At 42.8% G+C, this 255086-nt stretch overlaps 4 protein-coding genes and 2 long non-coding RNA genes across 14 annotated transcripts; 4 read left to right on the plus strand and 2 right to left on the minus strand.

Annotated features, from left to right (window-relative positions):
* Positions 1-14412: 14412 nt before the first annotated feature.
* Positions 14413-34858, plus strand: SYNM (synemin). Its single transcript, XM_063169912.1, has 4 exons — positions 14413-15240; positions 20286-20410; positions 26040-26110; positions 27597-34858. The coding sequence occupies exons 1-4, from the start codon at positions 14455-14457 to the stop codon at positions 31229-31231; spliced, it is 4617 nt and encodes a 1538-aa protein (XP_063025982.1). The 5' UTR covers positions 14413-14454; the 3' UTR covers positions 31232-34858.
* An 18680-nt stretch (positions 34859-53538) lies between these two features.
* On the plus strand, positions 53539-105268 carry LRRC28 (leucine rich repeat containing 28). 5 transcript variants are annotated; one of them, XM_063169913.1, is made up of 11 exons: positions 53539-53586; positions 54005-54119; positions 55848-56065; positions 59726-59766; positions 62340-62377; positions 63527-63664; positions 85520-85726; positions 91924-92026; positions 95439-95614; positions 97814-97973; positions 100801-105268. In XM_063169913.1, the coding sequence occupies exons 3-11, from the start codon at positions 55883-55885 to the stop codon at positions 100871-100873; spliced, it is 1119 nt and encodes a 372-aa protein (XP_063025983.1). In that variant the 5' UTR covers positions 53539-53586; positions 54005-54119; positions 55848-55882; the 3' UTR covers positions 100874-105268. The 5 variants fall into 5 exon arrangements, with proteins under 5 accessions (XP_063025983.1, XP_063025985.1, XP_063025986.1 ...); XM_063169915.1 differs by lacking the exon at positions 54005-54119 and having other exon boundaries at positions 53540-53586; XM_063169916.1 differs by lacking the exons at positions 53539-53586; positions 54005-54119; positions 55848-56065 and having other exon boundaries at positions 59726-59776.
* A 5244-nt stretch (positions 105269-110512) lies between these two features.
* Positions 110513-132544, plus strand: LOC134425033 (uncharacterized). The gene is made up of 3 exons (XR_010029574.1): positions 110513-110696; positions 113127-113200; positions 129941-132544. It is a non-coding gene; the product is annotated as an uncharacterized LOC134425033 (long non-coding RNA).
* An 18893-nt stretch (positions 132545-151437) lies between these two features.
* MEF2A (myocyte enhancer factor 2A) lies at positions 151438-232797 on the plus strand. Of its 5 annotated transcripts, none has more exons than XM_063169922.1 (11): positions 151442-151670; positions 185144-185341; positions 189763-189966; positions 206884-207015; positions 210092-210311; positions 210509-210568; positions 220232-220422; positions 221984-222007; positions 225545-225674; positions 228583-228709; positions 229118-232797. In XM_063169922.1, exons 2-11 carry the CDS (start codon positions 185288-185290, stop codon positions 229461-229463), a joined length of 1488 nt encoding a protein of 495 aa, XP_063025992.1. In that variant the 5' UTR covers positions 151442-151670; positions 185144-185287; the 3' UTR covers positions 229464-232797. The 5 variants fall into 5 exon arrangements, with proteins under 5 accessions (XP_063025994.1, XP_063025993.1, XP_063025992.1 ...); XM_063169919.1 differs by lacking the exon at positions 206884-207015 and adding an exon at positions 207081-207218 and having other exon boundaries at positions 151444-151670; XM_063169921.1 differs by lacking the exons at positions 151442-151670; positions 206884-207015 and adding exons at positions 181395-181659; positions 207081-207218.
* Positions 232798-233176: 379 nt separating this feature from the next.
* Positions 233177-239940, minus strand: LYSMD4 (LysM domain containing 4). Its single transcript, XM_063169926.1, has 2 exons — positions 238794-239940; positions 233177-235429 (listed from the first exon to the last, which is right to left on the minus strand). The coding sequence occupies exons 1-2, from the start codon at positions 239064-239066 to the stop codon at positions 234923-234925; spliced, it is 780 nt and encodes a 259-aa protein (XP_063025996.1). The 5' UTR covers positions 239067-239940; the 3' UTR covers positions 233177-234922.
* A 7034-nt stretch (positions 239941-246974) lies between these two features.
* Positions 246975-253431, minus strand: LOC134425354 (uncharacterized). The gene is made up of 3 exons (XR_010029659.1): positions 253199-253431; positions 249111-249375; positions 246975-248161 (listed from the first exon to the last, which is right to left on the minus strand). It is a non-coding gene; the product is annotated as an uncharacterized LOC134425354 (long non-coding RNA).
* Between the last annotated feature and the right edge of the window lie 1655 nt (positions 253432-255086).

Here is a 255086-nt window from a genome sequence, read left to right on the forward strand (position 1 = left end):
CCAATGGGGCTGAAAGAGCCACAGGCTCATCCCAGCTGTGGGGTTCTCTCTTGCAGCAGGGCCAAGGGGTGCAGGGGAAGGCAAACACAAATACAGGAACAGGCATTGCAGCAAGGCTGCACTAAATGCAGCTCCTGCCATGAAGGAGGACCCAATATTAATTTTCCAACTCATTATGGAGAGAAATACCCTCCTGTACCACTATGAGATGAGATAAGCACCAGCACAGGATAAAAAAAAATGAAGCACATAAGGATAGAGAAGGAGCTGAGGAGCTTTTCCAGCAGGAATGCACTTACCCCACGCAATGGGGGTGTCCCTGTCCCCACACAACCCAGGGCTCCACCACCACCAGAGCTGCTGCTGCATTTTGGCTGGTGGCTGTGGATATCCTTGGCAGCTCCAGCCTCTACATTTACCCACTTGGCAGGAGAATTTGTGGGGTAAGGCTGCAGCCACGTTCCTGAGGTGGCCCTGGGAAGTTCTCCTCCTTCTCCTCCTTCTCCTTCTCCTTGCCTTGCTGCTCAGCTGCAGGGGCAGGGAGGGGAGGATGCTGTGGAAGACTCTCCAGAAAGTGCCCTGGAGGCAGAGAGAAGCGCCTCTGTGCAGAGCCTGCCTGTGCCAGTCTGGGCACAGCCCTCATGACATCAGCTCCCAAGCAGCTCCAAACGCTCCGAGGAGACCCTGCTGTGTGCCATGGAGGAACCTGCCCTGCCTGGGGTGGATCCAGACAGCCTGGAACCTCTGGGGACTCTGCTCTGTCCCCAGAGCCCCTGGGACCCTGCCAGGGCACTGGAGATGCATGAAGGCGATCCTCACCTCATGCAGTACTGGCCAAACTAAGGCTAAGATCACCCCAGGATGGCATTTTTGGATTTTATACCAATTTAACCATTCCCTCACCCCCTGCCCCTTCTATGTGCACCCGATTTGCACCACAGCATCCATGATCAGAGCTGGTCCCCACCCTGGGAACCAGGGTAGCACCAGGTCTGATGTGCTGATGCTGATCTGGGGGAGCCCCAAGAGTCTCAGGAGCATTGCTGGGGTTCACACTTGTGATGTTCCCCAGGCTCCCTCAGAAAGGAGCAATCCCTTTTTGAAAGGAAAGTTCTTTTCATTCCCTTGCTCCTCTAAATCCTCCAAACCTTGTGTTCAAGGCTGTCATCAAGCTGACTGTGAAATGGCACCCAATTAACCTGGCTGTGAGCACCTGTTTGCAAACGTGACCGTGCTGACTCTGCCTTGGGCTGTTTGCTGAGCACAGCCAGGAGAGCCCAGACTCCCAGCCCATCATCCCAGCTCTGCTGGGAGCCTCCTGCCAGGCAGCAAGCCCTGCCTGCCTGCAGGCAAGGACCTACAAGCCCACAGGAGCCCGGGACAGGTGTTCCTGCTGCTCCCACTTGTGAAGGCATTGCAAAGTGTGGGAGGGTGCTGGAGACTCTGTAATTATAGCCTGTGAATTTAAATCCCACAGTTTGCAGGAGTTCTGGGATATTTCATGCAGCGTAAGCTCAGCAACACCTTCGTGACAACATGAAGACTCATGAGTTTGTGCCTTGCTGGAGCAAGGTGTTCATTAACCCTCACACCACCAATGATGCTTTCTGTAAATGATGGGGAAGGAGCCAGGAAAAAAAGAGGAAAAGGTGAAGGAAAACACTCAGAGGTGCCTTTGGTAGCTGCAGAGCTCAGGGGAGGCCTTTGAATCCTGGAATCCTGGAATTCTAGATTGGTTGGGATGGGAGGGACTGTAAAGATCACCTCGTTCCACACCCCTGCCATGGGCAGGTTCACATTCCACAAGACCAGGGTGCCCAAAGCCCCATCCAGCCTGGCCTTGGCTTGGCTACTTCTGATTCCCTGCTCAGGTTTGTTTCTGCCTCTGAGCATGAAGCAGTAAATAAAGGAAGAGCTTCACATTATCAGTTTGAAATTTCTTCACCCAAATTAATCTCTGCTGCAAATACAGAGATACAGCCCCTGCCATTCTGCAATAACCCCCTCGTTCTCATCTCCCCTTTTCAAAGAATTCCCTTGAGTTTAGAGGGGCTCACATTGGGCTCCCAAACTGAGGCACATCACCAGGGATTGGAATCCCTCACCCTCTGGATCTCAGTTTGCCTCCCACTGGGGAGAGCAGCCGTGCTCCGCGGGTTGCTCACTAATATGTGCAAAGCGCTTGGGGAGGTTGATGATTTTCAAGCCATGAGTATTAGTTATGCACATTGTTTAGCACTGCCAGTTACCTCAGCATGTTTATTTAATACATGGATCAGTCTGCACTGCTTCGGAGGCCACGCTGCCCTGTTTGCCACCGGCAGCCTCAGCCACGCTCTCCCTGCCCCTCCTGCCTGGGAGAGGCCTCAGCACCCCAGCAAACCAAAGCCCTTGGTGATGCTCATCACCAGCAGTGCTCCTGAGCACTTCAGAATGTACTGGGAGCCTTGATGGAGTGAATTCCCACTGATTTGTGGCAAGTACTGCTGAATTGTACCTTCAGCCACCTGGGATTTCCTTGCTGAACCTGAAACAGGCTGAAGCTCGGGCTGACCCAAGTTTGGAAGTCCTTCCTTCAGTCTCACCATAACTCATAGAGCCAACAGGCTGTTTCCTCTGAAATAATAAATATGCCTTGAAACAGAGGTGAAAACAGGGCCAGGGAGTGCTGGGAGCACTGGGGCAGGCAGTGACACGTTGGTGTTGCTCCTTTTCCCTTCTCTGCTCAGTATCAGAGGCAGCTCTTCCTGCTGAGTGCTGCCCCAGGCCTCGGATGGGATGTAGGACTGACATTTTTGGGCCCTGCTGGGTGAGGGAAGCACGAGGTAGGGCAGGAACACCCAAGGTGAGGTCTTTTCCAACCTCATAAAGAAACAAAGAGTGTAACTAAGTAATATCATTGCACCACACATTGTCTTAAGTGTTTTGCTCTCCCTGTCCTCAATGGATGGGGTGATCAGCAGATGGGAAGTCTCAATGAGAAGGGGCCCTTCTCCACTCCCAAAACTGCCTGTAATTGGGTTTAAATTCCTAAGTGACAGTGGAAAATGCTTGTGAATAAGATACCCCAGTGACAGTGATAATTTACATGTACCAGAGCATCAGCTTCTCACAAAGCTGTGGGTTTTCTAAAAATTGGAAAGATTTTGTGTCCTCACATCTCTGCTCCTCTGTCAAAAATGACTGTGAAGTTCAAGAATGACTGTGGGGTATGCACAGACAAACCTTCCATTCGTGACCACAGAAAGAAGTAACAGCCTGCAACAGGCAGGTGAAAATGGTGGGTGAGTGATGCCTCTGTGTGAGCACATCCTTCTGTGAGAATCCTTAATACACCCAGGACATGCCAAAAAAATACATTTGAGCTTGAACTTCTCCTCAGCCCAGACATGAGCACTTCAGACTGGTTAGTCTTTAGAAATAGCTGGAAAGTTGGGAGACATTGGGAAGTTTGCTAGTGTAGCTTGATTGTACTCAGCACTTCAGCAAGGTCATGTCACAGATAAATAGATATTTTCCCCCATCATGGCTGGCTTTGCCTTTCACTGCATTCATGAGAGCAGAACAGCAGGCCTGAGCCTCCTGCCTGGGTGAAACTCCATTGACACGAGTTGTGAGACTTGCACAAATGAGAGCAGAGTTCGACCTCTGGCTTTGAAGTATCCTTGTCCCAACAGATTTATCACCAGGGCCACACGAAGGCCTTGAAAGAGAGGAAGCAGTTCTGTTCCACAGCCCTTTCTTCTCCAAAGTTTGTTTGCAGTTGTCCTTTTATTATTATCTTAGCTCCAGCGATTACACATGTGGGGCCCCTCATGCTTTGAGGGCTTTTTGGTCTGACAGAATCCCAGGGCTGTTAATGAACAGATTATTTTAAAATAAAAATCATTTGTTTAGTGGGTTTAGCTGGTTGTGGCCCTGCTATCAGATTTTAGCTGAGGACTCATAATTAGTTGAGGACTCACAATTAGTCACTGCAGAAGGATGGCTGAGTGGGAGGCAAAGGGTTACGAGGGAAGGGCTGGAGAAAGGAAAGACACGTATCATTAAATAAAAATGTGACCACCCATGATTACAAGTGTTGTAGTCCTCCTTTTAACAAGCACACCCCGTACTTTCATTAACCCGGGCCTGCCTGAATAGCAGCCTGTCTGGCCGAGCGGGCAGGGATTTTGTAAAAGCTGGCCCTAATGACAAAGACAGGCCACCTACCCTGAACTTTTCTCTATGACTTTATTCTTCAGCAGTGCTCAAGTGTAAATAAACTTGTTTACTCCCATCAGGATGGTAATGAGAACGAAGCCTTATTTGTTTCTCCACAATGACAAAGTAATTTGTGCGTGGCCCGAGCGGGAAAAGGGGGGCAGCTCTGCCCTGTGCTCTCTCCATAGGCAAAGTTGCTGCAGTCAGTGTTTTCCTTTGCTCTTCATTGTGTGCCACGGGTCAGCGAGGGAGAACTTCCCATCCTCGAGCTCACACGTAGGGCTGGGGAGGGAAGAGCAAAGAAAACAAGAGCAATAAGTGAAGTGAGGAGTCAGAGCGGCCTATCCGGGAGGGAGAGAGTGACTAAGTGAGAGGGAAGGGGAGTTACCTGGTCAGGCTTGTGAGTCACTATAGAAAATGTACAGAGAGGCACAACCTGGTGCTTGCTTGGGTTTTTTCCACTCAGACTGGTGTCTCTGAGGCGTTAATGAATCACAGCTACAGCACAGGGAGGACGTATGGAAGGGGGAAGGGGAACTGAGGCAGGTCAGGCCGAGGGAGCAGCTGGCACTGCTGAGGAGAGGCTGGAAGGGGCCAGGGCCTTTGGGCCTTTCCAGGCAGGATGAGGATAAAGTGAGGGTGTACTTGTGGGTGGCTGGAGCTGACTAAAGCTTGCTGTGACAGAAAGGGCCTCTTCTGGCTGGAATGACTCTGTGTGTCCCATGGCCTCTCCCTTCTGAGGGTTTGGGCAGCCTGGCAGGTGAGGACCTGACAGATGGAAATCAGTCCCTTCATTTTTTGGTACTGTTTGTTTTCAGCTGGTCACACTGAACTGGAGAGAGAGCATATAGGGGAAAAGATTTGTTTCAAATGTTAAAACAAGTGGTTTATAACTGGATTTAAAAAATGTTGCTGGAACTAAGAGCAGAGATGGGGTAATGTGGTCCCAGCTCACTGTGCCCTTAGCAAGGCAGGCAGTGCAGATTCAGCTGGTGTTTGTTAACAATCTTCTTTTTCAGAAAGTTACAAGTAATAAGTTTATAAAAATAATTTAGAAAAATGCAAACAACCACCAATCCCCCTGCAAAAAATGACAAAATCAAATGAAAACAGAATTGAAGGAGAGTAGGAAAAAGGCAGTCCAGACAAAATACCTTTGGCAGGATCCTCAGAAACCCTTGTCATCAGCTCCAGGCTGCTCTTATAGAGTAAGCTTTCTTATAGAGAAAACCAGTGTACCTAGAAACTGGAAGGGATTTTGCAGGAGGCCCACCCTGTGGGAAGCAGGTGGAGGAATGAGGGATGGGGGAACCGGAGCCCAATTCCTCAGCGCCGCAGTGGCCAGAGCTGTGCAGTGATTCCCAAGTACAGATGGGTTAGCAGAGCTCAGGTGTGTCTGGAAGGTGCTGAGGCACTCGGTAGGGAATAGAAATGTAAAATCCCTTAGGCCCCAGCGTGTTACATTCCTGAGCTCCAGACAAGTGTGTGGTTTTGCCCTGCCACAGCATCGGGGCGCAGCCTGCTCAGAGCAGTCTGGGAGCGCTCTGCACTCACAGTCAGGAGCAGGAGCTGGCCCAACTGCAGAGCCTGAGTGGATAAACACCCCTGACACAGGTATTTTACAGCACAAACAGTGTCTCCTCACAGAGCTTTGGGGGGGCCTCACATCCAAGGCAGCACTGGATCCCCAGCTCCCCTCACCATGAGCTCTTGCCTGCCTTGTGCTCCTGCTGCACCTGACACATGTGTAGAGCCATTCCTTGTGGAGAATTCCCTCCATTTTGCCTGTGCAAATCAGGCCACTGAGCTTTCCCTTGCCTGACTGCAGCTGTGGGAGTCCTTCTCAGCCTTGCCTTGGTGTCGAGGTGACTCTGCAGAGGAGCTGTCCAGAGGGCCCCAATGGGGACACGGTGACCCCAGTGCCCCATCCTGCTGCCACCGGGCACAGCAACACTCACAGCTGTGACTCCGGGAAAAACAGAAACAGTTCATCTGGGTAACAACACTTCTCTCCTCTGTAGCACCTTCCTCAAGCACCTTAAAGCGCTTTTCAAACACGAATGAGTTAAAGCTTTGCCGCCCTCCCGATGGAAATGAAAAGGAAGGCAAAACACAGCTCAGCGATGCTACACAAGCTGGAAAACTCTCCAAATTGTTTCCATGGGGACTGGAGCGCAGCCCTCTGCGCGAACAGCGGCGGGGATCAGCCCACCCTCCCAAATGCCAAGGGAGCAGGAGCACAGCCTTGGCTGCTGGGAGGTGGAAACCATCTGAGAACAGCGTGAGCAGCTCTGGCTGTGGAAAGACCTCCCTTCTGAAATATAGAGTTGTGTAACTCTGTGGTGAAAGATGTCTAAAAACCCAATCACTGCATCCTCCTGAGCAAGCACCTGATCCTCTGGGAAATGATGGTTTGCATGGAGCTCCTTAAGCTGCAGGAACCAGAAATCCCAGGCGAGGCTGCTGCTGTAAAGCCTTCCCGGTGCTGCACAACATCCCCAGTGACCTCGTTTTCCCAACTCACCCCAGCCAGCATAACCCAACGCCCTTCCCAACACCGCCTCTGCTCTCACTCAAATAACACCTGAGAAACCTCTGGCACCACTCACACGCCTGTCCCAGGGCTTTCACCCTACGCCTGTCTCGTTTTGATGTTGTCTAGCGAGGAAAACCTGACTGAAGCCCAACACAGGGAAATACAGGAAGCACATTCCCTGCACAAGCCACCTCTGCTGCATGACTAAGGATGCAGATGCCCTCAGGCTGTAGAGGAGCTGCATCAATGCCCAAAAATCACAGTATCTTTGTGCCTCTTTCCTGTCTGCTTATCCTCACACAGGGCTGAATTTCTGGGTTTCCATTTCTGCACCCTCCAACCACAGAGCTGGAGCTCTCACCTGAGAGCTCGGGATGTGTCCAGGCCACAGGAGTGTTGAGAGCTTTGGTGTTATAAAACATCTCAGAGCAGGAACCAGATCATTGTTTTGGTTCTGAATGTACCAAAAAAGTGCTGCTTCAGAGGTGATGGCAAAGGTGAGGTAAGGACCAGGTGACTTTACTCTCTGAGACAGACTTAATGAGGGGCAAAATGGGGGCAAAAGTTAAAATTTGGACTGGATCACTGAACCCTGAAAAGACAAAATAAGTGCATGTATTTGTTCCTCTGAATGACAGGAATTCATCACTCTGACATGGCTAAATGTTACTTCCTAATTCAGACTTGTTTCATCCAGTGAATTGGAATAATTAAAATGGTAGATCCAGCCTGGCTCACAGGCTCTCCAATACCAAACCAGAGCTAAATCTGACAAGCACCAGCAGGCAAATGAAAAGGCCAGGGAGATTATTAAAAATCAATGTAACACCATAATAAGCACTGAGATAAATGAAAATAGCACAGTACAATTTAATGGTGGGGGTCTGTTATAAATTATTGAGTTATTTGTATTTTGGGATTGATTGCCACAATAACTGCCTTGCAGATGTTCCTGTTGTTAACCCTCCAGGCCTTCAGCAGGACAAATGGCTCAGACTATAATTTATAAAAATTACTCCTTTCAAGGCTTTTTGAGCTTGTGATTAAATATTGTCCTAAATGAGGATGGGTTAATGGTCAGTATGACTGGAATAACAAATCAAACTCATCCCCCTTAGCTGACCATCAAAATGGGCAAGGGCATGGGAGAAGAAGAGCTAAGATTTGTCCTGCCAATCCAATTGCTTGAAGTTTAGGCAACTCTGAGATAAAACTGGGATAAATTTGAAAAGGTCTGTCCCACCACTGCTTTACAAAACACTGAAAATCATTACATAGCTTGAGAAATGCATTTGTTTATGCATGTGAAGAACCTTAAAATGTATCTCCTATGTGGGAGCAGCCAGTGTGTTCCCAACCAGAATGACACAGAGAGTGAAACAGGGTGTGGAAACTTTGGGGAAGATGTTGTATCAACACACAGTCTGGAAACTCCCATTTTGGAGGTTTAACACAAGCTACCAAGGCTAAGAGGAGATGAGAGACCAGCCTGGCTCCTGCTGGTCTAACCAGGCTCTCCTGTCCCTGTGCCACTGCCCAGCTGAGGCAGGACCACCACCTCAGAGCCACCAGCCTCTCCAAGAGTACAGGGGCTTTTAACCTTAAATAACAATTGCAGCTGATGGTCAGACACAGCCAAAAGGCTGTGGACACAGAGGAAAACAGGATGATGCAGCTGAAGTCAGAGGTGGTGCATCTGTGTGAGCAGATCTGCCATCTCTCCCTGCACACACTGACAGACAGCAGAAGAACAGCGCTGTTGCTGAGGCTCCTCTGAATATTTTGGGACTGATTAAATTCTGAGTGCAAATGCTCTCAGCAGTTTCCTTGCAAACAACCTGCTGTTAAAAAATGTGATCAACAGCCTCTCAGGTGTGTTTTCCAGAATCTAAAATAGCCCAGATGCAGTGCTGCCCTTCAGCAGCCCCCAAACTGGGGCAGCCAAAACATGGGTGGGAGGACAGCAGGAGGAGGCTGGAGGCCAAAACAGTGTAGAGGGCTAAAAAGGGGTGAGAGGATGAAAAACAGATGAAATGGGGTGCCAGGCTGAAAACAGGGCTGCAGGCAGAGCAAAAAAAAAAAAAAAAAAAAAAAAAAAAAAAGACAGCAAAAGGAAAACAGGACTGCAGTCCCAGAAGGAAAGGGGAGGGAGGTTCAAAATGATGGGAGGTTCAAAAAGGGTTATAAGAGGAGTGTCCAGCTGTAAAAGGGGGTGTCCAGCCAAAAATGAGGGTGTCAGGCCAAAAAGAGGAGTGGGAGTTGAGGAAGGGTTGTGAAGCATAAAAGGGGTTGGAGGATGAATAGTGGGATGGGAGGCCAGAAAGGGACGGGGTGCAAAGATGGGTGGGAGGCCAAAATCCAGTGAGAGGCCTGGAGACAGTGGGAGCTTGCAAAAGAATTGGAGACCAGGAGGGGCTGGGGTTCCAAGGAGAGGGAATGGGACACCCAAAAGTGGGATGGGAGGCTGGGAGGAGTGAGACACTAGCAGAGGATGGGAGGCTGAAGAAGAACAGAAGACCAAGAAGAAATGGGATGGCAACAGAGCTGTCCTCCAAGAAGGCTCCAAGTTCCATCTTTTCCCAGTGGCTCCTGTGTTGAAGCAAGGAATAACTGTCATCCATGCTGAAACTGGGGGAGATAAACCAGCAAAAAAAAAAAAAAAAAAAGGGAAAAATCTAAAATGGTGTAAGAATGAATCTCAGCTCCCACCTCCAGCATCCAAAACCAGTGAAGGAGAGCATCACATTATCTCAGGACCCAGCAGCAGGCTGCCCAGCCCCGCTGACATCAAACAAAACCGGAGAGGCCTCCTGATGGCATTTATGGGCCTCGGGGCTATCGGGAGCAGCAATCTCCTCGTAAAAGCCCAGCGAGCCCTGCAGCAACACCCTGCGATAACCACGTGCGAGGCCGGGTCCTGCCGCTGCCCTGTGCCGGGAATGGGGCAGCAGCAGCCCCGGCTGTGTCCCCGCTCCTCCCCGCGCTGCTCCTGCACAAAACAGGGAATTTAGGCAGCCGGAACAAAGCTATTTATATCCTAAAGTGTTCTTTTACGCTTGGGAGCTGAGACTGTAGCCTCGGCATCAAAGATAACTTCATAATAGCCTTTCAGTGGAAATAACCCTTATTTACAGGGAAGTTCTGTCGCTAGGCTGAGATGTAAAACAGGAGCAGTAGAAATTACTCATAATGCACTGGAAGAGTTTATTCCATACGTGGCCTTTTCATAAGCTTCTAAAAGCAGCAATTTCAGGTGAGAAATCATGGAGAAAATCTTGGACCAATTGAAAAAGAACCATCAATTTCCTTACCTGTCTTATGAAGAACACCTTAGCTTATAAAAGCCCAGCAGATTTTTTGACCTAATTTATTTTTTTATCATTTATTCCATTTTGATTACTGTCTGTAGGGCTGGACAATGCTAGAAGTTTGGTGTCTTTTCTGCTCCTGGATAATTTAAGTGTACCATTCCTATGCCTAAGAATGCTGAAGACAACTGCATGTTCTTTCAGTTTCTTAAAAAATAAAATAAAATAACCCACAACAAAAAGTAGGAAAACCAAATGGCCTTTATCCCCAGCCCCAAATTAGTGATATTAATTTTCTATGTCCTCTTCATGGCTTTTCTAAAGCGACCAAAACTGGGCCAGTTAAATTACTTGTGTGGTTCCTTCAAGCAGGGAAATGCTGTCCAGAGAAAAGAAGTATGAATACCATAGAGGGAGTAAGCTATTGCAACACCACCATCATTTTATCTCTGTGGTATTACCCATCTTTGGTCCTTCCCTCTTTCTTTGCATTCAAGTACAAGAGCAGAGTTTTGTATTTTAAAAAAAAGTTAGATTAATTTTAATTTAATTAGCACAGGAATGAACCCAGAAGACAGGGAATGCCAACAGTTATGTAGCAGACACTCCACATGGCAGATACCGCAGAGGTCCAACCAAATGTGCCATATAATACACCTTTTTTAAGTATCTAAGCCCTATATTTGTATTATTTTTGCACAACTGCAGCCAGGTTCTCAAGTTAAGAAAACAAGGAAACACTAAAATCTGTGTGGTTTGGTTGGAGAGAGTTTGCAGCCTCAGACAAGGAGCAGAAGTTATGTAAAGGGCCGGGCACAAAGTTCTCCTGAGTAAAACGCACCATCTAGAGGTGCCCACCGCTTCTGCAAGCGCTCCTCAGCAAAACGCTGCCGGAATTGGCTAAACCCCTCACCGGGACTGAAAAATCACCTTGACAGAGGCAACAAAGTGCTTTAATCACCACCGCTGCATTCTTCGAAATGAATATTTCCTAGGGATTTCTAAATAATGGCCCTTCTGCACCAGGTCAAATAAAGCTCCTGGTTCCAAAGGCTTTCCAAAGGAGAGCCAGGTCACTGCAGGTGCCTGGAACACCTGAAGGTCACAGCAGGAGGGACGGGCTTTGCTCGGGGGGCTGTGGCAGCCAGGGATGCACAAGTGGCTTTGCCCACATGCTCCTGTATTTCCAGTTATAGCTCTGCAAAGGTTTATCCAAAAGGGGTGCAAATAGGAGAGGATGGCATAGAGGGAATTGATCTTCCTGAAAGAAAGAATGAATCCATAAACTGTGAAACTCCCAGTGAAGTCAGGATGGTGCAGGGATTGTGGGAGTGGCAAAGCATTATTCCCTTGGGCTGGAAGCAGAGGGGACCCTCAGTTTTGGCCCATGGAGAATCATTCCCTGCCCCAGCAACATTTTAGCCAGTTTTTGAGGGTCTCCAGGCTTTGTAGAGCCCCAGAAAGGTGATGCAGAGAAGTCCACCTTTTGCTGGTACTGGGGATATATCTGATATTCATTTAACAGGAAATGGCTGGTGCTTGCTTTATTTTCTCTGTTATAAAGCAGGGTGGCTGTGAAAGCCAAAAGGTGAGGATGGGAAATACTGCACTTCACACTCCCTCCCACCCACACAGGGGGAATATTCCTCCACTGATCTAATTGCAGGAACTGTTTCTGTAAACAAAAGCCTGTTTTGAGCCTCCCATATAAATAGCAATCACAACATCTTGCACCATTTTAATGAACCCTGTTTTCCTCGCGTCAAATCCATCTCAGGAACATCGGAATCAGAACATTTCCCCAGTGACAGCTCCATCCTTTAAACTCTGCAGATGAGAGAGCACATGGAACGAGCTGTGCTGAGGCAGGATTAAGAGTTACCAGGGTGACACTTTGTAGTTTGGAGGATGCTGACAAGGAGCCTCACAAAAGCACGAGGCCTTCGCTGGAGCTGAAGCGACACAGAGACCCAATTTGCCTCAGCTGTCACTGAAGTGGCAAAGAAAATTGTAAATTCCCCCTCCCCAGGTCTTTGATTCTATTACCTGTGCATTACAGCTGAATTCCTAGGGACAGCAGGGATTTACCTTGGAAGGAGGGATGCTCCACACCTCCACCTTGGAAGTGCTGTAGGTCTTCGTTTTCCCTTCTATCAAGGTCTCCAACGTGTTTCTTCCCACAGAGAAGGAGAAATAACTGTGGCAGCAAAAGCCTTTAGCAGTTTTTAATTTGCCCACCATTGGTTGGCTATGTCAGGTTTCTTTCCCTTTTTCTGCAGGTGCAAATCAATTAATGTGTCCACATATTTGCATCAATCAGGCGATTCTCGATGGTCCACTGAGTGCTGGAAGCCATCCACAAAACTTCAAGATCTGTCTCAGAAATGACTAGACCAAACTTTGCCCCTTTAAGCATTCCCTGCCCTAGCCACAAATTCCTTGCTGAATTGCAGATCCACCGTACATATACAGCCAATGGAGAGGGTGTGGATGAGGGACAGCTTTCCCCAGCCTGGAAAGCTGTCCCACATCTAGAGAGATTTACTTATGGTGCTTTCTCAAAAAAACAGAGATTTTTCATAAAAGCCGAGATTCAGCATCTACTCTTTTCAATGGCAAAATAATAAAAAATTTATTAATTCAGTTGCAGCAAGAAAGCAGTCAGATTGTCAGTAAGAGATGACAAGGTGCTGAGAGTTGGACGTTTGGCTGGACACCCACAGTGGGACCCCTGGGAGCTGGTTTGGTCCAGCTCCGTGTGGATGCCAGTGTCACCCGGGGTTTTTAGGACAGCAGTGACATCAGAGGGAGAAAAAGCCTCGTAAACCACAGGAAGGTAGCTCTTCCCAGAAGCACAGTGGTTTCCCTCATAAAAGAACAGCAGGTGTTAGAGTGTCACCGAGGGACTTCACTTCAACCACAAAGCCAAGAAAACTCAAGTGCCTTTAGTAAATCTCGACTTCTCAGTGACCTCTGAGGGAGCAAATCTGCCAAGGCTAAATTGGCTGACTTTTAGGCCAAAGCCAACGATTTATCTGTGTTGGTTAGGCTCAAATCCTGGAGGCTTTACTGAGATTAGAAGAAAACTTGCTCAGCAGAGAGCAAAGCAGCAGCCAGAATTTGGCCTTTCTCAGGGCAGGGAGGTGCAGTTCTGTGGGAAGGCTTTGGAAAGGTGACACAGAGCAGTGGAGCTGCAGTGCCCAGAGCACAGTGTGGTACATCTGTGCCCTGATCCCAGCCTTGTGGGGCTTGTGCCAAATTCCAGTCCTTTCCATGCGAGAGCTTTGCTTGGGAGTGGTCCTAAGGGGCAACCATGGAGGTGGGAGCTGTGCTGCCTTGTGTGAAGCAGAAAATCTCTGCAGAACTCCCAGTGCTGCAGCTCTGGGTGAAATAGAAATGTGTGTGTGTCAGAGAGGGAGAGAAGAAAGCCTGGGGAGATGAGAAAGGCTGAAATGACTCACTCCTTGTCTTTTTTGGTCTAATTTGGTAGATAATACAGGGTGTGATGCTTCACTGCCTCCTCGCTGAGTTCCAGGCAGTCAATGAAAGGATCCAGCTGGATCCAGCCCTTATATGGTGCAAAATGAGGCCGGGAGAAGCGGGCACAGGGACACGCAGGCTGCAGGCGCCTCGGCCCCGAGGTGAGATGTTCTTCTGCTGGGCAAAGGTTTATGGTTGTGACACGAAGCCAAAATTGGAGGTGTTCCACTTTAAAGTAGTGTTTAAAAGTGCCATTTGACACTTTATATAAACATAAGCCCAGGCACGGTGCAGTAACAGCAGCAGGTGATGGCAAAGAGGGTAAATCCAGAAATCCCTTGTGGGGAGCAGAGCACCCTGGGCTGGGAGCGCAGGATGAGCCCCAACAGGGAGGAGGAGGAGAATGCCAAGGAAAGGGGATCAGGACAGCAATGCTGGGAGCTCCCTAAGCAGGGCTGGGCTCCTGACTAAACAGGGCCTTGTTCTCCAAGCAGGATTTGGCTCCCTCAGCTTGACTTTACTTCCCAAGCCTGGCCTTGCTCCCTGAGCTCGACTTTGTTTCCTGAGCCCGACTTTGCTCCCTTAGAAGGGCTTTGCTCTCTGAACAAGGCTTCGCTCCCCGAACAGGACTTGCTCCTGAAGCCGGGCTCTGGTCCTTAAGCCGGGCTTTGCTCTTTAAACCGGGCTCAGATTCCCGCCCAGGAATTTGGCGGGAGCCACCAGCAGCCGGCAGGGGGCGCCACGGCGCAAGGGGGCGGGGCCAGGGCCAGGGGCGGGGCCGCGGGTCCGGGGGCGGGGCCAGGGCTGAGGGCCGGGGCTGAGGGGCGGGGCCGGTCCCGGCGCCGCGCACACCCCGCAGCTCCCGCCGCAGCCGCGCAGCGCCCGCAGCCCCGGGGCCACCGCGCCCCGACCCCGCGGCCCGGCAAGATGTGGCGGCGCTGGGAAGCGGGATGGGACGAGAAGAGGGAGCTGCAGGAGCTCAACTCCCGCCTGCGGGTCTTCGTGACCCGCGTGCGGGAGCTGGAGGAGGAGAACCGCTTTCTGGCGCAGGAGCTGGCGGAGCTGCGGGAGCAGGAGCTGATCGGGCTCCAGGTGCCCGAGCAGGAGCTGGCCTGGCTGCGGATGCAGCTGGAGGAGCTGACCCGGGCGAAGCTGGAAGCGGAGCTGGAGCGGGACGGGCTGCGGCGGGAGCTGGAGGAGCTGCGGGCGCTGGGCGCGGAGGTGCTGGGGATGCGGCGGCGCCTGGAGCCCGAGTTGGCCGGGCAGCGGGCGCTGCTGGAGCGGCTGCGGGGCGAGTGTGTGGCCCTGGAGGAGCTGCTGCTGGAGCTGCAGGCCGAGCACGGGCACATGGCGGAGCGGCAGCGGCGGGAGGCGGTGGAGATGCGGGAGCTGCGGCTGAACCTGGCCGCCCTGCCGCCCCCCTTGGCCGGACTGAGCCTGGAGGAGCTGGAGGAGACCTACGAGATGCTGCTCAACCAGAGCTGCCGGGAGACCCTGCTGCGCTACCAGGAGCAGATCCAGGTGCTGCAGGAGCAGGAGGCGCAGCGCAGCCGGGAGAACCTGGAGCTGCTGCGGGAGGAGAGCCGGCAGTGCCGGCAGCACCTGGAGGATCTGCACCGCCAGGGCGAGGAGCTGGTCGCGCTGCGGGAGCGGCTGGAGCAGGAGATGCTGGCCCTGCAGGACCGCCACGGCGCCGAGCTGGAGGAGTACCAGGTGGGTGGCACATGGGCCCCGCTGCCGGGACTCTCCCGCTTCCCCTGGCACTCCTGTCAGTCGCGTTTTCCCTTCAGTTCTGGTCCATGGCGCGATGTGAGCCCGCCTTTCCCGTCCCTCCTCCTCGCTCTGCTCCGGGAGCTGCTAAAGCCGCTCTCGCTCGGTGTGATCCGGGCTTTCCCACCCCGCTTTCCCTCCTGGCACTGGGATCTCCCCAGGCTGGAGGAGGAGGTGGCCCAGCAGGAGCTTGGGCCCTTCTCAGTGTGGGGCAGGGAGTCCCTCAGAGCCCCTGAGGGGTTTGGGAAGAGCTGGGTGTGACTCAGAAGGGAGACAGTGACCCTGAGGACATCATCCCGGTGACAGGTGCTCCCTTCCCACCCTGCCCTCGGCAGGTGGCCAAGAGCATGGAGCAGGCACACGGCCTGGCAGGCTCCTGGCGGGGCTGGCAGGAGCGCTTGGGACACGGAGCGGTCCCTGGGAGCAAATGAACCGCGGGACACGGCCCTGAGGCTTCAGGGTGGCCTGTGCCCATCACAGAAATAATCCGGAATTTCTTCCTGTTTTACACCCGTTCCAGTGTGCCTTGAGCCTCAGGAAAAGCTTGTGGTCCCCAGCATAGTTAAGAAAACTTTGTGTAAAGGAGAGAAGATGCTGGAGGTGGATGTTGGAGGTGTCAAACAGGGTTAGAGCGTGTGCAGCTGAGGGTTTGTTTGTGTCAGGATGGTGCTCGGTGTGATGTGTGATCCCCCGTGTGTGTGGGAGGGGATCAGCTCCTGCCGGAACTGCGGAGTATCCGCTCATCCAGCTCCGAGGGGAGAGCACATATTAGATCATGCAGCCCATCCATCCATTTCCTGAGGGCAACATTTCTTTTGTTCATTGTTAGACCCTTTATTAACACCCTGCTGGAGCTCGGTGTGTGCCCGAACCCCGTGTTTGCCCAGCTTTGTGCAGATTATGGAGATGTTGGCAGCTGGGAAGGGACTGGGACCTGTGGCTCTGTGTGTGTCTGGTTTCTGTACTGTGCTGGATTGTTTGGAAGCTGCATAGTTTGCAGATGCTGTGAACTGAGACAGATTAGGTATGTAAGAAGTAATTGGAAAGGCTCTTTACTTTTAAATAATTTTTTTCCCGTTTTTGACAGGACAATTCATTCTGACAGTCGCATATGTAAACATTCCCAAAGCTGTAGGATGACATATGTAAATCCCTCATTAATTAAATCTATCCAACAGACAAAACCTGCTGAAAATGTAAAGAAGAAATAAAGCTCTTCATTTTTTCTATTTTATATTTAAAGTTTCTTAGATTTCCAAAACATGACCTTCTTGCTGTCTGTAATTTTTATTAGGGGTTTACAATGAGAGTCATCATTGCTCAAACTGAAAATGTCTAAATATGGAGTAAACAGAGCATTTTGTATAGCTTGCTGTCCATGCCACAAGTTTTTCTACTACAGTCAGTGAGAATGGCTTTTATTTAACTTTTTCAGCTCAGGGAGGTGTTTTTAAACCAGTTATCTTTATATCTGGTTGTACTTTTAAAGACTTTTCTTTGAAAGAGCAACTGGAGAAACCCATTGTAATGACAGCAATCTATTGCAGAAGTCAAATAATGAAAATCAATGGATGCCTTTGAATGATCCTGATGCAATGCTCCAAAATGGATTGTTGTTTTGACACCAACATCACAGACTTCTCTGGTACTTTCATGAATGTTTGGCATCTTTAGATTTTACAGGAAAAATAATTTCAAATCTTAGTAATACAACAAGAAGAAAAAAGTGTGTTGAAAATATCTGACCATTTTCACCAGAAATTAAATATTATCTAGATGTATATTCAAATATGTCATAGGGTTTATTAATTCTGAAGGATGTTGTGTTTGGGTTTAATGAGAAATGCCTTTTTGCAGTTGCCAGTCTGCTGTACATGAGAAATAAAATCTTTTGCTCACATCCAGGAAGAAAAATTATGGAATGCGTAGGAGCAGCTGTTTCAGGTTCCGTTCTTGGGATCAAAGCTTTTTTTCTCACTCATTTCACTTACTGGTTGAAGTATGTTCAGCATGGGTTTTAAACTGCTCTTTAAAAAGCATCAATTCCATGCTTATTTATTGTAGAGTGTCATGTAGAAATGATATGTATGTACAGATTAAAGTCAAGTTATTATTGTTCATTGCAGCTGCAATGGCAATTAGATTTATTCATATTTTCCATATATCATCCAGTTGCCTTATATGTTCATCTTTGCCTCCTGAACTGCCCTTATCCTCACTGAAGCTTTCAGCAGTGTTAAATAGAAAAAAGTATTTGAGTTATAATGCAGCTGAACCAGGCAGGCAGTAAATCATACACTGGAAAATTTTCACTGGTTCTGAGTGCTAAAGGGATGAACTCAGTAGGTCTCTTCCTTCTATAATTTTAACTGTGTGCCATGAGAATACTGATGCAAAAACTCCTGGTGGTTTGAAAACTCTGAATTATTTGGATGTAAAACCATCCATGGCCCATCCTGCTGCTCTGAAACGAGGCAGATATTTTTAACTGATAAGAGTGGGTTTAAGATCAGTTCCTGTGTCAGTGCTGTGAGCTCAGGAGAAGGAGAAAACATCTTGTCAAATGCACATTTAATGTTGATATGTCATGTGCCTTTCTCTGTGTAGCAGTTTCAAGCCAGGCAAGTGCAGGGTGAGTTCCTTCCCTGCTGAGCCATGAATGAGCCATGGGATCAGTAAATAGTTCCAGATGGAAAGGGCTGGGGCCTGGAATCCTCTATTCCCTCAGTAGGTACAGCTTGGACAACCCAAGTAAATTCTTTCCCTCCTGCTGCCCTTCTAAAATTTCCCAGTGCTGCCTGGAAAGGAGCACATGAAGGGTGAGAAAACAGTTTCTATTCCTTTACTTAGTCCTAGCAGGACGTCACAGGCATTTGGGGGCTGTGATTGATGTGGCTGGGAAGCAGATCTTTCCAAGAGAGTCCTGTGTGAAGAAAACACCAGATCTGCCAAGCAGAGGTTACCTTTTGCAAAATGGGTTTGTTGGCTCCCAATCTGCTGGACTTTGATGGATTGGCTCCTGTGCTTTTTGGTGTGCTTGGAGACAGGACTTGAGGCCAGTTGTCTTCTGCTTTATGTTTGAGCATCAGGGATGGAGGGCTGGGTGTCTGGCTGTCTGCCACCCAGTCTATAGAGTGTCTGCTCCCACTGGAATTAATTCCTTTGGAACTGCTGCACAGCTGGCTGGGCTGTGTGGCCCCTTATGGTAATCATGAACTCCAGCTCTTGGATCCCCAGTGCTCTCCAGCCCCATGAGCAGAATCCAGGTGGATTTTCAAACCCAGACTGCAGAACTTGGGGGTGAGGGACTGAAGCTCCTGTGTTGTTGGATGGGTTTGAACAGCCCCTGTCTTTCAGAGCTCCCCACAGTCTGTAGTCCAGTGTAGAAATTTCCTGTATGGATTCTTCTGGGACTGCATTTTAAAGCTCTGCACATGTATAGGTTATTCTGTGTTTAATTGTGGAGGCAAGAAACATCTGAATCATTTAACTTTTGTACAAGAGCTCTTAGGGATTGGTTTTCTTCTGCACCTTCTGCTGACTCCTGGTTCTGTTGCACCCTGGCCATTCTTGTTTTAAAAAACAGCACTTCTACTTTTCTTCCCTTCTCACCTCGGGGTTTTCCTTTGTGTCTGTGCTGTTCTTGAGAGGATTGTTCCCTCAGAGGTGCTGAAGGTCTGCCTGGCCATGGGATGGTGCCTCCCCTGGGTCTGCAGGAGGATTTTGGGGGGTTTTGGTGCTCTTTCAGATGCACAGATGTGATTTGTCTTCTGCCATAAAAAGGGAGTTTTAAGTACACTGAAGACTGTAGGCAAGGATTGTCATGTCAGGGGAAACATCAGTGTAATCATTTAGCAAGAGCTGCAAAGGCAAATGAAGAAATTCATGTGTTATATAGAGAACTGTACCCACGTGTATAGGCAAATATAGGCAGCTTCCTTCATAGAGCTTTCTTTTTTAGTTTTACTTAAAAAACCCAAAACTATTAATGTTTGACATGTCAGCACTTTATATTCTTAGTTCTTACTTCTGCCTAGCACATCATGCTGGCATTAAAAGCAGAGTCCCCTGCTGTATCTTCCTTTTTATGCTGTTGCTCATACTGTGATACTGGAGCACTTGCTGCCTATAAGTGATATATTTTGAATTTTTTAAAACTAAACCATCAGTGCCTTGATTTTCCAGTTTGATTGCAAAGCAGTTTTCAGGGTGAAATCTAAAATACACTGTTGTGAATTCCTGTTTAGTGTTGTACATGAGGTTTTGCTCTGTAAATGACATTTCAGAGTTCCTGCATAGTGCTGAGTGATGTGAACAAAACAGAATTGGGCCTTTGTTGATATTTAATTTGTCTTCCCAGCCCCCAGAACAAATTGCAATCTATAGCATGTTAGTTAGCAAGGTTAGATATTTGATATTGATGGATGGGCCTCAAAGCAGCTGTCCAAATACTGCAGAAAACTTGAAGGAATCACTGGAGGTTCATCTTTTACCTTGTGGGCACTGTGAGTATCTTCAGATGCTCAAATTCCAAAACTGGTTTGAAACCAGACATCTGTGGAGCTGAAAATACTGATAAGGTTCTCATGGCAAAGAAATTGCTGAAATTTCTGATCTCAAGTGTGATTTAAGTGTGTCTTAAAATGACCAAATGAGTCACATATAAGTCTTATGAATAAGTGTATTTTCCTTGCTATGTGTGCTTAATAACTTTTGCACAGGGAATCTGAATGGGTTTAACTGAAATAACTTAACCAGCTTAGTAAGGAATAAAATGAACTTGGCATAAAAGTTGCTTCAGGAACAAAGTATTCCAGCTTGTATATTGGGAGGTCATGGAGCTGATTTCTTTTGGTTTTTGAAGTGATAGAGCACTGATGTACTTTTGTAAAAGTTTTTTTTTTTAATTAAGATTTTTATGTTTTAAGGCATTGAAGTTTACATATTTTATGTTCTTTCAAAACTAAAAATAATTTGTTTCTTTTCAGAGAATAATTGATGCCCTGGAAGAAGAGAAGCAGTTCCTGACCATGTCCATCACAGATTACCTGAGGGACTACCAAGAGCTCCTGCAGGTGAAAGCAGGCCTCATCCTTGAAATTGAAACCTACAGGTAAGATTTGTGGTCACACTCTATTCTCTAGACAGAGTATAATTTAAATCCCTTTTTATAGATATGGGAGCCCCATTCATCCCCTTTCCAGCATTTAAAATACAAACAGTGACTTTGGGAGTCTCAAGGCTCTACAGCCATTATAATTCTTAGGAATCCTATTAAATTGGTACAAATATCATGGTATGTAAGAAACCTTCTTAGTCCTGGTAGAATGGATATCAGATTGGTGGGGATTTTGGGGGCAATATTTGGTTTCAAGCTGAGAAGACAATATTCCTAAATTGCAATCACTAAAACTTGAGGTTATGTAGTTGCCATCAACTTACATGGCACATGTCATTGTTTAAATATGTTAATTAGTGACCACCTGCAGCACTGATGTAAGCAGTGAGTTCCCCATCCTTGTTGCAGTTGTAGGATAGTGGGAAGATAACAGAAAAGTCTGTTTGATTAAGTCCTGGCTTTCTCCATCCTTGATTTGTTATGAAAACATGTTTAGATCAAGTGGGAGATAAGAGCAAACAACATTCCTGCTAATGAATCTTCAGGACTGTGCCTCTCTCTAGCCACTAAATAGTTATGGGGTTGAAAATCCAAGAATCATGATGTACATGACACAAAACTGATTTGGAATGAAAAAAAGTCCTAAATAAACCAAAACTGATGAACTGGAGGAAGACCCTTCCTTCTTGTAAAGATGATGTGTTTTTTCTACAAATAGCACAATATTTTCCACAAATTTCATTGAGATACTGATCTTCAAATATAGAGGGATGTGCAGTTATTACTGAGGAAAGGGATAATTTGTGAAAATTTATTGTCAGGCTACTTCTGTATTTTTTTAAGGAGACTGCCTCTGTCATTACACTGGATGCATTATTAATATTCAACCTGTGTAAATAGATGGGGTATTTCCAGTCAAATATAATACATGCTTCTGTGTCCTAAAGCATTAATGCTGTGTCCTGAGTGTGAACCAGTAAGTCTGGATAAAGAGAGCACCAGCTGAGTTATGGGTGAGGTGTGTGGACTGTCAATCCACTGATGCATTTGAAATTTAATTTCAGTTGCACAACTGAAAATATGGGAAACTTGAAATAACTTCTGACTAGCTTGATAAGGAGTAGTGAGCGGAGAATGTCTTCGTGAAAGAGCACCAGCAGTCTGTTCAAGAAGCCTTGTCTGCAAGGAGGCACAGACCAGGGCTGGTTTCTGGAGGAGATAAAATCACAGACAGTGGGGGACAAGTAATCTGCAGTCACTTGATAAGCAGCAGTGTGTTGCTTGATGTTTGGGGACCCCTGTGATCCTTTGAAAGCCAGCAGTGTCTGGAGCATTACTGTGGAAGTGGTAGCCAGCTGTGATCCTTATCTGTGTGTGTTAATTCTGTTAACTTTGCTAAAAAACATGATTCTTCTGAATTTAATCCCAGCTCTGTTGTTGACTTTCACTGCTGTCGTTAAACTTTCTCCCTTGGTTTATTCATCTGCAAAACAGGATTAGCACTGTCACAATAACAGAATTATCAGAGTTGTTTGGATGATTAGTATTCATCCAGAAGTAGGAATGATAATGCCCAGATATTCAGTTGTTTGAAAACCTTGTAAGCCCATGAAATTCTGGAATTTCTCCAGAGTTGTATCACTGATTATCTGAGTATTATTGGCTTGTCTAAGCCTGCCCTGGTTATAGAAAGGACAACAATTCAGCATCACCTGCAGTGTGTTTGTTGTCCAGTTAAGAAGCTCCTTAATCAATAGGGTTTCTTCATCTGGTGGATGTGAGTGCAGCTTGGGTCACTGATGGCCTTGGCAAGGCAGATGCCAATGGAAAAATGAGCATCTGCCCACTGAACTTGGGATAAGAATAAGAGAATGGGCCTTGCTACAGATAAAAAACTTCCAAATGCCAGCAATCAAAATTCTTTTAAAATATCAGAAGCTGAAAAGCTATTGTTTTGTGGTTTTACATTTATGCAGTTTTACCTATTCCTCCTCTTCTTTTTCTCCCTTTATTCAAGAAAATAGTTCATTCCTTCTTGTGTGTCTCTGTCAACCCTGCTGTGGGAGGACACCCAGGCAGTAAGGTCAAGTAGGAGAATTCTGGACAGCTCACTCATGTGCTTTTTCAAATCCTGTTCCTCTCCCACGTCCTTTTACCCGTGGAAAGAAGGGCATGTGAGCACAGCTTCAGTTGGTTTTCACAGAGGATGCTGCCATGTACCCTGGCTTATGCAGACTGGAAACAAAAGCCACCAGTTCACACTCAGTCCAACATCCTGAACTTTCCATGGGCCCACCAAGGCCCTGGCATTTCCTTTCCTCCTGGCCCTATAGGTTGCGGGTGTGGTAGCTGGACTTGGAGCCTTTTTGCCTCCCACCCTGTGTTTTCTCTTTGTTTCACAACTCCTACAGTTCTGTTACAAGGTCAGTTCTTTCCATTAGTCACCATTGCTCCTGGAGTGGGAAGAAGGATCACTGCTGCAAGGAACACCCTTCCTTAAGGTCCAAGTGTATTTCCTCTCTGACTCTGCTCACCCTTCCTGCTCTGGGAGCCGAGATTCACTTAGGAAGAGAAGTATGTGGCTTTGTGGAGTTACACCTCATGGGAATATTCATTCTTAAGCACTTTTCTCACTGTTGAAGTAAATATTTATCAAGTGTCTCACAGTTTTGTTCTGTGTCCTTGGAACCCTTCAAAACCACAGCTACTTAACTATGCTTAGGTTTTATTTCCAGAGAGAAGTGGTGAATTAGTCACCCTGTAAAAATCTTGATTTTAAAAGGAGATAGAAAACCTGCCTAGAATCTGAATTTTTCTCAGACCTTTCTCCTTAGCTAGCAGAAACTTCTCTTCACATAGCAGAGGCTGCCTAGAGCCTGTACCAATAGGTTCAGGAGCTTTTCTGTCCTCTCTAGAATATGTTGCTGAAGGGTAAAATATTTCAGTTTGAAATTCCAGTGTCATACAAATGTTCTGTTCAGGTTACCACCCTGCATTCTGAAGCACCAAAGGCTACACAGCTTTATTCCCATGGTCATTGTTAGGATCTCTGAACACGCTTGCCAGTGAACTTTGGCTTGTGTTCCTCCATCAACACTTCTGACCCTTTCCATGCCTTCCTCTCACTGAATTATCACCAGCATTAAGCTCCTCTGAGCCACTCACCACAGCTTTTTCAGTCAGTCTCATTTCTTCCTCTTCATAACTTGTACCATCCAATAGGTTCCACTCCTGTATGGGTTTCATTTTGAGAACATACTGAGTTTGCAACACCTGGGGAATTTAACATGCAGTTACCTGCTGTTGTTCACACTCCTTGTCCTCCTATCCTGGGAGGATGGAAAGGGATGTGGAATGGCCTTGATCCCCTTCCTGGAGAGGTGGGGATGTTTTCTAACTCTTTAGCAGACACCCAGGATAGAGAGGGTGAGTTTTTATGCCTTGCTGGCCAACTGCCTCATCTGAGATTTTGGGTTTCTGTAGTTGAAATTAAGTCATTACTGTCCTGAATGTCCATAATAAAATTTGCACTGCATCCTTTTGTTCTCTCCCCACCCCAACCACTTTATCTCCTCCTCCTGCTCTCATGGACTGGTTGTTTCTGTTGTCATCCAGCACAGGCTGACGAGCATGGCCCTGCTAACTTTAGATAAATGCCATTAATAATGAGATGAGCTAACGGTGCAGTTGGATTATTTTCTGGTCACACTTAAATTAAGTGTTAACAAAATAGGAGTATATGTCATTGGGACCTGATTTCCAGGAAGTAGCTGACATGGTTAATTTTTTTTAGAAGAGTGCTGCTTGGGGCAATGTCTTTTTTTATTATTACTATGGCTACTTAAAAGTTCATACAGTTGACATTAATTCTTTGGGCAGTTTAAGTTTAAAAGCAGGCCTTACCACCAAGAGATTATTATTAGGAAAGGATGCAGAGGAATAGAGAAGCAAAATGACTTGCATAAACTCAAGCTATGGTCAAACTGAGCAGCACAAGCTGCGTTTGCTGGCTCAGTACAGTACACTGCTCTTTCTCATGCCAGTTTAGTAAGCCAAGCTCAGTTTAACATTTTCTTGGTTTCTGATAAGCATGAGGTCATACATATTATGAAGTGCCCAGTAAAATACTGATTCTCTGTCCCAGTTTTACAGAAGTTTGAGGAAGCTTTGCCTTTCACTTTCAGTAGTAACACTTCAGATCCAGCTTTTCTGTGGGCTGCTGCCCTTTGCCATATACAGTTACCTCCTGGAACTTATTTTTAGTGACCTCATAGGTTGCTGCAGCAACTGAACAACTGTTGTTTTAACAGCAGCCAGAAATCCTTAGTCAAACTCCCCACATTCCTGCTTTCCTTCGTCATGGTTAACACTTTCCCTGCCAGCCCCTGGATGTGTTTCTGCAGCGTCACCACCAGCTTCTCTGGCAGATCTGTCAGAGAAATTTGTTTGGCACTCGCTGGCTCCATCAGATCAGATGTTTGGTCTTGGGAGCATTACATGTGTTGAAGGGATCTAATTCCCATGAAGCTTTTCTCAGCTTGGAGAAAGATAAATTACTTTTACTGTGGGTGTTTTCAACTCAAAAAATAAAAGGAAAGATGCCCATCTGAGCCTGTTTTAGGTAGTTCTAACCTGGCTTTTCTTCTGGATCTCGACAAATGCATCAAGGCTAAGAAAACCTTGCTAATGATATTTTGCTGGTGCCAAAGTGATCGGTCATGGGAACTGTGAAATATACAAGTGATGTTAAAACACCTGCTTTGTTAGTTTTGACATAAATGTCCAGCAGAGGTGTTTGTACCCCAGTCCTGAGTGGCTTTCAGCTCCTGCCCTGGGGACGCAGAACCCTTGGCTATCACAGTCCTCCAGCCTTACTCCTGCCAGCTTTGATGTTGCAGCTGTGTCTTATCAGTGCAGAACATCTGGCATTCCCAAGCCCAGAAATGCTGGTAGGAGCAGCATAAACCCACCAAGTTCCTGTGCTGCCTGCAGCCTTGCCTTGCTCAGGGCATGACCTGATGTGGCATTTCCAGGCTGCTGCCCTGGCGCTTCCTGGAAGTGTGGGAGCTGTTGGAGTGTCACTGCCAAAAGGGACAGGGACACACAGAGAGGGCATTAAAGGAGACCAAGCAGTTTCTGACAGAGAGTATTTCCCCACTCCTTTTTTGTGAAATGTGTGATGTGCTGATTTCCAGTGGAATAGGAACTAAGAATAGTTAATTTAACACTGTAAATTGTTTCCTCCAGCAGTGTGTTTGATAGCAGCAGTTATACTTTCCTTCATTTTTCATTTCACAATGATACAACTTGCAAATCCTCCTGTAACAGTTCCCTCATATCACACTTCAACACCACCTTTACTACTCTTTTACAAACAGGAAGGTTGCTGTCATTTTTTTTTTTCATTTTGACATTTTTTTTTGTAAAACATCTTGCCCAGAGAAACTGTGGCTGCCTTATCCCTGGAAGTGTTCCAGGCCAGGTTGGATGGGACTTGTTGTCACATTCCACCATTCCAGGTTGCTCCTACAGGATAATTGTTTCAATTCCTAAGACTTATAAATGTAAAATATTATACTTATTGTTCCCAATATTTTAATGAAATGCCCTTTGTGTTTTGCAGAGCTTTGTTAGAAGGGGAGTGCAAGCCATGGATTATATGGAGAGAAGAGTATGCAGGGAAATTGCCTCAAGGTAAAATATGAATATTTTAAAACTAATTTTGAATTAAATTAAATACAACTGGAAATCATTATGTTATACTCTTCCTGATGTATATTTTTATGGGTGTATTGCAAAGTGAATATTGAATTTGTTTTGAGTGTTAATATTTTAAATCAACATATTGCTCTTCTATGTGAGATACCTTATAAAATCATGGCTTGAGTGGAGGACATAGGGAGTGATGTTTTGTAGCTCTAAAGAACTTTTGGATGTCCATAGGTCTTAAAAGAGTTCTGAAGTATAAAGCAAGAGGTGTTTAACAGAACATGTAGTTAAAAATAAGGAGTTCATCATCCTGAGGCATTGTGAGTGTTAAAAAGTTCATGTGGGTTTAAAGAGATATCTTAGCAGAGTAATGAAAGACAAATCAAAGACTTACTAAACATAAAGATACCATTTCTATCTTAGGAGCTGCAAATCTCTGGAGGCTGTGAGAGTATACAAGGGAAGTATCACTATTTACTTGCCCTGTTCTTATACTCTTCCCTGTGTATCTACTTTTGGTCCCTGCAAACAGGGTTTTAGATAAGATAGACCTTCACTGTGACTGCTGTGGACATTGCAATTAATAACAGAGTTAATCTGGATAATACTCAGGAGTTTAACAATGTGGGGTCATTACTGTAGTCCCAGAAGACATTTGAAGGCTGTGTGAGCAAGAGGCTCAGGCTGAAATGCTCACAGAGATCTGCCTGTGCTGTTAAATTATGAACATTGTGTCTTCATCTGGACAGCAGAGTTTGGATCTGGACTAGCCAGTACTTCTGCAGACAGTGCTCAGCATATTCACAGAACAGGGAAGGAATTACAGAAATAATACAGGAGACACTACCAAAAGTCAGAGAAGATGTGGTAGCTTTTTAGGAGTGAGAGATGTGTGTGGTGCAGTACTGGTTGGTCTTACCTGTCAGATATTCTGGAACATTGTATTAATTTCTACAGACAGATCCTAAAAGGTTCTTTGTTTCTCTCCCTTGTTGTTCTTTACTGTGAGGCTATGAAGGGTTGTATTTGTGTTTGCAGTTTCTAGTACGTGGTGGGAATGTGCCCTTAAATGTCAATAGGAACTAAGAAACTTCAGTAATGAAGTAAAAAACCCAGCCTGTGATACCAGCATACATTGTTTAATAAGAAGTTGTAAATGAACATCAGTATACATATAAAAAGTGTAATTCCTCAATAAATGCCACAATACCCAGTAGTGCACAACAGGTCAAATTAGCAAGATCTTGCAACTTGAGAAAAAGCTTTGCTTTCAGCTTTAATGTAATTTATGCAGAGACTTATTTAACAAGCAAAACCTACAGGAATGCCTGTACAAAGCTCCACTGAAAATGAAGACATTATTTCTTTCATAAAATATAGTGCATGTTTTCATAGTTCATGCCCTCTATTTGATGATATTTTAAATACAAACCATTATTTTAATGCTTGGTCACCTGTGCTCTCTTTGCAGATCTCATAAACACTTTGTATACAAACTACACTGATATTTATTCTACTTATCAAGAAAGTAATAGAAGTAAAACTTCGCCAGCTCCCAGGATCACTGACACGAGGCACAGAATGCCAGTGACAAATATGAGCAGCTCTGCACATTACTCAGCCCACTCCACACTGTCTGGATCACACACAACAACGGGGGGAAGAACTTTTGGAAGGGACCTGCTTGGTTCAACATATCGCCCTTCTACGACTGTCACAAAGGATGAAAGAATTGTAACAGACCACAAAGAGCTAAGAACATTTACTCCAGACTACAGTAGCTGGAGAAGCACTGAAATGCAGCAAAAGAGGATTCCAGAAAGGAAGAAAACAGAAGTTACAACTTCATCCACAGTATCTTTTTCAAAAGAATCAACACATGCTGAAAGATCAGACAAGGACCACAAGCCTGATGCTGAAAGAAGTAAACCAGGCTTCACTAGATTTCCAGCTTATGAGCTGATTACCAATGCAAAACCATCTAAATATGAAGAAACTATAATTGAAACTCGGACCACACTAAAAGACAAAAGAGGAGGCAGCAAACCAACCGATGAGAAGACATCTCTGCTGAAAGAAAAAGATAAGCTGGATAAACAAACAAAGGATGAGAAAAAGAAAACTGATGAGAAATCCTTTATAGAAGAAACTGTCGATTTTGGGAGGAAGACTGAGCAGAAAAAATATATCCATGAGGAAATTAGCCAGAAGGTAATAGACAGTGATATTTCTGCTGCAAGAACTTTGAAAAGGGAAGCAACCAAAAAAGATGCAACTGTGACCTCAGAATCAAGAAGCAAAGATGTCATTGAGATACCAATCACCATTGAAAGTCCTGTTCCTGACAAAGAGGCTCAGAGAAATAAAGAAATAAGGGTACAAGGTGTTAAAACTTCAATAGGAAGAGAAACAGATGAACATGCAACTCAGTCTGCTGAAACTCGCCAAGTGAGGATTTCAGAAGCAGAGTCCAGTGTGGAAGATCAAGAGCAAATTAGGGATGGGAGCCATAAAATGGGGGCTCTGCCAACTGAAAGCATAGCAGAGAATATTGTTGCTGACATTCTTAAAAGTTTCACACACTCTTCTAGTTCACAGATGTCAACAGACACCAAAGTGACTTATTTTGATAAGAAAGAACAAGAAGATGAAGGGAAAATAAAGACTGAGTTCACAGTGCAGTCTCAAGTTCAAGAAGACATAGCCATTTCTGATGAAGGTGACTTAGGACATCTATCAAACCAGGATGTTAGAAAAGTGATTCGAGAGGGTGTTGAGGGAACTCCATCCAAAGAGGAGATAGAAGATATTGTCCATCATGGCCTGAAAGGAAGCGAGAGCGGAAAGAACGTGTCTGTGAATGTGGAGATTGTAGAGGAGCCACTGGATTACACCACTGATGAAAGGAGTGATTTTTCAACGCCTTTCCAAGTAGAAGAAGTGGAGGATTCATTCCCTGAGAGGGAGAGGCGTTATGGTGAGGAGGAACAAAATGTCACCTTCACGTATGAAGATGTCAAAAAGAAGAAACCGCGCCATGAGAGCTTCACTCATGTGGAAGAAGTAACTGAGGAAGATGACTCACCTATTGAACAGAAATATTTTGTATCTGTTCCTGATGAGCATCCTATTATTAATGAAAAAGATGATGACTCAGTCTATGGGCAAATTCATATTGAAGAAGAATCAACTATTAAATATTCTTGGCAAGACGAATTTTTGCAAGGCACACAAAGTAAGAGAGAGGAAGGTGCGAGGTCTCCAGAAGATACCTACAAAGTGGTGGGGGAGGAAGCAAGTGCCCATATTTTAAAAGAGCATCCTCCTGAGGGTGAAAGATCCCATGTTGAATCCATTGTCATTGAAAAAGAAATTAAAATTCCCCATGAATTTCAGACTTCAATAAAAGGGCTTTTATCCAAGGAAACAAAAGACCCTAAACATCAGTTGAAGGAAGCTTTGGAGCAGTTGGAGGGCAGTCTCCCAGAAAGTGTGAAAGAGGAGCTCTCTGCATTAACAAAAGACAGCAAAGTGGATGCTAGTAACTTGGCATTTGATATCAAAAAAGTTGATCAGAAGGAGGAGGGGGGCTCAGTGACCATTGTTGCTGAAGTCAATCTGTCCCAGACCCTTAATGCTGATGAATTTGATGTAGATCGGCTTGGTGAAGTAATCACAAGCGAGAAGGAGAAGGCAACATTACACTCCCTGAAGAAAGAGAGCTCAGATAGGAGCAGTGTGGAAGTTTCTTCCCAGAGTGACAAATACAGTCCTTTTGCTGACCAGGAGATCTACAGCTCCTCCACGACGAGGCGCAGTGGTGGCACTGGCTATCACACCACTGAAAGGGTCGTTTATGACGGTTCAGTTTCGGAAACCGCAGATTATGGAGAGGCCTCTCACTCATCACAGTCAGCTGATGAGAGCAAGTCCCAGAGGCGTGTCAGGGTTGGCCCAGCAGAAGTCCAGGGGTTTGAGCAGGTCCTGTATGAAGGGCCGGGTTCTGAAACGCTGGAGCTCAGTGCCTCAGAAGATCTCGTTCAGAGAGAGGGGCTGTCAGAATTCAGCCAATCTGTGAAGCACTTCAAACTGGGCCCCAACGAAATCCAAACCACAGAACAAGTCATTTTTACAGGCCCTATTACTACAGTTGTAGAAGAGATGGATTCTGGAAATCTTTCTCAGAAGGTCTCCACAGACTTCAGCAGGACCACAAGACGTGTCACGGTAGGATCAAGGCAAATGACTGAAGGAGTGTCTTTTGAGGGGTCGGGTTTGGACTCTGTGGCACTCAATAGCTCAGATGGCTTTTCCCAGGCTGAAGGGGCTGTGGATGTCAGCAGATCAATGAGGCACTTCAGGCTGGGCCCAAAAGAGGTTCACACTGAGCACGTTATCTTTGAAGGGCCCATCTCTGGTAAAGTGGAGGTCAGCAGCACAAGGGACTTCTCACAGGCAGAAAGTTCAGTCAGACAAGTCCAGATGGGTCCCCAGGGCTTTATGACAGCTGAAGAGATCATCTACCAGGGGCCTGCCTCTGAGCACACAGAAATCACTGAACTGGAAGACCAGACCCTTTCAGGAGGCTCAAGAGCCTTCAGGCGCGTTAAAGTAAGTCCTGCAGGAACTCATGCTGAAGAAATCATCTTCTCAGGACCCATTGCTGGAGTGGTGGAAGATCTTTCACAAATAGCAGAGTCATCTGAGAGCAGCAGCTCTGTGAAGCATGTTAAAGTAGGCTCCAGGGAAACAGCTTACACTTTCCAAATGGATGTTTCCAATATGGGTGGAACATCTGCAGAGCAGCAAGGGGCAAGGCTGGTGTCCATCAAGCAAGAGCCTTCTGCTGGTCAGCCACAGGTCATTGTTGAAAGCAACCAGCTTGCAGGAAATGAAAGCACAAGAAGTGGCTACGTTCTCTCCAGTTTTTCCCAAGATCAGGGGGAAAAGGTGGTGGAACAGTCATATATTGATCAAACTGTGCAGTTGCAAAGAACGGTCGGACAAAGGTCGGATACTTCTGAAGAGAAGAAAGTCGCTTTTGTCTACCTGGACCATGAGGAGGAAGATGATGAGGAGAATGATAATGATGGACAGTGGTTCTGAAAGGACTCTCTGATGAAGCCTACATAGCAGTTTGTTTATACCTATTTTATATTATCCTTTTTTTTTTAAAGAGAAAAAAAGGGATGGGCAAGCACTCAAACTATTTAGATTATTAATGCTGGACTGAGAAGTGTTGAATTTAAGCCTCTATTCAGCACATTTTATTTTATTGGAAATTTTATTTTTGGGAGAGATCATGCTCTTAATATTTTTCCTCAGAGTTCTGTGTCTAGTATTTTCAGATTTTTCCACCCATAGAAACAGGAATTTGCTACTGGGGAATTCAAAGGATTCTATTTTTCTGTTTGTTTTATAGCACACCAACTATTAAATGTGTGCTTGCATATGACTTTTCAAATTAATTTTTTTCTTAATACTGTATTGTACTTGGTTACTACAATATTACTATGCAATTCGATTTGAATCTCAAGCTACTGACCACAAATTTAACAGAATATGAGACTGAGTGGTAGTAGCTGATTTTCAGTTCCATTTCTGTGTAGTTATATGCAATACCTAATGCATACATTATAAGAGACCGTTATTACAGCTATAAAATTAAATATGATCCTGTAGGATCAAACTAAGCATAGCAAGACTTGACAAAAGTGACATTATTTTTATAGCTTGAATGCAGTGCAAAAAGAAAGAGGTAACACTGAGGTAAGAATTTCTCACAGTATTCCAGGTGAGAAATAGTGAATTTTATGGTTAGACAATAGTATATTTAATATATATCTAAAATGAAAACAAATTTAAAAACTAGACTGGATGGTGTTCCCACTGAGGTAAGGAGAACTCCTTACAGAATCAGTGGCTGTGTACATTAGTAACCTCAACTTCCTTTGCAGTTCATGGGTTACCTGATACTAGGTATTGCTAAAGGCAAGTGTGAAGAGTCAAACATGACTACATAGTGCCTAATTTCCTAACACAGTGAAATTAGCTGATATGTGTCCTGTTAGAAGGAAACTTTTACAAATGACATTGATGACGCTTATGATCATTGTGTGTCAGCTCATTTCCAGATAATCCTTTGTTTACAAACAAGATGTCCTTTTCAATCACTCCCCCTGCAAACCCAACCTGAGATTTGAATTTGTTTTTCTTCCTTTTTTTTTCCTCTGAATGTAACGTGTGCCTTAGGCCAAAGTTGCCTTCTACTTAAATCGTTTGCAAATAAGCTAATTTCACTTGAATTGCACATTGGTTGAATGAAGGACATAATTTCACTTTATAATTCAGTGACTTTATAAGTTCAGCTTGGAAGCCAGCACAGCACCACTGGCTGGCCTGACCTGGGCAGTGCTGGCAGTAACAAAAATAGCAGCCAAAATATTGTCACTGAGGTAAGGAATACCATACCGGACACGTATGGAAGTAACAAACAGAGGTGAGAAGCTGCTGTTTCTGCACACACACACTCACAAACACAAGCACACACTCACTCACTGTGCCCACCTCTGCAGAGCAGACACACACCTGGCTGGGGAGGCTGAGCAGTGCCAGCCCGGCCAGCGCCGACTCCCAGATTTTCTTCCTGTGGTTATGTAAGCCCAGTTTTGTGTGTGCTGATCCATCCTAGAATCCAGTTAGACTATCTTAGTCTGGCATGACTAGTCACTTTTCAGATTCCTTACTATTAACAGAAGTAGATTTCTCAAAGCTGACTGCTGCTTTATACTATGAATGTAAATGCAAAGCTGAGAAGCTCCGTGCTGACTGACATATCCTGCTCTCTCAGATATAGGACCGTTTAATCCATGTGTGCCTTAGTTTTACTAAGTTTGAAACTGTACAAAGCTATTAATGTTCCAAAGATTAACTCATGAGGTTTGTCTGCACTGCAAAATTTTCTGAATGTTTTCCTCATTTTGTCTGGAATCATTTGTCAAAATTGAAAGTTCCACCAACAGCTGGAAAATGAATAGGAAACTGAGTTGTGTAGAAGCACTCAAGGCATGTAATCTAAGCTTATTTATACTGTTCACTGTGTAATAGATAATATTTTTTTCAAAACTATTCCTATAGGCTCAGAAAGAGCCTGTGCTTCTATTTATAAATAGGATGTTAATTATTATAATACTTCTAATCTCATCCTATATTTTTGTTTCCTTAGTTGACTGTATGACTTTAAAGGTGGCAACATCTCTGTGTTTAATAATCATGTACAAGCCAGAATTTTCCAGCTAGGTGCCATACTGCCAGTAATCAGATTCTGTACTTCAAGTATCAAATAACTGCATGAAGGAAGAAGTCAGGTCTGTAGTAAGCAACAGAGGTAAAAATAATGAGGTAAGTTTTCTTGCAATTTTATTCAAGACTTACCATTCTCTGTAAAGCAGATACAAGAATATCTGCAGAAAATATATTTAGCAACCAACAAGAAGCTACTTACAATGCCAAGCCCATTTATGAATACATTGTGGAATCTTTGACAGATTCAGGTGCTCCTTAGGAACAGTGATGCCAAAACTGTTCTGTTTATCTTCACCTGCTGGGAGGATTATAAGGTAAGGTGAGGGAATAAACCAGTGAGGAGCAAGTGACTCATAAAATATAGGTGCCCTTAGCATTGAAGGATTTAAAAAAATTAAAAATCAGTGTTGCTTCCACTGAGGCAGCAACAGCTCTTCAGAAATTCCTTTGCACATCACTGTCAGATGCAGTAGGTTATGCCAAGATACATTTCTGTTTTGATAGTCTGGAGGAAAAATTTGTTCAGTGAACTTCATTTAAGAGCAGGATTTTACTCAATTATTGGGAAGCTAGGTTATTGCAGAGTACTGGAAATGTGCATTAGCATGACTTTAAAAAGATTTTAACATTTCAGGCACAGTTCCTTCGCATTAAGAAAGCCTGTGAAAACAAAGTTGCCTCACATATAAAAATTCAAGTTTTAAAAAGGTTTTAATATAAGCAACCCATTTTCCACTTAATTCTTACTAACCTGAGACATTTAGACATAATGGTAACTTTTGGATAATTCTGCCTTCAGACAGCAGAGTGTATTTAGGTGGACAGACATATCCAGCACCCCTTGTGGCTGCATGTGCAGAACTGGTGCTGTAGGTCCATGAATTACTAATGAGAGCAAACATAACCTACTCCCTGGTGTACTAACTTACTCAAGAATTATATCCTGTGGCTGAGCAGGTTGGTGACACACCCTCAGTCAGCATGCACTTCTGAAGCTTACTCATATTATGCTTTTTATTAAATAGAAATAAAAACTTTACCGCTGAGTTTGGGTTAAACAAAATGCTTTTAAAATATAATTAGCATTTTAGGGAGGGTAAAAACTCTGTATTTCTATGCTGATATAGACCAGAAGTGGGGCACTGTTTTTTCAAATGTGTAAACCACTGGTCTAGGAAGCAAATAGAGCATAGAAGATCAAGAAGGATGTGTGAGATAGCGAGAGCTCGGTGCTGCTGGTGTTTGTGAACAGCACGTGTTTCAAAAGACGGTCAGAATGTTGAACCTGGGTTTGTTGATGTCAGCTGTGTGAAACTTTGCAGGCAGCTTGTGTTCTGGTCATTTGCAATGAAACTGCGTTTTTTGTGGTGGTATAAGCTTTGTGATTTTACACTTTTTCACTCTTGAGTATTAAACAATGAAAATCAATGCAGATGTTTCTCTTTCTTCCTGTCTGATGTTTTTAAGGCTGCACTGTCCAAGAAAAAGGACTTAATGTCTGTAAATACCTTGCTCTCAGGTTGGGCTAATTTTGGTTCAAAGAATGAACCTCATTTTTCATTCCAGCAAAGATTCACCTCTTTCAGGCTGATCATAGAAATGATGGCAGAACATGGCATATTCCTTATTCCAACTGCACACAGCACGTGGGGAGCAGCAGTGGTTGTGGGGTGCCACAGGTAGTGGGAGAGGCAGAGTATAAAGCAACACAGAAAGTGGAAATTTCAGCATCATAATTGTCCTTGGAGCCTGGCACTTGACCAAGGTATGTCTTAACTTTTACCCTTTTCTAGTAAAGAAACTGTTTTACACCCATTTAAATCATTAATGGAAAATATTTGTATATACACACACACACACACATATATTTAAATGCTACCCTCAGTGTACTGTAAAGTTCCTTTTTCTCTTTAACCATGCAATTGATTTGTAATGAAAACATCACTCATACCTTTAACCCAGTTTTCTCTTAATTAAAGAAATGGATCAGAATGAGATTTTATGTGAAAGAGTGAGACTTTCTGAAGTGATCCTCATTTTTAATACACTGAGAGAAAAGCACACATTCTCCGTGTATTGCAAAACAGGGAAGAAAGTATCTGGAAGTACTGTCTAAATCACAGCATAGTCTGAAGATGGTTAAGTGATCAGCAAAATAGTTTCCACTGGAAATGGCCTCTGTCAGAAAAAGTGTGTTTTCAGGCTCTATTAAGTGAAGCAGTTTTGCTGTTAAAACTCTCAATGGTGAAGATGTGATTTCTCTGAAACTTGATGTGTTTCTCTGAGCAGTGAGGAATGGCACTCAAAATGGGTTGGTTTTCAGTACATCACAATTTCAATTTCCTGGTTTTGACAACTTGTCAGTTGTGATAACTTTTTAAAGATGCACTGAAAATATGGGGGTGTTTCAATATTCTAAAAAGGAGAGTTTAAAATTAAATGGAAATAAAAGATATTTGTTCATACTCCAAATTTAAATAGTTTAAAAGGTAAAACTCTTTTTCCTGCTGTATCTCTGCAACCAACAAAATAACAAGCAACCTTTTCTTCAGCTAGGAAAAACTCTGGGTTTTGAAAGATGTTATCTCCAGCTATTGGGTTATCCCAAACCACCAGTATTGGTTTTGATTTCCATTTCCAAATCATAATGTGAGGTTGGTGTGGCAGGAATTTACTGCTGGAATCAAACCTCCTTCATAAAATTTTTCCAGGTGAGAAAGTTAAGAGATGCTGAACCCTAACACTAGGTAGAATTTGCTTCACATTTTATAAACCTGATAGGAAAAGCAATAGACTGTAACCAAAATGCTTCTGACATGCTGAAACTTCTATTTTCCTCTTCCTTCTATTTGTCATGATGTGATTTGGGTCAGGAGTCAGAGGGGGACTATGGTGGGTTGATGTTTCTGTGTTTTGGTCTGTGTTATTTGACCTTTGCTTTGTCAGCCTTTCTGTGGCCCTGCAGAACAGGCAGGGAAGTACAGGCTGTTGATTATTTTCAGCTCAAGGTTGTTTGCCACTTCAGTTTTGTAGAGTGTGCCTGTAAGAGACCCAGCTACTTGATACAAATGTTTAAAAAGACAAATTCTCTGCATAATTGGAAACTGCTGCTTCAGATTGGTTGAATTTTTCTCTTAATTTTGGCTTTACTTTCACTTAATGCCATTGTTCCGTCCTGTGAATGAGATGCTCTGTGACCAGCTCTGCCACAATTTGCTGCTATCACTTAAGCAGAGGAATTAACCAAGAAGATCAGTGATGGCAATGGTGGCACAAATCAAATCTCTTCAGGCAGTGGCTGCTAAATCAGTGACACATCTGACATTTAGTGGAGGAAAAAGCCCGAGGAGTGAGTGAGCAATCTGAGCTGCTGCCCGGGGAACTTTCCAACAGTTTGACTCATCTGTCTTTTCCATCAGGCATTTGTGTGACTCCCTGTGCCTAAATATCTCTGAGAAGTGCAAAGGAATAGAGATTCTAACAGGATGCAGGAAGATGCTCAGCCAAGAAGGGATCTAATTAAAACCTTGCTCTGAATATGTCAGTGGCTTCTCAAGTTGCTGTCAGTCCTTTTTTGTTGTGGGTGCCAAATGAGATTTGGCAGTGAAGGTAATACAATGTACAATTCTATGATACAGATTTCTTAGGCTCTCACTGGAGTAAACTGATAGAGAAAATGCAAATACATGTATTTCTCCCTAGTATATACTGATGAAAAATAGTGTTACTCTGAGTAACACTGTAATAGTACAGCAATACCTTGACATCAGTCTTTGCTAAACATCTGTTTCTGTGAAGAGGGGAAGGGTTAAAGTTTGGAATTCCTATAACCTAAGAACTGCCTATATTATAAAGATGCCTTAATGCTAGATAAGCCGGACCTTTGCAGAATTTATTTATTCTATAAGATCCTGTTTCACTGCATGGTAAATAATTTGGTGGGTTGGATAGCTGGCAGTCTACTCTGTCCTTGTGTGAGACAGTAATTACATATAATGTACAGTATTAGCAGGTACTTTTTCAGTATTATGAGTATTAAATATTTTTTCTTAAGCCTTAATAAAATCACCCTATGCAGATTATTAGACAATTCATATACTGGGAGGGAGACAAAGCAAGGAGGGGTAGGAGGACTGCCACATTTTGGTGCCACTCTCTGGACTGAGCCCTGGGCACCCATGGCTGTGTTTCAGGGCAGGATTTGGGAGCTGGGCCCTGCCTGAAGCTCTGCTCAGGCCCAGGGTGAGCTCCCACCCAATGTTTGCTTTTTCCACTGGAGAGCCAGAGCGCTTGGCATGCTCACACCTACATCTGGAAAAGCTTCCATTGAAATGCTTTCCAAAGAGCTCTGCTAGAAGCTACCCCAGCAGCTGCTGGTACAAAGCAGAATGGGCTGTTAGAGCAGCCACAAAAGCAGCCCATGCTGAGAGACCAGCCTCGCTGTTTGAGTCCTGAATTGGGCAACTTTTGGGGCGTGGACTCGGCTTTGCAAGTTGTGTCTCTTTGTTAGATGCTGCTGCTGCTCAGCATCAGATGAGTTATTGCACAATTCTCATTGAAAAATCTCTAAGAATTGGTCAGTTTAATAAGTCTTTTCCAGTTAGACTAGTAACAGCACATTATTGTGTAGGATAGTAGAATGTTCCTGCAGAAGGAAAAGATCAGCTGCTGAGCAATGCAATGGGGGAAAAAATTAAATTATTACACTGTTCTGTATTTTTAAATATGTAGTGAGCTGTAACATCTCGTAGACTGCTGTAGATGGTTTTATTTTGAAGATAAAGACTGCAAATCCATAAAATCCATCAAGCTATTTTAATATTTGTAACAAGTGAATGCTACTTTGCACACTGAATTTACCAAAGAGGGGAGGACTAGCAGGATAATTGCTTTGTTTTAAGGAGAGAACATTACCAAAATACAAAACATGAAGTTAATTGTTTAAAGGGAAACGTAACACCACCCAGTTTTTCTTTAACAACTGTCTATCTTGTGCTGTGGTTCAACTAGGATAAAATAGTATGACAACAAGTCACTTGTATTATAAAATCTACATTTGAGATCTGCTGTTCATTCTTTGTGACCCCAAATATGGCCTTGCTTACTTGTGGGTGAAAATAGATTCACCTGATCTGAAGCCTGGGAGTTCACTTTAAGTGTACATTAATGCTAGAGTGAAAAAAGGCAGTAAAACTGCTGGCATTCCTGAGTGCGTCTAGTTCTCTGTCAGAACAAAGCCATAAGGTTCTGTAGTGAATGTATTCATGTTCTCTTTTTCTGGAAATTTAGGAAGGACGTGCTTGTTATTACAATCAATCCACTGAGTTGTTAAATTTAAGGACAATGTTACATGTAAAGCAGTTGCTGGCAGCCCAATCAATATATTGATGAGTTATTGATCCCTCTTATCATGACACAAAACTTTTATGTTTGGGGAAAAAGGCAAATGTTCCTGAGCAGTTGTTTTAATAGGGTGTTACTCCTAGTAAAGAATGCCTCCTACTTGGGCCCTGGTCTCATGACATTAAAATAAATAAGTGGGACATTAACTTAATACAGGAGATGATCAAACACATCAGCAGGGAACCCAGCAACCCCCTTTAAGGACTTGAACAAGATTGCAAAGATTATTTTTGGAAAGCAAGCAGAGACATCTCCGCTCCTTTTGTCTTGAAACAGAGCAAATATTTTGTGATATCACAAATAAAGCCCTTGCTGCTGGCAAGAGAGCAGGGGAGGAATTTCTCATTATCTGAGCTGTGCTGTGAGCCACCAGGCAAATTCACAGAACCACAGAGCCATAGAACAGGCTGAGTTGGAAAGGAAATTCCCAGGAGTGGAGGAGGCTCTGGCAGATGGGCCCTGTCACCTGAGGGGAGCACCCTCAGTGCTCTGGCAACAGCCCTCCTGCATCAAGGACACCAGAAGGGGACAAACACAGCTCCTGGAGCTTCTGCAGGTACAGCACTGTGAGCTCAGGGTGACACAGGGAATGGGAAACTCCTGTGCAAGCCATGGCTGGATCCCAGAGGATGGACACCTTCCCTGCTGTCCCAGCCCTGGGCACTGAGGCTCTGCAGGGCCACCATGCCCTGGGTCACAGCAGAGTCCCCTGGGAGAGGAGCAGCTGCCTCCCACCAGGCAGAGCCTCCCCAAGTGCTGATGGAATAGGAAATAAGCTGCACACAGGTTAAGATCAGATGGCAGAGCTGAAAAGTGTAACTTTTTCCATGAGTTACAGCTTGCAGATGCCAGCATTGGATCCTCCAGCAGAGTCAGCAGCAGCTACAAATATGGGATTTATCCTCAGTGCCTGCTTTTGCACTTCCCTGCTTCTGTGGCTGCCTGGGATGAGCCAAGTTCCTGTTACTGAGATGAAGGACCCTGGCTCATTACAGAGGCAGCCAGAGTAAGATGTGCCAGGGTATAAAATGCCTATCTGAAAAGCATCTTCAGAGCACTGCCAGCTCTCAGCTAATGGTTGTACCTGCTTGGGTTTCATGTGTGCTCTATTTGTGTGTCCTTCAGCCACTCCCTGGCTCCTGGCGCCCCTCTGTCCTGGCTCCCTGCATGGAGCCAGCCTCATTCCCTGCTTTCAGCAGCACACTTGCTTTTTGTGAGAGAAACAGTGACCAAAACACTTAAGGGGTGGCCAGAAAGCAGAGGGGAAAATGCCAATTCTTACTTCAGCTCTTTAGCTTCAATTTTTGTTGTGAAAGAAATTGAAAATAAATCTGACTTATTACAGAATCCAGGTCTTTCCTGCATCTTAAATGAGTTAAAGCAGGTCATGAGTACCTCAACAAGATGTGCAGGACAACATCAGGTGTTGGCACCTCAATTTCTTCATTTAAACAGAGGAAGCAGTATTCAAAAGCCACAAAACCAAGAAAACAACCAACCAACCAAACAAACAAAAAAACCCTAACAGAAGCCCCTAAAAGTTTGCTTTCTGTGATTTAACCTGGACAGGTAATAATTTCCTGCATTTCTGCTAACTTGCTTTTCAAAACTGCCTCATCCAAAACTGTGTGAATAGAGTGAAGAGCTTGCTATTGTCTTCTGAGTTCCAGTTTGGGACTGTCATTACTATCCTTAAATCCAAATGTATTCACCAGAGTTTTCCTCTTTCAATTTTCTGTGCTAATATTTGCAAAATACAGAATGTGGAAAAATGCAACTAAAATCTCTTTTAGGAACAAGAGAAGCAAACTGGGACTGACAAAGCAAATGTCTAATTGTGGAACTTTTCTGTGGAAGGGCTCTCTCAAATTCTGAGTGAGGAAAAAGAACAAATTATTGCTCAAGTTTATACTTTCTTTGTATTTTCTTTCTTGCTGTTCATGATAAGCTAAGTAGAAACATAGTATTCTATGGAAAAACTATAGCAAAAAAATTAACCAATTTAATTCTTGAATTATGTAAAAAAACATCTATTAGGAATTAAGTAAATATCAGGTAGTAATCTTTAATGCCAAAATAAGGGGTTTTTTCTCAGATATATTTTTTAACAAACCTGTAGTTTTGTTTTACCTGTAGTAAAAAAAATCTAATTTCAATAATCTAATTTTCTAATTTTACTTTGGATTGTTTGAATTTTATTTTAATTTAATTGAATTGTACATTTGTACCTGAATTGTCAATTCAAGTGTTGTTTACAAGCAGCTTTGCTAGGAATCTGAGCGAAATATAATGTAGCTCTTCATAACAGTGAAAAATAAAGCAATTTGCTGTTCTTCAGTATAAATGGTATAAATTCCCTATTGCAAAGGAAAAGAAGTCCAGAGGCTTAGCTTTTAATAATAAATCTATAAAGAAACATGATGAGCAAGTTAAAAAATATTTGAGAACTTCTGAATATTTAATGATTTCATTAGATCAAGGTGATAATGCTGAATCTTTATTTCTACTAGAACATTTTTGTCATGTGCTTTAAAATGACCTCAGGATGACAAAACACAGAGTAACTGATTTCATTCTGTTAAGTGAAAGAATCAAAGACATTTCCCATATAAATTCTTTGGGATTTTGTTCATCAATTGCCATTAAAGAACATGTTTCAGGATTTTTCCCTTCTGCTGTGTGCCCTCAAAATTGTGGCTACATTGTGTTTTCTCTGGAATGTTAAATGCTTTATTTACCTTTCAGCACTTTCAGATCAGCTTTTCCCTTCCTTCCAGGAGAGTTTAAGGGAAGCAGATAATTAACAACTGACATTTGAAAGAGGTGTTTGTAAATTCTGTGCTTCACTTGCTGGAACACAAACAAAATTAAATTATTTGTGGATTTACCTCCGATACCCTATTCTTCTAACTGAAAATGAAGGTGAGAAACATTTCACTTCATCCTGTTCAAAAGCTGCCATGGGATGGTTACTGCTTTCTGTGTTATGTTACTGAGGAGCATTAAATTCTGTTCCTGGTGAGTCACCCCAGATCCTGGGTCCTGTTTGGAGCATTAGCTCACCTTGCAAAGCCTTGGCATTTGGGCCAGCCTGTAACTGGTACCTCAGGGGCAGCTGTTCCACCCTGTCCTGCAATCACTGCTCAAACCTGGTGAAGCCAAGGAGCTCTGGCCCTCATTCCTCATGGGAGGAACTCGTGCAGCTCCTGGGAGCTCTCTCGGTGCTGCAGGGAGGGCTCAGTCCCTGCTCAGCACTCTGTGACATTTGGATGTACAAATACATACATCAGAAGTGCCTTTCTCATTTGTTCTACTCGGGCACAAGCTATTTTAGGCTGACATTTTCCAACCAGGCCTGAGGGAGTTAGATGTCTGAATTAAATCCAGTTTGACTGATTTGGACATTGAACATCTCTGAACTGAAATCCTGCTGATAGGCAGAGAGGCTGTGCTAAAACAACATTATTAGCTCTGCAGTTTTATAGAAATGTACATCGTGATCTCTTTTTTTTCAACAAAATGGACAAATAATTTAATCATGAGTGCAAATACAGGAATTGAATAATATTTTTTTAAGTGAACATGCAAGATGTACATGCACTGAAAGTGAAGCTGCCATAGAGTTAAAACCCCTCAGCTGTTTTAATGTGGAGATGATACAAGCACTTCCTATGAAAACACCATACTCTTGTCAATTTAAATATGTGTATTTTATTGAGTGACAAGCAAGTAATTCATTGCAGCTGTTTCTCTCATGAAAAAGCATCTTTTTAGGTTGTCATATCAAAAACTGTAATACCCTAATTTATACAACAGTTTTTAAGCAAAGTACTAATGTGTTTAGCATAGCATAAGGGATGATACAAATTGGGCAAGTTTGCAGCAAATAGAACTGAACCCAAAATGAGTGTGCCATGGCCTAAATGTCCTGTGGAAATTCAGCCTTGACCTGGGACAGTGATAACATGGGGAAGGACAGCAGAGTTAGAGAACTCTCTCTCTTTGTGCAGACTCTGTGTGCAAATGCTCTTTAAAGAACACAGTCTGGAAGTGGCTCAAGCACTGAAAAGCAAAGAGGCAAACAATTCCTAACAAGGCTGCCTGTGTGCAGCTCTGCTGCTGGTATCACCCTCAGAAGGTTTACACTGAAGTGCTCTTTGCCTCACAAGCTCTACTTCAGATTAATATCATTTATGGGAAGAGCTGTAAACAAAAGGGAAATGCCTTGAATGCTTTTCAGTGCTGGGGAGAAGTGTTATTATAGAGCTCTGACACCAGCTGCCACCCTGGTAAGGCCAGTCTGCCTCAGGTTATCATTTTGCCACCCAGCAGAGTAGAAAATAACAACAAAACTGCAACCCATAGACTTCCCCTCTCCAAACTGATTGTGCAGAGTTGAAATGAAAAAAAAAACCCACCAAAATGTGTCTGTCCTAGCTGTTCCTGCATTCATCTAAACCAGTATGAGCAGTTACCCAGTACAGCCTGTAACACTTGGAACTGGGAGGAAATGTCCTTGTTCTAAAGGCTTTGGGGAGATGATTGTTTGTGGTCTGGGTGGCTTTGGAGTGTCAGGAAGTCAAATATAAATAGTCATAACATAAGAACCTTGATCTGTGGCCTCAGAATGGACATCTGTGCCCTTCTTTGAAATGAACTGAAACTGAGGATGGGTGAGGTTGCCAACATATTCTACTACCTTAATGTGCTCTGTCAATTTGCTTTCAGTGCAATTCAGTTTCAATTTCTAAAGCCCTGACTGTTCTGAAGGCAGGTTTACCTGTGTGATCCCCTCTCATCAGCAATGTTACAAAAGTCAGGACATTTCTTTAATGTCATCTACAACTGACTGTCTTTTGGAAGTGACAATAAAAATATTTGCAAAAGTTCTCACCTCTGGAAATGATATTCCAAAATATTCTTATTTTTTCATGCTCTTCCTTCAATCAGCCCAAAAACAGAAGGATGATCTGTTTGTAAGAACTCTTCTGGCTGCAGAAGAGCAGTGGCTTTTCTTACCCTTTTAAGGAAGTTCTCCCTGTGGTCTCCAAGACATGTAAATAGCTCCAGGAAATTAAAGCACTTGAGATTTTGAAGTGGACAATTTACTTGTGCAGTTGCAGTTTTCTGGAAAAAGAGCTGCTTAGTAATCTGTAGCTGGAATTGATGTGCTATTGCTCAGTGTTGTTCACCTTTTCAGCTGCTCTGGTGAGTTTGGCTGTGGATTGTTTGCCATTGTCCATGTTCATCACTGTCATCTCACTGGAGATTCAGTGCAGCTCTACACACCCAGCTTGAATCCAGAGCTGCAAACTTGCTGAAATGCAACAGAAATGGAAGGATTATGGTGCTACCTAATGAAGGGACAGCCACAATTAAAAAAAAAAAAAAAACAAACCAGCCTTGTAGGAAAGCTCTAGTCTGTGATGGAAGATGAGGTGTGGAAAAAGAGGACAAAGATGTTCAATTCACCATGAGCTTGGGACTGAATCAGGCCTGTAGTATCCTGACAAAATCAAAGCTCTTCTCTCTGCCACAATGCTCAGCAAAAACTGAGAAATTTTTTGTTTGGAAATTGTTGCTGTGTTTCTTCTGAATTTTTTAAAGCAAGAAAGCAAAGCTAATAATCTGACTGCTAAGTCAAAATAAGGAAGCAAACACAGAGAAGCACAAGGGAAATCAAATGGTTTTGGCTTAAATACTGATAGTATTCATGTAAACTTAGATATGAGAGTAGGTTTGCTTTTCTGATTAGTACATATTTCTATTTCTGTAATTCCACTAGACTTTGTATCTAAGCCTTTTGAAGATAACTTATCTCTTCATTAAGTGATGGGAAAGAGGGAAAGTCCAAGGGATCTGAAAACAGTGGGGAACATTTCTAAGTGTCAGGAGTGAAATGAGAAGTTTGCTTATGTCTATCACATGGGTTGGGAAAGTCATATACTGCTGGAAAGGGATTTTATTTCCCTTCCATTTGTTTTCCTTTTATAAACTTGCCATCTACAAGTCTTTCATGGCCTTCCTGTCTCTGATCAAGTGAAACAGCCTTTTAAAATATGCATAAAAGTACTTTGCTAGCAGTGCTTTTATACACCAATGAAATACTGAGCATAAATCATTGAGTGGAAATGTTATTTTCTCCCCACACATTGATTTTAACTGATCTGCTTGCCCTGGCTACCTGGTGCAGGTAGGGACGTTAAAGAATATGGGCCTACCTTCATTTTTGAGTGACCTTCTGTCTGCAGCAAATATATTAGAAATATTTTAAAATCATTTACTCAGTTCTGTTAGAGCCCTGTTCTATTCTGGTTCTTCCTTGATACCCATTTCTAAAAACAAGCTTGGTTTCTTCCTTGCTCTAACATTCACTGCAGTTTGCTCTCATTGAACTTCCCAAGATGAGAATCTGTACAATCCCTTGGATATTTCATATTATTGCACTTAGAGCTATAATGTGGAATCCAATATTATGAACAAATTGCAGAGTTCACATTGAGCTGAATTTCAGCTTTACTAAGTAATATTTTTGCAAGTTTATAAAAGGAAGACTAATGGAAGGGAAATAAAATCCCTTTCCAGCAGTATTTGATTCTCTCAACCCATGTGACAGACATAAGCAATATTTTGCAAAAAAGATCCTCCCCTATTCTAGTTTTATATACATAAAACCATAGAGAAATACTATGAGCTTTTGAGATGTGTTGCAATGTTCTTGAAGTATTTGCATATTGCTGAGTTCTGTGCCACAGGTAGAATTTGAGGAGGAAAGATAAAATTGAAAAATCCGAATAAATCAAATAGGACAACATGCTGTAGCTAGATTAACAGAGCACCCTACAACAAAAACTCACTGTGCCTGAATATAAAGGCATAACTTCTGTCCCTGCTGAACAAGGAAAGTCCCCTTTGCATGGTTCATCTTCTGTGGGTTTTGGACTCTTTTCCTACCAGGTATTGAACTCAGACTTTTTGACAGCAGAGGTCAGAACACTGGGAGTCTTTTAAGCCCTTATGTTGTGATGCTTTTATCTACTTAACTTTGCTGTTATCTTTCCATGCTGTTGTTGTGCACTGGTCCTTGACTTTGTCTTTGTCTTTCAGCCAGGAAAAGTATCTTTAGTGGTTGTTTCATGTGGTTTCAGGACAGAAATCAAAGGAAAAGGACAGTTTTTCAAACACAAATGATTTGCCATTCATCCCGAATTGCTCTGGAAGTCAGGCACGTGTGGTGAAGAGATCAGGGAGGAAACACCTGCAAATGGAAGTAGGAAAAAGTTATTTGCTTCACTGCCATGGTTTTCTCTGCTTCAGGGATGGCCAAAGTCACTGAGAGCTGAGCCCTCCCCTCAGCAGAATAGAACATACCCTGTCATCAACCTCTACACACTTGACATATGCTGTTAAAGGCTGGCATACTCTACCACATAAATCTTCCAGGGAAGTGGGCTTCTCTATTTCCTAATATCAGTTTTCTCTTTCTCCACTTATGTAGGGGTACAGTAACACTATTTAGACTGATTTTTTAAAACATAGAGGACAAATCATGGTGCACTTATCCACATGGTTTTCCAAATCCAGACTGATCCATTTGTCAGGAGTCACATTACAGATTAGCCACCTCTAAGGACTGGATATACACAGAGAATGGCCATTTTTCCAAGATATAAACCACACAAAAGAGTTCTGGTATAAATTTCCTCTTTTAGATGTTTTTCAAACATCTAAATAAAATTAAATTATTTCCTGATAGCAGTGTGTCTATCCATAGCCCTACCCAACATGAGACCAGAGTGCAGCACTGGGATGCTGACAGGGATTTTTTCCTCAGTAGGCAAATTTTGTGTTTTGTTTGTGGTTGGCTGGCTTCTATTTTATGAAAGGAACACACATTAATTTAAGGATTGTAATGAAGCTATAGCTGTATTGGTGGGGCTATTTTTAATTTGTAGCAATGTCTATTCCTGGCTTAGGGCTATGAAGGTGCCATAACTATAGAGGAGTGCTGTTCTAAGTATATAATGTGTATTTGAAAAGCTTGAACTCGTTGACCATGATGCTAAAAGCACAAAAAGGGTTTAACAGACCTAATTATTTCACTGGCCCAGAATTTTGTGGCATTAATCTCTAGAAGAGTCTATATGGCATGTGGTTCTTTTTCTTATGCCTTTGGTGCAAAATGAAAAATAGGTTCAGCGAAATAGTTTCAGCAAAAATTGCTCCGAGTCTTCATTTTACTTTTGAATGAAGGCTGAATTATCCCCTTTGGTCAGGCAGAAGATGTTACCCTGCTGCAGACAGATGGCCTGGAACAGCTCCCTGGGAGCAGAGCTCTGCCAGACACAAAGACATTTTGTCCCAAACTCTCCTTACACCGAGGCAAGGGGGAGCTGGTAACAAATATTGTGCCATGACTTTATAATGTGGAAAGATCTTTATCAGTGTTGTGGTGCAAATGGGACAAAGGCAGGAAGGAGGTGTGGACTTGGAAAAAAGTACCCAGAGTCAGCAGTCCAAGACCTTGACCACTGCCCAAGGGCTCCCCAGCCCAGTGTGCCTGCACTGTGGTTCCTCACTCAGAGCTCTCAGAACAAAGTGCTCAAGAATTCCCAGGGAAGATTTCTGAGAGGAAACACAGCATTAACAAGAAAAGAAAGATCTTTGGCTTTTCTCAAAAACTAAAAATTCTGTGTTTGACAGGAAACAGCCCATTGGGTGTCTCCCCAACACGTGGAGCATCCTGGTGTATATTTAAGCTATTCGTAGAGTGTTCAAGAAAAAGAAAGGTCAGATCCCAGCTGTAACCAGATGGATGGTTGACATGAAAAGGAGAAACACAGCAAGGTCTCTAAAAGCAAATCTCCCACTGGTCTCAGGAACAGAAGATTTCTATATCTGACTTCCCTCAAACAAGTTCCACAATGTGCTTGCATAAATCAAAGAGCTGCATATACACCATGCTGCCCCCCTTCACTATTTATACTCCCTTGGAATGAAAAATAGCTCACCACCTGCCTCATTTCTATCATAATGTAACAGGTCACAGAGTTAACACCCTTCTGAAATGAATGGCAGAATTAAATTACAAAACTGGTCACCTTATACAACCAAGACATTTGGCACCTCACTTGAAACCTCTCCATAGGAAATACAAACATCTCATAAATAGATAAAAATGTAACTTCAAGTGTGTGTATTGTCATTAAAATACTTTCATTTCAAGCCTATATGTGCTAAAATTATAGAACTGTGTGGGTGACAGTATAGGGATTTCATATTTTATCAAAGTTTTAAAGTAAATTTATAGGAATAATGGAGCTTTGCTGATGATATGGAGTCTCCCTACAAGACATGAATTTGTTTCCACACCAGATCATGGGACTTCTCAGAAGAATAAATGCTAAGAGAAAAAATAAAATAGCATTAGGCAGCAATAGACATTGATAAAAGAATTGGAATAGGTTTAGTATCTGGAAGAAGGAACAACTTCAGAATAATTAATGTTTAATGTTAAAACTACTGATTTCAGTTGAATTAATAACAACTTTTGGTCAAGTCAGATCCAATGAATCATTAGAAATACTTGGGAATCTTTTGACAATTATTATGAACTCAGCAGATCTGTCAGCTGGACTGAAGGGAAATGCAGTGAAGATGAAAAGAAAGGAATCCTGGGGCAGGCAGAAGGATGGAGAGAAATCACCACCACAGAGCTTCAATGGCAGCCGAGGGCGGTAGTAAAAAATAATATTATTGAGGACACATAAAAATAGACCAAAGAACATTTCATGCTATTTGTTGCCTGAAAATAATAAGTGTCCATGTGCTGTCTAAATTTGCTATTCAAGTTTTACTACTTTATTGGTTTGAACGAAGCAAAACTGGAGACAATATTTTAAATTACTTTAACCAAATCAGTCAAGTTTAAAGAGTTTCATAAAGTGAATTCCAGACAATAAACCAAATTTTATTCATTAATGCATTTGTGACATACAGCAATGTCAGCAAGTCGAAAAATAATATTTGGTTAATTAAAATGAATTTGAAAGCCATGATTATCTTGTCAACAAGAGGTAACATAAAATACCTCCACATCAGCCTCATGCTCCTTTCACAGTCTTTACAGGACTAACAGCTGAAAAGCCATGGGGAGCTGCTGGTTTGGTACCTTTGCAGTGATCCCTTATTGAGATCTCCCCATGGAGCAGAGGCAAAAATGTTGATTCTGCCTATTGTTGTATTTGCTTAACACATTAACAGAGGAATTTGGTTTCTGGGGCACTCAGTGAGGCATTGTTCTTTTTCCAATTGAGATTAATTAGATCAGTGAGAATTTAGAATGAGCAGAAACTGCATGATCAGGGACAAAATCCACTGCTTGATTATTCTGTATTAGGGCTGTCCCATTCCAAATGCAGCCTGTCCAAATAACCAGTGCTTTCCATTACTTCTTCGGGAGTCTATTACACAACAGAATCAATGTGATTACCAGGAAATTTCCCTCAAAAATTAGTTCAGCCCAAATTAGCAATAAACTGTTTTAAAAGCTTCCATTTTGAGCCATGCTGATTTGAAGCATACCAGGCAGTGCAAATAACTTCCCTTGAAATTAGGTTTTTCACTAGCATTAGTGTGCCATTGAAAAAGGAGTCAGTTCCAGTTTAACAAATACAATAAAGAATAAACTGAAAATAAAAAGGTTTGAGCCAAAGGTGGATGATGTCTAAAGGTTGAATGCTGGCATGCTGGCACTCGGTGTGCAGGAGCTCCATCTGCCTTCCCACTTTTGTACTGCTGCAGAAAGGCACAGTTAAAGCATTTATGGAATCACAGTCAGCAGTACTGTGATGAGTCACTGTAACTTTATTCCACTCCAATAAGAGAGCTTTGTCCCTAAACCAAAATTACTAACTGAAAGTTACAAAAGGCTTCCTAAGAAGAACAAGGACTTTCTGGAGAATGGATTTTTTCTCCATTAGTAAAGACCAAACATTTTACAGAGTTTGTTTCTTTCTGGTACAAGAGACAAATCAACAAATGATGCATGATGCAAAATAAACCTCCTGTGGAAAGAACAGATGCAAAATTCTTGACATTTATACCAACTGAATCTTGTATCATTATGTATATGAAATCTGGATTGACTGAAAACATATAAGATAGTGTAAAGTGAAAACAAGGGTAAGAAGAATGAAGATTTGAAATTCTACCAGAAAGGATGTAAACTGGAAATGTTTTGTTTCCTTCTTCAAGTCTTTGCAGAACCTGTTGATGACACAAGGCCCTTGGCTCTTGTTCAAAGAACAATAGAAGAAATTGAAGAAATGGAAATTTTTAGTCCTCAGATGAGGAAGAAAACCATCCTCAGTGTCTGTAAGAGCAGGAAAATGAAATTGCATATTCAACTGCATAAGAGCTTTCAAATTCCAGGCAATGTTTATTTTCTAGGGATAGGCAGAAGACAGTAGGACAGCACAAAGCTTTCAGCCCCTGTGCTGGAACCCTGCCATGTAAAGGAGAGCTCTGCCATTTTCCTTGACCACTCCAAATGTCCCAAGCATGTGTTAAGTAGATTCTTCTCCAGTCTGAGCATGGGAAAGATGTTCTCTGGCTGTGAGAGCTGGCAGGTGCAGCAGGCTGGGTCACTACTGCTTCACACGCTTGTGCTAACACACCAGAACCTACAGAAAGCTGAACCTCCATCTGCTGATCACGGGATTGATCTGTGCCTAGAAGGTTCCTCCAGCCCACAGGACCTCTCTGCACCAGGCATAGCTGCATGAGCTCAGTGTTTGCTGATGGATTTGTGCCTCACCATAATTCTCAGAACACAGTGATGTCCAAGAAAGCCTATTTTGTGCTGCTACTTGACACACTGAAGAGCAGAGAATAAAAATACTTGGTAATTACCTGACCTTAAAGGAGAAACTCTCTTGGTGTCATGCATCAATCACACTGAATTTTCCTGCTGCTAAAAACTGACCTTTAATTGCGAAGTGGATATTTTTATCATATTCCAAATTTACAAAGTCTAATTTAATGCTCATGATTCAATATCAGTGGTATCCACAGCACTGGGTGGAAAAGACTCATGCAGGATTATTAGGGAGGTGGAACCTCACAGTGTTCAGGACTCAGATTCAGAAATTCACTGAGGTCCTTTGAATCTTGTAGGTCTGTGACATTGGGAGCTAGGAAACTTGTCATAAAAACCTCAATAAAAATAATTTCTTCATGTTTTATTCAGCAAAACAAAAGAAAATGTTGGCATAAAATTTTACTATGCAAAGGTATTTCCAATTACATCTCCCCAAAGTTGTCAGTCTCAAATAGTTGCCTTGTGTAATAAATCTGGTATAGCATCATCCCTTTTTATTCACACTATCTTCATCTGCCTTGTGTGTGACACAGGGGATCACCAGAGAAGCTGTGCCAGTTTGATCCAGCCACTGGATTTTTTCCAGTAAACCACAGATGATGGTGGATCTTGAAGCCACTGACAACTGCAAATTACTTGAGTAGGTCTACTTTAAACTGGCATTTAAAAGCAAGTTAGCAAGATGGAAAAGCCAAGCCCCCTGTGCTCTCAGAAGCACAAAAATAAGGATTAAATTAGGGTAAAAAACCAGTAAAATTTACTTAGCAGAGAGATTGCACTAGTGTGACGAGTTAGAGGAGAATGACTTGGCAACCATGAGGTAAATGAAGATCAGATTCCAATATCCCTGCTCCACTCATCATTTTTAGCCTTGTGACTACACGAGCAAGACTGGACACCTGTGCTGGGCAGGATCAGAGCTTTGGGGATCAGCTTTCAGGTCTGAGAGCAGCACTTTTCACAGATCACCATGGCACTGGCTGAGGGGGAAAAACAGAGAATGAATGAGTGTGATGATTCAGGCTACACAAAACAACAAAGAGAGAATTCTGAGTGACCTTTCAGGGGGAAAGACACAAGAAAAAGTGATGTGAGTTGGTGTGAGCAGAAAAGAACCAACACAATTTGCTCTCAACAATATCAGAGTGCAGTAATCTTATCTCCTACTTGTTATTCTCTGAAAGAACCTCCAACCAAAAAACCCCAAACCATTACAACTTATGTGTAAATAAATACATTAAGCATCCTGGCTCTGTTAAGAGCAGGTCTCCTAGGAAAAAAGCTTCATCTCTCCTTTTCTATTTCAGTGGAAGAAGACAGAAACATAGTTTCTGTCCTGATCAATGACTCAATATTCTGGAGAAGTACATTTGATTTGACACATTGAATTTTCTCTGAGGAACATGTTGCTAAAAGTCCTCATATTCAGCTTCTACTTTGGTCTGAAATAAGCTTAACTTTTAATTTCTCAGATATTTATAGAGAGAGACCAAAGTGACATTAAGAAGTGTGATGTTTTTGCTGTTTTTAAAACCATGGTGGTCTACAAGCAGGCCATTTTGTAACATCAGCTGAAAAAAACAGACAAGTGCTATCAACCACAGTAAGAAATCATGTATACAGAATGATATGATAAATATGGAGGATGGTGAATTTTGAAGGGTAAAGTATTTCAACAAAACCCAATCTATTTTTTTCTGAAAGAAAAATAACTCCAAAAAGACTGTGATTGCAAAGTAAGATGGAGCAAGTGTAGTTGTCACAATCAATTATTGTCTTTCAAGTGCAGGAAAATGACAAATGAGCCATTAAGAGCTGCTATTCTTTATTTAGAACTGAAAAAGAGAGGAACGAGTCTGCAAGGGAAAAGATCTCAAGCTTTTCTGCATGTTGATTTATTTCAAGTGAAAATTATGTGAATACATGGAAGAAATATCTTCTGCAAGGTGTTCATCTTGGTAACCCCGCAGACCTGCTGCATGAATCTCGTTAGGACCAGTTTATAATAATTAGTCTGTGGAAAGTAGAAAGAGGATTTCTGCAGCTGAGATTCTTTTTTTTTTTGCCAGCTGTAGAGGTGATCTTCAGCAAAAAGCAACTTTTTAATACCCGGTGATGTTAAATACCCTGAGGATGAGGGAATTAGCTGTCAGCAGAGAACTGACAAGACACAAACAAGCCTTTATGTGCCATTCTAGAGTGAATACACACAAAATCAAAGCATTTCCACAGGGCAACTATCATGGGTAAAAATGCTCGTGGTGGGCAGGTGGTGGGTGCAGGCAGGACCCTCTGAGCGCCTCCACTCTGTTAACACAGAAAAGACAGGGGGAGGGTGGTCCCTGAGCTCAACTTCTATCAGCAAATGATGTTCTCCTTTATCAGCGATTAACCAGGGGTGACTTGTTAGCACCGGGAGCTGTGTGAACAAGCGGGGAGGCAAGTGGAGCGCCCATATTAGCTCATGGAACAGCGCAGGGAGGGACCGGGACACCGGGAACACCTGAAACACCTGAGCACCGGCAGAGACCGGGACCCCGGGATCACCGGGACACGGGCAGACGGCAGACACCAGGAATAACCGGATACCGGCAGAGACCGGGACCCCAGGACCACCGGGATCCCGGGACCGCCCGCGGCCCCTCAGCCCACAGCGAGGGGCGGGCGTGGCGCTGAGGGAGGGCGCGCTCCCATTGGCTGGCGGAGGGAAGCGGGAGAGACGGAGCCTTGTGATTGGTCGCACCCGCGGCGGGGCGGGGAGGTGTCTCGCGAGAGCCGCGCGGCAGCCGCGGTCTCGCGCGGCCCGGCCCGGCCCGTCCCGCCCCCGGGTCCCTGGGCCGGCGGCGGCGCCGCTCCCGCTGCGGCGGCCCCGGTGAGTGGCGGAGACCCGGCCGGGCCGAGGGGGGACGGGGACAGGGCCAAGCTGATCGGGTCCTGGCGGTGGGAGGTTGTCTCCGGTGCTTTGCCCCTGCTGTCTGCTCGCCGGACCGCGCGGGCACGGCACGGCACGGCACCGCTCCGTGAGGGGGTGCGCGCTATGGCCGGGCCCCATCGCCCCTGTCTGTCCCGTTCCCTCCTTGTCTCCCCGTTTCTCCTTCCCTTCTCCGTGTCCCCCTTGCCCGGTGCCCCTCTCTGCCCCTTCTTTTCCCCTTTCCCATCTCTGTTCCCCTCATTCACCCCCTTTCCCCCGTCCCCTTCCTCCTCGCCCTCCCTGAATGTCCCGGTCCCTCACGGGGCCGTGGTCCCTGCGTGCTGTCAGCTCTCATCCTTGTTTTTTACTCTCCTTAAAGAGCATGGTTGTGGCTGTTCCTCTTCGGTAAGGCTGCACCTCATCCTGGGAAAAAGATAATTGAGAGAGGAAAAGTTTGGCTGGTGGTGGAAGGGAGTGGAGGAGGTTCCTTTGAAGTAAGAGCCAAAGTAGATTGTGACTGGACTTTGCATCTGTGGCGTTGCGTGTCTGTGTGTCCGTGTGTGCCATGGCTAAATGTGCAGGTGTTTTATGGAGCCACAGCTCTGTGAAGAGAAGCCCACAAGTGCAGGACACCTGAAAACCATCTCTGCACAAATTGGAAGGCTGTTGGATATTTACGTGTGTGTTTTGTCATTTCTCGACTTCTGATTTAAAAAAACTCAGAGAAGGATGAGCTTTCCTTTACCTTGTCTTATATTGTAGAGGTTAATAATAAATACTCAGACTATGCCCATTAAAAATTTTAACACTTTTCCAGGAATTATTTTAATGCTGATCACAGAAGTAGAGTTGGGAATTATAATGGTTTCATTTCCTTGCTCTTCTGGTCTAAGAGAACTTTAATGTGAGAGTGCCAAGGGCCAGAGTGTGTGCCCTGTTCCCTAAAACAGCTAATGAAGAGACAATGGTTAAAAACCTCTTAAAAACCTCACAAATGTGTACTGCTCCAGAAGGACACAGATCACTGCTGAGAGCTGTTATCTGCAAATCAAGGGAGCTCCTCAAACTAATGAAGCAGTTTGATTTACATGTATGGTTGGGTTTGTCACTCTTCAGCTGGAGTTTTGTGTACCATGCTTGTAACCAGATGGGATTTTTGATTCAGGGCCTTCACTTCCAATATTTGTTATGATAGGAAACCTCTCCTTCAGTGAAGGATTGAACTAAAATAGAAAATGTTATTGGTGGGAAGCAGTTCTGAGTCCTTGCCTTTCATTAATGGGAATTAATTTATATATAGAAGTCTGTAGCAAAATGGTAACTTTAAATTAATGAACAGTCTGGGTTTATTATGTTTTTTATGAGATAGTTGAAAAGATGCAGCATTGCTGTTGTTGTCTAAAGTAGACAGCATAATAATGACTTGAATTTTGGTTATATCTGAAAAACAAGTTGAATCAAGTCAGGTTTCAGATACAAGTTAATTTTTAATTTGCCTTCCTGCTTTTGTTTTCTGGTTTTGAAATTGTCAGTTAGAACTTGACACTTTGTTCTTTCTGGTTTTATTTTTAGTAGAGCAAGCTGAAAATCTGCTGTTAAATAAAACCCTTTATAAACTTTCTCACTGCAAGTTTCAGATTTCTCATATCTTAGTGTATTATTTTTAAATGGCTTTACTGGCTATCTATCCCAATTACCTCTTCCAACTGGTAAATTATTCCACCAGTTTTAGCACTTCAAATTTTCCTTGCCTTTTGTCTTACTGCCTTAAAAGATAATCGTGGTTTTTAATAATTTGAGACTAAAATACTAAAATATTGTCTGTTTTTCTTATCTGTGGGTTCTTCTTTTAGCACATGGGACAGGATGTGGGACATCAGTAATGGTTAAAAGAAGTTGCTTTTATTTTCTTCTTGTAGTGGCACTTTTGACAAAATAATCCCAAAGGTCCATTGAACATGGATGAAGCTAAACCATTTATAAATATAATAAAGATTTGGTATTTCAGGTCTATAATGCACTAAAGCTTAATCCAGAAAGTAGTCAAAGACTTGCTTCTAACACAGCTTGTGGTGTGGGTGTTCTGGGGACTTTGTGTATGACCTGGAACAGGTGTGTTTAGATAAATTATCAGAGAATCTATAGTCAGGATGACAAATTTCCAAACAATGCATGGCCACACCTTGGTAATACTGGGCTTTTTCCCTCTTTTTGTCTCCTAGAAATGGCTCTGCTCTGTGAAGAGGCGATGCAGTAGATGTGGTGCTTAGTCATGGCATCAGAACTGTGTAAAACAATCTCTGAGGCAAAGCTGGAGAGGCACAAGAACTTGTTCTTGAATTACAGAAATCTCCATCACTTCCCTCTGGAGTTACTGAAAGATGAGGGGCTGCAGTACCTGGAGAGACTTTACATGAAAAGAAATTCCCTGACCACATTGGTACGACAGTCTCTTTATTGCAATGTTTGCTGTCTGTGTGCTTAGCAATGCTGGGTTTTGAAACAGAAAAAAAAAGATATTATATTATAGATAATCTGACCCTGAAAGATGCCATCAGCTGTAAGATGTGAGTATTTGAACTTGCATAGGTCATGTAGAGAATAATAAATGGATGTTCATGACATTTTATTGGTTACCCTTCTCAAGCTCTCAAGGCCTTCTGGAGCTTTTCTTGTCAGGCTTGTTGTTCTGTAGGGTTTTTTTAAAACCTATGTATTTCACTCACATAAGTGGTCAGTTTCTCCTGTTAGATGATGCTGTGCAGTCTATTCTACATTTCTTCATTAGGCTGAATGACTTTCTTCCTTGGTGTGTTCCTAATTTCCAAGGCAATCCCAGGGTCAAATTCCAAACCTGTTAAGGTGCCAGTAAAACTTGTATCTATGGCTGCTGTTGATAGGAGAACACAGTTATATGTCCCAATTAATGTGGGATTTTCTTCTGGGATTTCTTCTTGTTTTCAACTGTTCTTCCCTGAACTGGAGAAATTCTCACTCTGAGTCAACGTTGTGAGCTCAGAGTTCAGTGTGGGGCAGTTAGATAACTGTGAGATGTTCTGAGCTGGTAAAGCTGTAGGATGGAGTCAGAACTTGCCACTGTCAATAAGCTCAAGTCTCCAAGTTTTCATTTTTGGTTCCTTAATTGGCTTGGATTTGTTGGTTGTTTTTTTTTTGGTGGGCTCTTCCAGGGTATGAGATGTAAAATAATAGCAACAGTAGAGGAACTGTAGGGCATGACTACTTAAAATTCACCAAAATTGTACAGTTTTCAGGGTTTCCTAGATGGAGTCCAGTACTCCACTTTAAGGGCCAAAAGCTGAAAGGATTCTGAAGATTTTATGCCTTTTCTTCATCTTGAATGAGTCACTTAAGTTGACATGTACTGTAGAGAATTATTTTAGCACTCTGGTTTTGGGCAGTAATTTAATAATGTGCAATAATTTAACAGGAGGATAAGATTCATAGTTACAAATCAAAACTGCTGTAAAATTAGCCAAAGGCTGTAAACAGCTCTGCCTTGACACTTTGTGAAATTCAGTGATGATTTAGTGCAGTAAGTTCACAAACTTTGCGCTGCTCAAAAGATGAAACAATAAGGAGGGTTTTGTATGTAAGTGTTAAGACCTAGATAAAGAAACTGAAACAAAAGTTAAAATGTAGGTCATACTTAGGCAAAATTGCTTTCAAACAGCCTGAAGCAGAGCTTGATTAGATTCACAGCAATCAGGATAACTTGCTCATAATGTGCCTTGTTGGGCTCTCATTCAAGTGCTCAGCACTATTGTTGGAACAAGGCAAACAAATTTGGGTGTCATTCACTGAGCATCTGTTCCACAGAAGAGATGTTGGAAGTTGTAGTGGACCAAAATAGATCAAGTCAGCAGCATGTTACAAAAAAAGGCAGATGTCTTTTTGGAACGTGGAAAGTTTCACAATCTCCATTAAAAGCAGAAGGAAGTAATTATTGATGCTGTTAGAGCACAAGCTGGAGCAGAGGGTTTGATAGCCATGAACAGCCTGGGTGAACTGGAGAGAACCTGGAGAGCAGCAGCGAGGGACCTGTGGAGAGCATGTCCTGAGAGAAAAGGTTAAAGGTGGTGGAGAGGAAAAAACAGGAGGACAGGGGAAGCAGAAATCACAGATAATTTTACAGAGCAGAATTTCATAATGAGGTTTTTGATGTCCACTACTGGTAGGACAAGTAGTGCTCTCAATTGTAGTAAAGTCGTAGTAAGTCAGGTACACTGGGGCAGTAGGGGGAGTGGAAATCTCAGCTGAGAATACTTCAAAACAAATTATTGAAGGAAGATGTGTCTTCCTTATACTTCTCTAATGCAATAGCTCATCAATAAACACTTCAAATTGCATGAGCATTATTGAAAACCACCAAAACAGAACCTGAACCATATTTCTTTATAATTAGGTGGTACTTTTGTTCCCACTGGTTCATTCCTTCAGAATTCTGAAAATAAATGACTAAATCAGCTTTTGTTCTTTACTCTTCTCAAATGACTCTTGTCCTTGACAGATGACTCTTATGAAATGTCTGGGATAGTTACTCTGACAGAATTTACCTTGGCTAAGAATAATTTCATTTTTGTCTCCATTGGCAAGATGGAAGTGATGGAGTGCTGTGACATAATGAATGGATCAAAGAGCCACACAGCACACCTGTATCCCAGCCCCAAATCTTCCTTCTTCCCAGTTCATCTTTGATCACATGAACCTTCCAGTACCCAATTTCCCCATCAATTAAAAGGAAATAGGTGTTTGCCTTGTTAGTGCTGTGGCAAGCAAGATCAAGAGTGATTGATTTTAATTTCCTGCCTCAGAATATGTGATGCTGTCCTGCTCTGACAGAGCAGCAGGTGGAATGGTGGCAGTAGTTTGTGGTTCAGGTTAACATGCAAATCGTACTGAAGGCAGCAGGGTGGCAGTGAAATGGCTTTCCCCACGCTTTGTCATTAAGGCTGGGACGTTTCTGTGCCCGGCCCCGTTTCCCGGCCCGGCCCGGCGGTCCCGCTCTGTGGCGGAGCTGCCGCCAGGGGGCAGCGCCGGCTCGGGGACAGCGCCGCGGCCGTGACGTCACCGAGCGGGGCTGCCCCTCCCCGGCCGAGCCTCGGTCGCTGCTCCGGCCTTGGCCCGGGGACCAACACCGGGCGTGCTCGCTGCCTGAGAATGTTACCTGCTGCTACATCATCGAGTTATCAACACAGCGTTAGCTATTTTAGAGAATATAGCTATTGAAGGTGTCATACATCATGTTTATTCACATGAATATTTCTAGTTTTAACAGGAATTTAATTATGTGATCAAGCTGCTTTTGAAATGCAGGCATTTCTGCATATATCAGTATTGTAACCCTTTTTTTTTCAGTAAAACAAATCTATGTTAAAGCAGGTTTCTTAAGTAATAAAACTGTCTTAACTTTGAATAATTTTGAGTATAGTTTCCAACACGACATCTGAAGCTTGTGAAGCCAATTTTGTGATATGTGCTCATGGTTATAAATGCCACCAAGGAAGAGAATTACAGCTAGGGATCAGTTGGCAGTTAAGAAATGATATGCATATTAATATGTAAATATGAAAATCTAGTTTGATGGATTCAGCAGTTCTGGCTTGGTAATTGATCAAGCTACACAAAGATTGTAGGTCATTTCCCAGTTTAGCAGCATTATAAAATACATTCTGGTTAGACATCTTGTGTAGTTCTTGTTCTGCTTGAAGTCTGTAAAGGCTGCAACTTCTTAGCAATCTCTTCCCTTCAACTAACTCATTTACTTGAATATATTTTCAAAAGGAGATGAGGTAATCCATTTTTTCAGTCAGAAATCTGACTCCCATTTTGCTGAGGACATGATAATGTCACTTCTAGGCTGTAGTTTTGTTCAGTAGTGAATTGCTCACCCAGGATACATCTGAGATTGCCCTGATGGACACTTGGAGTATGGAACCAGGGTATTGTATAGACAGACATTCCTTGTTGCCATTTTTCCTGCTGACATCTTGTAGTATGGTGATTAAAATGACTTGGGTACACAATGTTTGCGTGTCTGGTTTTTGTTTAGAAACCTAAAAAATCTCTAACTCTCTTTCAGCCAGAAAACCTTGCACAGAAGCTTCCAAACCTCGTGGAACTGTGAGTTTATGTAGGAGTTCTAATATATTTTTATTATGCTTATCTGTCTCATCTTAAAATAATCTAGAATCTATTACTTGCATATAATTTCTCTCTTAAGTGTGGAGGGTTTTCTTGGAGGGCAAGAAAGGGTAATTTTTTTATTGTTGTGTTTTCTTAATTTGTTTGTTGTTGAGTTTTCTGACAGAGGTGTATTAAGTCCAATTTTAATTTTTTTTACATTTCTTGTTTATTGTATGAGAAGAACTTTATACCACTGTCTGTACTGCTAAGAGAAAAAAACCTTACCCATAAATTCCGTGCAGACTTGTCACACTGATAAAGCCCTGGAACCTCCCAGTGCAGTGGTCAGAGGTTGTGACAGAGCCAGAGGAGCAGGTTACAGCCTCCAGCCCATCCCTTGCTGCTCCTTCCCAGCCCAGCTCCCAGGGCTTTCATGATTTCAGTCGTGCTGATTGCAGTAATCAGTTTTTGGAACCAAGTCCAGATTGTCAAATGGGAGCAGGGATGAGCACGTAGGGACAGTAACTGTGGAATGATGATTGCTGTAGGCAGAGCAGTTTATCCAGTCTTGTCCAAAAAATGGATGTCCCATGAACTGGATTATTTTGACAATTAATTTAATTAAGCCCCTGAGACAATGTTTTCTTCCTTCCCCTTTCCTTATAAAGTTGTGATTCCCTTCTGTGGTAGGATTGGCAGTGGGGGGTTAAAAGGAATATCCTTTTCCCCCCTTTCAAGCCCTTGGTCTCAGTTTGACATGAGTACCTGGTAGGGCATTGATTGTTTATGTAGTGGCCAGCTCCCCACAGGAGGTGTTTGTCTGAGGAGTCCATGCCCTCAGTGGGTGATCTTGGCATCCTCATGTGGCCCTTTAACCCCACCTTGCTGGTGCCTTGTCCACAGTGTGACTGAACTGGTTTGGAGGTCACTGCAGTCTCTGACTCACTCAAGAGCAAATCCTATCTGATCATGCCTCTGTCTTGAGAGCAGTAAAATTAATATTTTCATATCTGATATCATAATTTGCCACTGGGCATCAGGAAACCTCTCTCTTATTTGATACTGCTTTTAGGAAAACTTGTTCAAATTACAGCTTAAAGTAATTTCTTACAAGCACTGATTTATAGGAGTCAAGCCTAGTTATTTGGTGTTCAGCAAGCTCAGTTGTCCCACCACTATCCCACACATTTGGGTGGTCTGGAGAGAGCTGCAATGAGCCTGTGGTTTGTGTAGCTCTAATAGGACAAGTCAGTTTTTGATGAGACAATAAAAGGTGTTTTGTTGTTGGGGAAGAGACCACAAAATAAGAATTTATTTAAAGAATAATTTGGTACAGTAGTTTTCAAATTTTAGAGACAAACTTCAATTATTTTTGTTTTCCTAAAAGTTACATCCTTAGTTATCTCACTTGTGTGGTTTTCTGTGTGTATCATGCCCCTGATGCTGGGCTATGAGCCCCTCATAATACAGGGGTTTTTTAGCTTAAGTGAGGTAGTTCACAAATATTTTCAGGAGCTGCAGCTGAAATGGATAAGAGAATGCTCATTCTATATTTCTACAAACATGTATGCTATTCTTACACTGTTGTTGTTAAGTTTTTAGCAAACTACAATGTTTAATGAGAAAGAGGAGGTTCAGGTGCCCCATGCAGTTGAAATATTTATACATTTTTTCCCTTGTTCTGTCTCCCTGAAAAGAGAGATTCCTACTTTAGGAAATGCTCTTGGAATACAGTAGGAAAAAACATGTCATGAAAATAATTCCATGTGTGCCTAAGCAATTGAACACTGAGTACTCAATATTCCTTTGCAGTTGGATATCAGTATTGGAAAATTTTGTTACTGTTATTTTCTACAAGATACAATTGTTCTTTTGCAGCAATGATGATTGAAATCTGAAATGTGTAAAATCTAAGATCAGTGTTTATGTTACCAGAAGTACTGGAAGTGCTCCATCAGAGGGTGCTGAATATTCTTAGTGAGAGATCTGGCCACCCTCTGTAGCTGCATAAATAACCATGTGCAGGATTGGGTTTTTCTTTTGAAAAATGTACTTTAAGCTTGAAAAACCCACTTTGAGTGAATAGATCATGTGCTTATTTCTTCACCAAAGGTGTGAGAGTTTATGTGTAGGGGAAAATGTTTGTAATTGCAGAACTTCTGTAGGTGTGGGCTTTTTTGCTTACCTTGGCCAGCATTTAGTGTCAAATAACTTGGTGATCAAATATGATTTATTCTGGTTATTCTCCCTGCTTATTCTTTTCCTTTTTTGTTTTCTTCCATATGACTTGCAAAATTAAAGCCTGTTATTATTGTAACTGTGAATGGTTTGTTTTACATAATTGTATGTAATTTTCTTTTATTTTTATGGTAATCATTTAATAATCCAAGTGAAACTTAAGTACCTGTCCATTGCCAGTTTATACAGTTTGCACAGCTTTTGTGGTCATAGGGAGGAATGGCTTTGAGGGTGCTCTTTCAGTCTGAAACTGGATATTTTGCAAACTGATTATGTAGCAGAAGTCCTTGAGGGTAACAGGTGGTGTCCTCTGCTTTTTCTCCTCCCCCCAGGTACCTTCATTCAAATAACATAGTTGTTGTACCTGAAGGTAAGTAATCTACCAGCTCACAATAAGTGGCAGGAATCATAAAATATTCATTTTTCTTCTTTTGAAGAGGCCTACTTTTCCTTTATTTTCCCATAAAACATTAAAGATTTTCATACAAAATATACCAGTGTAGCTTTTAGTTGATAATGTCCTTGTTTATGCTATGTTAAATTCTTTTAATGAATTCTCAAATGCACCTAAATGCTGTTTGCTCCATTTCTAATTGCAGAAAGGGAAAAGGCTAAATGGCACTCATCTGCAGGAACTAAAAATCCAGAGTGTCTGCTGCTTTCAGGCAGTTACCACACTGAATACTCTGCTGGTTTAGATCATGACAGATTTGAAACCCAAAGGAGCAAGAACTTGTACTAGTTTCTTTTCTTTGTCTTAATTGCAGTTATGCTCCCAACTTGAGGAATTTGTGTTCAATTTATGCTCTTTCTGAATAGAAATTGGATAGAGTCAGAGGAAGAGAATGGAGAAAGTGGTTTCAGAGCAGAATTGTGTGAGGAGGGTCTGGATGGGACAGTGTTGGCAGGGTCCTTAGGATGAGGGAAGAGATGAGAATGTTGACTCCGTGTTTCACAAGGCTTGATTTATTATTTTATGAGATATATTATATTAAAACTATACTAAAAGAATAGAAGAAAGGATTTCATCAGAAGGCTGGCTAAGACTAGAAAAGGAATGATAACAAAGGCTTGTGACTGACTGAGATAGTGTGGACAGCTGACTGTGATTGGCCATTAATTACAAACAACCACATGAGACCAATCCCAGATTCACCTGTTGCATCCCACAGCAGCAGATAATCAATGTTTACATTTTGTTCCTGAGGCCTCCCAGCTTCTCAGGAGGAAAAATCCTAAGGAAAGGATTTTTCAGAAAATACCATGGCTACATTTGGAGATGGGAATACTGTGTACATCAGTGTGTTTGTTGCCCCTGTCTCACTGCCAGCAGAGCTGTTTGTGAGCTAGAGCAGCATTCCCACAATTGATGGCACTGAGCCGTGAGACCCCTTTAACACCTCGAGATGTGCTCACACACAGCTGTTGGCTGCTGGGGCCTGTCCTCCTCTCACAGTCCTGAGAAGGTTTTAATGTCCCTCCCGGGTCACATTGATGCTTTAATCTGTTCTCTCACAAGCCATTGGCTCCCTGGTTAAGCTGCAGTTTCTGGACCTGAGTGACAATGCCCTGGAGATCGTGTGCCCGGAGATCGGCCGCCTGCGCTCCCTGCGGCACCTGCGCCTGGCAAACAACCAGCTGAAATATTTACCTGCAGGTGAGTGAGGGTCTGGGGGCTCACAGCCCTCACACAGCCCTGCAGCCTCACTTGCCAGGTGATCTGCCCTTGGTGCTCTGAGTGCTGCATCCTGCACTTGCAGGATTGCAGTTTGGAGTGCTCCCAGTGGGCACTAGTTAGGGAAGAGCTGCTCTGTGTGCTTGTAGAGTCCTAAGAAATGCTGCTGAAGTGGGAAAAACGGATTTATTTAACAGCCTTTGCCATCGTATCAAGAAAATATTGAACTTCTTTGAGGAGACACAAAATGCCAATGACAACTGTCATTATGATAAAATGATGTTTCTTCCAATTTTCCACAATAGAAAGGATTCTGGTCTTTCCTTCCTTTTTTTTTTTTTTTGCCCAACAGCCCCAATCTCATATTTTCTAAAAAGACACATGTCCAGTAGCTTTGCCTATGGCAGTTCTAGCTCATTGTGACAGTAGATAACAAATGTTTGTCTTGTTAGTGTATAATAAAAAAGCGAAACTTACTCAAAGTAAATGTGACACAAAGTCAGAAAAAGTTGGCCATAGGCAGATTTTGAATGATTGGTTTTTGTCTTCTAAATACTTTGATAAGCAGATATAACATTATTATTCTTCTATCACCCTTATATCTGTTCAGATAAGATGATGGTGATTTTCAAATACTTTTTTAATTTTGGTTTTTAATTTTCATTTGGTGTATTTGCATTTTCTGATCTGCAGAGATGATAAAAATTTAAGGCTATGATTTCAAAAAACTGGTCTAACTTAATCTAACAGGATTAGCTCTTGGCTCTATTTTAACTAATTTCTCAATGTGACCTTCATGTGTTTTAAGTTCACATTGTTTATTCTCAAGAAATGTTCTGCAAATGCTCCTTGAAGTTTTGGGTGCAGAAGTCTTGCTGTCCTTTCCTTGCACTTTTCTAGACTGCTTAAAAAAAGTCAAAGGATGGTTATGATTAGAAAGAAAAAAAATGTATATGACTATGTAAATGCTCTGGAATGAAATTAGATAAACCTGTTAAACATTATGACCCAGGGCCAATAAAATTTCCATCAATTTTCAGATGTCCTACATTCAAAAGAAAGGAGTGACTTGAGTGTGCTTTATGTTCCTCAAAGATAATTTACCTTATGGTGCTGTACCATGAAAGAAAGACTTGTTCAAAGAAAAAGTGACACATTTTCTGCAAAACTTCACACATTAACTTAAAAAGGTTCCAAAAAAGACTTTCAAAAGGATAATTTACATTACTGAAGAGTTGATTTGGAGTCTACCACATTTGATTAGGAACTGGTATCAGCTGAGACTTGCTGCAATAAATTTCTCCTGAAGTTTATAGAGAATTTGGTCCTGAGCATTGTCCCTGAATGTGTTTCTTGTGTGCATGACAAGTCTGCATGCTTAGGAATACTGCTGGCATTGCTGCTGGTGCACTGGGGCCTGCAGCAGTGTGGTCTTTGTGTTTGTGGTGGTGTCCCTTGTGCCACTGCTGGTACTCATCCTGTCCCTGTCAGTGGCACTGGATGGCACACAAGTGTTACAGCCCGGGCAGGATTAGCCTTTCACTCACACTGCATCATTTGCCCACTGGAGAGTTCATCTATTGCACTGTTTGCTAAACAGAAGTTTAGGAATTCCCAAAGAGGGCTTCCAAGCATGTTTTCTTAGATGTTCTCTGTAAAATTGTGAGCACTTCAAAGCCTTCATTAAAAAAAAATCTTAAGGGTTTCAAAATAACACTTATGTTCAACAATTGAAAAAGGAGAGCAAAATAATAAATTTTGATGAATTGTTTCATCCTTAATTATACTGGTAGCATGAATCTTCATTATAGTGTCAGCTAGCATTCTGTTGGGAAAGCTGGCAAAGTTCAGCTGAGCTAGGATGGGATGTGATTCCACTGCAGTGCATCATTTTACTGTGTTCACTGCTTTCTGTGCAGCAGACACTGCACTGCTGGCAAAGACAGCTCTAAATGGCTCTTAATTTATAATAAGGAGCCATTTAAGATATGACTTAGCTTCTACTTGTGCAGAATTTAAAGATCTGCATTTAAAAAGTGCTTTTGGGTTTAGATGACAGTCATTTATGGAAATGACTTCAGAGTGGTTGCACTGGCATTCCTCTTGGGTCTCCATTCCCCGTGTCTGGTGTTAAAAGTACTGTCTGTTTTTTCAAAATTCCATGGATATCTAGGAAGATACTCTCAGTAATATCCTAAATCAGTTGCTAAAAAATATCCTTCTTGCAGCTGCAGAACAGTTGGATGGTAAATGTTTGCTATTATGTGTCTGAACAACCCCACTGTTCTATTGCATTTTAATTCTTAAGAATGATTCTTTGCTGTGTCTTGTTTAATTGTGATTAAGAGCTGGAAGAAACAATGCAATTAATAGCATATGTTGATTCATTATGCATTTTTAATGGCTTTGTTCCACAATTGTGCTCTTACTGTTCATTTTTAGTATTTAAGATTTGTCTTGTAGAAATCAAATTTTAGACCAATTGAAGTGGTGTGCATTCAAGATTTAGATTTAAGCCTCTGGTCTGATTGCAGAGAATCTTCAGACTCTGATAGAGGTTGGGTCTGTGCTGTGGTTTATCTGCACTGGGATGGGCAAGGTTTTAATCTCTTAAGTGCTTGTTTTAATAAAACATGGGAGAATTTAATAATGACACCCACTCTGCTTTTCTCAGGTATGGTCAAGATTGTTCAGTGAGTTTTAAAAAAATAATTTTAAGGCAGGAGATGAGGGAGAATGATAAAAATACATGCAGCCAGTGTGGAGACATCAGCTTTAGCTTCCTGAGGAGATCAGGCAATAGAGGACTGATGATGGGAAATGGGCATGGGGTGAAGCATGGAAATGGTGTCCCTTGGAGATGGGAAGCACCTTCTGTGAGGGGCACTCTGGTAGTGTGAGAGAGTTCTTCCTTTGTGCTCAGCAAACGCTCCCAAAGCGCTGCCACCCTCGGGTCAGATCTGAGCTCTGGCCTCAAGGCTCTGTGTGTGATTTGCCACTGCTGAGGGGCTTCCTTCAGCCTCCTGCAGCTGCGAGAGCTGCTCAGGGGGACTCAGCTGAACTTGATGAGAAAGAAAGGATAAAATTTGTCCAGAATAAGTGTGTTCAGGCTGAAATATAATAGCAAATGGCTGGAAGAAAATGCTTTGTGGAATTCTCTTAATGTCATATTTTGGATATACTTTAGATAAGATTAATAAGGGGACCAGCTTCTGCCAAATGCAGAGTCTTCAGTATCTACATTCTGGGGTAATCAGAATCCCTGAGAGGTTCTGCCTTCCAGAGACGAGCTGATTAAAGAGTTGCAGATAAGTAAAAAGAGATTTAATGTTCTAAAGTTCTCTTGAGGACTTGTTTTCATTTAAATGCACAACATTTTTTTGTTCTGCAAATTGTAAATCTTGTAGCTGCTGTCTGTAACAGTTTCTTAGTTCATTTATTTGGCTCTGGAAAATGTAGTTCTTGAACATGAAGTAAGTTTTGTCAAGTTTTCTACTATTTAAATGTAGCACTTAAATAATCTAAATTCTTGAGGGCCATTTGGAAATGTGTGACACCAAAGATGTTACTGGAAGAAGTCAGCACAAACGAAAGATGGTTATTTTATTTTATTACATTAGTTCATGTAAGAGCTTGACTTAGATATGACACTGTGTTTTCACAGTAGCTGAACTTTATTTTTTCAGAGATTTCTCCTTTTGTTCAGTGAACTGATATTTCATTTTAATTTAGAATCATAGAGTTAGTTCTATATGCATGTGCTGTCAGAAGGACATTTTCTGAATATTGCTGAATTCTCTCACTCACAAATTACTAACTAGAAGGGTCCCCTTTGTTTCTGATGGTTATAATGCATATGATACTTCAGCTCCTTTCATTCTTAAGAAATAATATTTCTCTTTGTGTAATAGTTATTGTGTCATTTGGAAAAAAAATCCAGTGATATACATTATAAAAATTATTCTTGAAGAGTCCCAAAACCAAGGTTCTCTGTTTTGCTGTTACCATTTAGATTTGGTTTGATTTTAGCTTTGGACTCCTTTAATGTGTAGTGGTGGCTCTTCAGGTTTACATTTTGGTCTTGTAGCTGGAATGCATGTTTGGGGAACAGATGACTTAAAAGAGGGTGGATTATACTCAAATTTGGATTCAAGTTTCTTATTTGACAAGGATTAGGGTTTTTTTCCCCATTATTTGAAAGGTACTTCTCTTTAGAAACAGCGAGTTTTGTACCATCTTGTTCTAAGATTTAATTAAAAGTGAGGTTATGTTTACTCAGCACATGCTGGAGTTAATTATAGATTTACTGAAATGAAAAGCTTAATGTTTTGCCAAGTCAAGAGCAAAAGCTAAGTAATTAAAGAAGAGGGTATGGTTTATGATCCCAGCCCATCTTTTGGCAAAATTCCCTTTAAGAAGAGGGAGAAAAAAAATCAGCAGTTGTCTTTACATGGGCTAGACCATGGTTCCCTTTGTGTTTGTTGTTCAGGAACTTTAAAAACCAAGAGCTGAGTGCATTGACCAAGAAAAAGAAAAGTGACCAACTAATAGCAAAAGTCAGCAGTGGGATTGTTTGTTGGAGTGTCAGAGGAAGTGCAGGTGAGGGAGCAGCTGGAGGGGTGCAGGTCTGTGCCAGGTCCAGGGCAGGTTCCTCCCAGCACAAGGATGGGGTGGCTCCACTGCACATCCTCACCTCTGGGGTGGCTCTGCAGCTTGCATCCACTTGTTGCCATTTTGCTTCTTTTAGGCAGACTGAAGGAAAATGAATTTGTGTGCCTTTGGTGTATTTAAAGTGCAAACTGCAGCAATGTTAGGGGAGGTTAACAGCTCAGAGACCCTTCCTTTCAGTTCTCTTCAAATCCTTTTCCTTTTAAAGGCAAATTGTTTTAGAAATATAATCAGTTTAAGACTCATTAAAATACATTTGTAGGCTTATAAAACTTTATCTTCAAAGCATTTGAGAAAGATCCTGTGAAGCTGATAAGGGAGTGTTATCCTCATTTTACAGAGTGGAAAAAAAGTGTTTTTAACAGAAGCTATTTGCTCCAGGGCACAGCAGGAGTCAGTGTTAGCCAGGAATAGAACTTGGGTGTTCCCATTCCATTTGTTAAAGACCACACCTTTTTGAGGCTGATCATATTTAATGTTAGGGAGGATTGAGTCTTCCCACCCATTATTAGGAAATTAATAATTATCTCTCCATAATGAATAACCCTCGAAGTTAATAGGAAATTAATAGCGGTAAGATCAGTGAGTTTTGTAACTGAACCAGCTTGTGCTTCCAGAAGGCTGGAAAAGTTCAGGAAGATGAATTTTGAAATACATAACTTTTATAGATAAATCCTACATCATTTTCTCTTGCATAGGTAATTTCTGTGTAATGACAAGGAGGGTTCAGTCGTTACTAAAATTATAAATCAAACGATAATTGTTGATTGCTGCTTTGTCTGTTTATACAGTAACCCTTGGAATGTTGAGTGATTATTGCAAAGTCTGCTTTGCTTTGGAATTTGCTTCACTAATTGGGGGCAGGAGAAACTTCCAGATATGAAAACTGCATATTCATTTCTCTCACTTTTTTAATGTTGCTGTAAAGTACAATATCTGTATTATTCATACCAGTATTTAACTGGTAAAGACTTCTTGAATACCCAACTTAGAATTCTGAACAAAACTCAATATAAGGGATTTCAGTAAATCTCAAATAAAGGCACATAAACACGACTTCTTCCCTCCCTTCTTTTCACAGTAGATTTCCACTGATGGGTACAGCATGCCAGTAATTCAATTCTTACTCTAGACCCTGGCATGAAAATATGTGGTCCTAACTTGTTTTTTTGAACTTGTGCTCCACATTTTGATTTAGAGGCTTCGAAATCAGGGGAATAAATTTGGCTTCTTACCTTTTCTCCCCAGATTTCCCTTCTGCTTTTATTATTGTCTCTGCTTAGGGCAGATTGCTTTGATACTTAATAAAATTAAATTTTTTTTATAGTGGTTCTGAGTTTAAAAGCAAAGGCACAAACTGATGCAGACCCTGTTCTTTTTTCCAAGTTGGCATAACCTTAGTCCACTCTGCTTTCCTAATTTAGTAACATGGATAAAAATATGCACGACGGGCCAGGTTTGGTACGCCAGGCACCCATCCAGGAGCGTGGTGTTTTTAAGTAAATGGACTTGTGGGGATTTGAGGAAAACACAGATTAGGTTACATGAGCCTTGCACTCTGGAAGTATGTGACTATTTAAAGGAGCATGGCCTCCTAAATAAAAATGTTAATTATTATAATAATATGTTGTTTTCTGTGAAGGAGTTGATGCCTAATTATTAAAAACAAGGTTTTCTTTGCACAGCTCTGTAAAATATATGCTGTGTTTCATAACTCAGTTCTACCTTCAGTTTGCTGTAGAAAACCAAGGGTCAGCATACTGAGCTTTACATTACCTCTTAGGTTCAACAGCAACTAATTATAACTTTTTCCTAAATCAATGCAAAACTTACCCACACTTGCCTGTTTCTGTGTTGTGTTTCTCACATCAGGATTAGTAAGGCTTTGGTAATAATGCTGTGTTAATCCAGAAGCACAATAAAAATACCTGATAGTATCTCTAAGTCATTCCTTAGATTTCTAGGAGGAAAAGCTTTTAAATGTTTTAGCTTTGTATAAGCTCAATACAGCTCTATCCAGGCAGCCTTTAAGGGCTAAATTTTTTTTAAGGGAAAAAAAAATTACAGCAGGGAGGAGTCAGGAACAAAATGGCAATGTGGATGGGAAATGATAGGGGTTGGATTCTGAGGCTGCCAGAGGTGACCAAAGCACAGGGCAGTGTATTGTCCAGCTGGTATTCCTTATGGATTAACTTCCATGCACGTCCAAACACACTGGTACCTATTTAATTCAAGAGTGTTGGTTGCTTGAGATTTTATAACAGTCTGCCTTGCTCAAACATTTGGTTTGGGTTAAAATCTCAGGAGGACTACTAGTACTTCTGAGTGCTTGAAATTTATGGGGAGGGAAGTGAAGACAGAGAATAAAAGAATTCCATTAAATTCCTGGAAATTTTCCTTAACTGAAGTTTTTCCTGTATACCCTCACCTGTATAGAATGTCAGAATGAGTCATCTGTGCTTAGAGCTGCTCACTGTTCTCTCTTTGTCTGCTTGCCCCTTCTTAGTGTTATTTGCTTTTCCATTTCCCCCTGTGAGGGGCTTTTAAAAGCCTCCTTGTTACTATCATACAACATTTTTCAGTGTACCACGGAAGGTCCATAATGTCATGGATGCTGGTAACAAAAATAGCATAAACATAGCCAGAAAAATTCCAGACCTATATTTTATGGTTAAAAATGTTGTTCCAATGTAGGCTTTTGTTCCAGCACTTCATCCAGATGGGCTTCTGTTGGGTGCACTGGAACTGAAATATTTCCCGTAACTGCAGCAGAAATGACGTTAAGAAACAAAAAATCCAACAAAAGTATCTCCTTCAACAATGGCCTGCGGTATTCCTGGTATTCCTCATTCTGGTGGTGCACAGCAGGTCCTCAGAAATGCATGTGCTGAGTATGTATGTGTTGTAATTCAGTAATGTGAAAACTAATGGGAACCAGTTGGAGGAAGCCATCAGTGTCTCTCATTGTAACATTTAAATTAGAGATTCAAATATTGCTTTGTGTACCAGGCTTATTGGACTAGAAAATTCCATCTTAAAATTTGCTATTCTAATTTTGAGCAATCACTGGAAAATGTATTTAGAAATTAGGCTCCTTTAATGAGCATGGGCTTAGTTAAAAAAAGAAATTGTGATATGGTTCAGTGCATTATATTTTCAAGTACCTGCAATTTTATGAAACAGATTTTAACTTCTGTGGTCATTTCATATCAGAAAAAAAGATGAGGCACACACTGAAACTGAAGCCTGGCATGGAGGCTTCACGTCAATAACTGGAAGCCTAAAATCCTATTGTAGCACAAGGTAACGACCAAGTGTTTTCAGTTTTCTGATATTAGTTTTATCATATTTAAAGGTCACTCAAAATTGTAACATAACTTTATTGATTTTGATTTTTTTCTTTCTTGCACATTTTAGCAAGATTATAATGAATTTGGCTCAATCACACTTTTTTTTTTGCCTCTAGCTTTGGTGATGCTTTAACATGAAAAAAATCTGTGCCTGATTGAGTTTTGACTGTATTTAAGCATGAGCAGTATGCTGATGTAATTACTGAGTTCATTAATAGATCCAGGAATGTCTGGGAGCTGGGTGCTGTACATCAGTGTCTCAGACATCCTTGTTTTGTTAGAATTCCTTTGTATGATCTGGGCAGAGACTTACTAAAATGTTCCCTTTTTATGTGGCAATTCTTCCTGGCTGCCAGACTGTAGTGACAGTTATGGTGGCATCACCTGTCTGGACAGAGACATCTCAGAACGCCTCCACCTGAGTTCTGATCACTAATTACTTCATTAATAGATTGTTGAACAACCCTGATTGTAGAGGGTAACACTGTATCCATGTGAGGCTGCCTGTGACTTGCTGCTGCCCGATTTTTTTATTTTCAGTTCTGATTTTGTTCTCAATTCCAAATCCCAGATCCTCATGTTTTTCATTTTGAAACTGGATTCTGAGAATGGGCCAATGCTGCCATTTGTTCCCTTCTGTTCCATGTGAGATCCTAGTGAAAGTTTTCCATGCATCAAACTCACAGAATTACCCCCTCCTGCCCCTCCCCGTTCCTTCCCTCCTTTGAAGAGGAGCTCCTAAGAAACCTGATGAGGTGTAGGTGAAACCAGGATGGGGCAGGAAGAGCCAATCTAATTATTGCCCGTGGTGCTCCCAAGCCTGTTGAGCTTCTGGCTTAGCAGAGCTCCTGAAAATCAGAATCCTTGCAGGGACACGTCTGTGCTGAGCTCTGGGCCATGGGCTTTCCCCAGAGCTGTTCCCCTCCAGGGCTCTCTGATAGGAGATAAAGGAGTTGGAGCTGCTTCTAATGGGGATACTTGGATGATTCTCACATTCCTGAGAGCATGGGAGCAGATTTAACTGGATTCTCTATTGTTCAGAGATTTGGTGCTGCCTCTCAAATCCTGGCTCCCTCTTCTGCTCGGCAGTCCTTGATTTCTCAAGTGACTGTAAGCCTCGTTTCTCCAGGGCTTTTCTTCTTGTTTGTGGGGGTAGGCAGGAGTTTTGAAGATGTTGAGAGTGCTTTAAGTAATCCTGACAACCATTCATCTGAAGCTTAAAACTCTGTGAAGATGTTGGAGGTCTTAACGTGACTGTAGAAACATGGTAGTTATGTTGCATGTTCTTATGCCATTTTATTAAATGAGGAGTCTTAAGTACAACTCATTTCAACACAGTTCATTAAACATAAAATTGCATAACAATTTTCTAGTAAACTCAATTTGAGATTTCTCAGTGAATTGTTAAAATGCAGATTTTTTTTTAAAAAAGGAGACACTTTCATGTCCAAGTAACTTCCAGACTTTGCTTTTAAAAGCTAGTTACATGGTGTATGCAAAGCAATAAATTGAAAGGAATTTAAGATTAAATATTGATTTTAATACTAGAGTGAGAAGAGGTCTTGAGATGACAATAAAATGAGTAATAGGGTGATGTGGAGATGCTGCCACACAGACAGATAGTTGATACAGTAATGTACCAAGCTGTCATTGAAACATCTGACAGAAGAAATGACAACCTGAAATTTCTAGGGTGTATGGGAACAGAGCCCTGATGAAATTCCTCTCCCCACTCCTGCTGTGGATAGAGCTGCCACTTAGGAACTGAGGGTTTGGAGAGGAAATCTCCTGACCTTTGAATGTCCCCCCAATGTCATGCAGAGCCAGGGGCCATGAGACAAAAGTGGGAAGTTTATACAGCAATATGTAACTTTAGAGAACATTAAGTTGTCATTGCTGCTTTGATCAGTGATAGAATATCCTTTGATAAAACTCAGATAAAGGGCTTCAGGCTGTAGCATCAAAACAATGCGTTGTGTTCCTTTTAGTTTGAAATATGTATTTCTACAGTCTGTTTTTAAGAAGTGGAATGTGCTCATGAGAAGTGATTAGACCTGGCACACAGACCTAAATAATGAAGGTCAAATAGAATTATTTGTTTTTTACATTTTGATTGTTTGAAAACCTGGGTTTGAAATTTATGGGGAGGACTTGTTGTGACACTGTTACATACCACAGGAAAAAATCAGTCTGGAAGTGGCTACAGTTATGTTTGAATTCAGTCATTACTCCATTTGTGGTGTTTGTTCTATGTGAATTTATTGTCTGCACAGCAAATGAGAGAAAGAAGTAGAGGGTCTTTCGTTGCTTTTGGTCAGTCTTATTCCTGTGGAGTTGAATCTAAGAGGTAGAAAAACAGACTGCAAGAAATTTCATTTTGCAGTGATGTAATTCTGTGTATTCTTACTTGGAGTGTTTGAAGGTGTTAGTTACAAAAATGTATCTAGAAATCCATTAAGACTATAAAACCTAACATTTCTAGTTGTTTCATAATTTTATGGATTATCAGAGTAGACTGTAAAGCTAAATAGATCATTACTCTGTTCATAGCTCTGGCAAATCCCCTCCCACCTTCAAAATTCTTGGTGGCACCTCTGATAATCTTGGTAAATGAGAAAGTGTGATGGGTAAATGAGAAAGTGTGATGGCTCGTTGCTTGTCTGGCTGCTTTGCTGTGCAGGAAACTGTCATCAGTACTGTAATCACTGTTGTGTTTATCATAATAAAGTGTGTTAGAGATATTGTGGGGGGTTTAGTTTGCTTTTGTGCTTTAGGAAAAGCCCAATCTAACAAAAAAAGGAATGTTTAGGATCTTTTACCTTTATTCTTACATAAGAAAAACATCTACATCAAAAGAAAATACATGTAAGTTACTTCAGCTTCTTTTAAGGCGCCATTCCCCTGCTTTTGAAACTTCTTCCCTCAACATGCTGAACGCTTTACTGAGAGCACAGCAAAGCCTCCACTTTGGAATTTGATAGCAGGGTTTTTCCGTGCCGGGGCTGGCAGCACTCAGGCTCTGAGCACAGCCCGGGGCTGGCAGAGGCGGGGTCTGCATTGGGCAATGCTGCAGCAGCAGGGTGGCACTTGGAGTAAGTCAGTCTGAAACCACTCTGAGACATTAACCTCAGCTCAAGTAATTGTACAGTGCCTCATCTCAGACCTGCTTCCTAAGTAAAGGAATTGAAGAAAAAGTTGGTTTGTTACTCATCTGTCATCACTGAATTCTTCTGCTGATTATCTGATTGTAAAGATAAGCCTTTACTGATTGCCTGGCTCAAACACATGTGAGATATATGAACCTCTCGCTTCTGCAACTTCAAAACAGATGCTCTTTAAAATACTTGTAAAAGTCTTTGGGTTAGAGCTGTTACCCAAAAGTAAAACTGCACTTCAAGGGAGTTTGAAGGGCATCTCTCATCAATGTTTGCCAATAGCTGTTCACACGGCTGAAGACAGATGTGTATTGATAAGGCTGACACCAAACCTCCGAGGTGGGGATGTATTTTGAGAAAGATGTTTCCCATACAGATGGTGTTGAGCTTTCTGTAGTATGAGAACTTCTTTAATACCAACAGTCTGTTCAGTGCTGTTTAGTCAGGCTTTCAGAGAACCTCAGCTTTGAACAGATACTAAACTGCAGGTGTTTTTTCTCTGAAATTTTTCATCAGTTTGTAAATGTGTGAAAAAAAATGGTGGTAACTGCTTTGCAGTTTCCAGGTTTACCTCAGAAAGGCCTTAGTGATTTCAGTGCGCTGAACTGCCAAGGAGCTGTAACTTTGTTTTCCTGCAGTGACTTATTTTGGGAGGGTCTTAAGACAAGTTCAGGTACTCCATCCAAGCAAAACCTGCTTTTCAGGGGGATTGTGTCCATGCTTGCTGCCTTTACTGACATTGTTTTAAAATAAATTTATCTGTTAATTCTAATTAAACTAATTTGCTAGTAATTTTTCATGTAAAACCTCTTACTAATTTGAAATTTGTGAGATTTCTTTTTTTTTTTTTTTTTAGTTGCACTAAATTAACATTTGTGACAGGAAAAAATAGCTCTTGAAGCTTATTTTTTATAGTTTCTAGGGCTGGGTTTTAAAAGTTAACTGGCTTCCCCCTTAAACTCTAAAGTCTTTATTTGTAAAATTATCTATGAATGTAGTTTTTTGTTTCTTTGGTTTCCTTGGGTTTTTTTTTTTTTTTTTGCTTTCTTTCCCTAATATCTCCCTAATGTATGTACAGTGATTAGCAGTATTAACAGGTAGTTGATTTTACTTGTGCATTAAGCAAATGCAATTTACTAGTAGGGATTGAGTGCTCAGGGAAGCTTGGAGAACAAAGTCATTCAGTCTTTGAAAGGGAACAAACACTAACTGTTAATGCTGTGCAATAGAAGAATTTTATAATATATTGATTTCCATTTTGACCGTATTGACCAAGTATAATTTAGTTTTCTGCATACCACTGTGAGAGAGTTGAATTACTGCTTGCTGTTGACATCCTTGTTTTTACTCAGCTGCTCTATTAAATGAATTGAGGCAAAATAAAATGCATCATTTACTGACACTAAATCTAAATGGAAAAAGCCTGTGAAGAGAATGTGTAGAACTTGAGGTATGATGTGAGATTAACCTTCCTGTGGTTCATGTCACACACACAGAGTTTGATACCTGTATTTCAGTTAACTTAATTTTATTGCAGTGGTATTTAAAATAAAGACCTGTGTTTACCTTAGCATTGTCCAAATCTGCATTAAATTATCATTCTAGATGGAAAGCTTTGATGCCAAGCAAGTGGAAGTGTACTCTAGTTGATAATTATTTAACTTTTAAGAGCTTTATGAACTAAGACTATTTATTTGTGTAGGTAAAGGAATGCAGTTCAGAATTACTTGAATGGGGGGTTTGGAGTGTAATTGCAAGCCTTACTTGTCTGCTTTGTGCTGATTTGAAACACTAAACAGCAGAAACTCACTGATTAAGACAAGACTTGCAGTTGTTCTCAGCATTTATAAAATCAGGACAAGGCTAGTGTTGCTTGAAGTCAGATGTCTTCTTTTTTACTGATAATTTTAGTTTAAAGCTGTTAGTAGTTGGTCCATGGCATTTTTAATGTAGTTACCATGTCACTATAGCAGCTGCTGCCTCCCCTCCTGGGCTGGTGAATTCTCTGGGCTGCTGAGTTCAGCAGAGACAGCTAGGACAGTGAGGAGGAGGAGCAAGAGAATCTCCTGGTGCTGCTGCTAGAAAAGGATGTCTGGATCTATAGTTTTCATGGCTATTATAGTGGGAATGTTTCCTGTAAGGTTTAGCCAGTCCCTCCCCAGTAATTACTGGTGCAATTTGTAGTAACTGCCAGTGGCCTGGAAGAACTCTTCTTTTCTTAGGACTTTGGACAGTCCCATCCAGTAGCATTCTTTAAAAAAACAAATATAGTGACTCCACTGCTGTAAACGTGGCTCCAAGCTAAAGATCTCCCTTTGATTCTTTTCCTTATCCCACACAAATTTATAGTTGCATCTTTTTGCTGTGAAGGGCAAATTTGACCCTCAGGGAAGGGTGTTCTGTGGTGTCTCCCAGTAGTACAATGAGTGAGCCATAAATTGTCCTGCTACAACAGTACTTTCCACTGAAAGATGAAAATTGAACCTGGACTATTGCTTTTGTTATGCATTTAGTGGAGAGGAAGAGAAAAAACCCTAACTAACCTCAAGAAGAAGAAAGATGTGTCTGTTGTGAGTTGGCTGGAAACAGTTGATAGCAACAGTCACAACAGATTGGTCTTTGTGTGGATTATTTAGACACCAGTGCTGTAGTGAGTTAGAAGCCACTAATCTGTGTTTGTCAGAGAGACCACTCTGTTGTGTTGATCTCAAGTTGTTCCTTGGACAAAGAAAGGAAAAAGCTGTCCTAGAATTTACAGCCAGGACTAGCCTTGTCTCTCTGGCTTCCTGAGCTGTCCTTAATCTCTCCTTAGGATGCTCCTTTTGTTTGCCTTGGTTTCAGTACTGGTTTGTTGTATTTAAGGAACCATCTTCAGCTGTCTGGCATCATGAGTTCAAATCATCAGCTCTGTATTTTATGCACTACATTTTTCTGGAAGGCTTTTTCCCCCCCCTTTCCATGTATTGATATTAGTGCACATTGAATGGTGGACTATGTGCAGCAGTAAAGATAGTCAGACATAAACAAAACAAGAGAAACATAACAGGTCTCATGCTTTATTCATGTCACTTTTGTTTATGTTCTTACCACCCAGAAAAAGGAAAACAGCTGCTCCTCAACAGAAAGATAAGAGCAGAAAAACTCCATAAATAAGAGACTTTTTCTGTAAAGTGCTAGCAGAATTTTTCATGCAATATATTTGATAAAGTACTATTTTGATTCTTTATACTTAATTTTGGCTGCTCTAGTCAAAATTTGAGGTATCATTTAATGAAACCATAGAATAATATGAATACATTAATTTCACATCTCTTGTTTGTGTAACAACAGTACCTTGCTGTGGGGCAGTGAAATAGGCAGAGCACACTAGAGCAAAATGAAAGGATAGGTTGTCTTCTGAAAAAACAAACCAACCAAACAAACAAAAAACCCCAAACCAAGAAAACAGCAAACCTGATAGTTTCATGGCCTTGAGTTACCTTTGTGCATAAACAATTTTTTCCTCTCCCTGTTCCTCTTGCCCTTCCTCCCACCTTTTCCACTTTTCTTGTGTATGATAATTTCTGGTATTTTTATCATCTGGTTTATCCTAACTGTTCTCATTGAAACCATCAAATTGTGGACAAAAATGTAATTCCAGACCTGCAGTGAGAGGAAATACAGACTAATAACCACTGTGGATCTGTGCTCTGTGTGCTGAGAGAAGCCCAGAGTGCTGGGCCCATGGCATTCAGACAGCTGCCAGTTCTGTTAACTGAAGTTTAATTGTGGTGTAAGATGGGGAACCACTGACCTTTAGAAGAATTTGACTTAATGAGACCCTCATACCTGATGTCTATTTTCAGCCATTTTTAGCTGACCTAAAATTACTGTTTAGCAAGGTTGGACTTTATGGAGCCACTTTTCTCACCTTTGCTTGTGAATGATGGCACAAAATAAATAAAGATTGGTACTAAGTTTGCATGTGACATTTAGCAAGGTTAAGGGAAAAAAAGATTCTATTTTGGTATGTTCAGCAGAAGTATGTATTTTTCACTTGGTTTTGGGCTTTGTCTGCTTCTTAAGTGTTTTGGAGGAGAGTCAATGTAGTTTATGGCTGAAGTAGGTGAAACCAAGCATTGGGAACAGCTCTGAGGGGTGTTACGTGACTGTGTTCATTCACAAAGACTGTCCTGCCCCAGAAAAATCTTTTCCCCTGTTCTTTGCAGCCAGAATATTTGTGTGAAATGCAGCCATAAGCATTGCTTTGAAATTAATAGATTGAAGTTTGATCAGCTGGGATAGAGGCTTTCTTCTTCCATAGAATTTTTATGGGTTTGAACTCTTTGAGAACCTTATGTAAAAGTGAGTTATTCATAAAACAGTTGCTGCAGTATCACAAGATGTCTTCCAGTACCACTTTCTTCCTTTAAAAAACTAAGCAAATATTAGCCTATATGGGAGAAATATGAGGAAAATCACCTTCAGGTCTGTTAGATTTAGAGACCACTTTTCAAGCTCTCTCACCACAATACAGAGAAAGAGCTGCATGCAGCAGTGTCAAAATGTAAATGGGATTCAATTTGCTTGCCCCTTTCATTGTCCTTAAATCTAATGATACCAATTTCAGTTATGGTTAAACTTCCTTGTTTGAAGATGGCACAGGTCTACCTTAAGTGTCAATTTGTGCTAGAAAATTTAATTTTTATAGGCTATGGAATGTGAGCTGTGTGGAAGAACTGTAAATGTAATGTAATATATAATAGGCTATTTAATTTATTTTAACCATCTTAAAGTCTATTTAAGTCCTCCTGAGACATTCCAGAGCTGATCTCCTTTAGATCTTTTCCATCAAGCTCTCAGCAGTTTAGACTTACACTTCCTGTCTGTTACAGTTTTCAGCTGATAATAGTATCCACTTCAAATTCATGGCATGTATAGACTTGGAATTTTTGTTTCTAGTGGGACAGGTACAAAGTTCTCTTAAATATGGAAGACTTCAAACACTTTTCCTCACTGGTGCAGGACTAATTGGGGAAATGCATCTTGTGCTCAGGTTCATGGAAGTTGATTAAAACATTATTTCAAGAGTGGAGTTGGGTCAAATTGCACTATTGCCCTTTGGGAGGGAGCAAGTGTAGCCAGTCCCTCTCCTCCTTCACTGTTTCAAGCAGAGCCCTGACTTGCAGCCCCTTCTTATCATGATTTTCTGTTCTTTTTTGTTATGGTTTTCTGTTCTTTTCCTTTCCATTTCTATCCCTTAAGTCTAGAAGTTCTTGCTTTTCCTGCTGTATGACAATTTGGTTCTCTACCACATTACTACTACTTTAAATACTTGGGTTGACAGCAACCTGAAACCTAATATTTTTTACCCAGGTGCAAAATGAGAAGTCTAAACAAGGTAGACCCTTGAGGAACACCACCACTAATAATATTTTCTCCATCCCAGTAATTTACCATGAGGTGTGATCCTCCTCACGTGTTGTCATTAACTAAGAAATTTCATCAAAGAAAGATAAACCAGTGTGACATGATTTACATTTGAGAAGATCTGGGCTGCATTTCTATTTATGTTCCAGTCACTGGTTACTCTTGGGTGCTCTTTCCCCTTAGAACAGTTGTTATGAGATGCTGAGGAACACTGAGCTCACATTAACAGGTTCTACATTTCTTCTCCAGCCCTAGGCTGCTATCCCAGAAAATGTCCTATTCACTGAGAACCCTCATGCCCAAATCTGCAATTTTGATATATAACCCTTTTTTATTTTTTTTCCAGTATTCTGGGATGGAAATTTTTTTAAGCAGCCTCATTTCATTTTAGTAATGGATGTGGTAATTTGCAGTGCTTTGTCCTTGTTCCCATGAGGTATTCTGTCTCTGTCCTCACACACACCATTATTCTTACAGGAAAAAATGATGCAAAAACCTAATTTAATATTTGGTTTGTCCTCCTAATTTCTACTCCTTGTTGACATCAGTTCTTCATTTCTTGCTCTTAATCTCTTGTTGAGAAACCATTTGTTTGTCTGTGAGTTCCCATTTTCCTGGCCTCCTGGCAGTTTGCATTTAACCTCTGCAGCCTGACCTCTGAAGTGCCAGCTCTCTTTGCTGATCAGTCCCTTTTTCCATTCCTTGTAGGTTCTCTACTTCCCCTTAATATCCTGCTTTGAGGTGCATTCTCATGCAGGTAGGTCTGTAGCCCTTTCCTCTCCCCCTTTTTAACTTTACTGGGATATAAGGACTCAGATTTAAAGTAAACCCTTCCCTCCCATACACTCAAATCCAACTGTGTATGTGTTTCATATATCTTAGGATGAAATTTTGGTTTATGGCCCATCAGGGAAAGGTGGGATTACTCTTGAAATGTAAAGAAAAACTGTTGGTTATTTTTGGGTCATGCAGCTGGTGAGGCCTGTACCCCCAGAAAAGATTAAGGAAGTTGGAATTGCCTTTGGCAATTACTCTGTGTTGTATAGGCTGCTTATTTCCAGATGGGTGGTTTGTTTTTTTTTTTTTTGTTTCCTTCACGTAAAACCATGGGAATTAATTTGAAAAACTGGCATTTAAACCATCTGAATCAGAAATAGATTTTTTTTTTTTCTTGATGCTAGTTATGTTTATATAAACACAGTCCATTTTGTTAGAAGGTCAATAATTTTGGACATTCTCTGAAATCCTTTCCTGGTTTCACTTTTTTAAAGAAAAATATTAAAGGTATGCTGATGTTTCTTTTTTCATTATGTTGGGGGCCAGATCTATTTGGCACCTTTTTGTTGAAAACCCCAGCACACAAGAGGACAGTTCACTTTTCCATTTTGCCGAGTAGTTGGGAGAGCTCTTACAACAGATGCCAAGGCTGCTTTTTTGGAGCTGAGTGATCCCTTCTGACTCTGCATATTATCAAGGGAGAAAAGGATAAAATGAGTTCCCCAGTTTTGGAGCACAGCCTGGGGTTCTGTGTGGGTTCTGTGTGGGTCTGTGGGTGCGTGGCACCGCGGGGCCCCTGCGAGGGCGCTGGGTGCGGAGCCCGCGCTGTGTTTCCGTGGGCTGGGGGGTGCTGCAGTCCCAGGCTGTCAGCCCCTCCTGTGTGCACGTTGGGACCATATGGGATTGCCCAGCTCCATGTGCTGGCAGCACTCCCTGCAGATGGACACGGATGGAGTCACGTTTGGGCTCTCTCTGCCTGCACAAATCTGCGTCCTCCTGAGCTGGGGGGTGGCAGAGCTGCTGAGGAGTTGGGGTTTTTTCTGGCTTCTGGTATCAGAGTGGGGCTCAGTGCTCTGCTGTGTTGATTTTGATAGTGTTAACCCTAGAGCTAATATAAATTTTAAATTACACTTTTATGAATTTCATTTAAATGTAATTGGAACTCCTCAGTGTGGTCTAATGGTGATGTATAATTCTTGTCTCTTTCTTACCCTTGGGGGTGCTGGGGGAATCTCTGAAAGTCCCTTTGTCAGCTCTTTTTGTTTGGGAATAGCCATTTTCTTTTCTGGATCTGCTGTAAATTTCCAAAGTTCACCCCTGGTATATCCTAGTGTTTGATGAGCTGACAGCAAAAGAGAGATTTGCAAGTCTTTCACCGTGTTTGTTAGCCAAGGCTTCCTGCAGTATTTATGCTGCAAGACTTTAAAAGCAAGGATAATAGTATTTAGTAACTAAAAGCTTGAAAAACTTATTAATGGACTGTTTATATTTGTGTTATTCCTCTTAATTGTTTCCCTTAGCTTTAATGAGATGAAAACCAATTTAGTGTCATTAGTAAGTGTCTGAGCATGTTCTTCAAACTGAGCTTTGAGCACTATGGTGGGGAGTCTGGGGGTTATACCTTTAATATGAGGGTTATGTCCTTAATATGATGGCACTTTGTTGTTTGGCTTAGTCTTAAAACTTCACTGTGGGTCAGTGGGTGTTTGTGCAACATGTGGCATTAGATGTTGAAAGTGGATGTTTACATCTGGTATGCATTGGGAGATTAAGGTAGAGAGGATGAAGTTTTGGGTATGTGTTTTTTGGATGAAGGATAAAGTGAGAATACTTTTATTTCCTCTTAGATTTGAAACATATCATTCTAGCAATGCCTTTGAAACTCTGCCAGCTTTGCCAACCGTAACATTTATGGGATTTTGGACCTAAACTGAACTAGAGAACTGTTTTTAGTGGCAGAGAAAAAGGTTAGTGCATGAAAATAGCTGGGCCTATTATTGACTGCATGTGGTCAGTGGTTTGGCTGAATGTAGGTGGCTCTTTTCCTGTCACTGTTTTCAAGCATATGGCTTTGTGATGAATATAAAACTCTTTCGAAATGAGATCTGCTGCAGTTCTTTTTGCACAGTAGTCTTGTGCTGTTTAGTAGTGATTATTTTCCTTTTGTCATTTACTTTCAATCCTGTAGTAAAAAAAAAAAACCTTTTCAAGTAAAGCTTATTCCTGTTGACATCAAAGCTAAGAGGTTTGAAGAATGTGATCATCTGTGTATGGCAGCTGCTTCTGTCAGTAATATTTCTAAAAGGCTGCATAAACTGTGTTGCTGAGTCTTTATTGCAGTTGATGCTGGGATTGTTTGCAGCGGGCAGAAACTCCCTCTAAATGTGCACATGCATTTTGTTTAATGATTACTTGTGTGAAAATCTCTAATACTGAATTACAACTTCCCTTTCTTTGCTTTTCATGTTTCCAGTCTTGAAAGTAACATTTATAGCAGTTTCTCCCAAGGTGAACTTCTTTTTCCCATTGTGTAGAAGACATCTTGGGTTAACCCAGTGTTTTGTTTCCTTCTTTGTGTGTAGTATACAAGGTGCAACCTCAGAGCTCAGGGAACAGTGAGTTTTCTAGCTCCTGCTGCAGAGAGCTTAAGGGCACAACAGGTTCTGTTTAACTTTAACTTAAACAGTGTTACCCTATTTATATCTTTGTAAAAGATCTGGGTGATAGAGCTGTAAATTGTACAGATTGTGGATTGTGTAGATTGTCTGGTGTTTTCAGTGTAGAAGATTCTAGTGAATCTTGTTTTAGCAGCTCTCAGATGCAAGAGCTGGTTTCATTCAACTGAGAGCAAAGTACATTTGGGTCTGCAAGATGCTGAGAACTGCAGCAAGTTTTAGGGGCACAGAGCACTTCATGAGTTGGTTCCATTGCTGTGAAGTATTTTTAAAACAAAGCCAAACTGTTTTTTAGGTTTGGGGGAAATGTTATGGTTTCCTCCTGTTTGAGGGAAATAATATATAGAATTATCCAGTTTTTAGAGTAACTGTAAAAGAATAACTAAATAAACAATGAGGTCTAACTTGCAGAGCTGCTTAACATATTTTGAATGTATTTGTCAGTCAGTCCTGCATCCTGTTTCACAGGCCAGACACAAGGAATAACACTGTTGCACAAGTGAGGCTGCTCATGTGATCATGCCTTACACACTTTTACGAATTTAGTTTGTTACCTACCTAAAAAAATTATACAATACTATTTGAAACACAAAATCAACTTTTGAATTCTTGAAATAAAAGAAAAACCAAACTTCTAGACACTGTAATTATTGCAACAGTAGATTAGAATTTAGTGAAATATCTTCCTACAATATAACATAACAATATCACTCACAAGTTATTAAGAAATTTCTTTTCTACTTTAAACTAGCCCTTTTGAACTGTATCATGAAGACAGAGCTGTTTTTCCCAAGTGTGCTGGGTGAAAGACTGTCACTAAGCAAGAAGTGCTATGCATGTGTTTGTAACTCTTCTTGCAAGAGAATCTTAAGTAATCCCTCATTGCATCCTCAATATTTAAAAAAAAAAATTCCTTTGAATTTTCCCGAGTTTGGGGTTGTGCAAAACACTCTCAATATCAGCAAGCTTTGTAATGTGTTTTTGTTTGCATTTTGATTTGGGTTTCTTTTTCCTCTCATTCTAATTTTGGTCTAGGAAAATGCTTGGTATTTTGGCAGTAGTAATTGTCCCAATTCAGGAATGCTCTGTGCAAGATCTCAAACATACTGATAAAGGTTCCTAACTGATACTGATAATCTCCATCACGTTCGTATTCGAAATCTTTTTTGAGACATGAAGATGATGGAGATTAGCATGATGCCTCAGGTTTTAGCTTTTATATTTTTCATGTTCTGTGCTGATTTGGTCTGTATGTTTGAGCTTCCTGTTAGGGCGTGATGAGCTCTCTTCACAGAGTAGGGACACAAAACAATTCCTGCTCTAGCTGAGGACCAAGAACAAATGATCCAAATCTCAGCCCAGGAGCACAAACCCCGTGGGCTGGAGAGAGAAAAACAAGCAGGGTGGGACTGCAGGGGCTAAAGCTGGAATGGGACAATGAACTGCAAGGTGCAAATGGAGCAGAACTGATCCCAGGGACAGAGCCCGTGCCCGGCCGTGCATTTTGGGGCCATTTTGGTTCATCTTGGGTGCAGCCCTGGCTGGGCTCTGGTGCTGCCCAAGGTGGATCCATTGAGGAGATCCTTTTCATAAATCCCTACTTTATTCTGTAAATATGTCCAGCATCTAGGTCTGTTCTAGGTCAGCCTTCACAAGGCATCAATCAGTATCAGTTCTCAGCATGGATTGATAGAACATCTATCTATAGTATCTACAGAAAAGCAGCATTGCTGATGAGCTTTAATTTTAATTTTGTGAGGGGTTTTTATGTCAGCAGTTACAATTGCCTTGCCTGTTGTGCAGAGGTCGGAGACCTGCGGGAGCTGCAGACCCTGGACATCTCCACCAACCGCCTGATGACGTTACCCGAGAGGCTGCACATGTGCCTTTCCCTGCAGTACCTGACTGCAGACAGGAACCACCTGTGGTCTGTGCCCCGCCACCTGTGCCAGCTGCCCAGCCTCAACGAGCTCTCCATGGCTGGCAACCGCCTGGCCTTCCTGCCCCTCGGTGAGTGCCCACCTGGGGGGTGGCAGGCAGCAAAACAAACTGCCCCAGACGTGAAAAACAAAGCAACAAGTGAGTTTCTTTGGTGGTCCCCGCAGACTCTGTTTATGGAGCTGTCACAGGGATCATATTGTTGGAAAATATGTTAATAAAAAAAATGCAGGTTAAGGTTTCGTGGTTTTTTTTTAAAGCTATCAAATTTGCTTTATTTTTAGCTAACCGCGGGGAAAAAGTTTAAATGATGTGCTTAAATATAGTACTGTGTAATCTGAGTTCCACCACTTTGGGTAATGATCTGTTTCTGTTTGCTGGATCTGATGATTTAACTAAGATTCCTCAAGTATGGTTTAAAACTTGTTGTGGAGTCCCAGTAACTCCATATAAATTACTTTTCAGCATTAGGAGTGTCAGTACCACATAATCCAGTGCAGGTTTAGTTTGTGCTGTGTACAGGCATCCATCAAAATTTCCACAGTAGTAGCCCAGGGAGGAATTGATGAGCCTTTTGCTCAACCCTTTGAAAATTTGGAAGAGTGGAAGCAGGTCAGGAGTGGGAGGTGCAGTCAGTGTGTGGGGGTTTGTTGGGGGCAGTCACTGTGTGTTCCCTTCAGGGAAAACAAATCCTCCTCCCTGAACTTTGTCACTTTTCCACCCTGCCACGGGCTAATCTCAGCTGGGATACAGACACACATGCAGAGCTGCCCTGCCATCTGAATAGCCATTAATACTTTCTCTAGAATACAGAGTTTGGTGTTAATTAGGTGCAGATTAAGTTATGATAATCACATTGGAAAGAAGCTGGAAATTGAGATGGCTAAAAATGAGATCATAATTTCTAAATTAATTACCTTGTGTAGGTTTAACTTAATCTTTTCAGTACTAGCAGTTCAGTTTTTAAAGAACTTACTGATCTTTCTGAATTTTTTATCACCTTAGTTTTTATTGCTGGAAAGTAAGTGCAAATAATGTCTCCAGACAAAGTGTTGCAGTTATGTCCCAGCATATGTCATTATATAAATGAGAAAACGAGTTCCAGGATGCATCATCCAGATTCCACACTACTAAAACAAGCAAATTGCCTTGCCTTATTTTGGCAAATATTTTTAACTGCCATGAGAGAGGAAGTTAAACAATTTTAATTTTGCAAAAATTCAGTAAGATGAGATGTGAAATTTTAAAGGATAAAAGTTTTTGCTACTTTTGCTCTCCACTAGTAGCTTACCTGTGAGCGAGCCGTGACCTGGATGAGCCATAGATCTGCCAAAGTTTTAAGTTCAAAAGGAGGAAATAAATCTCTAATATAATGACACACCTTCTTTTTTCTTTATTTTTAGACTCAAATTCAAAACATTCAAAAGGAACTTTTAAAATAATGGGAAACATCAAAGACTGTCAATTGACCTTGTTCAGTAGTTCTTAATAGTGACTCACTGGTGAACATTTGGAGATAATTTGCTATCTGTGGATATGAAACTGAATCATAAATCCTAGAGTTCAGAGGAAAAGCAGCACAGTATAAATGTAAATGTTTAATCCTTCCTCTGAAGAATCAGAAGGCTTCAGAGTGGTCAAGATGTGATGAAATAAAGTAGAAGAGAGAGTGCATTGAAAAGCAAAAAGATTAAATCTATCTTCTGTTGCTTGGGAAAATATTTGTCTTGGAGTATTGCTGAAGTTAAACATAATTGTAGCATTACTTCTGCTTGCTGCACATGTTGGCTGGTGGGGCTTTTGTGTGTATTCTTACATCCAACTTCACTTTACCAGTTAATGACTGATAAGGATGCTAAATAATGGTGAAAAATACTGCATAAATACTTTCAAGTGATAGTCAAGCAAATATTGTCAAAACAATTTTTTGCAATTAGGGAGCTGTGTTGAAAAGCAGAGAATTTATTCATCTCCTGACAGAATGGTTGAGGTTTTTTCTTTTTTTATTAGATATGTCCATGTTAAAAGAAATGGGTTTGAAACAAGTTGTTTAATGCTTTTTAAAGCATTATTTACTTCATTTATTTCACATGGTGGGTGACATCTACTCTGTCAACCAGGAGTCTGTTCTGCCTTGTCCAAGTTTGTCCCTCGTAGCTGCCAGCAGAGCCTCGTGTGAATGTGGTGGAAATCTGCATTTTCCTGTTCTGGATTGATGGGTGCAAGGTTTATTCCAGCAGCAGCACAGCCCTGCTGGACAGGGATCAGGAGCTTCTTTGCCCTGTACATTCTTTTAAAAGTTTGCAGGCACATGTCTTGGAAAAAACAGTGTAACACTGTTAATCAGTTTTAAAATACAGCAAAAATACCTGATCCCACTCTGTGACTTTCAGAACAGGACCATAAACAAACAGATGGGTAAACAACAGTGAATTAGTAATTTGTTTTGCAGAATACACCTAAATCTTGGATATGCCAGTGTTTTGTAAAAATCATTTTTCAGTATTTCAGTTTATACTAAAAGAAATGAGACATTATGGATCTCAGCCTTTGGGTCTTCCTAAGAAACTAATTTTTAAGAGCAACTCCAAAAATTATATGTGTAAGTTGAACTGGAAGCTGCATCCTGATCAGTTGTATTATTGTCATGGTAACTTCATGCTCCCTTAGTAAATGGTATTAGAAATCTGCTGATCATTGTATATCAATCTACTTACAACATAAATTATCTTTTGACAGAAAATTAACTTTAAATTTTAGCATTACCGAGTGCTCGGGTGCCTGAAAACAAATTCCACTGCGAGCAGAATGTGAATCTGATGACACTGCAAAAATAAAAATCATTTGTGTAATAAAGTACAAATATAATTAAAATAGGCCATAAATTCTCAAGTGTACTGGCAGTATAGGGGATGTTATGACAGCAAATATTCAGTATTATATCACTTTATTTGAGGATTTATGTGCACTTTTTATTTAGAAAATGGGTCTAGTAATTATCAGTGGTAAACAAAGGTCTTATTCTACCTCAGTATATGCTGCTTTTGTGTCCATGCCCTCGCAGTATGGTTAAAAGAGCATCAGTGCAGCCACACAAGGGCTTTTGTTCCATCTTCAGCCATGTGGAATGCATATGCCAGGGCCCTGAGGTTAAAAAAAAAAAGGAAAAAAAAAAAGAGGGAGAAAAAGAAAAAAAAAATAGAATTGGGGTTTGTTCAGGACTCATGGCATTTGGTCATTTCTGGGAGAGAGGTCTTTGATCTGGGAGGCTGGAAGGAGGAAAGTGGAAATGTTTTAGACACAGTACAGTGCTTGCAAAAGCCACATGAAAACCTTCTTTGTAGCTTTAGCCTTTTCAGAGATGGGCAGCTTCCTTATTGCACCGAGTTCTTCAGAAGCATGGTTTTTAGAGAACTTTTAACAATATTTGTTGGCTGATATAAGACATAAAAATTAATGTGGATGAGATACAAAGAGCCTTTCAAAGTGATGATTTATTAAAATTTAAACTTTATGGATAATGTTTGAAACTGAGAAAAAAATCTTTTGGAGTCTAGAAGATGCTTGGTTATTTAATGCAAAGAAACTCTATCAAAGGAACATTTATAGTTACAGGCTATTTGGCTTTGGGAATTGAATTTTTCCTACTGAGATATTTTGTCTAACATCCAAAAATTTGCTTTAATTACCTAGGAAATGCAGTCAACTCAGAACTTAGAATCTAAACATAGCATAAGATAAAGACAGAGGGAAGAGATGAGATGCAGCCTCACTCCCCCCTCTCAGTGCATATGAAAAGAACAGCTTTAGGGCTTTTTTTGACTTGCCTGATTTTCAGCCCATTTGCATACATCTGTGTAGAAACCAGCAAGATGAGCCTCTTTTAAAAATTTTCTGCCATTCTCTAAATTAATAAGTTAAACAGTAGCACATTCAAGCTACCCCAGCAACCCATAGTTTCCTGCTGGTTTTAGTCTAACTGGCTTCTGCAACACGAGGGTACATTCTCAGAACATTACATGTCCCATCCACCTGCTACCTGCTTTAAATTGTATTGGCTGATTCCTCACCAGCCCTACAATGTTTTATTGTGTTACATTGCTTCTGTGTTGCAGTATTTTTATTCATTGTAGGATAACAATGGGGTTTTGTTTCATCTAAAAATATCCCAGAACTTCACTAAACTATTTTCAGCCCTGCAGTGGTGAGCCCAAATAAATCATCTGGTTGAGGTGATGCTCAGCAGCATCTCCAGCAGTGCCCATCAGTCAGCAGAGGGATTTGTGCTCCCATCCTGAGGCAGGACACTTGATGGATGCAGCAGATAGTTCTGGGAGCTGAAATGTCTCTGGGACAGGGTCAAAGCAGCATGTGATGGTTGAATGTGTCCCTTGATGTCCAGTGACTCTGCTTTGAACAAAGCCCAGATTATGGTCCCTGAAACCCCCACAGACTGTTGCAAAGCAAGGGTCTGTGTTAAAGGGGAAAAAAACACCAAAACTCTTTTTTTTTTCTCCATTAACACTTTTATTTTAGGAAAAGAGTCTCTTGGTTCTCTGCTGGTATCATCACCACTTCTTTAGATCAAAGATTTGATATTGTGCCACTCCTCAACACAAACTTTTAAGGTTTCTGGTGCTCACAGCTGCCTTTTGAGTGGGTGACAGCTGAAGACATTCAGTGTATTTTCAGATGGACACATCTGGGGAGGGATCACTCAAAATATCTGCACTAAATGGTATTTAGGGCTCTTGTGTACGATAAAACTATTCAGTAATAAAGAAGGCTTTGTGTTACCTATTGTTGTAGCAGGGAATGAGAAGAGATCAGTATTCCAAATATAATTTCTGAATAGAAATATCATGGGGTTTGTTTTAATTTTTATTCTTGGTCATGATTACAAAGGGGACAGAAGCTGTGCCCATTTCTCCAGTTACCCTTATTTCTGCCAGCCAAGGTAACTGATAAAGATGGAAGTCAGAATTAGTCAATATTAGTATTGTCTTGCTGTGGCTGATGCAGCCAAATGCTTGTTTATCTTAGTCTCTCTAAGGTCCTCATGAAAGTTTAACAAGTTGGGAGGCACACAGATTATTTGTGTTCTTCATGATGCAGTTTGTCTGGGTCACAGCTCTCCCATCCCGGGCAGAGGCTTTCAGACTTTGTTCTCCTGGTTTGTGCTTTGCACTAAACATAGAAACCTTTTCCTACCCGGTGTCTCAAAGGGCATGGCAGTGTCAGATGAGTTGGGCTGCCCAGCTGATCCTGCACATCAGCTTTCTTATTAGTCCAGAACTCTTTCAGACTTTTCTGTTTTGTTCAGTTTAGTGTTTTTTGAAATGTCTCTCATTTGTTTTTCACTTCTTTTCATAGCAGATAGTTTTACCACTCACTAGACCTTGCTAATAAACAAAATTCTCATTTCTGAGAATTCTTCCAAGAAACCTAAATTTTCCCATTTAATTTTAATTTTTAAGCAAAATAAAATAGATCCATACTGATATGCTTCTATCCAGAGGTATCTTAATAGATTTCTAGTCCACGAAGGCATTACTTAATCATGCTGTACTTGCTTCTTTTGACTACCAGCCATGAATATTTTAAGAGCAGTAATGCAATCAGCACACCTGCAGAAGTATTGATCATTTATTGCAGCCACAACTTTTGATGTCTAACATTCTGCAGTTTAATGCTTTGTGTTTTCTGGGGCTCTGTAATTCCCTGCACCACACAGACTCGTTTCTGAATGACTGCACTTGTATTTGGTTAAGGCTAATGAATCCCAGCAAGGATCTCTCCTTGGAGAAGAGAAGGAGGGGGACAGAGCACATTCTTGTGTCTGTCTTGCCCACTTTCCCAAAGATAGAGAAGCTGTGATTTCACTGACATGAGGCCAGTTAATGAAAGCAGGTTTGACCTTATGAACTTGAAGTATGCACGGAGGATTTGAAATCAATTGTCCCTTTGCTTCTTCAAACTGACTTCAGAGTTTGTCAATGTTAAAATTTAATTATTTATAATGGGATTTTCAAGGCTTCTGAAAGGGGGCTTTGTTTTGTTTTAGTAATTTGAAATGCTTGCTTCTAAACAGCTTTTCAGCTCATCCATAATAAAACCATTGGCTGAAATTTTACAACTGAGAAGTACTAATTTATGTTTGCTTACATTGAGTCTGATTAGCTTATTTATAATTAAAGAGACTTGCTTTGCTTATAATTGTCACTATGTCATCCTTTCTCCCCTTGACTTTTCTTGTTTTCTAAACCCAGATTTAGGTCGTTCTCGAGAGCTCCAGTATGTTTATGTGGATAACAACATTCACCTGAAAGGCCTCCCATCTTATCTGTATAATAAAGTCATTGGTTGCAGTGGGTAGGTATGAATTCATTCAGATTCATTGTGTACCTGTCCTTGTAAAACTTCTGTGTGATGCAGCTAGTTATTTTTTATGTGTCTGTGATTGATCCAGAGCTGATGTTACTTGGAGGGGATTACTGCAGCTCCCTGCTCAGTTTTATTTTTGTAATAAATCTTCTGTGTTAATTGCTGACTTTTGACTATTTTAGTATTAAGGCATAACAGTGAAGTTACTCTGAAAGAATTTGTAATAATAATGTAAGGTCTAGAGCTGACTTTAAAAGTTGGCCAAAAGTGTAGGCTTCATAGAGTTTCCAGAACTAAAGAAAGAGCAAAATAATTTTAATATATTGCAGCATCTCTTTGTTTCTAAATGCTCACATTTCTGTAAGTTGTTGGTCATATCTTGAAAAGTTATGTACAGCTCCTTCACGCATTTTACATCCCAGTATCAGCTTCTTGTAGGTCTTGCTACCTACTAACTAAAGTGACTTTTTTTAGGAGTTATGGATTGACAGGTTTATTTTTACATGTGGATTTTAAAAATATCCTGGGCTGTCTCATGTTTGTGGTTAGAATGCAAGAAAAAAGTGGTCTGTGTAGGACACTGGCTTAATTCTTTCTGCCCTGACACTGGCATAAATTAGGATCAGCACCCCTGATGAATGGAGCCTTGCTGGTGTAAAACTGATCAGAAGAGGATTGTCCCCATTACCATCTAATTATAAATTTCTGGTATGCTCACTCTCAGCAGATCTCGCATTAAATATAAATTCCCTCTCTACAGCCTGCACTCTGCTGCAATATGGGAGATGCTGAGTCTTGGCATTTTAAGGTTTTTCTAATATTCCCATGTCAGCTGCTTGGTGATATTTAAATACTTGCAGTTGGATTACAGTTCTGCTGAACTGTGTGACTCGCAAGCTTTTACTAATTTTGTTTTTCAGGAAGGAGAAATTCTAGCCTTTTTTCTTTCAGAACTGATTGTAAATTGTTATACAGACATTAAATTGACCTTAAATTTAACAGAATTGTATTGATTGTGACCAAAAATAGTAATGATAATGCACGAGGTGGTCCAACTGTCCTGCCTTTCAGGTGCTTTTATACAACAGCCATGGTTTTTTGGTTTTTGGGGTTTTTTTAAGTTTTCATTTTATACTCAGTGAAAAGAATTTTATCTTTGCACTGACCTTTGTGAAGATCCTACCAGTTCTTTTTGCTGTTCTTACATGTACAGTGCTGGTGAGACCACCTGCTACTGTTTCTGATATTATATTACAAATCTAGTACAGAATTATATAATCTAGTCTTAAAAATCTGGTATAGAAGAGACTAGAGGAGTTGCAAGTGTTGCAATGAAATTGATTCTTGTAATGCCTCTGTGGAATGAAAAGTGATTTTCTTCCTTAATAATGAATAGTAAAAAGGGATAATTTCTAGTAAGAAAAATGCTTGTATTTGTGCACTAAACAGATCTTTGTCTTTGTTGTGAAACCATCTTAAAACATTACAAATTATTTTTAAGAAAAAATTCCAGTAGGAGAAGAGCACATATATATTGTTAAGAAACCAAAGGTTTTATTTGTTAATGTGCTAAGAGACTTTAAAATTGTGTAATAATGGTCATGTGAAGAATTTCTGTGTTCTTTCCAAGAAAGCATTAGTAACCAGGCTAAGGTTTTCATGGGTCAGGCAAGAGTTGAAGATCCAGGCTTTAGTGCTCTGTCTGGCCCTCCACTGGAGAATAAAATCTGACAAGCTGCTGTTACTGACATAAAGCTTGATTTCTGAAAATAGAATATAAATTGCCTTGTGTAAGTATTGAATCTCTGTCTGGGCATCCTGCAGTCAGACTGACTGAAAAAAGTCTTTTATATGAGAGGTGATGATCTCAGCACTCAAAATAAATTTTGATCTTATTTTTTGCAGATTGGATTTCATAGTCCCCAGTTAGGGATTTGTCAGTCTTGTTGAAGGCAGCCAATAGGTGGTCTCAGCTTTTTTTTCCCCTCACATATTTATCCACCAGGCTTCTTCTGCAGCTCCTATTTTTCCCCAGCTGTTTAGACCATCCTCTATTCCAATTTTTAACCTCCATGGATTTTATGTGTGGCATTAATAGCCTCACCCTTTACATAAAATAGACCAAATGTCCCAGCTCTGAACTGCTGTAAGGAGTTCAGGGTTTGTTCCTTGGTGAGGTTGGTATGGAGTTATTCAGCTTGAAAATACAACATTATAGATTTATTTATTGTGATAACTAGCTCATTGGGAATGGATCATTGGAGTACTGGATCTCTCAATTCCCACTTATATTTTAACCTCACAAACGGGAAAGTATTAAATATTTAGCAAGAGGCCTATTGACTTGCTTGCTGTTTAATGCTGCTGTATTTTGGTTGTTTCTCTGGGCTGTTTCTCCTTTAATCAGAAGAGATGAGATTTTTGTTGTCAGAGAAGTACTATGAGACTTCTTTCACATCTGATAAGGTTGAGAGTGGTTACCTCCGTTTTAGGTCTAACATCTGGGAAGGCTGACAAATTTGTGTTTCTGTTCCATTTGTTAGGACTGGCCCTAACAAGTTGCTCTTGGCTTCAAATTTCAGTTGTCATAAACAATTCCAATTCCCCTGTTGACTTCCCCAACCTCTTAGTAGAATTTTCCTATGCGTGTCTCTCTGGTATGATCGCTTGCAACAGGGATCACGTAAAGAGTTATTATTTTTACTACAAGCTAAGTTTCTCTCTCTGGATCCAAATAACCTTCCCTTTCCATATATGATTTGGGAAGGGCAAGGCTTATAGACTTATTAGGATATCTTCCCACTACAGCATGGCTGTTGTTTTTATTTTTCCTTCATCTGCCCACCCCATGCCCTCCAAGGGAACTCTGGATGGGGAAAGGTGTAGTACAGAATTACCCAGTGGCACTTAAATTACTTTTGGGGGGCTGGAGTTTGCCTCATGTGTTATGGTTAAGAAATCCATGATTGTTTTCAGCTGGTTGATCCAAGACACGAGAAGCAAACTGTAGGAAACTGCTCCCCTCAGTAAAGGATTTACTAAAAGAGGCTAAAAGAGATTGTCACGTGGCAAAGTCATGGGCACGTAGCATACGTGGTTCACCCCCTTGGGTGTGTTCTCATCTCTTTATGTTATTTGATGAGTAATTCCTCCAAATGTCCCATGTCTAGCACATCACAGAAGGTGGGAATCTGTAGAAACATAGAATCATAGAATAGTTTGCGAAGGGACCTTTAAAGGTCAACCCCACCATGCACTGCTCTCTGCAAGGAATCCTTGAGGGGTGCTGCACTGGAGAGCAGTATCAGGCTTACTTTGGGTTGGTCATCTGGGTTTCCCTGTAAAGTTACTTTTATGATTTTTTTTCTAACCACTTTCTAAATGTCTTGTGTCCTTCTAGTTGTGGTTCTCCAATTCAAGTTTCAGAGGTGAAACTGCTCTCTTTTTCATCAGGCCAGTTAACTGTGTTCCTGCCAGCAGAGGTGAAATCTATAGGGACAGAAACAGATCATGTCCTGCCTTTGCAAGAACTGGCCATGAGGACCCTCTATAACACCTACTACAGGTTTTTGAAAGGTATGAAATTTTCTGCATTTTTCAGATTACAGAAAGAGTGAAAGCGTTTTCTGGCAGTGATAGGAACATTTTTAACAGTTCTTCAAAGGCTTGGGCAAGGATTTATATTTTAAAAGATTTATTTAATCAAATTATGTTTGAAATGCTGCATTAGAACAAAAGTGTCCAATATCAAAAACCAGAGTTCCAAAGACTAATTCTGAAGTCAAGTGGTGCTTATAGATGGTTTCTTACTTGAAGCCTGTATGAAGAAGGACACTTTTTTTTGCAGGAGAAACTCTTTAATGGAAATAGGAGATGAGAAATACAGTTCCTGAGGCAAGATCAGATGCATCAGCCAACAATGCAGCTCCTTGCCAGGCAGCACACTCCTAAACTGGCAGACTTGTTATACATAAGGCAGAAGAAATGCGAGCAGCCCTCGGCCATTTCAGCACAGCGTGACAGCTGAGCTGCTTTAGTTCTGCCCCAATTCAGGCTCTCTGCTCTAAAGTGGCCCTTGGCTCATCTGGTTCTGCATCATGCAATCACATGAGTTAGCAATATCTGATGATAACCTGCAGATCCTCTCAGATCTGGATGTGTTGTGACTCCCCACTGTTGATGTTATCTTGGGAACTCTCAGCTTTAAAGGTCAAAGGAGAAAGCGGAAGAGTGGAGAGTTCCAGTGGGAGGATTAGAGGGGTTATGGAGAGGGTCTCTTTGTACCTTGGCCCCTGGAGTAAATCCTCACTGCTTCACCAGGAGAAGTGTACAAGGAGTCTGCCTTTTCTCACTCACTTGTGACTTGCACAGTCATTTCTGGAATCCAGCTGTGTGGATGTGGTTCCTGAAGATGCCAGTGAACTTTGATGTGGGAATGGGAAGGTGGTACTGCAGAATCAGTTTAAGGGATGGTTTGTAAACAGTTTTATACAAGACTGTGAGGGTTACACCCATTTTCAGCCAAGATGCAGAACCTGAAAAAGATGGATTTATATATCCATATACACCCAGCTATAGCTGTGTCCTGTTCTGAGTGACCTTATTAAAGACTGTGGGCATTAGCACTGCAACAGCCCAGTTTTGGTGAGCAGGAGAGGGCCTGTGTCAGACAGGTGTATGATAATGCTGTGCTGGGGAAGCAGGTGGCACATATGATTAAAGTAGCAGATTTCATCTGTCACTGCCTAAATTTGCAGTTTCAAGAGTGCTGTTAAATACTTGGCAGCTGCTGGGGAAGTGACAGAAGTGACTGGACTACTTTTCCTCAGTCTTTGCTTGGCTGCAGAGCGTGACCTTTTCTTTCTGACGCACATGTCCTGCTCGTCCCCTCCTTGGGGCCCTTGTGGTACATTGTGTCTGGGGTTCAACCTTGAGGAGGTGGAAAGCTGAAACCAGTGGGATACCATAAAACTGATTTATCAGGTACTGCATCTTGTCTTGATTACTCAGCACCTAAACTCACTCACCTGTCTTGCTGTCTCTCAGTTTCTAGATGGAGATTAGCATGTGGGGTTTAATTTATAAAACACTGTGTGGTTTGGGCCAGGCCTGGGAAAGTGATGGCTCTTTCCCAGGAAATGACCCTGGAGTCCCTTTTGGTGAAAATGCTGGCATCCTGTAGGCTGTGGGGGAGCACTTAACAGATGAGCAATGTATTGATCTTTTCAGAGTGGTCTCTTTGGTTGGGCCTGTGAGAATTATGCTGGGCTGGATTGAATTTCAAGTAATTCCAAATACTGCAAATCTCTTTTTGCTGATGATGGAGTTTGGGCTTTGTAGTGAGGTTAGCTATCCTGCTGGATTGGTTGCTGAAATATTTTAATAAAATACTACTGATGTCCTTTTCATAATGTATTATTATTAGTTACTAAACATGTCTAGATATCTCTGTGTCTAAAAATCCTTCATTATCTTTTAATCCTTTCTAATATTTGCTCAAACTATAATATTTTCACCTGGGTATTTTAGCCCAGTTAAACTTATTCCCACAGATGCTAAACTTGTACATTTAACTTCAACTTTTTGAATTTAGACATGGAAAGCACTATGTGCCTCACTCTAATTGTGGTAATTTGTATTACCTCATTGTTGTTTTGACAAAACCTTAAGAATGTGAGGCAGCTGTTTTCTGAATTGTTCATGGATCATGCTTGTGTTTGCCTTTATCATGCAATCATTTTATTATAAATATTTTTTGTTTCTTTTCTTCTCTAGATTTAAACTTTCTGACTCCAATCTCACTACCCAAAAGCCTCTTGGAATTGCTGCACTGTCCCTTGGGACACTGCCACCGCTGCAGCCAGCCTATGTTTACCATTGTCTACCCAAAGCTCTTTCCCTTGAGGGAAACTCCAATGGCAGGATTGCATCAAGGGTAATTATACAGGAAATTACACTGGGGTTTCATCTAGGAAGAAAAACACCTTATGGAACAAAGCATATTCTTAAGGATATTTTTTTTAAACTTAGCATTTCAGATCTAAAGTCCCTAGCCTGTGATTGCATGTATATGTTGACAAATATTTTATTCATGAGTCAACCAAAATATTTCTGTTAGACTCTTAAAAGGGTCTTCAGACATGCTTGTCTCAGCCTGGTGTAAGACAGGAAGGGGTTTGGATAGGATGGGATTGAGCTGTTTGTGGTAGTGCAGCACATGCCTGGCAGCTCTGTGCCCTGGGAAGGAAGTGGTACCTAACACCAGTAATTGCCCTGATGGTCTCTGGCTTCAGATTGCCACCTCCAAACAAAAAGTGCTGCAGGATCAAGATGGAAAAAAACTCTTAAGCTAGAGCTTAATTAAAATGTTCTGCAGTAAAATACTCTTGTTTTAATTTCCACACTAATTAACTGAGATATGCTGTGGAAGCATTCTGCATAGGAACATACATTTTGTAGCAATACATGTTTTTAATAATACTTCAGTTTTATGGTTGTAGCAGTTGTGAGAGTGTCTACAAGATTCACAAGTCAAGTGCACAAGCCCACACAGACTTGCTGGCCTACTGGACAGTACAGTCATAGAAGGGACTCAAAATAGGGTTCAGGGAATGTTGCCTTCATGTAGATAAAGATATGAAATACCTTTAAGGTGAGTCCTGATTGCTTTGCAGTGATTCTTTCCCTAATCCTTATTAGTCTGAGTGGATACTGTAGCCTTCCATGAGCCATAATATCAATGAATCCAGTTTCTGCAGTGGAAAAGCATCATCTGAGGAATTTCAGCTTGTGCTATTTGAAAGGTAATAAAGGGAGTTTAAAGCTTAGTCACTTGGAGTTAAACAAGAAAAGGTGATGTTAGATTCTTGTTAGAGAATTCAAGTCAAGCCATTAATTACAAAGCATATACCTAAAGTATAAGTTCCTGTCTAATGCAGGAACACCACTTAGTTCCTGGTCTGTGGAAATCCATTGATTTGATAGTGGATTTGATCTTCCATTAAAAGAAGCTTTTCCATGGGAAGATCATCAATAAAAGAGAAGAGACTAATGGGTAGTTCAGGTTGATGGTACCTGTTTTACACAGCTGTATCCCTGTTTTGCTGTGAGTTTGTAACATGAGAAGCATCTGATTTGTAAGCAATTCAGCTTTATGAAATGAAACAACTTAGGTATGCCAAATCTGGGCAGCAGCCAGAGGGCTGCATAAATGCTATTTTGGAAAAGCCATCTTTCTTAGAAAGATCTGATTGCAGAGATTGCACACTTCAATTTGCCACTCTGTTACACTTCAGTCATATGTCGAAATTCAGTGGATTTCATGTTGAGTGAAATAATTAACTTCCATATTACAGTCATAATACTCTTAGTCATGTTATAATCATGCTATAAAGAATCTCTTTCAAACATTCAACAGTGTCATTTTCTAAGAAAATGATGGAAAACTACTGGCTAGTCACTAAATCCATCTATTATCCTGAATAATTCAACAATGTGAGAGTTTGGACTACTTTGTAATTAATTGCTAAGCATTGCTCATTGTAGAAGATACAGTTACAAGATGATAGACATCATCAGTAGACACCTTTAGGAATTATGAAATTTAAGACTCCACAAAAACATACTTTAGAGCTGTTTTGGGAGAACACTATATTAACATTCAAAAATGTAATAATTAAAAATACGTATTTCTGCATGGTTTTCACTTGTTTCAAAAATAGTTATCATTTCTTCCCTTAGACAAGAATGTACTGTGTTCTGCAAAATGCCTTTAATGAATCCAATCTTAAGTAGCTGACATTTGATGCAAATCCACAGAAAATGAGATCTAAACAGGGCAGCCTGTCATCCTTATCTCTGTAGCTTGTGCACTTGACGTGGTAAGATTATGTGGAATTGTGGAGGTGTGATAGCTGGTTTAGAAAGATGTGAAGGACAGGGTTTCTGTTCTAAACAGCTTCAAGTGACCATGAAAACACACAGGGTAGGATCCTGGGCATTTGAACAGCACTGATTAGCACATGCCACACCCATGCCAGTAAAATCCTGCCTGGATTTCCGTATCACATTCTGTATCTTCTTAGAGGGAAGGAGAGTTACGTGTTGGACTGGATTTCTGTAGCTGAAGAAGCACAGATGCCATGAGCACTGGGTAAAGTGTGATTTCTGGGTTAGTGAAGAACAGATCTGAACATTTTGAAGGCAGATATCTCAGTCCCTGGCAGGCTGGAGCAGGAGCAGGGTCACTGTGAGGCTCGGATCACACTTGCACAGTGCCATCCCTGCTGCACTGCGTGGCACGGTGTGACAGCACTGCCTGTCACTCATCCTTTCTGAAGATCTGCTTGTTCACTCTGCTAACCAGGGAGGACACTGCCCTTCAGTCATGTCATGCCTACAAGCAGTAATTTAAGAAACACGAGCAGGGCCGAGGCTGCCCAGCTATTTTCCTGTCAGCTGCTAAACCTGCTGGCTGTGACACTCAGGCACACCCTGCTCAGAGAGAAAAACCACACACTGCTGCTCTAAACCCAGTGCATAAGAAACCAGGAAGGTTTTGAGAACCCCTACAGTGTTTCCCTGCCTTGGTGTCAGGCACTCAGAGACAGCAGATGAACCTGTGCTTTTTCTGGGCTGTGGAGATGGGCTAATCCTGTATTTTACAAACCAGCACGTTGTCTGTGTGGAATGCAGCCAGGAGCTTTAATCTTTACTGACAACTGTTCCCCCCCCCCTCCTTTTGTTGTTTTTTTTTCTTCTAGGAGGACAACTGTTAGTTTTGTGGCATACTGCTGCTCCACCCAGTGTCTGCAGACTTTTGACCTACTGAGTTGATAAACATTTCAACCTCCTCAGGAGTGGTGCCAGTGTAAAGCTGCGTTCGATGCCGTGTCCCTGTGGTACTGGAATACCGTGTGTGCTTGTGCCAAAGCAGCAGAAGTGCCCAGTCAGGAACACTCTGAGGCACTTAAATCCTGCCCTATCAAATCTGGATGAACTGCAGGAACTTTTCAGAAGTGTAAATACCGAGCTTTTAAAAGTATTAATTTCTTTCTCCTCCAAGGCAGCACACAAACCAAACACATTCACAGGCTCTGACTTCAGGATTTCCAGTATTTTTCAAATGTGCCTGATTTCAGGTTGACCCATTGCATCATTTGAGGCAGTTGCATTCCTCTAACTGGAAAAAGAAAAGTTCAGTTATGGCAAACAAATTTTCACTTATTCATCCCTATCCTCTTCCCCTGTACAGCTGCAATCAGGTGTATTGCTGTAAGCCTGCAGAAACCTTTGATGGATCCCAGTGACTTTTCCATAGAATTCAGCCTTACTTTCTCTCTCTCATCTTAATGTTTACTGCAGCAGAGTTATCCCAGTTGTATACCAAGTCTTTGACAGTTCTCTGTGGTATTTAAATCCACATGCTAAAAGCAGATCTTTCTTTCTAGTATCATTAAATACCACAGTTATTTAATGGGAGTAACTAGGATATGTCTGGAGACTGAAGATCCTGTTTCAGTGAAGGCTGGTACTGATGCCTACACTAAGGACTCTTGCTCCAGCATGTTTGAGGGTGTGTTGTCTTTATTTTCATTGCTTTATTTTTAGAAATAGTTCTCCTTTTTGTTCCATGAAATTCTTCAGGAAGAAGACAACTTTAAGTATCAATTTCCCTTGGAAAAAATCCAACTAGTAATATGATAGTAAACCTTTATATTTATTGTATTTTTACAGTTGCAGGCTATAGATCTGCAAAGAGCTGGTCTTGATCTTTTTCTAGATTCAGCATTTGGCTGATTTATCCAAGTGTGTCAGTGGATTGTGTGCCTTGGAGAAGGCTGGAAGTCCAGGAGCAGGTGTGTATCTCCATGCACAGGTATATTTGCACACATGGATACCTGCACAGAAGGGCTGGGACATTTGTTTTCATACATTAATGGCAGATTTGGTGCAAATTGCCACTCACTATCATATTTGTGGGAATCTCTTTTTGTTACATCTTGTTTATTTTAAATAAAGAATGAAGGATGGAAAAAAGGCCCAAAATGCCTACGTGACTAAACATTTTGATTTTATACTAAAACAGTTTATACATGATCGGCCCCTTTTGATTTCTTCTTGAATATATAATATTTTTTAAATATAATTTGTTCTTTTTTTTTTTTTTTTACTTTCTATTTCTTAGGTACAAACCACTTGTTGATTTAGCACAGTGTGCTGCTCTGTGCAGTAGGTAGTTACAAGCTGAAATAGATATGAATGAAACAGTTTGTTATAAAAATGGCAAGATAAAGAGACTTATTTGGTAGTGTATTAGCATATGTTGTGGTGAGGTGTGCGTACTTTGAAGGCAGGAGGCATTAAAATGTTTTCCTGTTGCCAAAGAAGCATTTGTTCCCTCTGCAGGCTTCCTGGCATCTCTTCAATAAATAGAGTATCTTAAGAGCTTAAAAGAGTACCAAAAAGGCAGTTTTGAGGGTGGAATTTTTAGGTTGTGCATGTAACTTGTAAAAATCTTTCCTGGTTTTATTGGGTTGGTTTTAGACAGTTGAATTAGCATTAAGAAATGTAGAACTTAATCATTCAGGAATGCAAGTATCATCTACTGCTTAAGAATTGTGAAACTTTCTAAAATAAATCCCATTTATTGAATCTGCTTTGCAGTAGGGGAAAGAGCCATCTCCAAGCAGCCTTGGTGCTTTTGGATTTCTGTCTGTGTCGTTTCCCAGGTTTGTTTCCATGTTGGAATCCCAGCAGGCCCAGCCACCCCACAGGGTTCACTGCTGAGGCAGCAAAATCCACCTTCAGCTTTATCCTTTTCCTTCAGTACCTCAGAGCTGAGATGTAAACTGCCCATGTACAGTTATATCTGTATCAGAAATGTGCAAGTGTAGGACAAAATCCACTTTTGTAAAAACAGATGATAAAAGCTATGGTAGTGTTACAGATGTTAATTTTTATACAATACTCTGATCAGGATTTTTCAGTATTAATTTTTACTGTGGCTTCCTCTGTCTTTGAAGGAAATGTTTTCTTGGAAGTTTTGTCCTCTTTTTATAGCAAGTTGTAGACTTGAAATCACAGTTTATATCTGAATTCAGTCTGTAAATACTATTTTGGAGTTAAATCTGGCTGTGATCACCTAAAAGACATCAGCATTTGTTTTATTAGGAGTCAAGAAGAGTGAAGCTAGATTTTATTATTATAACTATTTATTTTTTTTTCTTCTTCCCATAATCTAATTATTTCTTATTGAGTCTGCATCAGTCTCTTTATTATTGTCTCCAAGTGCAGTTCAGAAGAAACTTAGCCTGTTCTATAAGCAGGATGAATCTTAACTAACACTTTAATAGATGATATTTCAAGAATGGAATGTTCAATAAATAAATGACTTAAACATGCAATTGAAGCTGAAATGTCATACCCTATTTTTATAAAACAAAGAAGGGGAAAGCCAATATATAGACTGAGAATGCAGCTTAAGTTCATGTTTGATGTTTTGGGTTTTTTTGTATGAACAGTGTTTGTATTCATCTGTATCTTTGGGTGATATTCTTCTAGATTAAAATAACTCCATTCTCACTTGTCCAAATTTTTCTAAAGTTGTTCTGCTGTAAGAGTATTTCATAACCAGCAAGCATGAGAGCCAGCTATGCAAATTGCAGAGAGGGATTTTGTTGCTGATTGAACTGTGCATCACTGGTTTTTCAAGATGCCACAGTGCTTGGACTTCTCTGTAGTTGGTTTGTTTCTGGGTAATTTTTGATTTCTTGCTCTGGTTTGTCAGGTTAGCTCCCACCTAGGTAATTTTTTCTGTGTACTGCAAAACATCAGGTGCCAGATTTTGAAAACAATTACCATCTAAAAAGTTTTTTTTGTTGTTAACAGTAGATCTTAATTCTTCACTTAGGGTGGAAGCAGGAAAAGTTTTTTGATTTCTTTTTTCTCAAGGCATTACAAAGAGAAAGGTGCAGGAGAGGGATGAGATAAAAATAAGTCTTTAACCCATTGATACTGCTATAAAATTTTTCTAAGTAAGGATTAACTACAATTATAATTAGGGATCACAGCCATAACTTTTGTTTAAGTTGTGATAGTAAGCACCATGTTAATAAAATTCCAACCCTATATAGAGGTAGCTTTTGGTTCTGCCATGAAGGAAATGGAGGAATCTCTGGCTTTGTTTAAAAATCCTTCTGAGGGTTTTTGCCATGGACACTGTTACATTCAGAGCGCAGTTCCTGGGAACCTTCCTCATCATCTCTCAGAGGATCAGAAATGCCCTTTCCTGTGCAAAGAGCAAGGTCTAATATATAGAAATGTGTATTTTTCTGTTTTGATGCTTCTCCTGGGCTCTTACCACGGTTCATTACCAGCCTTCTATTTACTTGGTTGTGGTGAGGTTGAGATGTTGCTCTGAGCAGAGCAGTGCTGTTTATTGCCAAGTTGGCTTCAATTCCTGCAGATTGAATTCTGCTGAATCCCTTTTTCTGGCATTGAGGGGAGCACAGGACTGTTCTAACACCCGTGTGGGAGCAGCGTGTCAGGTTCTACTGACAGCACAGCCCAGCTGAAGCCTGCAGTGACAAACCTGTCACTAGAGAGGACAACTGGCTTTTGAAGGCCACTTTGGCCCACCACAATACCACTGATAACAGAAGAATTTTTGCCCTGATGTCAGTGGATGATGGGTCAAGTTCTAGTTGATGAGAGGGAGGAATGTGTGTTGCCATCTTTGTATTTCTTGCAAAAACTGGGATGACACCAGAATCCGTGGCTGCTGCTGTGTCTGCAGCTGCACTTCCATAATTCCAAGATGTGACTATCTTTGCCTCTTACCTCCCTCTTAATACTACTCATGTTGTTGCAAAATGTTATGGTTAACTTGTGATAGAAGAGGCTGAATAAATTGAATCCAGAGTTTTTATTACTTTTTTGTATTACAGATCTATTTTGTAGGAGACCGAAGGTCTGGTGGAAAGAAATGGCAATGTTCATGTGAAGTCTTCATTGCTTTTGCTTTTATGTGCCCTTTTTTGGATTATAACTTGAACTCTGTTTGCAACTGAGTTCATTCTGTGTCTGTGGAAAGCACATGTGCATTGCTTTCTTGCTCTGTATTAACCAAATGTCACTTAGTGTGAAGGTGAGCTTGCTAGATGGTTTATTTAAAGTTAGTGGTGCGAATTATTGTATGTGCTTGTTAATAAACTATATTTTTGGATAGAATTACCATTCATTAAAATTAACTAAATTCTTGCTCCTGGGACTATTAAGCTATGTTAGAATGTAGCATTTAATTTACATTTCAGTTCATTTGCATGGTAATTAGCTAATAAGTCTCTTGTCCCAAGGCTGAAGAGGTGGGGTGAAGACACTAAAAGCACTCCCAAGCCCAAAACACCACTTCAATTCATTTAATCCCTTTGTCTCAGACAATGTAGTTCATCAGATCTTGCATAATAGGAGCAAAACCCATATGGAAACGTTACTTCAGACCCTTCCATGGATTGATCAAAAGGAAAATAAGTTTCTGTAGGGCTGTACTGCCACCCTGACAGTCCAGAGATGAGGCTGTGGCTCATGGATTCCTTACTAAGCAGCATTCAGCAGCTTTTTTTCCTCATTTAACAGATATCATGGGAACAAGGCTGCCAAAAATAAGTAGAAATTAAGCATCTGTTTTTCCAGTTGTTTCACTCCTTGCTATGCAGCATTTTGCTTCAGTCAAAGCTGCTGCTCTCCATGTTGTGATGAGTTCTCTGAGCTGGATGCTGCCTGGATTTCTGTGAGTGTGTTGGGTGAATACTCGGTATCCATTCTCCAGTGAGACCTGTGGTGCCCAAGGTCACTCAGATCAGTTGTAAACCTTGCAGTTTTAGGTGCTGTCCAGATTTCCCTGAAGCCTGTTTGGTAGTTAGTTTACAATTATTTGCCTTTTTTGTATTTTGCAAATGACAAGGTAACTTTTCCTGCCCTTGCAATGGAGGTAACCTCTGTTTGCCTGGCAGCAGGAGGAGGATGTGAGTCCCTTAATAAATGGGAGAACAACCCTTAACCTATAACTTTTACCAGCCACTGATGTGTCCCTTATGAATTAGAAAGAAAGAAACGGGAGAGCTTAACATCCTTTTCCTTTGCAATTAAAAGTACTTGGCATAAATGCAAGCTAAGTGGAAACTTCAGTGAGTGAATAATGCTATTGTATGCAGGAAATGAGAGGAGCTGAGATCTCACTTGGAAAGGCACTGGATGTTTTGTGACTTCTAAGCCAAGATTTAGGGCTGTTCTGTGTGGTGACATTTTGAAAACTTGAATGCCAGGTTGAATCCACTGCATCTGTGTCCCCCAACTTCAGCAACAGTTTAATGTTGCAGTAGAACCCTCTCTGTCCTGCACTGAAGAACCCCACCAATCGTCCCTCTAGCTGGCTCAGGACTATCAGATTTCTGTCTGCTGCTTCAGCAAGAAAGAAAGCAGGAGTTGACTATATGCTTTTTTTATCTTTTCACATTTTAAATAATAAACGTCAGGCTCTTTCAGCACCCATTGTGCCCTTCAGGCACCTCCTGCTCCCAGGCAAAGACCTTGACACATCTGTGAGAGATCTCGAGTCTCAAGAACAGTTCTGTTGCTGGAGGTGCTGAAGTGATTTGCCTTTCTGATGATGCCTTCCAAGTGGCAATCAAGGGCTAATTTCTCAAGTACCCTGATGCTCTTTTGTATGTTCATGAGGAATGTAAATATTGACTGGCTCTTTCTGCCAGAGAAAGCTGCCACTGTGGAGCCCTGTCCTGGTGCTAAATATGACTACAGCCACGTGCTGAGGACTGGCCATGAAATCACAGAGTGTGCTGAACTGGGAGGGACCCATCAGCATCATCCAAATCCTGGCCCTGCCACAGGACACCCCAAAGTGTTCTGCTGTCATTTGCTGTGAACCTCACCAAGTTATTAGGAGGGTTAATCTTTTTTCTCAAGATCAGTTGAGAAAGCTCTCTTGTAATGAAAAATGCAGTACTGTGTTTGTTTATTGATCAGCACTATGAATGCTCTCTAAGTGCACTATTATAACAGCAAATCAAGCTATTTGATTAAGAAAGCAAAAAAATGCATTGTTAAATCCCATTTTGGTGCACATAGGGTCCACTGGGAACACTAACATTTTGTTTAGGAATGAGAAGGAGAGCTCATAATTCATCACAAAATGCAAGTATGGTCTAAAGATGCTGACGACATTGCCCGGATCTCGCGAAAAAATAAATTTAAGAAGATGACCAGTGTTCCTTCTAGGGATAAATATCAACTAATTGTATCAAATATGCCCCATTTTGGTTTTTTTGTGTTTTGAATTCCTAAAATTCGGCACTTGTAGCTATCATTTAAATCTTACTAGGTTTCCTTTGTACTACAGAGGTCTAACCATTGATTTTTATTGTTCAAGCCATTAGAAGAATCAAGCTGAATACTGTTAGATCAGTTTGTGATAACTGTGATTGCTTTGCTGGCACTGAAGTTCCAAAGCAGTCTGAGCATGGCCTTGAATTTGGCTGCCTTTGATTTTGCTGTGTCTCTGTTGGCTCTCCAGTTTCATTTTGCAAAAAGCTGAATCAATGGAGATGATACATGAAGAGAAGAATTACCAAGAAAAACAACTTTAACTTTCTTCAGAAAGCCTGGCTTGGAATAGGGCTGGCAAGGGCTCCTATATGAATTCCAGGTAACTGCTCCTTTTAAAGCAGGATAAAAAACAGTGGGTTGTAGGCAGTAGAGAACCCCATGTCTAAAAGTACCAAGATTAATTATTCCCTATATTCACACCTTACTGTTCTATATCTTTGTTTCTATAAAAACTGAGTAACTGCCCAATAGGGAGTTTAGTTGTATCTTACATCTTTGTAGAATTAAGATTGATTTTATACTTCTGACACGCTCATTACTCTTCACAGTGTAATGCCTCTTCTGTTTCTCTGCCTGTATAGTTGTAAATAATAGCCCTTGTTTCCTCCCTCAGTCCTCACTCCTGACCAGAAAATTTTGTTCTGCTTTCTGGTTGGAAAACAGACCCTGTTATGACCAATATTAGAGCAGTTTGTTACCTGCACAGTGACACAGGTTTGTGCTCCACCAGAGACACCACCTAATCACATTTCTGTACAATTACCTGGATCACAAATATGTGTTCTGTTCTGGCTGCAGATGAACTGAGGGATATCTAACTTGAATTAATGTACATTAAATCAGTATTTTGTATCAGGTTTTTAGATCTAGCAGTATCTAATCCTGGCTCTTAAGCCTCCATGATGAAACGTGGGGGCTCAAATGTCTCCAGTAGCTCGGTCTAGACTGTAGCCAAATTTCTGTCTGATCCCTATAAAGATACTTTGGAGAAGGTTTGAATTGAAAACCTCTATTTAATTATCTCCTTTTTCCCTCCTCCCTCCAGGAGGCTCAGATGGTGCAGGAACTGATACCTGCTAGCTAGAAATGTCTTTCCAGGTCAGTGTTGTGCCAGCTGTGCTCCCCGCCGCGCCGTGTCGCGCTGGCTGCCCGCCCTGCCCAGCTCCTGCTCGCTGGCCCCGAGCTGCCAAGATGGAAAATATTGATTCCAGTCCATCTCATTGAAGTATTATCATGAGGTGTTCACAGACATGCTGGGACTGGTCTTTTACTTACAGGAACATTTATCCAGGGGGATCTGGTGTGTTATGTAGCAAGGAACTGCAAGAGGCAGAATGAATTTACTGTTTTCACTTACAGTCAGTAGCCTGAGACCTTACTGTGGCTTTAGCTATTCTTGATTAATTTCATATGTGGATGCTCCTATTCCAGAATAAAAGTGCCTTGTTACGAAAGAATTTAATTCCTTTAATTTCATTTGGGAATAAATATATCCACACACCTGGTATTTAAATCTGAGAGAACTATTTCTTTATAAATTTACACCCTGTTCTGTTTTGGATCAGATCTTGTGTGTAGCTAAATCCTTCTATTTATTTAACAAGATCTGATTTATTGCTCAAAATTCTTTCTTTTGGGAAGTACCTGGTTGGAAAATAAAAATTCTGCTTGCAAGGATAAGACTGGGTGGAGAGGGGGCAAATGAAAAATTGTGAAAACAACTGGTTTGGAAGCACTGCATTGGAAAACATTGTTACATGTCAGGTCTTATTCTGCTGTTTTATTCTGAAACATCTGGCTTTTGACACTTAAAAAAAACCTATTTTGATGTTTTTCAAATTGAGAAATACAGCTTTGAAACATGGCATGGAATATTTATGTTTCCTGCCATGAAAATGTCTTTTATGTCTCCATCATTCTATTTTCTGGTGCAAACACAGCTGGCAGGAATGGTTTGGACCGACTTTGCTCTGCCTGGGTGTTAAGGTAAGAAGCTGCCCTCACAAGTCACTGTCTGTCACAGCCCTCCTTGCTGGATGTGGTTTGAGTTCCATAGGCACATCCCAAGGTCTTGGCACCGCAATTTGCTCCATGTCCTGTGTGAAGCTGGTGAGGGAGGAACTGGTGAGGAAATGTTTTACTCTCTGACAGTGTCCTCAGGCCTGCTGAGTGGCACAGTGGTGATGGGGACATGTTCCCCTTGTTGTCTGTGTCCCAGTGTGACATTCTGCTCTGGTGCAGGGCTTTACTTTAAAGCTTTCTGTGTGTTAGCTGCTTGGATCTGGCTCAGCTGCCAGAGGGGTCCTGCTGTCATGGGAAGGATGTGCCTGTGCACAGTGCAGCATGTGCACTCTGGATGCATAAGCACAGGGGAGAGCTTTCCTAAAGATGTATTACTAAGCTCTTTAAGATTTAATGCTTTCTCGAAGTTCAGACTGGTGTAAAGGAAGGCTTAAGCAGCTTAATGGGTTAAAATGATCCCTGACTGTGTCCTTCAGACGGTTTAGAGACCCTGCAGCAAGCCAAGCAGGCCACCTGTTCCTCTCCCAGACAAACAGGTTCCCCCCCTTGACCTTTATTCTGCCACCCTTCAGTTTTGCCTGGCCTGGCTCCATGTGTGGAGTGATTGTTCTGAAGTTTGTCATTGTTTAAAATGCCACTTGCCAGAGTTTAATGTGCACAGCTGCAACCTGAGCCATCGCCGCGTGTTAATAAGGCTAAAACCATTGGACTGACACCAAAAGATCTGCTTGCACTTGGCATGTCATAAATTAATATCATTCTTACCTGCCAGGGATGATTCACTGCTGGCTCAAAGCGTATTTAAACTTTGGAGGGTGCCAACAAACTGGGCGGTGGTTTGACCTGCCACGTGGCCCGGGACTGCTGCTTTCCCTGCCTCCGCCTCGCCGCCGCTGCTGCAGCGTGTGGGGAAACAGAAGCTCTTTATGGCCTTATGAGAGCTCGTGTTTGTGTGCCGCCCTGGCCCTCCTGCCCCCATCTGCCAAAGGGCTGGCCTGTTTGTGGGAACATCTCACTGCCTTTCCAGTTCCTGCCTGGACTGCTGCTGGCTTTGGGAGCGGTCCTGGGGGTTAATGCTTCACTGGACCGTGGCCTCTTTTTGCAGCAGTTCCAGAAGGCTCTCATCCCACTGACCCTGCCTATCCTAGGCAGGCAGGTTGTGCCAGCATCCCAGAAACTGCAGATAAATTCCATGTTAGAGGAGCACACTTGACCAGCTAACAGCTCAGAGCAGGTGGGTTAAGCTGGTGCCCAGGGTAGGGAGCCTTGGAGGCGGGAAGGGATGGCCCCATGGGAACGGGCAGATCGGATTGCAGGGTTATATGCCAGAGGTTGAACGTGCTCCCCGGAGCTCAGACTCTGGGGCTCCAGTGTCACAGCAAGTGCCCAGCAGGGAGGTGCTGCTCTGTCCTCAGGGATGTGCTGAGGGCCAGCAGTGCTGCTCTGTTTGTCCAAGTGCTTCCCAGCTCCATCCAGGAGACTGCAGTGCTGCCCTGAGCTGTTGCAGGGCAGGGACACAGAGGGGATGGGAAGGGATGGGAGACAGTTAAAGACATTTTGCCCTTTCTCCTTCAAGTCCATGGATGGGGAGAAGGTGGGTGTCTCTGGTGGTCTGGGGAGGTGTTCATATATCTTTATATAATGACTTGGGATTTATCTCCTCACACTTTTCCCTCAGGGCTAATGTGTTCCTCATAAAATACTGTGAAGGCATAATAAGGTCCTTCAGCTAAAACTGCTCTTTGGTTTTCCATGGTGTCCCCATTGCCTATTTACTTTGGCTCATCCAAATCATTTGTTAAATACCAGGTTTGCATAAGCAGTCCTGTGTGGACTTGGGACCCCTTAGGCCACACTGTGGACATTAGGAGGGATAGAAACAACCTCCATATCTGTCTGTGATGTGTTTCAGTCTGGAAATCCCAAGTGCTGCAAGGAACAGGGTGTAACCATGATCTGGTTAGGGGTAATTATGGTTGGCAGTGCCAGGAGCAGCCTGCAGCCCTCCTCATGTTCCCCACCACAACTGCACACAGCCTGGCAGCCTAACCCTGATGGAACTATTGCATTATCCTCACCACTGAATCCACTGGCCTTTGTTTTCCTTTCCAGCAGGGAAAAAAATAAATTATAAATGGTCTACTATGTGTAGGTGAATAATGAGGAATCCTGGAAAGGGGTCATCCTATCCAGCAGGACAGACAGGAGACCCAGTTTACCTAATGACACGGTTGTGGTCGCCTCCAGAAGCACGTTCAGCGCCAGAGCAGAGGTTAGACAGTGTCTAGGACAAGGATTGCAGCTCTCCTCTGCTCAGCTTGCAGACACGTGGTGACTGAGCTGCATAAAGGCTCATGCTGTCTATATTTTATTTTGTGGGTAGTGCGGGCTGTTGGTTTTATTATTTTCTCTTTATGCAAGGCTGACAGGGAGCGTAGAGCTGGTTGCTGGGCAGTGAGGATTGCAGTTGGTAATAAAGGTCTGTTTTCTCACTTCCTCTATTTTTGTCTCTGGGCAGGATGAGGCACATCAGGGGAAAATCTGACTTGAAACAGAAGCTCAGTTTTTAAGTTGGAGTTAGACAGTCCTGCTGAGAGAGGTTTGCTCACACCACAGCTGTCCGTCAGCTCGGGGCACAGCGCTGAGGCTGCTGGCGCACGCAGCCCCGGGGTGCCACATCCCTCCTGGACACATCTGGAGGGGACACTCTCACTCCAAACCCCTCATTAGTTTGCCAAATGACATTTTGGTGCCTGGGGCAGGACGTCTGCTTGGTTGTCCCCCAGGTCTTGTGAGCATAATGAAAAAGTGCCGCACGTCCTCCCGTAGGGAGGGAACGGTCTTTACCAGGCATGGAGTCAGGACTCCTGAGTCTTACACCTTTTCTTCCTCTTTCTGGCTCCTGTGGAAATGCTCTGTATCCTGTGAGCACAGAGATGTCTCTGTGTGTGAGACCCTGCTGGTGGTCTGTTATTTGCAGGGGGATTTTTTGTTTGCAAGGAGAATTTTGCAATCACTAAGTGCAAACTTTTCTCTGGAAGAGTTCTGGTTTCAGTGCAAATCTCTGAATCTCTCCAGGTGAGTTCTGTTTTCAACAAGGTCACCGGATATCCTCACATCTGCTCTGATGAGTAGATGAATGAATCCAGCTGAGCTGCATTTTGCGTGTGCCCTCTCTAAAATGAACTGCAGAGCTGATAAATTCTTCACCCCTTGCCCCTGCCAGCTCTGCGAATTGCAGCTTCTTTCAAAGCTGAAGTGAAAAGTGCTGGAGTGCCACAGCACCACTGCAAGTGTCACTTGAGGGACAGGCTGCAACAAGCCTGGACATGTCCTAGAGCCTGGAAGCAGGAGTGCCAGTCCCTCTACTCCAGGGACAGTGCTGAGATGTGTTTTTTTTTCTTGTAACTTCATTTGGAAGCCATGAAGAATCAATGCTCAGCACTGCTGTAGGCAGGAGGGAGGACTTGTCCCCCTTGGTATTGGTGGTCAGTAGATGTTGCAGCAAGAGCCTGTAGCTGATATTTGTGGATTTTGGGTTTTGCTGTATAAAGAAGATGAGGATCTGGCCTGGGGTGAGGGTGTTTGTGCTTTGGCAGTGGGTGTGAAAGGAGAAACTCCAGAGGGTTGGGCGGCAACACGCTGGTTCTGTTCTCTTCCGTAGATGGCCTTCCGGAGACACGCTGGGCGAGTGGAAAATGTAATGAAATTCCCAGAGCCTCCTGGTGCACTACCAAGGTATTCCTGCCAGCTTTCCAGCCCAAGATGTTGGTGCAGCTGTAGGGGCCCGGGCCACAGATAGAGGTGATTGCAGATTAACCCCCACCAGAGCAGGATTGCTGAGGGAGAGGTTTTCTTCACCTGGGCAATAGCCCACACACTCACCTTTGGGGTAAAATGAACTGAACCGAGAGCTCACAGTAGATCAAGCGCTTTTCAAACAAAGCTTTATTTTTTTAAAAGCTCATTTGTTTGTTCTGCTTCACAAACTGAGCAGTACAAGCAAGAGTAAAAATGTGGTGCATCCCAAATTCTTGCTGTGAGGATGGGTTTCGTGACCACTGCAGTCTGCAGAAGGTCTTTAGATCCAAACCATCTGTGGGGCTCAGAGTATGCAAACTATTCATGTTGTCTTAAAGATTTACCAGAGAGCAGGGCCTCAATGTGCTCGAATCTGTAGGAAAACAGAGACCTGCACCACTGATGGTCCTGGGGGTCTTGTTTGAAGCTTCTATTGAATAGATTGATCATTGTCCCGCAGCATTTAGTGGTGGAAAAAGACGCAGGGAGGGGGTTTAACAAGTGTCTCATATGGTTTGTGTTGTCTCTGCTGTGCTGAACCTTTCTTTCTGCTCACACAGCAGGGTTTTGCTTTGCCTCTGTTTCCTTTGTGCAGATGGCAGCAATAGGTTTCGTTTCCCCCCCAGCCGTCAAATTAACAGCCTTGGCGAGCTTTCCTTTGCTGGCTAGTTTTGGGTGGTGCTGGAGAATTGCTCCACTCAGTACATTTCCAAGTCTGGCTTTTTAAGCCAAGTTCTATAAAAATAAACTTTTTTTTTGTTGTTTATTTGTTTGAGAGAAAGGACCTTGGGAAAGCAGATATGAAATTTGCTCTGCCTGTATTTTGTCCGCTGAAGGAGTTGGCTTTGAGTTGCATTAGAATAGCAGATTGGCTTCTTGCAGAAATCTCCCACAAGCCACGGGCTGAATTGGGAAAAGCTGGTGGGCAGAGGTACTGGAAACAATCTTCTGAGTTACAGCATCTGCAGGAGGGACTAATGAAAACTCTGGCCTCATATCTCCAAAGTCCACAGCGAAGCTGTTCGACCCACCCAGTTGCACTGACCAGCTTCAGAATACCATGATATCCTGAGCTGGTGAATTTGCAGTGTGATTTTCTTCTTATTTACTCCTGTCACAGTAACCCAAATGAATCTCAAGGAGCAGTAGCAGAATGGTAGCCCCTCACCATGCACTAGTACCAACATTTAGCTTACAAAGAAATTAGTGATCTGAATAGCTCCATCAATACCAGTGCTGATGCAAGTGGATCTGAACCAGAAATAGGTGAAGGTTTGACTTTATTTTACAAATGTAACAACCCAACCCAAAGGAAGATAGGAGCAGAAGGTTTCCTTAACCTGTGCAGAAAGCTTGTGGGAGGGACATAAACTCAAACTGAGCCAAGTGCTCCTGAGCCCTTGTGCCTTTACTACATATAAATAAATCATGTGTATATTTATAGTAGATATAGTTTATATGCTGAGGGAACTTAGCACAAATCAGAAGTTCTTTCATTGCCTGCCTGTGTGCCTTTCTAACTCAAAAAGCTCTGCTCTTGGCACCTCTCTGTAGTACAGCAGCATGTGTGGGCACATCTAGGTTGGAAGCTTTGTGCATTCTTGGTGCATCTTCACCTTCTGGGTTTTACTTCGTTGCAGAAACCCATGCTGTGCCAGGGGCTTTTGGCTATCTCCTCTATGTTGAGGATGTGGTTTGAAGTAGTCACTCATCAGGTGTTTCATTTAAACTTGGTCCTGCTTGAAAAAGACCCTGTGTATCCAACATGCTGCCATGCCAGGAACAACAAAAGCTCCAGAGCCCCTGCTCAGCCTCGCATTTGTTTCTCACATGTGTTCCAGGACTGCTCTCCTCAAACCTCCTCGCTGGTTGTTTTCCTCTGTTGCTAGAGCCGTATGTCTCCGAAGGAAGGCCCAGCTCTGCCATTTGAACAATCCTCCTCCATCTGCTGCTCCTGCTCCTGGAGCTGTGTGCAGTGGCAGCGCGGTGGTGCCGGGCCTGCAGACCCTGCCTCGGTCCCTCTGGCACTCCTGTGTTTCCAGGGAGCCAGGCTGGGTGAGCTGTGACCAACTTGCATTTTAGTGCTGGGCTTCAGTGGTTTCAGTTTGTCAGGAATAAAACCACTGCCATCAGCAATGAGGATAAAAATTTACTGGGCATTCAGACCTGCTGTTCCTGGGGAAACACCAGATTGCTCTGCTGCTGGGAGTTAGTTCCCAAATGTGGTCTTTGCAAACACGAGGAATAAGACCATGGACAAAATCTAGTCAGATCTACTCCACAGTCTCAGTTCTCTGCAGGTAAAACCTGTGGTCTAGGTTTAATTCTTCTCTCCTGCCCAGTTGGACTTGTATTTCAGTGGAAACTGTAGTCTGAACAGCAGGCCTCAGATTTCAGGGGGTTATGCAAAAAGGACTCAGAGATGCATCAGAAGTTTTCTGTCTTTATCAATGTGCAATATTAAGGGTAAAACCAGACACTTCACAAAGCACTGGAAAGGCCAGAAGGTCTCCTTTGTTCTGTGTGGGGTTTTATGGACATAAATGTGGACTGCACTGCCTGGAACACAAGTTGTTTGTTTTAATTTACAAATTAAAAATAAAACTATGTTTATTTGCATCACTTGAGGGGTCTTTTGCTCACAGCTGCTTCAAAAGTGAGCTCTGGCTGCCAAGTAAAATAAAGTTTAATGTTACAACATGCACTGGGAAGGGTAGAACTGAAAATTACCATGCCAGCAGCAGGACACTGTAGGTACAATATTTAGAAATCCATGCAAAGTGCAGAACTTGGCTGTGGCTTGTGACAGATGTGGGACTGAAGTGCAGGAGGATGTTGCAAAATGTCAGGCACTACAGTGAGAACCCCCATGGCTCTGAAGGTGAGGGAGCCATGTCTTCAGGGAGGCCCTAAGGAGCAGCTCTCTCTTGCCACACACCAGCTGCCAACCCCTGTCTGGCATTCCCATTATGGAAAACTGGTCAGGAGGTGGCTGGAATCCCTGGTTTCCTTTTAGTCCTCTCTTGACAAGCTTTGTGCTCTGGTGAACACTGGAAAACATGCTTGTTATGTTGGGCAGTGGTTTGCTCCTAAAAATTGATGAGGAGAAAGCTCATCTCCCCGGGGCTGCGTTGTCCTGTGGACGTGTCCAGAGCCTGTGAGGTCTGCGTGGGCTGGAGCTGGGCACGGCTCTGGCCTGCAGACACCCCCAGGGCTGCAGCAGGACACTTGTCAGGCAGGGATCTGGGCTTTGCATCTCTCTTCGAGGCCAGTGAAGTGGTTTGTGGGGCAGTGATGGCTGCTGTGGTCTCAGCTGTGTTTCATCTGACTCATCTGGTGCAGTGGAATAAATGAGCAGGGTCTAAATGTTGCTTTACTGTGGCTGAATCTGAAAGCTCAGCTATCAGTACAGTGGGGCGAGGTACTGTATTTATTTACAGACTTCCCCTGCCTTTAGGGGAAAAATGCAAGAAAAAAGAGAGGAGTCAAGGCAGAGGAGGCTGGGGGAGGCTGCTCTGTTTGACAGCTGCATGCAGAAGTCCAAGTCAGATCTTTTGACACCCAACAGAAAGACTCCTTCCCCTTGTTAGTGACAAGGAAACTGGAGGAGTGTGGCTGAGGTAGCCCAGATCAGATGGAGACAGTGTCATCCCAAGCCCTGGGGGGCTCAGGCTGGTTGTGTTGCCTGCAGGGTGAGGAAGGTTTCCTGCAGAGCAGGTGCTGCCATTACCTGCCTCCTGCAGCATGTGCCTGTTCTGTGTTGTGCAGCCTTTTGTTGCCGGCCCTCCTCAGTTCTGGATTGCTTTGTGACCATAATTTAACAAGGCAGTTTACAATGGCTCTAACACCATTTGGGTAGATGAAGTTGGCTCAAAAAGCATCCACCCACTTGCTAAACAATGCCTCAGGCTCTGAACACATTAAACTTGCTCTGCTCTGCTGCCTACATGCAGCTTTCCAGGTGGAGTTTGTTTTTGATGTTATCCATCCTCCTTGATGGCTCGTGAGCTGGCCAACTCTCTCCACCTCCCATCTCTCCTGTCCATTATTTGTTGTCAAATTCTTGGGAGCCTGCTTGTTGCAAAGTCTTGCAAAATCAGGGAATGGTCTTTGCTTCAGGAAATGTCTCTGCTCATTCAGCTGGGCAGAAAATCCAAGACTAGGATTAAGAGTTTAATAAAAAAACCAAAGGACACTTTATGTATATTTGTTGGAAAACTCTGCTCAGTTATCTGGATTTACCTCCCAGGGGTGTTAAGATGCCAGAGTTAATGTAAATTCTATCCCTGTTTTTTTAAGAATTGGTGATTTTACTGGATTTGACTTCCTGGAATTGCAGAGAAATTGTTGAGAAACCTTGATTTAAGTTCAGTTTGATGTGATGGAGACTCCAATTCTGAGTAGAGCTTTAAAAAAACCCAGCAATCATCCCACCAACAACTACTTTCTTTTTTTAACCAGAAGCATATAATCTTCCTTGGAACTTTTCTTAAGCACCAGAAGGGCGAAGAGGTGGATGTTGTGAGCTAGAACACTTTTTGGTGGCAAGGATTCTGCATTTTTGGACTTTGCTAATGCAGATCAACGTGTGTATATGTTGAAACTCACAGTGAGTAAAGAACAAACAGCTGTCTGCCATCCTGACAGAGTTGGCTGGGAAATGGCCCAAACACAGAGAAGTCTTTAAAAAAAAAGAAAAAAAAAGAGGAAAAAAAGGGAGAGAGGAAAGTGTCTGTCTTCAAGTATGTTTGAAATAATGAAAAGAACCAACGTGCAAAGCGATTAAGAGATCTTTGAGGATCAAAAGCCTTGATTCAGTTTTGCCAATGGAACAAAACTTTTCATCTGTTCTTATGTGGACCTTAAAGTAGGGCAGAAGGGTGTAGTTTTTAAATTATTTCATTTCAGGATTTACTTTGGGCAGGGGGAAAGGGTTCTTTCTGTTTGTTCTTGCTCTTGTTATTCAGTGTCCTTAACACAAAAGGCCAGCCTGGCTCTGAAATGAAGAGCAGGGTCGTTCTATGAACTGGTGGTTCATTAGTCTCCTTTTGATATGTCAGAACAGTAAGGGACCCTTTTATTTTTTTTCTCCCTTTCTAGTAATGTCTGTGTTCTTAAATCAAGACATCTTCCCTCATCATGCTGCAGTGGCTGAATCTTTTTCAGAGGTTTCCTAAGTGGGTTGTACCAATAACGTTCATCTCGTGCACACAGAGCAGAGAGTCAAGAGTTTGATGCATGAGGAAGCCAAACCCAAAGATTTTCAGTGCTCTGTGCAGTAAATCCTACTCCCAGCTTTGTGTTCAATTGGAGCTGGATGCCCCCCACCAGGTTATTTCTGAGCCTCTTTTCCCTGGTAGCCTCATGTCAGCAGGACCACAGAGCAAGCCTTGGGAAGGTGGATCAGGGAGGCTCAGAAGTGCAAATCGCTGGATTCCAGCCCTGCCAGCGGGGCAGCAATGTGCCCTGTCTTGGGGAAGGGGTGCTGGAAGTAGCAGCAAAAGGAGATGAAGGGATCTGGGGCTGTAAGAGCGAAGACAAAAGATTGGGAAGGACAGGACAAAACTCAGGAATGTCCTTGTGTTTGGGTTTCTGCAGGGGACAGTAGAAGAGCTCCCTCTTCCTGTCCCAGCTGGCTGTAGCCATTGTGGGAAAATCCTTCCTTGCAGAGTGTCTCTGTGGTCCCAGCATCCATGAGGAGGGCTTTTCCTTCAGCATGGATTTGCAACCTTTAGGATCAACAGGAGAACATGGATTTGCTCTGTAGGGTCACCAAGAGCAGCTCTGTGGCAGCACACACCAACACCACTGGGGTGGGCTTCAGACCCAAGGTGCAGGTTGGGTGGGTTTAATGACAGGGGACACCTCAGAGGTGGAAGTTGTGTGTTGGGCCAGTCTCATTGCAAAAGAGCTGGTGAGAGCAGAGGTTCTGTGTTCCTGTTGCCACTGCAGATATTCAGGAGCAGCATCTGGTGCCACAGGTGCTTCCTGTGACCTGGAGCTGATGTACTTCTGGTGTGTGGTTTCCTGCCCTGTCCTGACCGGGGTCAGGTGGTAGGTGTGCTCTAACTTCTTCAGTGGGGCAGCTGTGATAAAAGCCTGTTCTTTCTCTGCTCCAAAGCCTAATTAATACAAGTCATATTTTGTCACCACATGTGCAGCAGAGATGGCAACTCCCATTTCTGCTGCTGTGGGAACCACATCCGTGTGCTACACAGACCCTGTCACACTCTGGTGACAGACCAGTAGCACTACTGGGAACCTGAAAACAACAGCAGCAGAAGCTGAAAGCTGCATATGGCAGAGCAATATTGTGGGTTGCAGGCTGGAAAATTTCTGCTGGTAAAAATTTCTGGCAAGGTGTGGACTGCAGAATGAATTAATCTGCTTTCTTCTTTGTTGAGCTGTTTCTAGATTAGCTCTTTCTGCCTGATCCAGCCCTCCTGTGTCCATATCCATGGCAGGGATGAAATGTCACCATTGATACGAGCCTGGTGTGTAAAAGTCTGTAATTACAAGCCATTTTGTGAGCATTATGATGGGTGAAAAAAATGACTTCCTATGGACTGGTGATCTCCACCCTCCTCGCCTTGAAAGCAGGCATACATTAATTTACTGCATACATTAATCTGCTGCATACATTAATTTACTGCATAATTTTTATGCTGCTCTAACATCATCATAAGCGTGTGTCATTTCGACATATTATCAATTCTAATACAGCTGTGAGCAGCAAAATAGAGTGAAGAGAGTCTTCATGCCTGCCTTGGGGATTGAGGGTGGAGATGGGATTGTCCATGTATTCTGTTTTGACAGTAGCTTCTCTCTTGGTGTTCACATAAATAGTTATTTTTAGGAAGATCATATATTCCCCAGTAATTGTTTTAAATGCATCAAAGAGCTCGCTGATATAAAGCCTGTGATTTATGGGTTCCCGCTACTTTTTAATAGCTGAACTTAAATCCTAGATTCACTGATAGATTCACTGAAGCCATTTGGAAAATTGGGATTATTCCAAGCTGGAGCAAAGGGAGGGAGACTGGTATTTTGCCAAGATCAGCAGTGATTCATTCCTACATTCGTGCTCAGCATCCAGTGAAGGGCAGGAGCTGGGAATGCTGTAAGGAGAGCTAGCAGGAGATTATCATGTTGAAGGTGAATCTGCCCTCCTCGCTCCCTCTGCTGCTAGATAAGGTCTTTTGAATGAGAAGGACCAAATTCTGTCACGTTTTTCTTTCATCCCCTCCAAAAGCTGATTTATTCATACCAGCTCCAAGCCAGCTAACTTGCCTCCTGACTCTGAGGCGTAGGGAGAACTGAATTTTGACTGTTCCAAGAATGTCCCCATAGAGGTGAAGGATTGGAGAACACCTCGTGATAAATGTACTTTGGAAATCCCTTACAAAGAGATGTTTTAGTGACTGCTTGGAATGAAGCAATGTCTGTATCAGGTTAGGCCAGCAGGCTCTGGCAGCGTGAGCAGGGGCCCTCAGGGGCCTGTAAGGGGACAGGGTGGACCCAGGACTCATTGCTGGCACATTCTGTCACGCTCTAGTGGTATTTGGCCCCTGGACCAAGTGAGAGGTGATCACAGAATAAATCAGATTGGTGGTGGTATCATTTAGATCAGGTGATAAATGTTGAAGTCATAGAAAAAGTGGAACCTTGCTGTGGTCTAAGGATTTTGTTTAGCCTGAGGACATTTATGCTTTTGGTGCCTGCACCAGTGTTCAGACTCCATCTCTAGGACTTACAGCCAGACAAATGGTCACTAATCCTGGCGTGTGAGGAATGTAAGGGGCTGTCTGTCCATCCCTGTCTGTGCAGCTCACAGGGGCTGAGCTCCAGCTGCACGTCCAGTAGCCATGGCTGTGGTGACAGGGAGAGCAAAGTTTTACAGCTGAAATACTTCTTAGTTGTGAGCCCCTGGGGAGCTGCCTTCCCTCTGAGGGTTCTGTCCTTGTCCTCAGGCCAGCTGACGTCGGAGTAAAATTTCTCATATTTTTGGTCTCCCAGCCCTGGGAGAGAATTTCAGGGAGTTGGTAAAGCAAATGGACCAAATATCCCAGCATAGCTCAGCCCTCACAGAAAGGAAAGGACTTTGTCTTTCCTCTCTTGCAGAGCAGAGGCACAGCCAAAACTGTGTTTTCTTCTTTTCCTGACATATCATTCCCGTTGCGTATTTTTGAAATATATTAGTACTGAGAGCACTGCTGTTGTGATCAGGAGGCAAAAATAGCCAAATTTATATTTGTGGATAAAAGGCAGTAATAAACTCCCGAATTTCCAAACACATAGAGGAGCATTGACATCTAAATACCAGAAATTCTAAGCCCTTACCTTGCTAATTCATGTGGCATTTGGAGGGGCTGTGGATTTTTATTTCATCCTGGTATTTGTGGTATTTCCTGCCATTAGTATAGGAAAACCCTTGTGTGGTAAATGCCGGCTTTTTCCTCCGTTGGTGGCAGCCACCAGGACTTGGGTTCATGAAAGGCAAACCATCCTTTTCAATACTGAAGGATCTCTGAGGTACCTGGGAAGGAAAAATCTCATCAGGGTTGAATGAGGCTGTTGGCACCGTGACCACTGCCAGCTGAACGCTCCGAGCAGAGTCACATCTTGTCTCCAGATCCAGGAGTCTGGGGCTCTGAATCCATTGGGTGCCCTCAAAAGCTTGGAAATAGCACTGATAGTAATTTTATCACAGCCTCCTAAAAGTGATCTGCAAATAAAGGTTTCAGGTACGAGTGTTGGCCTCAAGTCAGTGACCCAGCTTTCAGAAATTGCTGTTTTTATTGCAGATTAAACTGTAGATTGGGTCGTTTAGATTTGTAATGGAAAAATATTAGCCAATGTACTTTCCTCCCCTCCACCCTCTATCATCAGAGCATATATCAAGTTGCACTATCTGGCAGGGAGTTCCAAATGTTATTTGAGAAGAGGGAGGAATGCAAGCGATGTCAGCAGAAAACAGCTGAGTAGCGGTTAAATTTCTTTGGCCTTAACCTGCTCCACAGGGAAAAAGAAACGCAACAACTGGACTTGTTTCATTTCACCCCAGCACAAGCCATCCTTTGGAAACAGATGATGTTTGTGAGCAGATTCTCCTCAGAAGCTGGGGTTTTGGGATGCTGCTGGGCAGGCAAATCCTGCCGCGGACGTGGCAGGGCCAGCCCTGGCTGGGATCCCTGGGTGAAAGCACCGAGGCCCCGGCTATTGCTGCTCCCTTGCTCATCTGGAGCCTGCCACTTTAGAGGGGCAGCTTTAGGTTGCATCTCGGTGGCCTCCTGAACTTTTTATCTACATTGGCTTTAAAGATAAAAGCCTTAAGAGCTGGCTCAAGTGAACTTGCGCTGAGCTGCCAAAGAGCCGTGGAGGTGCGTGCAAGGATACTGTTAGCTGAGAAGCTGGGCTGAGTTAAATGGTACCCTTAATCCCCTTGATACGGGCAGAGTCAAGTTAAAAGGTCTTCCCCACTTGGAGGGAAGGCTTTGCACGTGTAGATGATGGTTCACTTAAGGGCAGCGCTGCCTCTGCAGCGGGAGCCCCTTCTCAGCTGGTGTTTGCTTTGTTGCTGAGGGAAGAAGTTACTTCTGCAGGGGCTCTGTCAGAAGTGTGGAATTTCTGGTCCCTGGGGGCTTTTAAAATAAACAACAATGGAGGCAGCAAACGGATAGAAACAGAGTGGCTGAACAGGAGAAGAACACAAAAGTAAATATAGCCCTTTGTTTAATTCTGCCAGTCAGTCTGCAGTGGCTTCTTTGCCTTGCACTCCCTGTTTTAGCAGGATTTTTCCTGGGGTATTCACACAGCAGAGATCCACATTTTGCTTCTCATCCTTACAGCTGTTGCAGGCAAAGGGAGGTTGCAGTCTCCTTCCACGGTCCTGCTTGGGTGACAGGGAGAGCACCTGTCTGACTGGGGTTTAGGGCCCCTTCCCTTGCTGTATTCTTTAGTTTGTTCCATTTCCTGCCTCTGGACTGCTCTGATGGGACAGCTTGGTCTTCTCTGTGATGAAAACCCAAGCAAGAAAGGGAACAGGAGATGACTTTTCTTGGATCCCTCCCCAGCTTTATTACAGCTCCCAGAGGGAGACTTCCAGCAAGAGCTACACAAGAGTCCTACACAGATACTTGGGTCAGATTTTTTCCTAGCCCCTGATCCCTAGGGCTGTCTTTAGCCCAAGCCAGTGTCTGTGCTTCACAAATGTTTCATATTGAAATATTTTCCAGGTGTAGTGCACAAAATGCATTGGGTAATTGTGCCTAATTCTCACTGACTTCAGTACGAGTTCTGCCACTCTCATTGCAGCAAGTGTGGACAAGAGTCAAGGTCAGTTTTGGGAGCTTTTGTAAGAGGAATGCAAGAGGAGGAAAGCAGACCTAAGGAAGACAGGGTTTTTACAGTCCTACTTCTGTTGCAGTCAAAGGAAGCTCCCTCATTAGTTTCAGTTAAAGGAGAAATAAAGTGTGAGCCAGGAAATCAGATGAAACTCAGAGAACTTGCCCATGAGTTTATTTTTCTTAGCAGTATAGAATAATTTCTTAAACTGAGGAAATGTTCCTGATAGCTGAGATCTTCATTCTAGAAATAGTGTGGATAAGTATTTTTGTATGTGAATTTAAATTCTTAAAAAAAATAAATTGTAGGAATAGTTTTTCATTAGGGATTGCATGAATGACACTGATGTATTGAAACAGTATATTCAAGATCTTAAACCAAATCCTGCTCTGAAGCTTTTGTCTTTGAATGTACTTCCTCTCTTCCTCACCCCAGTTGTTGGAGCCTGGTTATATTGCCTAGAATGGCCTGTTAAAACAGATATATTTTTATTTGCATGCAAATTGGTAGGAGGCAGCTTGGCTGTAAATACTGAGCTAATCATTCCAGGTTCATCAGAACCCTAATTGGCTGTGGGATTGCCTGTAACTCTCAGTACCCTGATTCAGAGTAATAGGAATTGTTGAATCTACATAATAAAGTGAGTGTGATGGAAGGAGAGCTCACACCTACTTGAGATGTGTGTTATCATTCCCATCAAGGTCAAAGACATTTTTTTTCCTTCCAGATATACATATTCATCGAGCCTGTGCACAACTAATGAGTCGGAAGATTAAATGGTTGTGGATTAAGAACAAACCCTACTGTTCTCCTAATTTGATTGAAAGTTACTTGGTTCATCTGATTAAAATTCTGAATTCAAACTAACTAATTTGGGCTCCTCAGCTACCTGCAAAACCTGAGCCTGGCAGCCAGGAACAGGTTAAGGTTTCATCCAATTCCCCCAAAGCTCGGGGAGGCCAATGGATCTGAAGAACCACTGGAATCCCCCTGAACTTCCACAGGGAGAGACTGACCCAGGGCAGAAGGGCTGTGCTGCCAGGGTCAGCTACCACCCAGGATCTCCAGCCAGGATTGATTTCATGTCAGATTTTTTAGTATTATAGCAGAGGTATTACTTCTAGTCCCTGGTAAAGGACATATTACCTAAGATACCAAGATGAGCCTTTGCTCTTGAACTGCTATGCATTAAAATATCTGCCTTTTCCACACATAGTGAGTTACATAATTAGCAGCCATGATTCACAGGAGTCCTTGCCCTAAGCCCCGAGTGTCACTGCTTTTCCCTGAGGCTGGAAGCAGTTGGGCTGGTCCCAGGGCTTGGAAAGGGCTGCAGCATCACCGGGCTAGGAAAACCTTGGGAGACAAATGGCCATGTCTCACAATAGGTGTGAGTCAGTCCCTTTGCACTTAGGTGATTTGACTTCCTGTTGCTCTGCTGTCTGGGCTGCTTGTTTTGGGGAACAAATCCTTGTTAATGCTGTATCTGCAACATCCTCACTTCCACCACAGGCTCCCTGTGTGCATTATTTTCCTGCCTTGTGCCGTGCAGCGTTTCCTCTGCTCCGCAGCTGCTCCTGCTCCAGCTGCCTGAGCCAGGACTTTTGGCACAGCTCCTTAATGAATGCTGCTCCAAGATGCTTGGCTTAGCTTCATGGCACCCAGGAACATTTGTCCTTTCCCTCTAATCTCCTGAATTGCAGGAGTGTTCAGTATTTGGGCTTTAGATCCTGCCTGGCTTTATTCAGGTGTAGAAAAGAGGAGAGGAGAAGGTGCTGGAGGGTCTGTTTAACTATAAAGAAAAAAGATAATGGTTTGGGGCTGTGCTGTCCTAGTTCTTTTTTTTTTTTTTTTTTTTTTTTTTTTTTTTTTTTTTTTTTTTTTTTTGTCTGCGTGCATGCATTTATTTTAACTTTTCTGTTTGAAGGGGGAGAAGGGACCACAGGGTTTGACCTGTGTATTTAACAAAAAGAGAGCACTGAATGAGAGGATTTCAAGAAGTTTTCGCAGGTGTATTAAAAGAGCATAAGATTCTTGTTTCCTTAATGAAAATGGGAGCAATGTGTATCCACAACAGATGTGAAACAAAGAGAACTAAGAAATGTGTTGGCATTCAAAAGAACAGGAAAGTAACACTGTTCCTGTCACTGTTAGAAGGTTAAAATCCTGCCTGGCAGCCTATAAACTATTTAAATGATCCTACAGAAATTCCACTGACTGAATCATTTTTGGGATTTATAGCTAAATCCTTCACCCCAATTGAAGACCCAGTGTACTCACAGCCCTGCCGGAAAATACACCTTAATGAGGGGAAATTGTAAAATAGCACTGAAAAAAAAAATCCTCTTCAGCAGAGGTCCTTGCTGCAGTCCTCACTCACTTCACATGGCCATTGAGATGGTGGCAGCTGTGCTGCTGTGATCATATGTGACCTAGATTTTCCTCACAGTAGTCCTGTGCTCTCCCTGATCTTGTGTAGGCCTGAATGAATTGAATAGGAACATTTCTGGATGCTTTCAGAGAGCAGTGGTATCTTTTTCTCTCTCTCTCTTGTTCTTCAAACTGCAGCATCTGTTCCCCTTGTGGTTTTCTCCCTTTGCTCTCACTCGGTGCTCATGAAAGAGGACAGGGCTGGTGTAGCTTTAATTTGGGAAATGGTGGATGGGGAAATCAGGGCAGGTGTGATCCCTCCTTGGTGTCCTGTCACACAGCAGAGGGTAAAACTCGAGTTCATGGGTTCAGCTCTGAGTGTGCACAAAGGAGGGGGGGAGGGCTCTAAGGAAGGTCGAGGGGTGAGACTTGCAGCATCAGGGAGCCTGAGATTGTGCACATGGCATCAAGAAGGCTTTTAGGCACTATTCACACAAAGCTCTTCTGCCTGGGCTCAGAAATTACCCTATGCAAGCTCCTAATCCTCTGTGGGAGAAAAGTTGGAGAGGCTCAGCTCCTCAGTGCATGTCCAAGCTCTTGTTGTTGCAGTTTGGCTGGGTTAGTTGCGGGCAGGAATTGGCTCATGGCATTGCAGTGCCCAGCAGAATGTCTGAGACCATCCCCAGCTCTGGTGTGAGGCCATTCTCCTCTGAACATGGCTCCTCCTTTCCTTTCCTTTCCTTTCCTTTCCTTTCCTTTCCTTTCCTTTCCTTTCCTTTCCTTTCCTTTCCTTTCCTTTCCTTTCCTTTCCTTTCCTTTCCTTTCCTTTCCTTTCCTTTCCTTTCCTTTCCTTTCCTTTCCTTTCCTTTCCTTTCCTTTCCTTTCCTTTCCTTTCCTTTCCTTTCCTTTCCTTTCCTTTCCTTTCCTTTCCTTTCCTTTCCTTTCCTTTCCTTTCCTTTCCTTTCCTTTCCTTTCCTTTCCTTTCCTTTCCTTTCCTTTCCTTTCCTTTCCTTTCCTTTCCTTTCCTTTCCTTTCTTTCCTTTCCTTTCCTTTCCTTTCCTTTCCTTTCCTTTCCTTTCCTTTCCTTTCCTTTCCTTTCCCTTTCCTTTCCTTTCCTTTCCTTTCCTTTCCTTTCCTTTCCTTCCTTCCTTTCCTTTCCTTTCCTTTCCTTTCCTTCCTTTCCTTTCCTTTCCTTTCCTTTCCTTTCTTTCCTTCCTTTCCTTTCCTTTCCTTTCCTTTCCTTTCCTTTCCTTTCCTTTTCCTTTCCTTTCCTTTCCTTTTCCTTCCTTTCCTTTCCTTTCCTTTTCCTTTCCTTTCCTTTCCTTTCCTTTCCTTCCTTTCCTTTCCTTCCTTTCCTTCCCTTCCCTTCCCTTCCCTTCCCTTCCTCCCTTCCCTTCCCTTACCTCCACTAAAATCAAGTAAGTAGCACTAAGAGTCCAGTGGAAACTTTCAGATCCTGTTCTGGTGGGAATAATAAATAAACACTTATTCTCTTTCTCAGTTCATATGCAGAATAAATTGTAATGATCCCATCATCTGCTGTGCAGAAAGCCGTAAGGACAACTTCTCTTTGGTGCTGTCTTCAGTTACAGAACTGTTCTGACAGTGGCGAGTGAGTGTTACAGGTGGTGGGTGGGGGTTCCTTCCGAAATTTTATATAACTCCAATATTATCTGTTCCTGTGATTGACTTGACACATGAATTCAAAACAGTTGGAGCTTCTCTCCCACTCTGGTGTAGCAAACTGGATGTGAAAATGACACTTCCCCCTGGGAGCTGATAGTTTGCTGTTCCATGCATGGTGTTGGGTTCCTTTGTTCGCTGAATGTGGCACTTCGCAAGTGGTTTTTGCCACTTCAGGGTTGTCAGTTCTGTCTGCTAGAGGCCAAGATAAAGCTTCACAAAAAGCCTTTCACTCCAAACAAATCTTCTCTGTAATGCACTAACTCGATGACAAAGGAACCGGGAGCTTAGGGATGGCTTGGATTTCTTTCCACCCCAACGTGTGCTCTTCCCTTGTCATGCTTTTATTTTAATGTGGTATTTCCTACCCTGCTGTAAACACCGGGGTGGTTTTTGTCTTGTGACTCGGCAGCGCTTTGCCGCGACATTCCTTTCATAACGCGTTGCTGATAGCGCTGGATGTGCAGCTTATCAGAGGGGCTGTACCAGGAGCACTCAGATAACCCCGGGAGGGGATGCATTAGCGGCAGGAGACCTGTGCGAAGCACTGTTGTGATACATTTGTGACAGGGAGGATAAAATACACGAGAATGATCCCGTGGAACTCTGGAGAGCTGGGGTTTCAGCAGAGCACGGTGAAGCAGCGTGAGAGCAGTGTCCTGTCCCACAGTGGGGCTGTTCCATCTGTGAAGTGACCCCGGCTTCTCATGGACAGGACAGTGCCAAGGGGGCTGGGCAGCAGCATCTGCCCTGAGCCCAGTGAGCTGTGGACATTGGTCGCTACAAAACAGAAGCAGCAGAAATGTGAGAAGTGTTCATGCCAGTGAAGCTTGCTTGGCTTTGATTTTACTCGGAGAAAACAGATCAAATTTGCCATAAGGTTCACAAAGGTGCCTGAATGCTGAAATCCTCAGCAGCCATGAGTTGATCCATCTTCGTGGAATTAGCTTTGCCTGTTGATGTGAAGCTTCATTTTTCTTTGGATTCTGTCCTGTTGTATTATTCCTTACGCATCAGCCACATAAGGATTTGGACATGGATTCAGAATTATTGTGCTTTCAAATGGTATGGAAATGGTCTGACTGAAGTAATAAGTTGATATTTTGGCTTGGTTTCACTGGCTTCTGTAACAAAGAATGCAAATCACAAACCACTCAGAGTTACTGGAACCTCTTCTGTGCACCAGGATTTTTCCATGCAGTTTGGCAGTTGACTGAGTCCTCAGCTCTTAATGGGGGAGAGGGGGTGATACATATACAGGGACAAGGCAAAAGCCATAATTCCTGGTCAGACAGGACTGAAAGGTAACTTTCCTTCTGAAAGAACTTCTCCCATGTATTGTGTCAGGACTGTCACAACCTCCAGCTGCCAGAACAACCTCTAGGGCAGTGGGATAACTATCTAAATGTAGGGAGACAGCAGTAGTAGGCAATGAATCTGCAAAATTGGAGATAAAGTACATGCAGTCCAACTGCAGAGCCAATTATAATCAATGTAGGTTGTTTTAGGGACTTTGCAGAAACCAGGATTTGACTTCACAAGATGAAATGAGAAATTTAACAGGGATGAAGAAAGGCGTTACCACGCTATTCATAACACTCCTTGTTAGAGGCTGCCAGCTTCTTCCTGCAGAAACTGAAGGGAGCTACAGGTGATGGAAAAATAAATTGGTCCCTGTGGGCACAGTGAGTTTGACTGTACATGTGTTTTAGAGATGAGGTCGATGTGCTATGAACTGCAGGTGAAATGGCAACAGGGGTACCTGGAAACCTGGTGTTTGTCAGAGATGCTGGAGAGCTGCTCAGGGATGGTCAGGGAATAATTTTATTCAGGCTGAGTTTAAAATAAACCATTCCAAGAACACAGAAACCGCTTGTTGGAAAAGTAAATGGCAGATTGTGTGAATCTTTATGAATTTCCTGTCCTCTTCTCACAGTTTTACCATGCAATGGGGGGCGTGTCACAGCTGCAGGAGAAATTTGTGGTACAATGAAAAATTGGACATAGTTTCCTACAGGTCAAGCCAGCTTCTCATTGCTGGCTCATCTCCTTGCGTGCACTTTTGAAGTACTGGGTTGTGTATGATCCTGAAAAATGCCTGCAGCTTTTATCCCCCCTCCCCATACAGCTTTGGATTCAGTCTGAAGCACAGTTATGTGACCAGGGAGAAAATGTTCTCTAAATGAATCCATCATAAACATTGTGCCTGTCCTGTAATGGTTGGGATTGGAGAGTAACAAACTAATAAACCAAAGTCTTTTATTTCTTTCCTTTTTATAGATCACGTGCTGAAGGCTCCTGAGGAGTGCCTCTGTCTCCCAGCCCTGGGCTCAAAGCAGAGATCACCTCACAGCTTGCTTTAGTCGGGGCTGATGAAGGACAAATGCTGCTGGGTTTGCCTGGACACTCAGAGCCAGGGTAGATTTTGGTTCTTAATTGGGCAGGTCCAAAGTTTTCCATAGCTTTTATTGTCTAGAACAGGAATATCTGGACCAGGATACTTCTGACCACCCTTCCAAGGCTCTCTGGTTTCATTAATTGGGCTCTACACCCCCAAATTAATGACTGTGCAATGTGTTGCTGTTCCATTCATGAGATCCATGTTGTGGTGGATTTTGGCAGTACCAGACTCTCCTTCCACTGCCTTTGAACTCCTACCTGGCTTCCCCCAGTCTTTACAGAACCATCCACTTATCCTGCTGGCCAACAGCTTCTCTGATCCCTAAGGAGCTGATCCATTCCCTGTAAGCTGCTCAGCTCTCATCTCTCTTAATTCTCCCCCTCTTTTCCTCCTATGCTCTGCACAAATTGCTCCCAGAATGGAGCAGTGGATTTTGCAGAGAGATCACATAGGACAAATCTACCAAGCTGTTGCTTCTCCCTCAGGTTGCTTTTTTCACTGTCACTTTTCTCCCCAGGCTCTGTAGCCCAAATTTCCCCTGGCCCCCATAGACTGAGGACAGAGAGAGCAGGAAAATGTTGCCTCAGGTTAATTATTGTCTCCAGCCGCTTTCTCATATCTCTACATTTTCTCTGTCTGGATTATTGCCTTTGGGGTCAAAGGAGGGTTTTTTTTGATACTGTGCAGATAATATGATGGTAGAATGCAACATTTGGTAAGTAGATCACCTTAATCTTGTTTTCACAGCTCCTTTTCTTATGCTTACATCTTGAATGTGAGGTTTGGATTTGCACATTTTCCTTCCTCTGCAGCACAGCCACCCTGGTACAAAGCATTGACTTTATTGTGTCTAACAGGTCCTAGAAAGTTGCTTGGATCTTTATTTCTTGGCACAAATAATGGGGCAGGAGCATTTTCAATGCTGCCCTCATAATGAAGAGAGAACTTTTCACTGGAACTCTGCAATCACTTTTAGAAAAGAATTTGGAGCAATAAGAGTGAGTGACAGTTCTCCCCTCAAACCTTTTTTTTATTAACTGACAGAAAGGATGCCATTTGCTTCCTTTGCAAATAAAATGAACAAAATAGTGCGAGTGATACCTGAAAATACCACATAAAATGTGCTAGGAAAAGGCAGCTCTGGCATCTGTTGAGAAAGGACATCATTGTTCTTATTCAGTCTCAGCCATGATGAGAATCTCACCTTCCAGACCTGACTACACAACAGGCTATTTTGAGGAGAGAGTCTCTTTACATTGGCTGACTGTACAAGGCTTTAAAATATATATATTAAATGTAGGCAAAAGGAGTACATTCCAAAAAATCAGGCATGTAAATGAAAACTCCTCAAATCTTTGAAAAATCTTCCTTAATATTATATAATAAGAAATACATAACTGTGCCTATTTTTACAGTAATTTTCTTTCATTTGATGACATTCAATAGTAAGATTTATTATTACCCGCATGGAAAATATCCTGCCTGGGGGTGGTTGAAATAGATCTTGCAGACAAGTCATCAATCAGCTGGTGTTTATCTCTTCAGAGATCAGCGATATCAGTGGCAGGAACAATTCCAACCAATTCAAGAGTATTTACCGATAATAAAAGGAAATGTTGGTGTGGCTTTGTACTGCTTCTCTCGCCAGAGGTCACACAGCGTTTTTGCAGGAGGGCTGATTTATTGAGGCTCCTTTGAAGCTGAGGCTGGGAGGGCTCCGAGGTGTCCAGAGCCCTTGCCCTGACACCTCTGTGGCCATTGCTCCCTCTCTGAGAGAAGGTCCAACTTCCCTGGCAGAGGGCTTTAAGATAACACCAGTCCTCCCTGTCCCCTCTGCTAATGAGTTCAGCTAAAAGGATTTAAGACTGATGCAGACAAAAAGATCTTTTACATCAGCTGAATTGCACGCAAAATGATTCTTACACTTCTAAGGAGTGAATTGTAGCTTCTAACTGAACTCTGCTGTAATTCTAAAGCAGAAGGTCTTATATTTGTGTCCCTGATAGAGAGGTTTTTCAAAATTTTATGACAACACTCAGAATATTTATAGGTATTGACTGCAGGGTTCAGGACAAAGATCTGTTGTCCTTGAGGCAAAATACCAACCCTGACTTTACCTAGCATTTGCCTCTTGGTGTAATCAGTCTGGAACTAACACTGCAATTGTTACCTAACCCGTGTACGACACAAGGGTTTTGTTCCTCTCGCTTTTGCATTTTTTTTTCTTTGTAAAATTCAGTATTTATACTTACTGAAACAAAGAGCACTTTGAATCACAACATGAAGTGTATGGTTTTTAAAATGTTATAAAGGGGTCTTTTTTTTTTTGTTTAATTTCTATGGTTTTGTCTAAGGAAATTTACTGGAACATTCATTTCTGAGAGGAAACTTGCTCTATGTGGACAATAAAGATGTTAAGATCAGGATGAATGTCTATGGGAGATAATAATAATGAATGAAAAAATGCATCAGTCCAGCACTCATATTTTCCAGGAACTGCAAGAACTCAGTTCTGGGTTGTGTTTTAAATCTGAGCCCCATTGTTCCTGACTGGGTTCCCAGTCTGTTGGAAAGGCTTCTCTTTGTTCCTCTGAGCTGCTCCAATCCGAAGCATTTGGACCAGTTCCATATTTTAAGCAAGATTTTTAAGCTGAACATGTATTTTCATTCTTCCAGCTTTAGAATGTAGAGCAAAGCATCTTTCCCCTGTTTCCTGCTGGCCATGAGAGAGCACATTGACACTGGCACAAGTAATTTGACCCGGGATGAGGCGGCAGGGGACAGCCAGCAGTTATCAGCGGTACGTGAGAGGTGCCAGGGGCACGCAGCTCCCCCGGGGCAGGAACATGCCTTGTGAGGCAGCACTGCGGGCTTCACCCGGGCACGTGTGAGCTCCGGGCTGACGTGATCTGTTCTCCCCACAGATACAAGGTGGGTGAGAACACGTTTTCCCCGCCGATGCTGTGGCATTTGGTGGCATTAATCAAATGCTTGTGGTGGCAGGACTGGAGTTTAGTTGTGTCCTTTTGCAGGTGAATGCCCCAGCCTGGTGGGGGTTTTGTTCCTCTCTTTTCTGTCTCAGTTTTTATGGAATTTTTACACAAATGGTACTTGAGCTGCGAAGCACTGAGGGTGAGCTGCCCTCGGACACTCTGGCATTTGCCCTGGTTGTGTGCAGCAGCAGCCTGGGAAGCTCTTCCCGCTCACAGGCAGGATTTGTTCCTGGCTAAGGTTACTCTCCTTGTAAGAGAAGTTATTTGGAAACACGGCCTCTCACCCTTTTAACACCCACCAGTTAAACTTCTTCCCTTTCAGAATGCCCACATAAGGTTTCCTGGCCCGGCCCAGCACCCACCTTGTGGCCCTGTGGCTGTGCTTGCTCTCCAGTGTCACATCATGTGTGACACACTCTTTCATACCAACAACTCGGAGCGCTCTGCACTCCCGTGTCACTCAGCATTTGTGAGCCCGACCCTGCTATTGACAGATTGCCGGTCTGTGAGACGGCTCTGACAATACAACCTGGCAAAAATGAGCCTGCAAATACTCAGGAGCTCGTTGCCATGGGCAAACCTGGGGTCCCCGAGAGGTCGATGTCAGCGTGCGGGTGAAGCCATCCAGCAGGATCGGTTAGAGCTCGCACGGAGCGTGAGCTGCTGAGAGGGACTTGGCACTGCCTGCTGCTCAAGGGCAGCGCTGGAGCAGCCTGTGAGCAGGCAGCTCGCCAGCCAGACAGGGCACGGCTGTGGACAGCTCACAGAGCGTGTGTGCGCGCAGGGCAGGCAGGATGCACAGCTGGGAAACGGGAAAGGGATTTCTGTAAACTTCTGCTCCGAGGGGGAAGAGCACATTCAGGCGATGCCAATCCGTGGAGGAGTAAAGAAATGATTTCTGGCAGCTAAGACAGGTTTTGGGTCTGGCTAAATCTGACAGAATGCTGTGGGGGAGAACTGGAGATGTCATGGTTAATGAGTATGGAAATTATATCAGTAGCTTGGCCATCTAGGTTTTAAATGTTGTCAATCTATAACATGCAATACTTCAGTGTAACATTTTCTGGCTGCCTAGTTTAAGGCATAAAGACAGGCAGCCTCTCAGTAATGAGTCAGTATCTATAGAGAGCAAGCTGTTGATAGCAAAGCAGAAATCTTGGCTTCTCATCTCAGCAAGTTTAAATTAATCAAAAAAGATGGTGGGCAGAAGAAGAAGAGGGGTTGTTTTCTTTTGTTTTCACATTTTTGACACACCTGACAAACTGAATTCCCCATGATTTTTCTGGCTCCCTGCTCAGCCCACGGGAGCATTAATTCCTCTCTCCTCTCTGTGCACTCCAGCCCATGAGCTGTGCAGTGACCCTCCTGCCCAGTTCACCCTGGCATCCTGGAGTGCACTTAGACTCTGCACCACGAATGCTGGGAGAAGGCAAAACCTGTTTACTGTAAACACTTTCTCCCCAGCACTGCAGTCCAGCGAGGGATAATTACCGAAACTCCGGGACAAAGGTGGTGTGGATCTTTTTACTGGTGGATGGAAAGGATCCTCGTCAGGTCTAATGAGTCTGTGGCTCTTGCAGACGTCCAAGTGGGCCTTGCTGTCTCCAGAAGAGACAGAAAGTAACTCTGGGAAGGCAGAGTGTGGAATCTGACACTACTGCGTAATTGAGGAAAAAGAGCTATATGCATTATTTATGAGCAGAAGGCTGGGCTCAATGTTAACAAGTGAGAAGAATGTGGCTTCAAAACACTGGCTTTCTGCTCTTCCCTGTAAGAAAGGCTTCTGATTTAAATTGCTTGTATTTGAGAGCAGGAGGGGAGACAGAGCTGGTTTTAATACCGAGCCTCATTCCGTGTGTGTGGAGCTGTAGGAGATTGAGGGAGAGGCAGGGATTGCCCGAGGAGAGCAGCCTCTGCTCACTCAGGCTGTGGCCAGGATGTGTCATACATGCTGCCCTGTAACGAGCTAATCCCGATCTGCTCCAGGCAAAAGATTTCACTGCAAGACAGAAGCCGGCAGAATTGCTACTCTTTTGGCATTTCCATTGGGCAGGGACGATTTTAAAAAGCTGAGGAATTTTCTCTGAATCACTCTATCCACCCCATGCCCTCCCTTGGCAACCACTGCCCAGTTTTGGGGTTGGATGAGTTGATTTTGTGGCTTTTGTCCTCTTATGGGTCCCCCACCAGCAGGGTCTGCCCTGTTGGGTGTTGTGGTTGGAGCTGGAACTGGCATGAGCCATCCAGCTCAGGCTGTCACAAAATCTCAGTGTAAAGTTACACAAATGTGCTGGGGCTTTTGGGTTTTAGCTGTTTTCTGATTATTTTCTGAAGAAACCAGGCCTGGCTGGCTAATGAAGTTTTGCCCTTCATGATGACAACGTGTGATTATTATCAGCAAAAGATATTATGTTCCAAAGAGTACAGGATGCTGAGCTGCCTTTTTTCCTAGGAAAACACAGCGTGGGCTGAGGCAGGGCAAGTCCCTCCCTGTGGAGAGATCACCTTCATAGCTGAGCAAATTATCACCTTCATCACTGTCTGCATGGCAGTCACACCTGGAGGCAGGAGCAGGAGCTTGAACTCTCCCTGGACCTTTTTGCAGCTCAGCACATCCATTAAGGACCCCACCAGAAAGGGGTAAAGGCTCTTCCCACTCCACCCAGCAGTACATGACATTTGCTGCAAAATATTTCCCTGCTACTGCTGCAGCCCTGCTTGGGCTGGGAGTCCATGCTTGTGGCGTGTTTGTGCTGCAAATCTGGTACCCAGCACTGCTTCATGAGCTTGTATTTGCAGAAGTTCCATGCTTTCATTTTCTGCAGGTCCCAAAAGGTAAGAGAACCTTCCATTTTCTTCCCTTTTTAAAGGTCAGCAGTTTCTCCCATCCCCATTTCTGCATTATAGCCAATGTCCTTTCCATGGTATAAAATCCTGACTCCTTCCTGCTGTGATCTCGAGCAGCCAGGACTTTATTTCTGGGAGGAAAATTAGCTCAGTGGGATAAGATGAGAATAACTAGGCCTCTGTAAAAGTCAGGAAGCAAGAAGTGAACAGCATTGCACTGGAACTGATGGGGGAAAAGCACTCTGTTCCTTGATTTCTAACACTGGCTCATTGATTCTCCTCTTGGTTCAATCAGCAGTTACTGCTTCTCCTTAATCCAGGTTCATAATTTCTTAGTGGAGCGGGTCCTTAACAGAAATACCCCTGAGAAATCATAACAATGGCTGGAGGGGAAGCTGAAGAACACTGGGATCTTGCCTGCATCCCAAAAGGATGTATTGGAGCAGGAATTGCTGCTTCTGATGGGGTTCCCTGGAAAGCCCCTTTGTGGCTGCACAGCTGTGTTTGGTGTCCAGAGGAGCCAGCACACCTCGAGCTGGGTGCTGAAAATGAGCAGCACCTTTTTCTAAGGAGTACTGCTAAGTTTTCCCTGTCCCCAGGCTTCTCATAGCAAAGAAGGTAAAGGCAGGAAGGACTAATGAATAAAGATGATTTTTGTAAAGGTGGGATTGGAACAGGAGAGGCTGGAGGTGAGGCACAGCGGTGGGGGAGGAGGGAGGCAGCCCGTGTGGGGACTAGTGAGTCATGCATCCTCCAGCAAGCACTGACTCACTGGGAAGATGATCGCTCTGCTGTTCCCTTTCTGCTAAGCATGAGGAATAGTCAGTCGGCACAACTTTATTCTGCGAGCTCCCGGGCTGGAGAGTGAGGTGTGGAAGGGAGGGAGCTGGAGAGCTGGAGCACTGAGGTGGGAGGCAGGGGTGAGCCCTGGGGCACAGCCTGCAGCTGGTGCTGCTGCTGAGGCTCCTGCAGCAGCTGAGGGGAGATTCCCCGAGCACGGGCTGCCTGTGGAGCAGAGGCTCAGCTCCCCCAGCCTGGCTGGGCACTGGGGGCTGCAGCCCCCCTTTGCGTCCTCTCTGCTGCAGGGGCAAGGCTCAGGTGCTGCCAGCACTGCTGCTCCCTGCGAGGCACACAAACTCCTTGGAGTGTGCCAGCTGGGACAGGTGTCACCTGGCAGAGATGTCACATGGGAGAGGTGTCACCTGGCAGAAATGTCACTTGGGAGAGTTGTCACCCTGCTCCCCTGTGGCCAGTTAGGTACAATCTGTGGGGATGCAGTTCTATATTTGTTATCTCCTGCCCAGCTCATTATCTTTGACAGATGAGGAGAGCCACCACTGAATCTGTATTATCTGCAGATTTCTAAAAGGAAATACATCTTTTTACCTGTTGTGTACACAGGAGAGTGATTCTGCAGGGCTGAGGAGAGGGACCAGAGGCCCATGTGGTTTCTTCCTCTCGGAGAAAAAGAGGAAAGAAAATGGGTAAGAAGGATCCAAAATGACCCCAAAAGCTGATTCTCACTCAGATTGTTGCAGTTTTTGTATGAGTAAAGTGCAGAGAGCCCTGATCCACAAAATGGTTCTGTCAGGAGTTTTGCAGCAGTGAAAGGCTCCAAGTGTGTCTGTGCAGCCAGCACTGAGGGCAGGGGCTGGAACTGCCCAGCACAGCCAGTGCCCAGAGCTGGGATCAGAAACTGGGAGAGCAGTTGTAAGTCAGAGCTGCAAATTTCTTTTGCTTTACAAGTTTCATGTTGGTAATGTGAAGTAATTAATGAACCAGAGCAGTGCTGCAGAGGGGGAATAATTTTAATGCTCCTTTTAAAGAGGCTACTAAATCAATGGGGCAGTTTAAAAAGAAATGATAGCCTGGAGATTAGGAGACTTAATGGGAGAAATTAGTCAGGGGTTTGAGAGTGATCGAATCTCAAGAAGGCAGGTACTTCATGAGCTGCAGTGTGGGCATTTGCATGTTCAGCACAGGCAAGGACTCACTGGGATTTAGGCCTGACTGGTCAGACTGGGCAGCCGTGCTCAGACGTGAAGGTCCCCAGCACTTGGAAGAGACGCTGAGAGACTGTAAAGCACAAGCTCCTCTCCTGCTTCCTACTGTGCAGGAGCAGTATTTTTCCACTCCTGTCACAGGTCTTCTGCCTACCAGGCTCAGCAGCGATGTCTACACGGGCTTTTGCAGGCAGATACGAGCTTACTCTGGCTGCTGGCCAAGAGAACCAGAAGCCATGGAGCTGCAGCTAATGTGCTATATGCCCAAATTACTGTGGCCTGCTGAGAGGCAGGATATTAGCTTGAGCTCAGGGCTCTGGCCAGCTCAGACCATGAGTGAAATAAGTTTTCCTCTGTGTGCAGAAAGGCATGGAGACAAGGATAGACAACTTGTATAGGATTCAGAAAGCCATTTTCATACGGGCTGGGGCAGGTTAGCTGGGCCCAGGAAGATCAGGCAGACACAGCTCCCTGTGCACCCTGCCCCAAGCACAAAAAACAGCACCACATGGTTGGCCTTGGAGCCAGCCAGATCCTCCTGGCCAAGGAAAACTGCTTTGGGAGCTGCATCCAAATTCTGTGGGCCTCCAGTTGGCTCTCCCTGTCGCAGGCATACCCAGCGTTTCTGCTCTGTTTGGGATGGCAGGGACTCACTGTGGACAGGGAGGGTTTGAATTCCGTCCTCACTGGCTCTGAGTTTCTGCAAGAAAATGTTTGTACAATGTGACACCTGATGGGCCATGGTGAATTCTGAGCTCTGAAGGTGGACAGACATCTACATGTGTCAAATTTGGACTAAGATGAAAGGCTGTCTCCATTTTAAATGCATATATTAGCTAGCTGGATTAGCAAATTTTTTTTTCTATTCCTAAAATTTTTTACTTTCTCAATTTTGGAGACTGCTTTTCATGAGAAATTTTACATGTATTCAATGTTAATGGAGGAGGAACTGTGTCTCTGTGTGTGCATGTATGTGCATATGTACACACGCAGTGTACAAGAAAACAGGGATCTTTATATGTAAGTACACACGCAAAATTCAGTCTTGGTTATCTTAGAATGGTACATAAAGATTTCAAGGATTTACAGCAAAAAACTGTGTGCTAGGCAGTGTCATGGTGCAGTGAAGCATTTTAAAAGCAAATTTGAGTAACTGTCTCAGTTACTGAGGATAGAACCATAATTTGAGCAGGAAGAAGCTTTAATTAAAACAGACCCATCAGGTGAAATCCTGGCCCTATCACGGTCAATGGCACGACTCTGATCCTTCATGGAGTCAGGATTTTACTCAGATCTTGTGACATTTGCCTTTTCTGAATCTGAGGCATTAGTCCTCGAACAGAATATATAAGCTAAAAATGGAAAACTGCCTGACCTAAAATAGTTTGACATCCATATCATAGTGCTTATTGTCTGAGAGTACATCTAAATGACATGTTGATTAATCCTGAAGTGAGGAAAATGCGATTCGTTGGAAAGAACTGGGATTGTACCAATAATTCAGTACCAGAAGCTACACAGCCATCAACTCAGTGTGCAACGTTTCCAGGAAAACTTTATTTGCAAGCTGTCAGATTCATCTGCCATTTTCCCAGCGACTTTGCTTCCCTTCTGAGTGGCCCGGACAAAATGCTCCAATCCAGTTCATGTGGGCTATCAGCTACTTTGCTAAAGCAACTTTCCTCCTGCCTTTTACTGAAAACAAAACAGTCACATCAAGTCAGGTTGCTGTGAGTGGCTCTTAAGAGAGATGTCGGCTGCACTTAGTGCACAGCTGGGGCCAAAGTGAAGCTGTATAAGTGCCTGAGCTGTTCAGCTGGAAATTACATCTTGTGCAGGAGCCTAAATGTCAAGTTCCTCAGTCCCCCTCACAGCCAGAACTCCAGCAACTCCCCTTTTCCCATGACTTTCTTCCCTTTCCTACAGATGTAGCTGTGTTTTCTTTCAGACACAATAAATCTTATATGGGAACGCTGCAATGTAAAGCAAAGCAAGCTGTCACCCAGGACTTCAGATGACACTTAGCCACATTAACGAGTAAACAGAGCCCACAGGAAAGATGCCTTTTGAAATGCACTGTTTGTGTCAGCAGTGCTAAAACTAACGAACCAAAACAATGAGGGGAAAAAGGGGAATCATCAGATGCACCTAAAGCTATAGGCTACAAAGTCAGATCGGCTGAGAGCAGCTCAGATACAAGCAAATCATTGGGACAGTGCATAAATTATGATTTCCATAAGCAGTAAGACAGCGACTACTCCCAGCCTTGTGATGGGAGGAAAGCACTAAAAGAAAGGCTAAATGCAACCATGTGAAAAGAAGGGAGCAGGAATGAATGTGCTTCTTATTTTGGAACCTTCTCATGGCAAACAAGCATGGCTGGAGCCAAAATCTCCAGGACACAGAAGGAAATTGGAACCGTTACCCCAGCGCATGGCTCACGAGAGAGCTGGCACAGAGAGAGGGATCAGCTCTGCATTGTTCAGGAGGAGCCTCACAGAGCATGCAGCACAACATGCATCCCCAGGGCCTTTGGAGGCAACCACTATCAACAGTCAGTGGAATCAGTCCAAAGTCAGAGAAATGTTACTAAATGATAATTTCACCCTTGATGATGGGGAAGCAACACTGTGCACCAGAAGAAAAGAAATAAACTGATGGTAGGGTATAGAAATGGTGCTGTGGAAACGGCTTTGCTCTGCTTGCTGGAGGTATTTACTCTTCCATTGAACCAGTTCTTAAACAATAATCCTCTGAAGGAACCTTTCAGATCACTGACATGGTGAGAGGAAACCAGTATTAGCTACAGTGCTTTCATTCGTGGTTGCTTCGTGTTGACACAAACAAAAGCGCTTGGTCTGGAATTGACAATAGCTGTGGTTTAGGTTTTCTTCTTTCAGTGATCCCAAATTATGCCTGCCTGAATAATTTGGTACTAGAGGCAGAATAAACATCAGCTCTTAATAGCTGAAGTTTTAAGGTTAAAATTGAGGCTAAGTACATAACATTTATCTTCCTCTGAAGAAAGCAAGTGTACCCTGGTTAAAGGGGAAGATGAAAACCATGTCTGTGAGAGCAATGGCTGATGGCTTAGTTCTGCATGATAAAATAAATAACTTCGATTAACTTCAAGCTCCAGTACCTCAGATGTTTGTTGTCACAGAGGAGCAGCTTGGCTGATTGGCAGCTCTGATTTAGTCGACATGTGTTAACAGAAATTGCTCAATTTACATGGAGTACTTCAATCTGCTGTTTTAGGAGTTTTTGTCTTCCATAGACTGGCATTTCAGCTTTTGAATAGATGGAGGACTTGTAAGGGTCATTAAAGAAATTGCTAAAGCTTCTGCAAATGCTTGGGCCAGATTGCTGACTGAGATGCAGAGCATGCACGTGTCACTGCAGATACTTCCCAGATAATGGTGCTGATTGAGATTTTAATCTGGACAGAGTGCTGGAGGCAACTTTCTTTCCAACACTCAATTATCCTGATAATAATATGCTTATTTTTTTCCTGTGTTCAAAATGTGTGGTCTGCTGCAACTGTGCAGTGTGAGTACAGTGCTGTACGGAGGGGAAAAAATCAGGGAGCAAAAGTGACTCCACGGCAAAGGGCAGGGACAGCACAGTCCCATAGTGTGCAGGGTGATGTATTTTTACCTTGAATGGGCTGAGTAACCACCATGAGAAAGGGCTGCATTCCTTCCCACAGGCTGCAGGACAACTCCTTGGTTCTCAACAGCCACAGAGGAATAAATCTGGAGCACAGCCTGCAGCCAGGACTACTTAGCATGTTGTAGGGGCAAGACTCTCATTTTACTGTGCATTTGCATCTTGTATCCTCCCTGGTGGGATGCTGATCCATAACAGTCCTCTAAAATCTCACACAACACAAAGAATCCAGACTAGTTTCCCACGGACACTCTCCATGAAAGAATTTCTTAGAAGAGATAACTCAGCCAGGAAATGGGAACTAGGGGGCCACATTCCTTCATTCAAATCCATCTCCCTTTGGTAAAGGATTAAAAAAATTGTCCCTATATGACTAATCCCAGCTATATTTCCCTAATTTCTAGGGAAGCAGCAGTTTCTAGAGATGAAGAGTAAAACCATTTGAGGAAATGAAGCTTTATTTGCTTTTTAGTAATTAGAGAATTTTCTGCTAGATCAAATTACTAATAACATTTTGGATATTAAAATGTATGAAACCTAGATTTACTTTTCAGCCTCTGTATCATCTTCTGATCCTTAATACTTTTCATCACGCTCAAGGAATGAAAACAAACTCAGCTGTTTTGTGTTTGTTCACAGTTGACTTTTACCAGGGTTGTGTTAGGGTTGTTACATACTTGTTATAAGTAAAGGCAGAGCACACACTTCTGAGACAGCACAGAATATTCACCCTCCCTTTCAGCAGGTTACAGCCCAAAACGAGTGTCACAAACCTGCCAGGAGAGCCAGAGAAGGTTCTGCTGCTTCTCTGATTGCTGTTTGCAGGGATAGTTGTGGATTTGACTCGCTTGCTTTATGTGTCCAGTTGTATTTGTTGTTTGAAGTGAATGCATGTGCCCTAAAGCAAGGAACATAAGATTTTTGGCTTTTTATGATCAGTTGAAAGTTTTTCCATATACATTAGATTCAGCTGTATTGAATTTAGTTAAGCTAGTGCTGGCTACCCACTCTTACTCCGGACTAGGAGTGATTTGGGTCAATTTGCTTTCAATCCACCCCAGACTGACTTGCCCTGCCCTGAGCTCACACCTGATTGAGGCTCTCAGTTACCGCACCTGGACCAAGATGCTGTTGGTCGGGGATGCTGTTGGCTGCCAGCACCATCAGGACACCGCAGTCGCAGCATTCCCGCAGCAAACGTGAGCTCCCCGTGTCAGCGTGACCTCGGGCCAAGGAACAGAGAAGCCTGAACGGGTTTCTTCCATCGCCGGTGGCCACGGGCTAAGAGCAAACACACACGGTCAATTAGCGAGGCTCAGCTGATGCGCGGTGAGTTGTCAGGCACGTCAGGACCTGAATGAGATCGCTCATTCATGGATTCAGCCCCTGAAAGTGTCCTTTTAAACTGCTGTTCTATAAACAAGTGTAACTATGGCTGTGGACACCGGACAAATTAGTGCGGGGATAAGGAGGCTCTGTGTGTCAGCTGTTCCAGCTGCATACCTGCCGGGTGAGCCGAGGTAGCCTCTCCTCCCTCCCCAGGGGAAGGAAGGTACAGCTCGGGCATGGCACATCCAGAGCCTGCCTTCCTCGGCAGTCAGGGGTTTAGCCTAGTTTAGAGCAGTTCAGCTTGGTTTAAGTGGAGTAAAACAGATTTAAGCCACTTTTACGCCAATTAAACTGTACTTATTGTGGATTTTTTTCATTTGCTCAAATGGTGCAGTTGTGCAGGTCAGGTCTTTGAATCAATGAGACTTTCCATTGACTTTCTGGAGCAGTGTTTTATGGAGGAGTTTGAAGGCCTTTCATTTTGGAATCTAAAATGGGCTTGCATCTCAACAAACCAACCACAAGACAACAAAGAGAAACCCCACAATCCCAAACTTTCAGCTTTCCTCCCAAATAACACTCTGTTTCTTACTCTGCCCTGTGGGAGATGGTCATACTTTCCAAGAAGAAATTTGCTTCTTTCCAGCAAGGAACACAACAGGATTTGCTAAATTGAAATTAAAGTTTCAAAAGCTCCAAACACAGTATGTGCTTGGACCCTTTGAAACTGAGACCAGTGAAATGCAGGATCAAACACTGGAACTTTGGGTTACTTTTCTTTCTAACTCAAAAACTTGAATTCAATCTCAGTTCATCTTTCATATAATGAAGGGGAAGACATTTGATTAGGCTATGTGAGATCACGTGGATGGATTCAACACATGGCTGCAGGACCAGGCATTATTATCTTGGACACATTTTGAACACTGCTTCTCACTCTGCTATCAGCCACCGCCACCTCTGCAGTAATGTGACAGCAAGAGAAAAAGGATGGGAAGGCGATAAAGTTTGCCCACGCAAGGAGAAAAGAACTTTCTGTCCAAAGCCAGCTGGCTTGGCTTGGGAATGAAATGGCATTTTAGGGAGAGGTGACCTGTTTACATGAGCTTTGTCTCAGAACACTTGGCCTCCGTGCCACAATGGGGTCTGAGACGCAGTTAATCACAGAAAACCACAGAAAACAGGTGAGCTGTCTCCGTGCCAGTTTGTCTTCTAAACTGTTTGACAGATAAGAAACCATCCTCAGAGATTGCAACAAATGTGCTGCCGCATTTCATGGTAAGAACCGAGCATATTTTTAGTAAAGGGTTGAGAAAGTATGCAATAATCCAAAATCCCAGCCAAGAAAACCACAAACCCCGTAACAAACGCCTGGTGGGATTCAGAGCTGGGAAACGTGCACCAGTTGATCCACGTTAACACTTCACATTTTCAGCTGATTTTTCCAGACTCCAAGAGACAATCCATGACTTTTTTTCCTTCACATGGAAGGGGCAGGGGGAGCAGGGAAGATGCTGGGTGCTCTTTATCCTGTGGGATACAGACCAACCATCCTGCATGTGCTCCCAAAGAAATCAATGGGATGTGCACCAATGAAATATTTATACTGAGGAGTCTGTTCACCATTATAAAACCCCGGAATATACCTTGTAAACTGCCCAAGTTTAAAAATTAGTCTTTATTCATAAGTTAACTGCTTTAGAAGTTTCTTTGTTGTGCCTTGCACACTCTAACAGATCCTGCAGAGCCACGGTGGGCTCTGGGTATGAAGGCTACCAGATCAGGATAAAAAAATGTATTTTATCCTTTTTGTATTGCAGTTTGGTCAGTGAGTTTAAAGTGAAGCAGACAAAATGCAGGGGAAAATAATAACACTTAAATTTGCATTTTAAGAGCAACTTTAGCTGATTGCAGAGGGAGCTGAGGGTGCTCTGCACAAGTCAGGAGAAACTTATCTGGCTTTTAAGAGTTCCACAAGTCTTTTGTCACTTGAAGAGGCCCCATCAGCTTCAAATCTACTTTTAAAAAGTAGTTCAAAAACGTTTCAGGTATTATGGTCTCCTATATCTATTTCTGTCCCTTTTGTTTCCTAACAGCATGAGATACTGACCACACATACTGCTGTCAAATATAGAAATTAAACTTACAGAAAAAAGGAGCCATTTTCTCTTTAATCTCTTGGAAATTTTTCCAGACTAAAGCATAGTTCTTAAATTGATAATATCCCTTTAAGAATTTATTTGCCAGGTAATGTTAGAAGAAAAAAGACTTTAAGGTCAGTTTGAACATTAAAAAGATCCCCTTTAAAATAAATTTCAAATCTATATTGGAGATAATGGCAAGCAGTATTTGAACAGCTCTCCAAATTATAAAATATATTTTACACCTTAAAAATGCAAATAGCTTTAAAATCCTTTTAAGTGATTTCCAGCTCCTTGGAAAAAGGTCAAGATTTATCCTAAGAAATACTTTGTTGCATAAAAATAATACAAATAGTTCAGTGTTGCAATATATACCAGTCATAATATGTATAAAGCTACAAAATTATTAACAGATGAGGGCCTGTAAGTTTTGAATAATGCAGTAAACATGATTGTTTTTGAGGGGTGAAATAACACAATGCTGTCAGAAGAGAAAATTACATTTTAATAATGAAAATATTGAACATAACTATTTTTCTTTAGATCTGCTAAGCAATCTGTGTGTTCCCTATGAGATGTCAAACTATAGAGTGCATATGAAGGCTTTGCTCCCTCTATAAATATACATGTGCACGACACATTGCTAACAGCAGCAAGCGAGTGCTGGGGAAATACAGCAACAATGAAGTTCCTGAGAGAGGCTTATTTTTTCAAGTTATTAAAAGAAGGTGGCAAGCGTTCATGAGGATATGAAAATTTAAAGCCGTCTGCAGGAAACTCTGAAAACCTCTGGTTAAGGCTGCTGCCAAAAAATCTCAGCTATGTTATGTCAGAATGTTTAATTGCAAGCTGCAACTTTAATGAATGGAAAGATATGGCAAAAGCAGGAAGTTTCTGAAGCAACATGGAGCAACCATGAAAATAAAATACCAAAGGTTGTAATCTGGAGTGCTGTTGGAAGCAGGAATTTCCATCCACGCTCTGCCTCCTTTCCCTGCTGTGCAGGGGCTGCCAGCTGAGGGGAGAGGTGAGAGGCTCTGGATATCATCTCCTGGGCTCAAGGCAGCACTTGTTATGGCCATGTGAACAAGTCAACCTCTTTGCATTTGTCATTAGGGGTGTTTACAGGAGTGCAGCTTAGGAATGAGGGGAGGAAAGGCAAATGTCAGAGTGCATTAAATAACGTATTTTCTTTACTTTCCAAGAAGCTTGCTCGCAGCATGGTGTTGCTATTTATAGCCCATCTCCTAAACCCAGCTGTTGGTTCATGTTAACATGCAGAATGGTGAGAAAATCGCAGCAGAAGAGCGTGAATCCCAGAGAGACTTGTGGGACCTATAAAATATCACAAATTTTGCTGAGGTCCGGGCTGGGTGTGCCCTCGGTGAGGCAACGCCAGCATTTCCCTGTTGATCCTCCAGTGTTAGAACACCAAAATGTAAAGTTCCAAGTGCTGCAGCAGAAAACTTCAGGGAACTGAGCTCACACCCCTGGCTGGAAGAATTTGAAAGAGTACCTTTACCTGTAACTCAAAACTAGCAAATACACTGTACACCCACATAACAGCATTCTTAGACAAGCTGTGTCTGATCTAATCTTATGTACCTTGGCCACAAGTTTTGGAAAAACAAATATTCCCAAGGCAATCAGATTAGTGAGTATACCATATAATGATGTAGAAGTACGAGTGGTTTATAGAGAGCAGTTTATGGGCTGGATTGAGTGAATTTAATTCATGCATTGTCAGGCAACTTGGACTTCAGTAAAATAAGGAAATCTTGATTTTATCTGTGTGTAGTGGAACATCAGAGCCAAAGAGAGTAAGAGCAGCACTCCTGAGCACAGACAGGGAGCCCAGGGGACTTTGTTCCCAGCCAGCTCCCTGAGAGAGGACAGGCAGTGCTTGTGCTGAGGTGACAATGGGGTTAACAGGGTTACCCAAAGCCTTAATGGCCAGGAACCATTATCTGCTCCTCTCTGATTTCCTGCTCCCTAGGTGGGAGTCCCCCCTGCCCCTCGCCTTTGTTTCTAATGCGAGTTCCCATCCTGAAATGCTGTGTGTACAATTCAGTTTTGTTGCAATCAGTAGTCCCTTACAAAATCTTCATTCACAGAGTGTTTCCCCCATTGTAAGAGGAACAATGTTAGGAATTAATCTGGCCTGTGATTTGTAGGAACCTTGTTCTGAAAACCTTGTTCTTAGACCCCCCCCCCCTTCCCTTTGAAGGGTAACTTAATTGTTTGGCAAACATGCAAAACCTACATAACATCCCCTACTCCTCTTAGCTATGATTTTAAAAGTCCTGCATTTTGGTTTTATGTAACATTCACCTCTAGAAGCATGGGGATCAGATTCTCTGCTCCAGGACACAAGATTAAAAAGCTGATTTCTGGAATATAAGGGGCATTTGAAAGGAGGAAAAGCCATGGTACATCTCTGGAGTGGATTTTAAGAAGGTCCTAAAATGTAAGTTGAAAGTTAGTAGAGATCTGATTTTGGTGGTAGTGCCTCCAAAATACCTTGAATGGGTGGGTGGAAATGCACTGAAATAGAGATGCAAGGGAAAGCTTTATTGCCATAACAACTGCTGGATGATGACTCTATGCAACTCTGAGGCTATTCAGTTAAAATTAAGAACACTGCTATCTTTTTTCCTTATCTTTCTTTATATTTGCTATTGCTCTGCTCTGAGTTTATTTCTCTTTGGATATCATGGAAATTGCAGTGCCTGCTATTTGGCCAAGGGAAGAGATTTCAGGGGGCTCTTTTCAGTCTCTGGGTTGTACCTCGGATGGGCAGAAATGCAGTCAGTGGTTGTTCCCTTTTCTCTCACAAGTGATCCTGGCAGATGCTTGTGGTAATTTTTCCCTTGTCATATTGACACTCCAGTGTGATATTCTCTGGGGCTTTCTTATGTTGCTGCTTCTCCAATCTTACAAAGATTGCCATTTTTTCTCAGCAGTGTACATTTTTCTTTATTACCTACAGTTTTGCACCCTTCGTATTATCCAGGAGAATTTGGTCTTTGCAGTTGTCCTGGAAATCAAACCCACTGCAGCACCATCAGGTCAGGGAGTGATTTCAGGATTTTGATGCACCAACTCCTCTGTGACTTTATTTGTGTCAGCCTGAGGGGTGACATTTGTCACTCACTGTGACACATCAGGACATCTGTGCCCTCCCCACCACCCATCCTGGTTCCCCACCAGTCCCAGGAGGGTTCTGCAGGAGCAGATGCAGCAGCACATCATCACACATGGAAAAAACATCTGGAATTTCAACTGCAACCTGAATTCTGCACTTCCTTTTCTCAATTGTTACACAGGGCAGTGTTTCCAGCAGGGCAGGAAAGCATTTCAGTGGGAAGGAGGCTGCTCTGTGCCCCTGAGGCATTGTTTGCAAGGCTCATAGAGAAATCCCTTGAGCAACACATGCTCTGCTTATTCTTGTGGTGCCACTGAAAAGGACAGATTAGAACCAATTATTTATCTCTTTGGCTTCCTGCTCTATTTTTTGCCAGCTTGGAATAATATGTACTGAAAATAATTCATGAGTATATCCAGAAGTCCTTGCTCAGGCCTTGCTTCAATGTCTTACTCAGATTCCCACTGACTTTTATAAGTTAAATATTCAGTATTTTATCTTAACATCTTCTCAGCATATTGCTGTCAAGAGAGGATTTTGTGGTATTAATCATTAGATTCTAGTAATAGACCTTACAGGTATTATGGATGATAGGTATAGTGAGGAAGGAGAGAATAAATCTTATTCATATGAAAATCAATGACATTTAGACTGTTCATCTTGAAATTGAAACAAAACTGTATGGATTTAAATATCTTCCTGATTATTACAGATCAGCAATAAGCAGTTTGGAAATATGATTGTAGATGGCAAATATTTATATTTTGTTGTCTTTTTCACTTCTTGCAATCTTTTTCCTAGATCCACAAGAAGTGTCTATTCTTGCACCTCTGTTTTGAACAAAAGGTGGATGTTTCAGAAGCTGTTCAACTTATTCACTAGCTGCACTCTTAAATCCAAACGAATCTGTACATTACAAACCCTGAACTCCAGCATTTCTGAGAGCTGAGAACTGCTGTTTCCATTTGTGCTAAACTTCTGGAAATGGACACCAGAAATTAACATTCACTTTTTGGGAATGGTCATGGAGGATCCACCTTTTCCCATCCCATGGCATGGTCACCACCCTCCCCGATGGGAGTTTCTGGCATCATTCCTGGCATCCTATTCCCAACCTTTTGTGGAGCCACCTTTTTGTCTTCAGTTAATGACACCATTCTAAAATACAAAGAACCCCTCTGATCTCTGCTTTTCAGAGACAGCCCCCTTGGTTCTGGTGTCCTGATTAGAGATGTGCCCTTTGCAGTGATTTGGAGCTGTGAAATGGCTCCTGTCGCTCCACTCTGAGCCTGTGGGTATCTCACAGGATAAATCTGGAAGAGCTGTAGAGCGCAGATGATTTTTGGCAAGTATCATTTTATCATCAAAATTTTATTTTTGGGTCGCTCTTCAGCTGCCGCCTTCTGTGAAGGAGAACGACGCCCATTTGATGGCTTTTATTCTGGATTCCCGAGCAGTCTCCTCTGCTTAGAGCACAATTAATGGCAGCTCTGGCTGAGATAATGGGAGGTGGGGATGGATGCATGGAGCTGGAACTGAGGTGGACTGTCACCTTTGTCTGAACGTGGAGACACAGCTCATGTCCTCAGAGCTGGGAGAGTCACAGCAAGCCAGGCAGAAAATATATTTAATTTAAAATTAATTTTAATTTTAAATGAATTTTAATTATTTTAAAAAGTATTATTTTTAATAAATTAACGTTAATTTAATAATTTTATTTTATTTTAAATTATTTTAAAAATCTATATCTGTACAGTAGATAGTCACTATACTTACAATTAGGTATATAGTATACAATTAATATTTAGAGTAGAATTAATATAGTGTGTATTTACTGTATACCACACATGTATTTATAATGCATAATATGTATAGTATATATACTATATAAAATATATATTTATATATTTAATAGAGTAATGACTTTGTATTAATAGTTTTGCTTTTACAACTTTGTCCTTGTTCAATTTTACCAGTGGCTATTTCTCACAATTATATAATATCTACTAGATACGTATATACCTAGTGTGTATATATGGATAATACATGTATTTTATATATTGCATATATACTCCATATACTAGACACAGTGTATATAGATACATCGTATATAAAAATGTATCTATAGAGAACAGAGTGTGTATTTTTATACATACACATACACTATATATATGTGTGTGTGTTGGGGAGGCGGCGGTGGTTTCAGAGGGTGACACACAGGGCCAGCTGAGCTGTTCATCCGCGGGGGCAGCGCCGTGCAGCGGGCCCAGCAGGGGCACCGGCCCCACTCCCCGGAGTCGCTGTTACTGCCCCAAAGCCTCGCTGTTATTGCCCCAAAGCCTCGCTGTTACTGCCCCAAGCCCTCGCTGTTATTGCCCCAAAGCCTCGCTGTTATTGCCCCAAACTCTGGCTGTTACTGCCCCAAGCCCTCGCTGTTACTGACCCAAGCCCTCGCTGTTATTGCCCCAAAGCCTCGTTGTTATTGCCCCAAATCCTCGCTGTTATTGCCCCAAACTCTGGCTGTTACTGCCCCAAAGCCTCGCTGTTACTGCCCCAAACCCTCGCTGTTATTGCCCCAAGCCCTCGCTGTTATTGCCCCAAACACTCGCTGTTACTGCCCCAAAGCCCTGCTGTTACTGCCCCAAAGCCCTGCTGTTACTGCCCCAAGCCCTCGCTGTTATTGCCCCAAGCCCTCGCTGTTACTGCCCCAAAGCCCTGCTGTTACTGCCCCAAGCCTTCGCTGTTATTGCCCCAAGCCCTCGCTGTTATTGCCCCAAGCCCTCGCTGTTACTGCCCCAGAGCCGCCCTCCAGCCCCGCAGGCCCCGCGGTGTCGCAGGCGCCACTCGGGGCGGGCCAGGCCCGCTGCGTCACCGCCGGCCCACCCGGCCCCGCGCTCTGCGCATGCGCACCCGCCGAGCTCTGGCAGGAGGGGCGTTCCCTTCCCAACGGCCCTGCCCTCACTGGGCTCTGATTGGTTGTTGCTTCCCTCCCTCCCTTTCTGATTGAGCGCTCCCATGTCACTCAAGGCGTCCACGTTTCGCTATGCCCCGCCCACCAACTGCGCGCTGATTGGCGGGCTGTCCCACGCGGGCGGTGCGATTGGCTGTGCACGCCGTCACTCCGGGGCGGGTCGGCCGGCAGGAATGTAGGCCCGGCCGCTCCCCGGCCCAACAAAGTAATCCGGCAATGCCTCGAGTGCGGAGCACGGCCGTGCCCGTCCCACCGCCCGCCGCGGGAGCACCGCGCCCCTCCCCGCCATCCCTGGTCCGTTCCGCCTCTGCCCGGCGCCGTTGAGCGCCCTTGGCCCTGCCGGAGCTGCGCGGAGAAACGTGCGGAAGGACACTGAAGAGGAGTGTGACGAGCTATAGTTCCGGCCGCGGTCGGGCCTTGTTTCCCAAAAATAGCGCGGCGCGGTATCCGTGCGCCGGTGTCAGTGTCTCCTGAGGAGCCGCGGCGGGAGCGGAGCGAGCAGGGAGCGGCGGTGAGCGAGGGGTCCCGGGGTCCCGGCTCCGCGAGGCCAGCGGGGCGCGTTCCCTCAGCCCGAGGCTCGGCCGGGGCCGGGGACAGCGGCCGAGGGGCTGGCGGGAGGGGAAGGGGGAAAGGAAGGAGGGTCCCCCCCCGCCGGCCCCATCCCGCTCTGAGGGAGCGGAGCGGGGGGAGCCGGCGGGGTCCCGGGGTGGGCGAGTTCCCGGGGCCTCCACAGAACTTCCCGCGGGAGGGGATGGACATTTACGGGCCAGGCCGGTAGAGCTGCCCGGGGACCGGGCGGGAGGGAGCCGAGGAGGGTGGGGTACGCGGCCCTGGAGCGCCCGGGGTGCGGGGAAAGGACCCTTTGTGCTGGGTGTCGCTGGGGAAGGCGACATCGCAGCGAGCGGGGAAGCGACAGGAAAAGGCTCCCCGGGAGCCCGTCCGTGGAATGCGGGAGCGGCCGGGGGTCGGCCGGGGGAGCTGCGAACGCTTCAGGAGTTGAGTGAGCGCCGCAGGAAGGTGTGCTGGGAAAGGCAGGGGGACAAGCGCTCCGGGGTGAGAGCCCCAGGCTGTTGTGTCCGGGGGGAGAAGGCTGAAGGTACAGCGGGGTTGTGCTGCCGGCAGGATTCTGTGTTCGGCGGCAGAAGTCGTGAGGAAAAAGGACTGGTCCGCTGCTGACTGGGAAGACTAATTTTTTTAAGTTTATGGAGCTGTCTTTAACAATAAATTTTTACCTGCTTTTGAGATGCTAAGCGGCGAGGAGAGTGGAATTGCTCAGAAAAACTGACCATAGTGCCTTGTTTGACAGGTGATTAATTTTAGAGTTGAGAAATTGGAGTTGTGTAGGGGAAAAAAGAGATCATTTAAGAAGAGGGTTTTTAAAAATTGTTTAGTGTAAAAACATTGTGTCCCATAGCCATACAACGACTAAAATTGTTATGAGCGGTGGGGGAAAGGGGTTTTGGGAAGTACAAAGGAGGAAGGAAAAGGAATAATTTGTAAACAGTAGTAAGGAAAATAAAGTGGTTTGGTATGGAATTGATAATGTAAATGTATTTATTTTAAACCGTTTTTACAGTCTGGGAAGTTTTTATCTAACATGAAGAGGGCTATGAGCTTTCAACCTTTATTATGTGAACTGTCTACACACAATTGTTCCTTATGCAATTTTTTTTTTTTTTTTTTTAAGAAGTAGCCAGCTATATTTTGTTAGATAATTCTGGTGTCTTCTTATTGGTATCTGGTATTGAAATACCTGTGCAAAAGATGTCAGGGCAACATTCCTGTCATCTATTCTGTCTCTATTTGAAATTATTTAAAATGCCTTTTACGTATGAGAATGTAATATTTAGGTTTTTTTCCTCCTATCTTACAGGTGATTTGCATTTGGGGGAGAAGTGTGAAGTTTCTCATTTAAACTATTTTTTTTCATTGAGGTGTTAGAATATGTGCAAAATGACATGTTATTCAATTACATAATTTAGAGGGATTATAATAAATTATAATAAAGGATGTAATGTCGGTGCCTTTGTTCACTAAAGGGTATCATTATTCAATGATATTTTAAAATTCTATACTTGTTAAGCCAGCAAATCAAAAATAAGAGAATGGAACAAATTGTCAAGATATTAAGGGATTATGATGGTGCTGTGCAGCTGGAGATGAGCCTTTTTTGACTGAGGACATTCAGTTTGGAATTTCATAAAGAAAATAGCCCAGTGCCCTGGTCAGTTATTTCTCTCCTCCGTGATTCTCTCCCACATCTGGAGCTGGCGTGGTCCCCGTGCAGGGGCAGAGGGGGAGAATCCCTCAGTGTCAGGGACAGCTCTGGTGTGCACGGAACTCCTTCTCTGAGGCAGCTGAGCGTTGCAGCGTTCCTGGGGTTGGTTGTGAGCAGACATTTGCAGAGGGTGGTGGGAACGCCTCAGCTCTTTGGCTCTTGGCTTGTCCTGCTCTGTTTTCTCGGTGTGTTTGAACCGATGTGGTCACTGCTCACCTCTGAGCGAGCGCTGCCATGGAATGCTGTGCCTGTGTGCAGATCCCTGCTTTTACAGCACTAGAATGTGAGTTTCTTTCTCTGGGAAACCACAGATGGAGAAGAAAGCGAACATTGAGTTTTATGAACTTAGAGAAATTGAGTCATGTTGGACTAGCACAATGAGGAGGACATGGCTGCATGAAAACTTGAAATAATTCTGGAGAACAAACCAGCTCATTATGGCAGAAGACTCATCTTATTTAGGAACCTCTGAGCTGAAGTGTGTGTGGTTCACCTTAAACTGGTTAATGCGGGCAGCAGAGATTTTATGGGTTTATTTTAGAATGTTGGCCACGTTTCTCAGATAACTTGTTGATGTCATTCTGTATATTCTGGGCCCAAGTGCTGCTTCAGAGAGCCTGGAGGCACCACTCTGCTCTGTGAACAATGCCATGCTACCTTGCCTGCTCCCAGCCATGCTCTCCCAACAAAACACAGCTGATTAGTTCTCCAGAGTACTGAAAGAAGTGTAGTTTAATGCTGTGTAATGAGCAAATCTGTATCACTTTGGCAACTTTTTTTCCTAAATAAGGAATATCTTGAATTAGTTATAACTGTGGTTTGTTATGCCTAGCTTGAGAGAGGTCTGTGGGGTTTAGTTGAATTTCTAAAAGTATATGTTTTCTAAAAATTACCATTAGCACATTTTACTCGCCTCACCAAATTCTTAATTTTTTATTTTTAAAGGACTAAATATTCTGGTAAACCTTGGGCTTTAGGCCTACTCAGTCCTGACAGCAGCCTGGAAATGTGTGCAAAGCACTGGGATCTCCTTCTCCTTCTCATTGCAACGAATCTTCCTTTGAATTAATTGGAACATCCTGTGGCAATGGATGTGCTTCTTAATGCACAAATCACTTTAAGGTTTCACATTTATTGTGTTGGAAAGACATTATTTCACATGTGTAATAATGTGTTCTTCAACGGATCAAATGGAACAAAAGTCAGAATCTCTGTCTGTGATAATATGGGTGAATTTGGTGCTTTGTGTTCAGGTTTGGTTCCTTCAGTACCCAGGGGATATAAACACAGCACTCCCTTTTGCTGCTGTGCCTTCCTGTGCCCTGCAAGGTGAGCAGTGATGCCTGGATGGCTTTGTCAGGTCACTGAGGTGCTGCTGATGAGGGGATGGATGGTTTAACTCTTGCTCCTGCCACTGGAGTCAGTAAGGACTTTGAAGGTGTGTAATGCTATGAGGTTTTCATTTAGGGGCCTTACATTTGTACTCAGAATCCCCGTGGTTCAAGGTGCAGTCAGATGTGAAATAACTAAAGGCTGCTCTTTCCCTGGATGTTTGCAAGGTGGTTTGGGAGATGACACAAGACATTCTTTCACTTCTCCCCCGAGTTAGCTTTGTTGGCCTTCCAGTAAAAAACTTGAGGAATTTTTTTTGGACAGCTGATGAAAATACATCTGAGGTCCCTGATGCAGTGTCCAGTGTAAGAGGACAGAGTGGGATGACTGAGAGTGGAGCCCAGCCTGTGTGAGAGGACAGTTCCCCTCCCCCTGCATGTGTTCTGAGGCACAGCACCAGCTCATAAATAATGACTCCTATCTGCAATAAGAGATTCTGCTTCATTTATTTGAAAGTAAGCATCTGATCTAGATTTCTACCTCTGACCACTCCCCTCATCTGGTGCTTTCTTTATTTTAACACTTGATCTTTCAAGTTGCTGCTTAGGGAGTTGAAAAGAAGAAATTTTTTTCCTCCATATTAAGGCATTGATGTTTTTTTTAAATCAATGGTATTGTTTTGGCTTCTGTTTAATTGTTCTGCAGCAATGTTTCTAGATTTCTGTATATTTAATATATAACTTTCTTTAGAAATATAAACCCCTGTATTGTGTGCTCTCATTTCTATTTGACACTAAAGAGGAATTAATGTCTTGCAAGACTCCTCTGTTCCTGAGATTTCACCCCTGCCTGTCCAAGATAATCACCTAGTTAGAATATTTTAAATTATACATAGAATATATATTTATATATATTTATATATTTTCTGATTTTATTCTTAATGTGTGTCTACAGTGAAGAATTAGGAAGGAATTTTATTAGAATAAGGCAGGCTAAATTTTGTGACCAGTCTTTTTCAAAATTGTAGTGCAGGGGAATGCAGAACCTTTTCTGTGGGAGCACTTTGCTTTTTGTTCCATGTGTGGTAGCAGTACAAGCATGCCTCTATGATCAGAAGAAAATACATCCCTCTTAATAAGAGTGTGATTAATTGAATTATTTTTCAGGGAATTAACTACTTTATATTCAAAATGTTAGTGATGCTTAATTAGGTAGGTCTCCCAGTTATATTTGCCTCTGTCCCTGGAGAGCTTTTGAATTCTGGCAAAGTCCTTATGGGCCAACCTGGAAACTTGAAAATGTGTTCTGCATTGCTCTGTGATTTCTCTAGGAGCTGCTGAGAATTGTTGCATGCCTGTTTGAAGTACAGCAAGATAGAAAGTAGGTGCTGGGAATTAGCACCAAGCTGAGTCGTGGAAAGGTGCTTGCTGTAGGTGTCTGTGCACCAGGCACTGATGACAAAGCAGCTTTTCCTTTTTTTCTAATCAGGAGCAAATTGACTCAGAGAGAAATGTGTCATGGTCAGAGATCACCTAGGAGTGGGTGTGTAGGATGGATGGGTTTGTGCTCGTGATACTTTTATGATGATAATAGAGGTGAAGAAGGATTTTTTCCCATTTATTTCAAATCTCCTTGAGTGTTTGTGTAACTCAGTTTCTTTTGAAAACCAGATTGCTTCTGATACTGTAATTTAGGATTTCATGGACTGGACTGGTGTTGTTTTTATTGTTTGCAAGCTCACCATAGACCTGTGAGAATATGTAAAGCAGATGTGTCATCTGTACGTGCAGTGACACTTGCAGGCTGTGGTCAGGACCAGAGCTGAGGTTTCATACCAATATACACAGGCCTGATCTTTTAGTTTTGTGTGATCACTTCGTGTTTGGAAGGTCAAGGGGATTAAATTATTAAACTTTTAGCTGTATAATTGTGTAAGCATGTCTGTAACTGAGCTGTGCTGGGGCTGTGCTGTTACACATTTCTTTCTTGAGGGTTGTGGCATACAGAATTGAGAAACAGAATTCAGAGGAGATTGTTTTAGTGTTCTTTATGATATGGAAGAATTAGAAACAGTTGGAAGAGAAGAGAGTAAGCAAGAGGCTGAACCTTCAGGGGCTCAGATGCACACACATGTCCTAAAGGTGAGGGGTCACAAAGGGCACAACAGCCTTGTCTTGGCAGTGTCCAGTAGAGAAACTTATGGAAGCTGTCAGGATAATGTGACTTTACACCCTGTATCACACCAAATCTGCAATAATTGAGTCCAAGAGCTGAGAAAAAAAAGTTGTAATATTCCCCCTCCCCCCCTCAGATATCAAAGAAAGTGACTGTTTTTAAGTGGTTGTCTTTCTCCAGATGTTTTGAATTGTATTTAATAGACCGTCATGTGGAAAACTTGTATGGTATAGCTCAGATGCGTTGTATGAGGTTATCAGCATGAGGGACATCTTGGTTTTGGTATCATTCTTTCACAAGCAACTGCCTCTTCCTGATATGAGTGCATGCATCCTGTTTTAAAAGCTGTGAGCTGACAAGAATGACTGCTAATAATTTGGTGTATAGAGCAGTTTTAAAATGTTGCTTCTTCCAGTGTGAGCTTTCAAAGCAATGAGTCTTCTGAGAGTGTTTGAGAAAAGGGGATGTTCCATCATCATTGTTCTTTTATTATCTTGTCAGGCACTGAGGGTAATAAACTGAAATTTTCAGAATTTTTATTTTTCCTTGAAGCTGTTGAAATTATTGTGTAATGGTATGAGGTTTTAATTAAGTCAGGTGTCTTAAATTTATATTCAGAATCCCCTTGGTTTCAGGGTGAAGGAGGGGAAGTCAGAGGTACAGCACAAGATAATTTGTTTCATTTGATGCCCACAAAAAAGGAAAAGCGCTTTCTTCTACAATTTTTGAGCCTATAGGCTGTCAAATTATGTTTGTTAGTCTGAGTTTAATAATACACATATTTACTTGAATAGTTGACTTCAGGGATTTGAAGCTTTTGAGTGCAGGAGAAGGATTTCCTCTGAGAGACTTTGTTAATATCCTCTTGTGTTTCTTTTGAGTGTTGGGGTTTTTAATGTTTTGTCTTCTTGTTGTTCTTGTTATCTTTGTTCATAGCATTCCAAATGGTGGCGTCTTAAATTTTTGTCATTGAAATGTATGTGAAGATCTTTGCTTGGAGAGATGTTGGGCTATGAAAAAAGTGCCAGCAGTAAAAATATTAATGGTTTCCATTAGGAAGCACTAAATTAGAACTCCTCCTTCAGGGGAAGGAGACAAAGTCATGGATTGCTGAAGAGAGATGTGGTCAGTTGATGGAAGCAAGAATTTGTTGAATATTGGAGATATGGAATATGGGTGATGTGCAGAAGTTGTAATTATGAACACAAATGCCCTGAAAATTCCCGAGGAGCATGTGGAACATGGAATGGCTGTGGATGTCATAAAATAATCATGAGTTTTAAATAGGTGCTCGTTGTTTCCTTTGTCACAAATATAAAAACTGCCAACCTGAACAGCTGTTAAAAAAAAAGGAAAAATTATCAATTGGAACAACTGAAATTTAAAAACTATTTTATAAAATCTGTATTACAAAATCATGTAGAAAGCACTTGTTCTTAGGGAAGCACAGAGAAATCTAAGACGACTCTCCAGGCTTTGTATTGGGTTTAATACGAGATGAAATTTGAGGAGGGCAGAAACAACAAGAATTATCTTAATTGATAAATTATATTTTTTTCCCTAGAAAAAGGAAAAAGCTAATGGTCAGTGTTTCTATTTATCACTGGTAACTCAGTATCTTCGATAAACTAGTAAAATGTGGTGTTGAAACGATTGGAAATTCTGGATTTTAAAACGGAATGTTCCTCATTATTGGAGTCATTTAGGTGCCGTATGCAAAATAGGAGGAAAGTACCGTAGAGGACCGAGGGTTTGTTCAGGAGGTGAAGCGGTAATGGGAGAGCTGCAGATTCCAGCTGTGTCCTGCCGTGGCGGTGTGATGCTCGCGGTGACTCCGGGCTGTGTCCCCAGGCTGATCTCCGCAGGGCTCCCGGTGGGTGCGGTGTGGCCCGGTGTCCGCAGCGATCCCCGCGCTGCTCCCGGTCCGTGTCCCTGCGGATCCCGGCCTGCCCTCAGCGCCCCGCACACCCCGGGCCTGGTCGTAGCTTTCCCCTCGTGGTTTTGCTGAGGAGCTGGACTCCCGTCCTGCCGAGTTAAGCCTAGTGGTGACATCCTTGTTTCTACACTTCTCTCCTGAGGCTGCCCTGAACTAGTCCTGTTATTGTCACACACGTATTTACAACCGGTCGAGTGTTAGCACAAAGTGCTTATGTAAAACTTGCACCAGATTCCTGCAGGAAGTGACAGAGTCATTCCCTTGAGAGGGGATCGGAAGGTTCCTACAAAGAGACTCAAGCCAAAGCTGCTTTTTTCCCAAGCTGAGGGCAGGACTGGCCCCGGGTGAGGAGCTGCGATCCGAGCCCCGATCCCCGGTGCGGCCCCGTCGGAGCCCCCGCAGCTCCCTCTGGTGATGCCGGCGTGCCCGTGCAGCCCCGGGGGCTCGGCCGGGCCGCGGGTGAGCGGAGCCATCGGCTCCTGCCGCGGACCGAGGAACCGCTTCAGAGCGAGCCGGGCTGCAGCCAACCCGGCGGGACTCCTGGGTGCCATTGGGTCTTGCTGCCTTTTTGTTTTATTCTTTTCACCACCTAGTTTTTGTCTCGGGGGAGATGGAAGTCATTAAAGGATCTGTAGACCGTCCTGTTAACACTGGCTCTAGGCGAGCGTAACCAGTGTGATTGCATGAGATAAAAGGATTCCAGCTCTATGGCTGGGTTGCTGAGGAGCATGGTATGGGGAAGAGGGAAGAACAAAGACAGTGCGTATATGAAAATTTTTATTCTGTATTCCGTAGCCGATTTCATTTATGTTATTAAAATATGGAGAAATGGTGGAAGTACATTTAAAAGTAGTCCAAACTGTAATAGTAAAGAAGTGATTTTGTAAATAATAAAACCTGGAGAATTTTCATTTCCCTTATTTTTCAACTTTTCTGTTATTCCCTGATCTTTTAGAGTGCCCCCTCTTTTCAGTGTGTTTCTGTTTAGTTCTCCACATATGTTAAGTGTGTGCCAGCTGTGGCCAGGCTGAATACAGGGGCCTCCTGACTGCCCCAGCATCCCCCAGGACCTGCTGCCTCTGGGCACCGCAGGGCTCTGCTCTGCCCAGGGCTTCTCTGCTAATGCCAGGTCAAAAATTCTGCAGCACTTTTGGGAAATCTCAGAAATAATCGATGCATTTGCTATAGCACTTGGCTGAAAGCGACCAATATAATCAGAAACCATTAATGAGGGAGAATAGACTGTGGTCAAGTAAACCTCATTTTATTAAAAAAGTGATAAAGCTGTGGAAATAGTTCTGTCTTCAGGGTTTTAATGCCATCATTGATGATGCTCTAGTCTAATATTAGCAAACTCTTATTTTAAGTGTTTTTATTTAATTTTATTAAGATAAAACTTAAAGTTAGGGTGATTTAAAACTGCATTCAGTTTCTTAATTTGCTTTGGTTTTAATGTATTTGATTTGTTCTAAATATCATGTTAGGCTGGAATTCATTCATTCAGCAAATAAATATATCTTCACTTTGATGAGGCCTGCTTATAAGTGTATGGGAAGATAGTTTATGTGATGCTCATATCTGTGCTTTATGTAGGACTTTCTGGATCCAATTTTTTTAACAAGTTTTTTTTTTTTTTTTTTTTTTTTTTTTTTTTTTTTTTTTTTTTTTTTTTTTTTAAGGGCTGAATTGTTCTGGAATAAAACCTATCAAAATATTGCTGGGTACTGGCTGAGTAGTTCTCAAAAGAAGTTTTTACCTGCTTTTCAGTCATTGAGTCCTTGAATGAAATGTTAATGAGAAGATGATCTAATAAACTTCTTGAAATCTTTCTGTGCAACAAAATCCTGATTGAGGATTTTCCTTCAGATCTGTTTGTTTTAAGGCACCTAAGTTGGTTTCTGTAGCTGTCTTGCATGCATGTAGATAATGCCTACACGAAAACCACAAAGGCCTTGGTGTGTTGTTTTTCTAAGGCTTGAATGACTAATTTTCTGAATGTGTAAGGAGCAGCAGCCTTTTGTGTGAAGTTCCTTTTGTGCTTGTTAGGACTGTAGAAGCAGGAGAAAGTAAGCACAGCCTAAAATTCAGAGTTGCAATCTGACAAGGAATCCTGCAGGCTTATCTGCAAGAGCTGAGATCACAGTTCTTGCTTCTGTCTAACCTGTGCTTCTCTGCTTTTAATTCTTCGTGGTCTCCTCTGCTTAGTCTTAGTGGCTTAGAAGATTTTTCAGTGGCATAATTAGCTTATCTTAAAATAGTCTGATCTGGTGGCAGTATTGGGACAATGCCGGGCCAGCCCAGCCCCAGTCACAGCTGTCAGCCACAGAGATGTGTCAGTGCTTGGGCCACTCGGCAGGAAGGGAGGAGTAGGTGAAAATCTTTTGAAGATAGAAGTGGACCTTGAACGTGAATGATTCGGCTCACCTGTGCTAGGATTTACACGTTTTCCTTCAGGAATTTGGCAACAGCCTGATCAAGTAACTAGAAAGCAGCTTCTCTTTGGTTTCAACCAAGATACAAATGGAATGGTAACAAAAAAAAAAAAAAAGTTCCAGTTGAGTTCCTTTCCTTGGGTTCTTTTTTATATTTGTAGCTTTAGTGTCTGGCTGTGTTTATCAGCTCACACTTCAGAGAGAATCATTTTACCTCAGATGCCTTGGTTCAGGCTTACCAGTGTTTCAGGTCTGAGACCTTTAAAGTTTGCAGTGTCCGACCATTAACATTTATACTTCCTTGAGACTGTATCTCTGGGTTCCATACTTTCTGTAATTGTCTTGTCTTCTGGCTTCATTTCCCTCTCTCTAGACAAATACAAATTTAGATAAGGGCACAATTGCATGTGTTATGAAGATTGTTGTAGGTGCACCAGTTCTGAGGGGTAAACTCCACATTTAAAATGCCTTTCTTGGAAAAGCTGCTGCTGCAGTTGCTATTGTGGTTGCTACAATCTTGAACAAGGGATTAGAATACTTTTTGTTTCTTGTTACTATGCAGGGAAAGGAGCTTGATCTACAGTACATTCAGGATGTTGCATGTGATTTGTTTTGTATTTTCTGTCCCTTTCTTTAGATTTCAGTAGAGGAGCATTTTTTCTGAAATTCATAAACTCCCTAAACTTATGTGCCATTACCATGCTTTTTTTTTTTTTTGTTGATTAAAAATGGATTTCAGCATTTCACAGCTCACTATTTGTTGAAATAGTGGCTCATTCTAGGGCACTCCAATACTGGCTAGTCTTGACTTCCAGGAGAAAATTTAGTTCTGTTATTTCTATGTGTAAAATGCTTTTTAGGGAAGGTTTGCTTTCTTTGGCTTGATACCTGTTCATTCTGGAGTCTGATGAAACTTCTGTGTTTACACTTCCAGGTTCTGCATTTTCATCTCTCAAACCCTGCAAAACAATCTACTGAGAGATGCTTTTGTTACATTTGAATTTGCAGACCTTCATTGAAAAACTAATTTGGACTCCGCAAGACATAGTTAAAACCAAATTCTTCTGGTAATGTTTGAGCTCTTCTTCCAGGTGGATTTGATGTTCTGCCTCCATGCAGGAGCTGAGAAAAGGAGTTTTAACTGTACATTAATGTCTTGCATATGCTGCAGTGTTCCTTGAGCTTGTTCTGTAAGTGGCTGTAGCCAGGCAAGTCCTCTGTGTAGTTTAATGTTTAACTCTGGTTTTATTTTGTTGCAATTGCTGGTGCCCTTATGCATGCAGATAGAGTTGCACTGTAACTGAGGCTGGGAGGGGGAACTTGCTTCTCTTCCTGTTTAAGCTGTGGATCCCAAAAGCTTGGTCTAGGCATGATTTTAGTCTGGTGTAGTTTGTTACTAAAAACTTAGTAACAAATACTTTACAAGGTCCACTTATTCCAGTGAAACTTCCTAGGCTACTTTAGATAAAGTCAACTTCAGTGGGATTTGGGAGATTTCTTGTAATGCTTGGTTCTTTGTGTTGTGTGTATGGAGTTGGGCTTTTTCCTTTCTTTTTTCCCTGGTTTCTCCCACATTCATTAACTGTGCTTACAATGAGTTTTCAGTGAATTAGTGTCAATGTTCCAGTGAAATCCTTGGCTGTCCTGATGATGTAAGTGATGGAGATCTTATTCTGGAATTCTTTCTGCTGTCTCCTTGTGTCTGTTAGACCAATTTAGATGAAAATGCTGCAGGCCAGGGCATTGCCTGTGTGCTGTAATGTTCATGTTTATATCTTAGAGGTATTAGTGGAGAGATTATTAGGAGGGGAAGTCTAGCACAGAAAAGCTTCCTGTGGATGACTTGCAGTAGTGGTGAATTCTGACAGGGTTCCCATGGTAGTGAATGTGTTTTCTTTAATACACATTACTCAGATCTTGCTATTGTCTTCTGTATAATGCAGCGTGGTGCCTGTATTATTGTCAATACACAAGTTGCCTTAGCAAAACCTTTTGAAGTGCTGTAAAAAATACGTGAAACCATGTTTGGCAAAAAATGCTGAAGGGTTTTAATGGTTCCTGAGTGTGTAGGGAACAGTCTTTTTTCCCCTTTTGGCAATCACAAGGACTTTTGAATCCAAGTCTTTGTCTCCTTCTCCTCTGCTGTATTCACATACAAAATTAAATAATTTAACTTTCATTTTAGCAATAGGAGACAATTTGAGCATAATTAAAGAAATGTATCTGTCTAAATGAGTGATACCTAATTGGATTAGCATTGTTTAGAGAGCATGTGTGCAGTCATTCTTTGTGAATCTGTACATTTCTCTTTTAGATCTACAATAAATATTGAAGTCTCACTGTTCAATCTAATGAACAAAGCTTTAGATCTGCACTTTGATTGCCACTCTCAGGTTGCAGTGGGTTGAGATGCTGTTCTGCAATTTCTGGTCTCAGCCTTCTTACTGCCTGGGGTTCATTTTCTGCCTGTGGGGAGATGGACTCGATCTGGAGATGCTCAGAGACATTTGGATAATGAGGAATGATAATATCTATACCATTTTAAGAAAATTTTTAAAAAGTGTTTCTGAGTTCTAGTGCTCTTTTGCTAGTCTCAAGCAGTTTATGTATGAAATCTAAACTAGAAGATCCTTCAACCACATCTGAGGTCTGTGTATCCTATTCACAGGCCTTGCCTATTTTTCCTGTACAGTACCTTCCTAGACTTAGCTTAATAACACTGTCATTTGAAAGACTTGGCAGGGCACTGTACTGAAGGGGAATATAATAGGAAAAATATTACTCATTAGATCTGCCTTCTGGATTAGTCCAAATTTGGGGAAGTAGTCTGTGTGATCCCCTCAGAGCTCAGATCCCCTCTGAGATCAACAGTAAAGCTCTGTTTGATAAATGTAGCTGGGTAGATGCATACAGGACACCTTTAAACTCATTTAAGGTACCTGTGCCAGTCAGTGGCATGTTAGGATAGCTCGCAGAAAGCATTTAGCTCATTATCTCTCCGGCTTGAAAATCCATCATTTCACAAAATGCTCGTTAGTTGTAGCACCTAAATGGGGCAAACCTGTTTCTTAATGAAGAACATGTTTTCAGTGTCATATTTGTCATCATTAAGGCTTTGGGAAACTGGGTTAATATGTTCAGTTGTGATTCTGCACTAGCAAGATGTGCATGGCAGTGCACCTGCTTTTTGAGGTGGATGCATTTTCTCACGTGGTCTCGTGTGGTTTGAAGCTGTGAATTCCTGTCTCAGCTCTTCTTTACATCTCGAGCGGAACAGTGCTGAAATTATTTGATGTGTTCCAGTAAAGCAAATGACAGCACCCACCAACTTTTACTCTTTTTCCATTTGTTTCTTTATTAGATGTGTTTTGGTCATTTTTTGTGTGTTATGAGAACATACTAATGTTTTTTGGTGTAGCAAGTGTTGCTGCATGGAGTGCCTTCAAAAGTAAATTAATGTGGCAAATTTAAGTTAGTCATCCTTTTAAAAACTGAAATCTTGTTTATGTATTTAATTTAGGTGATTAAACTACAATGAAGCTTGTGGCTTTCAATAAAACTTACAGTTCCAGAACTTGTCTGTGGTCTAGATTGATGTCTCTGTTCTAAGAAGGATTTGGCTCAGATGGCCTTTAACAAATTGGGAAAAACAGGGGATGTAATAATTTCATTTAATGTGGGTATTTGTGTGACAGAGGCTTCTGAAGTGCAGCACACAGGTCTGGGGGTGTGGCAATGGTTGGGGGGTGATGGTGGCACTTTCTGCCTGTTGTAATTTGACCTGACCAAGTGGATGCCTGACTCTGAGAGCTTTAACTGAGGGTTGTATTCTGCCAAGTCCAACTTCCATCAGCTCTTGCCATTTATAAATATGCAAGATAAAAAAAGATAAATAATTTTGTAGTGCAAGTGCTGTGTTTTTGCGTTGGTTTCCAGTTCTGTAGTTGATACCTGTAGGTTGAATTAAAAGTGTAAATTGTGACCTGGAAGACCTCAGTACCTCAAACTTGCCTGCTAATCCATTAGATCAGCAGCATGTTACTGCATTGGCAGAATTTGCCTTGTTTTGAGTATTTTTTTGCCTTTGAGAACATTTAGATTGGTGCCTTGCCTTTGCAGTAGTGGATTCCTTGCTGGCCCTGTGCAAATGCCTGAATTTCATCTCCCTCCTGGGTGCAGCTGAACAATCTTGAGCTCTGTCCTGTGTCAGTGAGACAGGGCAGGAGTACAGGAGGTGTGGGGAGATGTGTGACTTGGCTGAAAGCAAGTGCTGCAAGCAGCTGAAGCTGTGTTGCCTGAGATTTTTGGTGTGATGATCTGGATGAGTGAATATGTTGGATTTCAGCTGTTTATTCTCTATATGTATATTTTTTTAAGATAGTTGCCAGTAAACAAGAAGTATTTCCACCACACCCCCTTCTGTTTTCTGTGCTATTTTTTGGGCTTTCTTTCATTTCACTTCCTGGTGGGTAGAGGGTGAGTTCTCTGGCACATTTACCTATTAAAGTGCTGGTGTATTTTCTCCTGAGAAAGCAAATATAGTGGGTTCTACTCTTGGCAAGTATATATTTTTATTTTTCTTAATATCCTCCATTTCTGGTATGGCTTTTAGTGTTTCCATGAATACAATTCTACATCTGTCAGCTGGGTATGTTACAGTAACAGATTTTTGTTTCTTCTTTTCACCTGGGGTCTTGAAAAGCAGATGCTCCAAAACTGACTGATTAGGTACCAACACTTCTGGAGAAATAAAACTATTATTATCTGCTCTGAAAGCCAGAGCATCTGCCTAGTTTTACATTATGCAAGCTCTACTTTGGTCGATAATCATGTTGGATAGATTTTGATTTCTGCCTGTTGTTGATGGTTTTTGTTTGATTCTCAAGTAACAGTAACCTGTAGCACTTCACAGCTGCAGATAATTTAATTCCAAGTCCTTCACCAAGGTCAGTGGGATTTTTTTGTGCTTTATATAATATTGAGCATTTATTTTTCTTAGTCAAAACTTGTTGCATGTGATATGTAAGATTGTAAGGCACCTTAATATTATTTGCTTACAGAAGAAACAGTGTTTAGTTTTAGTTTTTACTGTATTGATAAAATTTGGAAGCTGCTTTTTAATTGCGCAGTCAGAAACATGTTCTTTAAAAAGATGAAAAATATGTTTTCTGTAGACAAGTTGTAGATTCCTAGTTTTGTCTTTGTATGGAGCCAGCAGACTGGTTCACTTATTTCATGACTTTTCTGTGGGGTTTCTTTATCAGTGCAGTTCTTGGGTTTAGTTCTGTGTGTTTGTGAAAGCAATCCAGTGTGTGCGTGAGTTATTGAATGCTCCTGGTGTGCTGGGACTTTGCTAATAGCAGGTCACAGTGTTTGCACCTCTTTAGTCATCAGTGTGGGAAAAATACCAAATAAGATGTAATGAAAAAATGGGTTCAGCTCTGGTGCAGGTAGGAAAGGGATGGCTTAAATATTCGAGCAGCAGCAAGTCAAATGCCAGGTTTGGAAGGTGGCAATTCAGCCAGGCTCACGTTAGTGACAGCTCTGCAGAGGTGAGGAATGCTTCTCCAGGAGGATTTTTTCCTTTGCTCTTGGCAGCGACAGCTTCGGTGCTCCCCTGGCTCGGGGGGCGGGGCGCTCTCCCAGCAGCTGCACACAAAGCCGGAGTGCAGCCCTGGCCCAGATTCCGGCTGGAGCTGCAGGCACAGCTCTGCTCTGTGAGCTCCTGGTCCATGTGACGCTGTTTGACCGGATAAAGGCTCTCGGTCATGTGCTCATGTGTGACACTGCATGAATGCATCTTCTCTGGGTACCTAATAGAAGTGTTTCTCCTGCTAAAAAATAACTGCCTCCTATATTAGAAATGATTTTGTGCCTCCAGCATGGTGCCTTAGAGCAGAAGTTCTAATGTCAAAATGAAACCTGGTCAATATATCAGGACCATACTGCAGACATTTTACAGTTTGGTGCTTAACCTTTGGGTGAATAAAATTAAAAGTGTTAAAATGATTTCCTTCTGTAAAAATGTGGTATTCTGTATCTTTGTGACAGTGTATTATTTGATAAATGCTGGTGTGCTCTGCAGAGTAATTAAGGGAGGACTGAATAATGAGTTACTTTAAAATATCATCTGCTCAAAATCCAGGCATACCTCTACCTTGGTTCATAGCCTGTTCTCTTGGTATGCCCACAGCAGATCTCTGTTGTGGGTAAGCTGGTGCCTGCTGGTAGTTCTGTCTGGTCTCCAGCTGTCCCCACCAATGGAAAGGGAAGATCAGTCAACTATGAACCATCTCACAAAATTTCTGTTTAGGAGGAGCAGTGTCAGGATGTGCTTGTGGGTTGCAGCAAACAGGCAATTGCAGCTAAAGTAGGTCTGTGAGAACTTTCACCCACCCCCTGTGGATATGGTTGCACTAGAGGAGCAAGAGTCCAGGATTTTTATGTGGGCTAGCTGCCTAAATATTTACCAAAGGTCTGAATGATTCCCCCTGCCTCCAACGTCAGCTGGAGCTTGTTGTGATTACATCCTTACTGATAAGTGTTGGAGTTAGGCTTTCCTCTGTGCTTAGGAAGAGAAGAGGATTAATGCATATTCCTCCAGCAGAATACAGATAACCTCTCCTGACCCTGTGATCAAGTCTGTTCCCCTTTTATCTTTGCATTCTCCAAGGCACCAATCTGAGGCTGTGGAATACTTGATCCTCTGTTGGTCTAGAGGCTGCTTTTAGAAGAGTTTGCCTTCCTTACCCCATGGTGCTGGCATTCTCTGCAGTGGTGTCCCTTTGTAGTATGACATATTAAAGCGTTCTAACAGAGGATGATGAAATATTTTTAGGGTGTGCTCCATTAATTTTGACAACTCAGATTTGTTTGTGCTTTTTATATGCCAGTGTGTGTATTTCTAGACATGTCAATGTATATGTACAGACAATATGTGGGATTTTTTAATATATCACTGTCTTTTATGGAGAACATCTGCTCTGAAATTGTTACAACAATATGCAATGATGCTTATTTAAAATGTGTTCTAGTAGTTACTGTGTATCCAGGCAGTTTTATTAAACCAGTAAAAGATTTCAAATGTAGTTGAATAGCCTACCCAGTTAATGATACTTAGTGTTTGCAGTTTCATCAATCTGAACATGTCACATATTATAGACTATAATTGTGTGACCTTTTCCTTAAATTTTCATAGCAAAAAACTATGACAAAGCCATTAGCTTTGGAGTCTTGAATCTGAAAAATTCATAATATAGATAACATAAATGCAAGGCTTGCGTGTGTGTGTTAAAATAGTAAATGGGTTAAAGTAGCACAGGCATACTTTGTACTGTGTTGGCATAGTTTTCCCCTTCAGATGGTAGTTTGGAATGTGAAGCCTCTTCCTATATGTGCTGGAGCAGAGCTGAAGTCTAATGTCACTTACAGGAGAAATTTAATACAAGCAGCTTGTGCAGAACTGACCTGCTGCCATGGTAGCATGTAATATATTTAGCATGCATGTGTCTAGTAACCATGTGATCTTATACAAGTGAATAAAACAGAGAAGCTCTCAAAAGTTAACGTTTCTCTGAATGTTTTCAGAGTTCTGTTCATTAAATAAAATGTTATAAAACTAAAGAGACTCAGTTTATAACTGGGATGTAACCAACTCAAAATTTGGAATGCTGCAGCAAGGTCTCTGCATATCAGTGTGAGAGAGATAGAATTCCAAAATAATTAGATTTTTTTTTTTAATCCACCATAATTTTTGGAGTGTTTTATTTGGCTGCCACAGTTCAGTTTTCTGCTGCCATGATGACCAAAGATTAAATTCTAAATGAAATCTGAAAATAGCAATCTGATCCTCAGGTACTTAATCTTTAAGAAAGCCCACAATTGTAAATTTTGGCAGTGCTGTGATATTGTCAGACTGTCTTGGTATCATCTGTGCTTAAGAGCTAAAGTGTCACTTATGTGCCTTCTGCAGATTTAGCAGGACACCATTTGGGAGATGATAAGCAGGGAAGAGTGGCACACATAAGTCCTCTATCAAGACAACATTAGAAAGTGGATAATCTCTTTAATGGAATATAATCTTGCTTATGCAAAATCCTAATAAAATTTAGTGTTTTCCCTGCTGATTTGTTGCAGGATGTGTGATGTTGATGTTGGTTTACAGTTTAGGGGTTTTTGATGTCTTGTGCTGAGCATAGTGAGGTGATTTGCTCATCATCCCGTGTTTTGTTGCACAATCCCATTTTCCCTGTGCTTCTTGCACAGCAGCTGTGGGCCCAGGTGAGCAGCAATGTCCTGGGCTGGATCCAGGCAGCAGAGTGGAGTTCAATACTCCATGTGGGACACGGTGTCTCTACCAACACATTGCTGAAGGATTTCCTCAGTCTCAGGCCTGCGTGGTTGTGTTCCTTAAGCTGGAGGATTCAGGTGAGTTCTCAATGCTTTGGGAGCTCCTTCCCTTCCCAGGCTGGGTGGCCCCATGTCCTGCCAGTGAGGCTTGTCTGAAGGCAGAGGGGTGAAGGGTTCCACCTTCCCCAGCTGTGATTTAACATGCCTCTTCCAGCTATCAGCTTTTCCATCTCTTCCTGGTGAGAAGTCTGTGTAGGCACTTTGTTCTGAATAACTGGTTGTTGGATTTGAGTTTTTATTGTATTCCAGATGCACTGTCATTATGGACCAGTGAACCCCTTCAAAGATTGAAGATACTTTCTCTGGATTTCTGTAGTTTTGGTAGATACTGCATTTGCAGAAGAATTGCAAGGAAGCACAGTAGATTTTGTGTAATTTAAGGATGCACATTATAAAGTGGCAATAAAATGTCTTAAGCATAGTGGAGAATTGAAATTTATTCCATAAAGCATCCATTCTGTACCTTAGCAATGTCCTGTTTCTAGCCCTGGAGGGTGTAGCTGTGTTGGAAGCTGTGGTTGGTGCTCCTGAGTTAATGCCCTATGAAAACAACGAGGTCCCTTTGGAGTTCCCTTTTTTTTTTTTTCCACAGCAGCCTGGATCTGAGACACTGCAGAGCCACCAGTGCAAACTCAGACCTCTGGCAAAAGCTCCAGCATCTTTCTCGTGGGTTAGTCAGTGTTATTGACAGATATTTCTTTGGTTTCATGATATACTTTTCCTTTCCTCATGGATGTTCTAAATAATTTTTTTTACAAGAACTGAGTCTTGTGCTTAATTGATTTAATTTTCAGAAGGCCAAGGAATGCCATGTGCATCCTTGAAAGACCTTCCCTTAAGGTGAAATCCTTGAAAGTGAATGAAAATCAGTTTCTTCTTAATGCCTGTTTGAATCTACTGAATTGAAAACTCCAGGTCTGTGTCTTTGTTCTGTGCTATCAAATTAGATAAAATGTCACAGACAAACTTATTGTTAACTCTTTCTGCTGCTGTCCTCTGCCACATTTCTGCTTTTGAGAACCTGCTCTTCCCTTTACTGCCTTTCTCCCAGCTGTGCATGGTGAGCATTTTCCCTGAAGGAACTGGACTAATTGAAAAAAGAACAAAGCACTGAGTGTTAAGAGCATCACTCCTCTGTATGGGAATTTTAAGGGGATACTACCATCCTCTGCAGGAATATTGTGGCTTCAGTTCCACCTAGGCAGGGGCACAAATCCTCTCATTTTTGAATCAGAGGATTCACTAAATGCACTAAATAATTCTTCCTTTCCATGCCCAAGCTGACATCTTGCAGCTAATGCAGATGGAACGATTTGGCAGCAGCAGGGTGTGAGAGCAGAGCTCTTGGTTTACTCTGTTTAAACCAAAGCTCAGTGCTGCTTTAAATGCTGTTATTTATCCTGTGCATGATCTGGTTCATACATGCAGATCTCTTCCTGAACTGGACACTGGTGGTGGCCTTAAGATTTTATGTGGTGCTGTTTCTGTTGTGGAATACTAAAGGGTTTGTGTTATTTTGGGTAAGTGAAGCTTACAAAGGGGAGTGCCTGCCACCTCTAAAGGCTTGCTGAGGTTGTTAATCAGATATTACCATCAAAATGAAGTACATTCAGTGGTAGACAAAGAGGAAGGAAACCTACCAGAAGCTAGAAGGAAGAATCTCCAGAAGTGTTGGTTGATGTAACATGTTAAGAGTGGTGTCTGCTAGAAGTACAGGGTAAGCTTGTTTTGATTCCTATCTTCCTTTGAAAGTAGGCAAATGTTTATAGTGTGGAGAGTGTCTCCACCCCTCCCTCCGTGGAGCTGTGTGCTGGAGAAAATGATGACACTGGATGTTGGTGAATTCTTACAAATCTAAACATAGCCCATAATCATAGGTGTGTCTGTGCAGGGATAAAAGTGTATGAGCTCCAGATGAAATCATAAGATCAGGTTTTGAGAGCTAGGTCCAACTCAGTGCTCACCCTTCTGGGTTATACTAAGAAGTCTTTGTTTCAAATCTCAGTTTAAAAATCTGTTAACTTGGCAGCAGGATGGAGTCTGCTAAAAAACCAACTAGCAATCTGTAATTCGTCTGAATGCAGGGAGTGAATTGCTGGAAAGATCCCTTTCTCCCAGTGGGAAGACAGAATTTTGTAGTCACAGTGTTTTGTTTTCAATTTTCTTTAGGCAAGTCTGAATGCATTTCCTTGCAGCTTCTATAATCCTGCCTCAGAGTAGAGGATATGAGGTGAGAATTGAGGGAAAAGTAGAACTCAGTCATCAATACAGTTTCCTAATTAAAATCCACTTCGCTAATTCCAATTCTCATGAGCTGTCAGGAGTAGCTTGTATTTTGGCATATGGTTGTTGCAGTGTTTGCTCTGAGTTGGCTGTTCAGTTTTTATTAAGCAATGTGTGGCCTCATGTGCAAGACTTGCAAAGCATCACCAGAGAGCAGGACGGGGTGGAACTGGGTGCTGGAAGTTTCTCTCAGTATAATTTGTAGCCAGTTAAAACTTTGTTGCTGTGTGTCTGTGTGGCAGTGAGCAGATTCAGGTTCTCAGGGTGGTAGAGAAAAGCAGGTATGATCAAAGCTACACCAGCATTGGAGGGGAAAACATTTTCAATACAGGCCAGAGCAGCAATAATGGAGCTGAAGAGGCCCTGGGTGTGCTGTCCCTTGCAGGCTGGGTCTTTGCTGAGGCAGGTGAAATTGGAGAGCACAGCACTGCTATCTGCTGTTTGCCAGCTTGCTGTCAATATTTATTGCTTCAGCTGCTGCAAGGCTTCCAGTCAGCATGTGAGAGAGAAATGCTTTAATGTCCTGAAGGCCCAGAGTACTCAACAATGAAGTTTTTTGAAGAGGAATTAGGGTTTCTTGCAGGTGCAGGAATGCTTCTCAGCAGGTTCTTGAAAGCTGTGTATAAACTGTGTCAATTTGCTGTGGTTTACTTTTTGTTCATGTAACTCCATATAATCGTGTTCACAGGTTAGTTACCTAGAATGAGTAAAATGAGATAATGTGAAATAATTAAATTAGCATCTGATTCTGTGCAGAATCCACTTTAATAAATGCATTTAATATCTAATATCTGAGTGGGTTTTTTCCCCAGATAAAGAAGTACATAGGGTTTTTCAGAAAGACAAAATTACTTATCTTATGAGAAAGGAACAGAAAAGATTGCAGATGGCTTTCATGTGTGCTCTGATGATACTGGTAGATAATTGAAAATAATTTCTGTGTCTACATAAGTTTGTCACTTCACATGAGGAGTTTAATGCCAGCTTGATCTCACTTGTCCCAGCTCATGGGTTGACTGAGGTGAGTGAACTTACCCATTGCACACTTTGAGCTGCCAGGGCTACAGGCAGCATCCAGGTTTTATGGTGGAATGCAACTGCTCTTAACCACAATACACCTTCAAGAAGTCATTCACAACTAACTGCTTTGTATTTGCTTTGCAATTCAAATAAGGTTCCTAAGGGCTCTTAGCTAGGGTTCTGTCAGGGATGAAGAAGACAGCATGGATGGAGGGCACCCAGCACTGTGTGGAAATACTGCAGTGTGTGTGTATGTTCCAAGCAGGTTTAAATCAGTGATTCCTTAATTAAATGCTGAGATCTCCACCTAATAGTGCAGGAGATCATGCAGTGTTCTCTTCTGTCAGGTTTCTGGTTGATGTTTCTGGCAGTTTTTCTCATTTTTACTGTGTAACTGAGGGTCTGATGGAGAGCTGTAGTTACAGTCTGACTCCTGGTGGAGCCTGGTCATTGGCAGGTCTGGGCAGTCGTTGCATCAGACACTGCTTGGCCAACCAAGTGGTGAAGATGAAGATGTCTGTCTTCCAGTTTCAAACAGCTCACATTTGCATCTGATGTTTCATGTCAAAGGGAAATGAATATACTTGTTTAAACTAAGAGGTTTTCAGTAAGGGAGGTCTACAATAATCTGAAACTGTCTGAGTTTTTGCTGCAGATTCCTGGCCACTTAATGCAGTTGTGAAAACAGCCCAGCTGTCTTTCAAATGCATTGAGAGCCAACTTCTGTGGCTTTCTTTTCTCAATATTCCTTGCTCTTGTTGGGCTCCTCAGTGATGTAATACATTACTCATATAGTAGTTTATCAGAAGGAATTTATATGTATGTGTGAATCACTTAACTGGTTCTTGTTGAGATCTTGTTTAAATTTTTTCTGGCCCTTCACTTAAACTTCTGTCAGCTGCATGTTCTAATTCACCTTTTTAGTCGCCCTCTGCATGTAAGATGTTTGTTGACAGGAAAATTAATTGAGATACTTTTGAAGTTTTGAGGATTTCTGTTATTGATACAATAATGGGAACAAATGGATGAGAGTTCTCACTTCTTTTTATAGTCATGGAATATTTCACTGCAGAAGCTGTTGAATCAGATATTTGAATACATGTTGCTATCTAACACTTGAATCACATAGCTTTGCTGTGAAGCAGTGATGTTACTTAGGGTCAAACAAGTTAATTTTTCCATTTGCAGCAATTGACAAGAAAGAGCAAATGGTAAAATCTAATTATTTCACCTGTCTTACAGGTAATAACAAGTAACAGAGTTACTGTAGCAGCCTGAATTTCAATTTCTCAACTAAACGATATTAACTAACTGTGTGTGCTAGTTCCTTGCTAAGGACACAATAGTTTTGAAGTATTTGACAAATCAGTGTTCTATTATCAGTGCAGTTAAATTGACATTTTTGCAAGAGAATCCAGGTGGCTGGGTTAGTCTTAATGGCATAAGAGTGCCCAGACTACAGACATCACCTGCCAAAAAAGAAAAATGTTTATGAGCAGAATATATTTTGAATAATATTCTTGGTAAAAAAGGAGTTTACCACAATAAGTTTAGGTGTTGGGGTATGGATCCTAATGTACTAAACTTCTAGTTTTAATGACTTACCTGTACTTGATTAGGACAGTCTTAGCTCTTGATTGATTTTAAGAATATGGACATCCAGATGGAGAGCAGTAACTCCGTTAAGATGGAGCACTTGTACTTGGATCAATAAAATGTTTTGGGCTGTAAGGAATTTCATTCTAGGCTGCTTTTAAAAGTGGCTGCTGGCACTGGAGAGGTCGTGGGAGTCAGGCAGTTCCTTGCCTGTGGTGCCCAGCAGCATTTCCCCCAGTTCCTTGATGCTGCCTAAGCTCTGCCTGTGTGGAATCCTTTTGCAGATTATCACAGCTGGGGTGTAGCTGAGTGGATTCATCTCACTTGTATGTTGTTTTATTATTTGCTACCTGTCTGCTTTGGATTCTGAAATGTTTAGATTACAAAGAAACTGTCTCCATGCATGTCTGGAGAGGACCTGCTCTGTGATCTGCTGTAGCTCCCCCAACAATTGTGGTTTATTTTATTTAAATGTGATGGAACTATTTGCTTAAAATGGTGCAGAGACAGGAATCATACTTTGAAATGTGGTTTTAATATCTTAGAAATACTAAGTATATATAGTATATACTTAGTATAGCTTTTAGTAATTGTTATTTAGAAGTTTGAACTGGTGTATCTGAATTTTAAAAGCAGAGATTGATTTTTGAACAAAGGCTGTGGCAGCCACAGAGTAAGAAACTTGCCACTAATCTTTGTTAGAAACACGTAGGCGTCTTTATGGTTTGCTGAGTGTCTTTCTGAGGCATGCAGGCTGCTGGAAGCATTATGTTGTCGTGTCTGTCTGGTTTATAATTGTTGCACTTCAACAATATGACTGCATGCTGTCATTTAATCAGACATCGAATAAATTATCAAGAAAGCTTTCTGGATAATTGTTCAGTGATTTAAAGCTTCTTATAGATCATTGATGTGTGTTCTCTCTTGTATTTCTTCTTGGGTTTCCTGTCCTATTTCCTCTAAAGGGGGGGTGCCTGTCACATGGAATCCTTGGGAAGACTGGAAACGTGTAGTTGGTAAGAGAGAGCAATGGTCTGGAGACTGCCTGGCACAGCAGGTAAAAAAAACCCTAGCAAAAAACCAACACAGATGGGAGTTGTGCAAGAAGCTTGGAGCCTGTGGCTTGTGCAGAGCATGAGGAGAAGCTGATCTATAACATCAGGAGGAGGCAGATAACTGAGGGTGAGCCAGACCTTGGGAAGATGTTTCCCAAGTACAGAACAGGAGCGCGCAGCGCTCTGCGTCACCAAGCCACTGTTGACTGAAGCCAGCTTGGAAGCCAGAACCCATCTTGCAAGGGCACAGTGTGCAAGGAAGAATCTTGTTTATAATCCTCCTATTTTCCATTCTCTCATCTACTCACATTTGTCCCTTGCTGAGAACTTCAGTGAGATCTGGCATTGTTGGGTTTGAAGGCTGACTTGAGGAAGCTCTCTGTAGGATATAAGGTATAAGCAAAGCCACGGAATGCTGTGGCTGCCTTTGGATCCCATTACATTCCTGGAGTCAGCTGTAAATATTTTTGATTGCTGTAATGTTTGTTCAGGAACATGTGTTGAAGTTGCTGTCCTGTGGCTGTTTGTTGTATTACCTCAACAGTTTGTACTCTGCAGGCACAGGGGACTGTTTCCCTCTTCGGAAAAGGTAACAAAGAATTACTAGAAGTTTACTCACTAGTTAGTGCTCACACGTCATGGAGTTTCGAGAACTCCTGCTGCAAATCCAAAACATCAGTTCACTGTAGTACCAAATTGGTACACTTTTCTACAATAGGGAAATGATGTGTTAAATAAGATTACTTCTTAATTTATGTTCTTTTTTTTTTTTTTTCCCAGTAGAAGAAAGTAAAAGACAGAAATGCCTTTTATTTACACCTTTCCTAGGGAGAAATCTGCTGTGGTTTCTGCTTTTTCCTTGAGAAAACTGTACCAGTTATGCACCAGTCAGTTTGAATATACTGAGCCCAGACTCTGCTTTACCTGACTGCAGAATTGCTGCTTTGGCATTTGCTATGAGGAAAGTGAAGTGCAGCCTGCAGAATTTGAATGCAATGTTAAAGAGAGTATTTGAAGGATAAGAGTAATAGGTCTCATAACATTGCCATACAGTGTGGTCCGTGTTCTGAGTTATTTTTTCCTGCCTGTCTTAATTTCTGTGCATTTCAAGTCTTATGTCAGGTTGCTCCTTGATTTAGCTCAGTTGGCACCTTGTTTAATTTTGAACTGTGTGTAAAATAGTGCCCTGTGTTTGTGCTTTTTGGGTGTTGCTTTTGTGTGTTTATTTTTTCTGCAAAATAATCTAGTGTGAGATGTGGTTATGATAAGTCAGAACTTGTGTAGATGGATATTTTTGTCTAGCTTTGGTTTATGAAGGTTCAGTTCTTTACATGTAGGTTATTGGTTGAGATTCTAAATGGTTGTAAAATAGTGTTCCCCCTCCAAAACATGCACACAAAAAGCTTCAGTACTCCTCAGAAAGGATGATCTACTTAAATCATGTTCTCAGAGACAAAAGGAAGATCAGTGCTCTGTGTGGGTAAGGATTTCTATATAGAAATGCCAGGAACCTGAATTTAAGTTTAATTGGACATATTGTTGCTTATGTTTAAAATGCTCCACCCACTGAATTCAGCCTGGCATGACCATGTTTAAAAAAAAGAGCAGAGCAAACCTTTAAATTAATTATCTACAAAGGGAGGAAGAAGATTAGTGACCACATAGGCAAAAAGGGAAAAAAAAGTATGCTGCTTATCTAGAATTTCACAGAAATCTGGCCAGGTGACTTTAGGACTTTGCAGCTGAGTTCTGTTCCAGGAACTGTGAACCATCTCCCGTGTGTGTACAGTGAGCAGCTCGGGGATGGCAGTGCTCTGTGCTCTGCTGATTGCCGTGGAGATAACCAGAGATGTGACAAGTGGGGCAGAGCCATTGTGAGCACTCGGAGATAATGAGCTGCACCTTTGCCAAATGCATGTTGCTGAGCAAAATAAGATTATCTGTATTCTCTGATCTATTGATAAAGTTAAATTGAGATGGGAGAAGTAATGAGCCAAGGTAGCAGTAATTAAAGCTTGAGTGTCACTGCTCTAACTGATGAAATATGAAGACTTCTGCAAAGAGATTTCACAATGATAATATTTTTTCTTAAAGCCATGACTTAACGGTATGTTAAGTGTTATCTAAAGATGCATCAGTGAGCCTGAAGAAGATTAATGGAGTATAAAGATGTTGCAAAACCAGAAAGTTCCGTTCTGGTTGGTAAATATATTAATAAGAAACTGAACAGTACTGTGTAAGTATTTTATTCTCTCTTATTGTAAGATGAAGGAAAATATGAGAATTAATCTTTTAACTGATCACTCTATTAGTTGTTGTTCATTAATGACCAGTGCTGTGTGAAGGTGTTTTGTTCACCTGACTCTTACCCAGTCATTGTTAGGCTGCTTTTAAACCATGAAATTTATTTTCCCTGCTGAGAACAGCAGCAAGGGTTTGGTGATCCCCATCCCAAGACAAATATAAAAAGTACATTTCACAGGGGTTTGTCTCCTGTACAAAGGAGTGCTGTTTTGTGGCAGCTTTTTGTTGTGGGTCCAGGGGTATATAATTTAAAGCCATCTCTGGCAGACGTGTCCTTATCAGCATTTTGGAAGGTTCCTGTGGTGGCTCCCTTGGTTTGAGCCCAAGAGGAGCTGTAATAACACAAACGTGGCTCGGTGCCACTTTTTGGCCACATGGTAGTTAAGTTCCACAGCCATTACAAACTCCTGATAAGAATGAGGCAAATGCTTTTGATCTTGAAAAACATTTAATGTGTTTTATATGTATATTTTGATTCAGGAAAGAAACCTTCCTTCTGTGGCTTATAATGTACAGATGTCTATGGGGTTAAAAGCTGGGTTTAAATGCTTTGAGTTGCACTTTGAGCTTGTCATTGTGAAAGCTGTCAAACATCAGTTTCGCACTAATTAAATACCTGCAAATGCTCTTCTGTTATGGAGCAATCGTATCCAAACTTAAGTTTAGATTTCTGCATCTAGTTCATTACTTTTCCAAGAGCTGTAAATGGAAAAAAGGGGAGAATTTATCTGATCAAAAGTTCTAAAATTGTGATCAAACTGACATAGTTGTTGTAAAAGCTGTGGTTCATTCACTAGGAAATCAGTCCTTTTGGCCTCAGCTTTTACGTACTGGGGTTTGTTTTGTTAACAGTGTCCCGAATCATCTTTGTTTGTGGCTATTTTTGTATACCGTGGAAAAGGCACTTCTTTCAACAAATTACATGATAAATTAGGAGCAAGTTTCTTGAGAAACTCTCTGGAGCATGTTTTCCAGACAGCTATTCAGTCATGCAGTTATTTTCTTAATCTGTTTGTAGAAGTCTGGCAGCAGAATTCTTGTGATTACTTAATATTTTATATTCTACTTGTATCTAAAATTGGATTTTAATCCAGTATTGAAAATTTAGTTCTCTTTCTGTGGTCTTTCTCCACTGTTAGCTCAGCAGTTTCCAGATCTCATTTTCTAACTATATGCTAATGTATTTTTGAGAATGCAATGATAAATTAGTTTAGAAAATGCCCAAGTTATGGATGGCACTAATAAAATAGAATTTAGTATTACTTGAAAAGATGTAGTAATTATGTACATAGCTTGATAATGGCTGCTTTGATTCCAGGGAGTATCAATTATAAATACTCAGAATAGGGTGATAGAGATTTTTTGGACTGAAGAGTAGGCCAAGAAAAAGTGTATAGTCTGAGTATTGAGTATTATTAAATCTTAAGCCATTTAATTGACAGTAACTAACCAGAGCAGAGTTCCTGGCTGCCCCTGGTCCTGGACAAGGCCACATTTGTCACATTGTCTGGAAATGCATGTGCTGTCATAGGTGATGCTGATAGTTCTGGAAGACTGGTCCGTCAGGTCAGGAAAATCTAACCTGAAAGTGCATTCTAGGAGTAATAAAACTTGTTTTAAAACAGACATTTGAATCTTCGTTCATTTTTGATACAGTTCAGATTTCTGTAGTTCTGTGTGCAAGAAAATGGAGTTCCTCCACTTCATGTTAGACAGGACTGAGTGCATGGAGGAAATGGCAGAAAGAAAAGATGTTGCCTTTTCCAGCAACAGTCGATTTAAGGAGCACTTGGAAGGTGCAGTTCTTCAGCAGGGATATTTTTTGAAAAAACTTCATGATCTTTTCTAATTCCTTCAAAACATAATTTGAAAAGCTCTGTTACTTACAAACCAGGAGCTCAAAAATAGATTTGATTTTAGCGTGGAAGCTGAGACCATGTTTGGTTGCAAAACTCCACAAATTTTAAAAGTACAATTTATTTAAATTGTCTTGTACCAGAGATGTGCATTATTCTTCCCAGCTGAAAGAAACAAGTATTTTATGATGCATAAAACCAGAATATCAATAAAGAATTGTTTATGGCTTCCTGTTTTTTACATTGTCCCACTTTAAAAAAAAAAGTAATTTTGGCTAAGGGTTATATTATTGTTTTATAACAATGCTTGTGTATCACTTGGTGGCAGAGGACCTTGAAGCTGTGAGGCCACTCTCATTTACTGAGAGGCTCTGCTTGGATGGAGAAGAATGGCTTCTAAACTCAGGATGGAAAAAAGATTTATTTCCTAAGATTGTGGTGCAGCAAGTAGGGAGAGATAAATGACAGCATGTACCCTTGTTTTGGAAGGGGAGCTGTGTGATTGTTTAACAATTACATCTGACATTACTTACAGCAATGGATGGTGACAGGGCTATAGAAATGTGGCTGCAGGAAACTGCTTTGGGACTGGTTTTGCACACCTCTGCAAAAACCCCAGCAAGGATCTGAGTGTGCCTCTGTTAAGAGCAGACATAAAGGTATGTAAAAATCCCTTTGCTGGGAATTTTCATTTTCAAATTTAGCTTCCAGGTGGTAGCAGTGAGTTTTGGAGCAGGGCTGGTGGAATGTCTAGAGCACAGAGGTGACGTCCCATGGACCTCAGTGTGTGTCTGTGCAGCCATATCTGAGTGAACATATTTTGTGTCATTGGTACGGCATTTAGAAAAGAAAGGTGTTTGCAGTTGTGTACTTACTTTATATGGTTTGCATCTCTTTGAAATTCTGAAGAAGAAAATGTTCTTCTTTCTCACTTCTGGACAGTGAAATGGAGTCTGAGGATCATGTTTGGCTGTGTTCCACACAGCCCTTTAACCTTTAGATAAATTACTTTGGTGAAGACACTCTTTGACTCCTTTTTTTTCCCCAGCTACTTCTACTCATTGCTGTGGGGCAGGGAGAGAGGACACTGCCATTTGTCCATTATTAGTAGTGTGGAAAAATGAGATACTCTGTGTTATCTGCCCTGTTGGTGTGCAGCAGCCAACACGTGTGGGACTCATCTCCGTGCTGCTGTGAATGGGAATTTTTATATTCTGCTGATGTGAGTGTGCAAAATGTCAGAATAACCAGCAACTGTGCAATTCAGCTGTGATCGGGCTGAGGGGCCATATCTACAAAAATATCTGCACAGGCTCCTTTAAGACTAGCAAAAGACCTATTAATCTTGGTTCAGTACAAATGACTCGGTGCTATTTAGTAAGGCATAGCCAAGGCTTGTGTAAGATGCATCTCTGCGGATCTGTGTTTTCATGCAAATGATCTGACGTCAGGACACTCGTTCCTTTGTGTGCATTGCAGTAAATGAGCCGTGAGGAGACGGGACTGTCAGATGGAACCTGTAACCATGGTGGTGAAATGGAAGTTTCAAGAAAACAGAGTCAGAGGGAAATAAAAGGAAATTAAATGGAAGGAGTATGATTCTGACACAGTTTTTCCTAACCTGTTCTGCCAGGAGGCTTCCAGACCTTGTGCAGTTTTGCACAGATATAATGTGTTTCCACTGAACCCTTGAAAGAATCTTTTTAAATAGGTCAAATACAGTTTCCTTGCTTTAAAGTTAACATCTCTCTCAACAATCTGTGAAACTGAAAGCAATCTTGACAACAAATTCAGATGAGCTCCTGAAGATGTGCAGTTGTGAGGGTATGTTTCTGCATGTGGTTCTGTTGTCTGTCAGTAATTAGTGTGCTGTTTTCACGGGTTTTGGGGAAGGGAATAAATCCAGAAAATTTGGAATCGTTTACTTTGAAACAAATAGGCTGTTATTTGGACAAGACAAATATAATTTTTCTTGCCTTTATTGCAAGCTGACATTATGTTCTATTGGAAGTTCGTAATGAAACGTGGGATTTTTTCCTTCTTTTTCTCTTCTTACTCTAATTATTTTGTTTAATCTATACCTGAAGTCCTTCTTTAAGACAAACTTATTTTTGCTTCTGTGTGCCCATGCAAGTAATGTGAAGCAGCTTTGGTGGCTGTGATTGGATTGTGTCACTTCAGGAAGTAGAACTTTACCTTCATCAAGGTTACTTTGTGTTAGTTTCAGATTTAGTCTCAGATGTAAATGTGGGTTGATCTTCATTTGTATATCAGTAGGTTTTCCTTTATTTGGGCAAAAGTGTGTTATAATCTACATGAAGTGGCTTTGTGAATTAAGAGCTTCACCTAATGTGTGTTTGTAATGCAACTATGATTTAGCAAAATGAAACCTTTGCTAGTTACATTTCTGATGGAACCCAGTGTTGGACCCAGTTTTATATTTTATCTTACATAGTTTTGTTGCTAGTCAGGATAGAAAATAAAACCACAGCTGTGACATGATCAAGGATGAGTAAAAGGAAAAGTCATTCTTCTCATTAGAAATGTAAGGTGCCTTTGTCACTGGCAGTAACTTCCCATTGGGATGTTCTGGGCTTGCATGGAAAGTGCCTTTTTACTGCACAGTTTTCTGTGGTTTTGCAGCTGTGTCAAGGTCCTTTCTGCCCTGAGCTCAAGCCAAACTTGTGTTTCAGTTCTGAGCTGTGCCAATCACCTTGAGTGGGACTGCAGGATGGCAGGGATGCTGCACCCCAGAGCTGGGCTGCCCTTGGAAAATGGGGTTCCAGGCAGGGTCTGGTGTCCACAGCAACCTGTGGGAGAGGGAGGAGAGCCCCACCAGGCTGGGCACTGCACACAGGAGTGGGGAATTTCTGAGTGGTACAAGTGCTGAGGGCTAAGGAAAGTCAGCCCTGGGATGAGGGAACACTGAACTCTCATAAATGGGGAATAGCTTGAGGTTTTTATGCCTTACAGAGCATAAGCATTGTAAAAGACCTGAAATGACACCCCAAAGCTGTACAGAGTGTTGGTGAAAATTACTGTTTCCCATTTCCCTTTGTGTGGCAGTGCACAGAGCAGATAACAGTGCTTCCCTGCTACCATGCCTTCCATTATCTCATACAAAGCATTTGTGCATCTCTTATTTTGTGTTCTTTAGTATATATATTGCATAATCTCACATCATATTTATCTTCCTCTCTCCCTTTTCCCCAGAGTTCCTTATTTTATTCACTGCATAGACTTGCTTTTGAGTATGTGTTGCAGGAGGCAGAAAAACTCCACAAGTTCCTGATTCAAAAACCACCTAATATGTGGTTTATATTTTTATTACTCTTCCTGTGTTCTTCCTTGGCCATCCTAGTGATATCTGCTGGTAGCCACAGATAAAATGCTGCACCAGATGGATCTTTGGCTCGTGTGGGGGCCATTTCTGTGTACTGGTGATGATGGGGTGCTTTTAAAAGCAGAGGAAGGACCCTGGTAATTCTGTTCTCAGAGAACTGTTTCAATAATACATGGGAGGTTTAAAAAATGAAGCCACACATGTAGGAGAAAACAAATTTTAAGAGCTGGTTAGAGATCCTTTGATTAGGTATGTTCAAGGGATGCAACCAGATTTTTCCAGAACTAAATTTAATGTGTGATCATAGCATGAGCTGAGAAATTTTTTTTAACCAAAAGTGAGATAAATCGATATGCCAACTGTTGTTTCCCTGGAAGATATTCCCTGGGTGCTGTTGGTTGTATAGAGGCTGATTCATCTGGTCTCCACTGTCTATTAATTACCTTCTTAGCAGCACCTTGGAAGAAATCCTTTTCATGAAGAAAACAAAAGCAGTGCAGTGTTGATGGATGTTTTCAAATGCTTTGCTTTATAGACAGTGTTATCCAGTAGACCAGTGGACATCATACTGTGCGTTGTTTTAATTTAAATTTCATTAAATAGTATTTCTAAATACTCTTGGGCGTTTTGTGATGTTTTTTTAAAGCAGTCCTTTGTTGCTGTCAGGTAAATAGAAAATGACATCCCTTCATTTTGTCATGTTCCTCCACCTCTGTGTTTTCCTCCCAAGAACATCATGTCTGTTTCCTCGGTGTAAATTGAATGTATTGTGAAGTGTAGCCTGTGACTAATCGCCTCTTGCTGTCTCTGCTCATTAACTGGCTGATGGTGATGTGGTTGCACCACTTTCTACACATGGCCTCAAGGATATGGCATGGTGACACCCAGATTAAAATATGCAAGGCTTTACTTCACAAGATGTTTTGGGTTGGGAAGTTAGAGAGGTTATCAGCTAATATTGGGGCTGCTTTTACCCCTTTGAATGAGTATTAGGTAATAATAAGATAAATAGGTTGTACTTATTTCATGTCTGTACATTCTAGTATATTCCTTATGTTCTAGAAACCATTTGATTTAAATTTATCTCCACTTTTCTTCAGCTAATGTTGTCCTACAATTTAAGCAATATGTCTGGATTATGGTTTAGCAATTATTTACTGAAAACACATTAGAAGTTTGTTAAATATCAGGTAGTTCAGTGCAGATTTAAATGTGGTGGCACAGAGGCTTTTCAAGTTTCCTGCACATTTCTCTTGGTGAACAATAGAACAATGAAACAGGTGCTGGGCTGCAAATGGGTATTGGCAGATGTGGCACTTAGAGGTTATTGGGGAGAGAGAGAGAGGAGCTGTGTTGGGTCTCAGCTCTTCCTTGGTGTCATGGTAACCATGAAATAATTCTGTTGCAAAACTGTTTGCTCTGGTCTCTTTTAAGTAGGGAGATTCTCTCTTTCCTTCTCCTTTTTGTTTCCCAGTGGAACCCCAAGAATTGGCTCACAAAAGGAGATGTAATTTGGCTTAGGGACAGAAACTTGATATTCTCATGGCTTTGTTTTGTTATTTTTGTGATAATTTCATAAGAGAAAACAAGCAACGCAAAATGTTTCTTTATAAGGTTTTCTAAAATATTGAATGGAGTTTACCAAAACTTGTAAATGTGTGAAACCTCAGATAACTAAAGGCCTAAAGCTTAGAGTGATGAGCACCACCCCTTTGATAATTGCATTTGTGAGGCATTCAGTTGGAATTGTGTGAAATTATTGGTCATTTTAAGTCTGTAGTTTGTACGTGGAATGCAGCAAACCAGTGGGAGTTTAATTAGAAGACAGTGTGTAGTATAATACTTTAATGAAAACACTTGATTTCTCACTGAAATTTCATGTTGCACATGTTTTTTGACTCTATGGGTTTTTAATGATACTTCCTTTTTAGTAATTTGTACATTAATATTTTCAATTTTTTTTAGGTGCTTATAAGAAGAAGTAGGAACCATTTCTCAAGCTGAAGACAAAGTAAAAGAAAACTGTATCATGTGTTAGAACACTGAAGAGGGACATTTCTTGGATTAGTTTATTTCTGGATTGCTAAACAAAAGAAAGAAGAGGCGAAAATGGGGAGAAAGAAAATACAGATCACGAGAATAATGGATGAACGGAATAGGCAGGTGAGAAACAAGTCTGCATGAACAGGTCCATCAGTAATCTTAAAAATTCATGGAAAGTTTGACTACATTCATCCTAATTCATTGTTCTAAAGCTGAGCTTTGTCTTCATATATCCACAGATGCCCTTGCCAGAATATGAATAAGAAACCTCAATGATTTTATTTCTGTTTGAGGAAAAAATGTTATTTATAAGTAATAACTCTTACTATTTAAAATTTAAAATTGCTGTTCCTATTTAAATGGTATCCTGCTGTGCTAGCAGTAGAGTGGAGGGGTGTTTTTAAAGACACATGGCTTGATCTGATAACTACTAGGAACACTCAGGAAGGATCTAGTAAAGATATTTTCTGTAGCACTTTGACAGAGGAGTTTGAGGTAGCTGTGGGCAGTAGCCTCAGTCCTTTGGATACAGTAACAAATTCTGTTAACATTCTGTTTAAAAGCATCGATTTGTATTTCTTGTAAGAGCTGTTTGCTACAAAAGTCTTTAAAAATTGTCAGTCAGAAGGGAAGAGGGCTCAAAATGAATGTTCCAGGGAAAGCTGCTCACTTGGCTGCTGGTGCCCTAACAGAGAGGTGCCCTGTGAACTTGAAAAGCACCAAGAATTGATGACTCTTGCTGTAATGTTTCCTCTTAATTTCTGAATTGCTGCATGAGATGCAAAATAAAATTTTAATTGGATACTGAAATATAGTAGTGGGATAACTGGAAGCTGTTGTTTTTAAGGCAAATTATTACAGGAGTGGCTTAAGGTCTTTAAGAGCAGTGCTGGTGGCTGAGGCCAAAGGTGCCGCTGGGCCAACGTCTTTTGTCCAGCAATGGTCCTGAGCAAATCCGTGTGGGCTGGAGATGCACATGTACCCGACCCTGTAATCCTCTTCCAGCTTTTAACTATTCTTAGCTCAGGGATTTCCTGAGCTGGATCTGGTTTCCGTATATTTAGTAACTATTAATGGGTTTTTTTGTTTGTTTTCCCCACCCCCCACCAGGGAAGTTGTTCAGTTATCCTTTGAGCCTTTATAATGTTGCAGCATTTACAATGTCTTTTGTCAAGAATCTCCTACAGGTCTATTGCCTGTTGTTTCAAGAAACACCATTTTATTTGCCTTTTGTCGTGGTTCTGCTAGTTATTTAGCTCTTGTATGGAAGAGCCATCAGTGACTCCCTATCTAGAGTCTGTCCACACTTGCTTATTTTCTCTTAAAGTAAGTTTTTTTGGGCTGTAGCTGCTTAGTTGTTTCAATACAGAATTTGTTTCACACTCCTTGCTCCTATTCCCTGAAACCTTCTGGAGTATTACTCCATTACTTTGATGGCCAAGGGACCCAGAATTCAGGGTGCAGGCAAAATATGGACTTGTATAGTGTTGTGCTGCTGTTTTGTTCTGTTCCCTTCCTGCTGTTTGATTTCCTTTTTTAACTTCTGAGCAGCAGCTTGACGTTGGGGTACTGTCACAATTCCACGGGACTCTCTTGCTGCTGACACATCAGCTCAGAGCCCATTGTTTTGTTGGTGAGATCAAGATTGTTTTTCTCCCTGTATCACTTTAAAGCAATGTAAACTCTGAGAAGTCTATATATAGCAAGAAAAGTATTATTGGAGTTTGGGAGAAAGCCAAGTATTGTGTTTGAACAGCTTTAATCACCCAGTGACTTTATGTTTGATGTAGATAAATGTCTTAAGTACACGTAGTAAAAGTAGATGAATTAATGACTTCAGTTCTTTTCAGATCTTGCTCTACAACTTAAAGCACATGGAAGAGATGGGAATTGATCCCACTTACTCCTTTTTTACATGAATCTGGATTAAGTTGGGCAGCCTTGGTTTTGTTCTGCTTGAGGAACAAATAGTGTTACACTTCTACCCTGACTTAGGGATTTTTTGGTTTTTTTTTTTTTTTTTTTTTTTCCCCAGGAGAAATTGTTTTTTTCTTTTGAATCCCCATCCCATTGTTCAGATTGAAACAATGGAGAGGAAGAGAATCAGTGCATTTGTATAAAATTTTAGACCACTTACACCATTGCTGTGACTGAAGCAAAATAGGGAGATGAAATTCTAGTTTTGTTTCTGGCAGGTTTTTGCCTAGCACCTTTTTGGGCTACTTAGTGATGAGGATTTAAGCTTTAACTTAAAAGCAGAATTAGGCTTGCCTTACCCTTTTCCTCTGGAAACTCAGATGAAAACACACTGCATCTTTTTAAAAGGTTTTAGGGAGATTAAGTAGTTTTTGTTAGTGGAATCTTACTTTTTATATGTAGAGGTATTGATGGCCTTCATCCCCACTGGTGTCCTGTGGTTTTGGTAGCCAGGATATGGAATTTGAACATATTAGAATGCTCTGGTGCACTGGGCATTTATAAGATATTTACTGGAGATTCTTTTTTTCATTGATCCAGATAAGGAGGGCATGCAGGGTTTGTTCTGGACTGAAAGTGTAGTTCAGTTGTGTCCTGTCAGATTTTCTATGGCATGTCCAGCTGGTGAGTTGGTCACTCATGGACATGCCTATGATGTCCTGGTTGGGTGTTTAGTTTGAGGTTTAGATTTTCTGTATTTGCAAATAGAATGGGACAGAGCTTTACCTGCAAAGCAAGTTCATTTAACTTGTGTGGGAAGAAAAACTACTGTTTTGTCAGCAGCATCTTATTTCTGATGGGATTGTATGTGAGCTCAAAACAGAATATATAGACCATTCCTCAGGGGGATTATGATTGTCATGAGACTGTCATTGTATTATTAATTAAGCAGCTTTATCTTCTTGAATGAGCTGTAGGACATTTATCTTCATTAAGCTGAAGAGAATCCAGCACAGTAAATTAGATATCAAAGGAGCTCAATCTTGCTGCCTTTGCTGTCTCCTCCTCACCCATTTTTTTGCTAAGCAATATTAAAATAGTGCTGGGGAAATGATTTACCTGCAATAACAAGACATATTTTTTGAGTTTGATGTGGTCCTAAATGGAGCAGGAAAAAAAGAGAAATTTAGAGAACCAAGACTGCTTTTGGGTTCTGAAATGAAAACTGAGTTTAAAATAATCTCTGTATGTTGAAGTAAGGCTCAGGGTGCTGTGGTAGAGGGGTTTGTGCTAAGCACTGTCCAGGCACCAAGAGAGAAGTTGTTGCCAGCTGAGAATCTCGCAAGTGAAGCAGCCTTACAGGAGGTGAGAAAGATAAAATTCCAGTAACGAAATGGAGGGCTCTTGTCCAGGATCCTGCTGGTCCTCAGTGGCAGCAAACCTTCATTTTTTTGTCTGGGGACTTCTCCAGGTGACACAGCACACACACATTTTGTTTATGATGCCTTTTTCCTGACAAACACTAAGCAGTAATACCTCTCTATACCTGCTCATGCTCAGGTAATAACCTTTTAGGTGTCAGAAGAACAACAGCTGTGTATCCTCTGAGACAGTTAACATGGTGGGAAGAAAAGAATATACTTTGTATTATTAATGGTATTAAAAAAGTAATATGTGTGAGATAATGAGGAAAAAAGCCTTCAGGTGTGTATATACAGAAGAAGTTTCCCATCCATTTTCCCAAAAACTTGCTGTACAGCTTGGTAATTAAAGTAGAGACACCCAGAAAACAGGTTTGATTGTTTCTTGTGTCTTACTTCATTCCTCTCTTGCAAAATCTCACTGGCTGTTGTCTGTGGGACATGGGGATCACTCACCTGTCACAGAGGCTGGTGCTTGCAATTGCAATGGGGGGTGTCAAATGCAGTGACACTTTTATATCCTTACCTGCTGTCTTATGAAAGGAATGATTTTTTAAAATTTTTTTTTAATCCTAACTGATGATCACTTCCGTAACTTTCCCCTTCCCTGATGGGCAGGTGCTCCTGTGTGATGGTCTGTAACGGATTTGTTTCCCCACAGCAGTTCTAACTGGACAGAACAATTGTTTCTTGATGTTTCCAGGTGGCAGAAAACAAGTCAAATTATAAATGACTTAATAGCAGCAAAATAGCAATATTTCTTAGCTGTACATAATTAGGAATCATAGTGCATAGTAAGTGTTACTTCCATTGATTGTTCTGTTTTCTTTGATTTTATAATAATTAAGGTTGAGTATTACAGAAGAAAATATTGTGATACCTGGAAAAGTCAGTCTATTAAACAGAGGAAATAAAGCTAAATTATCCTATTCTAACTAAAACTCTAACTAAAATTTAACTCTTCTTGGTAGTTATTTACCAGTGGAAGAGTTGGGGTGTTTTGTAATTGTTTAACTTAGTGTAATAGTGAACATTGGGCCCTGAAATGGGCACCAGATATTAAAGGCAGTTTTTGTGTTAAGCTGCATATTACAGTATGAGTAAATGCTGTAGGCTCCCTCAGTGTATACCTTGATTGTTTTCCTTCAAACCCTTGTCATGTGTTTAAAAAAAATAAATCAATCATTCTTCTTTCTTCTCTAGGTCACCTTTACAAAGAGGAAGTTTGGATTAATGAAGAAGGCCTATGAGTTGAGTGTGCTCTGTGACTGTGAAATAGCACTCATCATTTTTAACAGCTCTAACAAACTCTTTCAGTATGCCAGCACTGACATGGACAAAGTTCTACTAAAATACACAGAATACAACGAGCCCCATGAAAGCAGAACCAACTCAGATATTGTTGAGGTAACAATCTGAGAAGACAGATCAGTCTTCTTATCTCCTTAATAATTAAAACATAGAGCAACATAGAGCATTTTAAGATATTTTAATCAAATGCTTTTAAGTTATTTAATACTGTGTTATAAAATGTAAATTACTGCTTTTAGTCTGGTTTCTCTAAGGCAATAACTTCTCTTTACAGCCATGTTGTTTTCCCATCTGCCCTCCACCCCCTGCCAGTTTCTGGGAAACATGTTTGATTTCAATCACATTTGGCAATGGAAATAGAGGTGTGAAAAATGGTTGTTTTTCTGGGGAAGGAGAGGGAGAAATGTTCAAGGTTTTAATGGGGAGAAAAAATTGCCTGAGTGGGAGAGAAAGGTCAGAAGAGTGCCCTCAGCCTAACAGACAATTATAGTTGGCCCTTTTTCTCCTCTGAGGTAGTAGCCACTTTACCAGTCATATCTTGAACATGGATCAAATCAGCCACCACCTCTGCTGCCCCTTGTTCAGCAAAAAAAAAAAAAAAAAAAAAAAAAAAAAAAAAAAAAAAAAAAAAAAAAAAAAAAGCCAATCTGTGGAATAAACAAACTTAATTAAATTTGTTGTCCAGTGACTGACAATTAAAATAGCAACAGAACGACTGCAGTTTCTGCAGTAATAATGTGAATATATTTACTCCAAGGTATTGGTTTCATCTACTTTTATAATGCTTGAGCTTTAAATAGAAACTCTTTTCAGTACATAATTTCTAAATTAGGTGCAGTAGAATTCAAGGATTTTCTTGGCAATTGGAGCCTTGATGTACTGTAACTGCATTTCAGATCATGTCTCCAGTAGTCCTGTAAATAGACCAAAACAGGTGGCTGACTTAAGGGTTTAATTTAAATTCTGAAGTTGTCTTCTGAACAAATGCCTCGCTTTTTAGGAATGATTTCAGAATAATGATCAGCCTTGAATAGCTGAAGAGTCTATTGCCAAGGGGATCAGAGTACAGGGATGGTACTAGCTGATCTTGTACATGAGTGTGCAAGCAAAAAATCAGATTGACAAAACTGAGATACAGACAAATGCTTTATATTTCTTTCTGAGAAGATTCTTTGCTAATTTGTCAACTGTCTTTTATGATCAGAAAAAAACCCTCCCCAACTTCTATCTTCAGCACTGAGTTCTCAGGAGAGGGATAATACAAGCCATGAAGAGCTGAAGGCTTAGTCACTGGATTAGCATAAATAAGGGATGGCCACTGGAGAGGAAGGGAAAACCTAATTCCTGCAGAATGAGCTTTGGATGGTGACAGACATGGGTTTGAGACAGGGAAGCAAGTTCAGCTGGGTTTTGTTGTGCATGCAGGGCCTCTCTGTGTTGTGACTCATGGTAATGGTGCTTCTTCACATCACGAGGACTGAGGACCTCTTCCAGAATATTTCTGTGCAAGGCTGCTTTTTGGAGTTCCTCTTCTTGGTGGGTTTTTTTACCAGAGTCAGTTTGACCCCTGAGTGGTACATTAAAAGTGCACTTAGCACCCCAGGGCAGATGAGCTCTGGGGGAACATGCAGGGACTCATCTGCAGATTCTTTCTAATTTTCTGCTCTGAATTTAATGTTTTATGATAGTGTGAAATTCAGGACTTTGTTCCCATTTTTCAAATACAGTGTAATTTAGGAATGCAACCTCCTATCTTTTCAGATAAGCCCTGTGTGCTCTTTAGCCTGGTTGTGAAATATTTTTGGGTTTTTTCTTTCTGGATTGATGGGTGCTTGGAGTGTGATAGATGTTTAGTGACATCACCAGCATTTTGGAAACATGCTGAAAGAACACTGTAAAATGGCTTCTCTTTTTTTGTAATGACATTGAAATTCTATTTTAACAAATGAAAATTACTGCAGCAAAGCACCTAAAATCTGTCAAATTCATACTAAACTGAATTATAAAAAGTAATTCCATTGTATGGAGTTACAGCTAATGTATAGATGTTTAGTAATTAACTTGCCTCCTTGAATGTGACAAATGGCATTTATTGGGACATTGGCTCACCATGGCACTATTCTGGAGCCACTGTGGTCCTGATGTGCATGACAGGAGGGTGAGTTTTCCTGGGCTAGAAGGAAGGTAATTCCACACAGCTCAGAAGCTGGGTGAGGGTGGAAACAAATCTGCTGCTACTCATTTCCAGTACTGGGTAGATAGCAATATTGTAAATGATTAAGTGAAATCGATGAGACATCTTCCCCTTGTAGTTGTCTCCTGCTTGGTTTTGGCATAGGAATTGCTTTCATATGCCCAGAGCCTGGTGTCTTCTGTTGCTGCTGGAATGTTTGTGAAAACATAGTGGGAGGGAGAGCACTGGCATCTTAAATGAATATTAGAAATTTTTTTTAATGCATGCAGTTATGTCTTTCACTGAACATGTTATTGTAGATGGCAATGATCTGTTGCTGTCCTGTACCTGTTCTTTCATGAGCTTACTGGAGTGGAAGGTAGTGCTCTTGCACAGCATAGATGTACCATATAGAGTTATTGAAAAGAATGAAATTTTTATTCAGTGTGTGCTTTGAATTCTTGCAATACTGGGATCATGTATTTGGTTTTACAAACCCATAATGGCACAGTTGTAGATTGTTATGCTGAAGTGCTGTCTGTGATTTGAAGGACTTGCTGTAGGTGTTAAAGCATTTGATGCTTTAATGTTCACGGACTTTTTTTCTGTAACAGATTATTCTTGACAAGTAATTATTTTTCCTGAAGAAAGAAGTATTTCTGCAAAGTAAAATGGGAAGAATTTCAGGTTTTATCAGGATTCTGTATCCATATGGTCATCAAAATGTTTTCATGTATAAAAGACAATTTGAGACCTTGAGCATTCATTGTTTTAAATCCAAAGGAAAAGAGGGAGATGAACAGGCACTGTATATTTTCTTTAGTGCAGGATGTTAAGATTTTTGCAGGCTATTTACAATAAGATATCACTTCCATTTTGAGTCCTTCTGCCCCTCAGTAAGGCCTCAGAAAGCAGCAGTTGCACAGTTGTTCCCTCTCTCCCAGCTTCACTTCTGGGAGTCAAGGGCTGAAGATGGCTCTTCCTGCCTGTTTAGCTCAGCTTTTTATCTTTTTTCCATGTTTTAATTTTCCTTGACTGATACAGAAAACAAGGGTTTATTTCACCTACACTTGGCCATGGTGGGTTTTGCTTGTTCCTCATCTCACCTCATCAGACTGAGGTGATTTGATTTTTAGGAGCCTGTGTAAAATGTGACCTACTTTCCCAGTTGGCATCTGTGCCCAGGAGAATTCCGGGTGGGTGTCAGTTAATGAGCCTCTCCTGTGCTCTGTAGCTCAGTGCTGTTTTCAGTGTGGAGTAATGTGCTGAATAAGGCTTAGGTTATACCCCAGATATTGACAGCTGTCCTTGAAATAGGTAATGATCTGTAATAAAAATTGTAACTAGAAAGTACAAAAAAATCTCTTAAACTATGGCACATAATTATTGCAATCATGCTCATTCTTGTGGAAGGACTGCTCTGGTGTAAATTCCAGCAAATGATTTGGATGTTTTTATTAAATACCTTACCATGGGAATTGGTGGCTATAATGGGCAGTAACATTTTTGATGGTTTGGTGTGAGAGTGGATTTGTCATAGTTCAGCCAAAGCAGGTAAATGACCCTGCTGCTGCTTTCAGCAGGGTCAACAAGCCAGTTTAATCTTCTGCTGTAATCAGCTGTTTTCTTGCATTAAAATCCATTTCATCTCTGCCTTTTCACCAAATGTTAATGGAGCTGTTAGAGGAGCAGTGCACGTTGTGCAGTCAGGAGCATCTCAGGGATCAGAGCTGGGATTGTTGGCTCCTGGCTCCGAGTGAGCACGGAGAGCTCAGCTGCACGTGGAGAGCCTGCAGCAGGAAGAAGCAGATGCATCTCCCCAGCCAGATGGAGCATATGCCAAGAGACAAGTGTAACAGTGTGGGGAGCATAAACAGAAAAGTTGGTGTTGAAACACTGTGTTTATAAACCAAAAGCTCTCTGGTTTTGTTTTTCATCCAGCTTTCTCCACCTCCCAGCATTGCTTCTTTTCCAGGCTGGGAATAACCAATGTGTATTTTGAACTGTTGTTGGTGCGTAGTAGTTTGTTTTGGTAGCACTTGAATTGGTTCATTGCTTCCTTTTTTTTAAATTTGGGTTGACTTCATGTGAAAATGAAGATCTGGGAATTGTATCTAAATATATACTTGGATGCACACATACAAAATTAGATGAGAATGACCTTCAGTTAATTGATCTTGTTTCCTTCCTTGGTGGATACCTGGTGTATCCGATCTAGATAAGGATTTGCAAAGCAATTTGGGCTTCCGTATCTTGCTATTCAAAGCTAAAAAGTAAGATGGTGGAAACTGGGCCAAATTCTTAAATAATTATTCCTTTGAAATGTTTTATAACACAAGCTACACCATAAGTTTTTAAATTTATTTTTAAGAAGAAAGTGCCCTGCAACCAAGAAAATGAAAACCGATACTGAATGTATGTGACTAAAATCTCCAAATCTCTGTGAGATGTCAGCACAGCTTTACAGAACTGTGAGGTGGCACCAGGAATGCTGATGGTTAAACACACACTGGAGATTGGAGGGAGGCTGGCACTGAGATGTGTTAACATTGTTTTGCATTCCTGCCTATTTGATAGATGGAGAACTGCCAGAAGTGAGCAAAACCTGGGGGAATAAAGAAAGAAAAAAGCTTTGGGCTGATAAAAGAACATGTATTGGTGTAATATTATGTATTTTTGTAGTTCAAACCACTTGATTTGGTCTCCAAACACTGTGGGAATAAGTGGTGCACATTTAAAAGAAGGAAGAAGCTTAAAAATTATTTCAGTGAAGGAAGGAAAAGACTTGGTAATCTGCCCATGATGCTGAGAAAATGTAGGCATTATTGGGCTTGATTTGCTAAATGATTATGTAAATGTAATTATACTGCATATAACATTTCAAATAATTTGAGATGGCACACAAATACCTTTGAGACATTTTAAGGAGGTGGTTGAGGAGGATTTATGTATGGTTAAGGACTAAAATTTTCTTTTAGCTTACCTTAAAAAGAGGGAAAGTGCTTGAAAGCTGAAGTGGTCTGGAATGAGTCATCAAAAGCTTTTATATATATGTATGTATACATACATATATATACACACATATGTAAATTTTTATGTGTCTGTGTATAGTGGTTTGAGTCTTATTTTTTTTCTGGTAGAAAAAAATAATTTTTTCTAGTATTTTTTGCTATAAACCTGACTTATAAACAGGTTCTACCTAGGGATTTTAGTTCCCACTCATGGTTTAGGGAAAAACTACCTTGAAAAATTTAAAATGTGGTCAAGATTGCACATATTTATTTTCAGTATTGTGACAGAAGACAACTGTGCATTTTGTGCTGAACAGAACAATTGCCCCTCCTGATGATATCTTTGTCTCTAATTTCTCTCCCCTCCTCTTTCTTTTTGGTTTGGGAGATTAAATTCAACTCTTAATTCCCACAGTATTTTTTTTAGCTGTTTACTGTTATTGATTTTTCCATATCTTGCATTTGGTAATACCGTTTTACTCAACAATGTTATTTTAATTCTTTGGCTGTGCTGAAATTGCTTTGTACATACACATGTTTAACGTACCTCTTTATTTATTTATTTCAAAATATCAGATTACTGGTGACTTTAGGCAAGCTGACAGTACTGGCAAAAAGTTGTTGTTCTGAGTTAATGTTTTGCATTCCTTCATTGCTGATATATAAAGAATTTTCCGAAGTAAGATAGATTTTTGTTTTTGAAGCAGCTTTGGTTCGCCTGCAAATAATCTAAAACTCTGCTTCCCTTGTATCTAAAGCAGTGAATAAATTTAGTGTTTTAGGGTTAAGAATACATTATTTCTTCTACCTCTTTAAAACACTGCCGGTGCTTTAAATTTACTGTGCTCTGCTGGTATTCTGAATTTTGATGAATTCCAGATTTAGTCACTACTTAAAGCATATAGATATTTGAAGTTTGTCTAGAATGCATCTTTTTATAGAAATTTCTGAAGTCTTGCTAATAATGACTGTACTTGGCTGCTGTATTGCCAGCAGTGATTTTATGTAGCTGCAGTTCAGGGTGCTCTCTGTCCTACGCCAGCCCTGTCACAGTTACACCAGTGACATGACTTTAAAGCTGTGAACTGAAATTCGCTGTGATGTTCTCATTTTTTAATAAACTACCAGAAAAAGCTGATCACTGAGTGATGAGTGGCAGCTGACTTGGCTGTGCATCATTACAATCTCAGATTGGATCGGATGCTCCTCTGGAGGCTGTGCTGCTGGGAGGGCCAGGATCCTAAATCCCTGTCAAATACTGCTACAGAGCTTTTGTGTGCTCTACCAAAAATTGCTGCAGAATCAGCCCTGAAATGGGCAGGGACTGGATTCTCCTCTGTCTGAAAATTGTTTTTTTTTTTTTTCCCAGCTGCACAAGCAGTGTTTTTCCAACTGTTTCTGCTCTGTGTTAGGAGAATATTTTTATTTTTGAAATTTATAGGGCAGACACACAAGGTCCAGTTCTCACACCCACTGCTCGGGAAACGCTTGTCAGAGATTGATTCTGGGTTTAGCTGTTCTGGAGACATTGTGTCAAGTAGGATTGAAAATTGACTCCAAGAAAATCCGCAACAGCTCATTGCTTGTTAGTGCTGGAGTTCATGCAGGCAGTCACACAAAGACATAATTATTGCATGAACAAGTTCTTCAAGCTGTGCTGGTCTCGTGTATTCTGCAGCCCTTGTGTTGCTGCAGAATTCGGTGCTTTTGAAATTCTGTAGTGACAGAAAAGTGTATTTTTACTTTGCACTTTCAAAGTGAGGACCATGGCATCTGTTGATCAAGAGAGAGTGACTTTACACAAGCTGTGCATGGAAAGAATAGACCCAGAACAAAGCATCTCCTGCAACTACAGCAAGATGAAGGACTGTTCTTTGTGTGGTAGGCTTGATTTCAGTGAACACTTAATGTAATCCCATCTTTTGACTTTGCTACAAGATTTGTGTCTTGTGGCAGGGATTATCCACCCTGCAGGAGGGACAGCAGCACTGCAGCCTCTTGATCGTCTCTGTTCCTCTGTGTTTGAGCATGAGCTGCCCAAAGGAGGGGAGGGTCATCTCCTGTGCTCCACTACTCCCTGCCTTTTGGCCCTCACCATGTCTGCAGTTTCTAATATGTTGCTTTTGAATAATTTTAATGTGTGGGCCACGAGCTGATGGTGCTTGTGCAGCAGAAGGCTCAGGGAGTCTGGGGCTTGTTCCGTGCCCGGGTTTTACTGCAGGTGCTGTGGCCCATGGGGGCTGTACCGCTCAGCACCCACCTGGATGAAACACTTCCCTTGTGATTGCTCCTGGGGTGGTTTGGGGACCAGCTGCACCTGAGGAAACAAAATACTGGTGGTGGCAGTTCCTGGGGTACAGACCTCTAAATACCCTGACAGCCTGTCACATATGACAGGTGACACACAACATGTGACATGCTTTTCTTTGCAATACTTGCAGGCAAGTGCACATCCAGTTCATTTAGTGACTTACTCAGTTTTTTTTTTGGTACATCTTATTATGTCACATCAGTGATATGATATTTCAAATGGGAGCCCTGTATGTCATAATGTAGACTGTGCAATGCTAGGCAAGTTAGTTCAATTTGCAGTAGGGTGAATTTTAATTTAAATTTTATATTGTACTGGAAATACTAGGTAATTTCAACAGGAAGTGAATAATACATTTTTTATTAAAAAATACCAAATATTTTGGGAATGTTGTGAAGATTTTTTGGATCGAAGCTGTTATACATTGTCCCATTGTAAACTCTTCTATAACTGTAACAAATGGGTACCATTTAAAGCCCTGCTCTTTCCTGCAAATAAATTAAAATTCAATGCTTGCTGATTACAATGACTTTAAAAAGAAAAAATCAAGCATTCCAGAGCCAGTTTTATCTAATGTTGACATGAATTACATGATAAAGCTTACTCAAATTTCTCTATCCCTGATTGCTGTACAGCCTTTTATTTCTACCTCTTAAGGTCTCACCTTTGATTTCCCACCCCTTTTCACATCAAGTCAGGACAGTCTTCAAAGTGGTGCTCTGGCTTTTGAATAATTTGCACTAAATGGAGGCTATGCAGAAAAAACTTGTTAAATGTATTGTGTTGACACACAACTGAGAACTTCTGCATTTGATACATGAATTGGGACATTATTAGAGCTGTATCTGGAAGTCCCACATTCTCATTGTTTTAGTTCAGTAAAACCAGAGATGTAATTGCTTGTCCCCTATTTCCTTATTTTTGGGGAGACTCTCTGTTTCCTGTTGTACACACTGATCTCAGCTGGTGCTTTCAAATACCTGCTTTCAGTTGTCTTATTCAGCTGGATTATTTTTGGGGTGTTCTTTGGTGAAACAAGGTGGTTGTTCCATACAAACATTAAAGGTGTTAGAGCTTATTCTGGGAGATGTAGCCAGTGCCCATAATCTTACATGTGAACACTGTTTTAACAATGGCATAAATCCTTGGAAACATTTTCTTTGGGAATGGTTGCCATTCGTGTTGTAATTACTGTTTTGATAGCACTAAATTATCTTGAGTACCAAGACTCTGAAACAGTTCTGTTATCCTTTCCAATTTTAAAGCTGTAAAGAACTATTCAGGACAAAAGGTATTTGTAATTGCAATACTACATGGGCAGGTAGACCTAAAGAACCCCATTCTTTTTATTAAACGAATTCTAATCAGAGTTAAGCCATTTTTTTTCTTGGCAAACTCTGAGTAGGAGATAATATTTTTCCTAAAGAACTTCTAAAAGATTATGAGGGATATTATGCAGATGGATTGCTGCACTTGGAAACTTTTCATGTTCCATATGGCTTATCTGCAGTGCACTGTTACTGAAAGGAGGCCTTCAGTCAGCTACTGCTGCTGCTGATTTATAATTTAACCATTGCAAGTACATGAAGATCTGCATTTGGGAGCTGAGTTTGTAGCTCTATGTGTTGTTATTTGGGTGAGGGCTGAAGTAAAGCATTTATGTATCATGAAATATCTCTTTGAATGTTCTAACATAGAGCTGTGTTTTGCTCCATTTTACCATCAGTTTTGTTTGTTGGCAAATTTATAATCCCTGGAAGGACTATAAAATGTATTTAATTTATATGCTAAGGGAGTAATTTTTGCTTCTTGAAGATGAATATCAGTCTATTTTGTCTTTTTTGTTTTAATAAAAAGATTGAAAAAGATCGAGTTAAACTGGCACTTTAGTACTCCTTAATGGAAAAATCTAGTTGATGGTTCTGTCTGTAAAACAGGTAAAATGCAAATCTGCTCAGTGATATAAAATTTAATGATCTACTGAGTTGGATAGAAAGTGAAACAAAGACAAATGCATCAAAAATTGGACTTTGAGAGCTTGACTAAGCTGTCACTGTGGAAACAGCATTATCAGCGCTAATGGATTACTAATCATTTTAAGTCTCAAGGAGTTCATTTAGGACCAAGCAATCCAGCTTGTTTGTAGGTCAGCAACTGCTTTAAAAAGTCCACAGTTCACAGATAGTGTTTCTCTAAAATCACAAATGCAAGCATGCAGCTGCCTTTCCCATAGCTTCTAGTCCAGAGCTGGGTAATATTCTGGGGGTGAAGAGTGGATTTTATAGCCCAGAACGTTCTAATTCTTTAGTAATTGCTTGTGGTTATCTACTTAAAATAATGTTTCACAGCAAAGATGCTTCAGGCTAGAATTGAAACTTCATGCCATATCAAGTCTAAAAACCTTTTGTATGTGTTATTTTATATAAATGAGAGTTTGAATCCTGAGTGCCATCTTTATCATATCTGGGAGGAATTTGACAGCTAGCTTTCATGTTTGGCAAGCCAGGGATACATGTTAAAATTTGCCAGATACTGGAAGTGGTCCAACATTTGAAACAAGACAGTGTCTTTTCTTAGAGTGGTTTATAGCAGGGACACTGATAAAATTTCAAATCATGAACATTTTTCATTTGTAAATGCTGAATACCTTTGCCTGAAATTGAACATAGAGCATGGCTAAAAGGTCTCTTCTTTTTCTTTGTATTTGTATGGATAATGCTAGGCAGGCTTTAGAAGTTTTTTATTTGTAAAACCCTGGAATAAGTAATTAATCCTAAACCTCCTTTTTTTTTTCTCCATAGCAGGCTATAATATTTGGCCAAGAAATACAATAGCTGTAACAAACTTTAAGTACTGCACTCAGAATTTTTCATGTCCGTGTATTTTTGCATAATGTCAATTATTTGCTTTTTAAATATCACTACTAATTGAGCACAAGTATGGAAAATATTATTTAAGTAAGCTGAAAGGAGAGTAAGTCAATAGTTCAGATTTTCTTTAGCATGCAGTATTATGGCTGGGGAGCCTGCCAGAAAGATTGGGAAGGTCTTGTTCTTTAAGCAGTTAAGCTCTCCAAGTTGCTTAGCTCATGGAAATGTCTGTCATAATCTAATTTGGCCTCCTGTGCGTTTCAGGGAAGTTTTGAAAGCTGGGCACCACTCCTTCCCTGAGCTGGTTTGGGATGGATGTGTTTGTGGCTATAATTAGAATGTGAAATTTGAACTGATAGCGTGGCAAAATGTAATTGAAAATGTGTCAGGGATACTGAAAGGAGCAGTATTAGGGCTAAATGTAAGTAGCCTTCCAACTCAAAGGACAGGAAAACAGCTTCATAAGGAAATTTGCAGATGCTTCAGTGGTTGAAGTTGAGAATATTAATAGAGCCTGAGGAAAATCTATCGAGTTTGTAAACATCACATAAAACAATACACTACATCTATCTGTGAAAAAAAGAGTTTCAGCCTACAGAAAAAATGTTGATGAGTTTAAATAGACAAAACACCATTACTGAGTTGAATTATTTGGTTTTTCTCTGGCTGTTCTCATTTGATGTTTGTGGGGATTCACTCCTGTTTGGAATTTAGACAGTGGTAAATTCATGTACAGGGCGCTGTAGGGTCAAGGTCTGACTCTGCAGAGCTGTGTTGTTAATTTAGAGAAAAGAAACAGCAATGATGATGCTTCTGTAGCCAAACTGACCCGCAGGAAGTTTAAAAACTAAAAATAGCTTTTGGTGACTAAGAATAGTCCTTGGGTACTTGAATATGTTTTATACATAATAGGGGAGACATAATGATATCTAAAGGATGAGACACCTTTCTATTGTTCAGGCTGATGAAAGTGGAATATTTTGTGTTTGAAAAGAAGAGAAAAACAGCCAGATTTTAGGCTCAACTTCTTGGCAATAATATATATCAGGAAGCAAATAATAAAACAATTGTCCTGCTTTCAGCAGGATGTTTCTGTGCATGCAGAGCCTGTAGTGATACAAGTGGTCCTTGCCTGCTGAGGGAAGGGAGCTGAGCTGCAGTAAAGGAATATGCCCTGCTTTGTCTCACTGATCTTTCATGTATTAAGAAAGAAAACTGGGTGGGAATCTGGTGCTGTGACTGCTTTATTTGTCCTTCTTTCTGTGACTATCACAGAAAAAAAGGTGTGGCTCTTGATGTAGGATGTGACTGTCAGTGGTGGTGTGGCTGAGGTTTGCTGCTGCCAGCGGGGCTGGGCCAGTCCTTCTGCCTCCTCTGCCCACACGTTGGCCACCCACCTATTCCTGCTGCAGATGAGGATAAACCAGCAAAACCAAGTTAAATAAAGAATGGACAAGGAGAATTTTTTTTTTTCATTTTAGTGAGACAGAAATACTCTCCACTATTGAATGGCACCTCCAGAGCATCAGGGAACTTTAATCATTTGTCCTTTTGATATCTGTGGTGGAGGTGCCTACCAGAGCAGCATTAATACTTAGCAGTACTGGTAGGGCTTTTCCATTACTTCAGGCCTGAGGAATATTTACACTTTAAAAAGTTATGATATTTAAAACGTATTTACTCTAAATTTGTGCTGCTGTGCAGCTTTTCCATGCTCTGATTGCAAGAGCAGAAGGAGAACTAGCCACAGGATTTAAGTGAAAGGGTTTGTCTTTTCCAAGGGAAATCACTTTTCATTTCAGTCTTAGTCAAATTTTGGACATGGTTTTCCCAGTGATTTGGGATGAAATACCAACAAAAATCCTCTCTGGCCAGCTCCAATAGTAAGTGCAAAAATAGAGCTGTTAATATGATACATGGTAGCTTTGACAGCAGCAACCATTTCCTTTTTGTGTAATATTACAAGAAACCAAGCACTGAGTGTTTTGAATGACCTGACACTTTTTTACACTTCATAACACTTTTTACACATGAGGTCATCCTAAATTCTTGCTTTAAGGCAGAAAAATATCATTTCCTGACGTGACAATGAACATAATCAAGTTCTTTACAGTTCTGCCAGGGCTGGTAAGGAGCCCAGATCACAATATCAGAAGTCTTGGCTTTTTAACCAAACTCAGTGATGGGAGCACAAAACCCACTGATTGTGCTCTTTAATCATCAGCAGCGTTTCCTTCTGGAGTGGGATGGAAAGCCGGGGTCTGGATGGGAAGGGGCCAGCTGGGGCTGGCTCTCTGGAAGCAGTGACCCATCCATGTTTGTGGGTTCAGAGTTCCTGCTCCCCAGAGCTGCCCCTGAGCAGTGTCTGGAGCCCCTGGGAGCCGGGCTGGAACAGGCCTGGAGGAGATGGTGCCTTCATCTCCTGCTCTGGGGGCTCAGCAGCCTTCGGGCTCCTGCCTTCCATGTGTCTCTGTTGGATTTTGTGGAAGATGAGATGGTTGAATATCAGCTCTGCTTCCTCAAGAATCAAACAGTAAATGACTTTATTGTGCTTTTATACTCTTTGCTATTTGTATTATCAGTTTCAGTAAAATTTATATTGAATCGTAGAGAGAAGCCAGTTATTCCTTTCTGTTGTTGTTTTGCAAGAAGCCCTTCTTCTGTTCCTTAGATGCTTCTTGCCAAGGCATGGTTCTTTTCTTAAATTAGCAAAATGCTAATTTTAATTGCAAAGTGCAATTAAAAACTACTTTGCATATGTGTGGGGAAGTTCAGGAAAATATTGGGGCTCATGCACCATGTGCTTGACTGCAATATTTAAACCCATCATAGCTGGTCCAGCCATTCTCATACAATGTTTTCTAAGCTCTGCCATTCGAATCAAAATAAATCAGTACTAGACTAAGAGTGGACTAGAAGCAGTTCACAGCTCCTGGGGTCATTCTGCAGTATCAAGATGACCAAAACTGTCTGGAACACTTGTGTAGTGACTTTGTGTGTTGCAAAAATGTATTTTTGTGTTTCCTTCATTCTTTTAAAAAAGAGATTTCACACCTGCATTGGTTTGTTGTAAATACTTAGCATTATTTTCTGAGTGAAACCAATATTTTTCTCTCATCAGTTAGTGCAGCCTGAGATCAAAGCTGGACAATCTTAGTTACTGGGGCACAATGCAGTGTGTTGGCAAACACGTTGGAACAATTTCCAGTAATTTTGGCTAAGTCTTAGAGGAAGTGGAAAGTAACACAGATTTACTGAAAGGGCTACACATTCCCTTACATGATCTGGAAAACAAGACTTCACACCAGAAGGTAATTGCAGTGAGCATCCAATAACAAAACCTGAAATTTAATGTTCTTTTCCCCTCTTGCTGTGGTAAGAAAAAATTATGCTTTATTTCTATTAGTCTCCACTGCAAATACTATGATTTTGTTCTAAACAAGCTTTTGTATCAGAGCAGAGAAATAAAACTCTCTTCATGTTACACAATTTGGTCTCACCAGATTTTTCCTCTGAACAGCCTCAAAGTTAATAACATTTTGATCTCTGTGTTAACATCTTGGAAATTGCTCAGGGAGCCGAGTTATTTACATTATTTGGAGAAACAACAAATTTTAGCCCTGGAGAATCTCGAGGGCGGAGTCAGCCCTTGTTTGTGGATTTGGCTTTGCCGGGTCCCTGCGGAGCAGTTCCCAGAGCCCGGGGCCGGTCCCCACCGTTCCCTGCAGCCGGGCCGTGCCGGGCTCTGTGGGGCCGTGCCGTTCCCTGCAGCCGGGCCGTGCCGGGCTCTGTGAGGCCGTGCCGGGGCTGTGCCGGGCTCTGTGAGGCCGGGCCGTGCCGGGCTCTGTGAGGCCGTGCCGGGGCTGTGCCGGGCTCTGTGGGGCCGTGCCGTTCCCTGCAGCCGGGCCGTGCCGGGCTCTGTGAGGCCGTGCCGGGGCTGTGCCGGGCTCTGTGAGGCCGGGCCGTTCCGGGCTCTGTGGGGCCGGGCCGTTCCCTGCAGCCGGGCCGTGCCGGGCTCTGTGGGGCCGTTCCCTGCAGCCGGGCCGTGCCGGGCTCTGTGGGGCCGTGCCGTTCCCTGCAGCCGGGCCGTGCCGGGCTCTGTGAGGCCGGGCCGTTCCCTGCAGCCGGGCCGTGCCGGGCTCTGTGGGGCCGTTCCCTGCAGCCGGGCCGTGCCGGGCTCTGTGGGGCCGTGCCGTTCCCTGCAGCCGGGCCGTGCCGGGCTCTGTGAGGCCGGGCCGTTCCCTGCAGCCGGGCCGTGCCGGGCTCTGGCGGGGCTGGCTCCCCTCGGCCGCGCCTGCCCGTGCCAACAGCTCGCGGCATTCCGTGCGCAGCCCTGGCCACCGAGCAGGAATGTTTTACTATTGTGTTACTGGGCACTGATAAAAGTTCGCAGGCTTTTTATGGTCAGGTCCTCCAAGTGGCACTTGGTGTTTTGGTGATAAGGAGGCAGAGCTCTGGCTGTTGGACCCAGCCTTATTATCTGTGACAGGGAACTGTGGCTTAAATCCCTCCACAATGACAGGAACCCCATCTGGAGTGACGGTTTCCAGAGCCTGAAACGGGAGATACTGAGGCATTTTCCTTCCTCAGGAGTCAAAGCAGAGTTAACCCCATTGTTAGCAAAAATGACACACAGTCACCGAGAGGAAGGAGGCATTTTTACATTTAAATCTCTTCCTTTTTGTTTAAATCGGAGGAGGATAATTTACCGTTGGGGGGGAATGAGCTGGCAGCATTACATTTAAAAGCTTTCACTGGATTGCTTTAGACAATCGAAAGGAGCTCTGCTGAAGCTCCTCGCTGCAAGACTTCAGTTGCCTCAGCGTGTTTGTCACAGAGCTGCACTCTGTGCATGTCTTGCAGCCCTTTCTTTGCAGAGCCTCCGTGCAGCTCCGTCATCGTGTGCCGGGCACCGCGCGCTGACGCCCAACGCGCCTAAAGACATTTGGGTTCTATTTGCAGAGCGCTGTGGGCTGCAGGGGTTAAGTGTAATCCAGATTACCCAGCGTTAACATTTTCCCTGCTGATATCAAAGTGTAGCAGACTGGCAGGCTGACTTGTTAGGAAGGGCTGTGAGAGGGATAACAGGCTCTGACCTTGAGAGGCTGAGCAGCCGGCCCTTGTATGGCCAAGTCCATTTGCGTGTCCGGCTATTGGTTGGAGGAGCGGCATCGGAGCTGTGACAGGTGCTGGAGGAGCCTACACCTGTTTTCCCCATATGCTGATTTAGTGATTACATTTTTGTGGGAGTTCCAGATACTGTGTGGGATACGTGGAGCAAGCCAGGAAACTTGAGAAGGAATTGCAGCTTATGGTGAACTGTGATATTAAAGAATTTCAGGCAGCGAGTTGGATTTTCAATTCCTGCTTTCAAAGTGCGGTAGAAATAAGCAGGATTTTGCATATATATGAATAGTGAGGAAGTAGTATGTATTTTTTATTGTACTAAAAAATCAGTTGACAGTAAAAAAATGCTGGTGAATACTATGAGCTAAAATGTTTTGTAAATCAGAATTTCGGTGCGTAATGGAAATTGCTTCTGTAGGAAAACATGGGGCTTTTTTATGGCACTGGAAACGGCAGCTTGCAGATTTCTGATCTTTAGGGGTTTTAATGTAAAATTCATGGAATATAGAAAATTTCGACAGAAAGAAAGTATGCAACTCTCTCGTCCCTGTACGGTCCTACTGCTGCTTTATGTACGAATAACATATATCTGTTTAAAATTTTTATTGCTTTACATTTGAAACCTTAAAAAAAAATTAAAGATTTTTTTTTACAGGTAGTGCTTTAAATACTGTTTTGTTACAAATTAGAGCTTGCAGAGAAAAATTTCTGATTGTGTAATAGGGTATAAAAGAAAAACAAGAAATACAAATATATCTTGTAATTTGGTCACGAGACCTGTAGTTTCACATCCTTTCTTTAATGGCTGGATTGTAGACAAGCTTGTTTTTTTTTTTTTCCAGGGGATGTTGATGTGAGTTCTCCATCAGAAAACAGGAAGTAGCTCCATAAAGTTAGTCTGAAGGACTCTGAAAAAGCTTATATTTAGCAAACTAAGTCATTTTAGAGAGGCATTATGTAATTTCTTTTTTGCGGTTCTTGTTATCATGCAGGATGACAGGAAGATCCTGTCTTTGTCAAGTTTCGAGACCGAATGTTACAGATATTAATGTTCTGCAGTTAGTTAACTGGATCAGAATTTTAGCCACTGTGTTTGTCACAATATAACTGTATGCTCTTTAAAATGTGAATATTAAAAGTGGGATGCTAAAATCAATTCATTAAAGATCCAGTAAACCGGCTTTTAATTACCAGTGAATATGTGAACTCCTTTGCCACAAGCATGAATGTTCCTTGTCAGGCGACTTCTCTCCATCGGCCAGTGTCCAAAAATGATTTTGCTTGCAGTGCTGGGAGATGAAGTGGTTGTAGGGGGAAGTTACCTGCGAGATGGAACCTGGGTGAACCTTTTCTTTTTGTGTACTTTGCCACTATCTTGAAAGACTGATTCTGTCTGTTGCACAGTGAGTTTTGTCTGTGAAATTTTAATGTAGTTTCAGGGGCTCTGAATGATTCAGTAGTGTACAAAACTTCTTGGCAAGTTAGTATGATTTGTATGTGAATTTTCCAATTGTATTTCAGACCTTAAGAAAGAAAGGCCTTAATGGTTGTGAGAGCCCTGATGCTGACGATTACTTTGAGCACAGTCCACTATCGGAGGACAGATTCAGCAAACTAAATGAAGATAGTGATTTTATTTTCAAGCGAGGCCCTGTAAGTACTTTTATTTTATCTCTACTTTTTATTTGTTGATCCTTTTTATTAACTTCATTATTTAGGCTCTGAACAAGAAGGAACACAGAGGGTGCGACAGCCCGGACCCTGACACTTCATATGTGCTCACGCCACATACAGAAGAAAAATATAAAAAAATTAATGAAGAGTTTGATAATATGATGCGGAATCATAAAATCGCAGTGAGTACTAAAGTATGGTTTGTGCTTCTCTTACATGCATGAGAATTTTCATGGTGTTTGCTTACCACTGAAAACCACTTCAAAGACAAGAGGATTTAATGGCTTGAGAAGGGAAAAGGACTTCTGAGGAAAAATGAGGTTGTGATACCCGATCTTGTTAAAATGCGTTTTATTGTAAAGAATAAGAAGAATAATCTCTAGCTTGGATTTTGCACTCCCAGTTTTTCATACCTTTGGAACACAAGACAACATTTCAAAATTTCAGGAGCCTACTGCATTACCTAATCCTACCTAAAATATATTTACCAAGATAGGTTTTGGTTGTGGGGTGTAGGATCATTTATTTACATCTTGTAGGTCTTCATCTGTCTGGTGATCAAGATTTTACAGTATGTGACAAGCAGGCACATAGAATTGGTTTAATTTTGTCATCTAACTAGTAGAATTTATTTTGCTCGAGTCTGGATGTAGAAAGTTATTTAGATATTTAAAATCAAGGCTGCTGCAGAATGAGAGCCTCAAAAGATTGCTCCTCTGAAATTCCAATGGATATTTCCTTGAACACTGAAGGATATTTAAAAATTTTCTGCCAAGTGCCAACCCAGTGTGCAGCCATAAGTCACTTGGCTCCAGAACTTCAGTTTGGGGATAAAAGGAGTGGAAATGTTGCATGTTTTTTGTGGAGGTGTTCACAGTGACATTTAATTTCCACCTACAAAAATCAGTTAGTGTTGAGTATTACTAAGTATTTTCTAAGCAAAATAATACAGGGCTCTGGCACAGCCTTTGAATATTTTAAGAATGCAAATCTTGTAGCAGTTAAAGGAGATGAACTGGGTGGGTTAATCTGCACAGACCCTGGGGCACTTGAGTAGTGTCTCCAAATGACTGCTGATATTGGAAATCATTTCATCGTTCAGAGCCTAAGAGATCTCTGGGGACTGAACAGCAAACTGACAGTCATGACACCCAGCATCACTTCTGTTACATGATGAATAAATATAAAGCCAATATATTTTGGGTTTTCTTTGTTTTGAAGATTCTCATATCTGACATTTCCGTGTTGAGACATCTTTGGGCCTCATGTCTCAGTATGTTACAGCTAAATGGGTTTTTGGGGAGAAGCCCAAATGTCTGTGTGAATATCAGTGTAAATAGAAAGGGCAACATTATCTTTTAGCTCTACAGCTCTGTATTTGTAACTCAAATCTGACCAATTTTGTGTTTGTTTCCAGTACTTGTGGGGCTGTATAAGAACACAGTTTCTCTTGTTCTCGAGCACTCATTGCTGTCAAGGGATAGGAATGAGGCAAAGCGTGAAGAATTCGGTCGTAACCAAATGAACACCATAGATGGGCAGACAGCCTTCATTGTAAGGTGTGGGGGGAGGCTGTCACTTATTGGTTCTGTATTGAGAAACCTACAGAAAAAATGTTCCAGCTGTTCCCTCCTAGCAGTGTGTTCAGCATACTTCAGGTATTTCCAGTTTAGTTTGAGCTGCTTGACAGTGTGCTGTGTAAAAACACCCTGGGTTTGGTAGATACTGAGTAGTTTCCAGTATTTTCCCCTGAAAACAAGCACCAGCAGGGCTTGTCATTGGTTAGATACTGTGAATGATTTGCTAGCTTTGTGTTGTTCTGCTTCATTAATTTTTCCTTCCATCTGTGCCAAAAATTGATGATTATTCTTAGAATGCTTCAGTAGGGACATTGTTGTTGGCTCTCACTAGTAAGAGGTTTTGTTTCTTGTAGAGAATATATTCTGCTCTCTGAATTAGTATAGTTATTGTTATATTTCTTGTATTATCTAACTTTTCATGCAGAAGTATCAATCTAAGTGATTTTTAAGCTACAGATGATGAAATTGCATTTTTTAAAGTGTACTTGCTAGGTCATGTGTGTTGGTCATTTGCCTTTGACCCCTTAATCACAGCCATCACCTCTCTCTATTCTGTCAATAAATACTACTAGGGTTTTGTCCTTAAATTATACCTGTCATGGTTTTGTTTCCAGTAATTATGAGAGTTGTGAAAAAAAACATAGTCCCTTTTGTTTCAGAAACCCATCACTGTCAAAGGATAGGAATGAGACAAAGGCCAAAGAAGTTAGTCATGACCAAATGAGTACCATAGATGGGCAGGCAGCTCAGCTTTTGATTCAATAGCTGTTGAATAACAAACATATATACTGCAGAAAAACAGTTGCCTTTTAAATAATGCTGTAAAAACTAGAATTAAAAAAATTAGATTTGCAAAAAAGATGGAATGGTTATTAAAGCAGGGGTTTGGGGAGCCTGAAATGTTTAAATTCAAATTATTGAACTTTGTGATTTTCTAAAGATCTGTTTATTTTTTTAATCTGTTGAAAAAAAAGTGTGAGAGATTAGTAGCAATATATTGGCAAAGTTATTACTAGAAAATGTTATTACTAACTTGTTCTTTTTTGTGTGATAATTGTTTGTAATGTGCATGTTTATGCTTACATTTTGAAGGTACAACAGTTCATTGATTTGTAGACATGTGTAGCTTGTCATTGCTTTGTAATAATCCAAATTAACTGTTAGATTTATTGTATTTATAAGCTTGTGAATTCATGTGAATACTTTTAGTTTTCTCTGTTTGAACTTTACATATTTGAGAAGTTGGAGTAATTCTTTGGCACTGTAAATTATGTGATGTATAAGAATTTAACACCATACTTTACAACAAATGGATGTTTTAAAACTGTACGCTTAATAGAGTTTAAAAACTAACAGAATTAACTTTAATAAAAACCAACAAACTGCCATGACAGAATTTTTCTGATGTGCTGTTTGTGCAAACACAGTTCATGCTAACGGCGCTGTCTCCTTGTTCCTCGTCCTCTCTCCCGCAGCCCGGCCTGCCCGCCCAGAACTTCTCCATGTCGGTGACGGTTCCGGTGTCCAATCCCAACACTTTAACCTACAGCAACCCCGGGAGCTCCCTGGTGTCCCCATCCCTGGCTGCCAGCTCCTCTCTGACGGACACCACCATGCTGTCCCCACCCCAGAGCACCCTGCACCGCAACGTGTCCCCCGGGGCGCCGCAGAGACCGCCCAGCGCCGGCAACGCAGGTGAGGCTGCTGCTGCTGCTGCTGCTGCTGCTGCTGCTGCCCCTCCTTCCACACCTGCCCATCCCTGCCAGGAGCCCTCCTGAGTAACAGGCTCCCAGTGCTGCCAGTGCATTTGCACAGCTCAAGTTTTGATGTACAGAATTCCACAGTACTGTAATGGGGCAAGTCAGTTTAATGCTCTGGCTTATTTTGATTAGGTGGAATGCTGGGGACAACTGATCTCTCAGTGCCAAATGGAGCTGGTACCAGTCCAGTGGGTAAGTGCAGTACCGTGTCTTTGTTATAAAAAATAGTCTCGTGGTTTCAGTTTCTCAGTTTTTCAAAAGCAATTTTTTATTTTTGACTCTTTGGAAAAAGTGGCTGTGGGAGAACAAAGGTCGTAATTTTTTTAGCTGCACTGTTATTGTCAAGTTTTATAAATTATTATCAGGCATTTAACTTTTTACTGCTGTGCCCTTTCCACTTCAGTAATATTTGCCTTTTTTATTTTAGTTGTTTTCAGTAGTAGTGTGCTGCTGCTTTTGTGTTTCTCTACAGATGTAATTGCAGCATTCTAGAAACATCTTATGTTTGCCAAATCTGAACTATTGCACTAAAGGCAGCTCAGCTCAGTTCTCAACTTCAGTATTTGCAGGACCTGGATGTTTGATGCTGGTTGTGGTGCCAATCAGAATGAAGCAAATACAGACTGTGTTGTTTGTATTGCCATGTGTATCTTGCTAATCATTTTCTAGCAATTACACGAAGAAAGCAATAAATCTTGGAAACTGATAGCTAGGATCTGTCTTAGTTTTGGATGATGATCAGAATTTCTTTTGAAAACAAATTAGAGATCTCGCCAAAAATCAAATCCACAATATTTTTTGGCCTTCAGTAAAAATATATGATAGCACTTTTTCATTTCAATAATATTTTGTCTCCCCTAAACAAAATTTAGCACTCTGATAGAGGGGCAGGCAGCCACTGAAATGTGTCGTGCCACAGACAGACAAAATAAATGACAGCTCACCCACTTTGGTCACATTCCTGCTGTGCCTCTGGAAGCCGTGCTGGCTGAAGGTCAGTTTTGCAAACACGCCCAGCTCCCCTTGGGAAGTGTTCATAGCATGGAATTAGAGAAGCAACTGTTGACCTTTCAGTGTTTGCCCACTGGCTACTTAGTGTGGCAGCTGGGAAAAAGTTCTTTGAACATAAGTCAGGCAATTGAATTGATGAATAAAAAATGCTGCAACTCTCCAAGGCTGAAAGCACAGGATTGACTTTCCACTCTTTATCCACTCCTTGGCTATGTGCAGCAAAGATATGAAATATTAAAGAGTGGTTTCCATCAGGTAAGCAAGATTTTAAATGGAGGAAGCTTCCTCAGTTGAAAAAAGATTACTATTTTTAGAAACTGTAGAAGTCAGATGTTGATTTCCGTAGAATTTTTCAAGTCAGGCTAAATAAGTTTATTATCAGGCTGTTTCAGGCCTCTTTTCCCAAATCAGGCTTTATTAAGAGAACCTTCAGATTTCAGACTTCTTCCTTCAATAAGCAAGTAAAACAGTGGTTATAGGGTATCAAACTCTAGAAATGCCCAGTTATAGCAGCTTGGGGTACATATTTAATGCAGTAAAATGTTTTCCCCCTTGCATTTATTAATAGTTTATGTAAAAAGTCAAAATGCATCACTTATCTCTTACATTGCAGAATATCACACCCAAGATGTTATACATATACCCACTCACTTCTAGAAAGGTTTGTCATGCAAGTGAGAGTTGTGACTGTACAAGAACAGGGGAGCATCTTTAGTGAAACTCAAATACCTGCTTAACACCAGAATGCTAAATTAGAGGGGTACCCAAAGTTGTCAGAGCTCCACTTGCTGTAAGTTCTGGCATAAAAACTTTGTAACTATTGACAGGTGCACAGGAACCTTCTCAGTTACAGCCACAATCAAGAAATCATACGTAACCAGATTGACTAAATCTGCTGTCAACTTGAGCTTGACAGCTGCTGCTGAAATGTATCTCATGTTAATTATGTCTGCAGACAATAATGGTTTTAGTTTCTGACTGCATTTATTGTAGAATTCACTTTTAAAAAATGTATTTTCTGCTTTTAGCTTCCAGGTTGTTTTTTTTTTAACTTCTCAGGAATGGAGAATTCTCCTGTGGGTTTAGTGAAAGGTCACGTGCCAAATTCGCAGCTCACAATTTATAGGAGTGATGTCAGAGGTAAAGATGGAGTACTGGCATATCCATGTTCCCATATATTCTCTTACAAATAAAGGAAAACTCCATCTTCTTCAATATTATGAAGTTCTTGGGAATCTGAGGTTTTGTTCTCATTTTCTCGAAAGACACTTACATGCCTTTATCTCTTAGTAACAAGCAAGTAAAGGTTATCTTGCTTATTTGGGACCCAGTTCAAACAAAGATGTTGCATAAAATGGCTCATATTGAGTTCACACAAGTCCTTTTCTCAAGTCCTGTGTAACTTGATTGGAATGGAAATGATTTGCTTTAGCAGTCAATCTGCCAACTTAACAGTTTTTCTGTGGAAAATAACTTTGAGTAAAAATATCTGCATGTTGTAGCAAAGATTGGTAGGTGGTTTTTTATATCCAGAACAGAAAATTTTGTGATCACTTTATAATACTGAGAGCTTACTTCACATGCAGCTGTCATAACTCTGAAAAAGCATTTTCATTTTGTAATATTTTTAAAATTCTACCCACCACATAAAAAACATTTGCTGAAAATTTTTACTTGGCAAATGTACCAGTTTTGAGAGGGAAAAAATGTCCAGCATTATAATGGAGTTTGCTCTAGAGCTAATTTATTTTTTTTGTTAGTTAGATTAAATGTTTCTGAGCTAGATCATTGATGATCTTGTTGCTCCTGGTCAATGTTCAATGGACATCAAACGTGCTCCAGGAGTCTCAGATCACCAGGATGGGGAGAACACTTCAGGCAAAGTAGAATCTCACATGCCCAGATACAGGGAGAGTTTCTTTGGCTTAGGGATGGATGGATGGATGGATGGATGGATGGATGGATGGATGGATGGATGGATGGATGGATGGATGGATGGATGGATGGATGGATGGATGGATGGATGGATGGATGGATGGATGGATGGATGGATGACATTCCAGTTTGCCATGAGTGCTGCTTTGCTGTGTTCCACTGGATTGGTATCACCCCATGAAGCATCCCCAGGTTCCCAGTGGAATGCACTTGCAGTGACCTTGTGCCATCCTGAGAACCAGAAAAGCTCAGAAGTAGCACCACAGTTACTCAGTCTCTGCTTTTTCTTCCACACCTTTCACGTGTGCTATTGAGCCAGAACCATGCCAAGGACCTGAGCTGGTTTTCAGTGCCAAGGCTGCATGAAAACCATAAACCTTGAGACCTAAGTTCTTCCCAGTCCCAGGGGATTCTTAAGGAATTTTTGGAAGTGGAGGCTGTTTATGAGTTCACAAAGGCACAGTATTTTCTGTCTGTACATTTCTGTGTCAGTGAAACAGCCCTTCTGATCAATAATGCAGATTAAGGACACAGTTAATCTTTTGGAAAAGCAGAAAAAAGAAGAAGAAATTCTTTCCTCTTACATTTTTACCAGGAGAATGGATAAAAGGATCTGGTCTGCTTGAGTACTGAATTTCTCCTCTTTGTTCCAGAGCTATATGTTCTCTAATGTCCCCACTAATCTTTATGTTCTGAGAATGTGAAGTAACCTCAGGAATACTGATTTTCTTTGGAGCAGAACTGAAGGGTACATCTGCTGGAAAAGCTGTGAGCTGTTGGATCTCTACTAAGAGTCATTGTAGATCATGTGTGGTCTTTTATCCTGGCCCGAGGAGGGGTTTTGCAGAGGTGCCACTGACAGCTTGCACACACCTGTAAACTGCTTGGAGTTGCCAGAAAGGGATCAAGACAGAACTGGGAATAGCCACACCTCTAAATGGTTCCCTTTGTCTTGAGGGCTTGGCTGATGGGGGAGGATAAAAGAATCTCTGAGCTTGGTTTTGCACAAGTCTGAATCTGCAGCAATCTGGAGTGCACAGAGGCTTCAGTAACAGAAAGGCTCTCTGTGCACACCTTTCTAGTCCAGTTTGGTTTGTGGAATGAGAGACACCCCAGCAGGAGTGTCCAACTGGCTCCTGAGAAACACCTTGTGCAGTTCCAGGCAAATATTCTGCACTGATGCTGTCAGCATCTTCCTTAAGAAAGCAGCTTTTTTCTGCCTCTGCCCCACTCTGACATTTCCACAATGTCCCTTTGCCAGCCTGTTACCCTGCATCAGCTCCAGGCCTTGGCCCTGTGGGACAGCACCACAGAGGAAAGCAGCTGCAAATAAACCCTGAGAGCCTGTTCCTGCTTCAGGCTGTGCTTCCTGTGCTGTTTCAGCTCTGGGCTTCCTCTTCAGTGTGGCAGGTAGGAGCAGTCCCAGGCAGTGTTTCCCTGGTGAGAGCTCCTCACTTCCCAGCTGTGTGGAAGGGATCTGACTTGAGAGTGTTGGTTCAGCTGCTGCCAGATGCAGCACACAGAGGTTCCTGCTCTCAGCCCTGTCAGCCATGGTGGCTTTGCCTTGCTCTGTCTGGCAGGACAGGTCAGTGCAGCAGGGAGGGGGCTCAGGCATCCCTGAGGAGCATCCAGCCTGGGGACTGCTGCAGCTGCCAGGCTCTCCTGGAGGAAAGGGACTTGTGGGGAGTGGGCTGCAGAGCAGCTGTTCCACAGGGTGTGAACTGAACCTTTTTCTTTGCTAACAAAGGCTCATCCATCCATCTCTCTCTGATTAAATCAGCTCACAAGAAATGAGTGGCTGAAATCAGCATTAAAAATGTGCTGGCAAGAAGAAAGAAAGAATTTGATATTTTTTTTACTGTAGCTCTTTCTCCTTGGAAACCACCCATCTGCATGACATGAGGTCAGTTCAGCCCCTGAACTACCCTTGGTTTCAGTTGAAATTTCATATCTTGCTGTATGTATTTGTTATGTTACCAAAATTTCTGATTTACTGAGAGGTACGTGACAATTCTGGTTAGAATTTGCTATACAGAGAACAAATTATTAATCTCCCAGCTCGGTTAAAGTAAGTCTCAACATTTACATAATGTCCCCTTGCTCAGGATACAGTCACATCCCAGGTTGTTGTAAACATGTCATTCCTCTCCTCCTTGCTTTGCCACTCTTTACATTGGCTTTGTATAGACACACAGAAATCAGCAAGTTTAGGAAGTAAACTGATGTAATTAACTGTAATCTGTCTAATTGACAGAAGACCTAAAGGACATCCAGTTGCTGTTGGTGATGTTTCACTCAGCTACAAGAGCAATATGCCTTTATTTAGGTTTGCTATGGCATTCTGAACAATAACCACCCCTTTAAATTCTAAATATCCTTGAAAATTCTTTCTCCTTTTATGTAGCTGTAGGCAAAAGAAAATTTCCAACAACCTGGGAAATGAGCTCTTTTTAAAGTTCTGTAACATGACTAAGCATTCCCTTGACATTTAGTCATGTGTATTTCTTTTTTGCTGCCTTCTAATATCTAAAGTACAGCCTTAGAAACATAAATCTTACATGTTAGACTTATTTCAAGACCTTATATTACTATCAAAGGTATTGATTTGTAAAGATCAGTAGGAATACATTTATTTCAGATTCCTTGAGAATTAAATTCTTTCCAAAGCTAATATAGAACTGGAGCTTTTTGAAACAATGGTAGAATCAGCAGTGAGTGTTGTACAGAGCTGAAAATGGTAGGAATGGCATATGCTGTTTTTAATTTGCACTTGAATCTGTCAAACTAACCCCAAAGTAAACAAATTGAGCAACTAATGCACACAGAAATGCTGTTGTTGGTTTTACTTGCAATATGTTCCCTGCCCAAGGTTCTTCATGTCAATGTTTTCCTCCAGCAGATCTTATCTGGCCTCCTGATGCCTTGTGAATCAATGGCTTGTTGCAAACACAATTTTCAGTTTGCTTCTAATTGTGTGACGTCTGTTGGCTTTTATGATGTCACTGGAGGCATAAATATTTATTTACTACAATCCTTACTTTTGTTTAATCTTACATGGCTTAGCTGCTTGTCCACAATTAGTCCAAAACTGTGTATAACTGTGTTCAGTCTTTCTCCAAAATGAACAACAGCAAAAAAACCAAAAAAACAAACAAAAAAAACCAACAAAAAGAAACAAAAAAAAACCACACAAAACCAAACAGAACCCAAAAACCCTAAAAAAAAAAACCACAACCAAAAAGACACCCCAAAAACAACCAAATAAAACCACCAAAAAAGAAAGATTAATGGCATCAATGCCTGTAATTTATTCCTTGAGTAGTAATAAGTACATGGAGTACTTTCCAGCCACGTGTGTTCATTGTTTCAGCTGATGTGATTTATACAGTGAAATATGAGTCTGGCTCATGTAATTGAATGCTGTGTCTTGGGCTGCAGGACAGTAAATGAGATTAAGCTGTATTATGTCTCTGAAGGCAGAATATCCAGTTGGTATCATGGGTGGGTTGTAACATTTCACTTCAGAAAAGAAGTTGCTTCAAAAGTAAACATTTTCTGACTAAACAAGAAGTAAGCTAATGTACTTTGGCAGGTTTTGTTATCATCAAATCTAATTAAATTATGATTCATATAATTGAGAGCTTATATTTGCATTGGTGTCTGTTTTCCAAAGGACTGTTTTGAACATGCTTTCACGTCTGTTTTAAGGAATTAGAGTTAAATAAAACTCTTCCTTTGGAATTAAAAACAGTTGTATTTTTACACATATGTGGGATTTTATATTCTGTTTCGATTTCCAGTTTGAAAACATTTTAAAACATAAAGTATTGTCTTTGGGGAAGATCTATAGCAGGTCAGGTAGAAACAATTTCTGTATTATATGAAATAGTAAGTAGAATTTATGGGGTTATTAAGGCCTTGGTTTGGCAAAGGGCTGTGTAGTTGCATCATCCTGTACTCATTATCTTTTTCTGGCTCCTGACCTTGCTCTAAGAAATACCACACATTTAGTTATCCTTTCACTCTTAACTGGTAATTTGATTTTCTTATTAGATTATTAAAAGGAAAAAGGCTTGAAGTTTCATACTAAAAAGGAATATTCTGCACTCTTATTGCAGCTCCAGCATATGATCCTTCAGGTGATCAATACAGACACTCCAGTGTTTGCTCAGTGTTCAGTGCCAGCTCTTTATCACAAAGGGCTGCTATTGGATTCATACCCATGGTATTGCACACTTAGGAGATTTTTTATTCCTGTTTCTCTCATTTTAATTTATTCTGAACACTCCTTTTGAGAAGTGCTCAGCCTTTTGTCAGAAGCAATGTTTTGACTGCCCTGCTGCCGCCTGATACTGCGCAGAGCAGGCAGTGGCAGAGTTTGTTGATTTTGACAGCAGCACTAAAAGCATGAAATGTTTCTGAAGGATTGGCAGAGCCCTGGAATAAGGGCTCAGGAAATGACTGGATTGGGTGTGGAAGAGAGACACTGTCCAGATTTAACACACGGGCTACCGAAATACTTGAACCAGGACAGGAAATGGTATCATAGGATGGCCCAAAGTGTACAGAACCCCACTGTTTGTACAGAGTGGGATTGTTGGGCAGCTTAAACTGCTCACAGCCCTGCCTTGGAAAGGTGACACTGACAGCCCCAGTGAGTAATAAAATGCTATTTATTGTTGCATTAAAGCCTAGACTTTACTTCTGTTGTAACAGTAAGTTCTTTAAATGCTCTGGCATTTTTGCTGAAAATGGGAGGTGCCATAACAAAGTTTCAGCTATAATTTGGTGAAAATTATGCCATTTTCTGACATTTTTCCTCCCTAGAGTGTTTGCAAATCCATTTAATTTTTACTCTGTCCGTTGTGGAGGATGTCTCTCAGTCTCTGCAGGCTGGCTGTAGCTCATGCTGCTCTCATTTATAATGGATAGGAATTGATGCATAACTGTGTTAACAAAATCAAGATTCTACGAAAACCATCTCTGTTTCAGGAACCTTAAGGGTACCACAGAACTAAATTTCTCCTTTTGGCTTGTTGGTTTTTCCATGTGACCCAGCTGTGGAGAGTTTTCTCCTACCAGTCAAGAATATATTTAGCTCTAGTGTGTATTCTCAGCTCCAACCCAGCTTTTCAACCACTCCACCTAAATTTTATCACTAACCTAGAAGCATCTGAATAAATTCTGCTGTTTTCTGCTGAGGAATGTAGATCCTTTAATCACAAAATCAGTTTCTGCTGTGGGTTTTAATACAGAAGGAAGAATGCTGACATAAAAAAACTTGACTTTCTGCTGTGTTCCTTCTTTCCCCCATAAGTTTGGAGTTAAAAGTCATATTCCCATACCTCCTATGCAAATGCTTCAGGAAAGTACTAAATTAGAATGACTCCTCCTTGCTCTGTTAACCTTGGAAAACTCAGGGGACAAATCACATCATCCATGTATGGTCAGGCTTTTGGCACAGTGGGAAATGCACATAGTGAGTAAATCCAGAGGAGGCCTCCTCACAGCATCCTGGTGAATTCCCATTGAGGTTCTCAGTGTGCCCTGACTGAGTATCTTGGTGGTACCAGGCACCTCCATGAAGTTTTTTGCCCTTGCTGAGACATGTTGCTGTTCTTCCTTCTTGCTGTGCTTTTAAAGGCATTAAAAATGTTGCTAAAGAAGGTAGAATGTGACACTGACAACTTTCTTATTTTAATTGCTTTTAGATTAATATGTATTTAATGCAATAAAATTGGATTGGGCATAGGGGCCTATTCAAATTAGAATAATAATGCAAAATTCATGCCAGCGTGGCGCTATGGGCGATTAAGAGAGAATTTCCCACACAGTGAACTTTGTCTCACAGACTTTTCCCTGATTGTGCCTATAAAAGCTGCTTTCAGACCTGCAGTGTTAGTGCAAACAGAATCTTACTATGAATTGTGTTTATTTATACACACACACACAGGTTCTGTAGGGTGAACTATGGGGTTCCCTGTTGCAAAATTCTCCTTAACAACTTTTTTTCTGTTTGCAGCTGAATAAGGTTTGTGTATTTTGGGAATTGTTGCTATAAATATGTTTCTGTGATTGGAATGTGGCTTTAAAGTTTTTTCTGAGAACTATATTTTGGTTAACATGATTGGTGCTTCTGTCAGGATGGGAAAATAGAATACTGGGCACTTGACTGATTTACTGCCTTGGTGCTGTTTTCTGGTCAGTTCTGAGTGTGAGCTGAGGCCTCTACCTTGAGCGTATTCAACTCTTGGAGATTTCAGTGCTGAATTCTGAACCTGTAGGCTTTGGCTTGTCAGTTTCTCTTAAAATGAGGCAAAGACTTTGTTTAAGAAACCTATGGGCATAAATGATGTGTGTATCTGGAAAGAATTTGAAGGGAAAGGATTTTTTCCCCTCATTGTTGCTAAATATAATCATCAGACAGTAAGTATTGATACTGAAATTAGTCCTGCATGTCTTGGAGGTATATAAAGAATAAATTTTAGGGACTTTGCGAGCTGATCTTTTGTTCTCACAGCAGCAATTCAGTGTGGTCCATGCTCTCTCTGTGGGGGTGGGGACCAAGAGGGGTTGTGCAAAACGCTCACTTTTCTGCAGGCTCAGCCTGGAGGAGCTTCAAAGGGCAAACTAAACACAACGGATGTTATTAGAAATAGTTCTTTGGCAATTTGCTCTTCTCAGCGTTTAAGCTGCCACAGCGTGCCCTTGAAGTGATATTCCTTTTCCATATTGATCCTCTGGCCAGAGTGGTTTGTGTTTGTTCAATTGTTCAATACTCAGCCCCTTGTGGGAAGTTTATTATCGGAAGTTTTACGAAATAAATATTTCATAACTGCTACGTGAGCACCAAAATTTTGTATTGTCCTTCTCCTCAGTCTTACAGTCCATTTGTTTTTCCTCTTTCAGGAAATGGGTTTGTGAATTCCCGAGCTTCACCAAGTCTACTTGGTACCAGTGGTGGTGGGAATGGCCTAGGCAAAGTCATGCCTACAAAGTCCCCACCTCCACCAGGAGGAGGAAACCTTGGCATGAACAACCGCAAACCCGACCTCCGTGTCGTCATCCCACCCTCCAGCAAGGGCATGATGCCACCACTGGTGAGTTCAAACATTTACAGTTCTGGGTCTGGCTTTGTGGAAATGGGCTGTTCTGCCCACATGTACAGGGAGAAACTGGCTCACCTGCTTACCATAGGGCACAGGAATAGAGGGGTGTTTGTATTCTGAAATGCCACTGATGAAAGTCAGAAGTACAGATTGTGATGTGGGGAGAAGTTCAGTGTGTAAGGAATTTTTACAGCTGTAAAACAGCAGTCTGACCTGAATGTGGTAAGAGCACAATCATAGAGACAGGGCTGGGGTGTTTTGATCTGACATCCCTCTGACTGGGTACTGAGAACTCCGGTGGTTTGGAGGATGTGGGTTTTAAAAAGGGTTATCCATTATTCTGTGGAGGAATGGCTGATCTTATTGGTGATGTGAGCTCTATTAATGTGCCCTAAAGCACATTTTGTACCTGTTTTTCCTGGGTCGTAATGGCTGTGGGATGTGAAGTGCAGCTCCTGTGGTGAGGAAGGGCTGAGAGCAGCAGTGCTGTGATGTGGCACCGTGGAACGTGCCCTTGCCTGTCCTCGGGGCTCTCGTGTCCCCAGCAGGGCCATCAAAGGGCCCCGAGTGCTCTGCAGGGCTGCTCTGCTCCCTGGCACCACTGTTTGTCCAGCCAGGCTGGGAACAGCACACAGGGCTGTGTCAGCCATGAGGCAGCCACGGCCTCCAGCCCAGAACAGGTCTTGCAGGAAGTGTTGCTCTGTTTTTCCTTTAATTTACTTGGCCAAATCCTTTGGTCCTAGTTTTTTGCTGCCATGTAGAAATTTTCAGTGTCTCTGTGGATGTTTTCTGTATATGGAAGAATGGGCCATAACCAGGAGGAGCAGGATATAAACAACACAAGTACTCTCTGTATAATTCCTATTTGTCTTTAAGCTACAAGTGCTTACATTTGTTACTCGTACTCATGATGAATAATGCCAAATTAATCCAAGTAACAAAAGCTATAATTAGCCTCAGAGTAATGATTCTTGAGAAAAAAAAGGTTTTTCTAGGAATACTGAAATGTAGGAGAGATAGGAAGTACACTGGCTGATCATTACAGTGACAATTACACTTTTAATTAGAAATAGAAGCATTAATGCAGTTCTGGTGTTAGTGGTGCACAGCACCTGTTTAATGTTGTGTTGTGAAGAACAACATCATATTCAGCTTTGGGTTTGTCTGTGTTTTTGGGGGAATTAGGAGATGTCAGAGTAGATGCTGGCATGGAATGATGGTTGTATGTGGAAAGTATTTTGTTGCTGAGCTGGTTTATTGGATCAGTGCAGGCAGAGGCTGCTGTGCTGCACATCCCCGTGTCCTTGGGGTCACCAGGCTCTTGCTGCACCAATTTCCCCAAAGCCATTGTTCTCAGTACAGCAGGGTCTATGTGACACCAATTTCATCAACTATTACATTTCTAGCAGTATTATCTACAGAATCAGCTAGCAAATCCACATTATTAATTAAAATGAATCAAAATCCTGAAGCACAAACATGACTTTTTCTTTCATTTGAAAGCAATGCTATTTTTAGTAACTGTGTTATCCCTCTTGTTTGCTGAGTACAGTCGGAGGAGGATGAATTGGAGTTGGTGAGTTTGGGCTGCTGTTTGCTGAGAGACAGCAAGATGCTGGAAATGTCTTTCACTACAGCTTTTTAACTGTAGTTTCATTACATATTTTAAATAATTCCAGTGTTCCCTTGGTAGCAGACAAAAATATATTTGTTTTATCAAACTAAAAACCCGACCAATTCAAGTTGAAAACACGTTCAAAGTCAGTGCTTGCCATTTGTAAACTTCCAATTTTTTTTCCTGAAAATGTTTCTGTTTTTCTTGGAGGGAACATTGGAAAAGAGCCTTACAAAGTAACTGTCCATGTGTATAGGATGTGTACTGCCTTCTGTATGAAATACAAATAATCACTTCCTATCCCCTCAATTATTGGAATATTTTTAGGAAGTGGCTTCACTTGTGAAGTTCAGATTGTAACACCAGCCCTGTGTTACTTCTCTTCCTTTCCAGGAGATGACATCACTGCTGGTGAGGTCACCTTTTTGGAGGTTAGAATTATTTCATCCTGCGTGAGATTATCAAACCACAGGGGTGTTCCCTGTTTACCAAAAGGGACAGAGAATTGCAAATGAATAATTCTACCTTTTTTCCAGTGGAAAGACATTCTGCTTTTAAAAGGAAACTCTTGGGATTTGAGTGTTTTCTATTTTTTTTTCCCTAAAGGTTTTAACATTTGGCATTCTGTCTGGAAAATCAACCTAAGGCTAAAATAATTCGTAACTTATTTTTAGAGCAAATTTCAAATTGTTTGGCTGCTGTGGCACAAACCAGGCACAAGATGCTGTGTCAGAATCACAGAGAAATAAATGGACCTATTGCAGACCTTGACTTCTTGTTGAACATGGACCTGTTGCTCATATGAGGCTCTAATTGCATGAAAGCATGGAAAAATTAGTGATTTAGATAAATTTCTTGATGAATGCATGCTGCTGGTTGATTTTTACCTTAAACACGAGAAATAGATTTTAAAAGTAAGGGAAAACGGTTTTTGAAATACAAATTGAAGTTTTTAAGCATTATTGGGATGTCTTGCTAATTGAGCAGTGAAAGAGCTCTCCCACTTTCCTCTTGTCTTCAGAGAGGAGTGCCTGGTTTTCAGTGCAAGAAGGAAATCTCAGTGTAAAAACAATTGGTCAGATATCATTGGAATTGGAATTAGGATTGTGATTGGGATTGAATTGAATTGGGATTGAATTGAATTGGGATTGGGATGCGAGCCCTTGGCCCTGCCCGGTGCAGCGAGCGCGGCTGCCGCGGGCGGCGTGGGCCATCTAGTGATGGAAGTGGGAGCAGCTCTGCCGGGAGCAGCACAAGGGGAAGGTGCAGGGTCTGCCTCAGACGTGGCAAACAAGCACAGCCACACCTGCGGGCTTCAGTCTGGTGCTGATCCCCGTGCTGGGAAGCAGCTCCAAATCCCAGCTGTGAGCACTCGCTCTGTGCTCGGAGCTGAGCGCTGAATGTGAAAAGCAGCGGCCAACGGTAGCAGAGCATGAAATAAAGATACTGAATTCTTCCTGCTGCATTTGCACCAGTTAAAAAGATTTTTTAAAAAATCCTGAAATTTGTCATGCAAGGACAACAAATATTGGGCTCATCTAAGTATTAGTATTGCTTAGTGTCTTTGTGTGGCTGCGTGTTCCAAGAATTATATTCAGAAAGAATTTACCTCAGAAAACCACCTTTATTAGCCACTCAAAAAAAAAATCCCATAAGGAAATCCTTTGGTCTGGATTGTTTCCCAGTATATTCCTCTTTACTTTTCCATTATGCAGTAATCCCAACTTTATAGGCAGCCATCCAAGAAAGCTTTGGAGAAAGGTCAATTCCTGACAGACACAAAAATCTGCTCTAATAACATCTCTTTATGCCAGATAAACTTGGTCTAGGGGAGATTTTCAGAAGTACGTAAGTGATTTAAAGGGATCAATTACAGAAAATCAGAGGGACTTTCTCTGGGAGCTTTGAAACCTGGGAGCTCTGAAGCAGAGTGGGTACATCTGCCACTGTGTGTGTTTGGCAACAAATGCCAGAGAGCCCCCAAATCCTCAGGAGGCTCAAAGATGGGAATTCAAGAGCAGCCAGACACAAGAGGGATCAGAAGCTGGCAGCCAGTGACAGCTGTGGCTAATTTTAATATGGGAGCTGTGATATATATTTCTTTCTTTAAATGGGAAAGATACAAGATTGATAACCCTCAATTCATCTTCATAAATTTAAGCTTAAATTGAACACAGTCCCATTTCTGTACCTGCTCATTCTGATATTTTTAAGGGAATGATGAATTTTTAATGCTGCTCGTTCTCTCAAGATTAGAGTGGAGAAAAAATTTAAGTGCTGCAGATCCTGAAATACCTGTGTCTGAAATAAAGGAAAGGAGTAGTAACTTCAGTCTTGTAAAGTTATGAAATGGATCCCTACCAAAGAGATGAGAAACTGCTCCTTTTGTAGCAAATATTTTTTCAGAGATAGAAGTTTGCTTTAAGAAAACGTATTTCCAGCAGATTGAACCCCAACTCCTTGTAGAAATACAGGGTGTAGAAACTATTGCTCTTTCTAAGAATTCTGCAGATGAAAGCAAATATCTGTTCTTGAAAAATAAAACCCTAGCATTTTGTTCTTGACAGTATTTGTCATGGCCAAATGGTGTTGAACCTCATATTTTTCAGGAAGATTTGCAGTTATCACTGTGGAGAGCAGAACATTCTGTGGCAGCAGCTTTGCTGTCTGGTGCTGTTCACCACAGTGTTTAATTAATTTTCTAACCAGCAAATTTGGTTAGAGCTTATTTCAAGTGATATGTTTGCTGCAGATGTTCATTCCAGTATATAGGAAGGACTATTATTAAAAAGCCAAATTGTGCCCACAGTTGAATTATCTGAGACAATCTAGTTTAGCTATTTTCCCAGTCAGAAAAGCACCGTTGCTCTTTGTGAACTCCAGTGTCATTTGCTTGGAAACATATCTGCATTATAACAAGTGCTCTCTCAGTTTCTCAGGAACCATGGGAACAGCAAGATTATTTTATCACTGAAGTCTTATCAACACAAATTTACAAGATCTCTGTGTTCCTTTCAGGACAGGTGTAGTCAGCACAGTGTCAAAACTGGCAGCTGAAATTTGGAAAATTGGATAAACAACTGTGAAGTGGGAGAATCTCTTCTGGTGGAACTGCACCTCACCATCTGCACTAAAACCTCTTTAAAAATAAGACTCAAAACTCTTAAATCACTTAAGAACTTCTGAGAATTGTTGTGTGTATCCCTAAGAAATTGCATTAATTTTTGTGTGTCCTACAACGCTAACACTGTTGAAATCTGCATGCTTGGGAAGTGGCCCAGTGAGCCTTCAATTAATTTTTCATTTCAGTTTGGCAAGATCGTTTTGGTTGTCTTGAAATATTTTAGCTTTTTTAGAAAACCAATCCTGACAAAAAGGATGCGTTCCTAACTCAGACACAGCAGAGCAGCGGGCTGGGATGCAATGCTCTGTTACACTGGCACCGCGTTTCCCGTTGTTCTCCTGGGCTCACAGGGTTTGTTGTTTCCATCCCTGCAGAACACCCAAAGGATAAGCAGTTCTCAGTCCACGCAGCCCCTGGCCACCCCCGTGCTGTCGGTGACGACCCCGAGCCTGCCCCCGCAGGGCCTGGTGTACACGGCCACCTGGGACAGCACCCCCAGCACCGGTAAGTGCTGCTGGCCTGCCTGGAGAGAGCCCTGGGGCACGGGCACGGCTGTGCCCACACCTGTGCCCACACCTCACACCTGTGCCCGCACCTGTGCCCGCACCTCACACCTGTGCCCACACCTGTGCCCGCACCTGTGCCCGCACCTGTGCCCACACCTCACACCTGTGCCCGCACCTGTGCCCACACCTGTGCCCACACCTCACACCTGTGCCCACACCTGTGCCCACACCTGTGCCCACACCTGTGCCCACACCTCACACCTGTGCCCACACCTGTGCCCACATCTCACACCTGTGCTCACTGCTCACACCTCACACCTGTGCCCACACCGGGTGATTTCAGCTCTCCTGGGGTCCGGGCCACGCACAGGGAGGGACGGGGTCTGTGTGGGGCTCCAGGGAGAGCCTTTGTTGAGCTCCTTCCTCAGAAGGTGCAGGGGTGAAGGCCCCTGAGGCAGGGAAAGCAGGGGGTTTATGTGGGGAGCTTGAGGGGTGGGACAGAGCACCCAAATGGGATGAGGGCACAGGGGTGGAACAGAGAGGAGGGACCAGTAGGATACATCTCATCTACATGCAACAGCAGGGCGTGCTGGGAGAAGCTTTTTTGTCACCCTAAGAGTGGAGGCTGTCACCTGAGGGGTTGAGGGGAGCGTTGTGGATTCTTTTCCCTCTTGGCCCACTGGCCTCCACAGCTGGGGTCAGGGCTGGGACTGCACACAGGAGTCAGAAGCCCAGGAAATTCACATTCCTGTGACACCTGACTTTGTTTTCCTCTTCAGTTCAAATGAAGGCTCTTACTCATCAAAACTGAGCCTGTAGCAATCCCGCTGGGAACTGGAGTGCCTCACGTTTGGGCAATAGCTGATCCTTCAGTACTTCTCTTCTTCAGATACTTTTATTGTCTGCAGGACCTTAAAACTACTTTTTATCCAGGCTGGGTGTGATGTAAGGCATTTGGTAATGTAAAAGTGATGAGTGGTTTGCTGGTTGGGAAAGTAGTTCATGAAAGTCAAGTACTAAGTGATGGAACATGAGGCGATGGCAGCCTCAGGTTGCACGAGGGGAGGTTTAGGTTGGGTAGCTCTGGTGTTCAGTGGCTGTTCAGAGCAAACCCTTGTGCTCCCTGCTCAGAGGAGCCTCAGGGAGTTTCACCTGACACAGCCCTTCTGTCCAGGACTGGGTGCATCCCTCACTCAGAATAACCTGGGAGCTGCTGCTGCAACACCAAAAGCTGAGGGGGGCTGGAATCTCAGGAAGCAGCAAAGGCACTGGGAACTGATGTCCTGTATAATGGACGAGTGCTGGGCTGTGATTTTAAACTCCAGCCCATTTCCTTTGAGAGTGCAAATCATTTGTGCAAAGCTTTCAGCCTTTAGTGGTTTTCACACACTTCAGAATCATTTCTATTAGATTGAACCTTTCAGGGGATTTGCAGGAAGAAATTTGATGTTGAAACCAAATTGTTGCCTGGGGATTCTCAGGGTAGTCTCCACTTACAGCACAATTTCAGTTTTGCAATTCAAGGACTAAGATAAAATTTAAATACCTTAATTGTTTTTCTGGATTGATAAGGTTGGTTTTTTTCAGGACTGGAAGGGATAGCTTCAGCTCTTGCATCCTTAATTAAAATGTTAGATATCAGTTTTCCACAATCACCCTATTTTATATAATCTGTTTTGGTATTCTGTAGATTGTTGGAGGAAGGGCCCGAACTAACTGAATTATTAAAACAATCCAGGTATTTAAAAAAATATTAAACCCCTTGCAATCAGTTAATTAATAATTGACACCTGGGCAGAGCACACCAAGCCATAAATTCCTGGCTGCAGGTGAGTTGTTTTGCAGAGGTACAGACTTGCAGTGCTGCTTGTGGGGGCACAGCAGTGATGGTTTCTGTGGTGCACGAGGTGCTCTGGTGTGTGCACCTCACATCAGGTCACTCCTGCAGCAGGGCTGTCCTCCTGTCACTGCCAGCAGATGTGGGATTATTTAGGGAATTAATAATGCAGCTAATTGTGTAGTGACTTGTGTGCTCTTTGGAAAATCACCTCCTCAAAGCCCTGGCACCAGACACATTCTGTCTGAAGTGTCAGAAGTTAATTGTCCATGGTCATAAAAGCTGTAATTGCAGTGGAAATAATGACATGGGAGCTGAATTCCTATCAGTGTTTCCTTCAGGTCTGCTCTGACAAATCCCATCAGCCCAGCACATCCATCTCCAGGGCGTGCCTGGGCTGCACTGGGCAGGTGTTGGAGGCTTGGCTGCTCTGCAGGCTCAGTGCATGTCTGGGTCACTGCAGGGGCTGCACAGTTGTTAGTTTTTCTTTATTTTTAAATTCAATTTTAGTCTTGCAGAAGGGGCTTTTTGGGTCAATCATCTTAGGACAAACCTTTCTGAAGCTATGCAGAAATACGTGTGAGGGTTTTCAGAGTTTTAGTAGAAGTGACAACTGAGAAGAAACGAAGCAAAAAGAAAAAGGCAGCCCAAGAAACTTCACCTGCTGGAGCAGCTGGGACTCCTGAGGCCTTCAGGAAGAGTCTTGCAGGGATGTGTGTGGGTCTCTGGCAGCACAGGGCCAAGTCTTACTGTAAGGTGCACACCTCTCTATGTACACTGCATTAATGTGTTGTACCTGTGGGTTTGGAACAAGCTCCCAGACAGCAACATGGAGAACCTGAAAGCAGAATGCAAACATTTTTCATTTGGAGCCTCTGTACTGTTAAGCTCCCCATGAGCTTGGCAGGATTGCTCTCAGACTTCAGAGTTTTCATGTTTGGATTCCTTTGGATCAGCTGCCTTTACTTGTTCTGGGCAGGAAGCCTTTGTATTTGTGTTTATGTGTATGTGTTATATATATAAACCCTCCTATATATTATTTTGTTGTTTATTTGTTTCTCCCTCTCAGATTACTCCTTGACTAGTGCAGACCTGTCTGCCCTGCAGGGGTTTAACTCCCCAGGAATGCTGTCCCTGGGGCAGGTGTCTGCCTGGCAGCAGCACCACCTCCGTCCCGCGGCCCTCAGCTCTCTTGTGTAAGTACCCAGGGCAGCACTGGGGGGGCTGCAGCAGCTGCACCAGGGGAATATTCAGCACATTTTCACCTCTTGTGTGTGCTGGAAAACATTGGTGTGTCAGGGTGTTTGTCCCTTCAGTCACTTCCAGCTTCCAGCTAATGAGCTGTGTCCCTGCAGGCTCAGCTTCTCACCAAGGGGGACCTGTGTGGTGACTGAACTGTTTGGCAATAGAAAATATTTGTTCTGAACTTTTGTAAACGCAGCTCAGACCTTTACTTAATGATTTTTTCACCTTTGCTCTTCCCAGTAAACTGCATTTGTTTCTGTGCCGAGCCCCAAGCCCTCACCATCACAGACACGTGAATCGTCACTTGGTTTTCACTTTCTGCGTTTTCTGATTTGCACCTTTCGGTTTTCCTTCCCCAGCACCGGCAGCCAGCTATCTCAGGGTTCAAACCTCTCCATTAACACCAACCAAAACATCAACATCAAGTCGGAACCGATCTCCCCTCCCCGGGACCGCGTCACCCCCTCGGGGTTCCCGCCGCAGCAGCCGCAGCAGCCGCAGCCGCCGCCGCCGCCGTCGCGCCAGGAGCTGGGGCGCTCGCCGGTCGACAGCCTGAGCAGCTCCAGCAGCTCCTACGACGGCAGCGACCGCGAGGACCCGCGCAGCGACTTCCACTCGCCCGTGGTGCTGGGGCGGCCGCCCAACGCCGAGGATCGCGAGAGCCCCTCGGTAAAACGCATGAGGATGGACACGTGGGTGACATAAACCCGCCGTGCCGCCTCGCAGCTTTGTGTTCTCAACATGAACTGTCCTGACATATCTAAATTTATAAATAAGGACGTGAATAAGTATATTTATATGTATATACATACGTGCATATATATATCTTCACATGCATATATATGTGCTAGTGTGTGTAGCATACACCAATCATCAGGCACTTACGACAAACTCTTGTATAGCTGCAGATGTCCCTTGGTAAAAGTAACAGAACAATCCCGTAGGTTTGAGCTCTAGTCTGGCACTTACCTGGACTCGTGTGTGACCCCAGCCCGGCCCGCGCACGGCGGCGTCCCCGCAGTGTCTCCTCCTCCTCCACACCCACCCGAGCGAGGGCTCGCCTGTAGTACCGTCCCTGTGTGTAGTCAGCTCTATGGTTACTCGTAGTTAAGAAATAATTGCTTTGTAGCAGCAGAGCAGTAGAAAAGCAGGAAGAAGAAAGCAATACTGTACATAAACTGACCTTTCTATTACCCAACCTGGCATGGGTCTCTATTGCAGAGGGTGCATGGAGAAGGGCTGATGCTATAAGAAATAAAAATAAAAAAAACAAAAACCCTGTTTTGCACGTGCAAAAAAAAAAAAAAAAGTGTATTGGGTCAAAGAAGTGATTTTTTTAATGAGTGAAAGAGAGCATAGAGAACTCGCATGAAATATTCAGAAAATATTAGCCTAGAAAATAGAACATTAACAAAATAAAATTAATATATTAAGTTATAATTGGAATATGTTTGACAAATTTGTTTTTACGTTCATACCTTTGAAAAATATAGAAACGGATTTTAGCTCATGTATATTTTATATTAAAGAAAACAATACCCTAATGAATTGAAGACTATATATAAAGTTATATACAGTACTTTTGAACACATTCTGCTATGAATTATTTATATAAGCCAAAGCTGTATGTTGTAGCTTTTTTGTAGAGTATAGTTTTATCTTATTTTGACTTTCTAGTTTTTGCTTTCAAAGATGAAAAGGAAAAACTTGCAGGCGGAACCTTGGGGGAAAAATAAGCCATGAACACTTATATGTAAATTTAAATTTGAGCCAAACTCTTTGTGTATATAGCATCCTAAATATATTATCACCTTTGGTGTAAGTACCTATGTATTGTACGGTCACCAGATTAAAAAGTATATTTTTGTGGATTGACGCCAACTTGAAACAAGGCGAGGTCCTTATTAAGTAGAGTATTCACTGTTTAATATTTACTATTTTGTTAAATATACTGTACTTTCTTTGGATTTTAATTATTATTAATATTATTATCCAGATTTTTCAGAGGGTGTATAAAGGGGTTGGCCCCCTCACTGGTGGTGAATGTGTGCCGTTCAATTGTAATCTCTGTGCTGTATGGTTAAGCTTCATTATACATTTTATATATATGTATATAAATAGCAAAGTGGCAAAAAAAAAATCCGGTGTTAAGTTCATCCTGCATAAATATAAAAAATCTGTTACAACACATTTTAAGGCATCATTTTAAAGCTGCCTCTTCTGAGGAGGAAAAAAAACCAGTGGAAAAACTTGACCTAATTTCTCATGATAGGGAAATGACACATATCAGAGGAGCACAAAAGGTTTTGTGAGTTGGCAAGTGGTTTGGGAAAAATTTGCTGCTTCCAAGAGAGGGAGGAATGCAGAGCCCCCTTGTGCCACGAGACTGGGCTGGGAGCAGGTTTGGTATTGGATGCAGGGCCGTGATGCCACCGGTGCTCCCGGTCACCTCCAGGCTGGCAGTGCTGGTTCTGGTGGAAGCTGCAGAGCCCTGGGATTGCCCAAACTCTTCAGAGTTAGCCCTGATATTTATTACAGTTTCTGCTTGGGCTTTTTTTTTTTTTTTCCAGTTAGGAAAAATCCCTTGCTGCTGTAAGGGAGGGGTGAGAAGGGGGTGTCCCTGTGGTCCCTGTGGCCTCCAGCCCTGTCTCGCTGTCCTGGCACCGTCAGAAGCCGCAGGGGCTGCAGTGCCCTCGGGCCCTTCCCCTGGAGCTGCTGCCCCTTCCCTGGGCTCATCCTGGCTGGCAGGAGGGACAGGCTCCCACGGCCGCTGTCCCCAGTGACCCAATCCACTTGCTGCTCCCTGGAACCTTTTGCTGCTCTGACCAGTGATGTGAGTTCCATGATTTATGCACCTGTATGAACTTTGCTGTACATCCGAGTGGGAGTTCTGCATTCACATTTACTGTCTATTTTCTTGTGTGCCTTATCAGATGGCTTTGCTGACTGTATCTCAATAGTCTTTATTTCTATGCAGGTTTTTAAACAGTACTTAACTACTGTTTTCTTAAAGACAAAGCTACACAAGGGTTAGAGTTTGTATTGAAATTGCACCAATGAATTAAAAAAAATAATAAAAAGAATCAGTTCTAAAGAGCTGGGCAAGGGAGTGGCCTGTGCTGCCCCAGCCCCGGCAGAAACCTCCTTCCACAGCCCTCCGGTCTCGGGGAGCACCTCCTGCCACCGAGGACATGGGAATCCTGGTTTTTAATAACGAGTAACTCACTTTGAAACATACTTTTTTAGAAATTGTAAAAATGTTTTATATAAAAAAAGAGATGACATAGCACAGATATTTCAACAAGTTAAAAAAAAAAACTTTTTAAAATTATCTCTGCTGACTGAAGTGCAAGTGGATCCAATCCTGGGCTGAACCCAGTCAGGTCTGAATGATTTAAGATTTTTATCTCTGTTGTGACAAATCACCTCCATCCTCGAGCTCTCACGATAGTTTTGAGAACGCCACGTTGTCAGGGACTCGTCAGAGAGAACTGCTTTAGCCTTGCCTTCCCTCCAAGGACACTAATGCATCAGAAACTTGCGAGTTACTGTGCGCACAAGAAATACATAGTAAATAAGGAACAAAACAACTCCTAACAATTGATCCTGGGCAGAAGTTAAATCCGAATGTGAAAGAAAGACTTAACCAATGTAAACATTTAAATCTTAGTAGAACCTTTCTTCACTTTGCTGTGCAAGAGAACACTGCTTTGCTATATTTAAAATGGCTTTTTTAAAAGAGATTTATGTATTTGGTAAATGTTTGTAGTCAACAGTTCACAAGAAGCTGTTCACGGTTTAATGCTGATAAGCCGTTTGGCGGCACAAGCTGGACTTTGTTGCCATCCTTGAGACGAATCTTTTAAGAAAAAAAATAAGTTAATCTCAATTTTTTTCCCTGAATGTGTTGTTTTTTCTTCAATATACAATAAATATTCTAGTGAACTTTTTATCAAATGGTTAAGAAAATGCTAGAGGTTGTTGTAAAATATTTGTATCCTGCATTCACTAAAGTAAAGATACTGGCTTTTACTGTGTACTCCGGCCTCTCTCGTGTTTGCAGAGCACTGGTCCCGTCCGTCCGGCGCGTCCCTGTCCCCTCCAGCTGTCAGTGCAGGTGCCAGGTGCTGCTTCTGAACTGCAGCCATGAGGGTGCTCATCAGCAGGGATACACAGCTTGTTACTGCACTCAAGGACTGATGCCTGCTAAGAACCTTTCTATACAATGTGGAGAAGCTGGCAGATGAACCAGGGTCCATTGGGAGTGCAGAGCCCAAGGGCAGTCCTGCCTCGGTTCCTCCTGCTGCTCCCAGTCCTGCTCACTGCACAGCCTGAGGTGGGGCTGCAGGGGCCCCTCGTTCTAAGGCAGCTGCTCAGCTGTGTGGTAGCAAATAAAGCACAGGCTGTGCCTCTTGTGCTTTTATTTCATGTGGCTTTATTTAAAAATATAAGAACCTGGTCCCACCCATCCCCAGAACAAAAAGATACACCTCTTCACAGAAGAAAAATACAAGATTTTGTTCAGTATAAGATGCTTTGGAGTGTTCATTTATAAAATTAGGTTCCCACTTTTGAGAGCTGCAGGGAACACAGGTTCTCATTGTAGCAGCACAAGGTTGTGCCTGTGTGGTGTGGGGTCCTCACCTTGCTGGAGACCCTTCGATCCTCCCTGTCGAGGCAGACAGTGCCAGGCAGAGGCACAGGGGCAGTGTGTGTCCTTCAGGCCAGGCTGAGGCCACACCTGCACAGCAGGTGCTCCTAGCACAGCCCCTCTCCAGCCCCTGCTCTGCCCCAGCCGGCCTCAGGCTGCCAGGGGAAGCTGGGCTGGGCAGCTGCAAATGGGGCTGGGCCACAGCAGCGCTGCCCTCACCCTCAGCACCAACAGCACCTGCCCACACATGTAGTGGTTGGTTCCAGGAAAGCCTTTACTTCTGCCCACAGGCCCAGAATTTGCTGAATCCAATTTCTGAGGCAAGTTCTTCTGTTTAGCAAAGCTCCCAAGGCCTCCCTTGCTGCTCCCTTGCTAGTAGTGTTTGCTGAGTGGCCCGGAAGGGCACAGCCCTGGGCTGACCAACACCTCCACTGCCCTGTGAAGCTTTTCAGTGCACGTGCTCAGTTCACAGAAACTGCCACAAGCAGCAGTGTCACAGTCCTCTCCAGAAAGGCTTCACCCTTCTTTCTTCTTGGGCTTCTGTCCTGGGCCTTGCAACCTGCACCCAGCTCCCACTTCACTCCCACTCAGACTGCACACGAGCAAGTAATTCCATGCCTGAGCCTGGGTCTCTGAGAAGCACCACTGCAGACTGTTATTAGTTTTTTTAGCAAATAATACTGACTAGAGCTCCTGCCAGCAAATGAGCCCTTGAGAAGTGCCTGTGACTCCTCTCTCATGCTCTCCTGTCCTCATCCAACAGCCCCTGCAGGGCTGAGCAGCACCCTGGGACAGCACAGATCCTGCACTGAGATCTCTGAGGAATTTCACTGAGGGGAAGAGGTCTGGGCTCACCCTTGCCAGGGTTGGGCCTGATGCATCTCAATTGAACACAGCATAAAGATTTGCTCAGGGGGTGACAAGGTGGGGTGCTGGCAGCATCATTGTGCCCTGGCACACCCAGCTCAGAGCTCCAGAAGGCATCATTAGGGTCAAGCAGGCCAAAACCACCATGGTCTGCAAGAGACAAAAATGACACTTCTGAGAAAAAGTGTCCCCCGCTTCTATTCCAGCAAAAAGTGTTTCCTTAAAATGCAAACAACCCCCAACTTTCCAACCACATTAATACTGCACTCTCTAGCTCAGCAGCAAAGAATTTGCTTCTAGACACATCATTAAGAAATACCTGAAGCAACTATAATGAATAAATTGCTACAAAATACTTTCCCTCAACAGAGTTCCCAACTCTGAAGCCACCTGGGTGATGATCTCTTTAAGCAACAAAGCATCCTTGTTTTTCTATCAAAATCACATCACCTCATTTTCAGTCAAATTCAGGATTACATCATCAGCTACTTATAAAAATAAAAATAATCTGTATTGTTGTATCCCCTCGGGTGCACTTGAGTCGGTCACGAGCATACGGGCATCACTGCTGGAGAGGCTGAAGTGGGCTGCCCTTTCACCTTAGGATTTTTTTTCCTACAACTGAGTCTTGTGGTAATTTCCCTTCCTATCCAGCCGACGAAACATTTGAGTTTGTCATGTTAGAGTTGTGGGCCACCAGGCCTTGTGTTTTAAAATAGATGATATAAAACACTGGCAGGACGATTCCTATCAGGAGCATAATGAACACGGCGTTCCACCACTGGATTCCGCAGTCCGCGCCGTTCCCGGCTTTGTCCCGCTTCCCCGCCTCGGGCAGGGGCCTCTCCAGCCCCTCCCCGCCGTACTCGGCGTTGAGCTGCACCTCCACCTGCACGGCGTCCTGGATGCTCTGGTCGATGCCCCTGAAGTAGTCACTGACTCGCTGGCCGCCAGCAGCGCTGCCCGCCCCGGGCTCGGGCTCCGGCGGCTCCGCGCGCGCCAGGCCGGGCTGGGCGGGCTCTGCCGGGGGCGGCCGCAGGGCCCCCGCGCCCTCCGTGAGCAGCCCGTGCGGCCGCACCGGGATCTTGATGGACTTCAGCGCGTACAGGTCCTGCTCCCGGATGAAGTTGTTGACGCGTTTGATATCTGCAACCTAAGGAATCCAGAAAGGACACAAACAGTGAGGGCAGGACGGCCCAGGAGTGAGGCAGGAAGCAGCTACAAAACCAGTGTGCAAGGAGCTGTCAGGGAATAAAAGCAGGCCCTGGATGCAGGTGGTTTGATGTTCTGAGAGATTCTCCAGCAATTCCAGGGGGGCTCCAGGCCCTGCAGGGTAGAGTCAGTCCCCTGTGAAACCAGTCTACAACCTCCGTCTCTTGTACCTGCTGTATTCTGCTCCATACTGCTCTTCCTTCTCCTTGCTTTCTTTGCCCTTCTTTCAGTTAAGGCAAGAAGAATCTTTTTAACTAATAGATCCTTTTAAAAACTATTTTCATACCTTACATGAGTGCTTAAGGTGAGAGCACAACACCAGTGTGAGCATCCCCTGCTCAGGAAATTATTTCAGAGTGATCAGAGCTCCATTTTGGGAGCACACCAGTTGTGAAAGCAAGGGCACAGCCTGGAGAGCAGGTGAGGATCTCCCACGCAGGCACAAGCACCCTCTGCTCAAGGAACACCTCTCTGCTGCAGGACAGAGCTCATCCAGCCTGTTTCTCCTGAGCGTGTCCTGCTGAAGGACAATCACCTCTGTGCTCCTGTCACCACCTCTGGTGGTTCCTGTCTGTGAGCTGTGTCCCCATCCAGCAGCCACATGTGCAGCATCAGGCACAGGCACAGGCAGTGCCAATGCAAGGACAAAGGCACAGCAGCAATCCTCAGCTAACATTAACCAAGAGAAGATGCTTAATGCAGTGGCCACTCACAGGCACCCAGCAAGCACAGCAACTGCTCAGTGCCACTAAAGCCTCTGGCAAAGGAAAGGAACAGGATGTCAGCATGTGCCAGGAGCTCTCCACTGCAGCCAAGGAGATGGGAAAGAACCTTGAGGACAAGGCTGGAGGGCACATAAACCAGCAAGAGCCAAGGCAAAGAGAAAGGCAACACAAACAGGTAAAGCACCTCTCATCATCATAGCAGAGACACAGCACAGGGACTGTGCTTTGCTCTTCAGAAATCACAGCGTGACCTGCATTCACTGCACACACGCTTGAGGCTGCCAAGGAAACTGGGGAGCTAAAACAAAAAAAACCACTTTGCTTCCTAAGCACTCTGCTCAGAGGTAGAGAGGAGAGGAGATGGAGGACTGAATCACATGTTTACTCTACAAAGCTTGAGAACTCTGAAAACAGCACATTTAATCCAGGACCTGATCTGGGGACCCTGAAGCAAAATCCTCAGTCACTGCTTTGGGCTCCTCACAGCCAGCCCCAGTGTCAGCTCTGGACTTAAACCCTGCAAAATTTCTGAGTTATGAAATAACAATCTCACCCAGAGCCTCCTAACTGAGGTGCTGCTTCAATTTCTGGATTTGTTCCAATGAAAACAAATTACTGGGACAGTAAATATCCCCCGTGGTGTCTGCAATCAAATACTGCAGTGTGGTGCTAAGACTCTAGAAACAGAAAGTGGAGCAGCACTCACACAGAAACAACAAACAATGTTGATGGGAAGCAAGAGAGAGCTTGGGCTGCACAAGCATTTGGGCTTATTTTCTGTACTCATTTTTTGGCTGCAGTGAGCTCCTCTTGTCCCAGCCTAAGAACAATGCCAAAAGCAAGCCAGGACTATAAATGGTCAAGAGTAAAAATGAGAATTTTGAAGTGTTTTGCATCTCTGCCAAGTTATCTGTGGCATACACACACAGCTATTTGTTGCACTGTCTTACTATCCCCTCCCCAAGCAGATTCTGAAACCAATGTCAAGTTCTCATTGATTTCAAGGAGAAGTTCCTCCTGGATTTTTACACACATTTGCCTATATAGATGTGGTTACAGTTCTCACTGCTGTCCTGGTGACCTTTCAGGAGCTGTTTAATTGTGCAAATAAAATAAAACACATGAAAACTGTCATGCCAGTCTTTAAAGATACCAGTAGACAAATCTCCTGCCATAAGGACTTCTGTATCTGTTCAGTTTAACTGGAACAAGTCAGAAGTGCCCTTTCTGGAAGGAGGGAGGCAGCAGGACAGTTTTTGTCCTGTGGGAGGAGAACACTGACTATGTGGTGCTCATCAGCTTGCTTTTCCCCTGGGCAGGCCCAGCAGCCTCCAGAGGGGCTGAAAGACTCCAGGAATGGAGCAGCAGAGGACACAACTGAGCCACAGCAGGGACAGAACTGGGTGACAGTGCAGAGGCACAGCGAGACTCTTCATAAACCAAAGAACTGCTCAGAATCCCCCTCCTCTGAGTTCACCCAACTGCTGTGTCTGCCCAGGTGCTGCTGAGAGCAGCACACAGCTCCACACCCAACCACAGCTCAGCTCTGCCTTCTCAGGCTCTCCTGGGGCCAATCAAGGCCTGTTCAAGCCCTACCAGACTCGCTTCTCCACACGCAATGGGCTCGTCAGCACAACCTACAAGGGTGCCTTTTTTGTTTTGCTTTTGTTTCTAAGGACACGGGAGGGGAGGAATTGCTGCAATCCCTCTAAGGCCTCTTGCCTCAGCTGCACCATCCAGCTGCTGTGTGGTTAAGCAAGACAGACTGCACCGGCAGGGCAGCACTGGAGCCAGAGCTGTGTCATTATCCCCTCTGTGGTTACAGGCCAATTGTTTCATCATGGAACTCTGAAATCACAGTCCAGCTTGCAGATAAAGGGGGCTCTAAAAATACAGCTCCTACTGCTGAACAACGGGGGGCTTCTAATGTTCAGAGCAGGTAATTCAACTTTCCAGCAGTTTTGCTCTTTTTTGGAACAAAGAAAATGTGCTGTGTGGTTGTTCCAACTGAGAAATCTCCCTGTGCACACGCCCTCCCTCCTGCCCAAGGCACCTGAACTGTGCACGCTTGGGATGACGGCAAACAACCAAAACCCAAACACAGACAGCACCTGGACTTTGGGACTGAACTCTGGTGCCTCTCCACGTCCTCCCCTGTTAGACTCAGGCCTTCCTTGCAAAATGTAAGCTGATACCTTTCAAAAAATAAACAAAAAACCCCACCCATCACTGCGGTGTTTCTTTGTGCTGCTCAATTTGCTTCAAAAACTCCACTGTTCCTTGAGAGCAGAGCCCTCATTTCTATGCTCAGCTCCCCAATGTTTGCCCTCACTGAAATAACTTGGTACAACCTGCACTTAGTCACTGAAATTAAACAGGAAAGCAGGTCAGGCAGGGTGTGAGGCTGACAACATCTTCCCAGGCTTTTGGCTGAACAACCATTTTTTGTGTTTGTCTGGGGTTATTTTTGCCCTTCTCCAGTTTTACAGACAATGACCATTCATACAATGCTCAGGGCCAGCACCTGCCGGAGTCAGAGCTGCCAGACACAGGTGAAGGCCCGGGGGGGTTGAGGCTCACCTTACAGCCGTACTGCAGGGCCAGCTTGTTGAGGCTGTCCTCCTCGGTCAGCTCCCTCTCCAGGAGCACCACGTCCCCCGGCCGGCCCCGGGCGGCGCTGCCCCGCTGCTGCTCCTTGCCCCGGGGCCGCAACTCCATCACGTTCAGCTCCTCCTCCGAGGACTCCTCCGAGTCGGAGCGGCCACTGGGGAACACGAAGAGCTGCCGGCCCGGGAAGGTGTGCACAGTGGCAGGGGCCTGGAAGCGTCTCGTCCGGCTCTCGTGCAGCCTCATCTTTCACACCGGCAGCACCTGCAACAAACCCCAGACACTTTCAGTTTCCTCAAGACCAGCGTTTAGCTCTGCAATCAGTAATTTTTTCCAATTTGTTTTTTTTTGGTCTGCCCGTGAACAAACCACCTTATAACTATGTTGCTCAACATTTTAAACGTTACATCCTATAATTTTATTTAAAAAGCTACATTCTATAATTCTATTTTAGAAGCACCTTATAACTATGTTGCTCAACATTTTAAATGCTACATTCTATAATTTTATTTAAAAAGCAACACAGTCCCTTGAGCAAACGGTCTTTAATTACAGTCAAAACATACATCAGGTCTACAAACAGACATTAAAAACTGAGCAAAGTTATCCTTTTCATAAGTCCTTAGCTCTCTACACTTTAGCAATCCCCATTTTAAGCTCTTGGAAAAGCACTTTTTTTTTTTTTTTTTTTAAAGTAAGGACAGCTCATGCTATACTTAACTTCAACCCGAATAACAAGTCTTCATTTTGCTGCATGAAGCCGCCTGAGCACTTTAATTATTGCTCAGCCTACAGCTGCGAATTCGGGTTCGTTTTGTTTTTTGTTTTTTTTTCTTCAATCCTCAACTCCACAATTTGTTGTTAGGATGAGGTATAGGTAAGAAAACCCCACATTGTTATGGATCCTTGACCTTAACGTTCTCCATCTACCCCTAAGAGACTCCTCAGGTGAAACCACTACGATTTAATGGCATTTCCTTGGCCCCGGGCACAGCTGCGGGCTGGGCTCGGCTGTGCCGAGGGAGCTCAACCCGCAGGACCCGGCTGCTGTGGGACCCCCCGGCCTCCCCGGCACAGCTCCCTCCTCAGGGGCTGCCGAACTCTCCCCAGGCTCCTCCGGGGACCCCCTGCCCTCAAGGGAGCCCGGTCCCCTCAGCATTTCGGGAGTCCTTCGCCCCTCAGCTCCCGCTGCCCTCGGCACCTCGGGGGTCCCGGTCCCCTCAGCTCCCGCTGCCCTCAGCGCTCAAGGGGGTCCCGGTCCCCCAGGGGTCCCCGCTCCCCTCACAGGGTCTCGCTGCCCTCAGCGCCTCAGGTGACCCCAACGCCCTCAGCACCTGAGGAGGGTCCGGATCCCCTCAGAGTGTCCCGGTCCCCCGCGGGGCCCCGCTCTCCTCAGCGCTTCATGGGGCCCCTGCGGGGAGCGGGGCCCTCAGGACGTCCCGCTGCCCCCAGCACCCCCGTTCTCCTCAGGACCTCCCCGTTCCCACCCCCCCAACCAGCGCTCCCCTCACGGACCCGCCGCCATCGGCCCCGCACCAACCTGGCCACGGTCTCGCCCAGCGCTCCTCCCATTGGCTGGCGGGGCCGGGAGGCGGGACCCCAGCGCCGCTCGGCCAATGGGAGCTCGGCAGGGGCGGTGAGGAGGGAGGAGATGAGCGGGCGGAGCCAGGACGGGCAGGGGGCGGAGCCTCGCTTAAAGGGCCCGCGACCCCGTTCCGGCCGGGCCGTGCCGGAGTCCGGAGCGCTCGGGGGGACCGGGACACACACCCGAACAGAGGGACACCTGAACAGAGGGATATATCACACACCTGCATAGCCCCGGGTGAGATGCCACTGCCCCAGGACACGTCACACACCGGTACAATGGGTCAGGCCACACACCTGAATGATGGGTGATGTCACACACCTGTACAGCCATGGGTGAGGAGCCTCTGCCCCAGGACACATCACACACGGGTACAAGGGGTCATGTCACACCCTGCAGAGCCCTGTGCTACAGTAACATCTCAGTTACTGCATTATTAATGTGTAATAACAGATTACAGTGTGTCCATATTACAATGTGTCCATATTACAATTTGCCAATATTACAATATGTCAAATTTACAATGTGTCCCTATTTCTGCCCTGTGGGTGCTTGCAGAGCTGACCAGCTGTGCTTGCCTTGTCCCATCCTGACTCATGGCTGATGTTTAAAAAACAAGCTCAGGACACGCTGCTGGCAAGTCCCACATTGGAAGCTTTTCTGGGTGCAGGGACAGCAGGAATGATGCTCTCCTTGCCAGCTGTCAGAATTAAGCAGGTGCCCACGGGGTGAAGATCTCCTGCAGGGACAGCCTGGGGTCTGGCTGCTCTGTGCCCTACAGGTGATGGACAAACCTGCCTTTAAGTGAAATTAAATAATTAAACCGGCCTTTAAATGAAATGAAAGCTGAGTGCAGTTGTTGCCATCCCTTTGCCTTCCCCTGTGCAGCCCCAGTGCTGCAGGCAGGAGGGGAGGGCATTCCCTGTCCAGCTCTGGCTACCCCTGCATTAGATGCAATATCAGTTGATAAATGTGACACACTGAGGGGAAAGAAGGCTCCTCAAGCATCAAGAATCTCTTTAAGCAGCAGCTGTTCTTCTCAGCTCTTACTTGCCCACACACCTTGGTGGGGCTGAGGGGTTTTGGCAGGGATGGAAGGGTGCTGGCACAGTGGCCAGGCAGGACTGGCTGAGCCAGCTCCCCATCTCCCAGCAGGATCTCCTTCCCTCCATCCCTGGGCCTGATCATCCCAGGAGCAGATGACTTTGGGCTCAGGCAGCTTGCTGGCCCAACAGATGGTGGATTTAGTGTGCTGGTGAGGGCTTTACAAGCACAGGGAGTAGATGAAAGGTGCCAAAATGCCTTCCCTGAGCCGCTTGGAGCCTCTCTGTGACTACTGAGGTTCAAAAGTTACAAGCAATAATCACATTTTGTCAAACAGATCCAGGTTACTCAGGGTAACCTGTCAAACCTGGAAAATCAACTGCTGAGGAAATGCTGGAAATGTGGGGGAATCAACCAGGCTTTGCTGACAGGGTTCAGTCGGGGCTGGATTACTGTCCTTGATAGTGTCTAACAGGAAATAACTGTTTTGTGGGAGTGCTGATATTGGATCTGGGTCAATTGCATGAGTGATGTCATCATTGCAAATAATTGGAATATTTTTGTCGTTAGCAGACAGATTGTGAGAGCTGCACAGCCCCAAACAAGCAGAGTCTGTCTGAGAGCTCAATGGTTCAGTCATTATCTGCACTCAGCCAGCACAAGGGTCATTCTGAAGGTGCCCTGAACTTCAGGAAGAATCCTCCTGCCCTGACTGAGATCAGTGCACAGGGTGACAGAGCTCTCTGCTCATTTGCACTCAAGGCAAAGAGCAGTGTGTCCATGGTGCTGGGCACCAGCTGGAATTCACATCCATGCCAGCTGCTGCCCAGAGTTAATCCCTGTGATAAAGAATCAAAACCTTCATGAAGGTCTTGGCTCTCCAAATAATCTAGAACAGGGCTCCTCTCCTGTGTCCCTGTGATTCCTGGGAGCTCTTGCTCAGACCCAGAACTGCAGTTTTCCTCATCACTTGGGATTTGTCCCTCTTTCTTCAGGCTCATTTCAGAAGTGTGAGAAGTGTCAGACACACATTCCCTGTGTTGTTCTGTGCTTCTCTTTCAGCTGCATTCTAAGCTGGGCAATGAAACCTCTCACTCAGTGACAGGCTGCTCTCCACCCTTGAGTAAAGAGTAACTTCAGAAAAAACTTATTGAGCATCTCTTTAGTATCAACCAATCACTCCTGCTTAGTTTAGCAGATATCTGGGAAAGGCTCCTACATAGCACTGTGAGGAAGCAGGAATCTGCTGGTATTTCTGAATTATACACACAAAAAGAGAAAAGATTAATATTCCTTTTTACCTTCATTTCATTGTTCCGTAGTGGGAGACTGAGAAAGCAGCTGGAGCAAACCCCACCCATACTCTGGACATGGCATTATAGAAATTATGATGTCTCTCCTGCAAATAATGAATAAGAGCTGGGCTCTGCTCTGGCTTTGGACTAATGCAGCACAACCAATTTTAGTGGAGCTACCCCTGTTTTAAGTCAGAAGCACAAGCCAAATACAACAAAATAAACCTCTCCCCTGGTACCTGGAGTGACTCAGCTTCTGTGGGTACTGCATGTACATTTGATTGAATTATACACACAGCCATAATTTTAAGAGGTTCATATAGTAAGCACCCAACACAAGGGGGAAAACCTCAGCCAAATTAAATTAATTACAGGTAAATACTTAATAGAGTTAATTGAGCTGTGGAGGTTACTCAGAGTGCATGTTTGGTAGCATCAGGTTACACCTTGTCTCTTTCAAGGCCCTTGGAGCTTGTGCAGCTCAGCAGGTGCCAGACTCTGCCATGGAGCACAAGCCCTGTAATTGTCTGCCCTGGGAGGGTCTGGGGCTGCAGGAAGGAGCTGATGGCTCAGGTGGTGACATCAGGAAAGGAGCACAGAGCCCCTTCCCTGCAGGGACATCCCTGCTCAGGGCCAGCCCGGGTACAGCCCTGCCCCAGCCTCCGCAGTGTGAGCCCTGCCCCTGGGGCAGGTGACAGCCACTCACGGTGTCCCTCCATGAGCAGAGGGCTGTGCCACCTGAGCCAGGCTGTGAGGAGCTGGGTACCCAGCAGGTGACAGCCACTGTGTCCCTCCATGAGCAGAGGGCTGTGCCACCTGAGCCAGGCTGTGAGGAGCTGGGTACCCAGCAGGTGACAGCCACTGTGTCCCTCCATGAGCAGAGGGCTGTGCCACCTGAGCCAGGCTGTGAGGAGCTGGGTACCTGCACCTCTGGCTTCTCCCAGGGCAGAAGCAGCTCCTGCCTCCACCCTCTCAGGCTTCCTCTCCTGTCTGGAACAGAGCAGGTGTGACAATAAAGGCCCAGCTTCATCATTCATCTCAGACATCAAATTACTCCCACCTAGGGGACTACATTTGCAACTCTCTCACCTATGCAGTGACTCAGAAGTGGGACTTTTATCTGGGGAAGCAGAATGCAGATCTGAATGGCACTGCTGTCTCCTGGAGGAGATAAGGTGTCTCTGCTCAGAGCCCTCGTTCTGGGCTTGCCTTCTATCACACAGCTCCGTTTGGCAGGGGCTGCCTGGTGTGTGTGATAGCAGGCACCGAATTACTTCAGAAAAACAGACTTTTTCTTTCTATAAAAACAAATTACTAATTAAAAGTGGGTTTAATTTTGTAATTCATATTTCCTTGGGATTGTCCCAGACTCTGGAGTCCATGCTCCACACCCTGTCCTTCTGGAGAAATTTGGCGAGGGAAAGCACCGTGAGATTTGTTCCCTTTCCTCTCTCTTACTCCTAAAATCCCCCCTCCCCCTTTTCCCTTCCTGCAACTGGTAAATTGTGAAGAACAGGAATGTTCCTGGGAAGAAACCCAGGCAGAATTGCAATCAGAACAAGTCAAAGATTTCTTGCATAGCTGAAGCATGTGTTTGCAATCCCCAATTGCTGGAGCACGTAAGCCCTGCCAGCAAGTGCTGTTCCCTTCAGATGTTCTCAGAGAGCTCCAGGCAGTGTCCAGGGCAGCCTGTGGACAATCTGAGCTGAGGAATTGCTCCATGGCCCATCTGTTCATGGTGCCATGCCAAAATGTTCTTGGTGAAAGGATGGCAAAGGGCCAGCCCTACCAGTGCAAGGAGCTGTGCTGGGGATGGTCAGGAACACTGAGACCTCCCCCAGCCACAAACTGGTTCCATGAGAGAGCTTGGCTGCTACTACCAACCTGTCAGCCCAGGCTTCAGGCAGCTTTTGGGATTGATGCTCTCCAGAATAGTCAGCATGTGCTACCCCAACAAAGGACAAAACCACAAGATCCCAAATTGTAACTGCTGGGAAGCAGCAGAGAGCCAGCAACTCCAGCCTGCTCTCCCTTCAGCTTGAGAGGTGCCACTGATCCAGAGAGAAAATTATCTTTCCAAGGGGTGCTGTTCAAACCTTGAACCTGACAGGGCCAGGAGGGATGGGAATTGGGGGCTGGGATGCTGGTTGGGAAAAGCAGCTTCAATGTATTTGTGAGGAAGCTTTTGTCCTTGGCAGTACACGGAGCACAGGATATTACAGGAGCACAGAGGGAGCTCTTGGTGCTGATTCTGGGGAGAGGCAGGTTGATAAAAGCATCACTTGTCTTTCCAATGACCTTCTCATGTGAGCTGAGCCTGCCTAGAGCTGTCTGTCCCTGTGTGCCCTCGTGGCCTGAGCCAGGGCTCCTGGATGCTCTGTGTCGTATCCGATATCGCTCGGCATCGCTGGGAGGCTCCCAGGGCTCACACACATCCTGCCTGGGGCCAGGACACCTCTGAGCTTTGCTGCCTCCAGATCATCTCACTTCCAAACAGGCCCAATCTGATTTTGAAGGTTTTTGAGTATAAGAACACCCTGAGCTTCAGGGAGGAACAGAAGGAACAGAAGATTCTTCCAAAGCAAGATCCTTGACCTCCAGAGCTGTGTGGCTGTGCTGGCTCCTCTTCATGCTTCCCAATAGTGTTCCCAGGTCTTTACTGGCGTGTGGCAACAATAATGAGCAAGCAACACGTGGGGGCAGCAGAAGGCTTTGTTTCCTTGTCTGGGAAGGTTGGAGCATCCTTGCAAGGGTCCTGAAGAACCCAGGTGCTCCCAGGTTTGAGGGTCACTGTGGTGGGCACGAGCTGCAGCTGCTCAGACTCTGGGACAAGGATGTTGTTGGACAGAGGGGCTTTGTGGCCTCCTGGGACAGGATGTCAGCACTGAATCCTGAGATTTTGCCACTGCATCTAGTCCTGCAGGCCCAGCCCAAGCACTGCCATGCTCATGCTCAAAGATGACATGCTCATGTTCAGCCAGAAGACAGACACAAGGTTGTCCACTATGGAAAACTGGCTGGAGTGAAAATCCCAGAGTCAGATCCCACTGCATCCCACAGGACAAGCCCTGCTGAGCTTGTTGCACACAGCCAGGGTGGGGCCCAGCACATCCTTTTCAGTGAGGTGAAGTGAAAAAAAGAAGCTCTTACTTCATCCCTGTGAAGAAAGATCAAGGTTTCAGCTGCTCCCATTTATTCTCTTGGAGATTTGGAATTTTCAGGTAACAGGAAGAAGCCTTGATATTGGCTGTAGAGGTCTTGAAAGCCAAGTTTTCAGAGCAGGACTATTTCAGACAGGGAAGTGGCTACAATTTACACAATATGGCTCCAAGATTTTCTGGCAGGGCTATCTCCAGATAGGTGTCATTTTTCCTGCTCTGGGTGAGCAGAAATTCAGGAATTGCTCGTCCACTCTATATTTTCCTGACTGCTCACATCAGTCTCCCCATCATCAGTAATGTGGAGTCTGAGTGGTATTGGCACAAGCTGATGGAAATGGCAAGAAATAAAAATTCCAACAAAAGCCAACCTTGTCACCAGAAATGATGATGGATTAATTATAATAAGGGGTGGGAAACAAAACACCCCTGTGCTCCATGAGTAATTTAAAAAGAGTAAAATCAGACACATTCCCAGATAGGAAAAGCATTTTCTGTAACTGAGGCTGCTACTTTAATTGGAAAATGCTGTTAACACAACTCTGACCGAGGCGAGGGCAGGAGCACAGCAGGGCTGGTGGAGATCTGCAAGTAAACAGCTGAATTGCTTCTCTCAGCCTCAATCTGCAAATTTCTGAAGCCAAAAGAACAGCTTTAAATGTAAAACTTCTGTTGGAGCTCATGCTTCAATTGGGCTGTGTGCCAGGACATGCAAAGACTTGGGGCATTAAAAGTCTCATGGAGATGAAAAGACAGTGGGGAGTCATTTGAGTTGGCTTGTAATGCACTAAGCTATAGCAGGATCTGCCTTCATTCCCTTTAAACCAACTTGTGGGGAGGCAAATGGAGAAAACTGATATTTTATCTCTTGTAATTGTTACAGCAAAAGCTAAGGCTGAGCATGGCCCTGATGGAATCCCTGTAGAGGGGTCCCAGCCCCAAGCTAGCTCAGCCTTTCCAGTACCTGGGAAGTGAAGTACCCCCAAAAATGCCCCAAACTATGAAGTGACCATCTCTAGGGATGTGTGAGCTGCTCTGCTGGCTTTCACTTCAAACCATCATCTCAGACATCCTTTAACCCCAGAGTAACAGAACAGGTTTGCACCTACCCTGGCCCTTCCAAGGAGCTCAAAGTGCTTTAGAAGTCCCCAGGCAAGCAGTGCTAGTGTGGTTCCTATGGCACAGGGGTCCCTGAGTTACAGGGCAAGGCACTGCTTCACCCAATCCTGCACAACATGCTGGCATGTCAGGACAGCCCAGATCCTGGGAAGCTGGGATGAGCACCCACCAAGAGAATGAAGGATGTGTCTGGCTGTCAATAAACACTGGAAAAAGCTGTGAACAGCAGCAAAGTATCACAAACACAGTGTGGTCACCAGGCACCACCAAAGCCCAGCTGGCCAAACCCAGCTGTTGTAAGGAAAAGGAAGAGGAGCAGGGCCATGTCTTTCCCTGGTTAATGCTGCAGCTCCCTGCATGGGCTGGCTTCAGGTGGGCAGCCTGAGCATCACTACCAGGCTCTGGGAAATGCTTTGCTGGGACTCTTCACTGCCAGGAGCTGCTTTACAATGTTCCCAGCTGCTCCCCTAAGTATCAGCTTGGACAAAATTAAAGGCAAATTAATTCCCTCGGGTTTCCAGGACCCTGGGAAGTCACTAATCAGGTTCCTGCTGAGCCAAAGGCAAGGAAGAACATTGTTAGCAACAAACACAGAAAATCTTCTCTAATTGGAGCCATGGAATGGGAATGTGCTTCTGGGGAAACCTTTGTGTCTCTCAGGAGCATGTTCACCACAAGGAGAGGAGCCCCAGTGGGCACTGGGGACTTTTATCATAGTGCCAGGAACCTCCTCAGCTGACAGGAGGAAAAAAAACCACACCAAAAGCTTCATTAGCCTTAAAACCCCACCCTCAGTCTTTGTCCTGGTCTGAAGGGGGAGGAAAGTGTTTCCATTTGATTTGAGGTTGGTGTTGGGAAACTCTCCTAAAAGCCAAGGGCCAAATGCTGCTCTCTCTTCAGGAAACAGTCCCAGGGAATGTTCAAAGACACCAACCACACAGACTTTGTAGGTCCAAGGCCTGGGTGCCAGAAGGGAGTTTCACCGTGGTGTCCTGCATGAGAACCTGGCTCCAGGGTCACACTCACAAGGACACCCTCAGTGTGGGATGTGGGTCCATGGGAGCAATATTGGCCTTTAAATCTGCCAGGATCCTGGGAAAGCCATCCCAGGCCCTGTGCTTGGAGTGCTAAAATCAGAGCCTGTATTTGAGACAAAAAAAAAAGAAGAGGAACCATTAGAAGAATTAAAGGGACACATGAGTAGATGAAAGGTGCAAAGTGCCATCTTTTGTGTTCCCAGGTTGGACATCACCAGCAGCAGAGGGAATACGACAGAGAATCAGTGGGAAGTGGATCAAGCAACCCCCACCTCACCCCATTCCTTAAAATGCAAAACACACAAATGCTGAGCTCTTGCTCAAAGCAAAGCACAATCCTCTCCTCTCATTGTTACCTGTAGCCCAGAGCCTGTGGAAGCAGCTACAGTGAATTAACTTGAGAGAAAGGAGCTGGATTGAATTTGCTAAGGGAGACAAAAACCCCCTACAGGCATGTTGTTAAGAAAGAATGAGCACTAATTCTGTTTATTCTGATTTGTTTTGTGTGATTGTGCTTGATTGTGCTTGCCCTAGGAAATGTGAGAGCTGGTGGGGATCATATCAGCAAAGAAAATCAGAGAGCAACAAGTTGATGGTTTAGAGTTCATGCAAACATCGTGCCAGCCACTGAACCAGAAGAAAAGAGCTGGCTCAGAGGCAACCACTTATCTACTGATAAGACCCTTTTGGGGAGGATCTCAGAATGATGTGGAAGAGATGGGAAATTGTGCTGCAGAGCTAAGTCCAGCAGTCAGCAGAGAATATGGCATTGTTTGGGTTTTTCTTTGCTTTCCTCCCAGTTCTTCTCCATTTATTATCAAAACAAAGAGTATTTTTGCCTGTAAAAATCTTTGTGCCTAAAGAGGTAACACTGGGGTGCGCTCCTGCACCAGAGCTCAACTTCTGGGTAGCTTTGATTTAACTTTCTGGAGAAAATCACAGTAAAACTCTTAGCTATGGATCTCTATATGATCATTATCTCAGCTTTAAACACCTACATTTGCAACAACTTGTTTGTGGAGATAAAATACATCACCATGGTTTCAACTCACCAGAAAGTCTCTCCCAGGGGCTGCTCTGTGGAAGTGTCAGAGGAAGGAGATCAGGTCCCAGGTGGCCAGAGAACACAAACGGTGGCTGGCCAGGAGCAGAAGCTGGCAAACATCAGGCATCTGGAGATGTGAGGAAATTCAGGACAACTTCTTGGTCCAGCAGATCAACCTTCCTGCCTTTTTTTTACAGATGTGATGTGCTTACAGATGTTCCCTGAAAGGGGCAGCAGAGACCAATCCCACACAAAGAACAGAGAGAGCCGTCCTAAACGGGGAGAAATAAAAATGAAGAGCAAGAATTATTTGCAATGTTTCTTTTCCTTGGCATGCAGAGGCTCCACCATGTGTCCACTCAAATAAAAACAGCTTGGACCTCTACAGGCCAAACTGGGGCTGCTTGGTAGAATCTTGATTGACTCTGTAATCACTTCCTTCAGCTGCTTTTGAGAGGAAGGCACCAACCCATGGGTGCTGGGTGTGCAAACATTGTGGAGCTCTGGATAATGCACTGATTAACACCTAAGCCACTAGAGCAGCACAGCAGCCTTTGGGCTGGCAGGGGGATCAGTGTAATTTGGGAAAGGTTCACTAACAGGCTCATGAGTACCTGCACCACAGCTCATCACTCACACATTTTGGCTCCCACCTAACCCTGAAAGAGGGAGATGAGGAAAAATGCTGATTAAATTATCAAGGTTCCTAACATGTTGGTGTGAAGGTGTAAAGCAGGGAAGCCCACCTTGGACCACCTCTACAATGTCTCCAGGCTCTCTTGAACCACTCAGAGTTAATTCTAGAGCTCATCCAAGCTGCTGCCTGGAGAAGAAGACACAGTTATTTACCTGCAGCAAATCCCATCTGTGTTCCTTCATCTAAGTCTCTTATCCCATCCTGTCCTGTTGTTTTAATTGCCTTATGCCCCTCTCCAGCACTGTCCACAATTCCCAGTGGAGAGGATGTCCAAGAGCTCCAACCATGGGACAAACCACAGGCACAAAACATGCACAATTCTCTCCATCAAGGCTTTGAAAGAGGCCTAAGGTTTGAAAGCAGGGAGGGGCCAGTGTGAGGTGAGAAGGCAGCAGGGGAGCTGAAGCAGCAAGGGCTTTATCAGGAAACCAAGAACCCTCTCTGCTCCTGCTCTCAGGATAGAACAGCACACCAGCAAATCTGGCTGCAGACTGAAATCTTGGCTTCCCCTGAAGCCAATGGCAAACATCCCACTGGCTTCAATGGGAGCAGCACTTCATGCCAGATCTCGTGCTTCCCATTCCTCTGCTGTAGCCATGAGAGCAGCTTCCCTTCCAAGGCTGTGTCTGCAGCTACAGCCTCCAGCAGCAGGAGAATGGCTCTCCTTGCAGCCTGAGAAGTATCAATGGGAAATGAAAGACTTATTTTTAACAGAAATGGTGACTGTCCTAGTGAACAACTTGCTTAGAGTTATAGGGCTCTCTGGAGCCATTTCTTTCTCTCTTAAAATTTCCCCTTAGGCTTTAGGTGCCCACAGGGTGCCCAGCAGCTCAAGCACAGCTTTTGGCTGTGCTGAAATCACAAGTGTGGGAAGTGGTTTGAGCTGGGTTATGCAACTATCAACACTCATCTCCCCCAGTCTTAACATCCCTCATTCCACACCTGCTCACACAGCAGCACCTGGACACAGTGGGACTTACAGCCTCACAGCAAACAGGCAGGGGAGGACCAAGTTTGGCCACTTCTGTTTTTACCACAACAGAGCTGATGGAGGGAGGGATGCTGGGAGAGCACTGACCACACAGGGCTCCACGTTTGCTCTGGCACGAGCATCCCTCTGCTGAGATGAGCATCTTGAGACCCCCGAGCTGTTTGGGAGGTGGCAAGGTCACATCTCTCATTTCCTGAAAATCTTTGCTTTCCTTGGCAGAAATGAAGGACTTTGTTAGGGAAATCTTGGTGGGTGTTTTGTGATCAGTCAAGCACAGCAGATGACTCGAGGGTGTACACAGGACCTCCCGTCTTCTTGACGTAGGAAAACGATTCTGCTTGCTCCAGAAATTCAGGAGTCACCAGCATGGTGCTGACCACCTGTATTATTCCTTAGGTCACAAGGCATGTCTACTGGACAGATTGATGTCTGTACAGCTGACTGTTTGCATATCAATTCTAGAGGCTAAGGAAATTCTTCAAATCCCAGAGCACAAATGTGCACTGCTACAGAAAAGCAGGTGGAGATGTGCCAAGTTACAGCTCCTTAGCTGCTGCCCCTGTAAGGAATGCCCTGCGAGGAAAACTGGAAAATATTTCATGAAAGAGCAAAGATAACACAAGACAATCTGGCAAAGGGTAGAATTTAATATTAATGGCTTTCCTTTAGTCACTGTATTTCCTGTTCCTAAGTTAACCCCCTAAAATCAGTCATGGTCAGAGAAAGGCTATAAAGTTTTGCACATCTAAAAGATCTTTCACTGAAAGATCTCAGAGCACTTTGCAAATGTCAGGGACTGTGGATGGATGGCTTTTCCCTGAGGAGATTGTCCATGCAGCCAATGGGCAGATGCTCCTTTGGCTGCTGAGGCCAAACACTGAAAAATTTGGCTACTCTCTAAGAACATCTTCCTTCTTTGCCTCCCAGGCTCCTGTCATCACAGGAACCCAAAAGTGAGAGGAGCTGGGCTTCCCTTGAGCTCAGTGTAAAAAATCCCTTCCTCATGGACAGATGGGTAACAGACACAGCAGGGATGTGCTGGTGTCATTGCAGCCACTTCAGGATCTTGTCCCTGCAGATCTCAGGGTTCCATGGACACAGCTCATGGCTGTGCCTGGCTCAGCTGCTGGTTATTGAACATCACCATTGCAGCACACTGAAACCAGCCTTGAAAGGGAGCTGGACCAGCCCCACCTCCCCAGCCTTCCCTGCCAACTGCTGCTTGCCTGCAGGAGTCCAAAATGAGTCCAAGCAGATAAGAGATGGACAATGTGGCTCCTCAGAGTCCCAGGCTCCTTTGCTCAGAGGAGATCCCTCTATGCCCACCCACATCTTCCTCTAACCTGGCAAAGTACCTGAGTTGCTGAGCTGACTTGCCAAGAGAGATTTAGGCTGGAAGCCTCTCTAGAAAGATGTCTCTCATTAGGAGCAGGGAGCTGGCTGGGGCACAGAGCTGGGAGAGGAGTGTTACTCATTCCTGCCTCACACTGGGCCCTTCAGACACTCTCTCCTGCAAGATGCACTGTTCTGTGACTGCTGGCAGAAATTAATGAGCAGAGCTGGTTGAAAAACTTTCCATCAAAACAGTGCTTCTGCTTTGCCAGAAGATAGTTGAAAAATTAAGTGGAAAAATTAGAGAAGAGAGCCTGGGTTTTGGCTGACATTGTTGGTCCAAAAATCCCAAACTTGGGATTTTTTAGCCAAAAATGGAAGCATTTGGGGAAGGCAGGGGAGGAAAGGGAGGTGCCTGGCAGGATTTAGTGATACCCTGAAAAACATCTACAAAAATTTTGACAAATATGAGGGTGTTTTTGTCAATTTTATCTTTTTTTCCCCATAGTGAAGGATAATTCTGCTTTTAGAACCATCCTATAGGGAGGCTGAAAACAAACAAATAAGCTTTTTCTTTCTTACACATATGGCTACAGATCCCCCATAGCTTGTGGCACAAGCACAGGCAGCAACTCCCCTGCAGAAGGAGCAGATCTTTGCTAGGAGCTGCCCCAGAGCTGATTACCCCCAAGTGCAGCTCTCAGAAAGGGACACCCACAGAGCTGGGGCTGCTGTGAGTTTGTACAGCTGATGGGAAGCTCGATAACCTCTCAGCTGCCTTGCACACAAATAAACTGAGCCGTGGGGACAGCCAGGGAACAGGGCTTGTGATGGAAGGTACTGTGCACACAGCTGCTGCAAAACCACCCCTGCTGAACACTCAGGCAGCCACAGCACAGGCAGAGTTGTTGTTGCAGGGAGAATGGCACATGAATACCCACAGAAAGCTCTTTTCCATCTTGCTTACACAATAATGTAAGTTTTCCTTTTTCCCCTTTAAAATTGTTCCTTTAGCAAAACATGGTTAGGAAAAAAATTAATAAAACAAAAAAGAAAGAGATGGAATCTTCCTTACCCTCTGGGAAATGTGGCTGACAGCATTTCTTGGGCTCAGTGTCGCTGTCCCCTCCCCAAGGCATTGCTGGCCAGTGATGTGATGGGGGGAAGAAGCCTCGAGTGAGAGCAGCTCCAGGGTGGTGATGCCTGAGGAGAGCAGAATTCCAGAATTCCAGCAGGGCCCTTCTTCCTCAACACAAACCTGGGCAGGGAACAGAGCTGGCAGTGCTGAAGCCAGCACAGCACAGCACAGGAGGCACCAGCTCTGTGAGAAAACCAAATGTTGTTATTGAGCAGTGGGGAACAGGGGAGGTTCAATTTGTAGTGATTTTCTGAGGAGTGAGACCATGATTCTGGACAGGATTTCTATTTTATTCTTTAAATTCAGTCTAGATGTGGATTTCATACCTTCTCCTGAATGACAGCAGCACTGGAGGAAGCAGGCTCAGGAGTTCAGATGTGTCCTGGCAGGGAATTGCTGCAGGTCCCCTTGCTGACAGCCTGAGCTTGACTCTCGTCCCACCACAGCCTGGGGTTACAGTCCCAGCCACTTCCACCACGAGCAGCTCTGGCTCAGAGCCCCCAGAGTGATAAAAGGCTTCTTGTGTGATCATCTCAGGAGGGAAGTTTGGTGCCAAACAAAGCTGCAGTCTGGTTGGGTCCTTTTGTCATCAGAGACAAAATCAAGGGGAAAAGTGCAGAGCTGGGGAAAGAAATGGGAGCTGAAAAACGTTCCAGTAATGTCTTTTGTAAGAAAATGAATGAAGTCCAACCCAAGAATGGCTTGTCTGGTTTTGCTGGACAGGCTGCAGTGATCTTGGTGCAACATGAAGACTCTGTTAGAGGATTCCCCTTTTTCAGCAGTCTTTCAGCAGTCCAAGTACTTTCACTCCCTGTCTCCAGAAAGGCTCCGGTGATGCTGTAGTGTGCAGTGACCTTCCAGAGAGCTGTCAGAGATCCTTCAGGTGGTTTGTGGGGTGGTGGAGCCAGCCCTGCAGACTGGGGAGCTGCCAGTGCTCTCCTGGTGATTTCCTCCTTTCCAGGGCACATGGAGAGCAGCATCCCATCCCAGTCTTCCTGACACCATCAGAAGTGTGAGTGCATGGACTGGGAGCACATCTGGCACGGATCTTCTCTGCCTGGAGCTGCACAGCACACTGGTGTTTGCACTGACACTCTCCAGCAAGGAGAAAACATCCCTTTCCCCATGGAGATGCTCCGTGTGGTGTTGGGGAAAGCACAAAGGAACATTTGGCTTTCACTCTGCCAGAGAGCAGAGTCCTCAGCAGTGGTACTCAGTGAGCTGATGTGGGGATAAAAGTGTTCCACATTTTGGAAGGCAAATTCCTTCCAGAGCAAGCAGGGTGCTGCCAGCTTGCTGCAAGAGACAGCTGAGGCTGCCATGGACACCAGGAGAGTGAAGGGAGCAGGTGGAGTTGCTGGAGGCAGAAGTGACCTCCAAGGAGGGGAGAAGGGATTTTGCTTTCCTCCTGATCATTCTGTGCCACAGCACCAGAGCCCTCTGACCCCACTGCCTTTAGTGACCTTGGCTGAGGTGTCTTAAATAAAAAAAAACACAACTGAGCTCACAGGGAAGGGCAATGGCTTGGGTAGAAATGGGGATTAGGAATGAGAGAAACAGCAAATGGCTACATGCAAAATAGGCAAAGTAAGTATATAATCCTGCTGGATTTCTAGCAGAGGTATTGGCACATACCAGGAACATTTCAAGCCAAATGTATGACAGCATTCCTTACACCCCTCCCACCCACTGCCATAGCCCAGCTTAATGCAAAGCCCTTTGGCTTCCCCAGGCTCAGAGCTAGGTTTTATTGTTCAAACAGGTCAACAATTGCAATCAGATGTTGACTGCAGGCAAGGCACAAACAGGATGATGTGTTAATGCA

This window comes from Melospiza melodia, chromosome 15 (genome assembly GCF_035770615.1).
Source record: "Melospiza melodia melodia isolate bMelMel2 chromosome 15, bMelMel2.pri, whole genome shotgun sequence".
Taxonomy (NCBI): Eukaryota; Metazoa; Chordata; class Aves; order Passeriformes; family Passerellidae; genus Melospiza; species Melospiza melodia.

Coding starts and splice junctions, on each gene's coding strand:
- SYNM (XM_063169912.1), top strand. CDS start 14,455: ATGTGGCGGCGCTGGGAAGCGGGATGGGACGAGAAGAGGGAGCTGCAG. Junction 20,411..26,039: donor CTTGAAATTGAAACCTACAG/GTAAGATTTGTG, acceptor TGTGTTTTGCAG/AGCTTTGTTAGAAGGGGAGT. Junction 26,111..27,596: donor TGCAGGGAAATTGCCTCAAG/GTAAAATATGAA, acceptor CTCTCTTTGCAG/ATCTCATAAACACTTTGTAT.
- LRRC28 (XM_063169913.1), top strand. CDS start 55,883: ATGTGGTGCTTAGTCATGGCATCAGAACTGTGTAAAACAATCTCTGAG. Junction 62,378..63,526: donor CATAGTTGTTGTACCTGAAG/GTAAGTAATCTA, acceptor TTCTCTCACAAG/CCATTGGCTCCCTGGTTAAG. Junction 97,974..100,800: donor ATGGCAGGATTGCATCAAGG/GTAATTATACAG, acceptor TTTTTCTTCTAG/GAGGACAACTGTTAGTTTTG.
- MEF2A (XM_063169919.1), top strand. CDS start 185,288: ATGGGGAGAAAGAAAATACAGATCACGAGAATAATGGATGAACGGAAT. Junction 189,967..207,080: donor CCAACTCAGATATTGTTGAG/GTAACAATCTGA, acceptor TTCATTATTTAG/GCTCTGAACAAGAAGGAACA. Junction 220,423..221,983: donor AGGGCATGATGCCACCACTG/GTGAGTTCAAAC, acceptor TGCTGAGTACAG/TCGGAGGAGGATGAATTGGA.
- LYSMD4 (XM_063169926.1), bottom strand. CDS start 239,066: ATGAGGCTGCACGAGAGCCGGACGAGACGCTTCCAGGCCCCTGCCACT. Junction 235,430..238,793: donor CCCTGCAGTACGGCTGTAAG/GTGAGCCTCAAC, acceptor TGGATTCCTTAG/GTTGCAGATATCAAACGCGT.